Raw genomic sequence first — 286,718 nt, 5'->3', positions numbered from 1 at the left:
TGCTCGGCTGCCATGCTTCGCTGCCTCGTGGGAAAATGTTACGACTCTCTCTGCCTGGGTGATTGCTCACACTTCTGCACGTGCAGACTTTGTTTATAAACTCTTAGCAGAAAATACACGCCGATGCTGTGATGGCTTTTGCCAGCTAGGAGCTGTTTTCCAGTGTCACTTGCTTTTAGTTGGCATGTGGAACCACTCTGGTATTTCCTCAATGTTTAATGTGACCTAATTGTGCACTTCCGCTGTCTGGGAGGATCAGCCTGTCTGGTGTGACAGTTGCTGTAAAATCGGTGGCGTTCAGGAGCCTCTCCGGTGTTTGCAGCTGGGTGCAAGGCACAAGTGCCTTGATTTTGCTGTATCAGCCCGGCGAAACATTACAGGGCTGTGTGTGCAGCCAACTGCTTTACATTATGCCTGGTAATGGCTTGTCAATGTTCAAAAGAAATGTAACCTCCAGCTGTCTAATTTGCTCTGGGGGAAAAAGAAGTTTTCCAATAATCTTCATCTTTACTCGGCACGTTTGGCTTGAAGCAGATGGTGGTGATAGATTGATACACAGGGCAAATGAGAAAGCAAGAGGAGAAAAAGAATGCATGAGGGGCTGCACCGTTAGAGGGGGAGCAGGCGTTTTTGACACTGGGGTCTCACTGCCAGCCCTTTGCAGAGCTTTGGCTGGTAGGTCAGCTCACTGAAACTGCTACCCACCACCTTGCTTCTCTGAGCACGGCCAACTGTTGCCCATCCTTACCTTTTGCTATCACGTGCAGGGGAGGCGAAGGTGTAGTGCCCTAACTAGCGAGGCGGGTGGACCAGCACCTCCAGCTCAGCCATGCTGTGCCTTCTTAGCTCACCCCAAACCTGGGGTGCAGAAGCCTCCCTGTCGCACCATCCACCTCCTGCTAGGGGCCATACCTTGTGTCCCTGTGTCCTTTTGGTTGAGCTGGGTGACAGTCCTCCCCAAGCCAGTGCTGCAGTACTGACGCCAAGCAGAGCTGGGTCCTCCAGGCAGGCTGGTGCTGAGGCTCTGTCTCCCTGCCAGGACCGCACATGCCTCTGCCCTGGCAGGCAGCTGGCAAGAGACAAAATATGGATCAGTGTGGCTTTTGTTGTTTTTTTTTTTTTTTTTTTTTTACGTTAACTTGTACAGCTGTCCTGGAAAGGGTCAGAAATCAGTTTTAGGAAAGGCTGCGGTAGTTCTTGGTGAAGAGTTCTGCTGTGTCCTTAATTATTTATAAGCATCAGGATAAAGGGACATCGTGTTCACCCGCCAGCAGGGAGAAAGACTGCAAATAATCTAATAAATTATGCATGCAAACGTACACTTTGAGTAGGTTCAGTTGTGAGTTCTGAGACTTAGAAGTGAGGAAATATTAGAAATAAGGCTGCTGCCTAATATTTTGTATGTCAGGCAGTTTCTTTGGTCAGGCAGTTGGACTAGATAATCAGTGTAGGTCCCTTTCAGCTGAAATACTCTATGTTACAATCCTGATGGCGCAGCCTTCTGCAGGGTCACAGATCTGCTTCCCAGCCCTGCCCGGTTGGTCCCGCTGCCTCGCGCTGCAGCGGGTGTTGCTCAGGGGGTGAGGCAGAGGCAGACCCCTGCCTGCTGGCCTTGGGGCCAGGCAGGGCTGCAGGAGCGCTGCACAGGGGGTGCTGCTTTTGGCAGCTGGGTGGTGTTGGGAAAAGCAAGCTTTTCTCCCTGCCACAGCTTTCCAGGGGGCTGCCGAATAAGCCAGGAAGCCAAACAGATCAGGGCTGCTTCTTGGGCTCAGAAACCTCTGTCATATGAGACACGCTAGAAGTGGTCCCTGCCCAGAGGGGAATCAGAAGAGACTTGTAGAAAATGTCATTCGCCACATCCTCAGGGGAATGAGCCTTGTGGCAGTGTGTGGCATGGGTGGGGTGTTGTCAGACCACTGGTATGATGGGCGATGGTATGCATCGTCCCCCAGGCGTGTTTGCTCAGAGCAGGGTGCGCTGAACAGCTGAAACATCCCTGGGACTGTTAATGCTTCTCCACAACTTCATCTACTGTCTTGCAGAAAAGCTTAGAGGCTTCAACAGATTTTTGAAGTCCTGTTGTGTCCTGCATCATATAAAAAAGATTGAATCCATACTGCAAACTAACTGGCTCCAAACGAGCTGCTATTGTACTGTATCAAAGGATACTTAAAGCTGTTCCATCGGTCTCCTGCTGGAATATGGAGTGCCAGTGTGCAGAACTCAGTACTGTTCATTTTAACAGGTGTCGGAATGTTGACAGTATCAACTGTTTGAGCTGGTGGACTTGCAGTGCCCAAACCACTGCTTCCACCTTAACAAACAGACGTTTAGAGCATTCCTGAGGTGTTCCCATGCAGTGAGACGAAGACACTGAAGGTCACAGCTGGAGAGAGGGAGATCCTGGAGGGTCATCACCCCTGAGGGACAGCAACCTCTGCTCTCCCCCGGCTGCCAGCGCTGCTGGTGCACACTGGCTGGGCAGGTCAAAGCCTCATTCTTTGCACAAGTGAGAGGAGCAGGGAAAGCTAATTGCCAGGTAAGGTCATTAAGTGTTCCATTCTCAACTGAACTAAGAGGTATCATTCCAGACTTAGAGTGATAAAGACAGAAGCTCCAAAGTAAAAAACTTGTTTTGTAATACCCAGCAGAAGAGAAGGGAGGATTAATATAGAGATTAGTCCATGTTGTATCTTTAAAGCTGGATGCCTGCCCGTAACTGTGATTCTGAATTGCTTCTCAAGCTAGAAGGCATGGGGATGGGAAAGCTTGCAAAATATCGGATCTCATAGGATTTCTGCTGCTCGGTATTAGTCATGTTGCAAGATTTGGGCACTGTCAAGACTTAGTCCTGTTTTAAAGTGAAGACTTACTTTTAAAATGAGCCTAGCTGCTAATTTGAATCAGGTCTTTGCAGAGCACGTCTTCCAGCTGCTGCGACAACACCTGTTAGCACAGCTATAAATAAATAGTGCTGAGTATTATTTAAAATGTGCAAAAGCAATGTGTATCCCTGGTACTGAGCCACAGCGCAGTCTGTCCTGGCAATGCATGTGCTTACGGGACGTGCAGAAGCATCTCTAATGCAGAGCAAGTGCCTGTGACACAAGTGTGAGCTGTGATCGACACGGGCTGTCCTGACCGTGAACTCTTTGGCTGTTAAGGAAAAGAAAACTCATTTTTCTCTTTGGAGACTATTTCTTACACTTATTTTATATTGCATTTTAGTTGAAGTGCAAATATTCAGAGAAGCATTTTGGTGTTTTTTTAATTTTAAATTAAATTTAAATGAAAAACGGTGTTTTTTAAATTTTTTTAAAATACTTCTTGTGTGATGGCTTTGTGGGTGGCTTGATGTCCTTCATACCATGTCCATGTATAATTTAAAGAACTTGAAGCACCTGAGCTCTAGGGAATATCAGAATGAAAAGGATCAGATTAAATTATGGCCTGTGTAAATTCAATCCCTTGTACTGTGTATTGCAACAAAGCCTGTGGCTATGCTGTACGCAAGAAGAGCTGTGACACCTGTCAGTGCAGCTGGATGTCAGAAGATTTAGCCCTGTGCCTTGAGAGAAGGCCCTCTTGGACCTGTGTGATCTGAGACAGCTTTTCACCTGGCCCATGGACTGATCAGGTTTGGGATAATGTTTGTGGAGTGCGGAAAAGGGCATTCCTTGCTGTAGTAGTCTGTGCCAAATTCGAGTCCCAATAGGACTTTTCAACAAAACCAGTAAAAATGTGGATACAACTTTAACCTGGGCAAAACAGTACGTTTCAGAATCTCATCTTGGTGAAGACTGAGAGGTCTTCGTTGATTGCAAAGATAAATCTAATTGCATCAGACGTGGTATCAAAAATATTAGCTATATCTTGACAAAGTTACAAACAGCTGAAAATAGGAGAATGTGATGGGACATGCCAGCCAGCTTGTGATAACAGGTGGCTCTACCACCATCTGCAATAATTCTTTGATGCAATCAACCGGTTGAATGCTTAGTGTATTGTCTCTCAAATGGTATTAATATTTTAGTTGTTTAGTGCTCAGAGGGCCAAATATTAAGTGCATTTAGGGGTGCAGATTTGGTGGCTACAGCCTGCTTCTGCCAGTATAACAAGTTTTTCAGAGCTTCACTCCTGCATGCCTTCGACCAAAGCTAATTGGCCCTATTCAAAAAATCCCTTAAACACAGACTTAAACTCTCCTGGATGTCCTCAGGACTTACCCCGTTAATCCTTTAAGTTAAACCTGTGTTTGCTTGCATTCTCCAATATATTTCAGCATGTATTTGCTAACTGTTCACATGCTATAGTATTAGAATGAAATTTAGAGTTTTGCTGAACACGGGTACAAGCTTGGTTGTTTCCTTATTTTAAGTATTACAGCTTCTTGGGCCGTTTTGAAGTAGGTGTTGTACTCTAGTAGGTGTTGTACTCTATTTCTGTAGGAAAAGGAACATATTTTCCTACCTATTATGGAGTGCTCTGATGCAGAGAACAGTCTATTTCTAGCTATATTTTTTTTCTAGACCTTTTTTTAGTGCCGTCAGTCTTGTCCTGTGTTATTAGGACAGTAGTTTTCAACACCACCCACTCCTAGTTGTAGAGCAATGAGATCATTTAATTTTTCCTTTCATGGTGAGGTTTGCAATTTTAAATTATTTTTTTATATAGGATGGAAAAAACCCCAGAAAACTTCATACCTCTTGCTAATCAAATGATGCATAGTGGATTTTACTGTATTCCATAGAATTTAAAAAATGTTTTCAAAATAGGAAATGGATTATTCCAGTGCAGAAAGGTCGAAATAGTGTATTTAGATCTTACTAAAACTGTCTGTTGTAAGCTTATAAACTATTTTTTTTCCCCAAAGCTGCCATGTTTCACTTTCAGCTGCTCAACAGTTTCCAGCAACTTGCAGCAACACTAGTTGGGTGCCATATAAAGTTTCCTTGCAAATAGACAAACCTGCAGGACTCCACAGACAACAAACTACAACTATTCTGTCTTCATCAGTCATTTTCATCTCAGTATGAGTGTTTTAGCTGATCTGCCTTTGTCCAAAACACACTTTGTCAACATGACCTGGAGCAGGTGATCTCTTCCTATTCCTTCTTTCCACTTAACAGGCCTGGCATGAAATCGTGCTCACACTTATGTTGTGCCAGATGTGCAGAAGACATTTGCCTTTCAACAAGCAATTATGTTTATGGGAATGATGCCTTCTGGAACTGGAAATTTAGAATAACAGATTCAGGAGCCTTCATTAGGTAATATATGGTATGATAGAGCACAGCTCTTGTAAGCACAGCACTTAAACAGATGCAACTTCGAAGCTGCTCAGGAATAATTTAGAGCATGCTCTGCAAGTGTGGATAATATAACTACTGGTTCCCAGAAGGGATATTACTGTATTTCTTCTGTGCTCTGACCTTATCTTTGAACTGTTGTATATAAATTCTTTACCTTACCCTGATAATGTGCACATATTTTAAGAGTGAGAGAGAAAGCCCAGAAGTCAGCTGACTAAAGAAGTGCAATTAAAACCAGTCAAGACTGAGCATGTTCTTTGTGGCAGAGTTTTATTTTTCCCCTGTGCTTCATTTTCAAGAACTTCTATCTTCTCCTGCCTTTGCATACTGAAGTCAAGGAAGACTTGTGGCATCATCAGGAACGTGTTTGCATCTAGTCCGAGGGTGTTCCTGTAAAACTGGAGAGCTAGGTCTTTTAGGAATCTCTGGTTTTGACTGGGTCTTACTGCAATACCCCAACACAATGTTGTAACTACAGAGCAAACCAAATACTGTATGATGGATGTACGCTCAACATTGAAGCTTTACAAAGGGTGTCATACCAACTAAGCATGTTTTTCAGAGACCTTGGGTCTTACCTGCATTTGTAGCATCCACATGGGACACGTAGTGTTCCCAAAGCCTCTCGGGTGAGCCAGTCAGGTAGGGGAAAAGAGTCTTTCTAATTCTATAACCTTAACAAAGATTGCAGTATTCCTTCAGAGCAAAATATGCGTGACATCTGGAAGCAATTATTCCTTTAAAAATCACTCTGTGAGTCAACATTGAAAATACACTGAGCACTGAAAATGAAAACTAATAAACACTGAAGTTTCCAGTTAATCCACAGTCTGAGTGACCCACGCTGGAGCAAAGTCATTTCTAGAAAGCCTGAGCAGGGTGGGCACAAAGCTGGTCTTGGATCCCAAAGCTGGTCAAGCTGTGCTGAGATGAAGAAGTGACATTTATATGAAATCAGATGGCTGGTGAGGTTTTCTTTCCATTGTATTTTGGGAATAGAGGGGAGTACAAGGGACCAGGTCACTCTAACAGACCTTGCCCATCAAGGAACTGAAAAAAATATTTATGGATTTAGAGCCAAACTATACTTTTTGGTGATATGACTTGTTATCTGGCCCTTTTAAAACAGGCTAATGTGGCATCATCACGGGGCTGGAAAACCTACAGTGAAAAACTAGTGTGACTTGGACCTGCTGGGCTAGTGAGGGAGCATGGATGCTCTGTGGGCTTTGCTGGCAGAGTGGGTCTCGGGGTGTTTCTGGAAAGGGCAGATGCTGAAGCAGATCCTGATTCTTTTAGATCTCACCAGATATTGCCTTCAACCTTTCCATGGTAATGTGGAAGATGGCTGGGAGCTGGCTTTTCCTCCTTCAGCAACACCAAGGTGTGCTCTAATGCAGCAGTTCCTAGATTGATTATTTTATTCAAAAGCCAGGAAAGACTGTGGGTCCTTGCCTGCCTGTTACTAGCCTGGATTCCCAGGGAAATGTAAGTTTGTCTGATTATGCTATGTCAGTGTCTCTTTTGTCCATTCTTAAGACAAAAGAAAGATATCTAATTCCTTGTTTTGTGAAAACAGGTGGCTGTGTAGAGGGGAGAGATGCAAGAGCAGTGGGAGCTCAGCAGTGCTCATGGACAGCGGAGGACTCACCCCAGAAAGGGGGCTCTGGGGAGCCCCAGGACATGCCAGGGAGCCCCAGGAGCACAGGCAGAGCCGCAGGACACGTGGAGCCAGCAGCTCCCGGTGGCAGTGCCTTGCTTTTAACCCAGCATTGCCTTCTGAACACAGAGCTCTGAGATGGGCCTCCCTCCTCCCCCTCTGTGCGGAAGAGCAGTTTCAGTAGGGCACGCAGGCTGCCACATCCGTGAAAAACATCCCTGTCCCAGGGCCTTTCTGTCCCCTCCGATTCCCTCCAGCTTTTTGTCCCTGTGTAGTGCCCACCCAGCCCAGGCTGGTGCTGCCGTGCATGTGCCAGTCTGGGGAGGTCCCTTTTGCAACGCAACTTGCTGCTGCAGCATGTCTCCAGTAACCTACAGAGCTTGCTTAGGCAGAGGGGGGACGTCAAAGAGAGTGCACAGGATCTTTATAGTGATGCTCAGTTGCTCTGTTTTCCAGTAATGTTGATTTCGCTGCACATTCTTCTACCCAGCACTCTACCAGGGGCTCAGAGAAGTCCTGAGGTATTGCGCTGTTTGAGGAAATACCAGATGGAGTCAAAGTGCTTCACTTCTCATCTTGGAAAGCATCAGGGCAAAAGCCCTGATGTTGCTGTGTCAAACAGTATGGTAGATGGTTAAACACCCTTGCCTGTTTTACTTAAGACAGGAATAATATTTATTATCAGGGCTGCAGGAAATTCAGCTGCTTAATGGTCACAAAGATCCCTGAGTACCTACTGTTCTCCAGAAGGACTAGGTGGTAGTGCTGATGAACATATTTGTGCTGATAAACATTGTGCCCAATTTGCATGCCAGCTGGATCAGCTACTTACTTGCTATTCTTTTTGCAACCATAATTTTTATCATAAATATTTTCCAGACATACATCAGTAGCTCATATCGCTTGGCTGGCAAGTCTAAGACAAGTCTGTCTTAGTAAGCCAGACGGTTTGTACAAAACAAGCTGACTCTGTACCCCAGAAAGGGGTCATTTCCTGAATCTTTTCAGCCTCTGAGCTCTTTCTCAATACCTATGGTGCATCTGCAGGCAGATTACGGCAAGAATTTTATAACTCCACAGGCATTAATGGAGGAAACAGTATTTTGCTAGCTTGCATTATACCTCTTTCCAGTGAAATACTATTTTTAAAATAACTTCAGTTTTGATGGGTGTTGGAGGAAGCAGTTAGGATGCCAGTTCTTAATCTTGAAACTGTAGTTTGCAGCTGCAGTAAAACATGTCGCTGAAACGTAGGTGTCACTCCATGTTGCACTTTCCTATGGAGAGGATCCTGCAGTGAAAGGTGGCTCCTGGGACTACAGAACTGTGACCTGCATAGGTGAAGAGGGCAAAAAGCAAGGTGGGGTATGGGAAGGGGGATACAGGAAAGGCAGAGCTGCGAAGTGAGAAACACATGGTGGGAGGAATGGAGCTGATGTGCAGCAAAAGGCGAGGAGGCAGAGGAGGAGCAATGTTGAACCAGCAGAAGTACAGGTTTGCATTGTAGCTCTGCAGGAGGCCAGAGCCAGGGTCCTGCTCAACAAACTCCAGGACAGTCCAGGGCTGAAACTTGTGCTACAGCAGGTGAGGCAAAGGGATGACAAGGGGCAGTGCTGCTCCTGCCCTCCAGGGGAAGGCTGGGGACCAGACTGCACAGGGAAGGGCAGGAGTTTGCCCGCCTGTCAGATTGTCATGCTCCCAGTGACATTGGTGATCAGATCAGGATGGGATTTCCTCCTCACCTGAGGGTGCCAGGTGAGTTTTTTGTTTTCTCAACACCATGGAGCGAGACTAGCTTCTGAAGGTCATGAAATCATTTCCCCTGGGATTTGTTATGAGCTCTTAAAGAGTGTGTGGTGGCTTGTGATGGGAGCAGGAGGCATAAGAGTCTTTTTTGGTGGGTTTGTGTGTGTGTTTCGGTTTGTTTTTCTAATTCTTCTACATTTTCTGTCTGGTGATTCCCTGCCACGGTCCCTCCACAGTGGTCCCAGTGCAGTGTTTAGTGTGGGGCAGCCTGGAGGGCTGTGGTGCGTGAGTCTGGAGCTGTCCCTGGGCTGCGGTGGCTGTGTGGTGAGCGAACAGGTGACTTCATTTCAGCCTTAATAAAAAGTTAGTTCACTGGCATACCTGAGACACAAACTCCTAACTTAATTCTTTTTCTTCCTTTAAAACTTAAAGTAGAAGAGTGGAGAAGTAGGAAATGTACTGAAGTCCTTGCAGTCTCCTGTCTGGTGATGACTGGTCCAGATTTTATTGTGCTTCAGTATTTTCCTGTGTTTTACACTTAAAAAGGCATGCTGAGAAATCCTCGAAGGGACAGACAATCTGCTGACATAAGTGCAGAGGGTGTTCCTTCCTCTCACTGCCTTATCAGCAATAGAATGCAAGTCCAAAAGGCTCTTAGACTCCAGATTTTTGTCTGCCGGAGGTCCCAACTCCAAGTTCCCTGGCTACTAACGACGGGATGAAGAAGGTAATATGGTGCCAAGTTACCTGCATGTTACCTTGACTTTTGGAGCCAGCCTTGTGACCCAAGCTGCAGCAGATGAGCTGTAGTCCCTGCAGACAGCGCAGGGGCTGCAGGGTTCTTTGGTGGTCACAGCACAGGCATCTTCTCTTACTGCTGTAGCCCACAGCTCCAGCTGGTGATACAAGGTGTATGGCAGGCTGGGCAGGATTTATGGGGCGATATTTCTGATATCTTTGACTCAGGTGGCTGGAATGTGCTGGACAGCAATGCGTTCATCTTTGGATCCTTTTGCTGTAGCAGCAGGATTTTCTGGTAGCTAAATCTACTTTTTTAGCATTTCTAGCCAGGCAGTGAGCCATGGGATGACTTTTCTTTCTGCCCTAGCTAGAACTGGACAAACCCCAGTCATCTCTGTAGATGCTACAGACACTTTACACTGCCAACACTCACTAAAATTATCCTGGTTTTGCATCTGCTCCGTTTCCTTTCCTGTTCCAACAGCTAGACAAAAGGCTGATTTTAAGCAGAGACTGGTCTCCACCCAGTTGTTCTCACCTTTGCATTGTGGTAAGGAGAGCTAGTTTGGAGGTATGCTCTTTCCAAAATCCTTTTGCTTGTTTTGATGCCCGATTAAGGGGCTCTAGTCTTCTGAAGATGCTGGCAGCCTTCTGCACTACTGCGTGGTGGCATAGCTGGGAAGTGGTACCTTAAAGAAGCTCTTTCTTCTTTCTGGCTCACGCTGCGTCTCCGTGCAGCAGGAGAGCTTTCCTCCTCTGTTTACTGTCAGTTGCTCAGAGATTGTCACTTGCATCACTTTCACATACACTTTACTCTGAGTGGATAAGCAGAGATAGATAAAAGGCTTGTTTTATTTTGGTGCCTTGACCTGAGTGATTCACTTAAATAATCTTATGGTGCCTTGAAGGCATGATTAAATAGCTATGATTGATTAAACAGCAATGATGGCTCCAGCTCTAAGTTGCATGGACTTTTCTTTGCACTTTTTAAATCCTGGCCCTGTTGATAGCTTGTGTGTTATCTAAACTCTCTTTCATGGGGGTTTGCCAAAGTGCATAAGAGTCCATCAGAGCAATGCTGCGCTTGGGTCATTTTTTTAGATCGGGGTGCAGTGAAGAAACAGCTTGTCCAGGTCTAAATCTACTGTCCTTGACAGACGTGAAATAAGCCCACTGATTAAAATAGCTGCCTAGTTCTTAGCTGAAGATCTTGCTGTATAACATCAGCGTTTGGCTGCCCTTCTGATAAACTTGGAGAAGGACCGATTTCCATTTTGCTCCTTTCGAAAGGGACGAGGCTGGAGGGTTGTCATGCAGCAGGAATGCACCGATTCTAAGAATTTCTAAACAAGACCCACTGCACTGTGAATGGCAGCAGGAGCCAGGATTTATGGGGAGATTACTTGGTTAAACGTAGCCTGAAGGAATGAAAAATGAGCAGCTCGGAAAAGAAATTTGTTGAATCTCTTGGCAGTGAAATGGAATAGCCTGATTTATGAGCAATACCAAGTTATCTTTCTGCAAACGGATTTCTGAGAGCATTTTTCAACCCGTGCCCTCTGGAGGGGCACCTTTTGGTGAGATGTATGGTTATACCTACTGCTCGTGGATTGTGATGGGGCAGGCTCGCTCTTTCTCTGTACGGCTAGGTGGAGTGCTTTGTGGACCATAGCAGGGGTGCTGGTGCTTTGGGCTCCTTGGTTGGTGGCTGTAGAAGGTGGGAGGGAGGGCTGGCTGCAGGGGTGCAGAGCCCTGGGGGTCCCCGCTGCAGAGAGGGACAGTGGACTGTGGAAGGACAGGGGTGCTAGAGGTCCCTGCTGAAGCTGAACAGGTATCTTGTGGGTTGAAGACCAGACTGGGGAGCTCAAAAGATGTTTTGATCCCTTTGCTATGTCATGCACTGGCAGAGGGACAGTCCATCCACTGTGGCTGGTGGGGTGACCGCCCCTCTAGGTGCCACCCCCAGGCACACACACACAGGCTGGCATAGCCTGGGCCAAGTGGCCATGAGACTGCAGGGGTCAGAGATGACAAATCTTAGCCAATGTGTGTAAAGGTTGTGGATGAAACCATGGCTTCATTGGAGTCTCTAACTTCTGTTGTTACCTTCAGTGGAATCCCTAATTTTGCATGTGTGTATGTGCCAGCATCCATGTATATGTGAATCTGATAGCTGCACAACACTGCTTTCCATTGGCAAAGCATCCTGTAGGTGCCAGTTCCTCTGAAATTTTCCATTCAGCTACCTGCACAAATTTAATACTGCGTACGTCTCCAGGAGCCTTGTTTTTTGCCCATGTGACGCTAACTGTCTATAATGAAGTCATGAGTTATTTGACTAAAATAAGAACTCAGGCTTCAAAATAAGAAACCCACAACCAAACCCACAGCTATTTTTTCCAAGTTCTAAAAAAAATAATTGTGTTTCCTTTTTAAATTAATCTCTCACCACTTAACATGAGCTTGCAGCTCTCTCATGGAGAGGTTTTTTCAGCAGATGCTAAACCTCAAGTCAGAAGATCTAAGCAAGTGGTTAAAGACAAGCATGTGCTCAGGTGCTTGCTGAATTGGGACAGAGCATTCAGTGTTCTCGAGTTGTACCTTGTGTTTCAAAGGAAGGACCTTTGTTTTGCTAAACGGTTAATTTCTGTTTTGCTATGCGCTAAGAGTTTAGGATAATCCCATTTGGAGAGAAGCAGAGAGGAGGGAAGGTTACACTTGGGAAAAGCTATTTTCAGTAGCTCTGTTTTCTCTAACCCTATTTTCCTAATTATGATCAGCTAATGCTGACAGACTGGTTCACAGAAATTAAACCCCATTATACAGTACAAACAAGTCAATGAGGCCTGGAGTCGGACCCCACTTTAACATAAGTAAAATAAAGATCCCCTGTGGCTTTTAATTCCTTTTTATTTAGTTACTTAATTGAACCTGCACTGTTCTTCCTTTGTAACAGATTACCACACAGAAAAGGTAATGAAACAGAAAACTTTATTTTCTGTCCAGTGATTTTTATGGTTATCATGGAAATGTTTTTACTGCTTCCTTTTGGGACATAAAAATTCTCAATATAGGCAAAGGGAAATCAATGTTAGTTAATTGAAGGCATTTACATGGTTGGAAGATTAAAAGTTGTGAGGGTTTTGTTGTTTTGGTTTGGGAGGTTTCCCCCCCACCTCTTGTTTTTTAATCTGGTAAATCAACTCAGATATTTCAGAATGAGAATTAATCTGGCATTTTATTGTCCTTTTCATTTTTCAAAGCTGAATTTACAAAGTTTGGGGACTTGGTCCAAAACCCACCGAAGCCAAATGGGAATCGTTCCATCTAATTCAGTGGCTTTAGATCATGCTTTAGAAGCACATATTCAAGATGTATTTACGTAGTTATACACACACACAGATGCATATCTGTTCCACATGCCATTTGTCATAACTGAGATTAATGTCTGAGCAAGACAGGGAAGGAAAATTTGGGGTTTTTTTTCCTGGATTTAAAGAAAAGCTGATGTTAATTCTCCAATGCTGTTATTTCCTTTAAATCTCATTCCTCTCATACTTCTCTCCATTGCTTTAATTTGTGTTGCTTGGTTTCCTTAATTTTGTGCCTGTTCCCTGTTCTCCTCTTCTCCCTTTTTATTTGGGTCTCAGCTATCTTTGGCAGGGCGAGGGTCTCGTGGACGCAGTTCCCCCAGTAGCCAGTGCTGCACGCAGCTTCCCTGCCCTCGTGAAGCTGTGGGTATTTCTTGATGGTGCACAGCGCTGGCTGAGAGTTAAAGGGCTCAAGTCTGAAAGTCTAAAGGAGTTGCCAACTTTCCCCACCCCTTGCCTTTGTGCATACAGCTTTTTGCCTTGAAGCAATTTTAATAAAGACTATGTAACAACATGGTGTTGGCATAGGATGAGCAACATTATTCCATCTGTTTCCAGGGAAAATGTAAAAACGTGTTGGTATAACATTAACGTTCCAATTTTCAACAGTTAAAAATCAGGCAACGCTGAAGTTACAGACTGCTTTTCAAAGCTATTTAGCAATTTTCATTGCCTTTGTTTTTTTGGAACTCAAGTTCAGATGCCTTTAAAAAATATCTCGCGTTTGAAGAGCTTTGAGCACCCATCCTTGGAAATGAAGGCTCCGTTAGCTGTTTCAGTTTGGGCAGCCAAAATTATTGCTTTCTGTTGATAGTGTTGCAAAGCTGATATTTTAAAGAGTATTTAGTCTCTCGCTGTAGAGATGAATGAGGGCTGTAAAACTGTATTTGCAAACATTCATCTTAACTTCTATGAGAATTAATCTTACATTAGGCGGTGGGCTTGAGCATGCTAACTTTAATATTTTGCCAAACTCAGACTGATATAAAAAAGAGCTTTAAAGGGAATATTTGGTGCTTTTCTGAATCAGGACCATAACACCTATGTTTTATTTGATTTTTCATGTGAATGATTTCATGTAAAGATACATCAGGCAGAGTTTTTACTAAACATCATGTTTAAACAGTGACGATAGGATATCCTGTCAGTGCAATTGTGGTTATTTGTGCCAAATGTCTCCTTTTAAGAGGTGTGCCGGTACAGTCAGGAAACAAAGAGGTGCTGCATGTGGCTCCCTGGCATTCATACTGGTGAGAACAGCTTTCACTGCCAGGGCTGCAAACTCAGAACCACGTTCACAGGGAGATACCCGTTGACACAGAACAGTATTGAGCAAAGGTATGATCCTGTACAAACAAGTGAGCAAGAAAAGGTGCTTTGCTGGACCTGATACTACGAGCAAGGATGAACTGGCTGGAGGTGTGGAAGTGGGAGGCAGCCTTGGCTGCAGTGTCCGTGAGGTTGTAGAGGTGAAGACCTTAAGAGAAGGGCTCAGGGCAAAAAGCAGGACCACAGCCCTGGCTTTCAGGAGAGCAAAATGCAACTTCTTCAGAGATCTTCTTGGAAGAATCCTATGGAATATGGCCCCAGAAAGGAGTTGAGAGATGGGTGCTCAGGAAAGGACCATCTGAGAGTGTAGGAAATCAAGCAAAAGTGGCGGGAGGCCTGTATGGATGAGCAAGGAGTGCCAAACTGAATTCAGATGTACTAAGGAAGTGTATGGCATTGCAGAAGACTATTAGGTTGGTCAAGCAACATTTCCCCTTCGTAGATCCATGCTGACTGTTCCCAGTCTTAATCTTCATACGTTTGGAAACACTTTCCAGGACAATTTTCTCCATCACCTTCCTAGGGACTGAGGTGAGGTTGACCAGCCTGTAGTTCCTCACATTTTCCTTCTTGCCATTCTTGAAGATGGAGGGATATTTGCTGTGCTCCAGTCATCAGCAGAAATTGATTGAATTCAAGTGGCTGACTCCTACAAAAGTATTTAAAGTTTTCCATAATAGGTAAATAGTTCAAGGCTTCTTTCACATTTGTGCTTAGAGTGTTACTGTATTAAGTCCCTCTTAAAAAAAAAAATAAATTCCTCTTTTTAATAGCTATTACACAAAAGTAGTGGAGAAAAAATTTCTTCTAGAAAAGAAATTACATTTATGCTAGCTGTGGGTAATACACTCAGCTTAGAGTAACCGCAAGTAAATATTACCACATCATTGATGTGTGCGATACATTCAATAGGTTGTATGGCTTATCCAGAATCTTTAGGTAACACAAGGTTCTGAGATGGTTTTGGTGGTGGCAGTGGCACCAGGGGGGTTGCTGGTTTCTGGTTTTTTACTTTTCTTGTTTTCTTTGGGGTTTTAGGATAGTTTACTGCGGATGCCATAGTAAACCATAGTAAGAGAAAAGCATAATTTTATGATGGCTGCTGTGCTGTCTGATAAGGTTGCTTTCCAAATAAATCCAAGCACATGCTGAGAAGCAGCCTCCCTGCTCTTCCCCACCCTTTTTGTGAACACGGCTCTAGTTGTGCTCCCCAGCGCTGGTTGCACGTGAGCCGGTGGCATCCCCAGCAGCTCTGGGCTGGCCACCTGAGACCAGGGTGGACCTGCTCCCCAGCCCCTGGCAGTGCTTCTTCACGAGGGACACCCTCGGGACTGTTCACATCCTCCTGACCGCTGGAACTGGCTGTTCTCTACTCTGCCTTTTTTTTTTTTTTTTTTTTTTCACGAGGTGTGACTCATCAGAGTCATCAAGCTGCAGCCTCATAAAAATGGCTTTTCTAGAGCCATAGAAACCACAAGATCCCATTACAAGCCGTTTCATTTTCAGTGACTAATGGAAGGTCAGCAGTAATCAGACAAGAGGAAATTCTTAACTCTTTCTCAGATTCCCTTTTTCCTCTTTAGTAAAAACAAAGCTCACCAATAAATTAAATTCATCTCAGATGAGTATTCTTTGTACATGGTTCACCAGTGCCTGGTTAGTTGATGGAAGACTGCCAAATGTCTGTCAAGTTTTTGGGTTTTCTTTCTGCAAAAACTCCTTGCTCCTTGTATGATATATTTCAGCTATTTCAAAGGTCTCAAAACAGCTTCTTTTTTCCCCCTCTCTCTTTTTTTTCTTTCTTCTTTTCATTCCCTTTTGTGATTTTATAGATCATATAAGTGAAAGTGGTAAGGAGCAAAGTATCAAAGTTGCAGACTGGATCCCTGAGCAGATAAGCAGACCTTCACAGCCAGATGACAGAGCAAGCTGGTGAAGTCAGTGTAGCGCAGTCCTATGGTCAAAATTGCAGAGCTGGGACTCAGGAGGTCTCACTCATTAATTTAATTGTAGCAACTAAAGATAGGAAGAGGGTAAGAAGGCAAACAGACACAGAAACACACTTCTGAGCTTACAAAAAAATGAGCTGCATGTGCTGTTGGCCCTGTTAATGTAAGCGATTCAACATAGACCAACTTTCAGACCTATGCAGAGATCTTGTAAAATTGATGTGAGCAGTATGCTGAAAGATGTAGAGGCACGGGACTCATAAGCAAGGGCTGGAAACTAAGGTTATGGTTGGCAGGATGGGTAGTGCATGACTGGGAGGTGGTGGGCTGTGGACCATCATATGCACTTTAATTATCAAGTGCTTTTATTGTCCGTTGCATGTCTATTCAACGTAGGGCAATTATATACATATGCAAGTGTCTGTGGTGTAATGGGCTCCTTGTTGTGCTTAATACTGAAGGACTACTGCTGGGGTCAGAGACCTACCCAGCCAAAGCTTCACAAATGGACCCTGAAGTCAGCACGGGCACGTGTAATACAATGCAGAAGGTTCATGTGTCATATTTTTCTACCTCTTTTTCCCATATTGCTTTCTCCATATTGCTGTATCTGTTTCCAGCTCAGTGCAGGCCTGAGGGATAGTGGCAGGTAAGTCGTGGACTGGACACCAGTGGCAACATTTACCCCATGTCTGTTGGCTACTGACTGAAATCAGTGGCTCCACCTCAGTCTCCAGCACCAGAGTGTCTGGTTTTGAGTGGATCTGCTTGAGAAATGGCACCACTTCTCCCCATTCTCACCTTATGAGATCTCCAAGGGTGTGCCAAACTCACCCATGGCTTGCCTCCTGCACTGAGGGGAAAAAAATTTAAGGAAGCTCTAAACAGCACAGATAAGTGGGGTGGGTTTATTTTTTGAGTTCTTCATTTGCCTTTGTATAGAAAACTTCCAAAAATGGCTTGTAATTGCAAGTGAGGAGATAACTTTTAGGAGCACATGAGTGCCAGCGCAGTTCTTCTTAGCCACAGTCTGGGGGATTTTAGGAAGCTCTACAACCACAGGGATGTTGCTTTCCTACCTCAAGTAGCTGGTGCTATTATAGGATTCATTTTCTGGAATTTAGTGAAAAAATGCTCTAGAAACTTTCTATATGGCAAGTACCAAGAGCAGCGAGGTTTTTAATTCCAACCCCTGAACCTTACAGGGCCTGAGGTGGGGGCACCCCATAATGCAGAATGAGACATGGGTTCCCCACTAACCACCCAGTGTTGTGCTTGGCCTCTGGGTCACCTGGAGAGGTCCTTGCCAGGTAGTGTTTTTCCAGATCCAAGAACCAGCCCTGTGTTCCAAGTCCAGTGCCACAGCTGGCTGGGGTCACCAAACTGGTGAGGTCTTGTGGATATTGTGGGAAATCTGTGAGTCACAAACATCGTTTCATGTAGCATCACTTTGTGTGGGTTCCTACTTAGGACTGTGTAAAAGCAAAGGCTGTGCCATCTCCAAGGACACACATGATGAAAATCAGAGGCTCCTTCTCAGGTGGCTGCATCTTTGAACAAGCTGACTCAATGAAAAGGGCATTGTCAGAAGGTCTGATTCCTTTGGAGGTCCAAGTCAGTCATGCTGTTTAGTTCTATGTACCTGTCACTTTGCTTTAGTTTCATCAAGTAAGGAAAGGTGATGAAAAGCAAGGAAATGAGCTGAAATGTTTCCATGCGGGATAAATTGAACATAGTGACAGACTAGAGACAACAGCAGGCTACCCTGGCTAAAGCAATATACAGCTGATGGATGTGATGAAATACACAAATGCTTCTGTCCTGTAGATTTTGCTGGAGTTAAGATGTTTCCTGCCTGTGACAAGTGATGAGAAGAGATATTATTTTTTTTTTTAGGTTTCTTATTGTAAAATCTTTCATAATGCAGACATCTTCTGCATGGTTTTCAGTACCAGCAAAAAAGATGTTCTTAGAAGCCTTAGAGAGAGGCCTAAAAACATTCCAAGGAAGTGATGACTAACATCGTTTGCTTCCCTGTATGTTGTTATTGATCCTCTTAATGGCCCTCATTTATTGACTTTGTTTTGCAGTACCAGGAGATAATTGGCTGGAAATTCCTTAATATTTTGGGCCTAGAGTTTATTTGGCTAAAGGTGAATGTAGTTTATACTTTCATTGGCTTGCTTCTGTTGTGTTGGGGTTTTTTTTGTTTTCATTGGCTGGGGATTTCCTACAAGAAAATCATCAAAGTAAATAATTCTATCCTACACTCTGGTGGTGAATCCTGAGGAGAAAAGTAGGGTGCATCATCGTTAGTACAGAACTGAAAGACTTAATCTGGGGACACCCAAAGGCAAGCCAGGCTGTGCCAGAGGTGGAATTCATCCATTCAAACCCAAGTAAAAAAGGGGCTTTAAGCTCCATTTCATAGAAACTTGGATACAGCAGTCAGTGTTTTGCCTGGCTTTAGAAGTAACTGCTGACAAAATCAATGTGATGTACTGTGCAGTGAACTGTGTATCACAGTACCTATTTAAAATCCTAGTGCAAATACTGAGTACTGGAAGACTTAAAGTAAGAGACATCCTGTCAGGAGCAGAAACGGGGACAGCATCAACACAGAGAATGTGAACTGGATCTTTTCCTGGGATGCTGATTTACAGGCTTCAGATTGGAACATCAGTAAAGGTGACTTAGAAATGGTCTCACTGTAATGGAAGAATTTGTGTTGGAACAAAGTGTGTATAAATGTATATATAACACATAGCAGCTGATTGGAATATAATCAGATAAAAATATTGATGTGAAGATCAGGTGAAAATCTAGCTTCTGGCCTAGTCATCTTACACACATGAAACACGATAACCCAGAGGCTATTTTAAACAATTATTTCCTAAAATCCTACCTTGTCTTGACCTTTTCAAACTTGCCATTAATGTGAAAATGTGGCAAGTTAACTCATTAGGATTCTGAATATCAGATTTTACCTTGGCCTTTCAGGTAGGTCATGCAGGAAAATTGTGCATGACTCTAAGGACTACTGCAATAAAATATAACACAAGTGGGGAGTGAACATGTGAATCTTTGAGGTATAATATCTCACGAGCTGCTGCTATACACTGGCACTCATCGGCTGCTGCCTGAAGAGAGGGTTTGATAAGACTTTTCCTTAAGATCATGAGGTTATCCTAGGTGCAAGCACCCCAGACACGAGTGAACCAAAGCCATCCCAAGGTATTTAAGAAGCAAGCCCATTCAAGCCTGCAGGTGTGCTCTGTCCATCTGCGGCTTGGCGGAGTCTCTAACACAGCACCACCTGAAGCTGACACAGCGTCAGTGTCCGTTGGACAGACTGGCACGTATGAGGTCATTCTGGCTCTCGCTGCAAACACCTGCCACGCAACGTGCACAGCGAACGAACTGCACAGGGCTTTTTTAATCTTGTGAAGTGCCAAAGGAGAGCAGACATAGAGATGTGCCTGAGAAAGGTATTTTTCACTCTAGGCAAGAGGGTGTTAGGCAAGAACTTAAAAGTTACTGTTTGTTCAGAGGTTTGTGTGCTGTGTGTTTAAGTGGATGCTGGAAATTATAAACTCATGCTCTCCTCTTTTTTTAATAATAACAAAAAATAGTTCCGCGGCAGAAACTTTCTCACCAGTCGGATGCTGGGTATCAGCAGCATACTTCTGTACTGAATCCCACTACCTCTGCTGCACTGGACAAACTGAGGGTGTACTTTCTCTTTCTGCAGAGAAGGAGAATTTCCTTCCTCCTTTTGCTTGACTGGCCAACAGGTGAATTCAGAGTGAACAGGTCAACTCAGACATAAGAAGGACCTAAAGAGGTCAAAATAAAGGTAAGTGTCAATGTTCACAAAAGGTTTTTGTGAAAAGCAGCCTATGAATATTGCCAGTGCTTCTGGTTCGTGAAAGCCCCATTTTGTAATCTAGCTGAAGCGGGCTTCAGGCTGTACCCCTCCATTTGTTGTGTGTTTCCTTCAGGAATTAGCATGTTCCTGGACACCTTCTGCTATTTTTTGTCTCTTGTTTCCTCTGACCCCAGAGCCTTCCTGTCCCCTCCACTCTTGCAGCGCAGGGGAGGAGAGGGGCTGGGGGAAGCATCTGGTGGGGATGAAAGCGGGACAAGGACACAAAAAGGAAACTGCATTGAAGGGGAGGCCAACAGGGTACTCGGTGCCTTTATTGCACCCACCTGTACTGCTCCACTCGCTGCTCTGCTTTTCCTCATGAGGAATCTGCTGCGTAAAGACCAAGGTAAGAGGAGAAGAAAAAAAACCCTGATCACCTTGGAACGAAGAAAGGGTAGTACTGGGCTTTACTGAGAAGATGGGGAAAGTCCATGGTACAGAGCAGGAGGTAAAGGCAGTAGGGGTCATCCAGGTACTGCCCTGCAGAACTTGATATCCCTGAAGCTGCCAGTCCTATGATAAGTAATGGTTCAGTGGTAGCAGAACAGGGACAAAGACTTTTAAAAAAAGACATGCTCAGACCAAAATGGCCCAACAGCATGCCTGCAGTTCTCTCTGAAATGAATGACAGCCAAGGGCATGCAGCGGTAGGCAGAATCAAGCCAGTGCTGTATGCATCCTCAGTGAGGGATGCTGTCATCTTCTCCTTGGTACTGGACCGGGAAATCCAGCCCTGGGGGTCTGTGTCTGTTGCAAATAACACTGACAGTACCAGTATCTGCTCAGGAATACTGTATTTGCCAGAGCCTCCAGGAACGTACTCTCTGCTGGGAAAAGGGAAGGAGAGCAGACCTTTACCAGGCAATCTCAGAGATACTTCCAAGCAGGGCATCCTGGGCCCTCCCTGATTTGACACTTGACATGTTCTGTGTCTTGTGGGCAACTGGAAAAGCTGTTTCACTTTTTAATGGCTATCTGAAGTTTGGTCTGGGCTTCGGGAGTGAGTCTTAGGCTCTGAGAGCTGAGCCTGAGCTCACAGCTCCTCTGCAGTGCTGCCCCACAGGCTTCACAGCATGAGGAGCACCAAAACCTGGCTTTGTTACCAAAGCAGAAATGGCTCTTGGTGCACGCATAGAGCTGCGACTGTTCATACATAGCCCCTTGTCAGACTGAAACTGTTGCTTTGCACACTGCCAGGTGGGATAGTACTGCTGGGCTGCTGTCCACGTGCAGGTGCAAAGCTGTCACCCTGTCAGTGCGACGCTAGTTTGTACACTGTCATCAGGCTGCTCCTGTCTCGCCATCATCCATTTCCACGAAAGCATGTGTGCGCTTAAAGGCCTCTGTGGGTACAAACAGGTGTGTGTGCATGCATGCCAGCCACTGTTCATGTGGTGCAGAGCATCCTTTAAAAGACAGGTCACACTTCAGGATACTGAAAATATTTATTAGTAGGAAGTGATTAGAAGCATTGTTTGATATAAATGCAGCTTTATTCAGTAATTCACATTCCTAAAAGGGCTTAATTTATTAAGACTCTGCTTGCTTCATTTTGGATTTTACAGTACTAGATACAAATGCAAACTCATTTTGTTGCATGGCCGTTTGCAGTACAATCTAATTTTCCAGACCAGCCTGGACAATTGTTTGCAGTACAAGGCAGGTGGACATGAGTGGATGAAGAAATAGTGATGGGAGAGAATGCGCAGGAAGTTGACATTCCAGTGTCCAAGGCTCAGCCCTTGATAGAACTTGGGGGAGGCAAGCAAAACTCGGATAAGAGCGGGTCATTCAATGCGATAGCAGCTTCTTTTGTTTTCCAAACTCCAAACTGCACACTGTGTTGTAATTTCTAAGACCATAGAAGAGATGAACTGGGCCAAAGTAATCCAAAATCACACAATGTGCTTATCTTTTGCTGGAGCCTTTGGCAGTAGCCCATGTGCAACATAAGTTGAAACAAATTAATTTTAGAGCTTGTCAGTCTTCTTCGAGCTTTCTGACTTCAGAAGCAAGGAGAAGGATTTTATGATGTCTTTCACACTGGAGTGTTCTAGGACTTCATTTACTAGTGCTTTTAATAAGGTTTTGATCTTCAAGTGAAAAACCTTGTAGAAGGACAAGTGACTGCAATTAGTAGAGCAAAATCACCTCTCATTTTAATGTTCAGTTCTTTTATATACATGATCGTAACAGCCAAGCCGTTCTCACTTGTCTCTGCTGATATTTGGTTTCAGAGGAGAAGGCTGCAGCCTGACAAGCAGTGCAGTCACTGCTTACCATTCAGTCTCTTCACATGGGATGTGGCAGCATCTTGTCACGGTTGTTGCCTAAACCAGCTAGGAAGTGAAACATTTCATTATGATGATTTTGATACTTGCACTGATCGCCTGCAGATTCATAATTGAAGACATCAAAACCCAAAGCAAACCTCTCCCCCCCAAAATATTTTGTGTCTAAATCACCTACATATGTTTCTTGTTCCCAGTTAGGCATGGGTTTCTTTTTAACGTAACTCTTGGCATGACAGAAACTGTGCTGGTGACATTATTGGTATTGTTAGCCTAGAATGCTTTCAAAATGTTTTCAATAACACGGAGTTTGTTGGGACAGAGCATGAATTAGTTGTCAGTTCTTGAGAAGTCAAAATTTAATTGCTGATCAAATGTATAAAATATGACTTGTATTAGCGATGCATTTCCATATAAATTCTTTCTTGTGACTGTTAGGCAAGAAGCCAAAAACTGGCAGTGCCGCAGCTCTGCTCAGCAGCTGCAGTTTGGAAGTCAGCTCCAGGCTTCTATTCTGGACTGAAATTCTTATGTTTTTTTGATTTTTTTTTTTTTAAATTTTTTTTTTTTTGGCAGGAAAACCTGAAAATAAGTTTAGGCCAACCTGAAATAAATCCTTCCCTCATTCTATTTTTCCAGGACAGTTGTCAAGCTGACAAATCAGTTATTACACAGGTCTATATATTATGCTGCATATAAATCTATAGTTCCTACCAGACTGTTCATAGCCATTGTAAAATGGGCGTGGAATCAAAGCATTTTTTGCAGATGTCTCAGCAAAAATGCGGACTTTTACCTCTGAAACCATAGAAGAAGTGAGAGTAAACTGAAGTAGAAATGTTTACTGAGTTCAGCTCCAGACATTGTTTTTCATCGATGAACCTGTCCTTCCTTCCTGTTTGTGTTGAAATTATCAGCCCATCGATGCTGCTCTTCCCTTCTTCTGACTTGCACGTGCCTCTCTTGACAATGTGGTGTGCAAACCGATTAGTCACACTCTGCTGACGGCCTGTTAATCTAATAGACAGGTCACCGGTAGGTCAGGGAAAGGGAAAGAGAAAGAGAGATTTACTGTGGGAAGAAACACCAGTGTTACACAGGAGCCCACTGGTGACAGTGAGTCGATGGTGGCGATGCTTTCCACTCCATCAGCACACCAAGGTCAGAACTTTCCTTCTGCAGCTGTGGAGGGAAAAAAACCAAGTCAATCCAGGATTAATGATGTCAAATTCCCTTAACACAGAGTTATGAGTTCAGGATAGACAGTCCCAGGATAGCAGACCAAATGGGTCATTTATCTATGCTAGTATGGCAGTTCAAAGGTTCTTCAACCTCCTTGTCCGGGACTTTTTGCTTACTCTAAAAGCAAAATGTGAAACCTACTTGTTCCAGTGGCTGGCAAAGGAGCCTGACCTATGGCCCCTGTAACCTCCCACTTCTGTGCTCAGCCTGGGCACACTCCCAGAGGTAGCTGTCCGAAGGCGTGCGCCAGAGCGGGTTGACCCTTGATGGCCAGTGGAGTCTCTCTGCAGAGCAAATTCCTTTCTCCTTTTCTGGCTAAATGTTCCTCTGCACTCATTTCTTTACCTACACTGTCACTGTCTGGAATTTGCCTTCAAGTTATTCTCATGACTTAATGTTTGTACCAAGTCTGAAAAGCCTGAAGTGCCACAAGTCATTATTATTTCTTTTGTTTTCTTCCTGATGCTCTCTCCGAGCCCAGATCACAGGGCACACACATCTCCTTCTCTAGCCTATGGTCTTGTGTCTGAACAACTCATATCCCTGTTTTCAGCTCAACGTGTGCGTGTAGTGCAGTGATAAGCAAAATCTCTCCCTTTCTCTTTCCTTCTGTTCTACCTAGCTGTATGGATGCAGACCCCCCCAGGGTCCTCCGTGGTTTTCCGCTAGAGGTCAGGAAAAGCAGGAACATGCCAAACATGGGTGAATTTTTGGGATGTGAATTTGTGCTAGATGCTTCTATGGAGTATGTGTGAACTATTAAACAAGGGGGGTTGTTTTGCAGTTTCTTTTTCTTCCCCCCCAAAGACTCATCATTAGGGGAATTTTTTACATGAATTTTTACTCTTTAGAGGCAAAGGCCATGTCAGTGACAAATGTCAGGTCCTTGTTCCAGACCATGTGGTTCAGAGTTGCTTGTGCAAGGTTCTTATAAGCACAAAATTGCAAAGAACAGCTTCTGCTTTGGAAACAGACCAACTATTTTGCTGAAAATACTAAAAAAAAATAAATCAGGCTGGACAGAGCCATCAGGGTCGATTCAAACCAAGTGGTTACAGCCTGGTGAAAGGAATGAGAGCAAGAAACGCTGGGTGCCAGGCTCCATGAGATGAAAGAGATTGGTTAGAACAGTGCTTGTTCTGGAGTGCCTGGAAACACCCAACAGCAAGAATCCAGCTAGGGCAGAGGCACCCCCCTCACTCTTTTGCAGTAGTTTTGTTTCCTGAGGGACAGATCTATTTCCAACTGTGATGACTTTGAGTAAACTGCTCTTGTGGTATCAGAAGTAACATTGTTAGTGGGCGCAAACGAGTGTGGTTGCAGTGGAAATAGCAGCTGCCCAAATTTTCTTTCTTGTGTTTGTTGCAGCTGGCATTGGTGACGCTCTGTGTTAAGGGGGAAGACCTAGTGGAGCATAGCATGGCATTGCTTGTCCAGGCTGATAAACGTGGTAGAGGAGATGAACTCAACGATTTTTGTTAAGGTTTGTAGCTGTAGCAGCTTAGCAACAGAATTCCCCTGCAACCATGAGGACTCAATTCAGCCAGAAAATCCCGAGGCAGCCTCTGCATTGGTCCTTGAATCAGCACAGGACTGTTCAGGGGAACGCTCCTCCCTGGTACTGCTGTGTCCTGGGTTGATCCACCTCCCAGCACGTGTTCACCAGCATGGTGCTCAGCTGTCAAGCCCCCATGTCTTGCAAGGTCATGCCTCGAATTACTCTTCTTGTGTCCAAGAGCCTGCCTTTCTTATGCCTTCTTTTTTCTTCCGCGTCAAACCTTACTTTTCTCTGATCATCATATTTTTCGCTTCTCCCCAACCTGTTGAAAGTCTGCATCTCACTTTCCCCTCTTTATCCTTCTCCATACACAGATCCTGTTTACACTTGCTTTGTTCCCACATGGAGAAGGGCAACACAGGACAAAAGGCCCATGAAGCTGTGAGATTCCCTGTCAAAGTTGTTATCCAGGCTGTGAACTCACCAGGTTTCAGAAGATAATGAAACACTTTAAATACAATGCTTGGGTCAACTGGGGGTGAGGAGCTGCATAATGGAGGCCTTTGACTGTATTTCAGGCAGTTTACTCGGTGCTCAGCTGTCACTTTTCCATTCACCAGCGACTCCCACATCTGTCTTCATTCTCAGACTTTCCTGTTTTCCCCATGCTGTTTGCTTGCTGGGTTGCTTTGGCTGGGGAGAGGACCTGTTTATATTAACACCCATCGGACAAGTTTGGTTTTTCCAGGAGACTTGCCAGTTGTGGCTGAGATCTCTTAACACCTGAGCTGAAGATCCATCAAAAGCCCTTCAAAGTCGGTGAGCACAATGGCCTTATCCCACCTCCAGACTCTTCTGCACACACTGCACTTCAGCAAAACCACCTCTCGTTGGACCAGCGATACCGGCCACCCATGTTTCTGTTCTGCAAACACGATCCGGGGCCATTTTCTGTGCCCAGGTCCCATCCCATGCCTACTCCAGACCCTCTTCAGCAGGACCCTCCTGAATCTGCTCACACCCATGGGATGGCAGCAGCTCAGAAATTCAAACTTCTGCTTGAACGAAAATTGTGAGTATCTGGTGGGGAACAAAAGCTCACCAGAGCTGTGCATCTTGGCTCAGTGACCTTTTTTTTTTTCCCCCCTAAGTGCAATCTTGAACCTGAAGCACCTCCAGCATTTAGAAGAGTGCTAGGTGCAGCAAGAAAACACAGTGTGTGCCCTAAAAGCAACAGAAAAAGGGATCAGACTGTTCTTAAAAGACTGACAAAAACATCCCAATGAGGCATGAAGGCACTAATGAGTCACACCCCAGGATGGGCTGAACAGTAAGGGAAAAAAGCTTCTTGTTTCGGTTCCCTGCTGGGGCCAGAAAGTTGATTCTTTGCTACTGACTGGTTTCTTTTCCCTCTTCATTGACTTACTAGCTGCAATTTATGATGAAATAATTCCTTTGGGGAATTATTCCTTTTGGGGAAAGAATTATGAAAAGACATCCCCCCCCCCCCATTCATCAAACCAGTGAGTATAGCATTCAGAAAATTCTGATAGCATGAGACAGGCTAGCCTTTGCTTCCCATTTTTGTTTGGCTGATTATTCTGAAAAAGGGTTGAGCAGCACCCTTGAGTCTTTTTCTCCCTTTCCCACCACACATGAGCCAAAAAGAAATTGGTTTATGATAAAAAAACAGCTTGCATTTCACAGGTGACCTTTTGTCTTTGACCAAAAGGGTTTTGCCACATCTTTTTGAAGAGGCAGCCTTGCATTATTTATGAGAAGTAGATTGTCAAGACAACTCTACTTTAAATCAAATTCTAGCAAAAACGTTGAGCTTCTGTGACTGGAATTCAGTGCTGCCATGGACGGATATGCCTTAGCCAGGACAAAGAATCAGGATTTTGGAACAAAATGTGCCAGAAGATGAGGTCAGGACAGAGTTCTGGCATACACAGTCGTGGTCATCTACATTTCAAGAAGTGCTGGGAGGAACTTGTTTGTTCCTAGCACTATTGTAACTGTGTTTGTGCCAGTGTACGTATGTTAAGGGCAGAGTTAAAGCTGTATGGGTGAGTGCTTTCACCGAACAGCCTTTGGGAAAAAACATACAACATCAACCATAACCCTGCTGGAGTTAAGGCTTCTTGGTAGGTAGCAATGTATTTGTCACTTTCATTAGTATGTTCAGTAATGAGTTCAGTGTACCTGCAAGATAAATTAGATCTCTTCCTCCACATCCGTGTTACAGGGAGCTGTAGAGAATGGAAACCTGGCTGACTTCGGGTCTGAGGGCTCAGACTAAAGAGTCAATTAGCAGTCCTGCAATGGGCACCTTATTGTATGGTATTAGGAAAGATGAACGATGGCTGTGTTTGAGCAGATTGTTTCCATAATTTGAGAGAGATAAAATCAGCTCGTTGTTGATCCAGATTTTGTCATAAAAAATTTGAAAGTTCTCTGTGGGTTCATCTGAAAGGCATTTGGAGTCAAGGAGAAAATGCATGTTGATGTACATTGGATTCTGGTGAGCATCTGCTTGAGAAAGCAGTGTTTTACGATCCTCCCTCTGGGCTCACCTAATAAAACAGTTCACAATTAATTTGCAAGTTTGGGGTGAGTTCAATCACTCTTTTCTAGCTCATTTTAAAAAAAATAAATTATGATATAATTACATGCACAGCAATAGTTCAGTCCAAGAGACTCCTTGAATGCTGTTAGGAGACATATCGTATCCAAACGCTGCCAATGTTAGCTAAAACTTCAGAAGCCTGAGCCAAACTGAGACACACAATTTTTCCTTCCTTCCTCCTTCTATTTTTCATTCTTTTCCTCATCACTGCAACTAAAAATAATGTGCCCTGCTTGCCTCATTTGCTAACTAAAACATGTATACCTGCTTGTTAAGCTGTAATTTTAGCTTCACTTTGATTGATAGCTCAACTAGGAAAGGTTTGAATTTTTGTCTTGTGCAGACACATTCAAATTGCTTGGCAAGGCTGTTGGATGCATTGCCTTTGTAGTCATTGTGCAGACTGGAGATTCCCCAGCGACTGAAAAAAGTTTAAATGAATTTAATGAATTTTGGGTTCTTTCTCTTTCTTCCCTGTTTTTTAGTTAGTACTTCAATAAAGCACTGGATGTTTTGGAATGGTGAATGCATACCTTCTGAGTGAAGTGCAGCCAGAGCTACAGCTGCAGTTCTCTTCCTATACGTGTTGCTCAATAGGCTTGTGGGAACTGATGGAGCAAACTGCTGGGACTGCCAGGCGGGACGGCTCCACTGTTGATACTGGCATGGGCCCAGTTTAATACCTTGTGTGTAGCTGAATGTAGAAGAGATGTTGAAGAGGTGTTACTAGAAAAACGGTACTTCAAAATGGCACCCCTTAAAAAACCATAATTATGTTAATGTTTGTTCTAATTGTACACTCTGGAGCATCATGTTAATACCTGAGGAAGCAGAGACTTTTCATTTTTATGGCTTCATGCCGACTTGCAGCCAGTGGGTCAAGTGCTTTGCCTGTCTGCTAGTCCGTAAAGGGTCTGGATGCTTTGCCAACCACGTGCACTACTGTCTGTTGTGGGCTAGCATACCAGGCATGGAAAGTACTTGCGTGACTTCTAATGAAGTACTAATAGTGCTGTGACTGATGGTGTTTCTTCTTTGGTACAAGTGGCAGGGACTGGTTTTTGGAGCCGAGTTGCCTGGAGTTGAATTCAGCCTGGATAGGTGTTGGGGAACTGTTTGGGTATGAAGTCCTCCTTTGCAAGGAGACTAGAAAAGAGCAGAGAGAGAGGGAGAGAGAAAAGGCAAAAGCCAAGCGATCCAAACTGACTTTGAAGCCAGTATTCACTTGCTGGTGCTTCTGAATAAATAATGCAAAGCAACTCCAGCATGACAAAAATAGCCCTGCTCAGGTCAGGGTAATGCCCCGTATAGGTGACTCTGGCTAGTAGCAAATGCTTAAAGAAGGTGTATCGACATACATCCTTTCAGCAGTCAGGTGCTCTAACCTCAGCGTCTGCATCATCATGGTCCAGCAAACAATGGATCTACTGTCCATCAATGTATTTAATCTCTGGAACTCAACATAAACTTCTTGCCACCACAACATTTTTGTGGCAATGAGCACTAGGACTAACCCCATTCCCTTAGTCAGGCACAGGAATGAGTTGCACATTTTAGTAGTTGATTTTATGAAAATACTGTTTTCTTTGGTTGTTGGGGTTTTTTTAGATTTTCAGCCAGAAAGGGTTACCAGACAGTCTGTTGTAGTAGTGGCATGATTTTTTAAAAATCAGCTTCTCCATTGGAGGCAGACTTCCACCCATACATGTTGATACTAAAACTCAATCCACTTGGGATAAAATTAGCTGGAAGATTGTAACCTCTTGTTAGCAATGTGGGTAGTAGTAACCTCAGATGTTACAACCAGATTTGGAAGAGAACATCTGTCCAAGCCTCATACTGTGAAAACCAGCTTTTAAAATGAAGAAAGTTTTGAATAACATTCACTGAACTGGTCCAGTTGAACCTGAGGGAACATCTCTGTGTTAGAAAGACTGATTTGTTGCACCTTTTTTGGCTTTGGTTGGGTTTTGTCCTCTTTGGGTATATTTCTTTTTAATTTGGTTACACTTTGGTTCTCTCTGGGTATGCAGCTGATGTCTCTTTGTGTGTGTCTTTAAATGCAACAGTCATGCAAGTAAATAAATCCTGGTAATACGTGGGTGAAATCACAAGTTAGTTCATTTCCCTGCCCCCATTTCTTTGTAATGAGAAGATAAAGTCAGTCCAGAAAATGCAGAGGAGGCTCTGCTATCCATGGCATGCCGCGCCTGCAGTTAGCACACATTTTAAATCACAGTTCCAGAGCTTATTTATGCAGCTAAATGTCATATGTTTAAAAATAATGAGTTTATTCAGAAAGAAAAATTCTCCCCAAAGTGATTAATTAATGGAAGGAGACTCATTCCCAATGTAACAGCCAGCTAGAATTATTCCAGACCTTCTCTTGAAGTCAATTACCTGTTGGAAAATCTGTTCACTTCACCAAGTCGGTCCAAGTTCAACAGCTAGAAATAACGAAGCAATGGTATATAGCAAGAAACAGTAAATTTTTCATAATCGCTTTCATAATGCTTGTGCATCTCATTGTAACACATCAATCATGTTCTAAGACAACAAACTATTTTGGGAGTTTGAAGTTAAAAATAATAGAGTTTAGGCAAACAGTGGCTTAGATATTTTTCATAGTGAAACGGTTTGCTTTTGGCTACTGTGTGTAAGCCTTCCTGAAAAAGCAAGTGACAGTGACATTCTTAAAACCACAAGCAGGACTTAACACTTAGTTATGGTAGTTTCTGACTCTTCAGCATCTTTCTTGGGATTGAATGTAATGTAAAGAAAATGGCTGTGCCATGGAGCACTATCACAAAATTACAACCGCTGTTCTTCACATCCTCACCTCAGCCTGCAGGCATCTGCGAAGCACGGGCAGGCACACATGGATGTTCTGGTCTCCCAAGAAAGCTTCCTTATTGCTTCTTGCCTTTTCTTTCAGTTAATACATTTGTCTAGACCCCAAAATGAGCAGGATCAGATGAACTATAACCACAGTGAACTACTCTGCTGGACTGTGACTGCAGCTCAGTATCCCTCCCAATTTAGTTTTGCTCTTTGCTCCCAACTTGCAGAGTTTCATAATGGAGTTATAAAAACACATTTCACAGTGAAACTTGGCAAAGTGACAGCCAAGAAATGATTTTCCCTAGTAATTTTAAATGCATCAATACAGTCACTGTTAAGATATTCTAAGAAACAGAGGGTGAGGGAATAACAGTATTTAAAAAGCTTGATGTCTCATGTTGATGCTGATGGAGAGATGTCATTTGTCTTTTGTTCATAAAAAGATCTGAGATCCAATAATTTCAAAATATTAATGGCGTGCTACATAAGCGTCAAATGAATATATTGACTAGGGCTGGGACTGCTCTTTTCCTGTGGATTCATAACATGTCTTGTCTAGTAAAAAGAAAAAAATCTAATTGCACGAATTTATGCGACTGACAGACCAGAAGAGCTCCAGTGGAGTTGCTCTTGTCTCTGAAGTAAATTAAATGAACCTTGTAAAACTTTCTAATTACAAACTTACCCAAGGAACTGTTCTATCTTCAGAGTGAGCACTCCAACATTCACAGGAAATTTGCTGAAAGGAGGTTTTGGGGCATTTTGGTGGGTTTTGTTGTTTTTTTTGTTTGATAGGGGTTTTTTGTTCTGGTTTGGTTTTGTTGGGTTTTTTTTTGTTTTTGTTTACGTAAGTACTGAATTTTTGACACAAGCTAGCAACAGTTCATCCAGGAAATCCAAAGTTCTGCTTGACCATGCTTTATCAGCTCATTGTCATGGTTTGCCTTTCTACTTAAAAAAGAAAAATCTATGTCAGACACACAGTAACTTAAAATTGCTTGGGAGGGGTTTCTTTAGGTTGTATAGCATGAGGTTACTTGAAAGATGTTTTCAATATTAATTTGGGGGACAGAGGCAAATATACCAATTATGTTGTCTAGCTTTCCTTTGGAGGAGAGAGGTGCTGTAGTTATCTAAGAACAAGTGAAGATCTCTCTAATTCAGAGTGTGTGTGTGGCCAGAGAAGTTGAGGTGAAAAGATGCCAGAGAAGAGATGGTAGCTGAGAGGCAGCTGTTGATTTGGAAAAACATCAAGCTGGGAGCCAGTGGTGCCTGAGCTGTTGGTGGGATGCAGGGAAGAGGCAGATGCTGAGGCAGGTTCATACATATTTAATTTCTTCAGCAGATCAAAATCCTCACTTCTTCTAGGGGATGCAAAGAATAATTTCCTTCTCTTGTATGGAACTACTCCTACTTCACGCTTTTCCTAAGATCAGAATCCAGCCCTGTGTGACAAAAAAGTTTGTTTTGAGATGTTTTTAACTAGTGTAAAACAAAAAAAATATTATTTTTTTAGGTTTTGGCCGTGCTTGTAAGATTGGAAGAACGTTACTGATTCACACTGCAGTAATGCACAGCAGCATTTGTATTCTGAGGAGTGGGAAGCAAAACAATCACACATTCAAAGGAAAACGTATTTAATGGAGCCACATACATTAATTTGCCACCAATAGGGATCCTTAGTAACTAAATGGATCATTACTTATGCAAAGTTGATGACTAAAAACTTTAAAATACATGTTCTCTTCAGTAAACATCAAATGAGACAATGCCATGCAGATTTCTGTGATTTATGGTGCTTCATTTTATTGTCTTCTAGGCTCGTACCTGACGAGAAAGGAAAGACCCAGGAGATGGCAAAGACCTCCTTCTGCTTCATCTGCCCAATTTTTTGGTATTGTTTGAAAGAAGATTTCTCAGTCAGAAGTTATTTATTTTGCAGCCATGTCATTCTCAAAATATACAAGAAATACTCAATGAAGACCAGCAGTGAAAAAATACTACAGAACATACTTGAATATGCAACTTATTATTTTTAACTGCTTTTCCAAAAGGACTGTGCTTTTAATAATAGTCTGCTTTTGTAAAGCATCTCTTAGATGCAGACTTCAAATTGTAGTGGACAAATTGTCTCAACATGTCTGTGGGCTAGGTAAGTACTATTACTCCCTTTTTGCAGAGGGAGAAATCTCTGAACATCAGAGAGCCAAGAACGCTGTTTTCCAGCTTTGGTGTTACAAAAGGACTGTCAGAGCTGAGAGTATTGTGCTAAATTTCACCAATTCAGCTTTTTGCCTTTCTAGCAGAAGGTTTGTTATAATTTCATCTTTTCTGGTCACAGATTATGAAATGGGCAAAGGCAGGAGTGGGTGTGAGGGATGGCCGGTTGTTCCTGAGACATACAACGTGTATCTGAAGTTAATTGTAAGCTCCTAAATTAAACATTTTATAAATATGTCAGAATGGATGTAGAGTTGCTTAAAGTTCCTCAGCTTGAAATTGTTTAACCTATCACCATTTCACTTGTCTAAGTTCAGAGTGTGGACAAACTCCCCAAGAACGTACAACTGTTAATATTAGTGGAGGGTTCATATATCACAGGCATGCTAGGTATTGATTACTGGGTGCAAATAGTCAGCAACCTTACTTCATCTGTTTTCTCCAACAGACAGTTAAAAAATGCAAGGGACTGATAAGCAAGTTAAGTGTGTGATGAAAAAAGAAACCTATAAGCACAGCAGTCTGTAAAGGCTAAAAGTCTAAAAGCAATTTTCAGTCCTCAGAATAAATGTTCTTCCTGCTGGTAGGGGATATGCATACAGAGGTACACTTGCCTAATGGGTTGGAGGTATACCTTAATTAACATTTCTTAGACCCTCTTTTGCTCGGAAAAGACAAACCCCGTCGTTCCGGACACCTTAGGCTGCAGTGAGGATGCACACAGCCAGATTTGTCATGGAGCATGGTGCCTGCTGTGGCAGCGAGGGTCACCTACAGCTCCAAGTCGCTGTGTGCGAATCCAGCCAGACTGCAAGGCCTCTCCTTCTCTCCTATCCCAAAGGTATGTTTTGGTGTCGGGTGCTCTGTTAATGCCTGTCAGGGTAAAAACAGCCCAGTCTTCACCATATCTATGATAGTTTCCCCCTGGCTGACCTCGGAGGCTTGACTGACTCACCGGTGGCAGCAGCTGTCAATAACGGGAGCGTGGAAGCTGCCCTGGCATGGAAAGAGTTGTGCTTTTCTGTTTGGCAGGGACACCTCTAAAATGAGAGCTGACAGAGCTGCTGCAAATGCATTGGTGAGGGGTGGGAGTGGGCAGCCACCCTTGCAAGGCAGCTGATCATGCTGTCATTCCCAGCTTGGTGCTGCCTCCAGGGTGCTGCCAGGTGCCCCGGGGCAAGCAGAGCCTGTGGGAAACACCCCCGGCCTCTGCAACAAGAGCATCTTGTTGCTCTTTATCAACCTATCGGTGATGATAAAGCTCGCCTGAGAAGAAGGCAGAGCTTTCTCAGGCTTGTCTGGAGCCATGGAACCAAAAATCTTGCAGGAATTCTTCCTTGGGCTGATCCGCGACTTGTATGCAAGGGTTTGCCTTTGCCCTGCCCACGCTAACACAAACCACGCCACACTACAAGGTTATTCATATAATAATCATTTCACACACAGCCTGTCCAGGGATAAGGTGCTTACCCTGTTCTGGGATGCTACCGAATACTGTGCGTGGTTTGGGTAAGCTGTAAGGATGTAAGCAGATCGGGCTAGAATTAACAAATGGCACACCATTTAAAGCATGGGGTAAGTTGTGTGCCAGGGAAAGGGGCTGGAAATGTCTCTTCTTGTTCCAGCAGCACATGAGATCCAGTGGCAGGGCTGGCAAAAAAGGGGGAAATCGCAGCATGCCTTACACTGAGCTTGGGCTCCTAAGTGGAAAGCTTTTAAAGAAGTAGTGCAGGTGACAGCAGTGCAATTTTCTAAAGGAATGTGATTTTGGAAATAGGCCTGTTGAGATATGTGAAAATCCCATTAGTTGTCTTTTCAGTGTACTTTTGGACACCAACAGTCTTCCACTGAGTATCTTTGTGAAGTTTGCATAGCCCGTGGGAGCAGGATGCAGAGGGGAATGTGGAGCTGGCCACAGGGGAATGTCCTCCTTCTGGCTGATGAGGTGGGTGGTGGGATCTTCTAATCCTGGCCTGTGAGGATGTGTGAGCTTTAATATGCCCCAACTGAAAGAAAAAGAGGGCAGGATGAAAAAACTTAAGCATTGGTAAAGATAAGCGTAGGTGGTAAAAATATTGCCTGGCTAGAGGAAGATGAAGAAAAAAGAGCTGTCCTCCGTGTTTTGTATATCCAAGATTTTTGAGGTAAAACCAGAATATAAACTGAAAAAGCAGAAGCAGTACAAGAATTGCCAACAGGAAGAAACCCAAGGCATCTGTTCATGTGTTGCTCGGGCTGGTCTCCTCTTTCACACCAATACCCCAGCCTGTGAGCAGCTGTGGGAAAGAAAGAGTTTGAAGAGGATGCAGATGTCTTCAAGGAACTTTAACAATTACGTTTCCATGAGGGGCACAATTAGGGGAAAAGAGGAGACCCTCTTCTCTCCCCCATCTGTTTTTCTCATTCCCCATTTAACATATGCAAATGAAAAGTTGGGAATAGTCATTCTTTGGAGTCAGGTTTTACTTTCATGTCAGTTAGTAGATCTTAGTCCTTGTATAAACTTGGCTATATTGATAATCATTGCCTTTCCCCACACTTCACTCTTCTGTTGAGACGAAGAGTGAAGTGTGGGCAACAGGACATGGTAGTTTTGAGTGTTTTTTCCCCAATACCGGATGCCTAAAAAGGAAACTCAACATGTTGCAAGTTAGTAGGAGGTGTTGCCTTGTTTTCAGGGGTCATCGAAGAAGTTCTTAAGGAGGGGAAGAACAAATAAGTTGATTTTGAGTGTGTAATCTCTTCCATGACTAGTTTAGGTCTCTAACGCTGTTTGGGAGCTGTGTAGTTCCTTCCAAAGTATGCTAATGCAAAAGCACCAGAAATCCAAAGGTGAGCCATTAGCTCATTAGTATTTCCAGGAGAAAATAAAAGAGCTAGTGAACTTTGTAATGGGCAGCCACAGCCAAGCCAAATGCCACCTTTGTGGAATTAGATGTGCTGCAAACACCAAGAGCCTGCCATAATATGACCTTTAAAAACCATGTGTTTCAGAAATGCAAAAATGAACTAAGCAAGCTGCTGGTGAAGCTTTCATGAAGCCGGACTGCTCATTTACACGTTAACATCACACAAACTTTGCCCACTGAGCCAGGAGGCAGAGCTGACTGGGGCTTCCCGTTTTCCCTTTCTATAAACCTGCACAAGCACTGGTAGCCATGGGGAATGCCTCTGTAGGACACGATGAACACATCTTACTGCTTGTCAAAATTGTATGTTACGGTATTACACTGCCTTTGGTGCCAGCCCCCACCATCAGCACTGGCTCCAGTCACAGCACTGGTATTTGCCACTGCAGGATGTGGGAACAGGTGGAAAAGCCCAGCCAGGGATACGGAGCTGTGCCGGTGGGAAATGGGCAGCAGGAGGGGAGAGCGGACTGCCGGCCCGGGGAGCGCTATCTTAAGCAGGCATATCTCACCAAAGCAGGTGGGCAAGAGAAAAGATGCAAGACACAGGTAATGGGTTTTGGGGAAGGGGGAAATGAGCAATGTGGTAACATGCAATATTCCAGGTGTGCTTCGCCATGGCCGCCTGCGAGGCCCAGGGCTTCTCGTGCAGCAGCAGGGACCAGCAACACAGCGGCTGCAATGTCGCTCCAACAAGCCGTGACAAATGCCAGCTTTGTCAGTGTGCATGGCGCGTTACCAGGAGCTCGGCAAATTCCTGCACTTGGAGAGCCTCGCACTGGGAAGGAAAAATGAGCTGTGAAGTAATAATGATAATAACAGGATTCAATGAGGCAGATGCAATCCACATTTCTTCAGCTGATCCTGGCTTGCAGCACCAACAGTGCCTGACAGAATTGTATTCACGGGGATCTTTTCAGAAGTTCGTTTTGAATCTCGAGCTGTGGTGTAGCTCAGGCTGATCTAGAGCTGAAATACAGCATTTTTTTCCTCAGAAGTCATATTTACAGATCGCTTAAGTGAGGCAAGTACCTCAAAACAATTGTCCACAAGAATTAATAGCTTTGGGAGAGGTTTCCCACTCATTTATAAAACCTCTGAGTACATTTTTTTCTCTTCTGGCTTACTGTCAAGAAACCTTGGTAGTGCTGAGCTTCATGCAAATATGTATTTGTGGCAAACCTATAGGAGCCAGAGAATAGCAAATATTGACCCTCTTATGTCAACAGAAAAGCAAGTGCAGAACTGGCTGTGGGCAGATTGAATTTCATTTTCAAAGTAAACGCTTGGTGTATTCTGTCTGCTCTCAGCTCAACTCAATGTGTTGACACTAAGAGGCTAAAATCCCTCCTGCTGCAGCTTGCCTCCGTGTGAGACAGCGTTGACATGTCACATTATCTGGGATACTCAGGGTCCAGACAGGCACTGCACATATTTCTTCTTCTTCTGACCCACAATATCATCTCTCAAACCATCTCATGCACCTTCTTTGGGGCACATTCCTGTACCCTTTGGATACTCTGGAAAACAGCCTGCAGGGCTCAGGTGCTTCTAGAAGGTGATCTAGAGGTTGCACTACACTTCGCTACACCCTTAGGACAAAAAATGTCTGCAAGCTACAGTGAAATCACTGTTATTTCAGGAAGACTAAGGTAAAACACAAGCAGAAGTATTTATTTATAGCATGCACAGCAGGATAAAGTGTCACAGGTATTCGTGTGAGACTTAAATGCAAAAAAAGTGCACATGCTTGGAGCTTCAAGTATTCACCTTGATGGTGCCCTCCTGACTCACCCCTCGCTGGGGGCTTTGCCTGCCTTCCCCAGCTGTGGCCACAGATCTCCAACAATTTCCCCTGGCATTAACTTTCACCACAAGGAGCAATCCTACCACCTTCTTGCCCCTACCCACCAAACCCTGCCCTGCCACCTCCTCCATGGTGGCCTTGGATATGCTGGTGGGGGTGCTGCAGTGGTGGGAGTTAGACAACGCATCCATGCTGAGACCTTTATTTTTTGTTGTTGTCAGGTTATCTTTCACTGGATCACTTCTGCTGTGTGGACTGCGAGGCTGCAGGAATACTTGGGGCAACACCGGCAAAGGGGCAGGTGACGGCAAGAATGAGATGTGGCTGCTGGGCTGAGGAGGGGACCGCCGGCGCATCCTGGCTGAAAGTATCTCTGAAGTTGTAGCCTCACTGTGAGTGTTTCTGCCTGAAGCATCTCCTTGTTTGGAGCCAAATATTTAGTGTCCATCTATCAAAAGAGATACTTGATACAATTGTCTAAATGAGTTCGTTGCGTGTAATCCCTGACTGGCTCTGGACTGAGAGCAGATGTGACAGTGATTAGCCACTTTGGGACAGCTTCTCATCTGGGGAAAGATGGATATGATATGATAGACAGAAATCTCAGAGGTGTGGGAGTCAGCTGCAGGGTGAGGTTCAAACTAAATGTGGGGCTTGAGCTGCCTGCCTAACCCCAGAGACCTTCCCCTCCTAATGGACGTGAAGCTCGTTGGCAGCTGCCACACACAAAAGCCTGCAAGGGGTTATACCGCTGTCTGTTGAGCAGTATATGTACAAGCACAAGCATCAAATCCTTGCAAGATATAAATTACACTTCACCACTTATAATTTAATTGCCAGTCACTAACCAGCACATCTTTAAGTGCTCGCTTTGCTTTCCCGCCGGACAAAAGCACTGCATTGTTTTTTACTATTTAATTATAAAAGACCAAGGCAGGTTATTTTTTTAGATCGTCTTTCCATGGGTAGCTGAAGTCATATGGGTTCCTAAATTCTATTCTAGTAAATCTGGTTTAGTTTTTACCATCTAGACAGTACTCACCAAAATCGTAGTTGAGATTTGCCAGTGAAGCCTAGGGAACTATAACGTGGACAACAATTTTCTCCTGTGAAAACATGAGTGCTTTGAACCTAAAATATAAAAAAAGCCATAATTAAGAGGAGTGTGAGGATGACAATTTAATCTACTTCCACACAAAGTGACTGACCACAATAAGGTTTGATTAGAAATGGAGGTGCCCTAGCATTTTGTTTCAAATGTGTGGATTCAGAGACTGGCAGGAAAGATTTGGGGAGGAGTGCTGCAGGACTCGCAGCCCCCAGGAGGCTTGTTCAGGTTCACATCTGCACACATCTGGTCCGTTTCTCCAAAGCAGGCAGGCTAGGTGGCTGGTGGGGTGATGGCTGTGTATAAAGCAATGCAAGCTGGAGGTCTAAACTACCAGTAACTTCTCAAACAACAGAATTTATATGCACAGGGAGACAAATACATCTCAGTGACATAGGTGTTGTTGGGGCTTTGGAAAATAAATACAAAATACCCAGAGCATGTGAAATGGAAGAATATGTTCCAAGAGAACCAATTTCACCTGAAATTGTGTTGCCTGGCAGCCCAAACCCCAAATCAGTTCAGTGGCATGAGGATGCTGCTGTATAAAAGAAATACTAAAAAAATAAGGAAGTCACAGAGAATTCAACCAAAATTCTGAAGCCATAACCCATGTTGCTGTAACAGAGGAAAAACTGAGATCTGAATGTTTGTTGAAAAAAACCACCCTTATTTTCTTCTTTCTTTGCAAAGGTTCAGCTAATGAGTGACTCAGCCTTATATAAGAAAAGTCTGGATGGGGCATAATAAATGTGAGTCACTGTAACAAATTTTCAGATTTTCCTTGGGACTCTTCCGTACAGGATCTTTGTATTGCGAAAAGGATAGGGATAGAGAAAGACTTGCATCAAAGTTCATACCGCTATAAATATGGATGAGATTATGCAATCGCAAGGAAATGTCCTTTGTCTCTCTTTGCATAAACATGTGGTAAGAGGGTGGTAAGAGCATGTACAAGGCAGCCTTCACAGGAGAAACAAAGCGTAACACTGTGGTAAAAAAAGACCAGAAATACTACAGATATGAGATTTGTGAAGATATGACAACTAGACAGTGAGTTTCATTGCTTCAGCCTTTTGGAAATGGACTGATTCTGCAGTTGTCCTGCAGTGTATGATGCACACAGGGATCAGGCGTGTTTGGGGATGTTATTCCCCAGGGGGCAGATGTTTTCCAGGTAACCTTTGCACTTTGCTGCGATAGCTACCCATGTCTGAAAGCTGGGTAATAAAACTAATGCTCCCAACCCAGGCTATTTTATGGAGCCAGGACAGACATTGAGTTTATATTGTTTTGAAGTCTGTTTATGTATCTGAAAGCTTGGGTGGGTGACAGCCCTCTCTTTTGTTCTAGTGCTTTCTCGGTTTTCCTTTCCCTTTCAGTCCCCACATTTGGAACTTGGAATATTTCTTTATACTGGAAAATAATCACAAAATGGCTTGGGCCACAGCTGAGCCATTCTCTAATGCTTGTTGGTAAAGCAGAAAAAAAAACAACCCCAAAAAAAACAAAAAAAGAAGGGACCTTTAGGTTCTCCCCTGACTGTCCAGCTAACACAAATCTGTTCTCCTAAAATCGGGTGATTCCCATTTACGTTAATGTGAAATGGATTTAATGAATACATAGATGTTACTTTTATGTCTCAAAGCTGATGCTAAGTTTTTTGAGTTTTCTACTGAAAATCACGGTCTCCTAGGGCTGAATGGCTGGTGCTTTTGTCTTTGCCCACCTCACATATTAAAGATGATGGTCTTGCTCTTCCAGGAGAGCCAACTGCATCCCTACCGAGCACTTCTCAGGATCAGTCCTGCCTGGGAATCTGCACAAGTCACCTCAAATTAAAATTCCTTGTCAGAAAACAGCTCGGGAAAGGCAATACCAAATCCATCCATTATGAAGATAAACACCAGGCAACAAGAAGAGAGGAGAGAGTCGCAGTCAGATGGGAAGTGCCATGCGGAGGATCCTGGAGCAGACTTCGTGCTTAGCTTTCACCTGCTTTCGAACTCTGAAGAGTAAATGAAAATGCAATTAGTGAAATGAGGTTCCTAGAAAGAAGCTCGAATTCCAGATGGCTGATACCACCCAGGCACCAGCTGTGAGGAGGTAATAAACTCTGCTTTTAAAAAGAAATAGGCAGTGCCAAGCTGCTGTTGCTGTACTTGGGGGTTTTGTGTCTGCTGAACTCAGCTGGTTTTAAGGGCCACACACATCCAGGGTCTGCACCATCCCTGGTATGTCTATCCTTCTTCTGACTGCCCTCAGACTATGGAGCATGTACCAAAACAAATGTTATTTTGGTAGGAATCAAGCTATGTCAAGCAATACCAAGGAGCAGCCAAAAGTCATTTGGGCACTGGATACGTATTCCCTGGAGGCAAGAGCTCACAACGCTCCGAGAGGATCCATGGAAGTCTCTACAAGGTGAGAGACTGTTTTATCCAAATTTTGCCTTGTTTTAAACAACTGCAGCTGTTGCTTTTTTTTATAGTGATAAACTGTATTGACCGTGGTGTATAGGGACATCCTGTGTTTGGAGGTTAGTTCTGGAGGCAAGGAGCAGGGAAGGGGGGACTGGGGAGCAGGCAGGAGCTGTTTTTGCAGAAGCATCTGGCCATGGCCCAAGGAGGGGTGTGGGGTGGGAGGGAAGGTGGGTACGGTGGTGGCTCTGGCACAGGGCAGAGGGGGTAGCAGAAGCTGCGAGCACGGCAGGGGGGACTGCGAATGGCTGAAGCTTCAACAGCTGGACTTTTCAAGGGCCTCCTTGCCCAGAAGCAGTACCTCATCTCTGGCCATCAGGCATTAGAAACAGATGAAAGACCTTGGTGTTCAGGTCTCTCTCTCTCCCTCCCTATATATATATCTATATGTATGTATAAAGCTTTGATAACGTTTAGCTTACAGCAGACATAATGGTTTGTTCCTGATGCTGCTGAACTGTAAAGGGGTCTGTGTTTTGGAGCCGGTTGAACTTGCACCTCCAGGTGACACTGGTCTGGAGACTACACTCTCCGTGCCAGCTGTACACCTCTGTGCCAAGGCTGTTGCACCCTGTGGTTGCATTCAGAGCACTGTGTGCAAGTGCCTGGTGATGCAGCTGGCGATGTAGGAGGTGAATGCAACAGCTAAGCATGCATGCTCTTACGCAATTGCACGTGAACAGTTCAGTCTCTTGTGTCTTTATCAGCCACAGCTCAGCTGTAGGAAACCATGTCTCTCTGAGTTCCTATACTTGCTAATGTTAGGTTGCTACAAGACTATTTCATGCTACAAAGGGATCAAAGGCATGGGACAGACTCTGAAAGTAGAGAAGTTGGGATGAATCAGATTGTGAGGTCCCCTTGCTGCTGTTGCTGTTGTCACAAAAAAAAAAAAAAAAAAAAAAAAAAAAAAAAAGCTAGATACTGCTTGAAAGGACAAATTTCTGCCCTCTCTACCAGGTCATATTGAGCCTGAAAAAAGTGAGGTTTTGGAGAATTACACATCACATAGATAGAGTAGAACTTGCCCTGTTGATCTTTAAAAAAAGTTTTCTGTTGTTCCCTAAATGAAATTATTCATTTCAGTGTTTCCAAAACAAAACTTTGTCTTTCCATTTTGACACAGTACTGTATCATGTGTTGTCATGTTGTCCCCCCATCCCTGCCAATTTTGAGTGGGTTTTTTTTAAGAAAAGTTCATAAATTTTGTTTTGCTTTTGTAAGTTTAACCCTTTTCATTTTAATTTGAACCAGGTGTTTCAGGCTGACCTGAAATAATGTCTGGTTTTCCTTTTTGGATTGTTTATAAAAAGCGGGTTTTGTTCAGCTCCCTTCTGCCTTTGACTAGAAACTTAAAGCTAACAGTATTTGCCAGCTTTACGTGAAAATGAGTAAATATTCCTTAGTCATTGGGTGAGAACTTGAAGAGGCTTTGAGCATTATAATCCTTCTGAAGTCAAAGGAATCAGGCTGATTTATACCAGATGGTTATCTGGACCTCCAAGGGGAATGAAATGAGTATCATGGATTAAATTTACCATCAATACAAGATCTGTTTGCATTAGCATGATTACATCTGTGCTTCCCCACAGATAAATTTCGTCCAAGTCTCCACTGCTAGTGTTGTCACCTTCATGTGGCAGGTTGTGGTTCAAACTGGCAGTAGAAGCCCAGGTTTTTGCTGGAGCAATACTTCAGCCTTTGGGCCCAAGATTCACACCAGTGTTCCTGTGATGCTGGATTTTAAGTAGTTTGTTATCGTCTGTTCATGTTGTGTCTTTGTGCCAGAAATGAGTATAAAGACCAAAATGAAACAGAATGAATGGGAAGATTGTTTTGGTTGGGGTGTTTTTGTTTGGTTTTTTTTTAAGGATGGACACAATAGTAAAGAAAAATAACTCATTTTTGCCAAAGGAATTTTATATAACAGGGATACTTTGTATAGCCACCTGAATGACCACTGGTAGGAACAAACCAGTGGGGAAAGACTCCCTGAGGTATGCATTCGCATAAGCAAGGAAACTGTTGCAGCTTGGAAAACGGAACCTGTGATTTATGCACACAAATGACTTGAAGTCAATATTTTGTTCTCCTTAGTTATTCAGTAATGACTTTGACAAGGTTTGAGGAGGTACAGATTTTAGGGCTGGCAGGATGCGATGGGCTAACTGATTTCCAAAGCCGTCCCTGATCTTTGATTTATATCTTCTATTATTTCCTTTTTGGACTAGTTAGTACCATCAAGCTCTTGCCTGCCTTGGCTCAGTAGGCAGCAGCCTGTCTCCAGGGTAATTCCAGGATGGCTTGTCCTACATCTAGAAGAGGCTGCAGCCCTGCTATGAGTGAGTTTTAAAACCTAGAAGGATGTTAGAATTATGCCTGGACCTTGTGCTGGGGCACATGTTAAGCCCCTTGCCCTCTTCCTAAATGCCTGTTGGGTCTGTGTTTGTAGCAGATGAGGCACTGAACTTGTGTCACTCACCACTGGTACTGGCAAGGATGGGTCTTGCCTGTTTGAGTAGCACGAGTCCTTCTTTCACTGTACCATTCAGCCCTTTTCTGAATCTATGTCACTTATTTGTATGCTTGAAATTATTTAAAATGACAAGCACAATGCAAACTGTTTAGGATGTATAATTTGCTGTGAATTACTTCAAATTAGAGAACAGAGTGAAGAATGAGGACTCTTGGCTGTAGTATCAGCATGGTCTCTATATGTCTGTGTGAATTTAATGGGCAAATCCCTTCATAAAGACAGTCCTGTGGTGCACCAGGGATCCCTTATTGCTCCCCCTCCAAGAAGCGCAGTAGAAGTCCTTCCAGCACCCTCACATGGAAGCATCCTGGTGGTTTCAGGCATCCATGAAACAAGTGTAATCACACTTGCCTGTCTTCCAGGGAGATCCTCATGCGAGAAGAACTAACTGTAGCATAGTTATATCACACAGTTACACAGCTGACACAGAAATGTGGGTGAATAGTTTTGGGGAGGATTTTATTTGAACATTTTGGAGCCGTGTTTGCTAAAGACAATGACAACTTTTTGAAGCACACAGCAAAAGCAAAGCTTTTGCTGTGTGCTGCAAAAAGTTGTCAAAGGGTCTTGCTGTGGCTGTTCCTGGAGTGCTGCTGCTTCTTTATTCCTAGGGAATGACATAGCCAGCTGGCATATATATCCTTCTCATCCCAGTTTTTTTCTATTTTTTTTCCTCATTTCCTCATTTCTCTATACCATCGAGCTACATTGTGCAAGCTGAGTAATGAGTCTTTACCAAGGCAAACCAGAGAGTGAAAGACAGCTCTGCAGGCTTGGGGATTATTTAACATTAAGCTATTATCAGAGTCTGTTTTTTAAAAAAGAGTGTTTTCCTAACAGGCCTGGTACATAAAGAATTTCTGGCTGAATCTGTAAACTCTTGCAGGGAGATGTTGATCTTTTATCTAATGTTTGTTTTATCTGCTCCCAGCCAGAGCATATTGCTGGTATGTAAGTAGATTGCTGTCATATGGCCCCAGACAGTTGCTAGTTGCTTCATAAAGGCATTCTACAGTTCCTTGATAGGGAAATTGTATTTGTTTCTAACAACGTCTCTGCTCCTTGTAATGTGTTTGAAAGGTTGTTTTACCCGTAAAGCCACTTACACAAGTACTGTTTTTTCATCTGCCAAATTCTTCAACTATATTAACAGTACAAAGGGAGCCAAATTTTCTCATACTCACTCTCTTCTCTTAGCTAAAACACTTGCTGAGATAAAAAAAATACTGATGTGAATCTGGAGTAACTGGGGATTTTTTGTCATAGTAACACAAATTTTGAAAAATGGATACTGGAAATGCAATATTACTCTGCCTGCTCCTTCACTTTGCTTAAAAATCACCAAGAAGACCATAAGACAAGGGAACACTGCTTCCAGCGGATGGGAAGCAGAAGTTATCTTGTGGGTGTGGATAATTCTGGGTCTACAGAGCACTAGCATAGATATTGGATGAAACTGAACTTTAGTCAGCCTTGTAAAAACTCTTGTAATTCCTGCAGCCCACACGGAGTCATGACCCTGAATTTGGGAATGGCTGGATCAAGTGCCTCAGGAATGGAATTATCTCACGCCATCCTGGGCCAGCCCTTCCAGTGACTTGAAGATGACCTGGCAAGAGTCACTGGGGCTTTTTGTTGCAATACAGACAGGGCAAGAAAACTTTTGCTGTGCTGCTTAGAGAGCTACAAACCTTAACTGGCCTGAGAGAGCCACCACCATGGGTGAAGGTGCTCGTCCTGACACAGACGGCCTTACCATTTTTTGAAACTCCATCCCTACTTGTGGGCAAGAGCATTCACTAGAGCGTAGAGAATAAACAATGCTTTTCTTAATTTCACCCTTTTAGCTTCCCCCCGGGAAGGGCAGAGTATCTCCAGAGGACTGACATATCTGTGCCTCCCTAAGGACAATTTGGAGGAAGTGATGGTGGCACGCTCTGCAGCCTTCTAGCCTTTCCTCCTTGAAAAGATCTTCAGGTGCTCATTTTCAGGCAAAAGGCTGGCTTCTGCAGTTTGTGTTGAACTTCAGGTAGAAAACATCAAAGTGATAGTTTAACAGCGAGAGTGTCTAGAAGACACAAGTCACTCTATAAAATGCTTGTGAAATTGTCCAGTAGGGGCATGGTGATTCTGGCTTGATACAAATGTAATATTTTGCTAATTTTTCTATGCCACTTCTCTGCCTGCTGTCTCCCTGGCTTCCATGGGAAGCCACAGCCACCACAGGAGGTCCCTGAGTGCCTGGACCTGGACCCGATACTGCTTCATGGAGCAAGAGGAGCAGAAGGGCTTTGCAAGGTGTGCACCCTCTGGGCTCAGACCTGAGGTCAGGGGAAATTATGTCCATGGCAGGAAGGCTGGCTCTTAATGTGTTTCAAAGGGGGTATCTTATACAATTATTTCCTTATGGAAACTCTGGCCTTATCGAGCGCTCTGCTGTGTGCCAATTAACCTAAGGTTTGCTTTTGACGAAGCATTCTTGCTTGTACCAGTCCCACTACCTTTGTGTTCTAAATGGCTAATTTCAGAAAGGAGAGCTTTTTAAGCATTAATAGGATTTTTTAAGAAGATCTTGACAAAGAAAGAAGAGCCCCTTAAATATCTGCCTTCCCAGCATTCTGCAGCACTGAGGACACAACCTTGGGAGTTATTTAAAATAATACATTTTTAATTGAATATTCTAGCTAAAAGAGGCACTGGGTTCTTCAGTACAATTCCTTTCAAGGTGACCTTTGCACAGCTGTGTTGTCTGGACAAGCCATGGTGTCACTTTTAATAAGGGCTCTCACTGGAAAAATAGTGTCACCCACGTTAGGTCTGCTGGCGTCCTTTAGAACTGCAGCAGCTGGGAAGGTGTTAGTATCGCTGTGTGATGCAACTGTTCCCATGGAAGGCGCTGGTAAAGTTCCTACTATGCTTAAATAAGCCGGGGCTTCCTGGTGTAGTCTTTGGTTGAGGAGCGTGAGATGAGCAGCTCAAGTGGGGGCTACAGCTCTTCCTTTGTGTCATGCAGTTTACATACTGTGCTTGTCACTGTCCTGACGTCTTCAACCATAATGTCATCTACAAAGTTCCTGGGTGTAAAATTAATATGTTTGTTGCTCCAGAGCCTAGTGTACAATCTTGAGACTGATATGGAGGCAGAGCTGGTCTTCTGTATTAACTGATCTGACATACCAAAACTACCTCGGAGCTGGTGTGTACCAGGTAGGGAGCCTCATTTTCCTCAGCTGCTGTTTCTGGCCAACCATTTACCTCTCAGTAAGACCAGTGGCTACGGAGACGTTACCAAACCAGAATAGTACCTTCCCATGCTTTCTGCTGCCATTGACAGGAAAAAAGTCAGTATCAGGAAAAGTTTTTGACCCATAGGTTTCTGGTTCCTCTCCGAACACATTTGCCAGCTGATGGCTGCTTCAGGAGACACTGTGAAATGAATCAGTGATTATAGTTTGGTTCCTGTTGACAGGCGTCCACCTTACAACCTCCGCAGCTGGCAGCCTTGGTGGCAGGCACAGCAGAGAAGTCCAGGGCTGAAGGAGCAGGAAAAATAAGCAGTGTGCTCATAACAGGATGTGACTGTCCTGCTTCCATGATTCATATCCTGAGCAGCATCCCCTGGACTGCTGCAGCCCAACAACCAGGTCCTTGGCCCACTGGTTTCTTTTTGAGGTCCAGGAGACTTTCTGATATTACTGCTATTTACAAGGAAACTGCTTTTGGCCTGTTTTCTCAGGAACTTCAGCTCCTGGCTCTCCTGTGAGATGAAATTTTCTGCCTCAGCAAGCGCTTTCAAAGGGGCTTTGTAGCGCTGCCGGCGTTACCTCAGATTTTGATGTAAAAGTCATTTAAAGTTAAGGGCTGCCTCATCTTACAGCATTTCCTGTAGAGCTGCTCTGAGCATTCATCAAGGAGAAACGTGGTGAGGTTTCTGGTGAAATGTTCATCCAGTGTCCACTTGCATACGGTGGAAATATCTCCCTTCCCTGCGCCGCCTTCTCCCTCAGCTTTTCAGTCAGCTGTAGCATTTTCTGGCTGCTGAGTAGCTGGGGAGCTTTGTCGGGGTGCTTTGGGGATGGCACACCTCTGGCAGCACCAGGCTCCTCTCTGGTCCACTGGCACCTCTTACTTTCATTTCCAGCATCTGGGTGCCTTCTGGGTAGATTTAGGTTCCTTCTGAACAACGAGAAATTGTCCAGCTGCTACTACACAAACTTGTCTACCATCTCCATTCTCTTCCTGAATAGCCGTCCTCGCTATTTACAACCCAGGGAATTTGCTGAGAAAGAGGAAGGTGGAAGATACTTACTTGTAATTGATGCCTGTGAAAAATGTGTATTGTATACTCATAACGTCAGGAAAAAGCGTCTTTCTCTGGTGCATAACTACCCAAACACAAGCTCTGAAAACATTCAGCTGGCATCTTCCTAGGTCTCTGAAACCCAGAAAATTGAGGATTCATCCATTTCCCCGAGCATAAATAATATTATGGCCATTTTTCTAATTGCTTGCACTTCTCCTTTTGGAAAGACCAAATGCTTGCAACTCCCAAAAGGTTCTTCTGCACCTGACAACAGTTTTTATAGCCTGTTTCCTTTCCCTTAGCTAAGTTTAGCTCTTGATTTTCCTTCATCTCATCCCCCAGGCAGTTCTCACAAGTAGTTAGGCTGTCTGTGTTTTCTTCCTGCCTGCATCAAGAAGTTTGTAGAAATAAAGTGCAACTTTTCGTATCAGATTCATGAGGAAAATATCAAAATATAAGAGAAAACCAAAAATCCTTTCTGAAGTTATCATGCCATAAATGCTCACAGCAGAAATGTGGCTTTGCTGAGGTTGAATTAAACATCACAGAAATCTCTGCAAGAACCTGGATTTCTCACATATCTCACGTGAGCTCCGTTCCCAACCAGTCCCATGTCGCTGACTTGGCTGCTGACCTGTATCCGTGCCATCCCAGTGTCTGTCTGCACTGAAGGTCTGCAAATAGCCCACAGGAAGCCAGGCCTGCCTTCAAAATTTCACAATTCAAATATATGAGAAGATGCAGCAGTCAATGAAACTAACAGCTGCGGAAAGGCTAAACTGACTGTAATGGAGCAAGAGTGAGCGAGGGAGGAGAAATTAAAGCCCATGACTGTCGGTCACGGGCTGACCTTGACAGCTGTCCATTCCTTCCCTGTAGGCAGTGTTTAGCAGGAGAAGCAGCAGAGAGGAAGCTTGGAAGAATACCGCTCTGAGGGCTGTGGGCTGGCACCCGGCACACTCGGAATGGATGGAGGTGCTGGTGCACGAGAGCAGGAGGTGACTTCTGGAGTCTTTGGCAGGGCACTAACCCAAACCAGCGAGGCTGCAAGGGTGAATCTCAGTCTCTGTAGGGCTGTGGAGTCTGCCCAGACCCTTGGGGATGGTTAGGGCCCTTGTAAGATGATTGCATCTGCAAAACCAAATAATGGGACAAATTTCAGTGTCATAAAAAGTCTGAGAACTCCTCAGTGTGATTGCACTGCATGGGTTGAAAAAAAGCCTGCCTGGAGCAGAGCAGCAGATCAAAAATGACTTGAGGTCTCCCAGCAGTATCCTATCTCAGATCATCTTTTTCTATTACATTAATTTCCTTGGGCAGAACATTAAGCATTTTTAAATGAATACAGTGATTTTCGTTTCTGCTGTCCTTGCATATTGCTGCAGTTATTAGTGCAGTCCCTCAGTTGCCCTACTGCCGTCACAGACCCAAAAAGGTTAATAATGGTTCAACCAAAAATTGCTAAATCCTTGTATGTCTGTGATATGTCAGTATTCCATAGAATGAGCACCCTTGATATTTAGATAAAGTTAATTTCGTACCCCTGCGCAAAGAAGGTCTGCTCACCGCTTCTCAAAGACATTTCCAGGTGAATTTTGGATGGGACTTGTACTGGTTTTTTCCACTGGGTAAATTCCACTTCACTTGGACTGGTTCCTCTAGTGGGTCGTTTAACAGACAAGGGAGTGTCTTAAAGGTTGTGTTGAATTACTGAAGAAAAATGTGTCTGATCTGTCGTCAAGCTGTTGAGAACCCAAGGCAGCATTTAGGCAGACACCCTAGCTACCACCTAGGCTGAATGGATAAACCCAGGAACTTTAATCCCAAAAGTAGAGATTGAGCAAAAGAGGATTTTTATTAATTTTTGCGGTATCAGGGCATACACACTTTTTAGACTGTATCCCTTGAAAGTAGAGGTACCACAGTCTGCACTAATGCTAGAAAGGTCTCTAACAGCTATGTTACCGGAGGGCTTCCTTCAGGTCAGTGCTCCTGCAAGTCACTGCATTGTGCTGCATGGATCTGACTCTGCCTGGCTCTGGCACACAAAGGGTGGCCCAGCTGAGCTGCCTAGAGGACTTCAGTCATATGAGATGCTCTGACACTTTCTCATGAAGAGTTTTGAAGCTCTATTAACTGACACTCCAAACTGAATTTAATGAGAGTCTTTGCACTGACATCATGTCTTTGATTTATACCCTTAATACATAACGCATTGTTTAAAATGTGAGCCTTAATAGCCTTATCCAGTCTGCAGCTCTTCCAAGTTAAATACAAATAAGCAGAGAGAAGGAGAAAAACCCACAAGACAAGTTTAAGAGATTTCTGTGTGTCTGTTAGAGGCAACTCTTGATTAATGCCAAGAAGCAGCGGGAAAGGGTGTCTTTTGCCTACGAATTCTGAGTCTGCAGGACTCTTTGCAGCCAGGATGTTGCGCTGCCAAGTTATTTTCTATCAGAAAAGGCAACCGAACCTCTCATGCAATAGTTAGACCAATAAGAAGGTTAATGGACTAAAAACCTTGTATGTTTACATTAATTAAATCTGTCAGCCACTGTAGTTTTCTTCTATTTTTGTCTGGTTTTCCAAGGAAATGAGGCTTATACAGTCACAGTGGCTGTCTGTCCATCTGTTGGTCCCCCCCCTGCTCCTCCCTGTAACTTTCAAACTGTCAGCAAATTTCAGCCAATCTGGAAAGAAAGGAAAGCATCTCAAAGGCATTACCATTTTTATGAATTTCATGAAGACTGGTGGAAATTTTCCAAAGGCTTGATTAATGTCCCCTCAAGGTAAAGCTGTGATTGTTCAACCATTGCCCTTTCTGTTTGCCCCAAGGAACAGAACCCAGCTGCCCTATCGTCGTGTGAATGGCTTTAATCCACCTACAGCACAAGCTGTTTCTCGCTTGCTCCAAAGCAATGAAAAAGTAAAGGTTTTGGGGGAGCTGGAGGTGCCACTGGAGACTTAGAAGGGATTGGAGGGGAACTGCAGGGCGTCAGATGGGAAACAGAAATAACTGAGATCACCATGAAAGTAGGTGATGGCAACAAGGGAGGGATACCTAGAAGGTGTGATGCACTGATAGGTTTTCAGGGGTGTGACTTTTTTCGAAGGACAAGCAAATATCAGTACACCTGAGAGCATTGTGGTGGGGAGGAGGACTGAGGGGTACAGAGTAAACCCAAAGGTGTGACACGGAGGGGACACTGGGCTGTAGCAGGCTAATTTCCGTGGTAGTGTAAGGGTACATAACAGAAATCCATAGGAAACTGAGTTTCCTTAGCTCAGCTACTCACAGAACTAATATTATCAACCTCTTTGTTGGCAAGGTAAGACTATGGAATGACTGAAGTTATTCAGAAAACACGCTCTTATGATTTCTTTGGGGATACACAATTCTACTGCTAGAGATAGCAACTCTTTTTCATGATAAATTGTGGCCAGAAAGCATACCTACCCTCTGCTGCCTGCATTTCTTGCAGCACCCACTGGGTTTCTTTGATTCTAGGACTTAGTTTTTCTTAAAAGGACAATTGTTTTGCTGTGCCCATGTCACTAAGATGGAGCTGCACTGATTAAATAGAGCCTTTGTGAGCAGTTCCTTGGACTATGTGAGGAGGATCCTTCTTTACAGCCATGTGAAATCTTATACTTACTTGGATGGCGATCAACATGCCTTGGTAGATGAAGCATTGGCCGCCTGTGTATCATTAAGGAGCTTGAAGAGTCAATTCAGTCCAGACAGTAAACAATGAATCGCTGACACTTACAGCTCTGCTAGGGCTCAAAAATACCAGCACGCACATCTGAGCTGTATCAGTGGAAGCACACAAGGATTAGATTCTTTTGGTGACGGCTGCATTTTTATTGTGAATAATCTGATGGGAGCCTGATGGTGTCCAACACATCCATTCTTGCCTTATGATTCTTTCGCCATCTGAAATGTTGTTAGCTTTAATGACATAATTATCCTTTATATATTCAGTTAGACGTGTGGGTTGGTTTTTTCTTTCCTCTTTTTTTTTTTTTTTTTTTTTGAGTTATAATTAGATTCCCTGAGTGGCAGCAGCTTTAATGCTTGGGTAGTTTTCTGAGAAGCTGGGACTGAAAGAAGCTTTTGGGAAATGACAATTACATGTCCATGGTTTTTATTTGGTATGCTTTATTTTAGTCTTTGTCTAGGCTGAAAGCTCTTGTTGACTGGCAGAAGATGGACTGAATCAATGAAACTAGGCAATTTCAGTCTGTCTGTCTGTCTCCCATCCCATCCCCCTCCCCCCCAAAAAATACAAAGAACTTGTATATTGACTGAAAGTAAAGGGCAGTTGTTTTGCTGAATTTATACGAAGTACTGGTAGGAAAAAGCAAATACCTCTTCCCCCCCGCCCTGTTCTCCAGGGCATTGTTGAATTCACATGAATTTTTTTGCTGAACTTTTCTAGTTTATCCGAACAGAAAATTTTGTAATGTATGCTTGTATCAAGGTAATTCTAACAAGATGAGACTACTTAGTCAGTGTATCTTGGAAAACAAACAAACAGAAGGCTATTGGTTTGTAATTGGCCTTGTAACTTTCTTCTGTATTCCCCCTTCTGTGGTCAGCCCAAGGTGGGCCGTGTCTGTCTTAGGGACCTTGTGGTACCCCACAGCATCCCCCTGGGGACTACTGCACCTACATGGATGCATAAGGACATCTGCAGTGGGTTTAAGTACTAGTAAAAGAAAACATCTACGGAAACTTGGCGGAAATCATACAAGCTGTTACCTTTTTGAAGCTTGTGACATGAGGTTAGTTATCACTTGCATTATGCCCTGGCTTCCTGTCATCATTAGGAAAAAACAACAGAGAATGATTTTCACGGGGTTTGTAAAGCTGCGGTGGGGATGCCCTGTGGTAAGGGCTCCCTCAGCACCAACAGAAAAACCTGTAGTTTATGGTGCTGTTCTGCAGCTACAAATCTGAGGAAGAAGTTTTGAGAGCATCTGAAAGTTCTTGTATGTTCTGCCTGAGTGGAATATTATCATTATTGTACTGAAATGATTAAGAGCATTTGCTTCCTGAGACAGGGTGGGGACACATCTCCCCCCGATCCTCTCCCAGTTCAGGGAGGAGCACTGACTTCTGCCATCCTGCAGTAAGGGACCGACCTTCCCTCCCTCATGTGGGGCAGGCTGCTTACTTGCCCACTGTGCTCCTTGCAAGAGAAATGAGGGGGATAATGTGCAACTTTTCTTCTCCCCAGCAGCTGGTGGAGCCACTGTGGGACCCTGGGAGGGAGCCAAGCACTGCCACCCCCTGCTCCCCACACTGCTCTCCCTGCCTGACCCTGGCTGCTGGGGGGCAGTGGGGGGGCCCTGCAAGGCAGCTGGGGAGCACCTAACTTGAAGCAAGAGGGGAGAGGAATCAGTAGCACTGGTTCGTTATTTCTCCCATCCAGTTTCTCCCAGCTTACAGCTATAACGCAGCAAAGCCAGTGTTTCTATCACTTCTAGAAGGTGGCAACTGGTTTCTCTCAAAGAAAACCCATAGCAGCTGTAAAAGGAAAAGCACTCATAGGTCCCTTGGTCAGTCTCTCCCTCTTGCTCTCTGTCTTTTGTCTTCTTCTTTTCTTCCCGCCCCCTCCCCCCCCCCCCCCTCCCCGAATATTTGAGGATGATGTGTCCATGCTAGTTTTACCTTTTTCTTGCAAAGGGCTTCCAATCCCTTATTTAAATGAAATATTATTCCCAGATGGAAAAGCTCATCTACTGGCAAAGTCAGTGATAGAATTTGTTTATATAGATTCAGTGCAACGAAAAGAGGAGGGGGAAAGGAGAGAGAAGAAAATTTCTTCACCATCTTGTACTCGTTACTTGTCAAGTTGTGTATGCTGTCAGTAAAGCTGTGCTCTTGAACAGTCAGGGATAGCTTGGCCCCAAAAGGCTATTGGTAGGGAAGAGACAGGCTGTCTGTCACTCTGGCTTGGAAGGAGTGTGCTACATACTTTTCATTTTCTGCATGCATGATTAAAATTAAAGGAAAAAAATAATCTTGGCTGTAGCAGTGGGAACCACACAGATGTGAAATGAATGGAAAGCTGATTTTTTTTTTTTTTTTTTTGCCTGTATGTCACCACTTCCTGTGACCTGAAGGACAGATTTGTCTCAAAGTTTTATGCAGCACAGGCAAAGACATTAATTAGCCTTTTCAGAAATAATGGAAGAAAAGTACCATGCTCAGTGTATCATGGTGTGCTTTCTGCACTTTGCTTTAGGTGGGTCTAGCAGCTTCCCAAGATCCCAGGTCTGTTGCAGAATTTCTCCCTTCCTTCCTTTGGAGCCGAGGATCCCGAGCACTTTCTCAAATTGATCTATGCAGCCTTTCATAAAGCCAGCTAAGGCACACATGCAGACCATGAGCCCTGTGTGTCATGTGGAGGAAAGCACATGTAAACCAGATGTGCATTTATGTACCCTGTTTGGTGGTGGGATTCATACATGCCGTCTTTCTCCCCAGTCAGGGGGCTCCATACACGTACATGTACAGCCGGATATATTTCTGCTGTGCGATGTCATCGAACACCCATTAGCTCTCTGTTTTCTGGGGATGGACCCTGGGAGGGACCCAAAGGCCCTGCCAGCTGCGATGGGTGCCCCAGGGTGGGTATCCCTGCTGCACAGCACTGCAAGCAGGCAGCTACGCCTGCCTGCTGGAGGGCATTTCCATAGCTGTCTGTGCCTCCTTAGCCCACAGCCCCTCCTGTGTGCGTGGGCTCCTGCTCCATTCACGTCACTTGCATTTTCACCCGCGCAAGCCATGCAGGTCTCAGCAGGCTCCAGCTCGCTGCTAATCGCCTCCTTCAGAGCCCTCCCGGCTCCTCGGCACGGGCCGTGTTGCAGCTCTCCATCCACAAGCACGAAAGTCTCAGCCTGACAAACCGGGCACTTCACGTGGTGCCTCAACACGAGGCTGCCGGGGTGAACAGACTGGAGTTTCACTTCCAAAGAACCAAGTTCAAATTTTGGTTTCGGTTGCAGAGGGAATTATGCTTAAAGATCTTTTAATCCCTTGGGAAGCTTTCCAGTCCCTGGGGTTATCACTGCTTAATCATACCCTCAGCCCAGTACCGGGTCATTCTCTCTCAAGACAGGGCTTGTTCAGGGACTTTTATGGATTTTTGGTTTTGCTTGCTTGCTTTTTAAGTAGGACTGTTTTCCAGTTTAATTTGGTGTTGTTTGTGAAAGGTGTCTGCTTTCAGAAGGTTGCTAAGAGATTTTTGGTGCAGAAAAAGTGGAATGTCCTTCCTTCAGGTTAAAAGGTACACAGCACCAGAAAAAGTACCTGGGAGGGGGAGTAAGGTGTGCAAAAGAGAATGGGGAGCATGAGCAGCCTAAACCATGGTTGTTGTAAGACATTTAGAGGAATTTCCAAGGCAAATTTTTTTTCATTTTGCTTTTTACATGAAGTATCACATTTTTCCTAGTGGAAGGAAGGAGTAAAGGAGCTGGCAGTAAAGGGCTAAAGCTGATGTAGGTACCTCTTTGCTTGTTTCTGCATATCTCCCATGCTCAGAAGTACAATTACACTTTGAAAAAGGAGTTCAGCCGGAAAAGTAAAGAATGACGAATGCACCAGCCCCTGCCTGCACCTCTACATTTCAGGTCTGGACTCAGCATTCCCCATTTGTGATACAACAGGAACATACTTTGTTCTGCTCCAGTAGCAGCACTCAACTGAGTGTTACTGGCTTGTTAGGAAATTAGATGATTTGTCTAAAGCTTTAGGCAAGCGACACATTTTTTAAGCAAGTATGGAGTGTTCGAGTGATGCCAGCAATAACGATCTGTAAATTACAGATGAGGTGCACTGAGCAAGCAGTGTGTTATCTCTCTGAATGTTTAAATTTTTGCACATTTTGGCAACTTCTTTAAAGAAGGCAAGAGCTGGACTGCCAGCACTGATTTTAGTTTTGCAGTGCTATGGCTTTCTATTTATAATGGACATGAAAGAGGTCCTGAAGGCAGTGTTTCTTGTCAGTGAACTAAAAGTTCCCTCATATCTGCAGTGTTTGCTTTAATTTAAATATTTGTCATGGTTAACGAAAGACAGCCTGAGAAAGAGGGAGCAGAGCAAGTTTCCCAGGTCCCATCAGTTTATTTGTGTCTTCTTGCTATCTGTGGTCAAAACTACAGCCCTGTATGAATGGGCTATCTCATTTATAGCAACTGAGCAAATGAAATTTCCTACCTCGAATGCTCCAATTCTGTGCTGAGGCAGTTTCCTGATGTCATGTTAAGTGGAGCAGCAGACATGCCCAGGGTGCAGAAGGATGCAGGGCAGAGTTCTGGCCATGCTTCCAGCTGCAAATTGCCCACTGCTCCCTGGTGCAGGAGCTGTGTTGTTGCAAATAAAAAACAGGCAAGCTCAAATCATGTAATAAGCATTATAGGCTTCTCTTATTTAGTTCACAATGTATACCTTTGGGCAACATTCAGGCTCTCCAGTGCCTGCTAATTAATTTGTTTTCTTATACTTTACTGAGATTAGGATTGGCACCAAAGCCCAAAAGGGAAGAATCTAGCTGTCAAAAAGTGAATGTCTATAATGAGTGTAAGGTGTGGATGGAAACCACATAGTTGTCACACAGCAGCTATGACATAAAAGATGCTATTGCTTCCATATTGTTTCCCATAAGGGAGAGAGATATTTTGGGAGGGCAGGAAATGTGATTACGGGAGACAGCTACATGGAAACTGTCACTGAATGCTCCACACTGAAATGGAGTAATGTGGAGGAACAAGGCTGTTATAAATATTTTAATAAATATTAAGTTCATGGATGAATAACAAAAATATGTAAGCATTAATTAAACATGGATGGCTAGCCTGTGCAGCATTGTCCAGTTGAGGAACACAGGATTCAGAGTGCGAAGCTGAGGTTTTACTCGTGGCCCTGAAACTAGTTTTCTCAGCAAGTCGTCTTTTCCACTGATGTTGTACTCTTTGGACAAGCAACGTGTGCCCCTCTTCCCTCATCTCTAAAATGCTGCTGTTTGCTAACATAATCCCCAGACTATTGTCAGATATTGATTATAAGTTATATTAGGACCCTGGAGTGAATAGCTATGGAAATCTGAGATATTAATTGATCATCATTGGTTTTAGGCTCCTGGCTCTTTGCTGCATGATGGCAGAATTTGCAGCCCTGCATAGAGGCCAGGCCCCCCCTTCTGTGTCTGGGACTTGTCCCACCAGCTTTAGGCAACCCCCAGTGCTCAGGACTTGCCTGCCCGATGCAGTACTTCCCTGGCTGTTAACCCCACTGCTCCCAGGCAAGTGCTCCTGCCTGTGCACTCACGCCTAGTGCCAGGTTCCCGCAGGCAGTATCAGCTCTTGAAGTGGCTTGGTAACAAACCCTAGGGCAGCCACTCCGTAATAAATTACTCTTCATACAGTCTGATGACCATAAAGAGTAACCCTAACGTGTAGTATCCCTCTCCATAACAGTACAGCACCATGGGTGCCTGTATCTCAGGAACTCTTTATGCTCCCTGTGGACTCTATACGTATGGTGAGCTCTATCCAGTTACTCTTGCAACATCCTATTCTCCCCATAATGCTTCAGGGAATCTGTGATACCTTCAGAAAGTGCCCTTGAAAAGGTTCAAGAGACGTAAGTAAATGCATGCTTTAAATAGGTTGTGTTACTGAAAATTACTTGAACGATGAAGCAAAAGATGAGAGTGTGCAGGCGACTAGTAGACAGCAAAGGACAAAAAATAGGAGGCTGATGTACAGCTCATTCAGCACCTGTGTGTCCTCTGGCTGTGTTGAGCGAAGGGCTCATTAAGCCCTGAGAACTGTGGCAAGGCAGACTCAGAAACCAACCCCTCAAATCTTATTGCAACCAGTGGAGTCACACGGAGGTGATGATGGTCATCTGCGTGACTGATATTTCCAATCCCCGTTGTGTAACTGCAGAAATACCAAACTGTAGTCTCCAGGCCTGCACTGGAAATACAGAGACAGCCCTTCCCTGGGATGCAGTGGGAGGTGTGGGGGCTGCCTCCTGCTCCTTTTTAGCAAGAGAACATCTCTACAGCTCCCCATACCACCTTCTGCAGAATGACAACCAACATATGACTTGGGTTTGAAATCCTTGCAGCTGATGGAAAAACAATTAAGATCTCATTAAAATTCTATGTAGAGAGCCAAGAAAAGGAAGATAATGTCAAAGGAAAGGTGATACGTAGGACAGTACAGAGAAATCTCTTAAGTTAAGCCTGTCAACAGGCGGGAGCACAGAAGGTGCTAATTGTACAGTGCATTTCATTCATCCCACAAAGAATAATTAACACTTTCCCTCCTGCCTTCCCTTTCATTGAAATGAATGGATTTGATCATATGCTCTGTTGTTAAGGCAGGAGTTGTCATATCCGGGATCCTTATGCACAGGAGAATTTTACTGCTGGGTTTCTTCACCTGCTGACTGTTGAACAGGAATCATTATTAGTCATGTGAGGGAGTGCTGACTTTGTTAAGCAGTTTGTGCATCTTCATCTGTTACTGTTACAGAAATCATTGACTCAAGATCAGAAGCATTGGAACAAGCATTGGACCTGGCTTTCAGGTAAGCACACGCTTAAATAATGCCTTAAATAGGGGAGGACTGACCAGAGATCACTCCTGCCCTGAGAGTGTGCACAGATGTGCTGGCAGGGAGGGAGCACAGTTGCAAACAAGCACTGCTTGGTCCCATGTGGGCTGCTAGCAGCGTGGCAGGGTGCTGAGGATTTTTCCTTAAGATTTATTTTCAGGCTTATCCAGCCATTGACAGAGAAACTAAAGTTCTTGCAATGTGTGGACTCTGACCTGTCTCTCTGCCCTGATCACTGTCAGTTCTGAGTAATATTATTGTGACAGAGCAATAGCTGCTTTGCAAAGAAAATCTTAGCCTTGCCAGGTCCAATCTGAGTGTTTGCACACAGCTTCCCAGACTCCCACACTCCTCGTGAAATTGAACTAGAGGTGATAGTCTTCACTTCCTTTTGAACTGGAGAAGGTATCGTTGTGTGTGCCTATGCAGCTGATGCTCTCTACTCCAGCGGTGACTCCCCTCGAGGCTGGGATGAGGTGGTCCATGTCCATGTGGCCTCTCTGTTTCACAGATGTAGTTTAGTTAAAGATTACAAAGCACTCTGACATTCCTGGCTGAAAATTCTACCTCTAAGTATAATAATAATGTTACTTCACACCCTCTGATACTTTTGCAGGAGTCTCTGTAAGAGAAGCTATGCATGTGCAGGCTGGTGTGCTTGGTGTTAACTGAAGTTATTCCAGTCCATGCCAGAGACAGCCCAAAGAACCTCTCTTTCCCAGTCTAGGCATCTTCAAAGTTTTGGGAAGTTTGCCTTAGGACACTGTGCTCTTGATGCCCACCAATGGCATCAGTAGACAGCTGGCTCTGAGGTGCAGTGTGGGTGGGGGAGCTGCACAGTTACACAGCCGCTCCACTGCACTGCTGCCCCACTGTCTACATTGCAGCCGTGTGGCTAAAAGGGGGTTCTTTCATCCCCACGGTAGATTTGCTTCTCGTTGGCACTTTGGTCATACAAGAGTAGGCAGCTGCTAAATGCCAGTGTATTTTCAGCATCGTTACATACCTGCTACCATTTCCGTAGCATGTGAGCTCTGAAAATGCTGAGCCAAATTTCTTCCAAATATTTGCATGGGCTCCTGAGAAAAAGGTATAAGGTGTCCTTGCTTGTCTTTGTCCTTTGACACAATCTGAGCCAGCAGCATCCTGTCCTCAGTCCCACTGTTTCCACTAAGATGCAAGCAGCCTTAGCTGCTGGTGACCAGGGAACACCTGTATGCCCACTCCTCACCTGTCCTGTCCAGTCCTGGGTTCACCTGTTAGACCCACAACTAACATTTGCGGGGCTCACATTGTTTCCATATGGCCCCTTCTGACCCGCTATTGCATCTAAGCCCAGGTTGGCACATGAGTAATCCCTGACAGAAAGTAAGCTTTCAGTCCTATTGAGAAAGAAAAGAGTTCAGGGCCTAAAAAGGGATATGTCAGAAACAAGGTCTCTCATATTTCTTCACTAAGGTTATTCCCAACGCAAGCACAGTGAGCTGTATATGGAGTCACTTAGGAAGGGTCTTCCTTGGGCCAGTCTGCCTGTGGCTGCATAGTCCTTGCTCAGACTTCACCCAACCTGTTTTCATTCAAGGCTCCTCACCAACCAGCTAGGAAGGCTGTTCCTCTGGATGAACCAGAAAGCGAAAAGGTAACCAAATGCCATCATCGCAAAGGGGAAGTAGGGAAGGAGATTCCTTTGGTGCTTTGCTGAAAGCTAAAATGTATGCGGTTGTTGACAGAGAGATTAACTGGTGTACTGGTGAGCCCAGTGGGATGTGTGCAAGGTGTGAGCAGGTGAGGTGCTCAGGGGTAGAAGCATGCAGGCTGCCACTGTAGGAGACACTCTCTGTCCAGCAATGAAGAAATCCTTTTGTGTTGAAGTCAGGGAGCTGTTGGCTTTTTGGATCAGGAAAGCTTGCAGATATAGCTCATCATCATATAGGTCTCCAGACATTCATACCGTGTGGCAGAAACAGCTAGAGAAGTTCCTAGGTGAATGAGGAGCAATTACCTATCCCAATCTCTCTGACCAGCTGAGGTGCCTGTGCTGGTTTCATTCCTTTGTAAATTGAAACAGCAGATAAAATCAATGAAACCAAAACCTGCAGGTTAATGATACCAAAAATAGCCATTCCCCTCCTGCTGGAAAGGTAGGTCATAGCATTACAAAAGGCTGTTGTGATTCTTGACACAATTCCTGTGCGGCAAGCAAGAGGCACTTGGTAAGAGCTGTGAACACAACTCGGTCACCAGTATAGTGAGGTGAGGAAGGATCTCTGTTGCTTTAGGGGCAGGAGACCACCATATTCCAAAGTTTTGGAAGTATCGCTGATTTTCACATGCCTAACAGAAAAAATTTCTCACGCTGGGCACCTGAGTCCAGAGGCTGCTTTTAAACCTTTTTTTTTTTCTGGTTGAAGTGGAAGAAACATTTCTAACACGCAGTCCATTCGTACAGGCACATTGACTTGAAAGTTAATCATAGTTCTGGCCCCAGATGGTTACGGTGCATCTGCTCCTCCATCTGTGGGAGTCTTAAGGGATACTTGATAGCTGTCCAAGTGCTTAAAAACTGTATCATATAAAGGCAAAATAACAAGACAGCATAATCCAGGAAATACCAAAGGAAACAGAGGTGGAGTAAGGGTGTCAAGCCCCCAGCTGTGCCCTATAGATTTCACCTGAAATACAGATTGTTGTATAGCATGCATGAAATGTTACTCACAGTAGGTGTGCACAGAAGATGTACCTACCCATTTTCATCAGGAAAATGCTATAGAAATACGCCTCCCACTTTGCTATGGACAGGAATTTTGCAATTAGGTAAAATATAAACAAATGTAAGCAAAATATTTTTCAGCCATACTATATTATATTGTATATTAAACTGTATTGAAACTTGGTGTGGCTGTCTATATGTAAGCTGGTTTTGCAAATTGTTTTCAAAACAGCCAGCACTCTTTTCCATACCAGAAGCCCTTGATAAGTCAAGAAGAATGGTGCGAACTATTTACAGTCTCCTTCTGTCCTCCCTGTAATCCCAGACAAGACAAATATAGAAATCTCTAGGGCTGAGATGTGAGATGCAGTATTGATGAGCAAATGTGGAACAGGCCTCACTCAAAACATCTTTAGATCAACTGGCAAATTAAGATGGAGATGGAGCTAATTGAAATCTTGTTTAGGGTGGGACTGCTGGGTCCCTTACAGGCTTGTAGAAAGGCCAATAATGATGAGGTCTGAGACTGTGGGAGGGTTCAAGTGATATGAAGCATGATCCAAAGCTCAGTAAAGCTGAAGAAAATCCCTCATGATGGAGCATGAATATTGCATGTTTTATGGGACTTCCTTTTTTTTTTTTTTGAAGAATGATTATCTCAAATGCAGAAAGACAAGAATTCCACTAAACCTCAGTCTTGTTCTCAATGAGGGTTACGATGGTTAAGAGGGAAGAAGGAGTTGCTTTTCCTCTCAAGGTGAATATGATGATAAGGTTAATTTCTGGATCATTCCCCAGAGTCATACCCAAGGGGACAGAGAAGTCAGCAAGGATTTCTACATAAAGTTGTGAGAGATGAAGAAGGGAGGGAGCCAATATGCCATACCTGTCATGAGCAAGCAGAGAAACAATAGACGGACGTGGGTATGGCCTGTCGCCTCACCCTCACTGCATCTGCTCAGGAGAAGCAAACCATCACAGTCAGCAAACTATGTCTGTCACGGATGCAACACGTTCTTTCCCTCTCTTCAGGAGCCAGTTATGAGCACAAAGTATTGCATTGTAAGTAAAAACTTTAATGAAGGTTGAGCTTTACAACTACACAGATTATGGCCCTATAATAATAGTTTATAAACTGGAAACACGTGTTTTGCTTTGTCATAATGATAATCAGTGGTACTTGATTATCCGTCATAGATAGTGACTGCTGCAAGTCTGGAAAACTCTCTCTGGTAAGACTTAGAAGGGCTGCTAACCATGTATGTGGTCACTGGGCAAATCATACGGCAGAAGTTCATTGAGCAACAGGCCAAGTAGGTACATGGGAATTAGCAAGTAGTAATACACTACCCTGGGAATAAATACTGTGGTGTGCAACACCACTGGGGACAAAATGTTAGTGCAGAATGTGTGCATAATACTGCGAGCAACCCTAAGGGATAAGCATCTGTATTTACAACACTCCTTACAATTACTAATGCCGCACTCAACAATTCTGTATTAAAATTGGTATTTGTTGTTAAGACATGGCTGAGGACTGATTTATGATTTGATTCCAACTCCTAAATGAATTGCAATTATTCTGGCAGTTATTAACTGAGTAAATTGATGTGCAGGAGTTTATCTCACAGTATCCAATCTGTTTTTTATGGCTGCTATTTTATTGCTCTGTGATTGCTCTAGGATTGGCTTTGCTTGCCAATACTTACAAGTTAAAAACAAGTTTTAATATATTTGTTGGCTTAAATGTAAGACTGGGGGCAGGAGTAGTTTCACTTGTGATTTGGGGATTTTTCCTCTTCATCTTCCTGAGTTTTTTCTATTAATTTCTAATCCGGTTGCTCCAAGTCTGTGGTATATTGACCTGTTTCATATAAAAAGAATACTAGCAATTTTCCCTGAATAAGCAACAACATTTGGTGACGTATCTTCTGTTTAGGCAGAAAGGAAGAATCCAAGCAGGAACGCTGCTCCCCAGGGAGGGGGAAACTTGTCACCAGTGCAACATCATAGCACTGCTTTAAGTACCTCATCCTAACGGGGTTGGGGGACAGGAAGAACTTGGCCTTTGCTAACACTATGTACCCTCCTCCCTCAAATCTCTTTTTTCCTGGAGGAATGCCTCCACTGAGGAGGGCAATAGTCAGAGCCAGAATCAGTATTAGGGAACGAGGAAACCAGCAGAGTGAGATGATTGGGATTAGCTGCCCAAGTCAAGGTCAGATGCTCCCTAAGAGAACATTAGTGGCGTAACCTGTGGGGAGGAAAAAGATCTATTTAAGCAAAGGGTATACAAACAACTGGAATACATTCACATTGGCAATTAGAAAGTTTCTAATTGTGAAGGAAGTGACAGCCTAGAGCCAGTAAGAGAAACAGGAGGAAGAAAGCCACCTGGTTTTAAAGTGGAGCTGGAGCAGATAATCTCAAACATTCCTGGGTGTTGTGCCTCTGATAGAGCTGGACTCAATAGCTTGCTCACACTGCTGCACGAAGGCTTCCCTGTGGCATGATGAGGTCCTGGCACTTTGTGCAGTTTGCCACCATTGTATTTGGTCTTGTGGTGACAATGTCTGGCAGAAAGGATTACCCAGATCCTACATTGCAAGGATCTTGGGCCTTTCCAAAGGGCTCCGACATGTCCTGGTCAAGAGCAGACTGAATTTAAAGTCAGCCCAAGCTGAGGCCGAGGGAATCTGGTCATCAGATGCTGATCTTCAACTTCAAAGCACCCTTGGGAGCACTCTAGCAGAGTGAGAGCCTGTGACACCTGATCCTTTGTGAGCTTTGCCATGGTTAGTTACGGTGAGCTGATGTTTTGGATCCTGCTGGTTTGTTTCCATGTACTTTCCAGTCTAAAGACTCTGAACTCAGTCAGGGTGTTCAGCAAAGCCCATAAATGGCCTTGAGTTTTGCTGAAGTGTGAAAAACTTCAGACTAGATTTCTGCAATGTTGTATGAACGTTGCTTTACCCCTACGCCTCCGTCCAGCCACCAGCCAAAAATTCTGTGGGAAACAGGATCTTGATGTCAGTGTGGAGTGGCAAGTGATTCCCTTATGATTTGGGGTTTGCTGAGGCTTTGATCATGAAACCTCACAGACGGGAACTGTGAGGAAAAAGAACATACAATGTTCTTTCAAAAGGTTGCAGAGTTTCCTTAATCTTGCTCCCTGGAGCCATGCTGAAATCTTGCTAAGCCACCCAAATGCTTTCCAGAGCTTTCGCTGCATGGGAGCATCCTCAAGGCTGTAATACAGCCTTTGGCTTATTGCCAACATTATTATTTCCAATAATAATGAGCTGACTGATTACTGCCATCAATACCTGGCTGCTAGAAATGAGAAAGAAAAATATTTCAATTCTTTTTCTAATGACAGGAAAGAAAATAGATAAACCCTGCCATTCTGGGACCAAAATATGGGTTTGGCTAGTCCAGAAAACTAGAGAATGGAAACTTTTCCTTTCAGATACTGAAAAAATATTTTAAGTGTATGAAGTTGCTGTGTAAAATTTAATAGATTAAGTGAACATAAACTTAGTGGCTCAGAGATACAGAAGAAGGCTGTGATATAGTGACTAGCAGCAGCCCTTTGGGTAGATATTGCTTATCTTACAGTATATTGATGTCTTCACTAGGCCTGAACTTGTTAGACATGACACTTCAGTCTCAGAGTAAATTACTGCAGTAGATTTTTACCTCAGGACATACAAACTCCATCCTACTAACTTCACCATAGATAAATTTTCATGATAGATATGAATTCCCAATTGTGTACATCAGAACTGGTCATGACTGGAGTGACAATAAGCAGCAGGCAAGAATGTTTTGTAATTGTTTCATGCTGCTGGGCCTGCTTTTCTTTCCCCACATTTATGTATTTTTTCTAAGGGGAGAAAATAGGTAAGAGTCTTATATTATGCTGAATGACAAGAAGACATGAGAATATTTGTACTTTTTGATCTAATGTGGTGTAGAATAGCCTTTCAATCTTGACTAGGGCCATAGCCTTTTGCCTTGAGCCGAGGCAGACTCAGCGAAGGAGCATTGGCATTGCAGGATTTATTCCCACTGGCATGAGCTGCCTAGGAAACACAAGCTGAGCAAAAGTTTACAGAGACAGCAAGAGAGAAAAGAGTGAATTTTAAAAGCCTGGAGGAAAAAATAACAGGAAAACAATATGTCTTCTCCTGCTGAAGGCTTAATCAAGTTTGGCCTAAGTCTTCTGGCTTGAGGCACTCTGCATCCTACTACCCAAACGATAGGTCATGTGTATTTGTTTCAGAAAATCTTGCCTAGTTGTAGAGCACTGCTGATTGCCTGGCTTCTTTAAAAAAAAATGTTTCAGCATTGAACTCATTCACTGGTCAGGGTAGTGAAGTGAGTGTGGCTCCAGTGAGGGGTGAAGGAAGACTGCAAGATGAACAAGGACGGTAGCAAGGAGGAACCTGGTCATTTTCACTGAGTGTTTTAGTGAGAGAGTAGTTTGTCTGAGGATGGAGAATGTGAGGAGACTTGGAGGCAGCAAGAGAAACTTGCCAGTGTATAAAGTTGAATCCAGATTCTTAGGAGAGGAACACTGTGATGGGACAAGAGGCACCAACCACAGATCGCAATGTGGGAAATTCACATTCGTTACTGGAATGGGGTGCAGCACTGGAATTGATGCCCAGAGAGTCTGTGGGATCACCAACCTTGGAGATACCCAAACCCTGACTGGACGAGGCCCTGAACAAACATGACCTCAGCAGGCTCTACTCTGGGCAAATGATTGTCCCAGATAACCTACAGAACTCCCTTCCAGCCTGAATTATTCTGTCAGTCTGAGTCCAGTCCTACAGCTGGCAACAGAAGGACCTTGGCTATCATGCTTCATGGAGCAGTGTGAGTCTCTGACTCATGACTAGGCTGGAGTCACTGATAAATTCACTGTATTTCATGACTCTATGTCAGATTTTATGGGGAGCCTGACAGCTACAAACTTTTTGACTCTGCAAGGCAAGAAATTATTTGCTGACTCATATCAGTAATAAATGCTGGTATTTATCCTGTCCAGCATGGGCAGCTGATTCCTTTGAACTTTTTGTGATGCTTTGGACCAGGGCAGGCAATTAGTTCCCTTGAAAATGCCTTTTCCGTGCATGCTGTGACCCAGACTTTCAAAGCCTCCAGTTCCCCAGCCGAAACTTGGGTCTGCAGGAAAAAGCTTAAAGCAAATGGCAGCTGGATAGATCAAAGCAAATGCTCTGGGCTATACCCTGCTCTTGAGGGATGCTCTGGGGACAAAGCTGTCTGTTGGTTCTTCATCGCAACGGTAATGCTCTAGGTTGCAGAGGATGAGTTGATGGATTGCTTTTACATCAATATTCTCTGCTGTAAAGCAAAATTCAAGGAACAGCTCTGGTATTTTATCTGCTTTATGTGGGAACATGGTCACTGATGCCCATGATTCATACTATGGCATGACTAGGACTCTGGTGTGTCACATAGCATTTCTGAACTGAGAATGACAACTTCAAGTATTAAGCTTTGCTGTAGATGTGTTTTGTTAACCATATGATGTACCTATAACAACTTTTCATAACTGAAGAAGAAGAAGTGGATTTCTCATTATCTAGCTGGACAAGCGCCACTAACAAAAGGGCAGACATACTTTAATTTAGACAAAAATCCCTATTTCGGTTATATTCAAAATACAGAATTTCATGGAGGTGTGTTTTCCTTTGCATTTCCACAGCATTGAAAGGAGGTTTGAGGCACTAGCAACATTACCTCAGATTGCTGCAGCAGCTGCTTGTATGTTTGAGCCCCCAAAACATTTTCTTGTCTTGGCATGAACGAGTGCATGTGTGTGTACTGGGTGCAGACTGTTTGATCACTCCTGTCATGTGTAGCCTGGCAGAGACATGGTGTTTCCTATACGAACTGCCATCTCTTCCCAGCTCACGAGTGAAAGGCTAAACATTAAGCAGAGACTAACAAGATTCCAGTTCTGCAGCACATTTTAATTTCAGCAGTTTGTATTCTGCCATATACCCAATACTCTCTCCTAAGGGGAAAAAGCAACATAATTAACATGGGATAGATTTTGTTCAATGTACTCTGTTTCCTTCCGTTATTGTATTCATCAGAGGAACTATTTAGAGAGAAAGATTTTCAGAGTGTTGTGTATGGGTTTTTTTAGCTGTTCAGGGGATATTTTTTGTTGTGTTTTTATATTTGGTTTTAAGAAAGCACTATTTTAGAGGTTACATTTTCAGAAGCCATTGGATTTCAGCCATTTCAGATACATAATGAGAAGGGAGGAGACAGTAAGAACTAAAAAAGATTATTATTTTTCCCATTACCAGCAAGAACATCATCTGAGTCCCATTAGAGAGGTAACTGCCTACATTAATAAAATAAACCAATATATAATCACCACCAGTTTTAATGCTGGGGCTGAATGACCTAATTTAGTAACTCACTCATGCTGTGTTTTAGTAGTGTGGCCTCTCTCGTGTTATCTGAGTAAATAGAACAGATGCAGATGCTTGCCAGAGTTTTGGAGTCTCATAAACTTGTCTCTACGGACTAGCTTGAATATGCCTTATAAATTCACTGGTCTTCACTTACTGGACTCAAGCTTCAAAGCAAGCATGAAAGCTAGAAATGCAGGTTTTCTACTTACAGATCCAGTTGTTTTTTTTAACTCGGATCAAACAGCAAGGAGAAGCTAGAGAGAGAAACAAGAGTAGCACATAAAGCGCCTTTTTTATTAATAATTTTCCACTGGGTTTATTGAACCTATCTTCCTTCAGTGTCTGAGACATGAAGAGAGTTCTCTCACTATCTTTGTAGGGGCATTTTCATTCTCTTACAGATCTAATTACCTAATTGAGGGACAACTAGTTTAGAGATGAACAGAACTTTTGCTCTGTGGTTTGTGTTTCTTTCTGTGGTTCCCTCTCAGATTTCTGTATTTTTTCTGTATGGGGGAACACATCCCCAGTGAAAGACACCTGTGTGCTTTGGAGTGCTTTTTCTGGAGATCAGCAATAGCTGCTGTGTGTCAATTGTTGTAAATAGAAGCAACTCCATGAGAAAATCCAGTAGCTAATCCAGTTCTCCAAAAACAAAAGATGGAAGTAAATAAGGCAAAGCATGCCACCCTTCAGCCCCTGCACCAGGAGCTGAAGTCAGGTAACGTTTGTGTCTTGAGCAAACCCCTGAGCATGCCAATGGGCAGTCCCATCTCACAGCAAAGCGAGTGGGCACAGGCCACCGGCAACTAGGAGGTCAGCACAGCAGCTGCGTGAAAGGTAGCCAGGATGCTGGGGTAGGCAAAGACACCACAGAATCCTTCTGTGCCTGACAGCAGTCACAAAATTTGCCAGGGGACCAAGACCCGCCAAGGGTGACTGCTGTCATCACTGCTCAGCACCAGCTCTTTGTCAGTGGAAGATATGATGACATCTGTCTCAAAACTTGTCTTTTTAACACCAGCAATATAATTTCTTCCTCTTCCAAACCCAAATCATTTGAAGCCCTAACTTTTGGCTGGTTTTCCATGAGCATATGAAGTTTTTGAGAATGAACTCAGTTTTTCCAGTTGCCTTCTTCATTTGTCTAATGAATTTTCCTCCCCTTCCCATCATCAAATAGACTTTCCCAGATGATGGGGAGGCTCTTCTCTGGAGGAAAAAGATTCTTCTTTGACAAAGAAAAAGTTTTAAATGAAGATTTAAAAAGCTCCTGGTGATTTAGGGGTTCTTAATATTTCAAGTACTAAGTTTGAAACATTGTAAAGTGACAGCAAATGCTGGGTACCTGCCCTCTCATCCCTGATACTATTTATTTGAGGTATCCTAAATTGACATACAAGACTATCACTCATTTTTGGCCCAAAATGTATCTTAGACATTCAAAAATCTCATTCCCAAATATCTATTTGTGCCCCAGATCAGAAGATTGGGTGAAAGTTGCCAGTGTTTAAAACATGCAAACAAACAAATACTTGGATGTTTTTAACTGTTTCCTGTTTTCTGAACTGTCATGGTTCATGTTTTCAATCTAATTCTTTCTGGCTTTTGGAGAGAGAAGATCTCCTTCCTGCCTTGCTTTCTAACTAGCTTGCTAGACTAAGGAGTTGAAAAAAACCTGCACAATGGAAGAAACTTTCCTAAGTAGGATATATCTGCCTACAGCCCAGGCCCGAGCACAGAGCCTGGATCCTATGCTTGCCTTGACTCTCTACATCCAAGCTCACACCAACTAGTCACTGTGCAGGCACACTGACAGATCTTCTGCTGTACTTACCTAAGCAAATCTCCTCCTTTCTGCACAGCGTCTCCTGTGATCATGTGTGAGACCCTGTGGCGCCCTGCTGCTGCTTTTTGCCCAGCCATTCTGCAGGGCTCCATCATCTGTCTCAGCATCCCACGGTAAAAGGACTGCGGGAGGTAACTGCCACATTTCACATACAAGGTATGAATCTCGTTACTTTTTACCTGTCCTGCTTAACACAATTGACATATTTCTATTTTTCAGATGTATTATTTACTGTTGCTAGAAACAGAGGATGTTAATGCAGAATTCCTTGCTCCCTAGACCTGAACACCCAAAAGCGCAGTGAGTTTTTACCAAGTGTTCTTTAAAGAACAACTCAGTATGAGAAATCCTCCTACAAATGCCACGTGAGTCCATGTAATCAGCCCTGCCAATCCACTGCAGACTGCAAACAGCCATAGACAGGATTCCAAATGGTTAATTTTAAATAACTCATTTTCTCCGATCTCTGCACAAATTCCTGTCGTGTTGCATTACACGTAAACAACTCAGAAATGTAAGGACATGCCTTTCAGTCAAGAACTAGTATGGCTGAGCGGATTAATTGCAGTTTGTAACAATATAAAGTGAAGCAGTCTGATTAGGGTTTCTATTGTTCTTTGGGATAAAATATTTTATGTGACTGTAAAGCCAACTTTTCTGCTGGCACAACTTTATTGACTTCTGTGGAGAAAAAAAAGACTCATGTAAAATCCATAGTACATCATTGTTTGTGTGCTGTTATAGTAAATAAATTTTATAAGCCTTCTGTAAATGACATGTGCCATATCAGATCCCAGACCCTATGGAAATGCCAATGTCAGTGAAATGAGGCAATAGGAACATTTTGCTTTGGGGGAGACACTTCCGAATGATCTCTTAGGACTTTACGGATTTGAAGGGGTTTCCCACTTCCATTTTTTTCACTGCTTCTGTCTTCTTCCTAATATATTGCTCTTAAAACCTCCTTGTCATTCTCTTTAGTTTCATTCCTATGTACTCTAGAGTTAGTTTTCTGTTCTGGCTGCAGGCATTGCTCTGATGTTTTGTAGCAATCCAGTACATGCAAGCCCAGAAGCTCTGCAACACAATTTCTAGTACCTGCCAACAGGATTAATGGGAGGAACTTCCATGAAACCTCTCTGAATACATCCCTCACTGAGCAATACGTCCCTCAACACTTTACGATGGGATTTTCCTCTTCCTTTTTTTTTTTTTTTTTAATCTCTATCTCCTTCTCCTTTCCTCTCATTTTTAAAAGCAAAACATTGCAGAAAAGACATTTAAATGGATAACGAATGCATAGTCTGCTTGGTTTTTTTTTGAGGGGAGGTGGGAAATCCCTCTGAGGCAGATATACTGGTACATAGCTGCTTGGCTCTGTCTCTTCCTTTGAAAGATTTTTGGGTTGTTTGCCTTTGTTTTGTATAAAACCAGTTTCCTTTATTTTAGTTTTCTTTGTTTATTTTTCCAGTTTGCAGAATGCCATCATTGGGGGTGATCACTGCCCAGAGAGGTCAGAAGTTGTTTGTGGTGTTTTGGATCCCATGTAAGTGCACTGGGGGGACTGAAATATTTTTGACAAGTGTGTGGGCTTGCCAATCCAATTCCATCCTGTCCATGCTGCTGGATTAAAAATGAAGGTCACAAATATTCTACAGAATCTGCCAATGCCTAATTGTTTGCCTCCTGTTGAGTTATCAGGATTCCAACAGGGTTTCACTTTTACAGGACTAGCACGTTTTATAGAACAGGAGACATTTTTAATGTAATATTTGCAATTACATTTCACTATTACAGTACTGCCTGACACTGGGGACCAAAGCAAAAATACTAGATGGAAAAGTACAAGCTGCTGCACTTTGAACTAAAGCTGTGTGTATTGGCACAGGGGAGCATGTAGCTCACATCACTGGTGGGACATGTTACATATAGATCACATTAAACCAGGCTGCAGAATCGCAGATGTTTAAATCAGCATTGTAAAATCCTGAAAAAGTGTAAAAATGAGGAAAAAATTTACATTATCAAAATATTGAGTCATTACTTTTATATGTGTAGGAATCCTTTCTATAGAAAGAGATTCCTTATCCCTGTCCATTTCTGTAAGGCATCCTCTTTTTTTTTATATATCCACTCTGAGTGGGTAGAAGCTTTTAGTTTTTGATGGGAGGCGTTTTGAAAGAAGCTATTTTCACACTGCACGTAATAGCATGGTTGGAAGGACAATTCCTGCAAATTCTTCCATTTCTGGGTGTGAAGATCCCCAAAGGCAGCAGGAACCGCTATTGCTACCCATGTGGTTTGTCACTTGAGGACTGGGGTTCTTTATTTTATTTATCCAGCCTATCTGCTGTAAGCAATCACTCCTTAGGCAAGTACATGGAGTTTCAATCTCAGATTGCATGTTTGCACATAGTTTTTGCTTACTATGAACAACTTCAGATGAAATATTGCTTAATTGTTCAATAATTGTATGTAATTTTAGGACCAATTAATTCCTCTTTGGGTGACTTTAATTACTTTGATGAATATTGAGGCATGGTACAATATGTTCCTCCCATGAGAATGTTTAGCTGTTCTTAAGTCAGAGGCTGTTGGGAATAAAACAAAACAACTGACAGGATCAGGTTTTGATTAAAAAAAGAAAAGCACCCCACATAAAGACTTTTTAAAGGGAAACTTCAATGTCAGTTCAACATTACTGATAATTTCTGCAGCTGGGTAAACACCATTCTTTTACAACTGTGGTAGGCAGAGCATGAGGGTACTGGGAACAAAATGTGGCTTTGTATTGAATTTTCCTTAACTGAGCTTTTTCAAAGCAACATGGGTTAACAGGTCAGGAGGTGACCGCATGGGCAAAAAAGATACATAGCAGAGAATGACAGAAATCAAAACTAACAGAGATGGGTTTTTTTAAACTGTGGTCATCTCCAAACCTTGCCAGTCAAGAACTGTTTGCTGTAGTGTAGGCCAGATTTGACCAGAACATTTATTTGTTGCAATCGGTAGCTGTATCAGTAGCTCTGAAAACAAGGGATTGTATTTTCTTCTTTCTTCAGATTCTGTTTTGCCTACGGAATGGGGAATGGATCATTAGCAGAGCACAGATACCTCCGCCTCTGGCTTACCCATAGCCTCCACAGTGGTGACCAAAAGCTGTGGTCCCCTAACCACCCTCTGAAGTCCCACATGAGGTACCCATGTGTGCATGCCTGTGGTGTGAAAACCTTGATGGCAGGCAGCCCTCAGAGCTGTCATCAGCAATCAGTCCTTTAGGGCTTCTTCAGGCAAGCGCTGCTGCAAGCCCAGTGAGGACAGGCACCCTTTCCTTGCCTGTGCTGTAAAAGTAGTGCAGATACGTGGGTGAGCTCAGCTACCCTGCACTTCAGGCCAACACCTTCAACAAGCAATTCAGGGTCAGCTGCAAAGGCATGCAACTCACACTAATGAGAAGATGTGTACAGGAGGTCAGACTTACTGTCTAGTCCTGGAAAACCAGAGTGTAATTTTTGTTTGTGTGTGTTTTCATCTGTCATTTTTCTTTAAAATAGATTTTTTTTTTGTAAGACACCCAGGAATTATTGCTTAAAATTAAGCAAAAATATCTAATATTTGTAAGTCTCAGTAGAAGTTATCTGTTGGCACTGCTAATATATTTATCTCATTCTACCACAGTAAAACATGGAGTTGCAATTCCAATGAGTATAAGAAGGGCCTATCTGGAGCAGTTGGGTTTATACCCTCAAGGGAGAAGCTGAAGAAAGGAAAGGGAAAAACCCAGGAGAATATGATTGTGTCTGTAGTGGTTCACAGATCTGTTTGCCATCAAATCTAGCATTGTGGTGGTGACACGGAATTGTTTCTGCATTCTTTGCTTTTAGCTGTAAGTAAGGGGGTTTGACTCTAAAGCTTGAAACACTCAAAGGTTTAGTGTTTTGAGTAAGGCAATGATCCAAAGCCTATAAAGGCAGAAGAAAAACAGTCTTTGGCTTCAGTGGGCATTGCATCAGGCTTTCAGATGACTAGCAATCAGCAGACTTCATTCTGTGTAATTCTGTATGAAAGAAGCATTAGTTCTCCAACATACAGTCAGCTGAGGAGGAATAAGACGCTCTGTGTCTTACAACTCACCCTCCTGGTCAGCAGACACGCCTGTCACCGAAGGCAACGGAGATGTTCTTGCACAAGTGGTGGAAAGGCATCTCGCTGTGCTTTGCAACGGCTGCTTCCCGCTAAGCCGTCTCCAGAGGGAGAATTAGCAGAGACTCCATTGTCACATACCCCAAACCCGATACCTGGGTGACATTTAAACGAGCACAGGAAAGAGCCTGAAGACTCTGTGACCCCGGTGAATTGGGGGATCGTTTTTTCCAAAGGGAAGGCGAATGTCGGAAGGTCAGATGACAGGTGCCTACACGCACGTTGCTGCTGCACAGTGCGTCAGCTGGAGCTCGGGCGCCGCCGGTACCAAAGAGGTGGTTCCAGAGCAGTAAGCACTTCAGCAGCTCCTAGCACCGGTCCCTCGACTTGGGAAGGATTTCATAACACGTCTGAAAGCCAAAAGCTTCTTTTGACTGCTAATTTAATAAAGAGCAGCGAACCACTGGGTAAGTCCCTGGAAGATAGACTAAATCAGGCTAATTTGTTATATAATCCCTTTTTAATGTGGAGAATTAAGGTGACGGCAAGATGACTACATGTTTAATTCTCCAAATAATTACTGGCGGGTATTGACATTAAAGATGGGAGAGAGCAAGTTAATTTCTGCTCTTGTTTTCAACACGTGCCAAACTCTTACTTCACACCAGTGAGGAAAGGCTGGAAGCTGTTTCATATGCATGAAGTAACAGTTGGCACAAATCGCTGGGGGGAGAAAACTAAAAACCACTAAAGCCCAGCAACCCAAACTGTCACTTGCTGACAATTTTGACTCACTCTGTTGAGAAAAAAAAAAAGACCAAAACAAAAAAGAAAAAGTAAACGAAGGCCTAATGCAGGGTATTCCACCTGAGTAAAACCAGGTGTCTGGTCCTCCTCAAGGCAAATAATGCCTGAGAAGGCAGCGATGGCCTCAGTGTTCCAGCCTGCTCCTGTCCCCCCGGGGATGCGCTGTCGCGGGCAGGACTGGAGCGGGGTGAGAGCGGGGCAGGAGAGAATGACGCTCGACTCCAGCTGGTCCGTCCTTCTGCTGAGGCTCTCAGCCACGAAAAACCTGTTCTCCCCCATGGCTAGGAATGGAGGTGCTGGTGCTCATCACGGCTAACAGTGCCTGTCCTGCTTGGGGCATCTTTGCCATGTGGATCAGGATCATGGAGTTTACATCCTCCCTTTACCACCACTGCTGGATTTACCCCAAAACAGCTGGAGGTAGCAATATCTGTACAACCTGCCTTTAACTCGTGTCTCTTCACATAGACCTGAGGTATCTTTGACATTTGGGCCACGGCTGCCAGGGCCCTGGTGGCACTCAGGGGCCCTAATGTCCCTGCCCAGCCCCTGCACACCCTGCTCAGGGCCCAGGAGACCATGTCAGCTCCCTGCCCCAGCAATGCTGCAGCAGGGCCAGGTGGCAGCCCCCCACAGCTCTGCCAGGCCACGGGCCCGTGCCCCAGCCCGTCCCCACAGCCCACACGGCACCCTGGCAAGCGCCATGGGTTACGTGAGTTTTCTTACACATTTTCTGTTTGAGGTGACGTCCTGTGCTCATAGGACTCGATGACCATCTAAGTCTTCCCTGTCATTTATGTAAGTTAATACATAAGTGTTTGAGAGTCAAAACATGCATATGATATATGAGATACACCATATAGAAGTATTATGTGTGGTTCCTCTAAGATTTCCTCCCACCTAACTGTCCTGCGCTCTCCCTTTCTTCTCCTTGTTCTCTCTAACTTGATGTCTACAGGGAAGAAGAGGAGCTGAGGATGAAGTCATGCAGCCTGGAGAGCAAGGGACGACACTGGGCAAATTCATATCAAGAGTTAAGTTCAGCATGTTTCCTGTCAAACCACTCCAGAATCAGATACTTTCCTCCTTTTTTGTTGAGGGCTAGAATATTACTTGCAAGCCAAATCTTGCTTGTTCAAATGACTCCCCCCCTTTTTTTTTTAAGACAGAAACTGTTTTTGAAGTTTGACATGTTTCTTGTTTTCATACCATGTTGATTTTCTGTGTGGTTCACTCTAGGCATCCTATGACTGACAGCTTATTATCTCGCCTTATGAAAATCATGCATGACTTCTGGGAGCTGTCTGTCAAAAGGAGACAACACACTGAGAAACTGGTACCTTCTCTCTAATTATCTGTGTTAATGGTTGCTCAATGAACCTGTTAACCGCCTGAAGTGACTTGCATCTTTACAAGTACAGTACTGCATGGTCTTTCTCTGCAGTCTTTCTCTGCAATGTTTAAATGGCAAATGCTACCCATGCAGCGTCCCAGTCTAACTTCACCTTTGGTCTGGTGGTTTCCAAATGCAGCTGGTGTTACTGATATTGGACAGCAGACCCCTTCCTGTGCCTTCAGAAGTAATGGCTGTAGATGAATGTTCCCTCCTCCCCTTTTCTCCTGTCCTCTGACAATTGCCTTAGTTCAAGGTTTATGCCTTTCAGTGAAGCACTTAAGCACACACTTAGCTCTAAGCACTTCGTTCCTGTCATTTCATTGAATAGGGATGGATTTAAGTGCCTACTCATAGTTCATGGCTTGCCAGCACTTCAACAGTTTCTTTTGCAGTGCCCAGATAAGATAAAAGTTAGGAGCCAGCCCTGACAGTCCTGCACCTGGAGGAATGGTTTGCTTTCTGGTTGTGATAGACAACACCATTCAAACCTTTCATGAAACTCCAAAGTAGAGGTTGATGGGGCCCTAGGTCAAGCTGCTCATTGAGGATGGAGGAAAGGTGCTCTCCCGAAACCTAGGTCTGACCTGCAGGAAAATGAGAGAGGGAAAGATTCCTCCAGTTTCTCTGGTTGTGGCCCACTGGTAGCACCATGCTCTGCTGGGGCAGGACACCCCAGCAGGAAGTCAAACCTTCGTACTGTGGCCATAATGTCTCAATTCTCCAGCACAGGCTGGTGGAGACAGCTGTTTCCTGTCCCTTCCAAATCCTACCACCATCCCCAGACACCCACACAGATCTCTTCTCTGCTGCACCTCCTCCCAGGATCAGCTCACCCTTAGGAGTCAAGAGTATGTACGTTTAAGGGCAGCTCAGGAAGCAAAAAGAAAGAAGAAAAACATAATTCATGTTGTTTAGGGCCTGACTGAGCACCTTGTCCACACTGAGATTAAGTGCTAAGAAATTAACGATCACAAGAATAAGAGGAAAATAAATAAGCCATATTAATCTCAACAGCAGAAATCATCTCTGGGGGTGGTGCCAAGATGAAATGAGAACTGTTGAAGTGTGGCCAGTTAAAAGACTCTAATTTTTCACACCAGTTAGAACACAGATGAGTTTAGAAGTTGTACCTGTCCTGGGAGGAAGGGTTGTAGGGTAGCATGTAGTAACCTAAAAGTGAGACTTCAGAGAGTTTTTGGCTGGCATTTGGAATACCCTTGGAAGCTTTACAATCATCTAATTTTGCTTGACTTGGTGTGCATTAGCATTTTATATATGGCAATGAAGAAGGAGTTTGGCTTAGGACTAGTTGCCACTGGCTTCCTGAGCGTTAGAAAAGCCAAGCTAATGTAGGACTTTAGCCAGATGTCAAACCTCACTCTTGTCCCCCCGTGGCTCTGTTCCACAGAGGATTATACCCAGCCAGTTTCCAGCCCAGGCAGCTGCTGAGGAAGAGTGGACCACTACGTCCACCAGAGCTTGGCAGAGCTGCAACCAGCTTTAAAGGATTTTTTTGAACACGTGGAGAGCATACTCTGCTCTCAGTTACACCAGGTAAAAGCATGATATAAGTTGCTGGCCCTGTTCCAGTCCTTTTGTGCTGCTGCGGCAACAAAAGGAGTCAGAAGACTGCACTCACTGATAAAGCAGGGAGAAGTCATTCTGCAAAGGAGTCAGTTGGTTGGGCAGCCCTGTGCCCCTGCTCTGCTCCTTGTGCTGCCAGCACAGCTGAGTGCCTCTGGGAGTGTGGTCACCCAAAAGCTCTGGCTGCTAGCATGGCCCTAGCAGGTCTATGTGGCTTGGCCCTGCAGAGGAGCCCTGTGGCTGCACTACCTTGTGCTGACAACCATAGATAAACTGCATTTGTGCCCCTGTGCCACCCTAATAATAAGCGTGGCCATCAGGGATAGCTAAAACTGAGGGAAAAACTGGGCAGCTTTGTTGACATGGGGAATTTAAGTTGCATAGGTAACAATGGAAAAGTTGAGTTGGGGAAGAAGGGCACTAGTCAGCCACACTGGGAATCCCTCTTTCTGAGCATGGATGGTATCTTTTGTGGCACTGCTTTGGACAGCTGTGTTGGGCAAACTCCCAGCTCTTTAGGGATCCAGTGGACTATCAGAAAAAAACCAACATCATATGTCATTCTAAGTATGTACTTGCTGTGAATGAATACAAAGACCTATTCATTACTCCTAGTGTTCACATAACTGACAGATTAAATCACTCTCTGGCTGTGAAAATGACAGTGGCCCAATAGCTAACGCTGTCTAACAGTTTCCATTTGAAGGCGGTTTCTGATTGTTATAATTTTGTCAGGATTCAGCTGCTTGAGCTGGAATTTCCCATGCCATATGTCACCAGAAACTGAGGTTTTGTATGTGAAAGGGCCTAGATGAATAGTCATGGCATTTCCAAGTTCCTGGATCACTGAAAAGTCACTTGAACACAAACTTTCAGAGAGTAACTGTACATTTCTCCTTTCCTGAGGGAGCAGGAAAACCACCTGGAGTTAGATGCTCCCCTGTGGTCAGTGTTCAGGCCAAAGCTGGAGTTGCAGCTAAACAGCCTGAGTGCAAGAGGTTCATGTTCAAGGCTCTCAACTTGGTAGACTTCCTTGACAGTTTTAAAGTTTTCCAAATGACCAGTGTCTTCTGAGGCTGTACTTTGGTCCACTGACATACTTAGTCCCATATGTAGCCCATACTGTTGACAAAAATTTTAAGCAGACTGAGATTACGCTACCAGGGAGCACAATTGCAAAGATGGCATCTAATGGCTTGAGTTTGAGCACATCTTGGGTTTGGGTATGTACGATAGTTTTATAGCTCTCCTCTGCTCACCCTTTACCTTCTCCACTGCTGTCCAGTTGTCATATTTCTGATCGGCATTCCCTGTCATACAGAATCAGGACCAGTTTTCCTTGTGGGTCTGAGCACCAGGCTGAAGCTGCTAGTTCCTGGACTTGAGTTACTTTGGCAGCTTTTAGAATTACTTTAATTTGATCCACTGAATCATTTATTTTTTTTCTCATGTTTTCCAAACAATACTGGAGAGGTCAACAGGAAGAGCTTTCAGGGGGAACTGAGTTGTCCCCTGGTGAGATGCTTGTGTTGGGAGGCTATTTGTTGACCAGAAATAACTGGCATGACTGTGGGTCAGGGGTGGGGTTTAGTGGACCAAAAGTAACTTTGAGGATGATATGTTCTTTCTGAGACTAATATCAGCAGATGAATTGCACTTTGGGTGGAAATGTGCTCTCTGATCTGCAGCCTATATAACCCTCTCCCTTTCCCTACAGATATTTTTATTAGTCCGCTTTACAAGCCCTAGAAAGGACCTCTAACTGCCACAGGAATCTGAGAAGGCTTGTGTAAGGTCCCTAAAGGAGGTTTTCCTTAACCATTGTGCAACCCAGAAAATTTCCAGATCTCAGTAAAAACTCTGTATGTGTTATATTTTCCCAAACTGGGCATCAATGTGAATTGTAGGAGCTATTGGCTACAAACTGTCTAGAGGTAAACTTTATAACGACCCAGAATATTTTAATTTCACTACCCACGCTACTGGACCTTCAGATGATTTAGAGCTCTGACAAACCTGAATTTCCATTAAACTAGATGGCTTGGGTCTAATTAGTAACATTATCCCAGGAAGACAGTGTTCAGGATGGCCTGCAAAAAATACCTGACCATTTACTGTAGCCTGCTTTTATAGTGGGCTTTGCAGTTGTACTGGATTCTGTAATGGCGTTGCCATGGCATTAACAGTACCTTAGCTGGCCAATTTAAAACTGGTTGGGTATGTCAATGCCATGCTAGAGTTCTAATAAGGTCTGTGGTAGAGACACATCTGCAGTTAGAAACTGTCATCATTCTGCACTGCCAACATGGTGTAATACTCTGCACAAATCCTCAAGCCAGACCTTAGGAAATTAATCTGGATCCTATAAACATTTTACTGGGAGGAAACAAAAATACTTGCATGACCTGCCAGCTCTTTTTGTCTCAATAGGTAGGACTTCATATGGAGGAAGTGGTCTTTTCCCTTGGTGATAATAAAAGCACTTTATATTTTTGCTGCAGTGGAAAGATCAGGCATTATATAGACCAGGTTGAACAGTATTCAGTAAACTGCAGATGTCCTTAAGTTTCCATTATAAACTTGATTTTATTCCTGTTCTTTACTTTGCCAAAATTAGCCCTATACACCTACAACTTCACAGGCATAATCTTATTCTGGAACAGATTTTTTGGAAGAGTTGAAGGAAACTGGTCAAGGTGTTTAAGAGAGATGATGGCTAAAAAAAAAATGAGATCATCTGCTTGGAAAGATTCCTAAAGGCTTTTTGGCTTGTCATATCCTGAAAATTCACTTGCCTAGAGATTAAAAAAATATTTCAGATCTGTTGGTCTTGGCTAGAAATGGTGCCTTTGAATAGTTTTAGGCTGTCTGGTGACAGAATTATTTGGTTACTGAAAGTGGTTCCTGCCTCAGTGTGTGTATGTATACGTGTTATGTGTTCTCTGGAGATGTTAACTAGTCAGTGCCAATGTGCTCATAAATTTATAGTGGCATATGTAAGGTTTCTAAACAACTCTGCGTGTATCTTAAAACAGACACATTGCTTCCCTGAGACTAGTCCTATTCTGTACGCACTGCTGCCTAAAATCCTCACCTGTGTGTTTCCTGACTCCCACTGCAATCCGTGCTGAAGCTGACAGCACGGCTTTACAGTCCCTTCTGCGCAGTCCCTGGAGACCTCTCCCAAAGGGAACAGCATTCAAATCTCATTCTATCCATCCCAGTGCTCTTTCCCGGGTCAAAAAATTCCTACCTGCCATGACGTGTGGCAATAAGTCAGTCTCTGATGGTTGCAAGCCACACATGAGAAGTCTTAAGTCAATATTATTTTTCAGCATATATGTTTTGTGGCTTATTTCGGGTTTTATGATAAAGTAAGTTCTGAGGCATAATGTTCTATTCTTAAAGAGGTTTTATTTCAAAATATGTGCTTAGGGCTTTCTCGTAATTTTTAAAGACAGTTCTTGAAGTCTGACCAAAACCAGAGGCAAACAGACTCATTAGACAATTTTCAGTGTCTCTCACTTTAAGTAAGAAGAATGTGACATCTGGAAACAGTATAGTTGTGCTATACCACTGCATTAATGTGGTCTCCTGGGATCACTACTTACCCACTGCATCATCCCCTTAGCTTGTACTGAAGGATACAGCACAGCAACAGTAAAGTCTGCCCTGCATGTGCTACTGACCATGGGACATGGCCGTTGTCCCCTGGGACCTTGTTTTTAGTTAATAATGTTGCCAGACTTTTAAACATTTAAGCCTTGATCTTTCTGAGCTCCTGACTTTAGTTGGTTTTGTTGTTGAAGTCAGGTTCCTGACCTACAAATTGCTGGAGCCTGTGTGTGTATCTGGGAGAAGTACACCACCACGCTTTCTCTGTTTATTATTCCATCAGCATCTGTTCTTGGCCACTATTTGAAGCAAGCTCTTGGGCTAGACGGACCTTTGTTTTGACTCGGTGTGAATGCTCTTAGGCTACATTCTCAGTGTCAACAAAGAGTTGACTATTTGCTGAAAACAGGGCTAGGAATTCACTTTGTCATTTTAAAGATTCTTTTTACTGTTGCTCTGTTTTGTGAAGGAGCTTTGGTATCTCTGTGCTCCGGAGCTAGGACTTGAATCCCAAGCAAAGCATTATCTTGGAGGCAGGGATACGCTTTTTTCCTCCCATTCTAGTTCATATGTTCACTTCTGGCTCCTGACAATCATGTTTTCTATGTGCTTGGTAGATACTTGGTAGGGGTTTGCACCTGGATGCTGCTGGCAGCGGGCACACCCTGGCAGGACTGAGCTGCACACTGCTGGCTGCTCTGCCATGTGGCACAGCGACAGCACAGCGGGACTGTCCAAATGGCCACTGTCTTCTGGGACTGAAGAACTGCCTGACTGCAAGGCAGAAGTGACAAACAAGCTTTCGGGGGCTTTCTAGAGGGAAAATGGGTTATGATGGTAAGATGAGATTTAAAACCGACAGCTACATGGATTAGGGGGAAACTGGAATACAGCTGGCTCAGTAAGAGGGTACAGAGATGATAAGGAGAAGAGGAAAGGCTTGCAGCAGGGACAGAGGAGGATGGTCTGTGATCTTGGAGAAGAATTCTCTTGAGATCTGGCTGGAGCTGAGCACAGGCTTCCTATGTTTGGCTCTCAGCTGTGGAACCCACCTTAAGGGACTTCTCCTCCCACTACAAGTTCACACAGATGCTGACAGTCACAGACTCACCGAGAGACAGGCTTTCACCAGAGGGGATGTGGAGAAGTCATTAACTCCACCTTTCCATCGCAAGACCAAGTTACAATCATGTCAGTACCTTATTGTTGATATTGAAGCTTTGTCCGGTGTCTAATCTATATCTCCCAAGCTGTCTTATGCTTCTTTATGTTTTATTCTTCCTGATCTTGCTACTAAGAACTTACCAGTTCCTTATTCTTTGCAAAGCTTTTTAGCTGAAGATTATTAACCTTCCTTCCTCTCATTTGTTACTTCTTCAGAACTAATCCCCCCCCCCCCAGCCCCCAATTTCTTGAAATCTTCCTTCATGTTTTCTGGACCTCTGACCATTTTTGCCGATCTCCTCTGGCCTCTTGCCAACTAGTTCGTATCTTTCTTGCAGTACAGTGCACTTAACAGTCCACATCTTCCAGATGAATCTTTAACAGTGGGTATCAGCCCACACTGACTCTTTAGACACCCCAACGTCAGGGCTTTGCCATTCATGTTCACCTTGTTTCACCGCAGTCCCTGGAATTTTTCTCTTGTGAATTGGTACCTACAGTTACACAAGTACACATGGGTGTTTCTGTCTAAGCATGGTATTTTGCACTAATGCATTCTGTCCATTTTAGGTGACTTCTCTAAATATATCAAGACCATTTCAAATTCTGATGGTTTAGCATCTGTAACATCTGCAGTCCATCCTTGCTCCATCTGCAAGTTTAATAATCATACTTCATATTCCATCTTGTATGCCCCTTCAATGAAATCATCAAATAAAACTTTATATGGGACCAAGACCCACAGAATTCCTTGCAAAACTTGTGTGTTTTGATAGGTTACGATGGAATTACCCCATGGATACAATTAACCAACCAGACTTGACCTCCTGCCCCTTCCCACAGTGGTTTCATTTAGATCACAGTTCACTAGACTGTTCATGAGGATATTATAGGAAGTAGTGCTAAAGGCTTTGCGAAAAATAAAATAAGTTCAAGCTATATGACATCTGCAGCCATTACTTCACCCTCCCTTTAAGACTCCTAGAGTGAAGTTGATCAGACTTAGGCAATTGGAAAACATCTAACTTAACTGGTTACTCTCTAAGCAGGTTTTTAGGCTGTTAAGCATATTTTAGGCTGAAATTTTACCCCTTTTTCCTGGTGATAATTGCACTGTCTGTTTTCTGTTGACCTTTGTAGTAAAGTTTGATGTAAAAGGGAGAAAAAAAAAAGGGCATTAAACTCTTCAGCTTCCTTAATGTCCTATGCTGATAGCACACACACACAATCTTTGAGTAGTGGTCCAAACTTCCCTTTGTTTTTTTCTTACAACCTTAAACGTAAAATGCCTTTTACTTTTGGCAAGCTTTGCTAATTGCATCTTGTGCATTTTGTCTTTACTAACTACACACTCCCTCAACCCCCCAATGAATCGAGTATTGTGCTGGGTTCTCAACCAGCTGACCTAGTTTCTACTTTACACGTATCTCTCTCTTATGCTTGCAGTCAATTAAAAGGTTGTGAGTTAGCTGACTTCTGCTGAATTTCCTTAGTTTCTTCTAAAATGGCATAGGTTGCACTTGGTTTCTCATTAGCATTTCTTGAAGGAACCGACAGCTCTCTGTAATTTGTTTTTCCCTTAGATTTGCCTCTTACGAGATCTTCCTTACCCATTCTCTGAGTTTATTGACATCTGCCTTGTTGAAATCTAGTGCTGTCAGTCACTTGGATCAAGTGGCAGAAGTTGACACTACGTTCGCTGCAGTACTGATTTCTTCTAAAATGTCATATCTGGTAGTAGACTTCGAGTCATATGTTACACTGCCCTCTACCTACATGTAACACTGCTGCTCAGCTGAGGCAGGTAGTGACAATTACAGTGTGTCTTAGCCCTTAAGATTTACACTGCTGTTCAGAATTTAGCATGAAGAATGGGAAGGAAAATGTGTTTTCAGAGAAAGCTTCTGTAAAGCATTAATAACTGCCCTTATAATGGATCTCATTCAAAGTGGACAGAGGATCTGTGCTGATGAAACACATTTAGAACACAAATGCTTTGTGATAATAAATAATCTAGACTAAGGTATGCCATGATCCTTGCCCTAATTTCTTTACTAAAGACTTAAAACATTACGCAGCTGTTTCGTGGTGCAATGGGCAGACAGTGAGATCATAACGGGGGAGAGGAAGAAAAAAGCAGTAAGCTTCACCTTAAGCAAAAATAGCTGATCAGACCACATTGGACCTATAACTTGTAAGAACAGTGACAGAAGCTCTTACTGATGTCCAATTCAAAACCAGGAAGACTTTAGGTCCTACTAAAGCCCTCTAGTATTCTTTACTGTTGGTTGACAGCACTGTAGATACCTCATGGACCTCTCATAGGCCAACTAGAGATGGTCAAGAAGTCAGGCCAAGCCTAGTGCTTATATTCAAAAGCTTTCCTGTTACACAAATATTTTTATTGACAATATTATAATCCACATTTCTTTACTATCACTTCAAGCTGATTTGGATTCCCTCAACAATGAAAATTAATTACCAGTAACCAGTCCACGCTATGGTCAATTTCTATGACAGGTGTAAACTAATAACAATGTGGGCATCATACTGGCAATGTGGTGTTGGGAGACAGGGGAGCAAGTAGTGGTGATGATTTAGAGAAAGCCAGGTTGAAAATCACTCCAAGTTACATACTGCAGGGAACAAATGTGCAGTGTCAATACGCTATCTAGTGGCTATAGCGATCATGACATTTTTCCTGAGTTACTGTTCTGCTTGCAAACTGCAATATTGAAAAATACTTTAGACTAAATCAGGATTTGTAAGTGTAAACATTCCTTAACAGGTCTAAGACATTTTGAGGTTAGAGGTGATTAATAAAAGAATACAAAAAGAAAGGTAGCAAAGTCTGCATGAATAGGCAGACAAAACTGTTGCTGGAAGTTCTGGGCAGTCATTCTTGTCATTAACAGCATTCTGACAGACACTGGACAAGCAGTTAAGATTTTTCTCCTTCATACACAGACTAGGTCCTAGACTGACCAGTAAAAATACCGCTCAGTGTAGGAGTACTTCAAGAACAAGTTTACCTGTTTTCTTTAGCTCCTACATGAACCAATATTTTGTGAGGTAAAAGCAGGTAATCTAGATACTTTAAACTGGGCACATCGTATACAGTAATGCAAGGCCAGATGTGTTCTCCTCTAATGGGGAAAACCAAACTCCATCCCTTGAGATCAGACTCGGAAGAGGCGAAGGTCATACACAACAGCATTCGCCCGGTTTGTTTCTGCCAGGGATGTGATTGGGCTTCAGTAAATCATACACCGCTTCTGCCTTGTTACCTTATCTGTGAAATGAAGATAGTACCATTCTATCGAAGCTAAACCAGCTTTATAGTTAACGAGTACTTCTGTTGTAAAGGCTGTGTTTTCTACGTTACGTATATGAAATGGAAAATACTCTATGTATATATAACCTGTACCAGCATATTCAGGGTATGGCATGAGTTCCGACTAGCACACAGATTAGTTATATTTTTTAAAAAAAGTCTGACTCACCATCGCTCTCAGCAATTTTGCACTTTTCTACTTTGTAACTGAGAAAGCTCCCTAGACAGCTGTTAAACCATTTATCTTTGAGTGCACTTAAGTATGTGTATTTGCTTTAGGAGGCCGAGTAAAGACATGATGATGCAGGTTGCAGCTTGGGTAGCATTTCTTGAACAGTTCTTTCTAGGAAAGCAGAAATTTTGATTTGATCTCTCTTCATGTATCATGAAATCAGAGGTGCCAATTTTGTTCTCCATTTTTGCTAAATAACTTTTCTGTTTATATATACTTTTGAACCCTTAAAAAACCCCAGTTTTAAAATAGCAGGTAAACAATGTTCATAGTACCTGCACTTATCATAATTATTTCTGATATAAGGCTTCTATGATGCATGTCCTTTGCCACATAAAATAGGAGTTAATAAATATGTATATAAATACAATATATGTATGTAAGTCTGCCTCACAGGTGGCTTCTGGACTAAGTTTACGCTGTGCTTGATAAGAAAACTATAACTTTTTAAAAGCAGTTGCATAAATTCAGTTCCCTGGTCTGCTCTTTCATCCCAAATAAATCCAAAACTCAGAAGCATGGAAGAACTGGCAGTTCTACAGGCAACCTGCTTTAAGTGCTCAAAGCTGAGGAGCTTAACCCTCTTCTCCCTTCTCACCCAACAAGCATTTTCTATACTTTCTTCTAGGTTAACATCTACTCCAGATCAATTACCCTCAAAAGAGGTATTTTAAAAATGCTGTAACTGCAACTGAAATAACTTTCCTTTTAAGATGACTACTAGCATCAGAGATGGGCTAAAAAATACATCAGAAAATTAGGTACATTTCCCACTAGAACTTCCAGCCTTATGTGTCTAGCTCCAGAGTGCACAAGCCTCAGCTTATTTTTATTGCTTGTACAAGCAGCACAAACCTGGCCACAAAGGTATCAAAATAAATAGTACAAGAAAAAGAGTCCGACACTCAGGATTCATTGCACAAACATTTAAACAGAGGAAATAATTTTTTACAAATGTGTTTCTCTTGTATAAGAATAATTTTGTACAGAAAATAGTTCTTTATAAATTTTACAGAAATAGGCTAACATTTAGATTCTCTATTAATGGATAATGATTGAATGCTATTTAAGATTTCAGTTGTGTGAGCCACCAGTATCAATAACACAGCACTATGTCACTTCTCTAACATTCTTAAACTGTCTAAACTGACTATTAGAGTGTTGAGTCAAGACAGTGAAAATAAACCTAGAACCATGTTAATTTGCAAATACTGCAGTATCTTGAAACTGCTAGTTATGAAATACTTCCTGAAAGTAATACCATAACTTAAGTCTCAAGGAATATGAACTTAAATGTTAACAAGGCAGCATTACTTGCTCACTTTGATTATCCTGCTGGCTAATACTGTAAAAACCAAACTGAACAAGCTTTTATATTTAAACCAGTTTACTGTTACTGTGATCTTCAAAACGAGATAGCAGAAGCTACTCTAGTAAATGCTATACAGCATTAATACAACATATGAATGTAATAAAAATACTTTCATTTTCTTAAGAAAACACCACAGAAGGTAGTGGGGGAAAAATCAGTAAATTAAGACACAAAAAGTAAATCTGTGAAGGGTGAGAAGCAATTGAAAAACATGTGTATATATATTTATATGTAAAATGTAAGGGTATGCTAGGAAGTACATATATTTAAAAATACTTAGTTTCTTCAAAGTCTGGGTTAAAGTCCATATGGTATCATGCAGACCTCAAACATAAACCACCTTCAAACGCTTTTCCTCTATAATTGCTGTTTCAAGCACCTGTACTTATATGCAAATTTCCTTCGAAATTAGTGGGAAGGTAAGGTCATTTATCCTTGAAATACAACTATTTGCAATAATCTTTTCTTGCTTTCCTAGGTATTTTATAAATTTAAATAGAAGTTGAAAGCAAACAAGTACTATATAATCCAATGACAGAAAACCTGAAATTTAGATTGTATATGGTCTATTTAGTATTCATACACAGCTACTTAAAAGAGTTTGCCAGCTGTACCCTATGGAGTACTGTTGACACTTCCATGTGTCAAGATTCAAAAGCACAGCTATGTTTAGTCAAACATTGCTCCTGCTCCGAGTTAGCCAGTCTTTTAACACATACAACATAAAATCAGCTGGAACTGGACACCTTTCCTTCTCACAGCACAGAGGTTGATATGAGACAGTAATGAATCACATTATACTGGTTCACATTTCCATGTAGTTAGAAGGAGAAACAAGCCCCCCACAAAACCTTATTCCAGTGATTTTGCAAATTCCGCATAGTCAATGTATCCGTCATTGTTCTTATCATCATCTCTTAAGACATCATCTATTAGACTAATCAGCTCTTCTTCTTTCATTGCCTGCGTGTGCTCACCACCTTCCTACAAAAACGAAATCACATTGAACAGTTTAGCAGTGTTTTTCCGTCTAGTGGCACACATGACAGATTACTGACAACTGATTTTTTGTTAAGCTATTCATGTTTGGTGCCTCATTTGGCACTAAGTTTTAAGTAATCATTTATGCCAATATAAGCAACTTTTACCAGGTGCAAGTTATGAAGTCCAGGTTCTCCAGACTTCAGAATAAGTATCCAGTTCATATACTTAGCCAAACTTCTAAAAGCACAGTGTATACTAATGGTTAATAATCTAACAGATGTATTCTTTATTTGTATCTTAATGTAATAGAGACACTATAGTTTGCCTACAGTACAGAAAATATTCCTGTGTGTCAGAACTTATAAAATGCAAGCTTGACATTAACAGAGTAATGAAGAAATCCAGCGCTGTAGCTTAAGTCAGTAAAACTCTTAGCAACACCCCTTATGAGCAAAGTTGAATACAAAAAGGAAACAGTCATTACTCTGTTCTCATCTAGGTGTTTTTTGCCACAGGTGTACGTATGGAAAAGGATGATACTTCCAAAAGGTCAGTATGAGACGACATGTTAGCATGGTCTATCTAATGATTGTATCTTCCTACTTTGTCCATAAAAGTTCCTAGCTGGAAAGGCAATTTGCGTTTATGAAAAATTCAGACCGTGACTGGTTCTTCTAATTCTAATTTTGTGCAAGAGGTCTCTTACCGTTTCTGTATCCAAGGCATTAATGGTTTGGAGTTGAAAACATCAGCCTCAGAACCTCAAACAGCATCCTGTCACATGCTATTTCTACAAATCCTCATGAGCATTATCCCATTTTGGATCATCTCCCTTTCTCCCCATCCCTGCCTACCAAAGTGTCCCCTCTGTCAAATCATTTTCACTCTACAGTCCTTCCGCACTCTGAAGTTTAAACTACAACAGAGACTTCTTGAAAACTGCAGCGTGACATGAAAAGCTGTGATAAAGCTAGCACATTTCTAAAACTAACCAAAACTATTAGGGAGGGGGGTGTGTGTGTGTAATAATCTCACTTTCAAGCAAAACTGTAACTGCATTGAAGATGTGTTCTAACTGTTCCATTCTATTCTAAGCTTCTTGTATTCTTGTAGACAGAACTGTTTCCAAACACATATGACATTACAAAGTTCTACCTACCTCTTTGTGGACATGTGATATAGCAGTAGCAAGCTCTAACCCATCTAACAAATTATTGCCATCATAGTCATGCATTTTGAAGTAATGAAGCTGCAACTCTTGTGGAGACATTTCAGATTCTGGTTTCTCAATAACACCTTCCAAATGTTCCATGATGTGGCTAAGAAAAAGAAAAACCACAAAAAAACAAACCCCAAACCCCACAACATATCCGTCAGTTAATATTTAATGCTCTGTTTACGTGAAATTTAGTCTTTGATCAAACAGTCAAATACATAGGAAATACTGTATCTCTAAAAGCACCTTGGAAAACCAGGACAACCAAAAGCTACAATTTCATGCTAAGATGAAGGAGGCACAAAAGCGGTTTGTTACAGGTGTCGTACCAGCCTCTAATACCAAGATAGCTATTTCTATTTCTTCTGCCCTGGTTAGCAGGTTATCAAAACTGAAGCAGTGCCCAGAAACTCCTTTTGGCTGTCTTCCAAAGCACAAGAACTGGAAGATCTTTTCTAGTCAAACATGAAGTATTCTAGGGAGTTTTATTTGCTGCTACCACTGGTTTGCCTGTATGAAGAAGCAAGTGAGAAAAGAATTGTCACTCTACCTGTTCAGCGTACAATTTTGTCTAAAGTATATTGATCTAGGTAGGCAGGATTCCTGCAGGAAATTATTTGTAGTATGCGTAGGGCTAAAGGCTCCAGAGAGGCCTTTCTAGGTTTAGTATCTCCACAAACTTATTGAGCAAGCATGTCTCATATCTGACTCTAGCTAGTCATACAACATCCTGAGAAAAGAGGGTGCCCTAGGCTTAAGTCCAACTCACTTAACAAGACTTCAGAAATTAGCAAATCATTAATAAAGTTTACGTTTTTAGAACATGGAACACCTACTCTTTATCTTGTACCAAGTTCTTATCAAGGCGAATATTTGCATGTTGACTCTCTCCTACGTGTTCCTCAGCCAGTGCAGAGATGAAGAATGCAGCCAGAGAGCAGAACAGCAAATGTATTTGAAAAATCCTTTGAGCCATCTTGATCTCCTACAGAAAGGAAAACATCCCCCCCCCAAAAAAAAACCACACTACAGATCAAAATTGCAATCTACTTTCAGCAGATTTACAGAGTGCTTAGAAATAACCCAACTAAGTTCTAGAAGAACCTGCTACATTTCAAGCACTCAGGAAGCAGAAAACCAGAGAACTCCAATTAACAATTTCTATGAGGGTCCCTATTTCATGGCGACACGCAGTAACTTTCAGAGAATTACTTTTTTTCCCCATGCACCCATGTCCACTCTTCAGCCACGCGTGGGTCTTCACAGAGCTACCAGACAACCAACCATGCCAGCTTCACGCACACCTGCCCCACAGCTAGGGGAGCAAAGGTCGCTTACAATTACCGAAGAGACTCCATCTCATTAGCCGATCTACTCGGACTGCACGCCCGGAGTAACACACGGCTGTACCCACGCATCGGTCACCGCACCGCTTCAGGGGCAGGGACACGCCACAGCGCGGCAGCGGGCCGGGGGGACAGGGGGCCCTGCCGAGGCGAGCGAAACACCCGATCGCTGGTTTCGGCTTCTCTGTAGTTCTCCCACCCCCAGCTGAAGCAGCCCCCAGTCTGCTGCCGGTTCAGCGCGGAGCGGGGCCGGAGGCCCCGGCAGATGGCACCGCGCCGCCCGCCCGCCCGCCTGCCTGCCTGCCTCCCACCCGCGGCTCCCCGGCCGGGCCCGCCGCCCCCCGCCCGGGCCGCAGCGCGCCCCGCTCCAGCCCCGGCTGCCGGGGCGGGCGGAGAGGCCCTGCCGCCGCCAGGCTACGCACCTTCCGGCGGGCGATGGCGGCCGCGACGCCGTGGCTGCGGGGCGCGGGCAGGTGGAGCCGGGCCGGGGACAGGCCGGCCGCCAGCCCCGGCCTCACCTCTGACCCGGCGCACGCGCCGCGCTCCCGCCCCCCCCCCCCTCCCCGCTCATTGGCTGCACCTTTCGGCCGGGCGGCGGCTGCGTCACCGCTCCCGCAGTTCCACGTGGAGCCCTCGCGCAGGGACAGGTGGAGCGCGCCGCCCACCGCGAGGCGGGGCCGCGGCCGGCCGTGAGCCCCGTCCCGGCTCCGGTGCGGAGAGCCGCCCGTCCCGAGGGCGCACCGGGCGGATCCAGCCAGCCGTGCCCCGGGCGGAGGGCTGTCGTCAGCCCCTGCTCTGCGCGCTTCTCTCGCGGCCTCTCCGCAGTGCCTTCCGCAAGCGAGCGGCGATGCTCTCCGTTCCCCGCCGTGCCCCGGGGAGCAGCAGCGCCCTGGCACGCTACCTCTGCCGTTTATAAACGGCTCGTTCGCTTTGCTCCCCCTCCACCAGACGCCGAAAGTCTCTCATTTTCGTGCTTGACGCCTGAACGGCCGTTGCTGTCACCTCAAGGTTGTGACCCTCAGAGCCAGCTCCGGGCTCGGGAGGCGGCGTGGGCCCTTGGCTCGCTGCTCGTGCGCCAGCCGCGTGTTCTCTGCTGAAGCCGCTGCTCAGGCCCAGTGGTGGCTGCCGGGACAGCGGGCAGAAACGACCCGGGGCTCCAGGGGCTCCTGACGGCCTTGGCAAGGGGGCAGCGCCTCTGTCCCTCCCCGCTGGGGAAGGGAGCCCCAGGGCCTCGGTGGGGCAGCAAACAGCGCCTCAGCAATGCCGGCGTTTCTCGGGCCCGCAGGCCGCGGTCGGTCGGGTGGGTGCAGCGCCGCTGGCGGGCCGCGGTGGCGGGACAGCGGCTGCACGGTTCTCCGGGCCTGGGCGTCAAGTGAGAGGTGGCAGGGAAGGGGTGGCTGTGAAGGAGCCGCGGCCCACGGTGGCAGGCCTCGGGCAGCGAGTCGCCCCGCCCGCGCACGCCCCGCCGGGCACCTGGCGCCGGCCCCGCGCTCGCTCCGGGCGCCTCCCGGGAGCCGCCGCCGGGCACTCCGCGCCGGGCGGGCGGGGCGGGGCGGGCCCGGCGGTAAGATGGCGGCCAAGGGCTCGCACTCGCACGTGAAGCTGGAGGGGGAGATCGAGCGGTGCCGGGCGGAGGGGCACTGGGAGCAGCTCCGGCACCTGGCCCAGCAGCTGCTGCCGCCGGCGCGGCCCCCGCGCAAGGCGGCGGCAGCGGGGGGCGCGCAGGACGCGGGTAAGCGGCGGCGGGGGACGGGCGGGGTAGGGCAGAGCGGCGGGGCGTCCGCCGTTACCGGACCGCCCGGGCTCGGGGCGGCGGCGGCGGCGGGACCGGCTCGTCGCTCCGTGCCGCCGCCCGGGACTCGGCAGCCCCGGCCCGGTGGGCTGGCGTGGGCGGGAGCCGCGACTGCTCCGTCTCTCCCGGGGCTGCGGGAGAAGGCTGGGCGCTTCCTCGGCGCTTCCCGGCCCGCCGGGCGGCCGGGGCACGCGCTGCTCGGGGCTGGCAGCGGGGGGCAGCGGCGGCGCTCGCTCGGTGGCCACCGGCCAGTGCCACGGTGCTCTCGCCGCGCTGAGCAGCGGCCCGCAGGTGGCGGCTGCCGCCCGCTGTGCCAGCCCCTGGTTTAGCAGGCTCGGCTGGGCTGCGGCCAGGCTGCCGACCCTCGGCTGCCGTGCTCGGAAGTGGCTGTTTGCAGCTTCGCGATGCGTGCGGTGCCGGTGCCCTCTTGCTCCCTCCCACCCCGTTGTGGGTCCCCTTGTACTGTCTCCCTTCAGTTCTGAATGGGACTGCTTTATTTAAAGTCTGGGGCTCATCCAAGTACCCTTTCACGTGTGAGACAGGTTTCATAAATAGCGAATGTGTTCTTTTTTCCCTGTTACAACACACAGCTTCTTTTTAAATGACATCACTTGTAAGAAGTGAGGCAGCGTTAGAACTGTAAAATTCTGTGTCTGTAGTCAGCGGCAATAAGTTGTGAAGAAGACCTGATCCAAGCCACCGTGCTGGTACAAGAGGTTCTGCTGTTGGAGTCAGGGGAGCTATTTCCCGAATAAACCCCCTTCTTCAGAGATGTGTTTCTGGGATGTGGCCTTAGATTTAGTTGAACCCTGCTGTGGTGCAGTAAACCTCAGAGTGGGAAGGCGTGGTGGGAGGAGATGTTGGTAGCTTAATAGAGATTTATTTACAAGGCTTTCCCAGTGTAATACGTGATGCTGATGGAGCGTCCTGTTGTGAGCCACGTGGCCAACCTTTGAACTTCGGTCGAGTTTCAGCTGCGCTTCCCAGGCGCAGAGATCGTCATGCAGTTTGGGGGCATTAATAGTTGAAGAGTTCATATTGGTTTGTTCCCTTGTAATTAAGAGTCATAACAACAGTGTGATTGCTGTAAAAACATTGTTAATTTGCTGCTATGTCATCATAACTTGCTAGTTATGAAAGAGGGGGTTTTTGTTACGGCTACAGAACTTTTCTTCCAGCGAGGAACTAGCTGCAGTTTTGTGTTTCTAGAAACAATCGTGTGTCTATATGGAATTTTTTAACAGTAGTATTTGCTTTGAGGGATTGTGTATATTTATTTCTTAATTGTATATGATCTTATGTAATTCCTTAATTTTGGCTAGGGAGATTAGTGGCTACCTGAAAGCTCTTCAGTGTTGTGTAGAAATGATTGCAAGCAAGGCGGTGGTGGTGGGGGAATATATTTGGGACATTTACTCTTCCCACTTCATGTACCTATACTTTGTGTATACAAGTTAGTTGTAGATCCACAGTTGAGCAGGAAGAACTATGGTTATGATTTGATATGCAGCTGAACACTTAAGCTGCAACAACAAAAAAAATCTGTAACAAATGACCCCCCCACATGTGGATTATTAGTGATGTATATAATGCATGGGTACTAAGTGGGGATAAGTTGTCCCATGGACTGAAAATACAGAAATAAAGACATTACCGTGTTTCCTGCTTTCTGGAACTTCCAACTTTGAAAAGCGAAGTATACATGAAATGTAGGGCTTGGCTCTTTGGTTTACGAAGATTTTCTTACCCTGCTTGCCCCATTAGTCAGCTGATTGAGGTATTACTTTTATGAATAAATGAACTGCAGAACTGGACCCATCATGCAAGAACTACCAAGTACACTAGCAGATGAAACTTTTTTTTTTCTCCCAGTGCATGGTTGCAACATCACTTGATGCTTCATGCCATATCCAGTGCTACTACCTATGTTTGAGTTTCTCTTCTGTGGAACTGAACAGGAATGGATTTTAATGTAGAAAGAATTTTATACGCCATGTTAGTTATGTCACTGGATCAAGCCTTGTGTGTCTAAATTCTCCATTTTTATTTCTTTCTGTGAATTTTCAGTAAAATCTTTGACATTTCTGATGTGGTTACTGTTTTGCAGTGAAATTTGTATCTGTAGTCTGAAGCATGCATTATATGCTTGTACATTTGTAAATCTAAAGCATGCACTTAAATGCTTGCAAGGATGGGTCTTATGCTTTAGGAAGTGAGTTTTATGCTGAAAATTCTTAACTGTTTTATTAGTGACAGCACAAGAATGAGCTGTGCTGTCAAAATGAACAGATTCATTGGGGAAAATCTTCAAGTTAAAAGGAAGTGTTGTTTCATTTTTTCATAACTACTTTAAGTTACTGTTTCTGTGTGTGTTTGTAATGCTATTTATCAGCCGTATGGCCCTAAGCAATGTTTTTTTCCTGGTTGGTATGTGCTTTCAGAGGACTATGGGAGTATGCTGCTTGCAGAGGCCCTGCTGGAAGAATGTTTGAAGGAAAACTTTGCCAAACTGAAGGACTGTATTCCACTGACAGAGAAGACTGAGCCAAAACTGAGTGAAGCTAAACAGTATTTGACCAATATCTTGAGCAGAGGAAAACTACGAGTAAGTGGGTCCTGTCATCATAATTCCTGCCACGTGGATGCTTCTTTCATGTGATTATTGGTCTGATACAAGGTGTTGTGTTGCCTGTTTGTGTTCCTGTATGTACAGTGCTGTATTGTAGGTATTATTAATGGACTGGTAATTCAATACCCCTTCGCAGTGTCTTCTGCTGGGAGACTTGCTTTTTCCATATAAGAAATGAATTATGTGCTACAAGTATATATCCTCTTTACTTTTTATTAGAAAGAAGCAGGATAAATATTTAGGAGTTCTGTGGGGTGGTGGGGCACAGCTGCCTAACAGTGCTGTCAGGCTAGCACAGCTGAGTGACCTACTGCTGCTCCTGGTCTGAGGGAATTGTGTACACCTGGTCAGCTCCAGATCAGAGGTAGAATGTGCCACAGGCTGCTGTCAGGCACTTAAGGTTGTGGTGTGAGTCCAGGATTACAGCCTTGCATTGCTTTTGGTCTCTGCCAGAGAAGTTATGCTTTTATTTTCTTTCGTGGTCTGGGTGTGTGCTTGGTAGCTGCCTGTCAACTCAGCTGCAGAGCTTCAGGAATGTTTTTAGACCCAGCCTCTGTGGGTGCTGCTGTGGTAGTGTCCTTGGACATACAGTTGCATAACTGGCTTTAAAAAGATGATGAATTACAATAGTCTGTTCTAGACCCGTGTTACTTTTGGTTTTGAAACTGACAGGTTAACTTAGCTTGAAAGTGTATGTTATACTTCTGTCAAGTTAATTTCCAGGGAGCAAGTGTGCAAGTGGCTTTTCTGGCGGAGTTCTTTGTATTTAACTTCTTGGAAATTCAGTGTATTTAAAAAGGAGGGGGGAAGGAAGGGAAGTCCATCCAACCCTCTTTCTGTATAGTTTAGCCCCCATAACAGCTAAACTCACTGAATTCTTCTGGGTCTTGATGTTAAGTTTGCCTGAGTGAATTGCCGTTACTGTTTCATTGTTAGTGGTGACTTGGCTACTCGTGCAGCATTGACCCTGTGTTGACTGCTTGTATTAAAAAAAAAAAAGAGTATGAAGGCTCAGGGACCTTTTCATGCTTTCCAAAGCATGAAAAGAGTCTGAACAGATGTATTTTACTAAGATTTTTTTGTTATGCAGATTTGTATGCATGTTTTCAATCTTTAAGAAACTAAACAAATCTCAGAAATAGCAGGCATGCCTTGTGTTTTTCTACTGTTGCCTGAAAGTTCTTTGATAACTTAAAATTTGGGAATGGAACACTTGACTGAAAAGTGATGCTTTCTGCCTAGTTTAAAAGTAGAGGGGTTTCTTGGTGTGTTATGTAGGCAGTTCTGACAGTGCCAGGCTTTTATGTCCTATCTGTGGCTGGTAAATCAATAGAATAGGTCAGCTGAAACCAAAGAGGTGTCTTGTAAGTGGTGTATTCCCAAACAGAGCTCCAAAGTAGTTGCTTGACCTTTGTTACTTGCTGTTCTCATGAGCATAGCCCTATGATCTCTAGACACTTAAATCCTTCCTACTCTGACCCGTGGAGCTAGCAATGTGGAGGGGAAAGCATTACGAATCTGCTTAATTTGTTCTGAAGTACCTCATTCTTGCTGTCTGGTATTTTACCATGTAAACACTCTTTTCCTTTCCCTGCTCTGTTTTAGCCTAAGTATATGACAGAAGCTATGCTGATCCTAGGAAAGCTTCATTATGTGGAGGGGTCCTACAGAGATGCCATCAGCATGTATGCAAGAGCAGGAATTGATGACCTGTCAACAAAAGATGAACCTCTGTACATGCTGCGTTTGGTAACTGAAGCCTTCGTTATTAAAGGTAAAGGACCATGTATGTGTATTTGAAGTATGCTGTATTTAGGTTTAAGTTGAAGGTATTTCTCCAAATGATTAGATTGGAGCAGAGTTAGAGTAATGTTGTATGCTTTAGAAAATTCTACTGAGTATGCTCTGTGTAGTTTAAACTTCAAGTCATTATGGAGTCTTAGTCCACAGTTCTTAAACTCAGCTGGCTTTTAAAGTAAATCTTGAAATTGGAAATCTTGTGGTAACTTGGCTGTAAGTCAGCAACATACTTGAGCTTGTGTATCCATTTTGGGAAAATCTAAATCAAGCATTTGGCTGAATTGGGGCCTCTGCTTTCTTTTTGAAAGTGTTAAATCTACTTGAACATTTTAATGATTTCTGTGAATTAAGCAAGGAGGATATTTCTAAGTTTTAAACTCTGGACTAACAGAATATGTGCTTTCAAAGCAGGTAGTATGTTTTTGCAATGCATGTCACACAGTATCAGACCTTATGTACAAACACGAATCTCTCCTCCCCCTTGTAATTCTACAAGCGTTGCACTGTTTGAGAGATCCAAATAAAAACTGCCTGTATGGGTGATGAAATTGCATTTGCTTTTTGTGTGGGAAAGGAAGACCCTAGTCAGTTTATGACTTGTGGGGGAAAAAAGATTAGTATTCTTCTCCTTCATTTGCTTTCAGTTCCTTTATAAATGTTGCTCAAGTACTGCTACCTATCTACTGCTTTCTACTCTTTTCAGCATGTCCACCAGCTAATTAGGTGAATGAGAACTCTGATGATCAGATACCTTCAACTGGTATGTAAAAGAGTGAAACCAAATCAAACCAAAATACTGTTTGACTGGGCTGCTATTATTACTGATAATACTTTGGTTGTTTCATGATCTCACACAGTCGTTAAGCTTTTTTGAAAACCTGGTTTGTGCTGCTTTGCTTGCTTTGATTTTGTTTTGTGTGGTACTGGTTGAATCTGCCTCATTAATGAGCTTTTGTGGAGCAGAACTACTTTACTTGTAACTCACACTAACACTTGCATGGCACAGAGGAGTGAGTAATTGCTAGTGCATTTGTAGCTGTGTATTTGAAAGCAGCTGTTGGTGCACTCCAGAGTCTGATGGAGATGCGCTGCTCTCACTGGGAGCTGAATGAGGCCCTTGGTGAGTTGTGAGTGTGATAAAGTATGCATGAACACTGGTGGAATAATTCCTGTAAGGCCTCTTCTGTGGTATTGACTACCTCACTTGCATATGAAGATACTGGGGGTGGAGGTGTTTGCCTCAGGGGATCAGGGTTGGGGTTTTTTGTGTGTTTTGTTTTTTTTGTTTCTCCCATGTGGTTTGGCTTTGAACATAAATATTGTGTTGCCCCTGTGTTTGTGTTTAAACTGTAAGGAGCCCCTGCCATAGCAGAGCAACCTCTGTGCTATTACTGTTCCACAGTTTTTATCAGTCATGGTGATTATTTTCCAGTTAGCCAAGTAAGTCACTCAGTATTCTACCAAGTTTCTGACAGAGTTGGACTAACTTGTTTCTGGGTGTCTAAAGCAAGGTGAGATTAATCCCTTGTAAATTTGTTTCTAAAAGTTTTTGCGGGTTTTGAGTGTTGTTGTTGGTTTTTTTGGTTTTTTTTAAGAGATCCATTGTATGAAAATGCTGCGGTGTGAGCTTGGCTTGTTTAGATCTTGGAAAACTCCATGTGGAAGAGAACAGAGTGATACTGTGTCTGTAAGAAGCCTTGATCATAGTCTGCATTTTGTTAAAAAAAGTCCAGCCACAAGTCACATGTACAAGAAGAGGCTTTGTTAGTTCAGTGGCTCAGGTCAATCTTTATTTTCTTCTGAACCCATTTCAGTCATTTAAAGATGCTTAAGATCTGTAGTGTGACACTTCTGAAAAACTGTAAGATCATGAGGCAAACTGTTGAATTGAGCCACTGGTCTTCAGAACCCTCCTAAGAGTTGTGAATGATACTGCTGCAAGCAAAACCCTGAATCCACCACTGAGAGTTTTTCCTGAGTTTGATGGTAATAAACAGCCTGGAGCCTGCCTCCAGGGTGCTGGGTTCAGTTCAGCTCATTGGGAGTTTGCAGTTTGGGATTTTTTTGTTCGCTTTTAAGACAAATGGCTGAGTTTACGCGTTTTCCTGTTTCTGTTATGGTTGTATCTTTTGAAACTTTAATGATAATGAGGTCAGTATTGCTTGGAAGTATATTGTTCAGCTTTGTCCCACTGTGAAATCTTTGTCTTGGGTTTGTAATACTGGAAGTAGTTGTTTAGAGGTCATGTGGTGTCCTGAAAGGAAGATGGTGATACTGCGCAGAGATAATACACAAAAACCTGACCTTTTACTTGGCTGGTTTGAAAACTACCTGCTTAATTTTAATCGTGATTTTTAAATGGACCAACTTAAACCTCAAAAATTGAATAATCTATTTTGGACTTCGTTTGTGCTTGTTCTGCTTAATCAATTTCCTATTTTGTTGGTTTTTAGTAGGGCCTGTAGTGATAGGACAAGGAGGAATGGCTTTAAACTGAAAGAGGGTAGATTTAGATTAGATATTAGGAAGAAATTCTTTACAGTGAGAGTGGTGAGACACTGGCATGGGGTGCCCAGGCTTGCAGTCACTAAATATAAATGGTATTAAAATTGTTCATTCTAGCTAATCAGAGGATACACCACCCACTTGTTGTTATACTTCATTAGTCTTTAATTTTGAAGTTTGCTTGTGTGTCGTTCACTTTCTAATATGGTTTTCTACAGGGTGATTAATTTCCTAGGTGAAACTTGTATTCAGCTGCATGTGTTTGGAAATTAGGACAAAATGGCTTTATTGCAAAGCTGTGTTCTGATTAACTGAAAAGATTTTATGAATTTAATTATTTAGAGAGGCGAAAAAATCAGATTTAAGAAATGAATTTCACTCGCTACAGACTGAGTTTGCTTCTCCCCCCCCCCGCCCCCTTTTTTTTTTTTTTTTTTTTTCAAATGTCTGTCGGGCAGGCCACAAATTCTTTTGAATCCTTCTCTGATGGCTAAAAAGGGGTGAGATTCCTATCTTTGGGCATTGATATCCATGGGGAGGTGGGTTCCTTTAAACAAAACCTAAATAATAAAACTACTTTTTATGGCCTGGCCATTAGAAAAATGGAGTCCCAGCCACATGGATGTATGATACAATATAACATCAAAAACTGAGTAACTGAAGGTAAGGCATTCTGTCAGCAGAGCTTGTTTTCACTTTCGCTTGACAAAAGCTGCATCAGAGAGAGACTTTGTTCTGTACCTGGTACGCACTTCAAAGAGCTGGTTTTCACCATTCTGACAGCTAGACGGGAAGCATGCTGTTTATGCATGTTGGCATCAGAGTAGCTGTCCAATAAGCAAAAGCCCCAGCTTGTAAATGCTTTTGTCTTGATAAAAGGGCCTAGTATTCATATGCCTGCCTTGGTTTTTCAGAATAGAAGTTTGAAGAGTTTGGAGTTGCTCTTACGTTGTGATAGTACTGACTATGCAGCTGTTGTATGTTGGTGAATTGTGTGCCTCTCTGCTACTGCTTTCCAACTTGGGTGTTCTTGGTGCACTTAGGGTTTGCTGTTGCACTCCGTGAACTCTCCTCTGTTGTCAGATAGGATAGTTTACTACTTTCTGTTTGCATTTTAGGAGTAGTTTGTTTAGCACAATCTGCTATGCACAAATGCAGCATGGGTGTGGTGTTAGACTTCTAAGAAGAGTTAGCTGCAGGCCACTAAATGCAAATAACTGAAATTTGGAGAGTGGAAAATAATTTCTTGTTCCTTTTTGTTAATGTAACTTGGTTTCTGTGATGGTAAAGTTTTTGGTAGTCTTTCAGTCCATTTTCGATATAAAATTGCAGTTGCTGGTTGCACGTATGCACAAAACCTTCTCCACCTTCTGCACTATGGTTTAGTTCTCTAAAGCTGTGGAGTCAGCAGCATCATGAGATACAGGAATATTTGTACATGCATTTCTGTGGAAACAACAAGGAATGCATAATGTTTGTGTGGTAACATGAGACAACATGCTACACTCCTATTTTCACTAAAAGAAAACAAATACAAACGTACTCTCAGATGGCCTAAACTGGAGGTAGCTTTTAGATGGATGCGATGCTGTCCCCACAGTGGGGCTGTGTTGTGTAGCAGGATTTGTGTCCAGTGGCTTTGGGAAGATTTCCGTGTGCTGGTTTACTCTGAAGTAAGCTCTGAATGTCTTTGACCATCTTTTAAGTGACAGGGCAACAAGCCTGTGCAGGCTACGTCTGTTCTAACAAATTTTCAGTCGAGTTGGCTTGAGCACTTGATATGAATCAGCATAGTAGAATCTGAATTACCCTCCCCTTTTCTCCCTCCTGCATCCAAAGTACACATGAAGGTGGGGTAGTCTGATTCAGTGACTGTGACTGCAGCTAGAAGAGAACTTTCCAACGGGTCATGCTGCCTGACTGTGATGTAGATGAGCTCAAGCTGAATGAATCCTAATACTTGATCAGCAGCAGCATCTCTCTCCCTTGTGCCCCATCCACTTTCCATTTTTTCTCTTCTGCTTCTGCCTGTTGGATTTAAACCAGGGAAAATATGTAATGCTTGCAGCATGCCGTGAAATTTTATGGGTGTGGATGGTGTTGGCAAAGTCCTTTAGACGTGGGGCTGTAAGAGATTGCGGTTCTCCCCTGTGTTTGCTGTGCCCCAGAGCATTGCTCCAGCAGAGGTATCTCCTTAACTTCTATCTGGTACGTCATGGAATGGAGGTGGCTTCTTGTACCAGGACAATTAATACATTAGAGCAGTGGTCCCCAGAGTGGGGTTGTTGTCCCAGGAGGTGTGCAAGATGATCCACTGGGGTGCAGGAGAAAAATATCAGAGCTTCTATTTATATTTATTCTTAAAAAAAAAATAAAATTAAGCTTTACTAATATATTGGTTTGACAGTGGTGCTCTCAGTCTGTATGTTGGTGGGTTCCATGTCTTGTACAGCCCATGAAGTGTCTTGCAAAAGGGTGGGTGTTAAACAGCGTGGAGGGGCTAACAGGGACACCCTCACTTGTTTGTTCACTTCCAGTGTACTGCAGCTCACATGTGCCTGGTTAAGTGGATTTTTTTATTATATTATTTAGTTTTAAGTAAGCAAACCCTCTTGAAATAGACAAATAGCTTAAAGATTCCCTCAAAGAAGCTGTGGATTGGAGGTGGTACTAAGAACATGAGCACAAGTGAACAATCAGAAAGTGGCAGAGCTGACACTGCTTCTAGTATGAGCTCTTCATCAGGTAAAAGCAATGACAGTCTAATCAGACCTAATCAGTGATGTTTAAAGTCCAATGATACTCAATTGAATACTTTAAAAAAATTCATTAAACGTGACTTTTTAGAAGCCTCTTTTGAGATTTATTATGTGAGAGCAAAAGATGAAACCCCACATACCACTGGGGAAACACTTTTTCTTCCAGCTGTGGCAAAATGCCTGAGATAACACGCAGAAAACAATATGGCAACAAACTAAAATGCAACATAAAGACATTGCCAAAGACTTGAAGAAACAAGTATTCAAACAAACTACACGGTGTAGGAGGCTTACTGTATGGTTGCATCAAAGGACAGTTATTCCTAACATGTCTCAGCGTCAGGAGTTTGCTAGATTCTGGTTCAACAATGAAATACACTAAGAACTACTTAGCAGCAAAGTGGGACCCAAAAGCACGCAAAGTGCTGTAGGATGTTGTCAATGGGATTAAATTTATAAATGCAAAACTTTGAAATAGAATCTTTACAATACTTTGTAATGAGATCGGGAGTGACCGTGAAAATCTTTTGTACTACACCAAAGCTCACTGATTGTCTCATGGCAAAATGCTTAAGAGTTGTCAAACTTAAAGCAAAAAAGGTATAATTCATCTTTTACAAAAAGTCAGTTTTCTGAATTTTCAGGCCTTTTACATGATGACAGATGGCTGTCAGTAGCATGCTACCTAGCAGATGGTTTTGAAAGAATAAACACACAAATACATTGTAAAGCAATGTGTGTGTGTATATACGTATGTTGGGTGTGCATGCTGAATAAGTTTTTTTACTCATAGGGGTGTGTGATCAAAAAAGTTTGGAGACCACTGTATTACAGAAAGCTGAGGTCCAAAGATCTGCCACAAAGCTTAAGAGCAGCCAGATGTTTGGCAGCAGGTCTTGATATACGCTGGAAAATTAGCGTCTTTGGATTCAGATTGCTGATTTCTGTTATGCAGAAAAATATGCGGTGTGCTGCAGAGCCTGGACAGCATCGATCCAGGGGTAGGTGACTGAGGCTGTATCTAGGGGGAGTGCCTGTTAAATTCTGGCTTCACAAGACACTCAAACTGTCCTAGTTTCAACAGTCTGCTTTAGCTATAATTACAAGTCTAACTGGATAGAGTTCTTAATTTCAAAATAATCGGAGTAACATTGTTTAGCATTGGTTTATTGCATATAGTGGGAAGGCTGGGCGTAGGGGTCTTGATTTCTGCTTTGATGCAACTAAGCATCCTTGCACAGGTCACTTAAATTTTCAGGCTTCATACCCAGCTTATGGACAAAAAGTACTTCAGATATTTTTATTTAGGGTTACTGAAATCTTCTTCCTTTGTACCTTTGAGACTTATACATGAAAGGTACCTCAAGATTATAATAGATTGCTGTGAATATGCAATAATCCTTATAATACAAAGCAATGGTGAAATAAGTTTGTGCAGTTTTCTTGCAAATCAAAACTTCTGTCCTCTTCCCCACCTTTCATGAGGTGCAGTGTGAATGAATATGTTCAAAACCAAGGGCTTCTAGGCCTTTCTTCCCCCTCTTCTTCTATTTGCATTGCAAATAAATCCTGCTGAAAAATCATAGCTTAATCGCTGTGGAGATGAGTGTCAAGACCCATGATGTGAATGACTTAAACTGCATGAATTGTGGCAGAAGTAACGCATAGTGCTGGGTCTTGCCTGTGTCAACCTAATCCTGACTGTTCCTTTGGCTTGTTGAGGTTCAGGCTATTTTGCTTTGCAAGACACAGTAATGAAACTAACAGTTGGATTCAGGGCTGTGCTCTCAAGTTCAAAATTTAGCCAGTGAGGCAGGCTGGTCGTAATACCATCTCTAAAATGGTTTGGTTGTGCTTTTGGATTTTGTCTTTGAAATGTGTTTAGTATTCTGCTGAACTGATTAGTCAGTGTGCATGTGTATACGTTTGAAGAGGTAGTCTTAAAAATAGTCTTATTTCAATGCTAATCGATTTTTCTAGAGCCACACTTCTGCACTAGGCTAAAGGCCCCATGCTAGAAATGAAGTGCGCCTTTCGCTTGGGGACAGCTGCCTAGAATGACCTGGCATCAGCCACCGGGTGAGAACACGCACACAGCCAGTTTCCTTGCTGCAGTTGCCATGCAATATGTTCACACCCAGCTTACCTCAAGACAAATTACTTATCTTCCTGTAGCTAGAGTAAGACTATTTCAAGCACTTAGCTTAGCAGCACAGTGGCTTCTGGCCAGGATGGCCTGTCTCTGTGGCACAGGAGCATAGATGGTGTAGCCTTGCTCTGTGGACTGGGGCTGGTATTGTTTTGCCTTAAGGTGTCTTTTGCTTCAAGTTGCCATAGCTGTGTTCAACACAAGTGTAGTGCCAGGACATAACACGAGAGGTAGGTTTCATGCTCTGTGTGCTGTTGTGTTTCTTTGGTTCCTTCCTTAGATTGCCAGGTAGCTGATGCTCCTGGGCTATGGGGTTTTAGTAGCTACAGGTTAGCACTGTTGGTGAAAGCAGCCTGTTGCTGCTGACCCTGAATTCTTACACCTATGAACCCACCGTTCCCCCTGTTGTGCAAATTCATCCAAATACAAGAGGCTGGAAGTCTGTAAAAAGGAAAAAAGACCCTGTGAGTGGATTGCTATATTCCTCCTACTCAAAAGAAGGAATGCTGCTATTTGGTCAACTAGTTTATGAACTAAATAAAAAGAAAGCCACCTTAGCCTCCTCTTCTCTGTGGCAGTTGTGCAGTCTCCATTTGTGCACTGAGGTCTCCAGGACCAGGCTGAGTGATGCCCTGAGCTGGCCCTGCTTTGAGCAGAAATTTGGACCATGGCCCTCCAGGGATCCCTTCTAGTGTGAATTTTCGTCTCATTTATGTTGCTGAGAATCTGATACTGTGTGTCCATGTGCACATGTATGTTCCAGTTCTGGTAATAACATCACCTCAGAGCACTGGCACTACATGATATGATGTCTTTCCTTAGCAAGGACTGAGTGAGATGAAAGTGGAAATAAGCCTTCATAAAATCTCCCCTTTCAGGTTTCCGAAAATGAAAGCAGTTCATTTCAGCTCTAGGAACAAATTAGTTCAGTGACACCTCTTGCAGACCTTACGGGTTTGGGTTTTTTTTCTGACATAAATGCAGATTAGTTTTAGAAGGGGAGAAGAAGAGGCAAAGATTATAGAGAGATCAAAAGCCAGAGATGAATCTGGGAGAACTAGAGGAGGTGAATGGAAGCCTTATCTTTATGCAGGAAAGAAAAGTGGTGTTTCTATACATAGAAAGTTACTGGCTCTGAAGTGGGTAGAAAGAGTTTGTTCTTTTAAAAAGTGTAATCTGGAAGCATGTGTCTCTCTAAATCTTGAGCCTGGGCCATACTCTATTAGAAATCTGTGTCTTCACTATGTTAAGTGTTCTTGTGGTATATATCTATGTATATATTTAAATTTGGGCACCCAATTCATATGAGAAAAATCTTAGCATAGATGAGTTATAAGTTGGCATTATCTTACCATAAGTGGTTGTGAAAAATACTGAAGTCCCTTTACCTTAGCCAGCTACCAAGAAAGCATATGGCTTTATGCTTTACTCGGAAGCTAATTCTGTCTTAGGAAGAGCTACAATTTTCCTGCACAGAAGTAGCACTTTTGTGGCTTTCTGACACTTTTTGGAAACTGAGTTGAATTTAAAATGTATGTTGTGCTGCAGATTTTTCTGTGCCTGATAACTGGGGGATGGAGATGAGTTAGTGGAATTCATGCTCTCAGAACTGGAGCATTTGTAAACAGTTTTGTCCAACTGCACTTCAAGCAAATCTGTAATTGTTGGGGCTTTGCACTGTGAGAACTGAATTGGTGGCTGCAAGAGTAGGGAACTCTTGTTATTCTTGTTCCTCACTTTATCTGTTGGATTTGCAGTCTGCTTGCTCTAATCTTCTTTTCGTTGCATTTCTGTGGTAGGGAAGAATAGACCTGTTTGGATTCTGTAGAAGATCTTATACTCTGATGACATCAGGTCAGTGCATATGGTATTAGCAAAAAGAACCATAACTAATGTCACATCATGTGGGTCATTTTTCCTTCTTGCCCTTTACAAGTAGAAAAATGTGTGCAATGTAGCATTGTATCTGGTTTAATACACTGTATATTATTCTGTACTTACTATGGCAAGAATTCTTTTTGGAGATGTTCGTTCCCCTGTCTGATCAGCCCCAGCTCTGTTTCTCTGCATGGATGGGCATGTTTATTGTCAGTACTTGGTGCTGGCAAAGGCTGCTTGCTTTCCTCCCCGACATCAACGCTTAGAGATAGTAGCTCCTTGCAGTGGGCTGAGCGTGTGTGTAAATGGCTTTTTATCAGCCTGTTCACTGTGTGACATCTCCCACGATAACCACCCCCACACAGACTGTGCTGGGATGGCTCTTGCAGTTTGATTAAATGCTGCATGTGTATGAATGTCAGTGGATTGTACTGGATTTCTTTTAGGGCCCTCAGACCCCCTTTGCGCTTGAGCGGATGGTGACTCCGCAATGCTTAAAATTGATTTCCAGTTAAGGGGAACGACTAGAATTCAGAGGTGGATCAAACTGAGACAGATGTAAGGATATTTGTCGGCTGATTGCTCTAGCTTCAGCACTGGATGGTGCTGAATATATAACTATACAGAGGGTTAATGTCCTCTTTTCCCCTTCATTACATAGCAACAGGGTTAGGAAATAGAAGATTTGAAATAATAGGAAAACAACCCATGATATAAAGCCAAAGACTTCACGGATGGACTAGAGGACAAAATCTGTTATACGTTGAGTGCTGTACAAGGTGTATGTCAGTAGAAAAGAGAGAACACAGAATGGGCATTAGTTAAAAGCAGCAAAATGATCTTTGGCCCTCTTCCCCCCCCCCCCCCTTGTCAGTTTGAAGTAAATTCACTCCCCCTGCTCTACTCTGGTCAGAATTCTCAAAGGTGAAAAGTACTAATGTGTGTTCCTTCAAGATATATTTCCTTGAGGGAATGTGCTATGCACTTCTGACTTGGGAGAGGGCCGGAGGAGTGAGGAGCCACCTCCTGAGCTTGCACCAACCAACGGGTCATTTTCTCTTCTCAACCCACTGAACTAACTGCTCCTGTCTGACTCAAATGTAAGACATGAGATAGGGAAAGTCCTAGCAGAGTAACCAAGGGGACAAAACAAACACTGAACATGAGAAGTAAACAAAGCAAAGACAGCCTAGGAACCTCGGGTCCCTTCCAGCATGAGCTGGGTATTACCACCTCATTGTTCATCATGGAGAAACCTGCCTTGCCATTGCTGCCTCACAGTGGTTTGTTGTCAGACTCCTGAAATGAGCTGGGCTGTGCTGCCTGGGATTATGGGGATCCAGGAGATGGTGGCTCCTGGTACGTGCAGCGGCTCTTCACATGGAGCAGAAACCTTTGCTGTATGCTGCAGCAGTCTGAATGGCTTCCTTGGAGAGGCTGTCCAGGCAGCTGAATGCTTTCTTCTTTCATCACCTCTGTGGATCTGTCAGAAACACTAGGATTTTGTGTTATATCTTATGCGTGTTTCATTGGTATTAGGGAGTGGTGTTATATATAAAATTTGTTGGGAAGCATGTGCTGAACTTTTTGCGACCTGTGTCGGGCTACCGGACATCAGTGCAGTTGTGTTTAGTGTAGAAGACCCGAGTTTCCAAGCAGCAGTGTATTGTAGAGATCCAATGTGGTATAAGAACCTACACTGATCAGAGTAAAATCAGTATGTGGCCATTTAGCTTCTCCAAATAGATTTAGAGATACAAAGGATGTCATAGTGTGGTGCCAGACAAGGACCTGATAATAAAAGGTTTTCACGTAAGGACAGTAGCTGTGGATCTCTAATTAATATGCTTTTGGTTTTAAGTGGGTTTGGATGATGATGCAAGAAAGAGTTTTAGTAGTACAAAACCCAGCGTTTTTTCCTTGGTTTTGAAAAGAGGGTTAAGAGTCTCTTGTGCCTTGCCAAGAGCTTGCTGTATGTCCATGTGCAATTTGCACGTGCTCAGATTTTCCGCCTTTGTTTTGGTATCATTTTCCAGTTGTTTTTTCCCCTCAAAACTGCTGCTTATTGAAAGCTTCACTTGGAATAGTGGATGCTTAGAAATTATCAAATCCAGTGCCTGGGTGTTTCTAAAACAGTGCTTGCGTTGAAGCACCCCAAATCTATAGCCATCTTTGGAAATACAGGCTTTTAATTTCTCTGCTTGCTCATGCCTACCAGAGGGATCATATGTCCTTTCTTCCTGAAGTGTTTGAAAGGTGCTGTAGAAGTGTGCAATGACACTGTGTGTTAGAGCAGCATGACAGAAATGCCTTGCATGTGTAGGAATTATGTTTTTCCCGTGGGTCTTTTCCTGAAAGCCACTAAAACAAGGAAGAAACCCACATGTGGAAAAACTTTCCTGTTAGCTGGTAAATGAAGGAATAACACTGCCATTCTGCTGTTGGCAGACTTCAGTTAAAGAAGGTGTTGCGATTTTGCAGGTCTGTCACTGGAGCGCTCAACCAACTCAATTGCCTCACGTGCTCGACTGTGTGAAAGGGAGGAAGAAGTCATGGCTTGTTTTGAGACGGCATGTGTCATTGCCCAGGTGTACTTGCAGGAGCTTGAAAAGGTAAGAAGAAATGTGCTCAGGGTGTTACCTGGTGGCCTGGGTAGAATTTCCAGCATTTTGACAGCAAAAATGAGTGATCGAACAATGAGCATGAGAACAAGTTGGAAGGAGTGAGGGTGTCTCAGTATAAGGAGTTGCAAAACAGCAGTTTATCTGGTCTGTGCCTGTTTCCTCTGAGAGTGTGGTCTGGAAACCAGTTTTGCCTGTGGTAAAGCACTGAATGCTTCAGATCTGCTCAGGTTGTATTTCAAGTTTTAACACTAAAGAGGGACTACAAACTTTGTATAGCAAGCACCAACGTGAAGGAACTCAAGACATTACATATCTGTAATGTAAGTGATCTGCAGTAGTGGATATTGAGATCCTGTAACAAGCTGAAAGTAACCTTCTTGGGTTACACAGCAGTTTAATTGCTGGTGCTTCATCTCCTCCAAGTAAAACTGGAGGAACCTAGACCATTAGGAGCAAGTTAACTGCTTAGTAGTGGTTGGCTAGAATGCTAAGATGAATACTGTGAGCCCTCCACTGAGCTGTAATACATGCTGCCGATGTGCAGGGCGTGTGCTTAGTAGTCTCTGTCTAACTTTGTGTAGCGAAGTTTAACAGGGCACACAATGCTCTTCCATGCCCTTCCTTTGCCACACATTATGCTTGATACCAGCAGCCCTGATGGCAATGCATATTACATGTTTTTCTGTAACTTAATGGCCTTTGACCTTCTGACCAGACGTTTCTGCTCTTCTCTGCAGCAAGGAATGTGTCTGTTCCAGGTTTTGTTTTTAAATACATTAAAACAAGAAGAAAGGAGCTTAGTACATATATAAAAATTCATTAAGAAAGCCAACTATCAAGTTATCTGGTCTGTTTCTTTGTAGGAAAAAGCTGAATGGCTTTTTTATTTAAAATTAAGTACTGTTCTTCCCTTGTGGAAGGACAAGTTCCTGCCAGTACTGGGTACTGTAAATGTTGTTACTGACAGCTTGTGCCTGCAAAGAAGGGAAGGAGTTTGAACAATAATTCGTTCATCTTTTGGATACAGAAACGAGGATGCAGGCTTACTGATAGATATGTACTAATAGTCCATGGGCTTTCTGCAGTCCTGGGTGCAAACCCCTGCTTTGGAGAGCCCACAAAGGGCAACTTTCAGCAATGAAATATGTTCGTTACCAGTAAGTACGCAAAAGCAAGAAGGATTTGAGAGGAGAAACAAGAGAAAGGGCGAAGAATCTTCCCTCAGGACTCCTGATACTTTACTAAGTCTTAACAAATATTTACATTATGCGAAGCTAGGCATACATACTCAAACATTGCATTAATATTTCTGTGCAAGATGCTGGATCTATGTGGTTGGCGTAGTACTTCTGAAGACCTCAGTATTAATGTGTAGCTTTCTACTTTACTAAAGCTTGGAAAGTAATAAGGGGTGATGTTTCAAAACTTGTATGCAGAATATTTCATTGAAGTCACTGTATAGTTTAAAGTTGACTTTGAAAGTTGTTTGAGTAGCTAATCAAGGTGAGTTTTTCAAGTAGTCTGAGGAGGTATCTGGTGGCAGAAGCTAACATTTTATTGTTGAAGATATCTCTGGCTCATGAAGAGCTGGCTAGTTCGAACAGTTTCCTGTAATTCCAGATGGTTTCTTTCCTCCCCCTCAGACCCTGAACAACACACATTCAAGGACTATCAAAGGCAGCAACGTGACTTACTCTGAGTTTGAACTTTCCTACTTCCTGGAAGCAGCTCTACAGAGTGCCTATGTGACTCATCTGAAGAAGGGGTAGGTGGATGCAGATGTTAATAAAACCAGATAATATTGCATGTTTTGGCTTGGAACAGATGAAGCCTTATGTCTTTGTATGTGTTCTGTTGTGACTACTTTTGCTGCTGGCTCACCTCAGGTCCCCTCAGTGTCTTTCCCTCCCTCCTATTTTTTTCTCTCTGTCTCTCTTAAGAGCCCTAAGCCTAGTTTTTCCACACCCATAAGTAGCGTGGAGTAGAACAATTTTTTTTTGTCTTGAGTCGGCTCTGTTCTCTGTGAGGACGAGGGGAATTTGACCGTAGAAAGAGGGTGGAGTTTACACTGCTGTGTGCTTTTAAAATGCTCAACCAGGGGGCCTGGCTAAGAACTCAGTGAAGTCTTAAGGGTAGTTTCTTTCATTTGTTTGTTTAAGATCTTAAATATCCTGATCAATACCCCAAATCTGTGTGGTTTTACTAGAGAGAATGTGTGCAGAACAGCGCTGCTCCAGATTTTATGTTGCGCCTCTGAAATACAGCTCCCAGTGAACCTTGAAAGGGCAAGGCAAGTTGGTGGCTGCAAGCCTACAGTGAGTTTCACCTGAAAAAAAACCTTCTCATGAACAATAAAAAAGGCATTGCAAATGCCGACTTCCAAAGGCCATTGGTGAGGGCACACTGTTCCCTAAACCAGGCCATGTCTTCAAAACATGATCAACTCTTAACTGATGGAGAGATTGCTATTTAGGAAAAGTGTCTATTCAACATATATAAACAGTACTTGCAAGAATCCATCTTTTCCTAGTCCTGTTCTTGCATCATATTATCCCATTTGTTCTCAAGGACTTGTAAACTGAATTTCTCACAGCTCAGTGTAATACTTCTGGTCAAAGTTCTATAAACTTTTTTTAAGCAAACCATCATTGAAAGTATTTTATTTGGTTGGGTTTTACCTTCATCTCCAGTCAAAGATACTTTCTGTCATATTCTTCACTCTTCCTTTTCCTGACAAGTAAAATGGAGAAGAAAACGAAAAGTGAGGGGAGATTTGAAAGGAAGAAAACTGGGGCGGGGGGAGAATCCTAGCAAAAAATCAGTTTAAATTTTTCTGTAGAAAATTGATACCATTTTTTTGATCCTGTTGGAGGAGAAGTTGCTTCTTGTTAAGGGACTTTTTTCTAGTTTTTTATTCCCTAAGTATGACTTTAAATGCAACTGTGATTAGCCTCTGTTCCCCATTCTTTCATTAAAAGCCTGCATGTACAGTGAACCATACTTGTAAGCCTATCCATGAGAGGTGCCTTCAAGAAAGCCTTGCTTAACCCAAAAGTTTACAAATACACAAAGCCCAAATGTTGTAAAGTGACCCCTTTAGTCAGGTGAGTACAAGTTTATGTGTAAGGAGAGTATGGACTTAGACTGATACTACACCTTATATACCTGAGCAGTAAGGGACAAGTATGTGGTTTTCTGGGGTGAGTTGGTGTTGACCAGCTGTGGCACAAGCGTGTGCTTTCCTACCCTTTCGCCTTTCTCATGGTGAGCAAAAAGCTCAGGTCTTGCCAGTAAGCTCATTAACTATGTGATAAAATAAAATGTCATTTAGAACATATGGCACTGATGTCCTCTAGGCACCTTTTGAATATCAAACTCATGTTCATTTTATTCAGCGACATTTTAATTCAGTCTTCATCAGTTCAATATATCCAGTGGGTTGTTTTAGCTGTTACTGTGGGCCCTGCTTGCTCCCTTCCCATGTTAGTTTATTGACAGCCTTTAAAAGAAAAAATCCAAAACAGACCCCCCCACACCACAAAATCCAGTAAACAAACTCCACAAAAAACCCTACGGGAAAACAATTTGGAATTAAAATACATGTGTGAATTAAGCAGCGCTTTGTTGCAGCAATTCGGCTTATAATCAATCAGCTGCAAAATATTCTCTGTAGCTGTCTCCTGATAAAGGAGCATCTGGTTGGTGTGATGGAGCTCCCGTGGCTGGGATGGGAGTGGAGCCCCAAGGGCTCGCCTCGCCTCCTCCGGTGCGAGTGACAGACACCAGCCGGGGGAACGCGAAGGTCCGGTGGGGCAGGAGGGAGCCGGGTGGGACTTTGCGGCGTGTCTCTGCCCCCCCGCTGGCGGTCATGTGCGGTGTCTGCCACGAGAGGGCGTCAGCGGCATTGGGATATGTTAAGGAAAGAGGCGGGAAGTGGGAAGAAGCTTTTTGGGATGCTTCATGTGTATAATAAATTTCTCCACCCAATATTGATCAGCTCAAAGAAATGCTTTTGTTCTCCTTATTGCTTCCAGCATGTCCAGGTAGGAAATAAGCCTTGGATGATGAATGCTTAAGCTGGCAGGGGGGTAGGTCCTATCAGGTGGATTGTCCTTCCCCAGAGGTATGTGTACAAAAGAAATAGTGAGTACTTTATTCTTGTCTCGCCAGGCGGAAGAGCTGAGGGATATGAGTGGTGTTGTGCTTTTGTTCCTGCTGGCAGGAACAGGCATGCATCTCTTGGAGCATTCTCGGGAATGTCCTTTTCTCTTGCAGTGTGCAGCGGAAAGAAGGCACCAGTACAAAACAAAGGTCCAGTCTCCCTTTGAGATATTGAGCCGCCAGCTGGAAGGACCAGCAAGTCTTGCAGCTGTGGAAGTCCCAGATGCTTTTAATAAGATGTTTACTTAAAAATATTGTGTTGCTGAAGACATGTTGCCTGCAGTTGTTTGCTCTGCTGCATCCCAGGAAAGCTTTCTTTTATTCTTCCAGCGAGCAGTGTTGATGCTGTGCATGCAGAATATAGGCAGGCAGATGCTGTCATACTGTAGGAGGCAGTCACTTGTCTTTTACGTTAGCATCTGCACTGGGTTTTGGGTTTTGTTGTGGATTTTTTTTGATGTGGATATGTGAAGATTGGGCTCATTTCTTACTGCCTTTCTTTTCAGACTTTTGGATAGGTGTTACTACTTTATACTATTACGGATGGGGGCTTTGATCAAGATGTTCTTAGCGTTTTCCTAGGGTAAACAGGCTTGACCTGTGTGAAGTAATGGTTATATGTATGCTGCTCTCTTAATGGCACTTGAAGTATGTGTGGAGTTGCACAGGCAAGACAAAGTCAGAGGTTTCTAGAGGATGTGGTTGGTTTTGGAAGCTCCAGATGGGACGCATTTGAAGAAAATTAATTTCTGAAAAATAAATAGTAAGCATTTATTAGAAATTGGATTTCCTTATGGTCCCTCCAGTTAGGACCTATATTACTTTGGAAAACCCTGATGAAAATAAAAGGAGGGAAAGCTTACAACATTTTTTCTCTTCTCCTGTCAGTTTTCTAGAGTGCTCAGTCCCTTTTTGAAATTTTGTAGGCTTCTGTTGCAAGGGCGATTTGAAAGAGTAACTTCATGTATGTGTTGTTTTACAGTAGAATCTAATGTCCTGCCTCCCTTTGTACAGTCTCTGCCAGACTGTTTGTGTTTTCTGAGGAATTTATGTGGGCTTGCTTGTCATTTATCTCCTCTTCAGTCCTCCCAGTCTAGCACCTTATCCAGGACACTGCAGCTGGTAATTTGGGATTGAGTCTTATTGCCTGCTGGATGGATCTAGATAAGTGCTAATCTTTTGTTTTGTGTTATCGTTGTTTGGTGGGGTTTCTTTGAGCACCCCACTTCTGTTAGACCGGCTGCTATTAAGGAAATGATGTGCTTTGTTGGAGTTACTTGTCTTGTGTCTTCATTCATAGGAATCTGAGAAACTGATGCTTACTTCTTCAGGTGCATTTTGGCCTGTGCATGAACAGCTGTTTAAGGAGAGACTGGATTTTTAGAAATCTGGACAAGACACAAAGATGCAAAAGGAGCTGGACAGTGGCAGTGGTGTTGCTGCTATTTGTGTGTTTTGGATACCGCTCTCCCCTGGAGAGGTGGCTCTGCAAACTTCCATGTGGACATCTCAAGATGGTCTCTCCCATCTGTTAGTGGCTAATGGTTTTAACAGTTAATGAGTGTGGATAAAAACATGATCTTCTGGTGCCCGTGTTGTTCAGGGACTCTCTTTGCAGACGGTCCACTCTAGTTCATTACCAATATTTTTCCCAGCAATTTGCATAGAAAACAGTGTATTTATTTTCTTGTATCTTAAAATTTTGTGCAGTGTTAACCAAACAATATGACATAAATGTGATACAACTGCTTTGATTCATGAATGGTAATTAATTACCCTGTATTGATAGGGTACTTGTACAAACAAAGTGTACTTTGGTGCCAAGCTGGACTGACTGGACAAGGTGCTTTTTAAAGTCACAGTTTGTGCTTGTGGTTTTCTGTGTTCATCATTATTAGATTAGCTGTAATTGAGTCCTAAACCACATTTCATCATGTTCTTTTTTTTTTAAATGCCTCTCTTGTCATTTTTGTGGCTAAAACTGAAGCAGTTACTGAGCATGTGCTTTTCCCTTCCTATTCTTCCTCTTTTTTTTTTTTTTTTCTGGCACCTTAGCAGCGCAATAGGGGCCTATGGACTCTTCCAACTCGTTTAATTTCCATGGTCTGATGTTCACTTATGATGCTGTGGCTTCAGGCAGCAGTACCTGGGATTTCCAGATAGTCTTCTGTCCAAATCCTGCAGAGGCTCAAGATGGCTTAGTTTCTGATGTAGACAAAATCAAATGGATTCTCCACGGATTGCTAGAGGCTTTATGTTTGCATCCTTATCAGCTCATGTACATACATGTAGCTGTGTTCAAACACATGTTCTTCTTTTTTTTTTTATTTTCTTCAGGTCCTAATTTTAAAAAAAACCTCAAGTGCGCATTTAGTATGTGAAGGACATCTATTAATGGAACAGTAAGTTCCTTACCATTATGAGTAGAGCAATTCATATGCTTAAAATGAAATGTGTGCTCAGATGGCCTCCTGGCTTGGAGCAGTAGAGTAGAAAGACTTCTGTAGTGAGGTATGTTTGCAGACTGCTGGCAGGTGTCCTCAGTCTCCTGTCATGGCTCAATAACGTTCAATAAAGCTCAAAATGTAAAAGCTGCCAAACAAAATTCTCAGTCCTGTAGAACTGGTATTGTTGTCAGATGCTTTGCACATCTCAGAGTTGAGAGCTCGGAGCAGGAGCCGGTGCTCTCTGAGAGAGCTTGATCACACAAGCACCTGTCTGGAGTGTGGCGAGTGCTGGGTGCTCCTCTTGTGCTTCTACCTTCTGTTGAAGGTACTCATAGAGATCTGTCATGCAGTTCATGGTTTCAACCCTGACTGCTTGCAGATGGGCAGCAATTTGCCATTTGTTCTTTCATTCTCTTCAATGTGTAAGTATTCCTTCCCTTTCCTCTACCCTTCCTCCCCACAGAGCAAGGTGTTTATGCCATGAAGCTTAACTTGGTTTATGGCCTTGTCTAAAAAGTGGAACTGAAATGGTGCTCCCATTCTCTGGGAACAAAACTGTCTCTTTAGTGTGTTCTCTTGGGTTTCTGTCTCTTAAGTATGTGCCAAATGTGGAATTAATTGACTTTGCAAGTGGTCACTAATCTTTCTGATGCGCGTTAGAGGAATTCATTGGTACCTTATTAAGACAAACAGCATTATCCTAACAAGAAATCTAAACATACGGATTTCTTAAAATATTGTATAACTGTTATATGCCACAACTCATCTGTTCAGCCTTTTAAGGACCCCAAGGAAGAGGAAGCACAGGAAACTCCAGTAGTTTTCAGTAACTGAGGAGTGCAGCTGGGCAGGTGCGTTTTGTTTAGATGGAGGAATTTCTTGATTTTGACTTTCTGATAATACATAGCATGTGAACTATCCTGTTCACAGGATTTCGTGTGACTACTCGTGTACATAAATATCACCATGTGCTTTATTGCTTTCCTCAGTTTAAGGTCCAGAGCTGCATCTTTGTGGGTATATTCTTTCCTAGACGCACAGAAAAGCACCTGGTGTGTTGGCCCTGTAGCTGGAGAGCTTGCTGAAGCATTAGAGTCCAGCTTAAAAAAAACTTACTTCCCTTGATAAATTCAAAGCACGTCTTTTGTGTAAGAGAGAAAGTGGCAGGGAAAAAAGACAGCCAGCCTCTGACTTTCTCTACAGGGGCAAGTCTCCAGTGTTTTTGCTCTTGACTTATATCGTTGCTTGCCAGTAGATTGCCCACAATTAGGTAATCTACAGGTTACCTGAAGGTTTAAAATGTTGGGATGAATATTGATTGGAAGTAGGACCACAGGCATTTTGCATTCTGTGACTTGCTGACCATAAGCTTTAGGGCAGCATTTTATGTAGCTGATATTTATGATGAACATGATCAAGTTTTATCCTTCCCAGCATGCACTACCCCACTCCACCCCCAATTATTATTTTTTTAAAATTATTTCTTCAAATGTTTGCCATTGATTCTGGAGTGTAAGGAGGTTTGCGGCGCATGAAGGTGAGTACAAGCGCAGTCTGTACTGCTTATCTGCAAAATTTAATCAGATTGACAGAAAAGGTTGTTATGTTTTGTGGTGCTTTTAGTTTTTTTTTAATGAAGTCTAGATTTTGTCTGCACAGAAAATTCTCCTGGAATAGGCTGAAGTGACAGTTACTGTACCAGTACAACTGCTTATCTGGTTGCCTTTATTTCAGTACAGCATTGCTCCTTTTCTGTTAGCTTGTATTTCTTTAGGTAGCTTCCACCCTGCAATGAAAATGAGCTAAACTATTTTGTAGTTAACTGTAGTGGTAGAATCATGTCCTTAACCTTGAAGAGCTTATAGGCTGCAAGTGTGTTAAGTAGTATGTCCAATGTTTAATCTTTCCTCTCTGCGTCTGTCTTAGTGCTCAGACACGTGATTAAGATACCATTTGGCAATTAGTCTGCTTTGTTCATGGTGTATGCAAAATAAAGTGATTTCCCGCCCCCTCCCCCCCCCCGCAAGTCTAACCACCTTTTAGTGCAGGTTAAGCCGTGCTTGCAGACAGATACTACAACTTAGCCACCTGATAATAAACTGTTTAAACCACTGTAATTTCATCATGTCTGGACCATCAGACACAAGGCATTTAAGCACCACCTAAAAGCAGCCATCATTTAAAAGCATCATGTAGGCTTAATATAATTCAAACAAGTACAATCTGTGTGTACGAAGAGGAGATGTGGATGCTCTTGAGAAGAAGCATCTGCTTTATAAAGATGAGCTATGAAAGGCTTCCAAATGTCCCCTCTGTTAGTCAAATGTGAATGTGATCTTCTCTTAGGAAGCCATCTGGAGTAGGCATGCTACAGTCGCTGCCTTACTCAGTGCCATTGTCCTGTCTGTGCCTCGGAGTGACTTGTCTTGCTACTGCACACTCGCTATTAGTGGTTGTTTCATGGGTTTGTTTGAATGTCAAATTTGTTGCCAAGCTTTGGCACATCATAAAAATATATTTTGTCTCCAATGTTTTTCAGGTTTTTAATGTGGTTTTTTTTCCTGCCTTCCCCACAGAAATATCGTGAAAGGAATGAGGAGTCTGCGAGAAATACTACGGACTGTGGAAACAAAAGCCACTCAGACCTTCAAAATGGTAAGAGGAATGGGAGATGGGTAGGTGGGGTAATCTGCTATGCAGGAATTGTGTGTTTATTGACCAATGTAGTAGGACAAAAATGTATTTGTCCTCACCTGATTGATTGCTGCATTTTTTATTTTTTTTTCCTTTTTTTGGAAGTGATGTGTCAAGTGATGCACTTAATTCAGACTGACCTGCCCAACTGAAACCTCCAAGCCTTCAGACCTGGACATGTGGATTGCTTTTGATTTCTCTTTTTTTTTTTTTTTTTTTTTAATTTTAGTGCATTTTCTAGCCCTGGTAGAAATAGGGATGTATTTAGCTTAACGGTGATGCTCTCAGGTGGTAATGTCTTGTTTTCTTTCTCACTGTTCATTGTGTGCATGCACACCTTTCGCATGTTCGTGTAGAAGCATTAAGTACTTCTGGGTTTTGCAACAAGCAGTGCTTTTTTAGACTCACTTCAGTGGTGTTCCTGTAAAACTCCCTTCGGGACAGTACAGAGTGATTTTAAACTTTGTTTTTATTTCTTTTGTTGGTTATCCTGAGAGCCTCTGGTAAAGAAAGCATGGAGAAAGTTATTTATGTGCCTGTTCAACAACTCAGACCTTTAACTGGTTCTTCCCTGTGTCCCCTTTAAGAGATCTTATCCTGAGGTTGCTCAGGAGGTGATGAGGTCAACAGCATGGAGAATAGCAGTCTTGAAAACATGAATGAAACCTCTGCAGCCTAAAAGCATTGATGTTGATATGACTAAACTTGTTTTGTGCTTGATTCAGCTTTGTGTTTTCTGTAATTCTAGAGAAGTTCAGCAAGGGAGGTGGGCGTGGGTTTGCATAGCATTTTGGATATGAAGAGTGCCAGGTTCCAATGGATGGACTGTATGACTAGCTCACGTGCAAATGCAGAGCTAAAATGAAAATGCAAGCAGCAAGTGTATCCTGGGTGCTTTTTTTGCCTAGATTCCTCACGTATGTGTAGTCTGGAACTTTTGTTCTGTATATTAATCTTCTTGTTGCCTTGTATGTTGAATTGAGAATACAGATGCATATGGAAGTGTGTGCAGGGGATTAGAAGATGTGACTTAAATAACTGTGACACTCAAATGGTTGCATCCTTTTCCAGACTGAGATCAGGGTTCAGGGTTTTTTTCTTGCTTGCCTGTTTTATTATTTTGCTGAAATTAGTCTAACCATCTGCTGTTCCTATACCATGACAGAACATGGCACTCATGGTCCTGTCCCTGTGCAACTGGGGAGAGCTGTACAACCCCTGGAGGATTTATCCCTAAGGGGAAATCTGAAGGTGTTAATCCAATAGTTTTTCCTGGGATTTCTATTTTACTGGAAGTTGCATTTGCATTTTCTTGTTTTTAGAGAGCTGTCAAGAGGGCAAAGGGAGGAACGTGCTTAATTAAACAAGTTTTTCAAGCATGAAAGTGAAATACATGTTGGGTTTTTTTCCTAATTTGTGGGATCACAGTGTTCTTCAAGCATAATGATGCTTTTTTTTTTTAGCCAAAGGCAGTAATAACATAAATCAAAGTCTTGGCCTGTTCTGGTTTGTTTGGTCTTACTCAAAACAAGAGTGAAGCTAATTTACACAGCTACTGTACTGTATGTTAAAATCAAAGACATTAAAAGTATTTGGTGCTTGCCTTTTGAAAGGCTTATCACAAACTGTACTCCTACTTCTGTGTGAACCAGTAGAGGTCTTTCTGTTGCTGGCATAGTGTTTTCCCCTCCCCCCTAAGACTGTAGGAAAAAATATAGGAGAGTTGGCTCCTCAGGGTAAAACTGACTAAATAATGACACACTGAGACGATAAAATAATACTGGCTAATGTTGCAGGGCCCCAGGCCATTTTGCTCATGGTTATTGCTATAAAAAGCATAGAAAAGCCTAGTTAGAAAAAGAAGGCTCTCTGTAACTTGTCAGTAGGAGTGCATGGAAGGTCTTTGGGTTTTCACGGAGTGTTATGTGGCAGTATTTCTCTGAGACACCATCCTGCACTCAAATCGCTTTGCTGTTTGCTAGGTACATCTATGAAACCTCCCTTTCTGGTGTTTAAGAAACAGCGCACACTACTGTGGCTGCATTTTAGACTAATTCAGTGAATTTGTATGTGGTGAGGTAGATGAAAATAAAGTTCCTGTTACCAGATTCAGAAAAATAACTTTTTCTTTGATGCAAGGTTCTTTAACCTCAGTGTGATTTATTTGGTCCTACAGATGTCGTACCTTAAGTGGAATAATGCTTCAATTTATCAATCATACCTATCCTGGTATTTAAAAGAACATTAGTTTTGGTGGCCTTGTAACACATCTGAAGGTGTAAATTACATGTAAAAACCCCATACACAATAGTAATTTCCAGAATGTCCAGTCAAGTTCCAGAATAATATTTACAAGTAATAGGACAGAAGGGCTGAAGTTTCAGCCTGCCTCTGTTCTGTGCAGTATTTACTTCACAGCTTACAATGCTGTGCTGCTTAGAATTCATGGAAGATACCACCCAGTTTGATATCTCCATGCTTGTTTGCATGTTTGCCTATTTACAGTGCAAAAAATTAGAGATTTGGTGGGTAACAAGGACAAATGCCAAAGATAGTTTTGCACCGGCAAGTTAACTTGCTTCCTTTTGGGCCCAGCTTGCCAGCTATGCTTATGAACCAGAAAGCAAATATTTAAGGATCCTCAGCCACTCGATGTTCAAAAAAGTGCATGTGATGTGGCTGTCTCAACACAAAGTTCCTAACCCATTTCTCTCCTCCCTCCATTATTGCAACAAAAAGAGATGCAGTACCCAGATGAAGCTGTAAAATGCCGCAGGAAGAGCGGTATAAACAGATAACGGGTTGATCTTTTAAACCTAATACAAAAGTAGCTCTGGACTGAGACTTGCATACAAGATTCTGAGGCTGACAATGTTGTGAAGTGACATTATACTCCAACTGTGAGATTGTCTCAGCAGTCCATGTGGCCATTGGTGATCTTCATTTACCAAAACGCCCCTTGCTGTCAGGCCTTGTTGATACTTTTTTCCTACAGCATTGCGAAAAGATATGTAAGTGCAAAAGGCTGGCCTTCTCAGAAGAGGGAAGAAACTGCCACTGCTGTAGACTTTTTAGCAGCTTTTTAGGTGGAACGTGGGGAGGGGTGAATTTTTTGTGTTGGAGAAGGCTTAACTGATATATTTTTTTTCTGTACTGTTCACTATCTCTAGACTGCAGCCAAACAGCTAGCCCAAGTACTTCTCCATTCCCTCAGTGAAGACTGTTACTGGAGCCCTTTATCTGATCCGCTTCCTGAGTTCATGAACAAGGAAGATCAGTCTTACATTAGCAATCTTCTTTGTCGGAGGCCCGAGCTGTACACAGAAGAGAAGTAAGCATTCTTTTTTTATTTTAGTTTACTGGCAGGAGGAAGGAGAGTGTTTGAATACTCTTCAGTACTGCTAATTGTGTCACTGATTCATGTCATGGTTTTGTGTGTTCTTGTGTTTAACTTCCCATCAAAAGCCCCGCTGGAAAAATAAAACATTAAACCTGGAGTGCTTGATTTTTTAATTTTTTTTTTCCCAGGAAGGAGGAAAATCCAGTCAAATAGCTGTCTTTGCTATGAAATGGAAATAATCTATTTATGGTTCAGTATAGCTCATCTAGGATATATTGCAGAGCTTTTAATTGTGTGAACCCGCAAAAGAAGGTATTGCCTGGCAAATGAATTATGCATGACATGTTTCAAGTTACTGCTCCTCTTGTGAAATGAGAGAGAGGCTGACAGGATAACTCTTGACCTTCCTCAGAAAAATGTGTTCTGTCTTTTCAGTGCATACTGCCCTCAAGACAACGTAGAAGAGGCTCTTCTTCTCCTCTTAATCAGTGAATCCATGGTAAGCCAAAAATGAGTTTGTAATACTAATAGCACAAAGGAATAGCTAGTGTTTCCGTGTCAAGTCTTTTGGTTGGTTTTGTTTACAGAGTCTTCCCTAGATAAACAGAAGCAAGGATTTGACCACTGAACAGGGAATGCTATTTATTTCTTTGTTAGTGACATCACTTTTATTAAATGGAATGTTAGCGAGGGGGTTTGGGAATTGTCAAGAACAGTAAGCGACTGCATTCACCATAGCTGTATGCAGGTTCTGACATTGAGATACATTGTCTGTAGACAGATGTTTCCATTCAAAACATCTGTGTGGATTTATGGATCAAGAATGAGAGGCAGGGAGCCTTGCCTAAAGCCAGGCATGAGGGTGGTACTCACTGTTTGGCATTTTCAGGGTACAACGTCCTGCTTATATTCCTTAGTCTGCAGGGATAATATTTTAGCTGTGGCAGTCCTGAATGATCTTTGGCAGTTTGTGAATTCCGATGATACAGGGAGTTTTGTCACATGCAGAAACACCCATAATGAACTGCAGTGAAATAATTAGATTTCTTCTATTTATAACATCAGTTGCTTTAAAAAAATCCCTTTAAGAGGAAGGGAAAAAGGTGGAGAAAAACAACTGCATGGAAAACTGCATGGTAACCCGTGATCGTTTTCATGTTCTGAGATGATGCAAATATTCAGAAAATGTGTAAGGAATATTTTCTGAAAACGTAAGAAAAGTTACTTTCCTTTAAATACTGGGTGGTCACTTGTAGCTCAAAGGTGAGACTTGAAAACCTTGGAGCATCAGTGACCCTCTTGGGAATTTTCAAACGGTTTTCAGACAAGTTGAAAAGAAGTACTGTGGAAATTTTGTTTTGTTTTTTGTCATCTGATTCTTCTGGCTCAAGTCCTTCCTCTTTCCTGCAAACTTCTTCAGAACATGGCATTTTAATACTGTTTGCTTTCAGAATTTGGGGAAAGTATGAAGAGGCAGAACCACCCCAAAATATTAAATTGCCTTAAAAATCATGTACATCAGAGTGTTACTTTGTGGTTTCCCGTGCTTTCTAGATTAAGCCTCTACAGTACATCTGCTTTGTGTTTCCAAGGGCTTTGCTGCAGTTAAAGGGCTTTTCATAATCAGAAGTGGAGACTCCAGGAGCAAGGGCTTGTAGAATACCACATGTGCTTCTATTAAAATCAGGAGAACTTGTGTCAGCATGGCTTGTCAGGGCTGATGCAAGTGGGAGGAGGACCAGGGGTCTGCAGCCCCAGCGACAGTACTGGCTGCTTCAGTTTTCTGGGACAGAGCTTGTAGTCAGAAAGGCCTTGTGGGGCCTTGAACTCTATAATCTTGTTCTGCTGAGGGGAATGAAAGTTATCCCTGTTTTATCCAATAGTGTATAAAATGGTTAAATAGTCCCATAAGTTATGGATGAAGCAGTGTGAAAATACTGTTGATAGGAACTGGACTGCTGTGCTGACTTCAAGGTTAAACAAGTAAGCTTGTGTTTGCTTAAGTGCTGTCTTCTATATATGGGAACTTTCTGGAGGTAGGTGCAAGGCATTTTGATCTGCTGCATATAAAGCACTTAAATAATCAAAGACCCTGTAGCCAAGTACTGCAGGAACCATAGTTGTCTCTGATTTTTGGGAAATGGAACATCTGAGCCTTCCTGTTGCATTAGCAATAGGCTTGCCATGAGTGTATTGTTTTAAGAAAAGTACAGGACAAGTGTATGTAGAAATACATCTGTGTATAGAAATACACTTGGGAACCACAGGAATGTGCTTCCTAAACGAAGGAGCAGAGGGAGCAACCTGATTCTTACATATGTTTGCAATCCATAAATATTTTCCTGTGGTTTTACTATTATGGTACTAAGAAGGGGAAGTTTTATTTAATTAGTTATATGAGACATCTTTGGTGTCAGCTAGTGAGTTTCTCATGTAGAGGTTGGTTTGTTTGAAACTTTTTGGTTTATTTTTTAAAACTTGCTGAAGCTTATGGAAAATGAGTTAACAAGAAGCAGATTTCCAGTTGAGATCTCCCTAATGATATAATGTTAACAATTGAATAAAACTTATTTCCTTCCTGGAGAGAGCGTTAATGGCAAGTGATAAAAGTTTGAGGCAAGTAAGCAACATAGTAGATGTTCCTAGATTGTGGCTGGATTAGGCGTTCTTTCAGTATTTGCAGTTATGAACCCCTTAAAACAGAAGTGTACAATTAGGTTGGCTTGCTGGGAGCTCTCCAGCTTCTCTGACACATTGATTGCTCTGTCACAGCAAAATTCACCAGAAAGGTACTTTTCCTGTCTGATTTTTAAAAAGACAAACGAGCAACCATGCCATTATAACTCTTTTGCAGGACAGTAAAGCCAAACAGCTGCTCCACATGCCTGTTCCTGAATTTTGACACTCCAAAATGGGCTCAAGGGGAACAGAATTGGAGGGAGGGAGGTCAGAAGATTTGTCAGCACGTGGAGGAGACACAGAGAAAAGATGGACTGGGGAGGAACATAAATCATCAGAGAACCTCAAAGTAAATATGTGATAAATTTGATGAAAAGGAGACATGGTAGCTTTTTCAAGAAGTACACATCTGGAACACCTTTCTGCTGCACCAAGCCATACAGAGAGACTAGTGCTAGGTAGTTTGCTGCTGAAATTTTTCTGTCTTGCCTTCCTAAAGTGAAGCTAACGTCTACTTCTCCAGGTTCTGTGTGACTCCCCATAAGATGTTAACAGGGGTTATGAGAACTGTTCCTGTAAGGGGGAAAAGGAGAAAAGAAATCGCTTCTAAGGTGTTGTGAGCCAGACCCTACACTCCAGCAAGCCTTCTCTGGCTCTTGTGGTGTTGGGTTCTGGTTTGCGATGCTGCCCCAGCTTTTCTTCATATCCCTTTACCTTGCGTTGGAAGGGAGCCACTCTGCATGTTCTAGTGGGATGAAGTATCTTCTAAGGGGGTAATTAAGGGTTCCTTCAGTGTTTCACTCACTCTGTCTCAGAGCCTAAGTACGTGAAAGTTTTTCAGATGGCCAAATAATATGGTAGCCTCTTTCATACTTTCGAGATGCTTCTGTGGGTATATTAACACTTACAGTTAAAGCTTGGTGCCCATTTCCTCCTGGCGCTCTCCTGAGTTGCCTCTTGTGTTCATTCTGTCCCATTGAAAATGGGAACCAATTTTCATAATCTAAGGCATCTCAGCAAACAATGACAAGCATCCCAGTTGTTGAGTTTGGCAAGTGTTCCTCCTGCATACCAACTGCTATTTAGTCATGGTGGTTGGCTGTGGAGTTCTCATGAAGGAATCTAGTGAAACAAATCAGGCAGCCTGAAGATTACCACAGTTAGGGCTGTCTTTAGCAGGGCTTGTAGCCTCCTGGCTGAATTCTCATTCTTTATGCATAGCCTGAGTTATGGTATGGATGGGCTGTGTTTGTGAGGGGGAATGCTCTCCTTCATACTAAGGAGAATGCCAGCTGGTGACAGCCTTTACAAGATCAGGCTGTGGTAGAATGATGTGTTCCTATCACATGTTGGAAAAAATGGACTTGCCTATTTTTAACCTGCTAGTTCTCTTATTGAATTTAACCCATCAAAACCAGTGACACTGTGTGTGTGTGGGGAGAACTGAGGACATATTGTGACCTGCTGCAGTGTGGTTTCTCTGCATCGTGCTGCCAGTGGGAGCGGCGCTGGTTCTGCCATCAGGGACTCTGGTACTTTGTGCTTCAGGGCGTAGGCAGGGGAGGTTTGGCAGGACTAACCCTTAGCTGCAGTTTTGTTTATTTTAGTAGCCATTCTCAGGAGTATTCTGAGCTGACTGCACTGTCCCTTAAAATTAGCCAGAAGTTTCTTAGAGCCAGGAACAGAACACTTTCTGTTACTTTTTGTGTTTACTTTTGAGGTGGTTAAGAAAGAAAAAGTTCTTTATTTGCACTTAGAAACCTTCCTTTCTTGAATCTGAGGTCCAACATACTGTCTAAAATTCAGTCTGGGATTCTGGCTGATGCAGTCCACCAAACATACCAGGTAACATGGATTATTTTTTTTTGGCTCTGTGTTCACATCACTCATACTGGAAATGAAGCTCCTTGTATCCAAAACTAATAAATTCTGTGCCTGTGTAACAAAGATTAGAAATGTCATCCTCATCTCTGATTTGAATCCCTAAAGGATATTTGACCTTGGAGAGCCTGAGAGCACAGGACAGATGGTGAGGGGGAAAGTAAGATACTGGGACTTGTCCGGTTCTTTTTACTGGTGAGAGCAAACTCATGGCTGTAAGCATGCCTGTAATGGAATAAGATTAGACCCATGTATTTTTAAGCACAGTAATTAAAATCTGTTAGTTCTGCAGTTCCTAGCTTTATAAAATAATACTGTCCAACAAATGGGTTGGCAAAGGAGAAGAATCTCTTGTTGCTTTTGTAGGGTTTTGTGTTGTTATTTTTTTTAATGACACCAAGCCCAGTGATGATACAACAGCTGGACAATCATCGTGAGTATTTTCTTGAGGGCTATTAGACTATGGCTGCTGAAAGAGACAACTGGGGACAGGATTGCCTGCTCTGTTGCTTCCTGCCAAATCACGGCTGTGCACTTACAATAGCAAATCCGACTGTCTAATTGGTCTGCAAGGCAAAGCTACGTGTTTGGGACCTGCAAAGATGGACTGCAGGATTTTTCTAGTGGAAAATACACCACCTCTGTTAATTACCTCTTGAATAAATAGTTCTAATGTGAGTTGCTGGAGTCAGGGTAGAAAGCTTTTTTTCCTCTGCTTTGCAGTAGCAAGTCTTGTTTCCAAACTTGCAAGGACGATGCAAATTCTTGAAGATAGCTTTCTAAAGGCAGAATACTGATATCAAATATACAATTTTATTACCAAAGAGAGTATCTATAAACAAACTTCCTTACTTTCTCAGTCTCCCTTTCTTTTATTTAGTATTGTTGGGCTGTTTAGTTGGGGGGTGCGGGGATGTTTGTCTGTCTTGCTTTCAGTGATGTTTCCGAATTCGTTCTGCTACAGTAAGAGACATTAAAATATACCTGGCGAGAGATAAAATATAGCTATATGGTCAGAGCTGATAACCAATAATAATGGGCTATTTTGATGAGACATCTGAATGGGGTACCAGTAACTTGTGATCTGTTGCTTACCAGAAATGAGACAGATGCCACACAGTTCACAAGGCGGTGAGCTTCCATTTGCTGGGCTTCTGGCCTCAAGTGAAGCGAGTTGCAGTATCTCTGTAAGAGGCATTTCGGGAGTGGCTGGGATATGGTATTTCCTCCCTGTTCCACCTGCTTACCATTTTCACAGCAGCTTTGCAGTCAACCGTGAATATTTTCTTTGTATATGTTAGTGAGGGGGACGTTCTAGTGCTTTTTAGAGATCATCAGTAACTTGGGTGGAAAGTCCAAGGCCTCTTACATGTGAATGGGCCCTTGACATTGCAAAGGATTCATTTATTTTTTTGGCAGTACAGGCAAAGCAGCCAGAATGGAGACCCAAAGGATATGGGCTAACTATTTCCCAGCTGCTAGCAGTAGAGGCATCAATTGCATAATTTCAAAAGCTTGTTGTCAATCTTACACACATAGCATTTGTTTTTCTCTCTTAATGCTAGTATTGAATCACACCAATTACATTATTACAGTACACTGTGTAAAACATGCTGCCGTTCTGTATAGATGGGTTGCAGTGGATCTGGCAATTATGTCTATTATGAAAAGACACAAGTTGAACGTTAGAATGCCCATGAATTAGGGGGCAGGCAGCAGGCACTCATTAAAGATTTTAATTGCTTTCTTTTTCTTCTTTGGAAAAAAAGCAGGGGGAGCCATGTTTCAAAGTGAGCAATTAAAGGATACTTCATAGCTAATTGCTGTGAGAAGGGGCTGCTACGTGGAATATGCTCTATTGTAATTCATGTGATTGCTTGACATTTTATTAAGAAGCACATCATTGTACTGTGGTAAAATTTAATTTTCTGCAGCGTAACTGTGTGCGTAATAACTGCTGAAGTAATGGCTGTTTGGATTTGCTATGGCTCTTTTCCTTTCTACATGTAATAAACATGCCATAAATAAGCTGTAATTATCAGGGTCATTGATGTACAGCAAATCCTCCATGGACAGGTGGCTTATCTAGTTTGCAGGTAAGTGTATTGTGTATGTGGATAGGAAAGCACAAGCTGTCAGTAGCTCAGCAGGGTCATTGGTTAAATTGCAGAGCCCCAGAAAGGCAGATCTCTTCGCTGCTTTCAGAGCCAGCATGGGTCTGAAGGTCCCGTATTGTTGTATTGCTGCAGTTTGGAGCCAGACCTAAAAAGCCCTGCTGAACCCCAATGCTGTGGCCAGCCAGGTTGAACACCTAAGCTGGGCTTCAAGCATGATACAGAGAGATTATAATGCAGAGTGCTGGGTTGGCTTGAGGGTACCAGCCTGTGCTGGAGGAGCCTTTTGGATGTGTGTGGCCTGCAGAACGGGCTGTGTCCCTGGGCTGCGGAACGGGAGAGCTGAAAGTGTGCTTTGTCTTGTATGGTGCACAGTCTGTGCTGAGTGCAGGATGTGGTTTATCTTCGCAAATAGGATTGGTGTCATGTCTGAGCCACCTGTACGCACAGCTAATTGTGTCAAATGCACCCCAAAATACACAAACGCGATGCATCTCTGGGTTGCTCCATTACCTAAGAGTACCTCAAACAAGGGGCATTGACTGTATGTTTTTGCTCTGTGTAATGCAAGTTACACTAACTCCTGATGGTGAAACTCCTGTTGGTAGCATTAGTGACCTTCTCCATCCCACACAAGAGCCTTGAACAGAGGTTCTCTTCTTTTAATGGTGTGACTCACCATCTCTCTCAATCCTGCTTGTGTGCTGTGAGGCATGGCTGTGTGACCATGGGAACAGCTTAAAGGGAAGAGTCACGCTGGGGGTGTTGAAAATGTATTTGTAGCTATGTTTTACTGCTGCTTATAGTGGAGGAGGACAAAGTGATGTGGTAGGACAAATTGGAATTGCTGCTGATATTATTGATACACTGTTTGGAGATCGGTGTTCTACAAATAACCCTTTTTCCATTGGTGTTCAGGAAAATTACTTGTCTGAAACAACATAAACACAAGTATTGAAAAGATGTTGGTATAAATGGCTTAGAACTTACATATTCTCAAATGCAAAATGAAGTATCTCTCTTGGTATGTTTCAGTAAGTAAAATTCCCAATCCAACAGCATCACTGTATGCTTTGTTGCAGTAACTGTACAACTATTTTGCATCTATACTTAATAGCAACTGTCAGGATTTCTCACTGCCAAACTGAAGCTTACAAAACCAAATAGTTAAAGAGAAAAAAATTGGTTAATGGTGATCTGGGTCATGGCACACTTGCTTCTGTGAGGGGCAGACAACAAACATGCCAGTTTCCCTGGGTGGGTTTCAAGCAATAGTGATTCACATTCCCTTCTCTGTAACCCTGTATGTAATGCTGCAGTAGTAAATAATACAGTGAGCCTTAGGATGATGATTACGTTATTGTGTTAGACACTCTCCATGTTTTTGCTACTGTTCAGTTTGTTATAAGGCTTGAATGTTTTGGTTTTGTGTTTTTTATCTCTCTGTGATAATGTGGGAACTCCTTGACATTTTTTTTTTTTTTTGAGCAGCTGGAACTAGCAACTGGCAATAGATTCAGTATTAAAAAAATAGCTGGGATAAAGTGGTGGATGAATTTGCTCAGTGGCAACTTTTATGCGTGCAAGTATAGAGAGATATATTGCAGAGACCTTCTATGGCTTTGAGAGTTGAAAGCTTGAACAAAATAAGCAGGTTTATGACTGTCTTGGAAAGCATATTAGTCGTGCCTATGCATATGTTGTTTTGAGCTGCTGTCTGCTGAAGTAAAGTACAATATCTACAGTATGTTCAGTATGACTGCAATTTTAGAATGTTGCATCCTTGTAATATATCTTATACTTCTGCTTATTGCAGGATTTGGGCATGTTCTTCTCTCTAGTACCGATATCTATTAGCAGATGTTAATGGGCACTCACCAGTTCTGAATAATTTTCTATCTGTGCTAATGCATCAACTTTAAAAATCATAGCTTGGCACTAGATGGATACTCAGAAAAGCATCAGGTTATAGGTGACTAATGGAAGGCTGATGATGAGATTACAGAGCACGGGGGTGCTATCTCAGTAGCTATTTTCTACAAACAATTGTCATAACAATATAACCGGTGCAGAAAAAATTGTTAATGCTATTGTATATATGTAGGAGGAATCACTCAGCAATAAGGTTCATTCTGTATATGCTTTGCCTTTAACTCTCTGAAGTGGCAATCTCAGAGTTGTTCTGTATATGCCTTTAACTTCTTTTTTCCTTTTAAAGTAGCAGTCTTGGGTTAAATCCAAACAGAGCTTAAACATCTACTTACTACTTTTAATTCCCATTTGTTTAGTTCTGCTAATAAAGAAATTAAATTAAAGAAATAAAGAAGCTGTGCTTCTGTACTCTGGTTGCAGGATTTTCTCTTTGAAGCTGGTTTCATTCTGTCATGCAACCTACTGTTCTGAACTATTTTTTTTTTAAATCACAAATTATGACTTTTTGCAGTAACATGAGGAAAAAAAAATACTTTTATGGCTACAAGAGTCTGTGTAAGTTTATTTGTGCAAACACTAGACTGAGTCTGACCTGTCAGTTTGCCTTTAACTGTAGTTGCCATTTAGCTCTTGGTTGTGATTGTGTTAGTTGTCAGTAATTGTGTTTGCTGTCTCAGCTGGAGGCTGTGATGAAGAGTGCTTGGAACTGGGGCATTACACAGATAATATCATGATGAAACAGCTGCAGCTTAATCATAATGAAATATGCGTGGGCTTTAAGGGCTGCATATTCTGGAAATTTTTATTACACTTAATTCCCGTGTTTAACCTTTTTAGGAAAAAAAAATCTCCCTGCAATTAGAGAGAAATAGATGTAAGATTATAGTAGTAAGTATTATAAAATATATCTCATAGCCTTCCTGTTTCAGGGAGAGAGCGTTTTGTTTGTCTTTGCCCCAGGTAAAACTGCTAGCAATCTTCCTAATTTTTCTGATCTTTTAGATGTCTAGACCTGAATGTCTGATGTTGCACCCCTTTCAAGCTGAGGAGCCCAGGGCAGTGTATCTGTGCTATCGGTCAGTGCTAGCGCGATGGCATCCAGCACTGCTTGGTGCAGAGGTTAGCCAGTCTAGGTCCTCTGCGTTTGGAGATCGGAGGGACTTTTCAGTTTACTCTGGGATTGGTATCTCCCTCTGTGCTCAGAAAACAGAGGCTGGGGATCTTTTGGTAAATCTGAGTCTATGGCATATGGTATTTGGGGACATCCCTGCTAATTGCTAGACTGATCATTTTCTGTCAAAAGTAGTTTCTTTGTGATCTAGGCCAAGCAATGCACTGATAGATAATGCAAAATTAACACTTAAAAGATTATTTTTTAAAAAAATTACTTCATATTGCGTTGCCCAGACTACTAATTGCATTAAACTGATGACAGGCAAATCTGATTACTAAGGCAACCTGCTCAAATTAAAACATAAAAAAGTAAGTAGCAGAAAAGCACCATGTGTTGTTGAGAAGAAATCAAGTGCAGACACAGAAGATAAAATACGAACTGTGGAAGCAGTTATCACAGTCACAGGCAATTGAAGTAATAAGGAATATGGTTTAAGGATGGCCTTGAATTTCTAATTATTGGGGAAATGGGATCTCGTAGGTCTGTTTCCTAACGCCGTGATTCTGTGAAACAAATCCAGATGAGGTATTCCCAGCAGTTCTGTCTGTATGTACAGCTATCTTCTGGAGTTAGCTTCACGTGGATAAAAAGTAACTCTATTGGAAACACCTTCTTTATGTTGGGATGAGTTAAAAACAAATAATCTCCAGATGATTGTAAACAAAATGTTACGGATGACGGGTGGAACTTCCTGTGAAGGAGTCGGTTCTCTCTTGCTCTTTTGGGGTCTGATGCTTCATTTGTGTCTGTGCCCAGGCAAACCGGGACGCAGTGATCAGCCGAGCCCCAGACCAGCAGGACGACCGAGCTGTCAGCCTCCGGGATGCTTCTGCAGTCTACGACCTGCTCAGCATCACGCTGGGCAGAAGAGGGCAGTATGTCCTGCTTGCCGAGGTACCTCCTCCCAGCTGCTGCGGAAACTTCCACTTCCCCAGCAAAGCCCCCCTTTGCAGTAACTTGCCGGGGAAGGTGAAAATGAGCCACACTAGCTGGCAATTAGCAGAAACAGCTACAAACCTATGGCAGCACAGGCCAAAAACGTACACAAAACTGTTTGAGACGTTAGATAATTTGTGTGTAGGCACTTGAACAAAGTGGCTGTCATTTGAAGTGATGGTGTATGCTAGCAAGCCCCGTTAACTGAGAAGAAGAAAATGATATCGTTAAAAAAAAAAACAAAACACCTGGGCCACAACAGATTGTTTCCCCTGGTTTGATTACTAAGCCAAGCAACAGTCTTGTGACAAAAGATATTAAAACAAAAAAGAAGTCTGATATTTCTCCCAACATTTATTTCTCAGTGCTTGGAAAGAGCCATGAAGTTTGCGTTTGATGAATTTCACCTCTGGTACCAGCTTGCCTTGTCCATGGTGGCTTGTGGAAAGGTAAGGTTCAAACCGAACTTAGAAAGGGAACTTTTTCGTCTGGCAGACTGTAACTAGCTTACTTGTGTTTTGTGGGGGTAGGTGCCATCAGACAGCTATGTGGAATGACAGCGCTCTCCTTTTAGACTCTGATTGCACTTTGTGATCAAATGTGTGGTATTGAGTACTGTTCTTTCCATGTAGTGTTTGCTTCTCATTATCAAGGAGAAAACAGATTTTGTGCGTAGCTGTGGATTGAAAAGCATTATACAGCTGTTCATTCTCTGCAGTTTCAACAAAAATGTGGTTAATGTAAGAAAGATACTGATGTATAAAACTGTCATCAACTCAGTGTCTTTGGGCAGTTACTTAACCTCTCTTTAAGCTGTGGTTTCTCCATCTGATCAAGGAAATGTTATTTTTTTTTCATAGAGAGCTTGCAAGGATTAATATTTTTTAAGTGCTTGGTGCAAAAGATACTGTAGAAAGAGAAGTGATGTGTGAATATTGGCATGGCCATATGTTTTAGAATAAGCATTTTTTTAAGTTAGTGTAGCATTTGTCAAAGTGACCAGTTAACCCCTGAGATGGCTAAAGTCTGGTTGCAAAAGGTAGGCAGAGGCAGCAGAAGCTTTTCTTTATTAGTCTTAAAAGAGTAGACTTCCTGCAGGAAACATGGATGGTACAGAATTTAGCCTGTTCATTCTGGGGGTCCCCATCTACACTTTTAGGAGGTGTGAGCAAATTAACGCTGTACAGTACTAGACCACTTAATATGGTCCTATATTGTGTGCCCATGGAGTGCAAGGGAATCCACGTGGACCTGGGCAGAGACCACCCACTAGCAGTCATCTGCCAAATGATAACTACTGCCAGCCTTTTATGACTATAAGCTGAGCTGGAAACAGTGGCTTTGACAAGGAAAGGGGAGATGAATATACAGTGGCGTGGTTTTGCAAAGAAGTTATCATCTTGTGATGTATAAACGTCAGCAAAGCTTGGAAGATGTCTGAAGGGATTCCTTCACTTCTGTGAGCACAGGCAAAGCCTTATCTTGGAAGACTGTCAGTTATTATGCGTTACGCTTCAAGAAGATGGCAGAGCAGCAAGAGAAGGTCTAATAAAAACCATCAAGAATGGCTAAGGGTATAGTAAGCAGGACTGTGGAAAGATTGAAAGAATTTTTTTTTTTTTTTTTTTTTACCCTAAAGAGAAGAAGAACATCCAAAAGAGAAACAAGTCTTCAAGAGCTCTTAGACAAATTAACCCCTTCTTCTATTGTGGGTAGGACAAGATGTGATGGCTTCCAGTTGCAGCAATACAAATTCATGTTTCTTATTAAGGGGCAAAAAATAAGGATCGTGATACACTGGAAAAAGATTGCCTGTAGAGGTTGTGTGGAGCCTGCATCGCTGGGGATCTGTGGAACACTCTAGACAAGTATCAGTCAGCAGTGACCTTACTGTGAGGCACTAGGGGTGTACTTGGTGGGACCTTGCAAACTTTGACTCTGTTCTGGGACTCCAGAGTTGTCTCATAAATCAGCTAGATCTGTTATAATCCAAAGGAGACATCAAAACTTTGACAAAGCATATTAGATCAGCAGGGAGCTGAAGGGAGATGTTTAGTGAGAAAGAGGCTCACAGATTCCTATAGGATTTCAATGCAAGCATTTCAAAATCCCATTCCAAGTATGAAAATGATGGCTAGATTCAATCATGTGTTGGGAAACCTGAAGCTACTGGTGGAATACTTAAACAATGAGCTTGGTGCCATGGCGCTAATTCCTTGGCGCTGGCCTATGTCGAGTTTGGGGTTTACAAGTCAGGTCCAGCTCCCCTTGGCATTCAGCTGGAGTTAGCACGTTTCTGCCCTCTGTGCCTTTGCAAATCCTCTGGATACCTGATCTCTTGATACAGAGAACAACAACTAGATAGTCAATGATGGAAAGGCGCGGTATCTTCCCATAAACACAGGACTTGTCTGGGAACTTCATTGGCTTTACAGGTTGTGTAACTTGTTTCTCAACAGCAAACAATGCTGTAGCTCTAGTGATCTGCCAGGGAGTAAATCTAGATTTTAACTGCGGATGGTTGAGGAGTGTATCCAGAGCGTAATTGTGGTTCAGTCTTAGGTTAGTGTGGAGGAGAGAAACGGGGCCTGATCTTTAGCTTCTAATAATTTCCGTGAGAACGCTGTCCTTGTCCTTATGTGTTTGCATACCTCTTTACCTTCCCTAGAAGTTACTAAATGTTTAATACTTAAGGGGGGAGGGGCGGGAAGAGCAACACAAGTATCTGTATCTCTATAACTCTCCTGTCTTTTGAGATTTTTCAAGTATGTCATGTCTTTTTGCCTGTACTTTAAATATTTACAAGGTAAAATGGCCTGATCTTGCCTATTGTTGTAAAAGCTCTAAATGTTCTGAGCCCTACATGTGTCAGAGGGAGTTCCCTTACCCAACAATCCTATCTGTGCAGTATTTCACTTCTAATCCCAAAGTATTCCTTGACGTTTCCTGTCGTATACTCTGGAATGCGTCATCTTGCTAATGGGAGATGCGGCATACATTTTTACATTGCTTTGCAGCTTGATACCAGGACAGAGTTCATTTAAAAGTAAGTGCTCCCGTGTAGCAGAAAGAACTGATGAGAAAACAGTGTGGTCTGTCTAGACTGCAGGATGCAGAGTACACTTGAGCTTTTATAGGTAGAAGATCTGTTTTCACCTGTCTCAGTCACAGCCAATTCCTGATCTCATTTCTTGGTAATGAAATCTTACATCCTGCAGCGTTACTTGTTCTGCAGTACAGCAAATCATGCTCATAAATCCTGGGACAACAGGAACAGTTTTATTAACCTTTAAATGCTGGAAACTTTGATCTCTTTTTTTTTTAACACATTTTTAGCATTTGCAAACTCTGACCTTCTTAAAAGTGCTGTAAAATCCTATCATGCCCTCTATTCTACACTGCATTTGATGAGTGTTACTTTTATTTTGTATATTCCTCTTCAGATTGAGTCTATCAAGTTGAATTTCAAACTATTTTCTTCCTCTGCCAGCCAAAAAATTGCCAAATGGTGACTGTCATTTTTCACAAGTGATCAGTCTGAATGTCAAGCCCCAGTCACTTGGGCGTATTACTGTATGTAGGTTTGAGTTTGCACATTATTCTAAAAGACATGTCTTAAAAATAGGTACATCAGTTCAGTAAGTTCTTACAGAGCAAGCGAGGCCTTAGAGCTTCATGAAACAGTGAATGAAGAAACTCAGAGAACATAACCTTCCTGTCTGTCTTCCTATCCACTTAAGCGGTGGAAATAATGGAGGGATAGCAGTTTCACTTTCCTGTGCTTCTCAGCAACTTGCATAATGAGAAAGATGGCATGGTCTGGTGGTGGCTTGTTTTTTTTTAACTCAGTTTTGGGAATGCATGTATGCTGAGCTGTATGTTTTCTGAACAAAAGGAGCATGTTCATTCAGAAAACTTTTGAAGGGAATTTTAGATGAAATGCTGGGAAAGCCTAGACAATGGCAAAGACGTAGTGACAGATGCCATGTGTCACCAAGTGCAGTTCTGGATAGAAGGTTTAAATCAGTCTAATGCAGCACCTCTGTTCTTCTGAACTGGTGCTGAAAAGCAGAATGCTGAACTCTTCACAGCTGCTTTACATTGCTTCTGCTGGTAATAACCTTTGTGATATGGTAATACGAGAGCCAGAGGCCGAGTGGCCGTAGCAGCTCCCTGGCTCTGCTGCCATGCATAGACAGGCCTGAGTCTGAGTGGCGAGTGGTATGATAGCCAGATGCCATCTGGCAGTCTTCAGGCAATGAGATGAGCCACTGTCCTGCTGCCAGAGTGAAACAAGTCCAGTAGGTTGCATCTGCTTGTCTTGAGATTTTGAGAAAGTGAATTGTATTTAGCAGAATGGGGAAAGAAAGGACCAAACTCTTACTTACAGAATGGGGGAGACTTTTTAGTCTTCACAGCAGTGAGAAGAGAGACAGCCGTTTGGGACAGATCTGTTCTCTGCTGCTGCTTTTCAGCTAAACAGTTTCCGCTGGAGATGGTGGCAGTTACCAGTGCACAGCACTCCTGTGGACTAGGGTGACCGGTCCTGTAGACTAGGCTGCTGACATATCTGAAGTTGGAGGCAAAATTGTCATAGTGGCTGGGTGACATATTACATGCACAAGGGATGTGAGACAGGGTCCAGGTCCCTATGCATTTGCAAGCATTTTCCTGGCCTTGGACCAGTTGGGTCAGTTACGTGTTCAGTTGTTTAGATTTCTGTCCCCTTCCACACCAAACAGCCTCACACGGAACCTAGCCTGGGTGTCCCAAAGTGTCACTGAAGCTGTCTGGGAGTAGAAACTCGCAAGTGCATCATGGAATTTGGCTCTAGCTTAGATTGACAGTATGTCAGAAAGTCTTCTAGATCTGCATTGTGACTGTCTTTTTTTATTACCTGTCATACTGCTTAAGGGGAAGATAAACTGATAAAATGCGTGCCTTGAACAACATGAGGCAGCACTGATGTGTCTTTTCTACCTACAACCAAGAAGACAAGATATGTATTTAGTGACATTGATGTGCCATTTTCCTAAGGGCGGTGGGGGAGGGATAGCTGTGAAATTATTCTGTTAACACTTGAGTCTACTTAGTCTAAAAGTGCTAGGTACCCTAATTGAGCCATTCAACTCACAGCAGTCTTACACTGATCTCTCGTGCCTGGTGGATGTTTATTATTATTGTACGCAGTGTATTAAACCATTTTCATGATCATATTTAATGTTTCTGCCCAACATCCCCAGCCAACACAACTTGGTTAGTGAATTAAAAGCTTTAGGATGTGCGTTTCTGGAGAGGAGGGGTGGGGAGTGATACAGCCTCAGACCAGCTGAGGGAAATCTGGAACGTCTGCTAGGAGAGGATAATCTGCTTTTACCTCTCACCCTATATACTCATTTAGGGGATGAAGTGCAGCAAAAAGTGTAAGGGAGGAGCTCAGGAGCAATTGAAAGGGCTGTCAGGAAGAGCCTCTGTGAGAAGCCAGTGGAGCTGGAAGCAGTTACCTGGAGGGCAAGGGCTGTGCTCAGCAGGCCTTGTGCTGGGATTGTTTGCTGATGGTGGTTTATGTGTTCCTGGGGTGGCTGGTGTGCAGCTGTCCCACCCCGGTCATCCACTGCTGACAGAACACCATCAGCCCAGTGCTTGCCTTAAGGACAGCAATGGCATGACTTCAGAAACAACTGTGGTGTTGCTGACCCTCCCCAGCCCCCGCTGGCCCATGCTGAGGGCACCATAGGGGCCATGGTCAACATTGCTGTGTAGGTACAATGGGTTGACAGCTGGGGGATTTAAGCCTCAAGCATGGTACCTTGCAAAACCAGGCAGATACAGCTGCTTGCAACTACACAAAATGGTCCTCTCTGCTCTTACCCCTTATGTTTGTTCATCTTTAAAGCAAAGAGGTAGAAAGAGTCATGCTTGTCTACCTGAATGGTTTTCTTAATGCTTCAGGAGGTGTCTGGTGTTACACGAAGGGAAATAATCATAACCCTCTTGGCATCTGTCCTTCAGCTGTTTTTCTTCCTGGAGCCAGCCCTGCAGTGTCAGCGTGCTCCCCTTGGCTGCTCAGCAGTTGGAGGCACTGCAGCCCTGCCCAGAGCTTGTGCTGGCAGCATTTTTAGGGTTTTGAAACCAGGCTCACACAGACATGAACTCTGATTTTGGAGCCCTTCGCAAGCTGCTGATACATACAGGTCATAGCCAAACAATGACAAGCTGATGTCTGAGCTGCTCATATCTGTGTTGCACCCAAGAAAAGGAATGCTTCCCCTTATTTAAACAGTACAGCAAAAGTGGATGTCTCCAACAGCTTCGAGGAGCTTCAAATTTGACTCAGCCATGCCCGTACTGCCAACATACAGCTTTCCAGAAGGTTAGAAGGAAAGTTATAAATATATTTAATACATAATTCTGCAGCAACAGCAGATGAATTTTATGATTTAGGCTGTTCCTTCTGTTGGTTTCCTTGCAAAAGCTTAGGCTGGTTGCTAGGCAACTGGCATAAAAAAGAAGTACATTTCTCTTTGCATTGCAGGCAGGAACCTTGGGAGCAGCAGAGGCCTCGGACAGCTCCTTAAATAGCATTGCTGGGGAATGAAAGTTAAAATATTGAACGTTCATTGGTTAAAGATCCTGTTACAAAGGTCAGCTGTCTAGGGGATATTCAATAGTTTGGTTTCCTTTGGTGCAAAAGAAAGATTAGAAGGGGATGTGCCTGTGTGCTGTAGATAATACAAAAATGGAAATTTCCAAAGATGCCAGACTGTCGAACAGAATACCTAGGTGGGCTATATAATTGCCTTCAGGCTTAACTCTCTTTTCCTGCCAGAAAGTGTGAAGGGGGGTGTTTGCCACATTAGCAAGGACAAATTTATGCTTATAGATCTTAAAATTTAAGAGGTACTTTAAAAAGTGAATATTTGAAGCTCCTTAACTCCAGTGCTGTAATTTGCTAAACACAATGTAAAAGAAAAGGGGGAGAACTGGTCCCTCTGTTGAGAGAAATAAATGTCTTAGAGGAATAATGTTCATGCTGAGGGATTTGCAGAAATCTAGAAATCCAGTGGAAAGCTAACACCAGAAGAACTAGCTCCAGAGTTATCAATTGCTGGCTCACTGTGTGTTATCTTCCTATGTTGGTTCAAGGTCATTTATAGCTAGATGGCTGCGAATCCCAGGATACAGGCAGTATTAATTCTTGCATAATGATGAAAGATTTCCTCTCCCCTTCCCCACAATCCCTTAGAAATAGTGCAGCTTTTAAAATCAGGCAGGATGATGCTAGAAAGAAAGCAGTAATAGTTGTGGAGATTCATCTGTGTACAAACTGCAAGGTGAATTTGGAATGAAGCTGTCTACCAAAACCACCACCACGAGGAACATTTTTCCCTCTGACTGAAAAGTATTAACCAGAGAAGCAAAAAAAGTAGAAAGGTTTTTGGAACCCTTACAAGAAAAGAGCAACTGTTTATGGTGTGTCAAATCTGCCTGGCATGATTTACTGTCTGGAAATTCTTCCTTTTACTTACATTTGTGGTTTCTTTATCTTTATTCGTTTAAATATGAAACGAATCTCTGATGTCCTTCTTTTGTTGCTTTGGTATGGTGGGAGAGAAGCGGAGGGGGAAAAATGAAAATCGTGTTGGAGTGAGCTAGGAAAGCCAGCATCTGGGCAGTATCGATGTGTTTATAGTAATTGATGGCAAGATCTCTTGAACATTTTGGAAAAGTAAGAAAGAATTAGCTGTAGACAGTTCTTCATTTTGTACCGCTCATGTGCAAGCATCTTTGAGGAGTATGCTTGCATACTTCATTATATAATTAGTAAATGGGGAATGGGAGTTGTTTTGCATTTAGTTACATTTTACTCCCTTACAGGATTCAAAAGCATGGCTGCTGTACTTAGGGGGAAAAGTCGTCTTCAGTGTTCACCTTCCCCAATAGCTTCCTTGTGATTTCTCACTGCAGATCGAGAAGTGTCCCCTATATTTGATGTGGTTGTCCTGGTTTCAGCTGGGATAGTTAATTTTCTTCTTAGTAGCTAGTATAGTGCTGTGTTTTGGCTATGATGTGAGAACAATGTTGATAGCACACTTATGTTTTCAGTTGTTGCTGGGTGATGTTTATGCTGAATCAAGGACTTACACATACATACATCGAGCTTTTTTAGAAATCTGTATCAAAAGCAGCCATTTGTCAGTATTACTTGCTACTTCCCAGAAACTACCATTCCTAATTATTTTTTTTCTCATAAATTATTGTGGAGCATGTTTGTGATCTCTGCAGAAGAAACATATTGTATGCAAGTAGACTAGGTGAGGAAAAAATTGACAGAGAACAGCAGCTTCCTATGAATGCTGGATTTAAATATGGAACAGTAGTGTCATGTCCTTCCCTGTCTCCATTGCAAAAAAACCCCATGAAGTTGCTGGTATGTGAAGAATGGAAATGCCCAACTTGGGTAACTGAAGTTTCTAAGTCCTTTACACAGTTAACTACTTTTTTTTTTTTTTTTTTTTTTCTTATGGCTGAACATTCCCCTTAAAGCAGCATTTTCACTCCATAACCTGATTTGAGCTCTGTGCTGCTTTGGTCACAACAAGGGGAAGGATGGTCTTGAATCTCCTTAAACCTGATGAGGATCCCAAGGCTGAGAACAACTCCTGCATTAGACCTCCCATCAACAAAGTAGAAACCCCCATGAGGCAGCTGTTGGCAAGCCTGCCATTTCTTTAAACCATGTCTGTTTAATGGGTTTGTGTGTGTTTGGGGGAACTTAAAAGCCTTTTTCCCAGAGAGAGGCCAAATGAGACCCAGAGGCAGATCTCTAGCTTTCTGAAATCCTTGGGAACTGGTTGCAGTGCAATTATTATAATCCAGCAATTAACAAGCTAAACAGAAAGAACTTAAACCCTGGCTTGCATTTTGATGTGAGCCTCTCTGATGCTTGGAATTATGAGTAGGAAGCATGCACTCACTTGGAGTTCAAGCTCTGCTCTTCTCAAAACATGCCTCACCAATAAATCTAATTATTATTGCCTTGCAGTGAATCTCACAAACAATGCGCTTGGCTGCCTGGTCCACCCACGCTAAGTGAAAGAATATGTACATTTTAATTATCAGATTATTCCAATGTTACACAAACACTGTTTCATATTAAATATTTTTACAAACCAGTGACATCTGTATTCAATACTGAGTAGATGATATTTGTTCCCTGCCTATTAAGGTCTGTAATTAATGTATTTTAAACACCTTGATATTATATATCAGGCCAGTCTCCCCTAAGTAAGGTCGCTGTGGGAGTGGGATTTTCTTTCTCCTGTTATTCCATGGCTAACGTTTTCATCATCTATATGTAATTTCTGCTGAGTAAAGTTTTCAAGGTGAAATTATATAGATCTCTTGAATTTCTAAAATGCAGCTGAAGAGAAAGGCTTCATGTCACCCTGTTTGTAAAACCACTTCTTCTCCATACATTTAATTTTATAAACTTCTTTAAAGTGACATAACTTTGTAAATGCTTTAGAAGCAGTGTGGAAACTGTGGCTTTCACTCTCTAAATCTGTGTTCAGAAGCTCCTGAGTGCATGTGATAAAGTAACTCCACATGAGGTGCTGGAGCGTAGGCACAGGGTGGGACTTTCTGCTTTGCAGTGTTCGGTAGTCACTGTTTTGCAGTTGCCTCCTGCACAGACTCAGGACAGACAAGAGAACCACTCTGCCGTTTGAGGTTGTAGGAGGCTGCAGGGGTCCCAAGGACCAGTCTTACTCAATGGACAGGCTGCAGACAAAGAGGGAGCGGAGTACAAGAGGAACTGGCATGGAGCTGGGCTGTATCACTTCTCATCTGGTGTAGACTCTGGAAGGTCTTGGAGCTGTGGCCCAGGTTAGGACACGCCTCTTACTGCTCCAGTTTGTGCTAGTGCTGGCCCCCAGGGCAGCTGTCGCCAGCTCCCAGGCATCTCCTGCTTTCCCTGCAGTCACGCTGCTGATGGGGAGCTGAGAAACCACCACCAGGTTTGGCTTGTATCTTTCTGAAGGCACTGGACAGCGTACACTCTCCTACAACATACCTGGCCTTTTCAATTCACTTTTGCATGGTGAGTTGATGAGGGTTGGGGGCTTAAGCTGCAGATACACCAGCTGGCAAGGTGCATGTTGTCCTGCTCTACTCCTTGGGTTTCTTTTGTCTGGAAGCACCTATGGGGCTAGAATATAGGCAGGAGGGCACGGAGATGATGTGCCAGGCTGGGCCCCTTATAGGGTTATACTTGTGTTTCCAACATGTCCAACAGTGCTACTGGGAATACTGGCTGCCTGCAGTGCAGGTAGCATTCTGTGAGAGAGCGGAATAAGATGCCACTAAAACCTGAGACACTACTTGTTCTGAACAAATAGGTGTCAGGGAGATTCATTCTGAGAGATGCTAGTCACCTCATGACAGCAGAGTAGCGTGATACGTTTCTTTCTGTACTTCAGGGTTGAATTACCCAAGTCTTCGTTTCGGAAAGGGGTGAGGTAATGGTTTAAGCTCTAGGACAAAGTGTATTGATTCCCATTTTTGCTCTGAGACAAGCTTTCTTCTAACTTTAGGCAAACTGTGCATTTGGAATTGTAAAAGAGCAATTATTTCCTTACTTTTATTGATGATACCTGATGCTCTAGGTAGGTGGGAGCAGCCTGGAGAACACAGGGCATGCTGTTGCTGTTCTTCAGGCCACGCAGCAGGTACATAAGCTCTTCAAGGAAGTGGGTTTTCTCTGCTGCTGTGGAGCTCACATCTTTGGTTATGAAACCCATCTTTGCCTTAGCATAGGTAGGGCTGCTGTACATCTGGGTTTTCCCTTTTCTCAGTCTTCCTTCCAAGAAAACTCCTATCCAGGCTTTTGAATCGCATAGCAAATAGTGGACCTTTGGTCCTGTGTAGAAAGGAGGCAGGAGGTGCAGCTGGCTTTGGTGTGGTGTGAGGAAGGGAAGTGTTGATGGCCGGTGGGAACACCGGCAGGTCTGCAGGGAATTGGAGAAGACCCCAGACCCAGCTGCCTGTGCTGGTCATTCTGCTAGGGAGAGCCCCTGGGGGTCAGGTCAGGAGGAGATGCCCAGGACATGACAGGAATAGTGGTTAGTTTGACTCTGGAAGCTTTTGTTGCTGCTCCTCTTTAATACGGAAAGGCCATGACTATTTTAACATGCTTCTGAGAGGGAATACTGACTGAGGGGCACCTGTGTGTGTCTTGGGACTGTATGGAAGAGTTTAGGAGGAATGGGACATGCAAGGAGAGATCTTGAGAGAAGAAAACTTCTCCATGAGTTCAAGGATGAGAGAGTTTGGAGGCATCAGGGGTCAGTAGTGAGGATGGTTGGAAATGTGAAAGAAACTGTGGCCCGGGTGGGATGGGGGACTGTGGCAGAGCAACTTGTGTCATCTCCTCATTGGCTGACCAGACCTTAGCAGTTTCTTGGACCAGAGCTTTCCTCATTCCCCTTCAAACCTTCTGAAATGTGGCAGCCATGAACATGTGCTGTAAAAAACAGTGTTGGTAGAGCACATTGAATCAAAAGGGCTATATAACTGTTAATCTTAATAAACGTCATTCATTAATGGTAACCTGACAGCAGAAGTTTTATGGGCTTTCTTTCTAACACATGCTATTCAGACCACCCACTGAACAGTGTATTGCTCTGCAGTTGCTTGCTCCACCCTTTGTATGGTGGGATCCCAGTTGTATTCTTGTGTGTTCTGGAACTGGAGAAGACACAAAACAATCTCCAGAGCAGATTAGTTGCACAAATCTCTCTCTCAGTAGATTTGACCTACAATGTTAACACACTGGAGGATAAACTCTTTATGATCTTTTTTTGGTTTACTGAAAGATGGTTGTGTGCGAGGAAAACTATAGCAGAATCCTTGTGAATTGGGGGGGGCAGAGTTAAAATAATCGAGATATTAACAGCTGAGGAAAACTGTTCCTTGTAAAGTGCACAGCCAGGGCTGGTTCTTTGGCACGTTACCTCTGAGTGTGGGAAGAGTGTGTGTTCACATGCACATGTGTGCACACGTGTGTCTGTGGAGGTGGAAATGAAGTTGCTAACTTGTTGCTGATACATGATTATTTATTTCCTAGCACTTCTTTGTATATTTCACTGAAATACCTTGCTTAGACTCTGTAACCGCATTGTCTAACCAGCCTTTCTTATTTCCTCCTCTCTCCCCCTCCTCCCCCAGTCAGCATATGCTGTGTCAGTGCTCAAAGAGTGTGCTAAACTGCGACCTACAGATCCCACCGTTCCTCTTCTGGCTGCTAAGGTCTGCATTGGGTCACTGCACTGGGTAAGCAAGCTGATGCAATTCTCATTATGTAATGGGTCAGGTGCTGCAGTGACAGTGCCACGGTGTAGTTGCAGTGAGGAGAAAGGGAATCCCTGTTAGAAAAATTACACACATGCATGCCTTCTCAAAAAAAGATGAAAATCCCAGGAAGAAATTTTGCAGTGAGTCACTGAAATGTGTTTTGCTGGCACATTAAACAAAGGAGGAGGGGGGGAAAGCCATAACGGCTGTTCTGGGGACTGCTGCTTCAGCTGAGTGCTGAGCTGAATTGGCCACTCTTGTAGCCCCTGGAAGACAAAAGTTAATAATTAAATGGACTGGTAGTTCAGGTCTGCTGGACAACTTAGTCATTTGTTCTTGAAGTTGCTGTGTCAGTGTTTTCTGTTCTGGTTGTGTTAATGTATGTCCCAGAAGCAGAGTGGGAGTGGAAGTCTGTGCCTGTGAAATTCTGATTATCCCGAGAAGCAGAAACATCTGTCAGTCTTTTGCTGCTTGGTTTAATTAATCGAATGGCAGCCTGCTGTTTTCACCTGCCCTCACCACAAGGTGTCCCTGCAGTCAGTGAAGGTTTCGAATTGCTAATACAAGTAAAACAAAGATGCAAGAAAGCATGAAAGAAAATACCAGAAGTATCTGCCCAGATTTTGGTTAAAAGTTGTAGGGGCTAGATTTGCTGTTGTTGTGTCCCTCTGCCTGCCACCTCCCCATCCTGTACATCCCTGTCTGATGAAAGTTGGTATTCAGCTGAACTTGACTGAGTTGTGTCAGTTTACACCACCGTCAGCTAGGAAATCTGGTTATGTATGTTTTTGAATGAACTATACTGTTCAAAGTATGATAAACTTACATGTGAGTCAGCAAAAGCTGGGAAGGATCTTTCTCTAGGAAATAATCTTTCAGGTCTGATGGCCTTGAGAGGAATCCTTGCTGAGCTACCCAGCCTACCTCTGTTATCTATATAGAGCAATTTAAATCTCTTGCACCCTTAGTTCAATATCTAAATTTTAGGGGCTGAAAGTCACTCAGTGATATAACATTCACAGTGAATGTTTTTGTTTGGTTTGTTTTTTTTAATAAAGCAAATAAACCTTATTTCTCTGATTCTTAGAGATGTTAACACACTTTGAAAGCCAGGCATTACAACTGTGTTGAGCACTCTTATTAGTACTCCGATGAAGTTTTCAAAGCAAGATCAACTTGTCATTAGTCTAAAACATCAGCAAGTACACTGATGAATTTTACTCTGTAGGCTCTGAAGCTAGAGGAACTTTGTGAGCTAAATTCCTGCATTCACTTGGAGCTGTAGTGGGGGACTGCAAGACCCTAACAGATTCCCCTGGCAATTCTGCTGTCTCAAGGATTGCTGGGAGGCAACCCCACCCCCCAAAAAAAATAAGCCCAACCAAAACTCAGGAGAACAGTTGTATTAAATGTGAGGAAATTCTTTCTCTGAAATCAGGCTGATTTTTGCCTAGTAGCCTGAATTTTAGTATAGGAGGCAAATTTGGGATGTCCATATTACAAATAATCTTTCACTCCTCTGTCTTCTTGCTCTCTGAACACTAATCCAACAAGGGGAAGGTGGTAGAGCCATGAAGTCAATGAAAGACAATATTCTTTTGGACCTGATACTTACAAACAAGGAAGAACTGGCTGGGAATGTGAGGTTTGGGGGCAGCCTTGACTGCACTGACTATGGGGTGCCGAAATTCAGGATCCTGAGAGAAGGCAACAAGGCAAATAGTGGAATGGTCCATTCAGGTGTGCTTTGACCGACTGACCACTTCTAAACACAAATAATGACTTCAAGAAGGCTGTGGTCTCTTGGTACTTGCTAAACACGTGGCCTCTGCTGTAACTAGCCTTTGAACAAAATTGAAATACAGTGCATGCATCTTGTGAGACTCCATGCTAAAATCAAGATCCCTGGGATGTTCTTATGTTTAACAGGAGCAATTGAGTTTTAATGGAGGCACTCTACCAAACTCTGGGTCATTGATGTGTGTTGAGGTGAAAGGACAAGGTTTCTGTACCATAAGAAAAGAAATGGCATAGAATCCCATTTCTTTCATGTATTACCCTGGTGTTTATGCAGCTTTCACTACTGAGGACTAAATTTCAAATGGTGCTATTAAAGTCTCCCAGCTGTGAAATTATGAGCCCACACTGAAGATGCTGCTATGGGCAGAGTCAGGATTTGCCCTTCTCATTGGTGCTTCTCCACAAAACCCCTTTGGATCCACTAGCACAGCTAGCGTATTAAAAATACCTTATTACAGAGACACTTAGGAAAGATAAAGAGACCGTAGTTCAGTCCCAACTCTGTCCTCAGACAGTCCAGTATCTCCAGACTTTCTCATACGTGGCAGCAATGGTCTAACCCTAAAAAATAGGAGCAAGAAGGGAAAAACGAGCTGGTTTTGATTACTGCAAAGTAGGAGGGTTTTTTCCTCTTACCTACTGCCTTTTAATTGTGTGAAACACTGTTCAGTGTTATTCAGTCAAACCCTGGCTCAGAACTGGGGTGCAGTATGAAATACAAATGTGATTTCACAAGAAGGTAATTTTACTGCAGTTATCTAGAGTGCAACCTTATGAACTAAAACCAAATTTAAAATATTTGTCTCCCTTCTTCCTTTCACTCAGTGCCCTGTGCTCTACCCCGATACCAAACTTGATGATGGTATAGAAGAATTTTAATTAAGGGGAGTCAGATGGAAATTAGAGAATCTTTTAAAAGAACTGAAATGATAGGTTCCCATATCTCATAGGCAAAAGGGATGCTTCTGATATTACTGGCAAACTCCTGTGCCTAATAAAGACCTTCCTGCTTAACAGAGCTGTTTTTCTAAATGTCATCCTTACAGTAATTATTTGCATTTAAATTACATGGCAATCAAATCAGAACTGAATCATTTAAACTGGAAGTGAACGAGCTGATCAATGTCAGTATAAATAGAAAGGATAGACGTGGCATGGGAACAGTCTAATGGACAAATATTAACAGTTACAAATACTCAAATACATCTTGCTTTTCAGAACATATAAAATATGATTAATTTCTCAATTAGGAAATACATCTATGTACTGGATTGCTGGGTAGGCAGGAAAAGGGTAAAACCAGATCACCATTTATCCAAATGAAACAGCTAATTTATATGTCCTGCATCTGTCTGCTATGTGCTTTTGGTGCAATATTGTACTCTGTTTATGGTCCATGGACAAGCAGTACTTTATTTAGTCTTATTTCAGTTACTAGCAATAAAAAAAAACCTAAAAACATTCATGTAGCTGAATAATTACAGAATGTTATGAGGAACACAGAACAGTTTCTTTCCTGATTAATCTAGTAGTCACTTAACTTGTTTTGCTGGCTTTGTACATGGTGTCTCAGCACACTTCAAGAACCAGGGAAAACAAAAAAAAATAATTGAAAGGTACCACATGGATTTACAGCACTGACAATGCTCAGATCACATCTATGAAATTATCTCTCAAAGCAGAACAAATCAAAGTAAAAACGTGTACATTCATACTGTGCCATGCAAATCAATATATAACAGAGCCTGATGTGGAAAAGAACTAAATGCCCCCAGCTTTTGTTGTGACAGTATGACCAGATTATTAGCTGATGTAAGTTGGCACTACTCCACTGGCATATTACTGGCACCGTGCTGGGTTATATCAGCAGATGAGCTGCCCCATCAACCAGTAGCTTTCAGGATTGGGCCTGCCATAAACAATCAAGTGATATAAGCAATGTTTTGGTTACCTTTTTCAGAATTACAGGGTTTTCACAAATTAAAAAAAAATGCAGAGTGAACAGTAAATCGATACTTCATTAATTGTAAAGCTTATCCAGTTGTCCTGGAGTAACAGAAAAGCTCCAAAACTAGTGCACCTATATAGACCACACTTCTCTGGTCAGAATGTGGTGGGACCTGTACTTAAAGCTCACAAGATGCAAAAGTTTTCAGCAAAGTTGGAACTTTTGTACTGTATTTGGCCAGTTACACAGGTGTTTAAAATGTCTTTGTAGTAGGCTCAGAATTATTTTTGAGGCAGCATGCTACCTAGCCTTCCAGTTTGCTGGAGTTTCAACGCAACAGTTTGCTGAACTCAAATATGGATGATTCCAGCCAGGAACACAAATCCCATTTTTGATTAGTCAGCTGTTTTTTAGCTTTACAGAATGCACTATGAAGTTTTTGACTATTGAAGTTCAAAGTATTATATTTTCGTAGGAAAGTTGATGTAGCTTAAAGTGGATTATGTCCATACTGAGGTTGTCCTGCCTTGGTCCACTCTCAATTCAGAGTTCCACTTACTAAAAGGCTTACTGCAATTTCCTCTTTCACTCAGCCTTCCCTGGCATGTCCTCAGCTGAGTGCTCACTTGCCTATTTTGGCAGTGACTTTGAGCTGCAGCATGAGTTGTTGTTTTTAACATTTTAATAGTACAATACTGTAAATTTCACTACTAATCTATGTTCTCCAGAACCCTGTTATGGCAGGTGGTGTGAAAATACTAAAACCAGAACTTTTGCCTACAGGCAAGTGTTAAATAGTGAATTTCTCAAATTTTTAGGAGCCTTCTTTAAAGGCATTTAGGATTCTTATGATGCCTTTATTACGTTTTTTACTCCATTTATTTCAATGGAAGCAAGTTGAAAATTTTGTAAATACATGTAGAGACAAATGGACTATAGTCATAAGATAGGCTTGAATCTTCTAGGACTCTGGTCTGACAGAGGGTAGGAAGACATGAGGCAGGTTCTTACTGTTTTCATTGCCCCCAGTTGATACAACAGAAATAGTGGGGGTGTGTTAAACTTGTGTAGCACCAAATGATGCCAGTATTACCAGCCAGTATGAGCTTTTGGAGGGACTTCAAACCGTAGCAAAAGCTGCAGTGCAAGATGGTGCTGTGCCTCTCAGACATTTCCCTTATTTCTTTTAACTCGCCCATTCTAGTGTGCACAGTGAAGCGCTATACTCCAGTATTTTGCTGGGAAGACAGAGATCACACCATCAGTCAGGGAAAGGGAGAAGAGAGTGGGGTCGGGCCAGGCCAGACCATGCGTGGAGTCATAAAAAGTGAGTAAGACATACCATGAGGTCGGTACCTCAGGGCGGGGGGAGATTGGCAGGATGTAGATTTAGAGCTGCATACTTCTGAGGCAACAGCTTCTCATTCATTACTTTCACAGACCACTTAATCCGAGAGTGCTTCTCTCTCCTTCTGTCCGTTGTTGACCCTGTCACTATAGATAATAAATGCTGAGCATGTGCTTGTACCCAGTCACCTAGGAGCCCTGGAGTTGCATGGAAATGCTTAGGTCTTACTGCAGTATGAATAATATTGAAATATCAAATCTAGTCACGTTATTGGAGTTTTTCTGCCTACTGAGTGGATGTTCTAGAGGACCGACATCGCTAGGGCAAGAAGCTACTGAGAAAGCAGTGAATGGTAAGGAGCTATGAGAGTTTTCTACCATCTTTTAAAAGGCATTCTTGCTAACACCACAGCTACTGATACTGGCGCAATCCCAAGGCTTTTAGACATCAAAAATGACCAAGTATTTTGCCTTCTATGCATCTCCTTTGTGAACAAACCACTCTCGCTACAGTGGAGGAAAGGCCTAAGTATTCCTAAGTGCTTGAGGCTGAGCTTACATGCAGAGTAAGTTGGTGAGCTTAGCACTGACACATGGATAAAATGCTGACTAGACCAACAATAGAAAGCATAAGATATTTTTTTTTTCCTGACATATGTAACATGATTTGATTTGTATACTGTAAACAGCTGCAGGACAAAACCTTTCCATTATACTAGGCCTTATTAGCCACTTTCTTTCCGTGCGTTTTTCTTCTTATTCTCTTTTTTCCAATATTTAATTTTTTCTCCTTTTTTAATTAGTCACTGTACCTACAACCCAGTACAATGGAAATTATAAGAGGTCATCAATTTGACTAGTTAATATCTTGAGTAATTTTGCATAAATACACTTTCTGCAGGATTTGGGTCTCGTTATGTGCTTGGGTATCACTCGGTCTCACTGGTGTCCAAACTCCCCTGCTTCACTAACCTTGTCTGCTGTCCTAGGTCCAGTGTCACTTGATGTTTCCTGCCTCCTCCCTTGAGCACTCCTCTTGGCACTGTAAGGTGCCATGTCCATACTGCTGTACATCATCAATTTGCTTGTCCTCAATTGTTCTAAATCCATGCTGGTGAGAACTGCAGCTCCCACTTAGTCCTGCAGGGTGTTGATTGAGTGGGGTAGGGTTTGAGCTTTTCTAAAAACAAGCTGGGTGGCAGTTGGAAACCAGCTGGGTGGCGACAGGCCAGGGGACAGCACCTGCTGTTCCCCACTCCCTTGTCAATATTGCCCCCGGGCTTGGCTCAAGCACACACCAAAACCTGCGGTCAAATAACGAGGGTGTATGAAACAGCCACTCTGTTTCAGGGAAAACGTCCGTCAGGGTTGCACAGCTAACAACTGTTCCTTTTCCATCAAAGATGATGGAGAGGATGGAAGGAGGGAAGAAACCCAGACAACCCCACAGCATTACAATCTTACCAGTGTCAGGGCACAGTTTGGTAGCCTGTGTGTCTCCAGGTGCCAGGTACGTGCTTGTTTCTGGTGTGGTGGAGAGGTTCCTTAGCTAAGTGCTTCCAGGTGCCTCCTGACAGTTTATACAGCTTGAGTTCAAAATACAAAAAGTTCCTTTTAAGTTATCCTTTCCCCACACCTGCTATCTGAGTTTTCATCCATGTAGGTCTTGGAGGCAGGGAACCTCTCCCTGCAACCTGTGGTGCTGCCCTTCTGTCCACCAGCTATGCAGTGCAAAGTATGCAGAAGAATGTAAGAATATAAGGGCCAAATTGAGTAGTATCTGTGTGTCTTGGGGACTTTGTTTTTTGCTTGCTTCTGAGAGAATAACAAGTAGTGATTCTAAGGAAACTGATTTCAAGCTGTTACCAGCACTCTTGATGCCCAAAGAGTATCTTTTCCGTGGTGTTGGGAGCTGCCTTTGGCACTGCTAGTGACCTGGTGCATTTCCTAATCACAGAGTGGTGCCTGTCCCATGCCTGCTGTGGGGGAGGACGTGGCATCCTGTGGCTTAGAGCTTGCTAGCAAGGGTCTATTAAGTTGTAATAAGAAGTTTTGATCTGTGTTCCTTGCCCTTCCAATGCAACATTGTCACCTTAAGATTTGAGTACCCCTCTGATGAGAATGAACCGTTTAGGTTCCCTTCATATGGAGGCTGGCCTCTGTCTGTGCAGTAGGAGTAGAAATGGACATCTTGACTCTTCTGATAAACTTTCTGCCACATAGCTCATTTGTGTGTACTTTGAGCTCACAACTTCTGGAAGTCCTGCAGGATGAGATTTGACCTACCTGACACCACATGGAAAGAGAAGAAAGGGGGAGCAGCTCCTGCTGTTTCAGGTCAAGTGGCAGCATGCAGGAGCTCCAGCTGGGAATTGTTGTATCTGGTGGGACTCTAGAAGGGTTGATGCCTCATTTGGAGGCCTTCCTCTCTCCCTTTCCCATCATTACAGCACAGAGTGACATCTCATATGCTTAAGGACCCCTGCAAGGTACAGCTTTACTGGCAGATCACAGCTCAGGCTTACTGATGGTCCCTTGCTCAGGTGTATGGAGAGGGAGTTTTCATCCAGACTGCAATCTGGTAGTCCTTGCAATTCAGTTGGCAGGCCCAAGTATGCCCCAAGGGGACGTATTCCTTTTTCAGTTAGTAGTTTCCAGAATCATAGTTGACTAAGCAAGAGGCATCCATTGGGGAGTGGGAATGTCACAGTGGGTGGCATGAGTGAAAGGTTTGGCTCTTCACACTTGTCCAGAGTGACTGAAGAGTAGGAGAACGGGAGGGGGCAGATGGCAGCTACAGCAAGGCGGGCAGGGGAAGTAGCCGAGTGCTGTAAGAAGGAAAAGTAAATGCTCTCATAAACAGAACCAGCTGTGCTGGAGTTTGCAAGGCCACTTATTTTCAAAGCAGCCTTCGGCTGACCCAAGTTTGCATTCATGAGAATTTGTGGCTGGTCAAAATGTCATTAATGTTTAGTATGAATAAATGTTTACAAGAATGTTTGTGCTAGAAGTGCTTTTTCAGCCATTCTGAAAAGTTGTGGGTTTAACTATTCATGCAGTAGATTAATCTCACATTCACAGGTGGCCCTGGATAACTGTCAGGCAAGAAAGCTGAATGGTGTGCTGCTGATTTATGCAGTGTAGGCCATCAGTCAGAGACTGGAAACACCATCAGGTGACCATTCAGAGAAACAATGGAGCAAAATCTCTCCCAATTTTAAATGTCTCCATTTCAACTCAAAACCTTTCATTTAATCTCTTTTTTTTCATACACTCTACCCACCCCTATTCTTGTTCACTCATCGTTAGAATTCCTTGTATAGCTCTTTTCTTCATCTAATGAAGACTTCTTGGATGAAAGTGTGTGTGAGGTGCAGAGGAGAACAATGAAGGGAGTGGGAATACAGCTGTTTATGGTGGCAAAAGAGGTGCATAATTAATTTTTTGGCTGCAGAGATTTCGTGTCTTACATAAAAGTTCCTGAGAGCTGCAGTATTCAGTTAGTGTTTCAAGGGAAGGGGGTTTTTTTGGTTGGTTTTTTTTTTTCTTCTCTGTAGCAAGTCACGGGGCATTTTCTTTTTCCATTGTCTTAGGCTCTGGCTCAGAACATGCTTTAGTATGTGTTGGGGAAGTCAGCAGGGCTACTGACAGGATTAAGAAATCTCCTGAACAAATCTCAGTCTTCCTGGTGTGATCAGAGTTTAAAGGGTCTCATCTGAGCAGCGTTGAAGTCAGTAGGACTATTCCCAGTGTTTTCAGTAGACTTTGGATAATGACATGTAAGGCAGTCCTTGCAATGTAGTCGGTAGCCCCAAGTATGTCCCAAGGGAGTGAGTACTCCTGTTTCAGTTCGTAGTTTCAGATTCGTAGTTGACTAGGCAACCAGCAAGACTAACGCTTTTGTAGTGCTTTCAGGGAAGAGTTTGATGAGAAAATACATGTTGGTCATTGGGCAGACTGACCGGAGGTTTCAGAAATTTAGGAACTGTTGGTCTACATCTAGTTTGAATTGTATGGCCTCAGGGAGCTGTGCAGGTGAGGAAGAGACCCAAGCAGTGGAGATTGCTTCTTCACTTGCACTTTTCAGCTTTTCTTCACACTTACGTTAACAGTAATTTTTTTATGTTTGATACCATCTAATAAATACCAACTCCTTTATTTATGAAGCTGTTAGTTAATGTTGTCACCTGAATGTCTTCGAGTGGTGTAACTAGGAGGCCCGTTGACTGCATAGTGTATCAAGTCAAGTAGATTCTGTTCATAGGCAGCATATTAACAAATCATTGCAGAAAGGGAGTTTCTGATCTGCTGGTATGTTTTGATTTCAGTTCATTATGGGTGACTCCTTTGAGATGTTAAGGAACACGAGGTGCTGACATCTGACAAAGCTGAATATTAAGTGAGCACGTTTCAGTTACGTCTGCAGTACTTGCGCCTAAAACAGATGGATTTCAAACAATAATGTATTTTCTCAGAATTAAACAACCCCATCCCAGAAAGTCAGTTATCATGTGATAAAAGTTTCTAAAAGGATGATTTTCCAGTGTCTGGTTATTGATTAGGGATGGCTCTGATTGTGGTTAACAAGATCTGCAGACTGTCTTTTACAGAAATGAGGTCTTCCTGTAGGCTGTGTCTTTCAAGTATTACTTACAGCTTTTGCCTGCACCTTTCCAGATATGTACAGTCTACAGTTCTTAGTCTTTTCTGTGTAAAATGGGTGAGTGATGTTATGAGAGTTTAAAGTTAGAAATGAGAAGCACTCTATTCTGTAATAAATTTTTTTGTTTGTTTATCATTAACTCAAACTGTAAAGATACTAAAGCTTCATTAGACTTAGATCTGCGTGGCTGGCTAAAAAGGAGCGTTGGGGGGAGCAGCCTGTACTGTAGTAAAAGAGACCAGCTTATGTATTTCACCAGTTTGGAGACTGATCCTGAGAGGTCATGACTGCTTTCTCTTCCCATTATTATCTGTAATATAAAATGCATTTTCAAGGGAACTGTGTCTTCGCAAATAATGCAAAATGGGGCTAGTGCAGCATGAGCTGCTAAGGTAGTGTGGTGTTTCAGATCAAAATTTGTGTCCTGGATTTGTTGCCACCTTCTTGTGGCAGCAGAATTGCAAGCAGCAGCTGAAAGCTTGCAGTGAAGTTTTGCTTTCTTGTTTTACTTTTCTAACACTTTAAAAGGAAGTAAAATTTGCTGAAGTTTCAAAACATCATACAACGAAACTAGATGGTCTTCCTTTGAAGGAAGAAACTTGATAGACCTTTCAATGCACTGCTAGGATAGTATATTAGGCAGTCGGTCCAACATTTGTGTTTAAGGTTGCATGATTGCAGCAAGCCTGAAGGGAAATACAAAAATAAGATAGTGTCCTTCATTAACCTTAAACATCTGGAAGTAGTTTGGGGTGGATGCTTAAATCGAAACCAAAACTTTTCTCAAAACTGTGCATGTGTACCAAGGTCTGCTAATCTGACCTTCTACGTCCTCCTTTCTATGAGTGTTTACTGTGACCACTGAAGGCCTTTGTATGAATGGCTCTCGGATCACTTACAGGTAAGTTTAATGGGGTAATCTAATTGTAGCAGGTACAGAGGAAGTGCCTATAAGTCTCATTCTACCTATTTTGCAGCTGGAAGAAGGAGAATACTTTGCTAAAATGGTGATAGACCTGGGTGAGGATGCTGGAGAGTCCCTAGCAAAGGGTTACCTGGCACTGGGCCTGACATACAGTCTTCAAGCTACTGATGGTGAGTTATCCTGTTTGTCAGGAACGTTGTATAGAGAGCATCTGTTCAAAGTCTTTAGTGCAAGCAATGGAAATTTATTAGAAACCCTGCTTTTATTGCTGACTGGACATGAAAAACAATCAGATTGCAAGACAGATAGGGACTGTTCACTTGCTCAGAGAACTGTCCTCTGTGGTAATAAAAGTGAAGAACTTACGTAAAGGAAGGAATGCAAATCATTACTTAGGAGGTGATAATCTGACTGCAGCCGACAATGCTTAGTGTGCTTTATTTGAGTATTTTTAATACATTTCTTTCACTTATTTACACAACAAGAAGTCAAGCTTTCCATCTATTTTCTGTTTCATTCATATGACAAAATACATATCTATTTTGTCACCCACTGGTAAATCACATAAAGAAATACAGTCCAAGAACTGGAGTCAGAAGTGCTTGACTTCAGTTCCTGGCATGATACTGATTCCTCGCAGAGATTCAACCTCTCTGCGATGTTGTTTCTTTCTGTGCTTAGAAGTAAACAAGATAAAAAGATCTGCCTTGCAGGTATGTGTGGATATTGACTAGACACAGATCACTGAATGTAAGGATCTATTTTATTGCTGCTTGCTTGGGTTTTAAATGACTGGACAATGGGCTCTTGCTGGTTTGGTGCTTGGTGGCCAGAAGGGCTTGAAGTCCCAGTGTTTGGGAGAGTTCTAGCTCTGACCTTCATCAAGCTCACAGGTGGGAACAGTCTTTGTTTCTTCTATGACTTCTAACATAGGCAGAAGGCCTCCTAACATGGTTTCTTTGAATAATGGCTGAGCTAGTACGTTTCCTAACCCATCTAGGAGTTCTGCCCCCATGCAAGCAATGTCTTTTCTGTCAGATGGGTCCCATAGAAGCAAACCAACTTCTTCCAGCAAATGAGCCTGAAACAAAGCTAAAATGACTGTATGGTATCATGGAAGTATGTAGGCCTTGGAAGTTACAGCAGAATTCTGCAAGGCATCTATATGAGGAAGTGGCTTGTGCTCTTCAGTAGTGCAAGTCAGTGTATTTTTTCAGTCACCCTTATCTGATCAGCTGTTCTGAGAACTGGTTTCTAACACGAAGGCTAACAGGCACTGTAGCTCTCTTCAGTTCCCCATTTCTATGCCTCAGAACACTTCCTCCTAGAAAGTTCTTGTCAAGAAACATATGTCCTTCCTAGACTGAACTTTCTCATATATATATATATATATATATATATATATATATATAAATTTTTTTTAAGTTCATTAAACATTGGTTTCTGCTTAACAGCCTACCTTTTAGGGCATTTTGCCCAGACTTTGTTTAAACTGTCCCTAAAGCTACACAAGATCTCAGAGACTATTTTTGGAGATAGGTGGTTTTCTCTATTAGCCCGTTATGATCAATTTGTTATTCTCAGTATGGAAAGAAGGTAGTTTCTAAAGAATGGAGCTGTAGAGGAATGTGCTGTACTCTAGCTCTAAAAATCTTTGGTGCAGCAAAACGTGAGTTGGAAGCTTCTTCAGGAAGGGAAGTCTTCTCTGAGTTTTCAAAAGACTGGTTCAGATGTAATGTATCCTTTTTAATGTAAAGGAGACAGTCTTCACAACAAATTTATTGGATTTTTTTTTCCAGATTAGCATCTGATTTATGTTGTGAAACAGTGAAAGATCTGCCTTCTCCTTGTATCTCTAGCCTTTAAGTCAACAGGGCCAGTCACTCAGTTATTTGAGGGAAATCTGAAGAGTATATTTCAATCTTTCAGGTTATATTTTATTAAAACCATTTAGTCTTTTCTTTCAAAAGCATACTTATGATAATCATAAATATGAAACAGCATTTTACTAGAAAACATCAAATTTGCACTAACGAGACCTTTTTTCATTAGTATCATTAAAAGATAGCATATCACAATGAGGAAGCAAGAGTAGAACTTGCTGAAAGCATGATAGCAACTCTTCTATGTAATCCTGCCTTGTACTGTCAATCTTGTTTATCATTGTGTTTGTACCAGTTCATAGCAACATATGCAGGCACACAGTCAAAAGTCTGTATGAATATATGATTTCTATAACTTTCTGCTTGAGCTGACTTTCAGTGAGTCAGCATATTCAATGGTAGCAAAGTGTTTCAGAAGTGTTTGTCCAGTTGCCTTATAAAGCTCACAGTATTATATCAAGATGCCTTCCATTCAAGGTCAGGCTTTCTTATTTAATATATCCTTTTAGCAAATACTTCTCCTGTGTGACAGAGGTACAGAGGAGTTATATTAAAGCCTTTGTGACCTGCAAAAAAGCACTTGCTAAAAAGTGGAGTCAGAAGAGAGAATCCTACTGAATGACAATTCAAAGAACTTGTGGGAACATTTGGTAATTATCAAAGTCCCTTTACAACTATTAGATTCACTCCTCGATGAAATAAGACTTCCTGGAACTTATGCTGGGTAGCAGTATGTGTAGCTTCCTTGTTCTTAATGTCTTAATTATGTGTTTCTTGAAATAAATCTCATTGAAGTAGCTGAAAGATGTGTCCTCAGAGGAAGTCATTGCCACTTTTGCCTCACTCTTAGAAGCACAAATCTCTTGTTCGTACAGAATGTCCATCTGTTGCTATGCTAAATTTTTTGCAGATCTGTTCCCAATGGGTCAAAGTCAACAGCAAACCTTTGTCTTCCTCTTGTAGTTCCAGTTTTGACATAAGCTGTATTGTCAACTTTGCCTCCCTTAGGTCTGAAGAATACTTTGAACACAGGGAAAGGTGAGATGAATTTAACAAAGGCTAAAGAGGAAAGACTGGTTGAGAATGCATTATGAAATACAAGTCTCTTCTAATCTTAACATCACCACCTCACATTTTGTGAAATCTTTGTAGATTTAACAGACCCTCACTCTTTCAGAGATGAGAGTGTGTGCTGTGTCTGTCTTCATTTAGAATTTTGGTGTAAGGCCATGGATCAGGGACTGAATTGGAAACTTTTTCTGTCAGTCCTTGTGGATTTTATAAATAACCTGTATTCTGACAGCACTGATTTAATGTTAAAAAAATAAAAATAAAAAAATAGACATTGCTTATTAGTGAACAAACCCATCATTGTTGCTTCCGGAGAGAACAGTCAACACATACAATCTTTATAATTCTGGGTGCTAAAACTGTGCACCTTGCTGTATTAGGTGTTAAGACACCTAATGTTTTTTTGAAACCCATTGATGTGTGCAAAAGGGTACATGCATATTGGTGTTTTGGTGAAGTCCCTCTCTCCATCATCCCCACTTATGTTGTGATTCACATAATGGAACACTTTTGTACTACACAAACTGAATTCTTTCCCATAAAACTAATGTGCTACATAAATAGGCCTGATTGTGCTGCAGCTGCTAGTGAGTGTTCAGTCTGTGGGACAACACTAAAACTAAACCCCGTCCCTGTCTTTGTAGTGTTGATGCTGATCCTCAGCATTGTGTTTCACTCCATGCATTCACACTTACTGTGCTGCACCTGGTTACTAACACAGAATGTGACCTCCTCTGTTTTCAAATGTGACTTGAGCTTTGTATTTAGGTACCAAAATGTTGCTGAAGATCCTGTTGACTTTTAGTAAGGCTTCAGCTCTTTTAAAAAAAATTATTTTAAAATAGTGCTTTAGAAAATAAATCTTGGGCTCCTAAGGTGGCATTTGCAGAAGTACTGTGTCTTACAGGGATAGTTGCTGAAGCCTCAGAAAGTTAAACTCCCCTGTGCTCTCTGCCTTACCGTGGTCAGACCACTTTGCAGGTTATTTTAATTTTTGATAAGTCATTACCCTTTGTCCTATCACTACAGGCCCTGGTAAAAAATCCTCTCTCCATCTTTCTTATAAGCCCCCTTTAAGTATTGAAAGGCTGCAATAGAGTCTCCCTGGAGCCTTCTCTTCTCCAGGCTGAACAAACCCTACCCTCTTTACCCATAGGAGAGGTGCTCCATCCCTCTAACCTTTTTCACGGCCCTTCTCTGGACCTGCTCTAACAAGTCCATGTCTGTCTTGCACTGGGGCCCCCGAGCTGAACACAGTACTCCAGGCAGGGACTCACGAGAGCAGAGTAGAGGGGGGGGAAAGTCACCTCCATTGACCTCCTGGCCAAGCTGCTTCTTACGCATCCCTCTCAAAATCACTTTTCATTGCTTGTTTTCTCTTTTATCTCCTTTAGCTGTAAAGGCCCTGTAAATGGCAAGGTTAACTTGCAGCATCAGTCCTCAGTATTGCCAAACACAAATTTCAACGTGTTTATCCAAGTCGGACTCAAATCTAGAGATGGACAACTAGATTTCCAGTGTAGTTGTAGCTGAAGATGCAGTTGATATCATGGGAGGTGGGACTCACATGCTGTTTTCCAGTAGTGCAGAGGCAAAGCTAACTAGTTGTAATCATTTCCATAACATAGTTTGTGCTCTTTCTGTCTACAAGCTGAACATCAGTCAGAAGTCTTACCAGGTGGAACCTAAAAGTTCTCCTAGCATTTGATGTAAATTTTGGGGGGCAAACAGTAAAATTTCCTTCAGTGCTCCTCATTATGTGGCATCTCCGGAATTGCTCTAACTTACATAAGGAATCTTGTAGTTTCCATGAGAAAAAATCTGACATATTTTTTCTGGATGAATGTTCATAGCTCCTTTCCAGTGTCTTCTCAAGAATTTTTATGTTTACATCCATCTTGATTCTTGTAAATTTTTTTAAATTCTCCTCTTCTGTTGTCTTTTTCCAGTATTTGGCAGTGGACCTGAACACTCAATTTAAGGCTATTGAGAGTAAATTATTTCCAGCTACTTCTAATAAATGCTGCATTTTGCATGAAAGTCCACGCCTTCAAATTTATTCTTTAAACTGCAAATTTTTTGTTCAGTTTTTACTACTTAGAGTAGATTTTGTGGCATAAGCAGTTTTTGATCTTTGTGGTGTGGGAAGTTATGAAGATTGCTGTTCCTCCCAAATGAACCGGGTGTTTTGAAGAACTGTCAGAAGATGTAGGAATAAAAAAGGTCTGATCACTATAACTACTTCAGGAAAATAAATTACTTTCAAAGTTTCACTCACCAGCGTGTTGGCAGAGTCCAAAGAAACTAATTACCTTTGTTCGTCTTGTAGAACACAACGCATTCCTCTCAACAGCTTTTAAGAATACTTGAATTTTATCTGGTTTTGTTGCTTATGTATATACTGCTTACTTTCTATTCTGGAGTTTACAGTGACTTGATGTTTGAAGTCAAGTATATTCATAGGTGGTTGTTTGCTGATGGATTAACTACTCCTCACTACTTTGTGAGATCTACCAGTAGATCTCAAATTCAGGATAGACAGAACAAGAAACAACTGCTATGCAAAATCTCAAAACTAAGAACCAGAATAAGATAACCAATGTACTTCTGAAAATTGTCACTAGCTTTCCAGATATTTTGGACCTGAGAAAGCCTTGCTCTTCTAAGCTCTTCCTCTGTTCCCCTTGCTCATGATGATGATGATAAGGTACTCTGGCATAACAAGTACTTGATTCTTCTCCTCCTATATGGTTTTGGTAGGAGTTAATTCACACATTGAGAAGTGAGTGTAGTGGGCAGGATCCTTTAGTCAAGTAATGAGAGGCACCAAGGAGAGCATTAGTGGCTAATGCCACCCCTGAAGTAGACTAAAAGTCTGTCATGGTCTCAGTGGGGTGGTGTGTTGTCAAGGGTTTTGTCGTGGAGTTGTAAATCTGGCTCCTGGTGTTCCCTGCTCAACTTGCAACACCCTCCTACATGAGGACGGTGGTGGAGACGGTCTGTATCTGAGTCAGAATATACTGCTTGTTACTGCTTTTAGCATTTACCCCAATCTGGCAGAGGGCCTCTTATTGTCTTATTATCTAGTTAGCATATGGCCCCTTCTCCTCCCAGACCTCTTCAGTGGCATATGTACATAAAAAATGCTTTGGCATTTCAGACAAGGGAGTTGGAAGAGTCTTTATTTAAAATGAAATTGAGAATTCAGATTTAAATACTGTTTTTCTTCTGTTCAAGAACAAAATGGCATGTTTTCCAGCCTTGAACCACCAGATTTCCACATTTTTGTGCTCCCAGTTTGAAATACTCTGTGCATGTGTAACTATTTATTTATTTAATCTGAAACATTGAATTCAACTCTTAAATGGCATTGTATTTTGTCCTGCAGCTACTCTGAAGGGCACTCAGGATGAATTAAACAAGAAAGCACTTCAGACTTTGGAGAGGTGAGTAGGAATCTTGCAGACACTTGCATTGTGTATTTCTTTGGATGAATTCAGAATAATTGTTGGGTTTAATGGTTTTTTTTCTTCTTTGTAAAGCATCCTTGCCTGAAAGTTTAAAACCAGTTCAGTAGTTTTCAGCAACAGTCTGTCAAAACCATTTCTGTGATGGCTAAATGCAGTGATATTTGGTTGGATATCCAAGGTAAGAGTACCTGTTCTGCCACTAACCAGAAATAACCTTAGCACCAAATCAGCTGCAGGGAGCTCTACGGTGCCGGGAGATACAGCTTCCTCACATGATGGCAGCAGGTGGATGTGGAAAGCTGGTTTTGTCTCCATTCCTGTGTGAGGCAGGCTTCAACTGTTTCCCTCCTAGTGGGAAAGTACCTTCACCACCAGGGTGTAGGCTGCTGTGAGGTGACCTGGCATCAGTGCGCTTACTGGGGAGGGGGTGATTGCCATTCTAATGAGTGATTAGTGAGCTGTGGTATGAAAAGGGGGCTGTGGAACTAGCCATGCAAAGTGATTACCACTCAGCTGTTCCTCACCCCTGTATTTTGTGGGGAAGTCTGATGCAATAGCTCTGCCCTGAAAGTATCTGTGAATTAAATTCCTCTGTAGCTACAGTTACCTCAAGTGCTTGGGTTAAGAACTGTTTTGTTGTAGTAGAGGTGAGGTGTGAGCGTCCTGACCCTGTTAAGACTAAGTTACGCCAACCAAAATACACAAGGTGGTGTTTGGGCAGGTAATACTGTAAATATAGATGCCTGTAGGCATCTTTGGATGGCAATTAAATGGAAGCTTCTGTGATCTAAATCTTGGCCTGAATTATCTAGTTCTGGGTTTGGTATGGTAATAAACTGTATTAAATAGTTTGTATATTAAAAATAAATTGTAATAAACGCATTACAAAAGTGAAGAAAATTTGAGATCTCTGCTATCTCAAAGTACAGATGTAGTAGGTTGAACATGTTACTGGATCTTAGCTGGTTTTCTGATGCTGAGCAAGGAGTCCAGCATGTTTGTTTTGCAGTGGTTGCAAGAGTGTGTAGTAAGCTGAAACCACGGATGTATTTCTGGATATTTACCCTATGGGGATCTGAAAGATAAATTTTTAAAAAGCAATTTATGTGGTTACTTTTTAGATCAGGAGTATATTTTTAAGTTGCAGTAGTTCCTGGACTGCAATGTAATACTTCCACTACTGCCCAATCTTGATGTAATTACAGTGCTTTTAAACTGCATTTATTTTTATCCTTTGACCTTTCCCACTGGATGTAACTTTTTTTCATGGTATCTTAACTCTAGCTAGGAAGTACACAAGCTTCTAGCCAAACATTAAGTACTCAAACCCCAGCCAACAGGGATGTTGTGATTGTGAGCTGGTTACTAGTGTCTTCCTAAATGCCTGAGGTTTGGTTTCTTTCTTTTTGTTTCACTTCCTTGTTTTTCACCTGTTTTTAAAGTACATGTATGATCTCTCAATCCATGGTTTAGCCTGTAGCCATCTTTGTAAGTGGCCTTTTCAGCTGGAGATTGGATCAAATATTTTTTTAATACTTTTTCAGAATACTGAGCAGTAACGTAACTTTGTTTCTTTCCAAAAGTACCATTAACCTCTTCTCCCATACACCCGTGTGAACTTTCCTGTTATTTACTGTTGGAGAGGCTATTGAAGGTTTCACAGGAGCTGCTTGCCAAAGAGGTGGCTCACCCTGCTCCCAACAGCTTAGGGCAAAGCTAGGTTCCATCTTGTGGAGCCTTCTTGTTGTTGTTTGGGTTTTGGTTAGTTTTAGGCGTTTGTGGGTGTTTTGTGGTTGGTTTTTTTCTTTTTTTTGTGTGTGTGTGTGGGGGAGGTGTTCTGGTTTTGTTGTTGGGGTTGGTTTGGGGTTTTGTTTGGTTTTTTAAAGTGGGGAGACAAATTAATGACTTGTGCAATTAGTACAGACCTTGATGTCTTTGGCATTGCTTCAGAAGCCTTTAGTGCTGCTTTGACTTGCAAAGTTGCAGGACACATTCAGTTCAAATTGAATTAATTCATTCTAGAGACATTAGTTATAAAAAACAAGTCCAACAACTTCCTGCTCACAGGCTAAGATGGCATTTGAGAGGTGGCTGCCATTAAAATGGTGTGTGGTTTGTTTCCTGAAGTAATTCTTTTGATTGTTTGTTTATTATTAGCAAATGAATAGTTTTGGTAGGGTTTTTAACCACCAGCCTTGTGAGCCTGTTGTTTTTCCTTCATGAGGACATTAATTGTACTTGCTTCGGGCAGGGTGATGCAGGTGCAGATCCTGGAATGCAGCCCAAAAAGAGGTGTCAGGAATGTCGATCAGCTACGAGGGACTTTCCTCTTCCCCATCTCTTCCACGTGAAGTGACTTCCCTGTGCCACAGAGCTAGGAGTGAGCTCTGTGGGTCAGCAAGGCAATAATCCACTGGTCCCAGGGCTGGGCTGCCAGTGTGGCATGAGCCAGTGCCCCACATTGCTCCTAGTTAGGTCCTCAAAACACTTACCTGCATGTTGCTTTGGTTAATGGCTTCTCCACGGGCTAGCAAGCTCAGACTGCCGTTTCATGCTCAGTGTAGTCTGAGCGGGATGATTCTGCCCTGGTTGTCCATCCCTGTTTGCTGCACTGCACAAGCCTGTGTGAAGGGCCTCTGTGTCTGGTTCTGTAGACACTACAGCTGTCACTAGCCACAGGATCCCTGCAGTGCACACTGTTGCCTGCTGTGGGCTAGAAGGTAGTATCTAAGAGGTCCAGGCTTGAGAAGTAAGGGCCTTGGTTTTGGCCCAGGCTCAGCTCCTGTCATCAAATCCTCATTATCTTCCCTCTCCACATCAGGAGTCTACTGTCAGCCATTAGACTAGAAGCTGCAGGGCGGAGGATGTTTTGTGTGTTGGAGCACCAGCTCACATCATGGGCTCATGATCTTTAGACCTCTAGATGCTCATAGTCACAACAACTGCAGAAACTATTATTACTTTTTCAGTGCTAACCTAAAACTCTGCTATTGTTTGAGAAGTGGCAATATAGGAACAAGCTGAACGACTATCTCCCTCACCTAAATTACTTAAAATAATGCTTTAATGGGTTTGCCATGCGTTAAGAGCTACTTCCTGCATATCAGTTATCCAAGTTCTAAAACATTAAATGGTATTTAGTGAAGGAGCATGTAAGTTGGATAACATCCTGGCAGTTGTGTTTCACATACTTGTTCCTGTAAGCCTGGCTTAGCCAGGCCAGGATTGATTTGCTTTTTGTCTAGTTTCGGTGTGCTCCCATTACTGAATTGGTTTTCAGTAGGAGAGGACTGGGTTTTGTTCTGTGCTTGTGTGTGACTCATGGTGAAGTACAAGCTAACAGTCACTTTTTTTTCTTTTTTTTTTTTTATGTGATCGTCCTTAAAGAGCGCGTGACTTGGCCCCAGAAGATCACCAAATCATCCTCTACCTATCACTGCAGCTGGCTCTTGTCAGACAGGTATGTGCAGTAATTGGCAACTACTGAGCCGTGAGAGGGTGGGAGAAGGACAGTCCAATTGAACAAGACCCAGACTTGCTAAGGATCCCTTCCTTCCTGCATTGTAATCTATAGCAAGCAATCAGAATATGTTTGTGTAAGGCTTTTTTCCATTATTATTAAATAATTATTCTGTAGTGCATGGAATGACCTTCACTAGGGCATGCATTCAGCTCTAAATCCTGAGCAGTGCTGTTCCCACTTGGAGCAACTTTGTCCGTGTGGGGCGAGTGGGGTGTGTTTCCTGGATATCATGCTGCACCGTGCTGCAGGCCACTCCAAAAGCTCTCTCATTATTGCCCAGTTCTGTATCACACCAGATCGCATGCTGTCTGCGCTGGGGATTGGTTTATTCCATACTTGGGTACGTTCAGCGTTAGGCTTTGACGGGTGCTGGAGTTCTGCAGCGAGTGGGATTAGTTGGCATTTGAATGCTGCTGCAGGTGTTAACTCATAAAAATTAAGCTGATCAGAAAATACGCTGCACTGCCTTTCAGAAAAAACATTTGGGTCATGTTTTATTTTTCTGTCCCTTCTGTTTATAATTGGGATGTGTTTTATTTCTCTGTCCCTTCTGTTTAAAAGCCAAAGTCTTTATTGTAGCAGCCCCTATTTTTTAAATGCTTCTCTAACTCGATTTGAAATTTCATCATCATAGTTTCCTCCTTTGGCAGGCTTCCTGCTTGCAGCAGTTTTCTCTCCTTAGTCTACACTACAGAGTCAAACAGTTGGATCTTTCTTACTTTCCTGAGCTAATTAGGGGAGCTGTGTGTTCATTAGGTTAAATTAATTGTTCCAAGAGAGCACACTCTTGATAATGCCACTTTTGTAACCCTTTCATAATGAGAGCAGTGTGTTGTAAGGGAGCCTGCAATAAGAAAGAGTAATTAAAATGGCTTATTTAACTTTCTCATCTGCCTACTGGCTGCTTTATGATGCAGTTTGCTCAGGGTCTTTCATTAAAAAATATCCAGCTACCCTCCTTTCTCTTACAGCTTTTGCCTCTTAGGGGGGTTGTCTGATCTGCTGCCTCTTCTGCTTCTTTCCACGAGTAAAAGCATTACAGCTTTTCAGCTGCTATCCTTAAAAATCAAGATTTTTGTTGTAATTGGTTCTTTGCTGTTTTCACTATTATTGGTCTGCTGTATTTTAACTCATTACCCTTTCTTTTTCTCTAGTTGTAGCCTGCCTTTACAGTGTTGTTTCGTATATCTCATTTCATCATTTCCCTTCCCTCCTGTTCTTTCCATTCAGTCTCTTGTCCTCATGTTCACTCTCTCTTTTGTCTACCTCACCTGTGTATTTTCATCCTTGATGTTCTGCCAGTTGCCCCTGCTACCATAGGTGTGTGATCTAAGTGTGTTATGCAGTGTCAGCCTGACTCCTGCGATGCTGCTTCTGCTCTTCTCCATCTAGTGAGATATTAATCTTTTAACGTATGCTTGGAGAGAGGGGAGATACCTGAGACATCTTTATTTTTAGACTGCTATAAAATGTCCTACTCTTCTTTTGCCAGTTTACTTACTGATAAACATTTGGTAATGCATTTTTAATATCCTTAATTATTTAAAGTATCTAAGATACTCTCCTTCTAATTAACTGAAAGATAAATGATACCTTTTTTTTGGTAGATTGCATTAACTATTGAACATCACAGTTAGGCTTTCATCAGGTGATGCTACAATACCAACAAATCAGGCCATTCCTGCACAGTAGGTTATAATATAATACCTGAATGTTATTCTCAATAAATAGGTCTTTTTGTTTCCATAGGCAAGGGCAATAAATTAGGTAACCTTACCCAACGCTGAAAAATCTAGGTATCAGCTTGCATAGAGCATTTTCATTGAACAAAGCAAGAGAGGCAGCTGACCAGTAGAGTGCCAAGCAAAGTTGGGGCAATTCATCTTTCTTGGAAGACTCTGTAAAATACTTCCAATAGCACTTGTCTCTGTGAGCACTGGGCAAGGGAAAGGGGAAACGGAAAAGTGTAAGCTTCCTTCTGACATGCGATGAGGATGTGACAAGAAGAGGGGTAGTTATAAAGGGTTTTCACAGAGCTGGCAGTTGAAAACCACTGGCAACCAAAATGAAAGATGATTACGTGCTTTGTGCTTGTGTTTCTGTGTGCGCAGCTCTGTGTTTTGAAGACTGCTGGGGTTGCTGGGAGGACTCCAGTGACTCTTGGAGGGTCTAGGTCAGCCCTGCAGTGTTTTCGGGTAGGTTTTTCAGCAAAATACAAAGGATAATATCCTCTTTTATAAGGAGGGTCTCAATCTGGTTTTTCCCCAAAGCTGAAGTGCCACAAGGCCAAGGTCAGTGTTTGCTGTGGTGGTGATCTCCACCTGCAGCGCCTGGCTGGCAGCTGGCCGAGCCAAGCCGATCCACAGAGGAGACCTGTAACTCCCCACTCCCTGCGGCTGGTTCGGCTGCTTCTCTTGTTTCTGTGGCAACAGCATTTGGATCAGCAAAAACAAGGTAGAATGAATATTTTAAAGCTCACTGATTTTAATGCCTTGCCTTTTTTTTTAGCAGGCCAGTTTCTATGGAAATGACTCTAGAGAGTCAGCACTCTTTTTAATTTTAAGTGCAGGTTCCCTTCTCGTTTTGGGTGGTGGTGTTGTTTTTGACCTTGAATGCCATGTAAATCAGTATCAGAAACATAAAAACAACATATGGGGGTTTCATACCATTTTAATACTTGATTTGATTTGACCTTTCTTTGCATGAAAACAGGAAGGGAAAGACAGCCAGGGGCCAGCAGCTGAGAATTAGAGGTCTCAGTTACCAGTTTCATCTGTGGGCTGCCAACAAACCTGAAGTTTCAAGTGGCAATATCCAAAAAACACCTATCACCTTCCAGAATGTCTGGACGTAAAAATAAGATAGATGTTGGTTAAGACACCAGAGAACGTATTTCAGCTGTTTTCTCCACAGTGTTTACTCTGGTTTCAAGAAGGAGAGACTGCTGTCTTGTCTTTGCCCCAGCAGGGGAGCTTGGTTTTAGTAGGTATTGAGAGGCACGTCTTTCAGCGAGATAAATGCTGAATGTGGGTAGTTCTGGTCTCTGTTTCTCCCAGAGCGGCTAGTGCCGCCTCTGCTGAACAGCAACATGCTGCTTTTCTGTCTAGGTCCTGGCCTAGATTTTTCTGGTGATCAAAACCAGTTTGTAGCAAGAATTAAGTAGTAACTCACAGATACGCCTGCTCCTGCTTTCCTCAAGTTCTGGTGGTCTGTAGCAACTCTGTTTTTGGTTGCCTGTCCATAAAGCGTTCTCCTTTCTATAATCCCTGTGCTATAGGAAGAGATGGAGAGGGTAGTTTTAATGATTAATTAGCTAACTCACAACTGATGTGAAATTACAAGGCCAGAAAATCCTCTTAGAAGATCCTGTTTCATTTACCAATCTAAATATGCAAGTGCATTCTACTGTTGGGAACTATTTTTAATGTTCATACTGGTTTCCTTTTTATACCTACAGTTATAACATCCCAGCATTGTTTTTAAGGAAACGTATAGCATTATTGAAATCAGTCGTGCTATATATGAGGCAGCCTAAACAATCCATAATGTGGCATTATTTTGGTAGTGCTGTAAGATGCTATTTCTGGCTTGCTGCAGTATCTTCACTTCGTAATCAGTGGGATCTGAATATACCTGTATGCCATGCAGAACGCATGTGGTATATTTTTTAACAGAAAGATGAATCGGAGAAGGGTAGCATCTTCTAATTGCGGGTCCCACTTGGACTTGCAGTCCAGCTGAAATAGGATTATTTAAAAGTGCAGCACTTGTAGGGAATTTAAACTGGCAGCCTACCTCTGATACACCCTTGAAGTTTCAGGGTGCCACCTGGGCTGCCAGCTTCCATCTTTCTCAAATTACATAGTTACTTAAATAAATAAGTTGTGGCATCTGTCAGTAGGTTGATCTCTGCTTTTCAAAAGAAGTTTGTGTTGACTGCTGCCAAATATCTTGCTTTTATTGTTCTAGAAATGTAGTTTGTATTTCATTGCATCTGGTCTATTGCAGGTGGTTGTTTTGTGTAATGATTCCCATAAAGGAATAGAGTCTATTCATATTATCAAAGCTGGGGTTTTTTTCTCATCTGTGTTTTGTCCATCTTTCTAATTATGCAGCAGTACTGTGCAGGGTACTAATGGTGTTACAGCACTGAAGAACCTTTTTGGGCTCAAGGTAAACAATCAGGTGTTAGGGAAGCACGATTAACTTTCAGAAACAGCCATTGCCTGTGACTCTGATGGTACTAGAAGGAAGCACTGAAATGAGATGTAACTATTGCAAACCCTATGCTACAGAACAGGGGAGAATTATTTTAGATTATGTCTGTTTCAACAGTATGTCACTACGTGTTCAGCAGGCACAGGTTTGCAGGAGTGACCACGACTGGCTTTTGTGCTGCTCTGTTTTGTGTATGTTACAACACTCCAAGAGCTTCTTTGATACCTGGCCTCTGGTAGGGGTATGAACTTGCAGTTGTGTGATCGTTTGGCATGTGCACGCATAAAGCAAAGTCTCAGTGACTTAGTTTGCACGTTAATATGCAAGTAAGGTCAAGTATCCTTACAGTTTCAAATCCCTCGGTAAAGACGCTAGTTGCAAGTATTATTCTTTGTCTGATTCATAGTAGCAAATTAGGATCACCTTCCCAAATCTTTGAGTAGAGTCATAGAATAGTTGAGTTCGGAGGGGACCTCTGGAGATCACCCAGTTCAATCCCTGTTCAAAGCAGGGTCAGCTGGAACAGGTTGCTCAAAGCCTCCTCCAGCTGTTTTGTTTGCAAGTTTTCTTTTTCTTCTAATGAACTTATTTCCCCCAAAATCTAGAATTTATTTATGACTACTTGTGCAGGTCTGAGACAGAGAAATAGAAAAAATAAGCAAGAAGAGTCTGGATAGCAGCTTCATTGTAGCAAGTCAGATTTATATACCTCCTGAAGAACTTCATGGATGGGCAGATCTGGGCCCATCACAGTCTTGTGCATGGTCTGATTCCAAGTTGTCTTGTCATCACTGGTGTTTTTACATTGTGAGAAAATCTGTCCTAGTAAGCTGCTGAGGGAGCACCGGTGATTTAAGCCAATGTGTTTACCTTTGCAGTAGGCTATAATAACACACGTGGTTAAAGTAGCTCCACTGACAAGCAGTAATTCATTAAAGCTGAGCACTCAGTCATATATCCCAATCTGAACCTAAGCCAGGACATTCAGCGGTTTTGAAACTGTGGGCCAGATGCCAGTTTGGGGTTATGTCTGTGGAGCAGTCACACTGATCTCCAGACTTGCATGGAATCACCAGTAATAGAGTAGTTAAGTACTTTGGCTTGCAGATTCACAGCAAGAGTAAAATGTCACTTGGACATTAGGATGAAGTCGTTCCATGAGCAAAATATGTACCACGCTTCCAGAAGTATACCTGAGATCTAGATAATCAGCAATCTGTGTTTTAACTGCAGGCAGTGTAACTGTTGCTTTCCTTAGTTATGTGCTACCTGAGTGATCTGTGGAGGCGGTGGGAATTTGACACTAGTGGTATGCCAAGGCAGGGGAATGTCTGCAGAGCTTTGCTAGGTGGGAAGTTCTCACAATAGCAAAGGAGGAACTACATTCTCCAGCCCTTAAGGGAAGGACAAGGCAAGTATCCATGAGGAAGGGAAATGTATACTTTTTTTTTTTTTATCTGCAGGCTTCCAGGGCCAAACGCAGATCTGGAATAATTTAACCAATTAAGTAAAAATCAAGTAGTAATTTCAGACATTAGAGAATCTTAAAGAAAATCCTCCATATAAAACTTAGCAGTAGCCAAAGGAAAGAAAACATACTAAGAAGTTCCCTTTTGAACAGATAGCCTAAAATAGGGTATGGGATTACAAAGAGCATGTGATATACTCACATTCATTATAGATGTTAAGTTTTCTGCCAAGTGAGCTTGATTCTCATGACATTCTGCTGCTGTGAGTGTCAGGTCTGCTCTTTATATCACTGCTTGCAAAGTTATTTCTTTTTCTGACAGCGTTTTGAATCTTGACTCTCTTACCCTTGAACATTCAAACTTAATTTATGTGTTCTTGATCCACATCGTGAAAGGTCCTGCACAGCCATCACAAGAGACAAAATGCAGCAGAGATGTGTAATGCTCTCCCCTCAGTGAAGAGCTAGCCACCCATCCTAGACAATGGAGCTGAGAATTGGGCCTATATAATGGATCTGTTTACAGCATAGAAGCACCATGCCAAAGTAAGAGGGGGTTGATTGGATCAACTGCTGCTCCTGCTTATAAGCAGTGATTTAGTAATGCTGCAGACTCCTTTCTCTAGAATGTGTGGTTTGATTTTTTTTTTTTTTTTTCCCAAGCAATGCAGTCTGTTAATTTTGGCAGACTGTTCAGATAGTAGAAGCCTTCCTCATAGATGCCTAAGTAGAACTTCTGGATTTCTAATGACAGTATTTGTTCTTACCTTTGGCATATAACATAGAACTGAAGGAGAAATGTATTCTCTTTTTATTTCTATCCCATATCCTTCCAGATTTCTGATGCTATAGAACATCTTCAAGAAGCACTGCAGCTGTGCAAAGATGATATGAATTCACTTCATCTGCTGGCCCTCCTCTTTTCAGCTCAGAAGCACTATCAGCATGCACTGGATGTTATCAACATGGCTGTTGTTGAATACCCAGAAAGCTTTAGGTAAGACTTACTGCATGATGCAATACATCTAGTCAGGGATGATCTGCTCACTAGCTCTGTTGTTCTCAGTTATGCACAAGGAGCCTGTTAAATCAGGTGTGCTTCTGGTGTGTCACTCTCCTTCTGGGTGTACTGTGAAGCTAAAACATGAGGCTTGGGGTATTCTTTTGATTTTCTATCTTCATGGTCTTTCCGTTTTTAAAACTAGTTCTTATGCTTGTTTGCTTTTCCAGTATTGTGCTGATGGTGTTTTCTCCCATATATCGCCCTGTACTTTCTTCGTATGTCACTTTACACGTGCAGAAATGAGTGTGAGACATCTGTGATGATGTCTGTCTGTATCACAAATAATTTTGTATTTGCTGAACTTCCTGGTTAAACACAAACAAATTCTTCATGTATTGACCATTCTTTTGATGCTCACGTATGACACAATTTGCTGCAATAGCATAGCTGCGGAAGAAGATCAGATGAAAATCACGAGCTGTAATAATGCATAGCTGAAAGGATGGTTTGGCTGCCTAAAGAGCAGGTTTGAATCAGCAGACTTTTTGGAGCCAGAGGTTTCCACTGTTCTGTGTTTGACTTGCATACGTTCATCCATCTGAGGGATATAAATTGAATTCATTGCAATTTACTCTAATGACCTTTCAAACCAATGAATTTGTCTGTTCTGTGCAAAAATTAAAGCTACTGTAATACTTTCTAGTGATGGCATACTAGCTGGGTTTCTCAGCCAAACTACAGAAAAACCTGTTGCATTGCTGGAAGACCAACTTGCATTCAGAATTGCCTGTATTTAATTGATGTTTCAAACCCTTGCAGCATTGTCTTTAGGCAGCCTGCTTTCTCATTGCAGAGGGGGAGTGGCCTCCACAGGTGTAGTCCAGCAGCTGAGTGGGATGTTGTCTAAACCAGAGCAAAGGAAGGTCACAAGTGAGATAGAGGTTATCCAAAAGTGAGCTTGAATACTTTAGGATCTTTTAGAACTATGGTGCTGTATCAGCATATAATGCTTTTCGTTGTAAGCTGAATGTTACCATTTAAAATAGCTCTGCTCTATGTATTTTTGAGGTTAGTTAAATTGTGCATGTGAGGAGCTAAGACTGTCAGAGCGCATCTTTGAGAACGAAGTGAAAACTGGTAATGGAAGAGCTCTTAAAATGATGACAGCATCTCTTCAAAGTGTGAACATGGGTATGACTGAAACAGGAAATACTCCAGTGGCTGCTAAATTGTGTTTTGCAAGTAATAAGCATAGTAAAAACCCCTCATGTCATACAGTCAAAAGGTCACATCATACAGTCAAAGGTCAGACGTTCCTTGAGAACTGCAAACACTCAAAGACAGATAAGATGGAGGTGGAAGAGGAAGAAGAAATTGGTTGTTTATGTGAGGGATGCAGTATTTTCCATGTCAGATTGACCAGCTGGTCCTGGATTTTTCCTCCAGCACCTACTGATAATTTATGTTTCAGGAAAAGACAAAGAAAACATGGTGCACAAAATATCTTGGAGGGCTGCTGGCTGGGTTCCTTTGTGCGGCCTGGTAGTTTGATTTCTCCAAAGCAGGAAAGAATATTATCTCCCATGCTTCTAGCATAGGAGCTTCTAGTGCCAATTTTCATGTGTGGAAAGGCATTGCAAGGCATAGCAGAATAAGTCATCTGTGATAGAAGCGATTAATATTGGTAGTGAAAGCCACAGGTTCATGCTTACTCCTAGACACAGACTTGCTAGGGCATGTGCCCCTGGAAGAACACGTCTTTGCTCCCTGCACGCACTGTGGTATGTAACACAGTTGGCGGTGAGACTCATGCAAAGGTACACACAGATTCAGGAGTAGGGGCTGGCTTCTTGCCTCTGCTGCTATGCCTCGCCTGTGTGGGTCTTTCTCTAAACCAGTCGGCAAATAACTCATGAGTGAGGGAATGGAGAAAGAGTATCAGAGTTGCAAGACAGAAAAAAAATATTCTTTAAAAAAGCATTTCTGAAGAAAAAGGAAGAACAGGAATCCAATGAGGGGGGAAAGGAAGAAGAGTAACAGAATACATCTATAGTTTGTACCAATTCTGAAACTGTTCCAGAATTTCTAGAGGACCAAAGTAAAGGTTATACTAGGAGGGCTTTACGGCTTTGTAAAATCTCTTTTAAGAGAGAAAGACCTGATGACGTCATATATGTCAAGTTGCTATTGCCTTACAAAAAAAGTGTAGTAAATTTTACTACTGCATGGAATGACAACAGGATACTTCATGTGCCTATGTAGGCAAGTTCAACTGCACGATTTTAAAGCTGTATTTAAAAGCGGTTGATTATTTTTCCCATTTCACATTGATATGAACCAGGCGACTGTGTAATGTGTGCCTGGGGGCTCCCTTCCTAATGACAACCCTTTTTGGAAGTGTAGTTTGATGGCACGTATCAAGAAAAGATGATGAAAGCTGCGTTAAGGGACCTTAGGGCTCTGTAGATGGCAAAAGCCATAAGCATTACCTGGATGTATATCCTAAACAAAAGAATAATACATTAAAAATCAAGGTCTTAGCTGGCCCAAACTACAGACATTCCATACTGTTTGGTTGGTCTCTGACTGTATGTAAGATGAGCTTGTTCCTGTTTTTTTATTTCCCCGTTAAATTCTTTCATTATGTATTTTAAGGAAGTAATTGTTCAGGTTGTCATGTACTTGTTAGTGGCTGAGGCAACTGAAAAAAAATATACAGTATATTCATGGCATGAGCCCCATAATACTGACCCAAATGTGTCTAGAATGACAGAGGAAGACTGGGTAGAGGAAGAATGAGAGCTACCTGGTTTAGACATATTATTGCAAGATGGAGTGAACCAGAAGAAGTACTCTGTTTGTCATGACTATAAAAGATAGAAATAATAGCAACCTTTACATGGGAGGTACCACCTGAAAAATCACTGGCTCCTGTGGAGGCAGACTGCCCAGGGTAAAACTTGGGTTTACATCCTGTCAATGTTGGTATGCTTTTAAAAGAAGTTAATGAGTGCAGTATCAATAGTTGGTTTTAGTATATATTTCAAAGCACCATCTCCAGCACATTTAGGAGAGAGGACTCCTGATAGCATCATGTATGTCCCCACCAGGTCAGTGATGCTGATCATAAGCCTTTCTTAAGATGGATTCCTTCAGTTTTTTTCCAACTCAAAGGCCAGCCTTTTGGGCAGCGTTCTGCCTGGGACTGGCTGTGATTACCTCCCCAGGTTTGTCTCAAGGATAGATCTTTTACCTGGAAGAAATCATATTAGTGAGCACCCTTCTTGCCCTCCAGGTGATCTTCTTAAAATAATGCAATTTTTTATTTAGAAAGGAAGAATATCCCTTTTCAAAGTCTACTTTCACACCTCACAATGTTCCATGCAGAAGTCCCATAGGTCTGGCAGCCTGCAGAACCCACCACAGAGCCTGTGTAAGGAGGTAACGTGGTCCTTTACCTTCAGCTGGTAGTATTTCCTCCTTCCTGTTTCACTTGTGTAAAATTGACTTTGTCCTCCCGACTCATCCACTCTTCCAGAGACTGTTTTGCACTCTGGTCATCTTTTAGCTCTAATTGGTTAGCTCCCATCATTGGAGAAAAATGAGGTCTGTACCTAGCCTGAGGTTGAAAATAGGTTATCAATTTTATGGATACTTTATTGCTTTATAATTGCTCCCAGACTGCTTATCAAAACCTGTTCTGTTGTTTGTCGGCTTGTTTTTGTCTCCTGGATGGCTCCCTGTTAAGTTAGAACAATACATTCTTCTGGCATAACCAACCACAACTTCTAATTGCTGCCCAGTGTGATGGTGAATGTTTTGTTAAATGATTACATCTTTATATCTGTAGCAGTTCTGCATGTGGCACAGGAATTGTAACTCTTAAATAAATAACTGCTAATATTCCTTCTCTTCCTAGACTATAAGTCACTATTCTGTTGCTTTCAAAGCCTCAAAACTAGTTTTAGAAAGAAATAACAGAAAACTTCTGAGAAGCTTTGCAATTCTACACATAAAAACTCAAAAACGAGCAGGTGGGTTGGTGTTTCAGAGCCATGTAGCTGTCAAACGCAGATGCTTTTGCTGTCACAAAAGTAACTACTGTAGATACAGTGCAACAAAGCTCAGAAGGCCAAGAAATATTAAAAGTATACCTTGGGGAAGATGAATAAAAAAGGAAGTAAATTTTGCATGGGGAATTGTGTATGTTGTCTTGGTGGTGTTATAACAGAAAGGGGGTTTTTGGCTACAGCCAGCCCTCAAAATACGAAGGATTAGAAGTGGTTTACTGACAGCAGATGTCCTCGACTTCATCACTACTACGTTAATTTCATTAAGGATATGTGAAGTAATCATACGGTAAGATTTATTTATCATAGTCTGGTGCAGACTTACTGAGGGAGAGTTTGTGGAATATAAGCAATGTCATTTAACAGGTGCTTCCACTTGCTACAAAAAAAGCGGTGTAAAATCAGGATCTCAAGATGCATGATTAAACTGGCATTTCCAGCTTGAATTCTTTTTCTATTACTTGTCAGGCAGTTTCTTGTATGTTGAAAGTAAATAACTCATGCCTCCTTTGAGCGATATCTTTATGGGCACTAGTGGAATACTGCAATATTGTTGACAGCCATGAAGTAGAACTGTTGTCTTGCCTATAATCTTTATGGGGAATAAGGAGTCAATTGCATCTCAGCTGATGGTTTGCAAACCTTTGTCTAATGCCTAGTCTGCACTACAGTTTTTGTCAAGATGGTTGTATCCCCCCCCCCCCCCCCCCTCACCTTACCTCACCCCCAGGTAATACGATTGTGTATGCTGTAGAATGGTATTTACCACTTCTCTCACAAAAGGGGTGGCAACCTCACTTAGCTGTAGAAGTATGGCTTTAGAGAATCCCATCAGCCTGCTGATATGATTCCAGTTCATCACTAGGCAAGGGGCAAGGGAAGTCTGGTACATCTTGTGAGCAGACGTGGTGATAAGACAGCTTGTTAATATTCTTAGAATATTGTTCTGTTTGAGTTCCTCAAGGGAGCAAGATCTGAGGATCTAAAGCAGGGATACATTAATATTTTGGCTGTAGCATTTGATCATGCTAGACGACTTTCATAAACAGGATATTCAAAACTCTTAAGGGTGGAGCTTTTGCAAGTTGACTTCTTGTGGTGGTGTGGTCACACCCTGGGTGGTGAGTGACCCACAGATTTTTGTCTCTGTATTGATGCCGCAGACAAAATAATATGAAGTAATAAAAAATTGAAGTATGTACTTGGGTACTACAGGAATACAAAACATTAGGCTTTTGTGATTCACTTAAACAAGAGATGTATTATGTGGAGTTAGAAGGGTTGAGCTGGGTTTTTTACTATAGTAACCGTGAATTTTTGCTTTTGTTGGCATGCTAGGATCCCTTGTTGTTTTTATAAAATTAACCTAAAAAAACCTTGGTGATACATTGCAATAATCAGGACTGTACTCTGTGGAACTGGTAATGATATTGAGTATTTGTATGCCAAATAGATGAAGGGAAAGCTTTAAGCTAGTCTCCTGACTCTTATTAATGGTAACAGAGCTACTTAAAGCTAATAAAATTTAGAAATAGAAATCTAAGGGTTTTTTTCCTGATTTGGATTTATTTCTACTCTTAGCTCTTTTTTTTTTTTTTTTTCTTTTCTTCTTCTTTTCCTTCCTTTTTTTGCCCTGTCTGATGAGGAAACAGAATTTATGGTATCCAAGATCAGATTCCCGTTTTGGCAGGTTCAAAGAGATACATGCATCCCTTTTGAAGGATGACAGTCTGATCTAAGGCAGAAATTCAGCAGATGATCATAATAGCCTTCTACCCACCATCTTAATGCAGTGGGAAGAAATATCCCCCCTAGCTGGTTCACGTCTGTTTGTGCCAGAAGTGGATTTGTGTTAGTGTACGTATCAATTCATCTTAAAATTATATGGATGGATTCAGTGGTACCTGGGGAGAACTTCATTCCCTCATAGCACAGGGTTCAGGATATGAATAAAATGACTTAAACAGAGCTTAGAGAGGAAACCTGCTGCAGACTTATTTTCTTAGGGTGGTATGAAAAGAAGGAACAGTGATTTGCCAATTTTAGCGGCAGTGTTTTGAGTCTTTCTCTGAATGAAAAATCAATTTCATTTCATAACAACTTTTTTTCTACCACCTGAGTAAATGGCTGCTGCCTCCGTTCAAGACCTTTATAATGAGCAGCAGTGCTTCTAGGTGCTGGGTTTGGCATTGGAGAGGTAACACAAGTTCTGCAAATGCATAGGCTTTGTTTCAGAAATTTAATAAATTCCAAAATGCACGAATAGCGTATCCTGTTTGAAATGAGATAGTTACCACCCACAAGTTCTGTGCTTCAGGGCAATTTGTTTGTGGAAAAGCAGGAAGTTTCATAAGGGAACATCAGTAAATTTGTGTTTGAGACTTCAAGCTCAGATTTGGCAGGTTGTCCTGTAGATTCCTGCAGCAAATGACTTTCCAAGAAGTTTGCAGTGTGGTCAAGCCATATTGTCTCTCAGATGCATATAATGCTCTGATCACTCAATGAAAAGGTTGGCTTTTTTCATCTCCATTTTCTGTTGTCATTACTGTCTGCAGAACCATGTAAGTGGGCATAGTCATACTATTTGATATTAGTTAGTATTCAAGTTATTTAATATTTTAGTTTCTGTTAGTAAAGGCAAGAGAATGATGAATGGAGGTAATATAATAGAGAGAGACGGTAATGTAGATGTTCTGCCTTAACATGTCTTTAAGAATATCCGGACATATTTCTTGATAACATTTTTACAACACAAAACAGATAATATGAATTATTTTACTCTTTCCTTTATTAATTTTTACCTTGGCTTGAAGATTTCTGTTACGTATATAGTTCAGCAGTAAGCTTGTTTTAAGACTGTTTTAGGAGGAAGGGTGAGCATGAGGATGGAGAGCTAAATGGTCTGCTCAAGTGGTGCAGTCATTAGCAGAGTTCTTCCTACGTACACCAATAGAAAATTCAACCCAGAATTACGTAAGGATGATGTAGTATTGTGTTTCTGAATGCTGTGACTGGAAATGTGAACTTCTGGAGTTCCAGCAGGTTAGGAAATTAATGCATTGACCTCTACTGCATGTGCCTCTGTCATGTGGAGAAGTGGCAGGAGCCTGATAACTGGCACCTCAACTGAACATCATACCAGTAAAAGCAGTTGCACTGAAATTCATAGTGAAAAGACTTCTGGGCATCTTCCCCCACCCCCCTTGGAATCTGCTGGCCCTTTGCATCTACCATCTGAACACTTGCAATGACTTAAGATTTTTCTGCTGTTTTTCTTGTGTTTTTGCAGGACAGGGTCAGTGTCTTTCTGTTGTTGGTAGAGTATGTAATGCAATGAGGCTCTAAACCCAGCTGAGAATGTAGCATGTCACTGCAGTCCGTGTAATGAACAGGAGAGATGGCAGTGGGCAAGGGGGCTGCAGGAAGCTGTGCTACTGAGTGAAGAGGAAGCTGTGCCTCCTGCCCTAGAGTTTCAGCAACGAGTCATTTTGTCTGATTCTTCAAAAATTAGGCATTTGCTGTGTTGGAGGAGAAAAGGAAAAAAACCTTTCACTTAGCTTAATAAATTTCAGTAATGTTTGTGTGCAGTATAGTAAAGGAGGAATGACATAACTCAATATGAAGCAAAGGGATCCAATACAGGTGCAAGGATCATCTTTAAAGTCTTCTCCAGACCACTGCAGCACAAGTGCTTGGAGAGGCTGCTGTGATGCTGCATAGCAAAAATGGCACTTGAGGAATGGGGGGGGGCATCTGCCCACCCCAGGTGCTCCTGCCAGCTGCCACAGCCCCCCCAGGAGGGGTGGCACTCCCTGACAAATAAGGATGCAGAACCGATAGACGTGGCTGCTAGACAGTCTCCATGGGGAGCAATAAAAGCTGATGCATATGAGGGATCACAGGTGGCAAAGGGTATGTCCGCCCTGCCAGGGCTGCTCCACACAGGGACGTGTCTGGGCCGGCTTCAGCCCAGCTCCCTGGGCTGCTGCTGACAAGAGTCTCCATAGAGACATGGATCGGTGTGGGCGAATTGCCCAGCTGTTTCACTCACACTCGTGAGCCTTGTGGACCCCATGGGCTGCCTTGAGCTAGGCATCGACTGGCCTGAATTTATCAAGCTGCACCAACTGCCAGCAAGGTGAGCAAAGCATTGCTGGTAACTAGCACTAGGTAGCAGACAGGGACTCTTGAGAGCAAAAGGGTCAGAGATTTTCCTGGTCTGCACAAACCAAGCATGTGGTAATGCACAGAGCAGTCCCCAAGGCTTAGTCCATGCCACTGCCAGCCAGATGTGCTAATCGTACCCTTGGGAGATTTTTTAATCTACCTGGGATTGCTTTAATCTGTGCTCTTTCTACACCTGCAGAAGGAGTGGCTCCTGAGCAGGAGAATGCAGAGGTTTCCTCTGCCTTTCTGAGCTCCTGCTATAGCACTCTTCTATAGAAAGACTTGTTCAAAGCTGTGCATGGTAGTATTGGGAGTTTATTATTTGGAGGGGTTTTTTGCATCCAAAGTGCTTGTGTGAATTTATGCTTTTTCTTATGCAATTGCATGTAGGAGTCAGGATATATATACTAATTTATCTTTCAATCAAAAACATTCTTCTGAAAGTAAACTGGATGCTACATTTTCTTGTTTATTGCTTTAGTGTTAAAGCAGATGGAAATGCTTGGAGTTTTCTCTGTTGCCAGGGGTATAAACTATGTCCCATCTTAATCAAGAGGCAGTACATTGTCAGTTTGGAAATGCCAACTGGAAAAAGGTTTTATTTTTCAAGTCCACTTTAAAAAAGAAAAAACCCCACCAAATTCAATATATACGCACTCTGTGGAGCCTTCACGCCCCATGATTTTCACATATAATAGGGATTGAAGCCTGCTCTACCAGTAACTCTGGGATTATGTTGCTTCTTCCTCAGTGGCAATCGGCAATTGCCTGCTGCTTCCCTGGCCACCTGTAAACGTCAAGAGTTTGAATAGCAGGGATATTGCCCTGTGCAAAGTGTCTGTGGGGAAGACAAAGAGAGATCCTGTAGCATAATGATGCCTTGGGTGTGTGTGTGTGTGTGTGTGTGTGTATGGTATGCACTGTGGCCTTGCAGGGCAGGAAAACTGCCATCAGAAAGCCTGTGGTCTTTGGCGTTCTTTTCTTTCTGTGTCGCCCCAAACTGTGTATTTCTTTTGGTAACGATGTTTTGTCCCACATATGTAAGACTGCTTTTGAAAAAAGCTCCATTGCATTTCTTACAATTTGTAAAAAAAATTGCAGAGACAAAATGCATCTGAATCAAACCTTTGTTGTTTTAAAAAAGATTGACTGATACATATAGAAATGAAGAGAGCAAAAGCAAGCTTGACTTAAGACTTATTCTTTCAGTTAAACTTTGGGGGGATGTAGAAACAAACACGTGTTAAATTTCTGCAATGATAGTTTATTTAACTAAAATGTTTATTTAAGCCCTATGATGATATTGTGAAGGACAGTATCTAAATAAACTGCTGTAGGGGTTTTCATTCAGCTTACTAGCTGTGATAGTAATGTTGGAAAGCACGTAGAGGATTCTACTACAGATTTTTGATGTTCTAGAGGTTAAACTGGTCTTAAAAGTGGGACAACTTCTTCAGATGCCTTACCAGCTCCGAGCATACCTAATCCTTGCAGTATGTTTTTTTCATTGGATGTGCATCATATATTAATTTAGACTTTGCTTATTTCTCCTGTAAACTTCCGATACAAAAACTGTAGTTTAGATATGGCAATATCCACTTCTGATCTCATCTAATTAGCCACTCTAGAGCCAGTGTCTTATTTTAAGAGGTATTGCAATATACACCCTGAATTTGGAAATTCTGGATGTGAACAATATTGTAGCTGAATAATAACTTTTTTCTCTAACACAGTGTAAGCAATGGTACAATGTGAAGTTGCAGTGTCACGAAAAGCTAGAAGCAGCACTCACAAATTATGTATTCTAGCAGGTGCTCATTAGTTGCCTACATAGACAAGGCCATTAGCCTGGGATTAGTTGCAAGACGTGGGAGAAACAGAGATCATGGTTTTAGGTGTCACTGCAAGCACTGTTATTACAGGGAGGAAGCAATGAAGCAATTCTGTATCCGAACAGCACCTTAAGGAAATCATGTTTCTTACAGGATAGGGCAGATTTGCTCCTCAGCAGTTAGGAGGCTGTAATAAACTGTAAGACTGGTTGCAAGTAATGTCACAGCTGACAAAAAAAAAAAAAAAAAAAAAAAAGTGTGTTGCTCTATGGTTAAGGACAAAGCTGTATACAGGTTCTCACAAATGAATGAATAAATTCTAAATGCTTCCTGTGATGTGTGAACTCTGAAATTAACACCACTGATTTCTGCACTCTAAGAATAGTACAGGGTGTCAGCACTGAGGGAGGAAGGGAAAGGAAAGAGAAAGACACCCTTCCAGTCTTCTGTAGCGTTCATAGCTTCAGCTATGTAACATAAATGGCTACATCTGTCATTTCAGAGCTAAATAGCTCTGTATCAGTGCTGTAGTAGTCATTGGCATGGGCCCAACCTGCATGATGCTTACTGCAGGAAAAGCATATGTACAGATTAATTTTTCTGACCTCAGCACTTGTAAGTGCTTGCTGCCGCTTGTGAGCAGGTTCTCTTTGGGCTGTTGGCCTTTTAAGAAAAAGCCTAGTGTCTAGATTTCAAGCTGAAGAGAAGGAAAGCCACACTGTTTTACCCTACCCAAGTAGGGGAAAAAATACAGCAGAGAACAGTGCAGATGGCCTGAATCGGATTGGCACGCAGTACTGGAGTATCAGCATCAGATGACTACCTTAAAAAGTGAGGTCCTGTCATCTCCCTGTTTTCACTTGGGATCTCATAAGCTGCTTTTCCAAGATTATGCATAATAGCAGTTTGTCTGGCTGAAAATATCCCCCAGAAGAACAAGAAAAAAATTCTGTGAAACCAGAATACATTAAAGGCCAAGGAAGCGAGGATATTTATTTTTTTCTTACTGATGTTAAACTTTATCAAATTAAGCTGATAAAAATGTAACAAAACAAAAAAATCACAGCACTGCAGGATATATGTTTTCTACCTGCTGCTCTTCTAACTGGCTACAAACATTTTTTTCCATCAAATTCAACAGCTTCTCAGCAAATTTTTTTAAACTGGATTGCCAGTTTCTCTTGTGCATGACAGTCACCGCTAACAGTGTAATTGTCTGGGGAGGAAGTCACTGCTCGACTTGCTCAGTGCAGTCCGTCTACGTTCCTTCGCAGTTTTAGTGTATATCGTGAACAATGCTGATTATGTTTTCAGCACATAAACTGTGCCATTAAACCGTTGCTCAAGTGTAAGCCCTAATCAGCGTGAAAGCATTTTGAGTTTGTGCTTGGAATAGAATTTTCAAGCAGGACTGAGCGCAGAGCTGGTACTTTCTGAAGTGTAAGGCTGCAGTTGCGTCGAGGTTTTATATAACAAATACCTCGTGCCTTAGTCAGGGCCACTTGTAGTGAGAGTAACTATAGTAACAAAACAAAGTTTCTAGCTAGTGAAGGAGTATTTCCAATGAGCAGGACATCAGTCTTTCTGATCCAGCCCCTGAAATATGCTTATTTATCAGTTTTGTGTGCAAGGCTATTTTAATAGCTACTACTGTATTTTCAAACCTATTCAGAAATCTTATTTTGTTTTCTTTTGGTGTGGGTTTGGTTTGGTGGTGGTTTTCTGTTTTGTTTTGGGGTTTTTTTTTTTGCCTAAAGCCTGTGGAGGGACTTGCTCCTTTTGCCTTCAAATGGAAATGTTCTAATTATATTCCTGCTTTTTTAACTTGTTTTCCTAAAGAGATGGTGATTGTGCAGTTGGGCCTTTTATACCTTGAGCACTTTTGTTTTAAATCAGCCAATATTTTCAAGTCTTGACAGTGTGCTGTAAGTCCCAGAAGTAAAGTATCTGCAAGTTTCCTAAAAGCAGCGGGCTGGGTCGAGGCCGGAGAGGGCAGGCAGAGAGGAACCCAGCCACGCTGGGGTTGGCAGCTGCCAGTGGGATGGCGAGGACACGTACAGGGGGTATGACACACGGGGACAAAGCAGCAGCACTGCCACGAGGGTGGTGGCTCTGGGAGAAGGGCTGGTGTGCGGGACAGAAACAGATTGCAACGGGGACAGGGGCAGAGGATGCAAATCCATAGGAAGTTGCATGCCATCTGGGAAGGGACAGTTTGTGGCATTTAAGTGACGAGTATATAAATACATACTGTTTGTTTCTGTGTCGTGTATGCTCGCTTGCATGTGTAACAAGTGATAGCAGAACGAGTAAGGAAGGTAGTGAGGGATGCTGGAAGTGGTAATCGGTGTGGCTTAACCCAATCTGCACGTGTCAGATGGAGGTGCAGTAAAAGGCTGGGGTCTCGGCATGGCCCACAGGAATCAGCCTCCCTTGGAAACCAGGGAATTACACCTCTTTTAGGTTTTCACAGAAATCCTAACCTCCAAGTGACAGCCTGGTTAAATAACAGCAGAAAGAATTAGTATTCCGTTAATAAAAAGGTCTCGTAAAACTTCAGTGGAGAGCTTTTCTGTTGCCAAACCCATGTTTTACGAGGAGCAGGAAGACACTTTTAAAGGAAGCATGGCATTTGCTGAAGCAAGCTGAAAGCGCAGTTCTGGCCCCAAAGCTGTTGGCTGCGTTTGGACAGTATATGTCTGAGTTTCCTTATCCCAGCTTCATAAACTAAAAAAAGTGCTAGTTTTTAAAAAGATCCCTGACCCTCTCTTCTATTGTCTGTGAATAATTGCCTTTTCTAAAGTTCAGTAACTTTCTGTTCAAATGGATGAGACATAAATTCACATTATGAGCCTCCAATAAAACTGAATGCGTTACTGCACTGGAGGGGATTCTCCCATTCCATGTATTTCCTCTTTAAAGCAACAGTTTCTTGCTCCTACTAGTTCTCTAGCCATTTGGTGGTGGAGTATTTGGAGCACCAGGCAAGGAAACAGAGGTGTGGAAAACAGAAGGAAAAACAGAGTGAGAGAAAGCCAAAAATCTGTTCTTTGGACTTGAGGGAAGGTAGAAAATCCATCTGAAGCTTTTATGTAGCTTTATGGAGCTGTTCCTGCAAATCAGAAAATATGGTAATTCACCTCTTCTGCACAGTAAGATGCTGTTTGTCCACCAGCAGACAGGAAGCAAAAAGCTGTTCTTTTGCAAAAGCACCATAGCCTAGATGGTGTATAACCGTAGTAAACCATTTCAGTTCCAGACTCTTTGCAATGATAGTCTGTTTGAACTTCCCAGTAGCGCTGTGGTGCATCAAACGTTTTGTAAGCACTTTCCACACCAGTGAAATGCAGCTGTGATTGGGGACGAGTAGAACAGTTGTTTACCAGGGAATAACAATAGCATGTATCAGATTAGGAAAAATAATCAGCCAGTTGAAGTGGGTGAGATGGTTGGAGAGAGGAGGAATGTAGAGACCAGAGCTGGAGTTTCACCTTATCATATGAGCTAACACCTCTGTTCTTGTAAAAATGTGACTTAGGCTCCTTAATATCTTCAGTTAATTAAAACTTGGGTTTTACATTTCATTTAAAATAAATTGCTGATCCTAATGAGGGATGGGACGGGTATTAAAAAGGATGAATCTTAAGGGGACAAGTGTAATCTTGAAAGACCCAAATAAAAGCAATTTAGTTCAAAGTGTTAAGGAAAGCTGGCCAGATATGACTGAATCCACCTCTTTCATTTGGTGGTTGGAAAGATACTCATTTTTTTTACTCCCTTAAATCAGTCCTGAATTCCATAATAGAAACGTTCTAAAATTAGTAGAACTGCCTGGATTTTCCATCTTTACTGCACAGTTCTGGTTAACAAAAAACTCAGCTTTTGCCTTTCTCCCCATTTTAATGGATTCACAGTAGGGTGAGTTAAGGTGGGTAGGCAGGAAGTTTCAGGCTTCATTCTACATCACGTCAGTGCGTGTTGTTTCCCAGGAGCATTTAACATTGTGGTGCTGTATAACAGCTGTAATGGTACAGCAGTTTTTGCACAGGGTCTCCTGCATGACTGTGCTTGTGATTTGTGGACCACAAACTAATGCTTATGGCTTGGACAGGTTCATCCCCTGGATTCTCTAGGACAAAATTACCAAAACTGCAGATTGCAGTTCCCTGCAGGATGGGGGTAGTGTTCAAAACAGATTGCAGTACAGCAGCCAGCGTAGCTCAGGTTGCTGGATACAGGATCCCGAGACACAGCTGTAATCGCTGCTGCTAAGGTTGTCCCTTCCTCCTTCTGCCAGTGCACCGTGCTCATAAGAAGCAGTCATACGTGCTTTGTGGACTGGTCTGTGCTCTAAATTTAAGAAAAATTGGCTGAGGACCCAAGCAGAGATAGTCATAATATTTCTTTCACTCTTGTAATTTAGGCCTGCTTTTTGAGTAGCAATAATAAACCGTGGAATGACTCATTTGATGAGGTAAGTTGCAGTTTTACTTTTATTTATGGCAGCAAAAGAAATATTTGTCACATGGATATGTCCCGAGGCACAGCCCATGGGAGAGGAGAGGGAGAGTCCAGTGTCCTGGCTGTGTTTTCCCTGTTAGACAGGGGCTCTCACAGTTACACGGTTTAGGCAGGGAGGGCTGGTGTATCTGAACAGAGCCTCTCCTATCTGCTGCTGCAGATGTTGCCCGCAGTGAAGTGTGGTGTCTTAAGTCAGGATGGAGCAGTTTGCAGCAGTGCAGAGCTGTACCAAGCCACGCCAGGCTACCCCGTCAATGCGATTAGCTAGTTTAAAAAGAGGGGACACACATCTTAGACAGAGAGGTGAAACGTTTCAGTGGTTTAATCCATTTTCCAGGGTGGTCTTTCCTGGGTTAACTCCTACAGAACTGTATTACAGAGCAAACCAAGTAGCTGATGTGTTCTACAACTTAAGTAGTGTCTAGATAATAGCTTTTATGGACCCGGGAATTTACGTGCTACGGTTGTTGTGATGCAGTGGCTCTGCAAAAGTGGTATTTTTGTACTTGAGGCTTCAGTTGTCCATTGGCTGTAATCCTGAACAAAAAGATCAGAATTTGTATCCATTGGAAACAGCAAACTGGTTATACGAGATGGCAGTCTGAAGTACATGGATCTGCAGGGTTTACTGAAGCAGACTTCACCAGATTTGAGTAAATCAAGCATGTTATTATTTACAGTTGTCAGTGGAAAAATGAAACTGTTTGGGTAAGTGGAATCACACCAAAAAATTCTGCATTGAGACTGACTGAATGGCAGGTATTACCTGAAAAATAAATTTATACCTGGAGAGACCTGACAGATAGAGCTGCATAGAGTGGGAGAAGGGGATTGAGCAAAACTTAATGGAAGGCCTGTATATATATCAAATCTGCCAAATGTAGTTACTGCAGAACCTCATTATAAATAAGGAACAAAGAAAAAGAAAAACACATGGGGAAAAAAAATCAGTCATGCCATAAGCAATCACAATCTGATGCATTAAGGAATCTGTCAGCTTCCAGCAGGGCTGATGTTTCTCCAAATTAATTCATTCTCTGTCTCATTCATGCTAAAAGTGCACTGCAGCTCACATGTCTTTGCTTTTACTAACTTGAGTGCCTCCAGGAGAAAGATGCCCTAGAAGTTTATTGACTGCCGTCCTGAATATTCTGTACAGGGATTGACTTCAAGGATGTAATTTGCAGTACTGTTTAGCCAGCATGTTGGATTTTGTGTTGCCATTTCTGTTGGAGAGAATCATTTGTGCAAGCTGATGCAGGGTTTCCTTGAACACTGGGTAGCAAACGCTATAGTTATTCCAAGTAAGGATGTAGTTGCACTGTCCTGGAATTGTACAAGTGAAATATTTGTAAAGCCTGTGCAAGTGGGGTAGCAGTAGGCTGTGCCAGCTCTTTCATGTCCGCCACTAACTTTCCCTTCTCTACCAGCTCATTTCCCTGGGTAGCCACACAGAACAGCTCATGGCTGAGTCAAACACACGGGTTCTCTGTGTGAAAGCATTAATTCACTGCAGTAGCTGTGAGGAGCTGCCTCGCCCCATCAGCATTCTTGCCCACCCTTCCTACTTCTTTTCTCCAAAGACCCTTTTACATGTTAGATGGACTTGATACTTTCAGATGCCCTTGCCCTGCCCTCGCAGTTCTCATTGTAGCATAATTCAGGCCTGTGACTTGACAAACTCTTGCGAAGTGCTCTCATCGCCATTCAGCTGGGCATGTATATACTGAAGCTTTCATAGCTGGTGTCTCCATTTCTCGTCTGCTTGGAGTCATCTTGTGCTGAAGCCTGATGAACAGGGTAATTATTTGAAAAAGGATTACAGCTTTGAATCTTTTCCACTAAGGCTGAAGGAAGCTATTACTTCATCTTATATTAAATGGCACATGGTAATTTTAAACACCTTCTGGATTTCTAATGAATTAAATCAAATCTGTTCAAGAACAAAGAACACTGATTTTTATCTGTATATTTCAACAGTTTTTAAGCGCATCTCTTTATGACAGGATACTTAAGTTTATGCCATGTATCTATGGTCAAGGAAAATAAAAACCTCAGACCTTCCATGGATGCATCTTCGTGTTCAGAATCTGATTCAAAATGTCAAATTTCAGGTGCATGCTGTGTATTTGAACCGTGCTTCCTCTGGATGTCATTCCCTGAGGGAATTAATTATGGTAGGGTATATCACGTACATAATGACAGGCTCTGTTAAGCCTTCTGGAGGCAAACTACCAATCAGGTCAGCAGAGAGCCAGAGCCCTTTCAGTTGCCTTGGAGTAAGGAGTTCTGCACAGTGACTTTGGGTATCCTTTCAGCAAGGTACTTGAGGAAAGATGTGGAATAACGATGCAAATACAAATGCTTTCTCAGTGTGGTGGGAATGGAGAACGCTCTACCTGTGGTTTGGATATGTTGGTTTAGAAGGGAGAGGGAATAGAAATCAGATTGTGCACTCTGAATTACAGCTGGCTTGCACGATGGCCTTTTAAGAGGGAAGGTAGAGGCATATAAATGCTAATGGTAAAACACAGGGCAGTTATGCTCTTATGCTTTCAGGTTGACATCTGTTCCTCCCCTTCAGACTTATTTCAAGGAAAAACTGGTACATGCTGCTAACTTATCAGAAGGCAGAGATTATAAATACACACTTCTGATTTATCCTAGTGTGCTCTGATCTCTTACTCTGCAGAGAGCTCTGTACTGAATTAAAAGAGTAAATATGGGGATTTCATTGTGTTCTGTCAGCAGGAGCGAGTGTGAAGGAGTTCTATCCAGCCTCTTTCTGTCCCCCTTCTTGGCTGAGATATAGAGATGCAGTTAGACCTCAGGCACCTTACAGCTCTGCTGCAGGGCTGCTCTGCCGGTCGCCTCTGGCAGCCCCGCAGAAGCCAGGCATTTCTGCATGGGGTGTCTCTCCACAAAGGAGAAGGGAAAGTATAAAGCTTTTCCCTGTGAAAGGCTGGGGCTTGCTATTCATCATCGTTTCTATTGATTTCTTTTTTTTAGTTGCTGGATCATTATGGAAGAACTCAACACGGTTTGGGGTTTTTTTTTGGTGTTTTGTTTTTTTGGTGGTGGTGGGTTTTTTTGGTTGAGTCACTGGGAATGTTTCAAGCATCTCTTTTTTTGATTTGCAGGCTAGAATTCTGCAAATGAGTGGTTTATTTGAAGGGATAAAGTAGGAAGTCAGCTGGTACAAGCTGATCAAACTGCGCTGACCCTGCACTTTAGTTCTGTGTTTATCTGACGTGCTCATTTTTAGGGGGTTGAGGGCAGCCTGCCTGAGCCTTTCTGACATGAAGCTCCACTGCCAGATCCCCAGCTAGTTGAAAAAGACGAAAATGCATTCATTTCAGCTGAACGGAGCTGATTCAGGGCTAGACAGTCAGCTGAAGGGAATGTTTAGTTCCTTTTACCTGTTTCATTGCAGCTATTTGCTGTAAATTTTGAAACAGAGTTCAATTTATAAAGCACTGTGGCATTAAAAATATGTAAAGGTCAGTGGCTGCTAACTGCTGGACTGTTTCTCAAAAGAAAAAAAAAAAAAAAAGCCTTCAGGTAATCTGTGGGTGAAGACCCCAAAAGTAAATCCAAATCTACTACAAATCCTATCACCTGCAGAGTGCTGTATATAAATGAGACCTGTTTTTCAACAGTCAAGCATGTTTTATTCTATCCAGCATTTAAATAGTATTTGTAGTTTTACACTGAGGTGTGCTGTCAGGCTATTATTGAAAGAAGGCAAAATACTGCCATTTTTGCATGTTTACAATGTAATAATTATGCATTTTTCCCAAAGGATTTTCTTTAATCACACATGCAATGCTTGGGATCTGTAATATTGTCATCTTTTCTCAGCACATCTGGAAGATCCGTCACATTGGGTTGTAATAGATATTGCAGAAAAATAATCCATTAATCTGATTTTAAGCTCAATCTGCCATGGATTTTTATTTATTTTTTTTTTTTAATGTGCATATATTTTTTACCTTGAGGCTTTTAGTTTTTGTTGGCAGTTGTAATTGAAATCTGTTAGGTATTTCTGACAGGTTGAGAGACTGCTGATTTTTCTTTGTTACTCATAAGCAGTGACTCAGCTTATTTGAACAGTGTAAGGTGCACCTGCTGGAGTCATACATGCAACAGTGAAGTTAGAGTTTCCAGCAAGGCTAAGAAATGAAGCTTCATATTTAAAATACAGCCTGCAAGATCCTCAACTTTATTAGTGTTCAGCTGAACTGGGCACAGCTTTCTGCTAGGAAAACCTTGTGCTGAAGTAGTAGTCAAGGATGCAAGCTGTGGAACTGGGTTCTGTAAGTAGGCAGTATCCTTGCGTTGATGATGTGTATAACTGAGACATTCTTAGGAAGAAAATCTAAAGAATTATTTTATATTTAGTTGCATTTGTGCTGAGAAAACAAAAAATATTTAGGTTAAACTGAAAGGCTTGAGTGGCTGCACGTGTACCTTAACTCAGAGAAGAATGTATCTACATATATTGAAGAAGCAGAATTTATTAAAAAATACAGTCAGGTGGACTGTGCTTCCAGTGTTTATTTAAACCATGGTGACCGTTTTCAATATGACTGGAAGCATACATAGCTATTCACTATTATATCCTGAGTTTGATTTTTGTCTCAGAGTAATGCTTAAGGAGAGCTGTCACTGTTTTAGTTCAGCCGGCTGGGCTGAGATCTGTGGGGGTAACCCACACTGTGTGGGAGGGTAACAACATCACAACACGACAAAAAAGGCCGTCGTTGCCACAGCCAGTCTGCAGGATCGCAGACCTGACAGGGATTAAGGGCTGCAAATCCTGACCCTGCAGTTAGCTTTGTACAGGTTGAAAAGGAGCTATAAAGGAACTCAATAAGGAAATGTTGTGCATCTCCAAAATCACTGTCTGTGGTGAAAAAGCAATCCAGCACTACCATGAACACAATTTCGTCTGTCTGATTTTTGTGAGGCAGTGTGCTGCATTGAGCCAAATGGTAAGCACAGGTTTTGTTAGGTCAGTCGTGCCAGTGAGGGATTGAGCAAAACTGCAGTAGCATGATCTTCAGCACATCTGTCTGTTGAAGTACAGACCCGGGTCTGTATGCTGACTGCTAGCTCTGCGTTAAAGGTCACGCTCCTGTGTCTTCCTGCTGCTGTTACTGCGCTAACTGTGTTCAGCTGGCACTGGTGCTAACATAGACTGCAATTACATCATGGTTTTGCTTTGCAGGCTTAGACAAATATGATTCCTGCTGGTAGCAAAATACCCGTTTCTTTTTCTAGGATTTTCTTTGGTGAAGCCAGCAGTTTTCTATCTACTTACGACACCACAGGTTTGGTCAAGATTATGTGCGGGTTTTTTCTGAAATGAAGGAGCTTTTGTCTGTCTTCTGTCACTTCTTTCACTGCTTAAGAATGCCTTTGCCCATCATTTTTCAGGCTGGCATAGAAATCTGCTCCTCCATATCTTACTAAACAAGCTTATCTTACAAAAAGCACTGCCTCTGAACTGTTGTAAGTATATGGTGGTTTTCAACCAGAAAATAGGTTGAAACATGCCCCCACGTGCCTCAGGACCAGCATCCTGTAGTGAAATTCAGCAGTGTTTGGCAGGTTGATTTCTATCTTTTTCACCTCTGCTGAGACATACAGACAGTGAGTGCTAAATATCGGCAGACTCTGGCCCTTCCTGTGTTACTCACATTTATGCTTTGTCCTCCGCAAAGTTAAGGTATTAGGAGAGACTGTCATAATCCTTCTCATAAAGAGCTGGATCTACTATGGTTCTTAAGCACATGCTTAGTTTTAGGGAGAGGAATAATTGACTTCTTGTTGACTTCAGCAGGACTACTCATATGCTTAAAGATGAAGACCTTTTGTAAGTGCTTTGCTGGAGTGGTGCCACAACGGCATAAATTGTATTGTCCCAAAATAAATTGATAGAAACAGTGAGGTCTGTTTAACAGCATTGCGTAATACATTTCAAAACCAAAAAGCCTATTGTTTTTAGAACAAAGCCAAATTTTGTGTGGTTCTAGTTTACTAATACAGTGAGGGGGTGCTGCAGTTTCAGACTGTTGGCTCCAAGTATCAGTAACACACAAGATTTCATAAATGTGTCAAGTTGGGTAGAAATGTTTTATTAATCCTATGGGGGGTTCTGCTATACTGTATTTCATTGCATAATTTATACAACCATAATAGGAGTATGCTATTGCTTTTTATTACCTTGACACTAGGTTAATTGGGAGGTATTACACTCTATTTTAAATATGTGAATCGGGATTCTGACACACCTTTCCAGAAAGAGTGTTCTTGGTGGCAGACTGAGGTGACTTTGGGAGGTTGATGTCAAATGTTACTGTATTAGCCAGAGTCCTGGTATCCTTTCCTCTAAAAGCTGCCTAAACTGCACTGGGGAGAAGCTTTTCTGAAAAATATTAACAGTACAGAAGTGTAAGTGAAGCATCCAGTTCTGCAGTCTTTGGGGATAGGAAGTATTGGCAGCATATTAAGTACTTCAGCTTAGTCCTGTTAATGCTCTTTTCTTGTCTGGCAGGATCTCAGCTCAGCAATTAGAGACCCTAGGCCTGGTTTCCTTTTCCATTTCTGTAAATCAAGAGTCATTCCAGTGGTTGTGACAGCATGATAGTTCTCAGCTCTGCCCTTCCAAATGAATTCCTATTTAATCAGGGTTGGCTGGACTTACCTGGGGGCACATCTGATGAAATTCTGAAGAATCAGGCCCAACAAAATGAGAAAATGTTTTAAAAGTGATGTCAGTTACAGAGGAACTCAACCTGCTTTCCTTCCTGTCCACAAATAACTCTGAAGTTGAGAGCACCAGTATTAAGAGATTAAATGTAAAGGATACGGGGAAGGCGATGATGAAGAGCTTAGTTCTCCGAATGCTTTGCAAAGGTCACTCCTGTTATCTGCTCTGCAGTTAGAAGAACTGAAGCACAGGGACCTGAAGTGACTTGACCAAGACTGGCTAAGAAGCCATGCAAGAGTGAGCACCATGGCTCTCCCGTGTCCCTAGCTCAAGCCACAGTATTGTCCACACTGCCACCACAGGTAAAAACAGTGGACCACAATTTCCAGTACACGTCTGAGATGGCACTGACACTTGCACATTGTCATGTATGTGTCCATTTCCACCCACAAATGAGATACTGCACCACGGTCACCTGAATTTAAGTGCCAGGGCTCAGATCTGCTGGAGAAGCTATGCGCTGAACTCCTAGTAAATTCATGACTGAAATTAAATAGGAGGTAGACCTCTAAACTCCTAGCCTTGGATGCTTGAGACCTGGCCCCAGTTTTCAAATGTGCTCATGCAGTGTACAGTGCAATGGGGAGTACTCTGTGTAGTTGGAGTCTGTCAGAGGGAAAAAAAAAATCACAAAACGTGGGGCGAGACTTGCAAATTAAACCTCAGTTTACCATCTTCTGAAGTGTTACAAGGGAAAGTCTAACACACTGTCCTTACAGAGGGAAATTACATATAAAAAAGTTGATGTAAACACTCTGCATAGCAACTCTAGAACCTTTTTCTTCAGGTTTTGCTGTGAAACTTACGACAATTATTTTTATCTTTATTCAGGTGAGATAGGGACTGAAATACCTAAGATTTTTGATGGTGCAAAATCATTTTATTGCCAGTTCCTCATCAGGGTGAGAGGAAAACAAAAACTTTTCAGGTGTATCACCACCCGAAGGATCCTATGTAACAGGGTGAGGGAACGGTTATCAGGTCTGCTAACAATTTGCTTCATTCCTACATCCTTAACAAAAACCAAAATACCACAAGTCCGGGATTCAAAATGAATGATCTAACTAAAAGAAAAGGAGACAATAATTCTGGTTGCCCCTTTTTTTGTGTGCCGCCTTTTCTTGGGTGCGACTAGATATGGCTTGATTCTGAAGAAAGTTGAAGACAAGGAAGACTTTCAGTGCCCCCTGCCCCAGCAGACCAGCATGCTTTTTCTTTCAGCAGACTATCTATCAGTTGTTGTTTTTCCTTCAGGTGACAACCTGCCTGGGTTTAGCGGATAAAGGGGGTTTCTTACAAGATCGCCTTCTGATGTAAGTGGCAGTTTCTGGATGGGCCGCATCCATATTGACTCACATTTGCCCTCTGTATCACAAATGAATCTGATGGACCTGAATGCTGAAATAGGAGTGTGAGGTTCTGCACTGGCTGCAGACATGTTGGTCTTGGGACATGACATTTGGGTCCATACAGAGATACACAACTTAGTCTGTTGGCAGGACCTTCGCCTGACTGACGGGAGGCCCTTCTGCCATCAGGTGTAAGGTGCAGCTTGCAGGAGGAGGCAATCCAAGGAAAAACACCCAGAGCCTGAGCCGTGCCAGTAGCTGCTCCTTTGTTTTTGCTGTGCAGTCTCTGACAGGTTGGGCTGCAGTCTTAGCTTTTGGGATCCCTTCCGTTTCCCTCCTACTCTATGAGCAAGAGCCGCTTTCTGGGTGCCTTGTGTGTGAGGCTAAGGGTAGCAAATTGTCTTTATCATGTAAACTTCTAAATAGCCTAGAATCCACCTCTCTAGAAGCTGTTCTCACCCTGTGCTATGCTGTTGCAGTCATAGTTGATGGAGCAACGTTAGCTGAATTGCTGTCATCATGCAAGACTGGGGCTCTGAACAGGACATTCTTCTAAAGGACAGTTCTTTGGACATGCTACCAGGCCTCTTGTTTTTATTTTTCATTTGTATTGGGCGGGTGTGTGTGTGTGTAAATGGGCAGGGAGCCATAAAAAAAGAGGATTGTATGTCTGTAAAAGTATATGATCAATTTATTTTTGTAGGGGAAGTGATAGATAACATGGCACAGCATGGAGTTATAAAAGGAGGTTGCAGTCAGCGTTGCTGGCATTAATTTAAGTAGAGAATGTGCCCTTAAATGTCAGGAGACTGCAAGAAGCACCGAGTTATTTGAGAAGACAGCAACTTTGATCTTGATTTTATCAACAAAAATGCAGGCAATTAACCACAGCTTTTTAATTTTGCCAGTGTTTTTTCTTATTGATAATGTGACTAGGGCTTTAGCAGTTGCTCTAGGAAGGTTAATGAAACCATAATGGTTATGGTGAAAGAGTATACATTAGCTAATTGGCTTGTACAGGTGACTCACCACTGAAGCTAAACTCAGCAACTGATAAACTGAGCAGCTAATTTGCTGTGAAGATACTACAGCTGCAGATACGCTGTCCTCTCATACTGGCAGATGAAACAAGACCAGACAATCTGGGTTATGAAAAGAACACAGGCTGCAATCATGTTTCTGCTGTATCAAAATGTAACGAGTGGCCATTCTTGATCAAACTAAGGGCTTCTCTGGTTCAGCAGCGCATCTGGTGAATGCACAGGGAGAAGCATGTAGAAACACAGCAGCAGGGTGATCCTACCCCTCATATATCATCCCCGATTCTGTCAGCTGAGTGGTTCAGAGGCTTTTGGAGCTAGAGGTTCTGTTAGGTTGTGTTTAATGCCCCTGATAGGCCTGTCATCCGTGAATTTATCTAATCCCTTTTTGAACCTATTTATGTGTCTGCTTCAGAACATCCTGTAGCAGTTTTGCACTTTACTTTTGTGTTGTATGAAAAAGCACTTCATTTGGCATTTCAAATCCACTGTTTGATTGCTTTATTGGATATTTCTTACTTCTTTCATTGAAACAACACAGACCGTTTTGATTTCCTGATCTTCTTCATGCTATTAATGATTTTATACATCTGCTCTCTCTTCCCTCAGCCTCTTTTTCAGGCGAAGTTTGTTTACTACCTCCATATATCAAAAACATCCCGGAACTTTGATCATTCTCCTTATCTCCTCCATCCTGTTTCCTGCTCTGTTAGATCAGCCTATGTCCTGTATCCACCTGTATCCTGCTTTTGCATCTGTTACCTTAAAGGGGAGGAAACTAATTCAAGAGTTCAGTGATCAAAGTTTTGGGGTTTTAATCCTTGGCTCCCAGTTCCTCAAAGACTATCCTCAGGCTGTCTACCCATCCAGGTTGTGGCATCCCCCTGTTTTTCGTTGGAGCTGGTGTGGAACATTTATCTGGGTTTCGAAGAGGTGGGAGGGTCAGCTGGTCTCTGCTGTCCAGTGCCACTTGGATGCTGCTCCAGCACCCCATCAATCAGTCATTGGATAAAGTGCATTTGCTGTCCTCGGCGCTGTGACTAGGATTCTGGTTTCTCTCTCCAGGCAAATGTCTGTAAACACACACAAACAAACAGGCACATGCATCCTGTCATTTAATGAAACAAAGTACACATATTAGTTGCAGAAGTTCAGTATCCTCATGCTAATGTACACAATTGTCTCTGTGAATTGGGACATATTGCTGCTGCTTTTGGTGTTTTGTTAGGTTTCCTTTTGTATTCAAAATCCAAAATAACCCAGCAGCTGTGTGTGTCGGCAGGCAAATCTGGGTAAATAATGAAAGACTTTGGGGAATGATGGCCCTGATCTGGTAAAGCTCGAAGATATGCAGATCTCTGAGCAGCTGCTGACAAGCTCTGAAAAACTGGAGGGGTTGTAAGGAGCCAGTTAATGGCAAAACATATAACTAAATGACTACGTAATACTCATTATTCCTAATTTGGTCTCTCAATCTTGAAAGGAGTGGAATGTGTTATTGTTTGTTATAGTACTAGCATTATTTATTGCTTGTCAGATGATAAGGCACAGAGATCCCATTGTGATGCTGTATAAATGTGTAGTTAAAGGGCTACATTTGATACTAAAAGCTCCATTTTAAAGCAACTTTTTAAAGTCCCAATAATTAACTGATTAATAAATGCTTGTATAGTCCTAGAGCATCCATAAAGTAGTCAATAGGCTATTACTAAACGTAGCGACTTACAACTTCTTCCAGAGATGTGCTCATAAGCATTTATAGTATACCATATGCGTACATGAAGCCGTCTGATAATAAGTATTAACTATTAAACCTAAGGAATTGGATTGTCAATGATAGGAAAGAGCTGCCTTTTTTCATCATGGGTAATATTAAAGAACTTACATGGCTAAATGCTCAGCCTTTGAGATTAGAAGGCACTCAGGAGGGCTGGGTAGGTGTTTTTGGCCAGGCCTTGAGACATGGTGAGTATCAGCAGCTCAAATCAGTCTTCATGAAAACAAATATTGAACACCTTCTGAAACCAACCGAAGTAGCTTGCTTGCTACTGAAAATTTGCATAGGCCTTCCAGTATTCCAATCCTTACTTTGTCAATGCATGGCACATAAAACTGATATTTATCATTTATACTACTGGAATTTTGATACCTGGGAAAACTAATTTTGAATTTTCAGAGCTTCATATCTCATCAAAGTCAACTGTATGCAGACTTTTATTTCCCAGAGTTAAAGTTACTGTGATAGATAAGTAAATTTGCTTGTAAAGGGACGGTACATCAGGGAATAGAAGCCTTTTGCATACTGTTCACATGCATGATAAAAGAAGACCTCTTCTGAGCAGGAGCTTAGACTCTGGTGTCAAGAGTGAGCAGTGGTTATATTCCATTGTTACTGTCCTTGAAATTATACAAATTACAAGAATGGTTTGTGGATTTTTCACTCTCTCTTTCTGTGCCTATGTAGTAGCAGTTTGTATGTTTGCTTTAGCCCAAATCTGTTTTCATTTTCAGAGGCTAACAGAATTACCAACGACTGTATTAATAAACTTGGGGCTATTTTTATATGTTGAATCTCTTTAGGAGCTTGCTCTGCTTAATACCGCAAGCATCATACAAAAGTACAGTAAAACGATATTAAGAAAATATAATAAGGTGAGATCTGTGCATACATAATTTTTGTTTATGCCCGAGAGTTGTGCACAGACACTGATATGACACAGTACTCATTAGATTTATTTGTAGGAAGAGTGCTGTCTCGGTAATAAAATGATAAGCTGAAGATAAGTGATACTACATCACTTCAGTGGTTTTCCTGTATTTTTATTTGTCTGGTTTTGCTGTTAAAAAACTTATTAGAAGCTGAGAAATGCAAATAATGTATAGCACAGCCTAATGTTCTGTTTGTATTTCCATCTTCTAATTATCATGTTTAATTGCATTGTTTACTACTGCTGTCAGTATGGTTTGATTCCTTTTGCCCCTTACATTCTTCCTATTTGCCTTTTGGTTTGCTTCGCTATATCATTACATGATAACGTGAGCAGCACTATTCCAAAGGTGAATTACCACAACAGCTAACAGTGCATGGTATCTCTGGGATCTGGTAGTGTTGCACCGCAGAGACAGTTGTTGGATTTGCATGTGGGGGTTTTTTAACCTTTGTGTGCTGTATGACTAGTGATAATGTTGTGCTGAGCCTTTGTTATGTTTGTGCGAGAGATTTGCTTTTTTCCTGTTTCACTAGTTGTTATCTCTCTCCTGAGATGGAACATTGAGTCTTCATCCGAAGTTGAATGTAAGCAGTAAACAGCAGAGTGATGGAGAGAAGAACTTGATGTGTTTGTCTTTTTAATGTTTAAATACACTGTGTAGTGATTGTAATTGCCTGCTGATAACTAAGCTGTCTGTATGCCTACTAATGTGAAAGGGAGAAGGAACCCTTACTATAACCCTTATGTGTATAACAGATTCTTCTTTCCTATATTTTTGTATTTCATTAATATTGGAGTGGTACCTTGCAGCGTTCAAAAGCATGGAGTTATTCAGGGATGTAACAGACTGTTCTCGAGGCTTCAGGCTCTTTGACCACCACTCCTCTGCTGCAAGGAGGATTGTACAGTGCTTTTGCTGGTCTTTGATTTTTAAAGTTTATAGTGGTTTAAAAAAATACTCTGTATGCTTACAATAGCATAGATTGTTCAATGTGCTTGTTTCTTGGATGAGTAGAATATTTTTAGTAGAGCAATTGCCAGAATGAAGGTGGCAATGCAGTCTCACCCCTCTGCAGAGCGCAGTCCGAGGAAGCTCTCTCATAAGCCTTGCATCAAAGCCATAGCTTCTGTTTGTGGATTACCATTCCTTTCCAGATGTTGTCCTTTCTTGCTGAAAGGCTTTAAAGACTACAGAATTTACTGGGCACACAATGTAGTTGCTGCATAGATTCTTTTCTTTGATAGTTATATGTCTGCATTTACTTACACATCTCCATTTGACTGGTTTCAGCTTTCAACAAATGCTTGGATTTTCTGATACCTTTTCTTTTAGATCAAAGACTCAATCATATACTTCATGTGGGTGCTTGCAGTCTTGGGCAAAATAATTTCTTCCCTGCTTCTTAGTTAAACCAAATAAACTGAACTTCTGAGGGCTACAGAAAAATGTCTTTTATCACAGGCTTAAGATCACCTGCATAATCTTTCTCTGAACCTCATCCCATTTTTAGGTGTCTTCTGGAGTTAAAGAGCAGGAACTAGAAACAGGATTGTAGTAAGAGTCTTGCTGATGCTGTGGACAGGAATAACCGCATCTTCCAGCTCCTACTTGATTGTGCTTCTGTATATGGATGCTAAGGGTTGCTTGACCTCTTAACTGGATTGTTGTTCAGGAACTTCACATTCATGAAGCTATCTTTTATAACACCATTGCACTCCGGGGTATAACCTCCCATCTCTCTAGTGTTATATCTGTTCCTTGCTCGTAGGTGTTTGATTTTATATTATTTCGCATTAAAACAAGCTTTGTTCCTGTGAGCCCAGTCAAGTAAGGGATACAGAGCAGCATGCATCACCGGCCAGTTCCCATTGCTAACCAGTCCTTTGAATTCAGTCTCGTTTCTATTAAGAGTGTGTTGACTGTGATATTCTTTGTCCCAGCAGAATTTTTGATTAGTCCATGGATCTAACCAAAAATAACTACCTGAATCATCATAAGGGCACTCCCTTTCAGTTAGGGGGTCAGCATCTCTGAAAGCAGGGAATGTTTTTATTAGTATTTGTTTTGCTCAGATGAGTAACAAGAAAATCAAAGGTAAACATACAGTAGGGATATAAAATAGTAAAGGACAAAGACAAATTCCCTTGATTATAAAACTTGATCTTTCTTTCCTAGCCTAAGTTTGTGCCTGGGGAGTTTAGTTGAATGCTTGTCCTGTGAGGTCAAGCTGTAGCAGCAGCCATGAGCAGACTTCCCTATAGCAGTTGATAGAGCACGCACACCCATACAACCCTCCACCCAGAAACCCACTAATGTTTGTTAGTTCAGAATGGGACTGCCGTTTTAGTGCATTTTGGTAGATATGCACCACAGAGTCAGCTGCAGATTTCTTATTACTGCAAATGAAAGATCTCTTATTCAGCTGCAAAGTTTTCTCTAACATCATCTATGCAGTTGCCTTTGTCTCTTTCTGAAGTTGTTTGAATTCCCCAGGAGCCTGCAAATCACATTGACAAAGCAGCTTTTAGGATTTTTAGCATTCAACTGTTAAGGTTGTGTGCATGTGTGTATGTGCTATACAGTGGATTAATCACTAGCCATATTGAGCCAATTCAAAATGTGTAGATCTTGGACTTCATGAAAGCATCAAAGCAGATAAGTAAATTTACATTAGTAAATAAGAAATAAATTAAATCATCTTAGCAATTAAAAAAAACCCCAAAAGTGGGTGTTGTGAAGGACGGTTTTAAAAGCTACACTAGCAGCAAGAGGTAGGTTGTGTCATTGCCAAATCTGTCTTCTAACCTCTGCTTGACCTAATACTGCTGAATTCCAGTGTTCTATGCAAGTACATATTCGTATTCTCTAGGTATAAGAATAGTAGCAGCAGTTACGCTACCTAGAACAAGAATGTACAGGGGCTATCAGCTGCCTTGCCTGGGGGCACGAGATGGTTGCCAGCTGGGGTTAAGAAAAAGCAATTCCTTCCTGTGAGGCATTACATAATTATCTGCATATATTAAGTGTGTTGGGGGTTTTGTCTGAAATGTATTATATAAGCCAGTGCTATAAGAAGATGCCAGACTAAGAAAACAGTCTGGCATATGTATTATGGCAATTCCTTTTTATTCTGTTTTCAATGCTGTCCAAAATAAAATGAGAGTGACTCTGTGTTTCACCTTGTTAGCTTTGCAGTGCATTGCTTTTAACACTGTCCTGCCAGCTTTGTGACGCAAATTGGACTGCAGCTGAGGAATATTGTTAATCCTCTCATCTCCTTGTGAGGAATCAAAGTTGAGCCATATGAAATGTTTTGTGCTACAGTGTTTTCTTTTATTGCTGCACATACAAAGCAAGTAAAAATGCTGGGTGCCAGGATCTCGCTAGAATGGTACTGATTCTCCACATTTATGAGATGTCAATAAAATAGAAGTTGTTCTTTTTCATCTTGCAGCTTACTCTTCACCAAAGTAAAACTGGAATGGATACACAAAGGACCTGAAGAGGCTCTGGTGACATGCAGACATATGTTGCAGATGTGGCAGATGGTATTTAATGCTTTACAGCACAGGTAGGCTTTTTCTGTTGTGTTAACAAGTTCAGATTTCATAATGAAGGTGTAGTCATCTTCTTTAATTGTCTAGATACCTACGTTATTTTGCAAAAACAGTAATAAACAGTACTGTTTAAAAAGACACATAAGTAATATTTCAAGCTGTGATTAAAAAAAAAGGCAAGATTTTAATAGCCATGACTTAAAAAAAACCCCACAAAACAACAAAAAACCCCCAACAAAACAAAACCTCAAGATTTTTAAGATTGAAGAAGCAGGTTGAACCAAAAGGTATTGATCTGAATGTCTAAACACCTCTATCCATATTCAGATATCCAGAACGGAGGGTAGATTTATGATTTTTTTTCCCTAATATTGCTGAGCATCCACCAGCTATTGTTCACAGTCTGCAGTAGTTGGCACCACCCAGGAATGTGTGGGGGGTGACACAGTCCTGAACTGAGTAAGCCAAGGAAAGGCACACAGCCAACACTATCATATGCTGTGGTTGCATGCTGGTTGCACAGCCTGGTGCTAACTGGGCAAGGAAAGGAGTGAAGGATGTAGCATCTTTCTCCCTTCCTTTGTCCTAGTAAATCTGCATTTAAGCAGTGCTAGGTTCCCTCTTCATTCCTTCCCTCTCATCTGCTTTGCCTCCAAAAAGAAAAGTTTAGAAAGTGTAGAAGTTTCCAGGTTGGGTTTTCTGTCTTCCCACGCCCTTTGGATATTGTCCTAGTCATGATACCACTGTACAATTGTCTTGGGAATGTTATCCCAAGCCTATACTTATCTCTAACCTGTAATGTCCATAGAGGTTGTGTTTGATGGGAAGGACGGCATGCTTGGTGGCAACAGTCATGACAGGAGACTGATGAAGCTTGTATTGCTCCCCAATCTCTGTACGCATTTACATAAGCTTTATAAACACCAGAAGCATATGTACAGAATGATGCATGTCTATATACAAGTCGTCCTTGAGGGATTATTAGTAATTCCTTGTTGGTTTAGCTAATGAGCAGCAGACCAAACACAAAAATCAAGATATTTACATAGCAGCAGAGAAATGGTCTCTTACAGGCTGGAATCATTGATTTCCTTAGGCCTTAGGCTTTTTAGCTAAGAATTCAATCGTGTACCTCTCACATGAATAATCTTTATACCCATGAGTAGTCCTCATGAAGCTGATCAAATCCACACTGAACAATATAACTAAGATTTACTCTTGCGGGGGAGGGGGGCTGTAAGCCTGCGACTGAAGAGAGTACATTGGAAAACACATAAATAAATAGTTCAGCCATTTGGACTGCATTCGGATCCCAAGCTGTGCTTTGGCTGTTATACTTAAAAACCCGAGATGCAATAGCTTTTAGAGGCTTTTGATAAGCTTTAGCCATAGAAGCCTAAACAAAACAAATTGCTTTGCGTTTGCTTTTAGGAACTCCAATGTGTATTTCACTGCTATTCCCAGTGGGACTGTTTGGCTTTCCCCCCCAAAAAAGTTGTATTTTCTATTGTGAAGCATTGCCTGAAAGGTAACAAGAACGAACTTGGTACCTGCAGTTTTAGACTGGATTCAATGACCTAGGAAGCCCCTTTGTATTAAGCAAGTTGCAGCAGTATGAGCTAACAAATATGTAAAATATTCCGGGTTGGGCTTGCAAAGGAACTTGGAGGGAATTCTTATCACTGAGACTTGGGCGCAGGCATTTTTAGGGCCTCTTGGAAAAGAGAAGCCTGTATTTATATAAAGTTGAGAGCTGTTGCACCCAATACTCTTTACTAGTTCAATCAGCAGTTAAATCACCTGTTTATTGCACTTTAATTACATTTGGCTGCTTTTGTGTGGCCCACATTTCCTGGCTTTGCAAACTTACTATGACTTTGCTAGGTTTAAGAGTCTTTCAGGGCCCAGCACGTTCTCCCCAGGCAGCTATTCATGTGCCATGCTGAAGTCCCCTCTTGTCTTCTCTCTGATAAACTGGTGCCTCTGCAGTCTTTTACAACCAAGTGTTCCCTTCAGCAGTTTTTCTCACCATCTTATCCACTGTCTCAACTACCTCTTTAAAAACATGGGCAGCGGAGTGGCAACGTGTCCCACTGTCAGCCTTTCCAGTGCTGTATGCGGAAGGCAAATCATCTGGCTACTGTCCCTTCTGTGGTGCATGGAAAAGCTTTCTTGGCTGAAGGCCTCGTACTGCAACTTTGAAGGAGTAGTTAGTTTTCAGCCCTTCTCCAGGGTGACGGATAAAGCCATTGGGAGTGGCTGTTTTGCACAGTGCACTCGGTTTTTCGGCTGGGATTTTTCAGTCTCTTTTCCCAGTGAAAAGGCCATGCTGTTGACTGCACTGAGGTGCGTTCTGTTAACTGAAGGCATCTGATCAAGCTTTCTCCGAATGCTGCTTTCCTGGAGTCAGTTTTTGCTGTGGTCAGCCTTATGCCATCCACCCATCTACTCACCCCTCCTTTGTGTAAGAGTATAGCGTGTAAGCCAGTGTGAATAGTGCCTTGGTGGTGATGACCGCCGCACCAAAGCAGCGCTCGCCTCATGGGAGTAGTATTTTGAAGTGCAGCTGCCACGTTCCTGCATACGCAACACACCAGTAAGACAGAAATGCCCCTACGGTTCCACCAGCAGCCCCCAGCCAGGGCACCTACGCTTGTGTTAATCCTGGCTGGATTAGGCTGGGGCACAGGACAGAATTTAATTTTCCCCTGTATCTGTCACCACACAATAGTCTCAAATGGGGGGTATCATTGTGGAAACCAGTATGGAAGATGGGGAGACCCAGTCAAGGCTGGAGATTTATGCAAACACTCAAATGTCCGAGAATTCAGAGTCCATTAATAGAAACAGTAAGTAAAAGGTTAATTAGCTACTGTAAATGTGATTACCACTATGATGAAGAACACTAAGTGCCTTTCAGTCCTAGATTGTTAGCAGGGAAGGACAAGACTTGTTTTATCTTTCACTGTTGTTTTCTGTGATAACAGAACAATCATGTTTAAAACAAGTAGCAGTCCCAAGCTAATTCTTTTGCTAGATAAATGCCAATTCAAGGGAATCCTGTGCAATCCCTACCACAGGACTGATGAGACTGGAAGATGGGGCATCCACAGCAATCATGATTCTGTCACAGCTTGTTTCCTGGGAGGAACGTTCTCCAAAGGCTGAGCTGCAGGCTTGGAAATGTACCAGAGAAAGTAACCAGGCAGTCACTTCTCCTTTTGATATTTTGTCCCTTACTGGGTGATGAGAGGAGATATCACTATCTAATCCTGGGGGGATGGGGTCATGATGTCATCATGTCACCATGGGGTGACAGGAAGGCTCAGAAGATCTGCATTAAGTGATTATTTTTTTGTTGTTGTTGGGCACATGATTTTGGGTGGGTTTTTTTTGAGATTCCCTTTCCTGTGAGGACAGAAGTGTAGTAGAAGAGCAGACCAGATAGTCCTTCTTTCATAAAGTGGTGCTGTGTGGTAGCTTTTATCTTCCTCCTCTGTTTCAACAGAACAAAGGTGGAACAGGAGAAAATAATCCCTTTGAAATGAAAAGTTAGCACTTGGGTGGAAGGTGGTAATTGGTCTGTTTCAAAAGGATCCGCACAACAGAGCTGTGAACAAATCCTTCTGCAGGCAAGACCAAGGGATGGTGGTTCTTCCTGGGTTTGGGGCTGCTGGTTGGCTTCCTCTGGTCTGGCTTCTAGCTGCCAACATGTTCCTTGTCCAGTGGTTTGCAACAGCCAAATAAACTGATACTGGCATGAGCCCTGCAACCCTTGCTGTGCACTGTCTCTCTGAGCTGCCTGTCCGTTGGCAGCGTGGGGGTGTAGAACAGCACATTCAAGAAGCTGCCAGCCTGCGACAGTTAAAGCTTGAGTTTTCAGTTCCAGTGGCAGCTAGACAAAACTATTGCCTGCTTCGAGGGGAACATTGTCTCTCTGCTGAAAGATGGCCAGGTAACACAGTTTTGTTTCTTTACAGTGGCTCTGAGAAAGGAAGTAGTGTGACCGAAACACCAGTGATCAAAAAGCATAATGGACTGCATCTCACACTCCCAGATGCTCATGATACCGATTCTGGTGAGGAAACAAGATCTGTGCTTTCCCATCCTAAATGTATGCTTTTGTGAGAGAGAACTTTCATTTTCTTCAGCAAAGGGGGTTGGGGTGCAGCAGTAGGGCTGCATGCATGCTTGTGTACGTTGTTGGGCTGGTGGTCAAAGAGGTCCATATCTGTTTCCAGGGCCATCTCTGCTGCAGAACGTGTCACCGTGGTTTGTCTGTACCTTGGCTTCTACATGCCTAAAACAAAGAATTCCTGCTTTCTTTTACAAAGCTCTCTGAGATGAGCATGAAAGGTGTAATGAGCTCCCATGTAATGCTTCTGCAAGAACTGTATAATTCAGTCTTCCCTGCCCCCCTCTTCTCCCTGCCGCCCCCCCCCCCCCCCCCCCAATTTTAATCGTATTTAGATGTCCTGATCAAGCCAGCTATTATTGTGGGTTTGGAAAGCTGAGCGAGAGTGTGAATTCCTATTAGAGGATGATTTGCTTTGGGATTTGTACATAAACCTTGTGATGCTTTATTACATGGTAAATACAAGTTCACAGTAACAGATATAATCAGATGGAAATAACTGAGACATCAAAGCTGATCTTGGCAGGAGGGGGAAAGGAAGCTTTCAGAGTGTGCTGCTGACTTGTGATTTTTATCAGAAGTCTCGTGATACTTGGTGCTTCCTTTAAAACTCGAGCTCTCAGAATCAGATGATTATGTGAGAAACTTGTGTTTTAACCTGTAGGGTTTTATCAGAGAAGCAACTTTCTACCATTCTGGATATAGAAGAAAAAAAAAAAAAGAAGAAAAAAAAGAAAAAGGCCTCACAGACTCAAAAATTGGACAAGAAGAATATAAAAGCTTAATTAAAAAAAACAGCACACATAACGCTAACAAGTCTCATGCTTTGGGGCTAGGGAATTAGGTTTGTCTATCTGAGTCTTAATCAGGAACACTTGGAACTTGTAAAACTGAATTGACATGCTCAGCTTATACGGCTGAGATGGAGGACAAGTTCTTACATGTCAAGTACGTAACTTGTATTATGTGTGTTTAACCTGCATTTACACCCACCAATAGTTAAAAAGTATTGCAAGGTTAGATCTTGAGCATACAAACATTCAAATGTCAAAACATTATTCAGCCTTTCTGCTCTTTTGTTTGTAGTGTTAAACCCTTAAGGTTTATATTTATGACATTGTAATCTTACTGATTATATACGCACATATTTATGCAATTTTTAATCTGTTTATTTCTCTTTTGTTACCCTTTGGTGAGATGAGTCTCTATTTTGTATAGGTCCTTTTTCTCATTGTTTATGTGGCAGTGTTCCATAGTCTTTGGCTTAATTAAAGAGAACAGGCCAAATTCAGCACAGATAGATGAAGAGGATATACTAAATATGTGTTGTTTGGCATATTAAAAATTAATCTGGAAAAGGGAGTGGATATGATGTGAAAGCTTCCTGGTGATGCAGAATCATTGAGGATAGTCATCACTTGTACATAAATGTGAAGATTTGTGAAATATATCCTATCATCCCTGATGCTGGGCAGTGAATTGGACTTTCAGTTTCAGTGAATATATGAAAATGGTTTGGTAGTTTGCAGAGTCCATCAGCCACTAGGCATTACTAGGAAAGCAATGAAAACCCAAAAATATTATTTCCCACAGTACTTTTGTTATCAGTCCAATTCCCACTGTGCTGCTGAAATAGCAAGTGGCTTATGGTGCCTAGACTGTGAGGCTGTGCCTGGACTGATCCCTGCCCCTTCAGCTCTAGCTGGTGCTTAGTGGCATGTAAAAGGCATTCTGGATGTGGATTCCATGCTCTTCTGGAGATTCATTGCCTTGCTTTGTAGTTGTCTGGGGAAAAGAGTGTGGTGAGGTTTGGGCTACATCCACTTCACAGCATGGTTTGAGATTTTGAGACCAAATTGTCACCAGGAGCCTGTAATGTTTTGATGTGCTGCTGTGCCACCCTTCTAAGACCTCACTCCTGCCTGCTGCTCTGCTGCAGGCCTGCAGCACTTCTTCCAGAGTCACAGCAAAGCTCAGGCATGTTTGGTTTCTATGTAGTGCCCTCCTCAAAAAGCACCTGGGTTGGGTCTCTGTTCCAGCCTGCCCTTAGCCCCGTTCTAGCAGCCAGCATGCAGCGGAGGAGCTGTAGTTCAGCATAAAATGTTGTTATGCCATGGTACTGCCTGCCAGAAAGAGCAAATTAATGCAAAGTACAAGCTGTAAACAAGCCTTTCACGCACATGAAGTGATTTGTACTGAATGCAGGTTGGTTTTAGCCAAGAAATGTATTCCTCCTCCACTTCAAGAATCTAGTTTCCGTGCTAACATGGTTGTACCCACAATGGATGTAAGGATGGGGCTCGTACATCTGCATTAGTGCAGGATTGGCACTGGCTGATTTCACCAGAGCTGGCTGCTTTGCAGGCTCTAGGTGCTGCTGTTTTCCATCTGCAGAAAGGAGGCAGCTGGGTCTATGGTCCCAGCTGGGAGCCTTTGAAGACAGCAGGCGGTGAGATTGGAGAGTGTACAGCTCTAGCCCCTCTCTCCCTTGTGCCTCCCCAGAGCTGCGGCTGTGGCTGGCTGCTTTGAAGGAGGGAGGAGATCTGATTTTTTTTTTCCCACCATTCTGGAACAGGCTCTGGTTTCCATCATGAAATCCCCTGGGAGTGTGCAGCAGTATCACTGTAACGCACAGGCGCTCTGTGATCTCTGGGCTCATCACTGAAGGGGGGATTACTGCGGCCACGTTTGATACTGGCTTCTGCCTCAGTTAGACCACAATGAGATTATTTGCTGTGCCAGAATTCTAGGTTTGCTGCCAGGAAGATTTAATTCCTCTTTATTTTCATCATCTTCTTCTAACTGAAGCAGTGTTCCTAACTAAATTCACCGGTATCAGTCAGCTGCCTTGCTGTTTCATTCTTTTTCTGATTTAGTCTTATCTTATAATGCTCTTGCCTGAAGTGATTTAGGCTGAGGAATTCTGTTTCTTATAAGCCTAGTAAATCTACTGAGGTACATTTCTATTTTGATAGCAGTTTTTTCATAGATGCAAAATATTGAACTTGGTCTTTCTTAGTCTTATAACAATGCTAGAAGAGCACTTTAAAATTATTTAGATATATTTTATATAGCTTATGCACAGAGCTCATCACGACAAAATCAGTTTTGTTATTTTTATGATTTCTTTCCAAAATGTGTGGAGAGCTTTATTGTAAAATGTGAAGTTTATATTCTGTCTAGTGGAGCTGTTAAAAAGAGAAAGAGACCTCACTAAAATAACAAATTGCTGTGATATCTTCTTATGCCAACATTTGCATGTATTTTGAGGCATGACATTAAAGTTCTGCGAGACAGGTTTTGTTGTTGTTGTTAGGATATAAAGATCTACATTTATTTAGGAAGAGATATTTTATAATGAGACATTCAGAGACCTTTTTTTAATGTTGTTTGAAGTTTTTCTGGCTGCCCCCACTGCCCTGAGGTCAGAGCGATACTGGTACGATACATGCCTACCTCCTCTCTTGGGAGGCGGCGTGTGTTAGAGGTGTATTCTTTTCTGGCTCCAGTAGCCTTCAGCCCCCCCCCAGGGTCACCGTATTGCTTGCCTGAGGTTCAGAGCTGTGGCTGAGCTCCTTTCAGTCCAGAAGGGCAGGGCTGGCAAAGGCCGTCTCTTACAAAGTTTATTTGAGCAGACAAGCTTTAAGCAGCATTCCTGTGAGCGATCCAGCAGAGATGGGTAAGAACAGCGGTAGCAAATATGCAGGTATGGGTTGGGATGGAGAGAGTCTTTTCACCTGGCATGTGTGCATCTAGAACAAGGAGACCATATCTGTGTCTGAGGCCAAGCAGGGATGGGAAGGGATCGGATGGTCCCTGCCTAGTGTGGTTTGCTTCCTTGTAGGCTGGAACGGAGAAGAAAATAAACATCAAAGGACTGGAATGCCAAAGGCTGTTAAATGCAAAGAGCCTCCGCTGTAAATTGCTAAATAACGTGGGTTCCCTTTTTATTGCTGTGCAGATTGAAGCCCACAGCACTGGGCAAGATCAGTCTATGATCGTAGGCTTTCCCCTCTTGGCAACTACTCAGCTGATGAAGAAAAGAAGAGGAGCAGCTAAGTCATGTTCCTTTGAGTACAAGTAGCTCATAGTGATATTCTCCTAAAGCCTGCTTCATGAGGGAAGGATGCTTTAGTAGATCCTAAGTGGCTCTTCAGCCTCACAATGCATGTGAACCTCTCCAAAATGCCCAAAGATGCCTCACATAGTCTCCTTGGATTGACTTGCAAGGAAAAGAGGATTTCCCTGAGCTCTGTCAGGATGCGAGTAAACCAGCAGCCCATGTGCCCACCTAATAGCATCAGACCAGCCATACGCAGGGGCACTTGCAAGAAACTCAGCCCCAGAAAGCCTCTCTGAAGGAGGGCTGCCTCGACAGGGGGATGTAATGCTGAAAGTTGCTTTCAAAGCATGCTACCGTGATCAGCAGTGCTAATGTAAGTATCTGGTTAGGCTGACTGCAAAATCCCAAAAGCCCCTGTATTTTTTTGCAAGTTTGCCAACCTAGAAGGCAAGGGGTCTGCCCTGACTTCACGGCACTCCTGGGAACATCGCTGGCTGTTCCTGTGGCCATTTCCTTGTTGCCCCTGTGCTGTGGAGAAGCTGCCCGTGTTTTGCATGGCTGGGGGTCAGTGCCTGGTGGCTTTCCCTTTGTTAGACAGCCCTTGTCTGAGTTGAATTCCTGGGAGTTCTGGTGACATTGCACCCAGGTGGAGGTGGGGACAGTGGAGAGCGAGTGCACGGGGACCGGCTGAAGATGGATCTGGTAAATCAACTGTTAAATATAATAAATTCTCCGTGCAAAGCAGAATGGCTTTTACTGTAGCATTAAAGCTGTAATTGCTACATTACTGCACTGTCATCTCTTGGAACACGAGATCAGGAATGTCTTTGAAAATACGCAGGAATTTAAGAAATGCATCTAGGAAGAGCACATTTGCATTTTCCGAGGGAGCCGTGGGAGGCCCCTGCCATGCAGGGCTGTTTTGAAGTTCTCCTGCTTAAAATGAATGGCATTAGTTAGCGGTGAGGTAATGGGACAAATACCTCCCGCGGGCGGCAGCTTGCGGCTTGGGGTTGCGCTTGCGGCTCCCCCATGGCCGGGGGCGGCGGCTGCGGCAGGTGCCTCTGGGGGCGGGAGCGGCCCTTCAGCCGGGGCTGCCGCTGCCCGCCCTGCCCCCGCTGCCCGCCCTGCCCCCGCTGCCCCCGCTGCCCGCCCTGCCCCCGCTGCCCAGCCTGCTGCTGGCCGCCTGCTGCGGGGAGGAGGGGGGCGTGCAGCTCGGCCAACTCAGCAGGCTCCAGTGCTGGCCCGCTGGGACAGACCAGTTGGTGCGTGTGCCCTGCGGCAGGTTGTGTGCCCTTGTGGCCCTTGCCATGCCCAGAGCCCTCCCGGCTCCTCAGGGTACCTGTGCCTGGGCTCTGCCACTCCCTCAGTGCGGGAAAGCGGGATTTTAGCTCCGGGATCTTGCGGTCTGTGAGGCCGGCCTGTAAGGATAGGTTGAAGAGTAATGCTTCACGGCGGCTCTCCACAGAAAGAGCTTGTCAACCTTAACATCACATTACACCTGTGTGCATTCCAATACTTATTTCTCAAAGCTTGACAAATCATACTCCAGAATCTCATCTTACAGCTTCTTGTTTGCTACCGCCCTCTGACAGCCAGGCTCCCCAGTGTCATCTCACCTGCTGTACTGGCAAACATGGTCTCTGCCCATGCATCCTTCTGGGGAGTAGTGTCAATGGGATGTTTTGTCCCCAAGATACGGGCGCCAAATACTTTATTCTTGCATAAATGTTACGGCACACACTAAAGGTTAATGTAGTCGAAGCACTGGGCGCGCTGCTCCCCAAGGTTGAATGAAAAACCACGCTGCCTCTGAACCAGCAGAACAATATTGATGTCACTTGAGATGTGTGTGCTGTGTGAACGGTGCCAAGCTGCTCTGTAATGCTGTATTAAGATTTTACATTAGTGGGCCGTATTTTGTAATCGTGTGGTGACAGCATGCTTATAAAACGGGTTACCAGCAAGTATTTGTGGGAAATACTTGATGGTAGAGTTCTGCTTTCCAAATGAGCAGAATACGGTTGCTTCCTTGAGGAATGCTAAGCAGACCTTTATAACTATATATTAATGTCTGTCTCTTAATTCACTTGTTTGAGCTGCAGCCCTTGGGTAATTTGGTGGGGTTTTTTTAGTAAGTTAACCTTTTATAAAACATGGTTCTGCAGTTGGTCATGCCAGAATTCAGTGGCGTTCCTATTACATAAAACAGATGCAGTGAGTGGAGAATCAGACCTGCTTCCTGAATGAGTCAAAGAAATATCCCAAAGAAGTATAGAATGTGTTATTGATTTTGTTTATTTGGTCCATAGGATCACAGCGAGCCTCCTCCCTTGCTGCATCAAGACTGGAACAGGCCATGTCTGAAATAACTATGCAGAGCAGCGCAATGAAGCAAGGACCTATGCATCTGTGGACAGCTCTTGAACAAATTTGGCTACAAGCTGGTAAGTCCTGGACCACCTAGAGTTCCTCTTTCCCTCCAGTGGTGAATGAGATGACGTAAGTGTTAATGGAGTAGTTGAAATCAGCACCTGAAAATCACCTTATTCCAGCAGAAAATCAGCCTCTCTATCCCAGCCATTTTTTGAATTACCACTTACTTGATTCAATATAACAAAGAAAATACTGGAGTAGTGTGATTTTTCAGCTCACCTCTGTTTTTCCATAACATACAGAATACTTCAGTCATCACTAAAATATGCTTTTAAAAGAAGAGGGTAGGTAGTTCCTCATTAACAAATATTAGTTGTTAGGGACAGTTCTTTTCATTCTTCTTTTCCTGTGTGCTTCCCTGTAATAAGACTGGGTCAACCATGCATTAAATGTTATTTAGACTGAGAACTTTCCAATCTTTGCTGAGGTTTAAGTGAAAATTATTAAAAAGAGCAAGTCCTCCACTCATTTTATCCTTGACTGTTTGAATCTCCCAAGGACTTGTGGGCAGCAGCATGTCAGTTTGAGACACTCCTGTAGAGATGTTACAGCAGAGCACATAAAGGGGAAGGAGAACAGTGAGAAGGAACTCTACCCAGAGGCGATCTCCAAACTCATTAAAGGGTTTTATGTAGAACACTTGGTGAGAAGCAGTTGCCCAGCACATTCTGCCATTTGCATTCCAGCATTTCAGGACTGATAAAAAGAGTTCTGACCCTGCAGTTTTGCTCCTAAGAAATACAGCTTTTCTTCCACGCCTGGGCACGCAGTTGTGCACCTGCAATTACATTTGAGCGCTGTGGTTGCTTCTTAGATGTCTCTGCAACTGTTGGCAATGAAAAAAAAATGCAGAGCCCACTGGAACCTTGCTGATAATTTGCTATTCTGTATGCAGAAGAACTTTTCAAATTCTCATTTAGCTAATCTGTACAATTGACAATTCTCACATAAAACCTGGAAGTCTCACCTTTCTTCTCAGCAAAGATTTTTATAGCTGGTTTTGTGGGCCATTTCCTACCAATTATATGTGACATTCCTTTTGTTACAATTTGACTAACTATTAAAGTACAAAAGATTTTTTCTTATGGAATGCATCATCCTTTAAGTTAATCACACATGTTCACTTAATGGCTTGTGTGTATGTGGATTTCAGTGATGTGCTGTGGGCTTCAAAATCACTAGCAAGGTTTTGCTTTATTCAGTTAATGCTCCTGATTTAAGGCGGCAGAGGAGGCTGCTGGGGAGCAAAAAGACCTGGAGTTTATTGTAATAGAAAGTCAAGGTGTCTGTTGTCCATCATCCTGCAGATAGCTCTAGGCAGTTTAAATTTTTGCTGCTGTGTGAAAAGACAAAAGCAATAAAGACCTGGTGCTTGCTTGACCTAGCTGTGAATGGCTATGATTACTTTTTAGTGTAAATCGAGTGCCTTTCTCAAAGGTGTTAATTCTTTTAAATAGAATTTGTTTTTATAAGCTGCAACTTTTCTTTCCTATTTAATTATTTTTAAAATCTTTGTTTTGTTTCATGCTTACTTTTAACTGGACTTGAATCAGGATTGATACTCTGAAAAATCATACTGTGGCTGCTTTGTAATTTCGTTACTGAAGTCAGTTATTGTTATGGATGTGGCTTAATGAGCTCTTGGTGAAGTACTGTCCATCCTCTTCTCTCAGTAGTGTGGAAGTTGCTGCATTCTGGTATCCTTAGGGATGAGAGGGAGGAGGAGAGGCACAGGTGTTTTGGGGTAGTCTTTACTCTCAGCAGAGAAGAGCACAGCGCCTGAGTAATTACAGGACTTCTTTGAAGTGGGTCGGATCAGTGGGCTTAGTGAGTGGAATAATCCAAAAGGGTATCACTGACCCTCTGTACTAGGATCTTTCCCATCTGAAAGGAGGAGCAGGTATACTCGTAAGAACTTAGTAACTTCCAAAACAGAGATATTTCATAAACAACAAACTAAACAGAAATGTGTGGTTAAAAACAGTTGAGGTAGTCCGATGCTTTTTTCATTACAGCTCACCCCAAAACTGACATCTGGGGAAAGCAACAGGCAATGAGCGTAACGTTCTGACACCTGCATCCAGAGTCCCTTCATGCTCATGAATGAGCTGTACCAGTATGCTGTAGATTTCTATCAGGTTTAGTCTGGACTTGTCCTTTTTCAGTCGATGACTCATCTTGTGACTCTAGGCAAGTTGCCTAACTTTTTCATAGCTCAGTATCCCGTATCTAAAGGGAAAAAATGTTAATCTGCCTTTGGGAAATGACTTGTGTATTGTTGGTTTTGTTGTCATTAACACTTTAACCTTTTTAGCATGAATCATAAACCTTTAGATAAAATTATTACGATTTCCTAACCTCATACTACAGTAAGTAAATAACAAAGCATCCATCCTTTTCAGACACTTAACAGGATGCAGCTGGCAATGTCTCTGTGTGTGGGTATGGATTTAGAGTGCCAGGCTGCAATCACGTCTGGATTCCATTAAAGCCATAACAGTTCCCTTACCTCTTCATATCCCAAGGCATGAAAACTAGTGGTACCAACTGACTGATCCAATTAGAGCTTTCTGCACTTAGATTGGAAAAAGGTATATAAAAGCAGCTATCCCACAGCTATGTGAGGGCTGTTCTTATGGCTCTCCAGCAAGCAGGCCAGGCCACAAAGCCAGCACATACATTTGCAAAAGGGACCTAGGTGGGTGGTAGCTATCAGGTGGTGCTTACATAGAGGAATCCTCCATCTGCAGCTGCAATAGCAGTTCCTGTCTTGTGCAGAAGCATCCTCATTCCCTCAGAGATGGAGAGCCCTTGTTTCACTGGGGTCTCACAATTAGTGCATGAGAATATGTGCGTTCCTTTAACAGTGGCTGAAGGCAAGGCTGTGAACTCTGTGCAAATAGTTAATCTCTTTTGTGCTGTGATAAAGATACTTACCTTGTGCGTAAGAGAGCATAGACTTAATGCTTTTATCTGTAACTTTTCTGGGTTTATGACCAGCACAGTTATGTAGGGAAGATATTAAAGCAGCAGCTTTGAAAGTGCAGTTCCCAAGTCTAAATATGCTGCGCTGTAATGGATGCTGCACCTTGTCTTTCCCTGCAGCAATGCTTAGTGAACTTTGGCAAGCTAATTTTCTGTAGCTTCCTGTAAGCAGCCAGAGAACTACTTCACTTGTTGATGGATCTGTGGTCTCTAGAAAGAGCCCTCTTCTCTTTCACACATCCAGACAGAACTATGAATTCTCACTTTTTATCTCATGTCCAGCCACCTCTCATAGGACCAGCTGTGGGAATACAGTCATCTGCAGAAGGGAACTTTGCACATTTCTTCGGTGGGCTTCCATATCTTTCTGTTTTCCTTGCAGGTAGTCACAGTTAGCTTTGAAAGAGTACAAGAGGTCTGCTGTCCCCAAAGACTAGAGAGGTGGTCCACTCCCTGCAGCAGGCATGCTTGGAATAGTAATAAGCATACTCTGTTCTCAAGTGTTCTGCAGCAATGACTGTTAACACAGCTTGTCTGGTCCCTTTTAACAATAACCCCCCTAGTCCTCTTGAAATGTAATGGCTTATTAAAAGGAGAGAGTCATCTCATTAGGCTTTAATATTAATAACCCTAAACATTATTCTTGGCCTCAAGTCTGAGAAACAGCTCATTTCAGGGAGTACTGAGGAAGGGTGCTGCAGTGCATATGCTGCAGGGGTGAGTTTCAAGGGAGGTGGTCTTTATGTGATCCATATGCTCATTTTGTTCTACTTTTCATGACTGAGAGTTTGAATTCAACTTTGAGAGGAGAGAAGGAACTTCCGTAGCATTGGTAAAGCTTGTTAACTCCTTATACCTCTTGTTGCAGGAGGAGCTGCAAGGGGAATCCTAGAGATTACTGGTGATAATACTACTTGTGTTACCAAGAGAAATGTCTTGACCTAAGAACTATTTCTCCCCGTTATTTCCTTTTTAAAATCATGCCAATACTACTGTTTAGAAAATACAGTCGTGCTCTTTGGCTGAGGAAAATTTACTTGAAATGGTTCAAATTTATGACCAAATTTTACCTTCATTCAAAATTTTTGTAAGATCAATTTTTGACCCAGAGTGCAAAGTTTGTCAGTACTGAAAAGAAATAGTTTTACGCTTTTTGGGTAACTGGAGTGATTTCTTATCTGAAGTATGTGTGATTATATTTCTAGGCAGTAATAACCATATGCTCTATTTATACACAGCATTTTAGAATGCTGCAAGCCAGTTTTAATATGAGTTCTAATATTCCAGCTCCTGTTGCTAGATTATTTTAAGCTTTACTTTTAACTACAATGTCCACTTTGTTTGTCTTTACTAGTACTTTATATCTGACAATTTAGCTTCTTGACTAACCCAATACTTTACCAAATATGGCCACTCACAGCAAAGTAGGTCTGGTAATTTGATCTAAGTTTGGCTAAGTGCCTGCTAAGCACAGTCTGCAAACCTCACCAGGTAGACCTAGGGCTAATTTAAAGGAGCATTTAAACAGAAATTGCTAGGGTAACTATTCCATGTACTCACAGGGGGGCTGGAGCGGGCTACCTGCTGTCTCAGTAACATGCTGAAGTTTACCCTAGGAAAAAAACATTGCAATGAACATGCCATGAACAAGAAACGTAAAGACAGCTAGTGTGCAGAGAACACTGAGCTAATGGAAAAACATCTGCTCCCACGAGTTATGTACAGCAGGAACTCTTTTTTTTCCACCCTCCCTTCACAAAACACTTGTGATTTATTTATTTTATTCCATATGGGCCAATTCCTGGGAAAAAGCTGTGTTAGAAGAGATGGGCTTTGTTCCACAAGAAAGTGTCGTCAGGGCCAGTGGGCTGGAATCTTCAGCCCTGGCTGGCCCGAGGCCACACAGCAGGCACCCCAGCAGCAGCCAAAGGCACGGCCGGGCCGAGCCCTCCCCTGCACAGCTCGTATTTGCACAGCTTGCACGAGGGTATTTAAATTCTCTTCCTTCCCGAAGCTTTTAGTGATCCTAAGCCCCCTCAGGTTATTGGCTCTGATATTAAAGGTGTTTATCAGGTCTGGGAGACATCTTTACTGACATTGCCAGCATAGCTGGGATCAGATACTGCCTCGTGATGCAGCAGTGGTTGTTGAAGCAATTCTAGTGTTTCTTTTCCTTTTTTGTGGTTGTTTTTTTTAAGTGCTTTCAAATTTAGAACTTCCCCATTCACTACTTGAGTTCTTGAGCTCCATAAGCGCTGCTTTTTGTGGCTCTACAGTAACACAAAGCAGTATGAATAGTTGGAACCTGGCGAGAGGGAGCAGGAAGGAGTCCTTTATTACACAGCTATTACTGAGGAGAACAAAGGTGTACTGCAAAGATGGTCGCCCTGCAGTGTTTACTTACTAGGAGGGATTAGGAACACTTCACACTGGAGTTAGAAGTGATAAATGAGCTGGTTTGGTCCCCTTTGAAATGTTACTGGTGAATTAAGAAGTCAGCAGTGGTTCTGCTAAGCCTCCTGTTTTAGCAACAGGCTTTTCTGGTGTAGGCTAAGCATCGGCAAATTTCCCATTTCTCTTCACCTGAATGTCCTCAGGGGGATACTAGGTTTTGATCGACACTCTCCAGCTTGGCTTAGTGTGTTTTCTATCACCAATGAATTTAAAAAGTCAAAAGGAGTCTTGGCCTTACATTGGTACTGGGAGTTTTGGATTGCCTCCCCCATTCCTGAGGCTTCTGGGTATTTCTCATTGCTGGAGCAGGACATGAAACTTTGTGGATTGATAATCCGTTGGCATGGGTGCTCTTCAAAGAGCACATGCCATTTCTTGAAATCTGGGACATGCAAACATGCGCATGTGTGTTGAACACTTGCTTGTGAAGGAAACAGACAGCAGCTAGCAATGCTTTTTGTTAAACAGTCTGTAGATCCTTTGCCAAGAGACAGAGAGAAACCTGTTGCACTGCCAGTGGTACCTAGAGGATGACAGAGGGTACCAAATACTAGCATTTCCTCAGCGGCTCAGTAATTTTTGGGCAAGTGATGAAGTGCATGCAGTCACGAAAAAGGAAGCATGACATCTATTCACACCAGAGACTGAAAAGACAAATTTATCCTTGACTGGACTGGAATATGAAGACTTAGAAGTCATTTCTTTGACTTCTGTAAGTATAGAAGTCAAATATAAATATATAAGCCAGTTAGAGGTGTTTTGAGAGAGAATACATGAGAGAACCCAAGAGGTGCCCTTCAAACAAAAGCATTTTTATGTCACCCGTATCAGTGGTGGCCTTATTGCCTACAAGTTGGTGGCTTGCTTCTCCCACCTGGGAGAGAGCTGTGTCCTCACCAGTGAGCAGGGCCCCACTTCACATGAAGGAACCAGCTATCTTGTAGAATTTCAAGTCATGTTTTGACTGCACCATTTAGCGTAGAAGGTAGCTTGAGCTAGTCCTGTGTTGCTTCCAGAAACTTTCACTCTAATGCTGCATATGTAAATAAAGAAGCTTAGTGGCCATTTCAGCCCCTGTGAGACCTGAAGCTTGGAAATTTAAAGTGGTCCCTGGACTCCAGTTAACTACCAGTTTGCATGCAAAGACAGCCTTTGAGGATGTAAATCTGTTGCCTCATTCAAAAGAGCAAGTGGCTGAGCTCAAGTGGATGGGAACAAGTGGTAGTAGTTGCTGTTCTTCATTTCTGAAGGAAGGTTTGCATCACACAAAATGACTGCAGTCAGGATACAGCTTGAGGAACCTTCCATCTAATCTGCCTGTGAATTGTCAAGCTACTGCATACAGGATAGTGTCATAACATGGTACAATGACTAAATGTTACCTGCCAGAAAGGCAAGGCAACGGGGGTACCCTTTGTCACAGTAATAGCTCTGTATTCACAGCTCAAGGCAGAGCTGTCTCAGAGGAGTGGGTCTTTCCAGCTGGCGAAGGGCTGCTGCAGTAACAAGCATTAATAGCTCCTGAAGGCAGATGATGTGGAACAGAAATCTCCTCCTGACACATCCTCACAGGTGCTCTCACCTTCTTAAAGTGTGAAGGGCAGCTCTCCGCTGTACCATCCTGCTGGGCATCTGCATTGCGCTGACTGTGTTGCTATGCAGTAGCATTTTTGGGGTGGGCAAGAGCAGACAAGTGCTTTAGATCCAACAGGCACACACAACCGAGTGATGTGGAGCAGTCTGCTTGTGGGAGTCAACCGCTGTGTCTTGGATGACACCAAATGTGATTTGCAAGGAGTAAAAATTTAACTCTTGGGTTGTTCACATTGCAAAAATCAGTTTGATTTTTTTTTTTCTAGAATTACAGTTGTTGCTGCTTCTGTGGTGACGAGCACACTCTTGATACTGCTTTGAAACACCTAGGAAATGGGGAATAGAGTCGGTGTTCAAGGTGATGGCAAGCAACTCTGTTCCTCAGACTAGCACTGTGATGCAAATGTGACTAGGTTACACTGTTGTTACTCCTCTGATGGACTCCCTAACAGAGCTCTGTCAAATAATTTATCATGGAGATAAAAAAGGAAGCCTGACTGTAGGAGACCCAGTTTTGTTAGTGTTCTGGAAAGTGCTCTCAGTCTGTGCATTTGTTACTGGTCTTGGAGAGCAAGTAGATTATATGCTTCTGGCAATTCTCACTTGATTAAGGATCTTCACTTCACTAGATGAGCTTAAATGCCAGCAGAAACAGCTGGAAGAACTAGGAGCTCATGTTAGCATCTAATGATAATCTGAGTGGAGATGCGTGCTGCTCTTGGGGACCGGCCCAGTGTTGACTGATGTGTCAGTGTAAGTCTAATTGCAGGTCAAGACAAAGGAGGCCATAGCCTCAAGAGGAGACAACAGTTGTTTGGAAGAACAGCAGAGCAGGCTGGACAGTACTGCCAGAGAGGACAGATGGGAAGCGTAAGGTGGATTTGAGAAAGAAATGAATCGTGCTAGGCTGGACCTTGGAGTCAGCTGGATAGCTGCTTGTGGTCTTGGTGTGTACAGGCTCAAGCTTCATATACTGAATGAAAGGAGACAGTGCGTGATTCATCCTGTCTTTGCCCATCCGTGCAGTGCACTGTTCTCAGCCTGTACCTATAGGTAAAAATGCTGAAATATTTCCTAATAATCACTCACACTCAGAGTTTCTAGCATTATTCCAGAGAGGCTAATAGAGGAGGTGGTACATCCAGGATGATACCTCTCTTTGCTCATAGCATTCACAGAACCTTTGATGTACTTAGTTCAAAACAGAATGTAAATTTAAGTTTTTGTGAAGATGGTATTAAGTGAGAGAGGGCAAGGAAGTATGCAAACATAGCCTTTAGATTATAAGTTGCAAAGAACGTCAGTACCAACAACAGGAGGTTTATGAATGGTTTCCCTAAAGCATTGAACCTTTCACAGGGTAGGAATTACAGATCCTGTGTACCTGCGTTTGCCTGAGGAGATATCCTCTGCTTTGGAGTGCACTTGGGTGTCATGCCTCTGTAACAGAACTTCCTTGTGAGGGCTGCTAATTTGGTTAGATGTTTATTTACAGCATGATTAAGTGATGATGGAGAGATGCTGAATAATCCACTGGATAGGAAGCTGCTAACCCAGGTAATGCAAAGGAGGTGTTTCAGTGCTTTCTGTACTATCAAGGAGGCAGTAGTATTACCATGATAAATGTGATGAGTCCTTGTTTTTTGGGTTTGATTTCTGCCTCAAGCTGTGTTTTCATTCCATGTTGTGTAAGTGTATCTTGCTAATCTGTAAATAAAATGAGTATGTAATAGAAGTGAAAAATGGGTTTACAGAAAACACATTTTAAAGCAGGCCTAAATGATTTTCCTTAATGTCTATTTTTAGCTGGGTGGGTGCAATCCTTTCCTTTCATAACCCAAAGGCACCTCTCTCATTCTTTTTTATGCAAATTAGGCCTCCCACACCTTAAATCACTTTTTATTGACTACTGAGCCTGCAAAGAAATGGACTGAACTTTAATATGCTACATTACCATACCATAAAATACAATTTGTAGATCTTATTTAGATTCTGCATTGCTGCTCTTCCTCTAAATAATTGTTATTACTGAAGAGGATTTACAGGCGCTATTGAAAGAATAAGTACTCTCCATTTTGTATGCATTGAAACACTGGCTGTGCGTGATTTCATATCTAAACCCCCTTGCTCCTGATTCTTTTCTGAAATGAAACAAGTCACATTATGCTGTTGGTTGCTAATAGAGCTTTTAATATGGCAATATCCAGAACTTCTGCTGACTTCAAACAGTGCCAGGATTTCACCCCTTCGTTTGTGCTAACTTGGCAAATGGAGTGTTTATCTCCAGGCTCTGAATCGTCACTTTGCACATCCCCATCCTCATTACTGCCACGTGCACGGCGTCAGCTGCTATGCAGCACTTGGCAGGAAAATGCTCTGTTCCTTGGGAAGTGAGAGTAAAATACTGTCCTCCCACAAACTTTTGAATAAGGCTGTGCACATGCTCAGCTTGACAAGGTACACAGCCTTGCTTTCTGTTATTATAGATAGCTGCAACTTCTTGGGAGCCAAGGGAAGGGATGCATGCTGAGATTTTATTATTAACCAGAGAGAAGTGAGTCATTCTTAAAGAGTGTAGCTTTTACCAAGGAACTAATGTTTTGTTTACGTTGACAGCCTTGGAGAATGACATTTATCTGTAGCATAACCTAGGGATGGCTAAGAAATATTGGAGCATTTTCTCGACAATGTCTCACGCTTCTTCTAGAATGACCACTTCAGAAGTGGGACAGTGTTCAGCCACGCTGTTGTTTCAATACGTGATTGTTTTCAGTGTGCTATTTGTGGTCCCAGTCTTATGTCAATAAGGTATGTCAGGTAGGCCAAAGAGGAGCCTTCCCATTGTCAGGCAGGACTGCCTTTGAGATGCTCTTCTGCAGACCTCTACCCAGGAGACTCCATGTCAGCGTGCCAAGTCCCCATGGTCATCTGGGTCTCCCAGTGTTTTTAAACTGGCAGAGTTTTAAACCTATTTAAGAGGAATTTTCAGGCTAATTTCCCCCCTCTACAGAGGCTTCTTGAGAATATTCACTACCTTTAGAAGTCAGGACATTTAAGGTTGTGTCTTATTTCAGAATTACTCATCTAAATCTGGAGCCTGAATTAGTGATTTTGAATTGGACTCTTGAACTGTCAATACTTACTGCATTACTGTATCAGTTAGAAAAAAAAAAAAAAAAAGACAACATTGAGTTTTTGCAGTGATACCATATAGGACACAAACAGGTTGTAGAATGGACATACAATGATCATTAGTCCAAATCCTGAGAACTGTTAAAGTTTAACTATGAGGTATGTTATGAAATTTGTTTAACATGGAGAAATTATATGGTTAACGAAATCGGTTTAACATGAGAAATGATTTAATTAACAAATTGACAGTCAAGCACATTAATATGCCTGTTACTTTTTTTTTCCCTAAGAAAACCAGTAAGGTAGTTGCTGATAGTTGAAGGAAGTAAATGTCTGTGCAAAGTCTCTTCCAAGAGCACTCTCTTGTTTTTCTGTAGAGTATGTGTGAGGAAGTAAATGTGTGAATACACAATGTAAGTATGTCTGTGAAAAAAAGCCTCTTGATTTTAATAGTCTATGAAAAGTTAAGAGACAGCTATTTCATAAACTAGACAAATAAGCAGAGAGAAACACTTTTAATAATCTTTTAAAGTGTGGAAGTGCTCTTTTAATTAAGTTATCTAATGTCCAGCTCAGTCAGATGTATCCCATTACTCTGACATGTTTGAAGTTCCTTATAGACAGTGATGGCTTATTCTGTTCTTCCCCCCCCCCGCCCCCGATTATCTGGAAATACTTAGGATGGCTCCAAGTGGCTACCAGCCCTGCTTCTTTAGGGCTCAGTTCAGCACTGCTTACATTCCTAATGGAGGAATCCTCAAGGCTGTCCTCTGTCAGAATAACACCTAAAGATGTCCATGAATGTCTATATAGAGTCTTAGCATTAAAATAGATCCATTCAGTGAATCCATTTGTGATAGTAAGCACTAACCATAGTAGTAAGCACTGTGGAGGATCATGGCCTCATATTTTATAATGCTTAAGGGAGATGGGAGATGATACACAATTCATGTGAAGAAAGGTCTCTGACTTCAACTAATGGTAGGGTGGGGTTTTGGTTTCCTTTTTTTTTTATTTGGGTTTTGTTTTGGTTTTTTTTAGCTGAACTCTTCATGGAACAACATCATCTCAAAGAAGCAAGCTTTTGTATCCAGGAGGCAGCTAGTCTTTTCCCCACATCTCATGCTGTACTGTACATGCGTGGGAGGCTGGCAGAGATGAAAGGCAACTTGGAGGAGGCTAGGCAATTGTATGATGAAGCGCTCACAGTGAATCCAGCTGGAGTGGAAATTATGCACAGCCTGGTGAGTTTGCAGGGGCTCAGCTCCATTATAGTATTTATGTTCCTGATTAACTGTAATAAGAGGGGAGAGGGCTCACGCTTGCTCTGGATGCTGCTGTCTTCCTAATCCTGAAAGCAAGTGACTGTTCCAAGAATAAATTGGGAGCTTGAACCTCTACTTTAAGAGTGGTTTGAATGTTTTTTAACTAATTAGTACTTGTGTCAAAGTAAATATTTTAATTGACAAAGGCTGATTATTTTGGAAGTCAATTCACTGATTTGTCTTTTGCTGCTTTTCCTACTAACTGTTACGCATTTTAAGTAAGCAGTACACTGATATTTGAAAGATCTGAACTAAATAACAATAGAAAATAGATATATTAGATATATATGGGGTTTGTAAACCTTGGGCTGGAGTCTTGAGTCTACTCAAATCAAGATAAACTATGATTTTACAATAGAAATAATTTGTTATTGTCTTAAGCTGCAGCTTAGCTCCAACCTTGTGTAGGGGCAGTGGCCCCACATTTGTAAGGTTTTTTGGTAACATTCCTACCCAGCAAATATTTTTTATGTTGCACCATCCTCAAAACAAACTTAATTACAGACACAGAGCCTAGAGCTTAGTAATGATAACAATAATACAGGGAGCCTTGTGGAAGACTAAAACCCACTTCTCTTCTGAAATCAGAATAGTTAATCATATTTCATCAATGATAGGTCTTGTTAACTGTAGCCCTTACTAGATCTCTCTGGGATTTTAGATTTTGGAAGTTTTTCTTGATTAATTTTTATAGGAATTCTATATCCATGTGATCACTTTGTGTCTTTGCTAGCGTTCCTGGCATAAATTTGGTCCTGATGAGGTTTGCCTTGCAACTCCAAAACTGAAGGGGTAGCAGTGCATAAGAGGACAAATGTAAAGTGAAATTATAATTGAGAGAAAATAGGACCTACAGGCAAGGGATAAGATATTTGGTAATAATGTTCAGTGCAAAACTAGCAAATAAATAGGTCAGGAGAAGGTTACAAAACAGCTATGCACATATCAGGCTTATATGGGGCAATAATATTACTTTGTTGCTGTGATCCAACCTTTACAAAACCAGTTGGTAAAAAGTGGGCAAGAAAGAATGGCATTCTAGCTCAGTTAGTGTCACAATTTCAGACGAGTCACCGATACCAGAGCAGCATTAAGTTAGATGCCAACATGATAACAGCTTTGATTTTTGTCTTATTTTATGGGCAGAGCCACATACTGTGTCTGCCCATTTCAGTTGCTTGCAATTTTCTGAAACTATAGTAATTTGGAATAAAAATTTCTGAGATGCACATCTGCTCTGGCCCAGTTTACTCTAGAAAATGTCACCCAACATGACTTAACTGTTTCTGAAAATGAAGCTAAAGAAGAGCTCTTAAAAGACTTCTGTGACATCTTTACTGTGCTTTAGTGTCTCCAGGTTTTGTCAGGAATGGGTAGTCTTTGTAACATATTAATGTGCTTTTTACCATGCCTAAGAAAATCCTTCCTAGGCTATTCAAGTTACAACCTTTAAAAAAATGTGTTTTATATGTGCTTAGTAGATATGTGTTTCTGAGACCTCTAAGGAGTCTGTGAATGTTCATTCCCCTCAAACGTTAGTAAGCTTCATCATCTCATAGTCAAGGGATGGAAGTGAAAGTTAGGAGAGGTGAAAAAGACAGTGAGATGGGGAATTTGGGGCAGACACTTAGTCCATAAGCAAGTAGGGAAGAAGAAAGATAACCTCAATAATAAAGTGAGAGAAATAAGGATAGACAGAAAATAAGATAAGATAGGTAACACTAGTAAGACTGGATCAATAAGAAGAATAAGACTGGGTTCAGGAGCCAGGCTGAGACACATGGGTTGAGGGGTGCACGTGTTGGAGAGGATGAATTAAAAGGGGTCAGTCTTACAAGAGAGACAAAGGAGCATGAACCTCTAAGAGTACTTCTACTCCATAGCCTTCAGTCTCCTTAAAATTCTGAATCTTAGTATCAGTGAAAATCACTTCCTAAAGCATGTGCCTCATGTCCTTTAGCTCGGCCATGCTGGCAGCCTGTGGTTCACACCTGTTAGCTAAGATACCAAAGGTCTGGTCTATCCCTGCTGATATGAATCATGGCAGTAGTTATAGGATGCCACATAACGGCATTCCTTTGTATGCTTTTCCAAAAGCTAGGAAATTGCACATAACAAGTTCGAAGCATCTGATGAGCACTATAGAAAAGCCTGTAAAGAAATTAATCATTCTGCCTTCAGAACAGAGCTGGAATAATGTTCAGTAAACAAGGCTTTTAGGGCTATGCATCAAATAAAAAGGGCAAAATTAAAATACTGAATGGCTGCTAGCTAAGTGATTGTGTCCTGTGTACTGAATGAGATGGTGTCCCCATGGAGAACTTAAGACTGGGTTTATGCAATTGAGGATATGTAACAAGTGGTAAATTCTGCATTTCCTCAAGGCCATCAGAAGAAGACTGTATACCTTTCTGAAAGGCATGTATTAGCCAAGTACTACCTGTACTGTTACTGAAAATGCAAGTTCTTGAGCACAGTATGTTCAGTCCCCTACCAGGGGGAGATCTATGTCTTGAATTATGCAAGATGCCAAACTAGATTATCAGCTAGTTTTAAGTGGCTTAAAACTATGCAAGACACATAGGCAGCTGAAATTAAATTCACACATGCTGTTTCAGTGCTGGTCTCCCCAAACATTTGAGCATATATTTTTCCTACTGTAGTAATACTGTTGTGATTGTGTAATAACTTAGGGAAAGAGGGTCTGGTTAGGAGAATTACCGTTTGACTTAATGCAGTTGCCATCCAACCGACCTAGTCCGCTTTAAGGGAAAACTCTGCTGTATACAGTGATGATTCCTCTGGTGTATCAGCATCAATTAGCAAAGTAGTCATGTCTCTTCCCCTGGGCTCTCAGAACTGGGTTGTTAAAGCTATATTTGGAAAATTCCAACCTGAAGAGCGTTGCTGGCTTTAAATGAAGGGCATAGATCTAGCAATGAATGAGTCCGTTGGGTGTCAGTAACTTCACTTTTACACAGGATAGGGCCACTGCCGTAATAAACACAAGCTCCTTCTCTGCATAGCTGAGAATTGCTGTGTTTTACTGTGACTGTCGGGTGTTTACGTTATCTGTCAGATCAGTGTGCTTTCCATGTAAAGCACGCTGCTGCATGGAAGAGCAGCACTGTACAGCAGGACTGCAGTGCAGGCAGCATCTGATGAGGTGGGTAGCGGGTCCTGCTTCATCGTGGGAGCTGTTGGCACTGGGTGTCAGATACTGTGGTTAGGAAACCACAGGCACATTGAAAATACTACGTAGCTGTGCTGCTTCTTGCTAGCACTCGCAGTTTGTAAGTGATACCACAGCATGCTTACACCTGTATTAAGACTCCAACAATGGCCTTTACAAAGTAAATACTATGGGCTAGCACCTAATCTAAGGAAGCACATTTGTTGAGCAAGTTTGGAAAAAACACATATATCAGTTTTTGGGGCTATTGGGAGGGTACTTATGTGCCAAATACTCCTGGTGACGTGTGGAGCTACTCCTTGGATTGAACAACTCTTTGCTGTCAGAAACAATTAGTTTGGATTGGCCCCTAGAAACTGCACATACTGTAAGACCATAGCTCTCTTCAAGAAATATGATTTGCTAGGGGCTTTTTTCCACATTTCTCCTCATTCTGTCTCACATTTCTGTCTTCCCTCCCTTTACTAGAACAGCCCTGTTCTTTTCTCCTTCATACCTTTCACAAGCTCCTTCGGGGGGGCCTCCTTGCAAAGATCATAGAGCACATCTCCCTCCCGGGGTGGGGGCTGATGGAGTTTCCACTGAGTAGGTATCTTCATTGGTCCAGAAACAAGAGCTTAGCCCATATCCCTTTGTCTTACACTGTGCCTAGTCAGCCATGCCAGATGCTAATCTCTGATAGCACAAAACCAAATAACTATGACTTACTTCTTTCAGTGTGTACCAAATTTGGTTATATAACATCATGATGCACACAGCTATGGGATGGTGATAACAAAACTGACATGTGCCCAATCAAGTCAGAAAATATAACATAAGCTGGGGCAGATGACACCTCCTTTTAAAGTGATACACAAATCCACCTACCTATGTGTCACTAGAGAAGGACACTGAAATTTGCTAGTTCCCAGTTCATTCAGTACCATTTTCCCTTTTGATTCAGAGGAGAAAATCCATGCCAGCATGTTGGATTTGAGTCCTGAAGCTCCATACATAATATTGCAAGATAAACTGAAAATATACTGAGATATTCAGAGGACTCCTGCCCAGCATGCATTTCACATAGCATTTTGCTGCATTAGAGCAATTCTCAGCATGTATTAGTTCAGGGAAGAAGAAAGAGAATCGTGTATTTAAAAGGGAAGGAAATGGGCATCCTCATCTCCACCAGTGCCAGATTTAATGAAAACAACAAAAAATACTGTCAAAACAAAGAAAAAAAATTCACTTGACTCATACTTGAGTCTTATTGATTGCAGTGGAAGATTGTAATGATTCCTTACTTCTCTTGAAGGCTGGGGCAAGGATGATATGGTTCTTAGCAGAATGTCTCAGAGCTGTCTGCACTGCCTCATCATTATGCCTGATAGCAAAACAAAGTGAAATATATATTGGGTTTTGTTCGGTGAGTTTTTCTGAAGGTTGAAATGGAAAGCAGTCTTCATAATGTGTTCCTGTGTTCTGTTGTGACCACATAAATGGGTGGAAAACATAATCTACTGAAAATGTATTTGAATTTGTTCCATAGTCAAGTCAAATAGAATATACAGGTAATGCCAGTTGCGCTAATCATGAGAGTTCTGCTTTTTCTTAGACTGTCACCTGCACCACAAAACATGAGACTGGCAGCCATGCAGAAGGGCTGAGCACTCATGTGGTACCCTCCAAATGAAGATGGAAGAACAAGCTTCCCACTCACCTGAGTATAAGGCACCTAAGCTGGGCCAACAAATTGACTGCAGGCTGGTTTTCCTGAGATTAGTGTAGGTGTTGGCCTTTCCCCAGGAAGGCCTGTTTATTCTGGGGAGAAGTTTCTATGGTGAATACAGTCAGGCACATAACAAAATCATAGAACAGATGAGGCTGGAAGGCATCTTGAGAGATCATGTAGTCCAACTGCCTGCTCAAGCAGGTTCAGCTAGAGCAGGGTATCAGGACTGTATCCAGCTGGGGTTTGAATATTTCCAGGGATGGAGACTCCACAATCTCTCTGGGCAACCTGTTCCAGTGTTTGATCACCCTTACAGTAAACAAAGCTTTTCCTCATGTTTAAATGGAATTTCTTGCGATTCAGATTGTGCCCATGCAGTCACTGGATACCACTGAGAACAGTTTGGCTCCGTCTTTTTTACACCTTACTATCAGATGTTTAACCATATTGGTAAGGACCCACCTGAGACTTTTCCAGGCTGAACAGTCCCAGCTCTCTGGGCTTCTCAGTGTATGACAGGTGCTTCAGTCCCTTAATGATCTCAGTGGCCCTTTGCTGGACTCTCTCCAGTATGTCCGTGTCCTTCCTGTACTGGGGAGCCCAGAACTGGACACAGTACTCCAGGTATGGCCTCACCAGTCCTGAGTGGAGGGGAAGGATCACCTCCCTCGACCTGCTGGCAACGCTCCTCTTAATGCAGCCCAGGATACTGTTAGCTGCCTTTGCTGCCAGGGCACCTTGCTGGCTCATGGCCAGCTTGTTGTCCAACAGGTGCTTTTTAGCAAAGCAGCCTTCCATCCAGTCATCCCCGCCGCAAAGTGAATTGGAAGCTACTACCAGGAATTTTTTTCTGCAGGTAGATACTAAGTGTAGTGTTGGCATGACTACTGGGTTCAACTAGTTCTTCCCTCCAACAGCAGCAAAAGGAAGTGCCTAGGAAAGAACAAGAGCAGGGCAGACATATATGGTACTTCTGAGGTTATGACTTAGCTCAGGGACATCCTTGAAGTAGGTGTAGATTCTTCTTCCTTAGTAATTCACAGTGGATTTCTCCTTCTTGAACTTGTCTTGAGCCTGTGTCAGCTTTCAGCATTCATAGTACCCTTCAGCAAGGAGACCTGCAGGTCTGCTTTCTGCTGTACAAAGAATTGCCAGATTTTGTATGTTCTTGATGCAGCTCTTCCTAGCCATGTTGACGCACCTTGTTCTTTTTTTGGAAGACACAACATACCACTGATAACTATTCATCCTCCCTCCCATTACTGATTTCATAGATACCTGTCACTGAACCAGTCCCATTCCTTTCATTATTGCTGTGGCCTCTCTCTAAACTTCTTACAGTTCTTTTTAAGGTGAAAAGGCTAGAGTAAATAATGCACTTACAACAAATTAGCTTAGCTTCAAAGGCAGTGTTGTAGACTCAGTGTTAAAAAAACCTCACTGTCCTGTGGTCCTCTACTCATGTAGTTATTATATATATTATATATTATATAGTATAAATTTTCATACAAATTCAGTGTTCTATTTCAAATGTTTTGTATTAGCCTTTTCTCATTATCACAGCTCTGTTTCCATCTCCTTGTGCCTGTAGGGGCTAGATTTTTGTAATTTTTATTTTTTTTTTATGGTCAGCACCTCTAATGAATGCATGGTGATTTCATAGGAGCCGTGTAACAGTGTTGTCCTGGGTCCTTGCAGAGATGTCAGTATCCCAGTCTGTGAATACAACACAGCCAGGAAGCATGCATGCAGTTCTGGTTGTTGATATATATTCTTCATTGTGCTTGCCAGAGACTTCCTTTTAGCTGGTGGAACACAAATTTCTCTCTGCTGGTAATGCTAGAAGATGAAGAGGTTGATTGAGACAGGATTTTTTTATAGATTATGTTCCTTTTGCCTAAGATAACTATATTGGATTTGATTAGATTTGAGCGTTTAAAAACTATATGATGCTTTGTTTCAATCTTTTGCTCTTAATTGTTCAGTTGGATGCAAGGACTGAATGAAAAGAAAGAGCCTTTACAAAGGAAGAGCCTTGGACTATTTAATTTGGCCTTCATCGTGTATTTAGGATGCAATTTCACGTTCATTTTAGTAGAAGAGTCAACCTATTGTCTCTAGACTCACATTTGGTAGCATCAGTATAATTTGAAAGACTACAGTTTCCACTGATTAGAACATGGAAATGAATTATTTCTGTTCATTTGTTTCATTTTACCTCACAGTATGGTGCATGCATCCTTGTTTTCAAAGGCATCCATTCACATAATAAAAACATGGCTTGATTGCTTAATATTTTCAAGGATGACATGCGTTACTTCCTTGGGGATTTGTTTCATGCTGCCATGAAGTAATCATATAAATCATGGGGCACATTCTCAGCATGGGTAAATTATCATAGCTCCATCATACCAAGGTCTGTGTGTCTTGTAAGGTAGCTAGCCCCTAATTAAAAGCATTTTTACCTTGAAAGCTGAAGTTAGAATGTTTTCTGTGCTTAAATGTGGGCACAAAAGAGCATAGTTTTCACATTAATAGAGTAATTTATCATCTAAGGAGCTGCTTTATGTCTGTACTTTATCCAATTTGTTTGCCATTTTGTAGATAAGTATGCCGTGGTCTGTTTCCATTTTTTTAGTGACATTTCTTGCTCAGTTTTTTTTTATATTTGTGTACAGAGAATTTAACATCACAATTAAAATGCATTGCCCTGTAGTTAGGACAACTGTGCGTTTGCCCTGAGTGTAATAGGTGGATAATTGTATCTACAGACACAATGAGCAACCTGTTTTTATCTGTCCTGGAGATTTTTTTCTTCCTGGCTGCATTTGATGTTCCTCCTGCACTTGTTTTGTTTTGGCAGAGGTGATAAGCAGAGTTAGGGACTGGGTAGTTTTGATTAAGTGGATAGTTGTACTACTTCTGTGATACTGAGAATATTTTTCATTATCACAGGTACTACTTAAAGGGAATCTATGAGAAACTGCTGTTGTAAGAACTTGAATTTCAGTAGACAATGACAGAAAAGGGAATTTCTAACTGTTCTTTGACATACAAAACAATTTAAGCTTTACTAGTAACACTACTTTTAAAAGGTTTTTTTTTCTTAAATACATATATACATCAAGTTCGTTACTTTAAATATTTTTGGATGGTATGAGATGTGTTTATTTTTTATAGTTATTATCCAGAATTTCTGAATGTAAAACCTGCTTCAAGGGAGGGTTCTTTTAAGGTTTTGATATATGTATTGACTATAGTTTTTAATTACATTGTGTCTGTGTGATCCTAGGTCAGTGTGGCTTCTGAGTTCTGATATAGTAAAATACATAGAAACGGGAAAATGATAACCAACATTGCAGATTAAAGTACTTAAGATACTATGTATGCCATGTCCTCCAAACCTTTGAAGCCACAAGCCATGTTGTTAGGACAGTTTTTTGGGGAGTTGCTGATGCAGAGGGATTTCTTGGCATCTTAGAGTGAGCGGGAGCACCCAAAGCAAATGCATGAGAGCGAGTGAGCTCTTGGTTTCTCTTTCCAAGCTGAGCATGGTTTCATGGTATTTATCAAAACACTTCAGGCTAGGGCTTTGCTTCTGTTGTGCAACAGGGTGGGTCCTTCCTCTTCCAGAGAGCGAAGGACTGCAGCTCAGGCATTTTCCATGGAAGGCAATTCACTGGAGGGGGCTGGAGCGGAGGTGGAGCCCTGGCTCTCCCATCCCGGGCACCGCCAGCTCCGCTGCACTTTCAGCTGTGATTATGTGTCACACTTCGCTCTAAACCTCTGTAAAGGGATGAAGCTACTAATCTACTTCATCTGGGGTTTGTGGAGCTTAATTAATCTCTGCACATACTTTCAGATGACGGGCGCTCTGTAAGCGCAAAATCTTATTTATCCTAATTATATCTCTTGATTCCTATGGTGTTTTATTCATTTGGGCTTTTGGACTACAGATATTTTGGGCAAAATACTGCGACTGTTCAGCACAAATGATGTGCTTTACAGCTCTGAGTACCCTTATGTCCCTAAATGTAAGTAGTGATGAAAACATTACTGTGGTGGGAGTGGGTTTTAGGAGGCAGATCTAAACTATTTTTTCCTCTCGCAAGGATTTGTTTTCATTAGAGGAGTCTGCCCTGCCTGTGTGTTGTGCCTTGCCCTCCATTGTACTGATAAATTGTTACAGCGGTGCTGTGAAGGACAGAGTAAAACAGAAGCAAATGTGGATCTGACGACTTTCTAGCACAGCCCTCTCCTCTTCCTGGGGATACGATATGACAACGCCTGCAAAAAATAGCATTTTGCGGGAGGGGGAAGGGGGGTGCTTCCTTTCTCTGGCAGTGAATGTATCCTTCTGCTCCACAAATTTAGCACAAGCAGAACATCTTTGTACTAGTACAGTTCTGCAGTTTCCCCTGGTGAGAACGGGCTTGGATTTGTGAGAGAGATGACAGACCTAAAGGTAGAAAAAGCATTTGAGTAGGCAGTCATTACAAGCCTTTCAAAAAATGGAGCACCCTTGAACAAAGTGCCTTACCACCCCCCCACCCCCCCTTAAGTAAGTAATAGTGACAGTCAACAGGAGATTATAGCAACCCAAAGGAAGAGCAGTGACGTCTGCTGTGATGCAGCTTGGAGAGCTGCAGACTCTGGGACTCTTAGGTCTGCCTAATATGGAGTGTACAAGAAAACACTTGAAGGGTGAATTTGCTAAGTCCTAGTCTCCAGCAGCATATTTATGGACTACTGTGGTAGTACAAAACATTTAAACAGTTTAGCCCACTCCGTAAGTTTTCCCTCAATGTGGGGAAATCTCTATATGCTGTTAATAGTTTTTCTTACAAATTTTTTTCTGTTCAGTGCACTGCATTTCTCCTGTACATTTGGAGAGCAGGCAAATGGTAATATATAGGTGTATAAGAGAGAAGGGGAGGGAAAAGAATTAGAAGGAACGTTGAAGAGACAGCAAAAAGCTTAGACTGCTGCTTGCTTTAAAATACTAAGGTAAAGCTTTGACCAGAGACAGTTACAATTATTTTTGTCTTCTGTTAGCCATTCAGCAGGTGGTTTCTTCTTTTCTGTCCCCGCTCTGCCTTGTAGATTTCTGCAAGAGATGAACCCAACCCTGATTTGCCCCAGAAATCTCTTTCAATGTTATTTATTTGCAGTTTTGTCCAAGAAAGGTAAAATTCACTACAAAGAATCTGAAAGTGTCGTTAGGTCAGGAGCTTGTTCCAGCAGTGTTGGAGGAGTGTCTGAAAACAACAAACGAACCAAGAAATTGGGAGGAACTTCTCAACCTTTTGGAAAATTAGACTCCTGAGGCAGGAACTCAATATAGGTTTCCTGTTTGTTCTTTGTGACATCTTAACTTGTGCATTTTTTATATGTTGAAAACACTCCTCTTGCTCCTTCCCTCTCATCCTTCCTTATGCTTCTATAAAGATCCAGTCTATCAGTGAGCTGCTGTTTAATATTGCTAATGTGACCTTTGCCCATGTTTTTGCAAAAGTGCTCAAGAGAGAGAATCCCCGGCAGGAAAATGAGCAGGGGAAAAAAAACCCAAACCCCCTACAATGGTCAGGGATGGGCAAGAGAGAGTGTGACTTGTCAGGGTAGCAAAATAAAGACTGGGGAGAGATACATTTGCTCTCTCTGCAGGTATGTGTGGAAACAAATAGTGAATGCTGTGGGGAGCGAAAAGCTGCGTCAGCTGAAGGATGCAGCTTTATCTGCTATAAATTGTTGCTGGAGGTTGAAAGAGGGTTCCTGGCCATTGGTGCAGAGAGGTTCTGAAGCAGCCTTCCGGGACAAGATGTGGGAAGAACAATCTGACCCCTCTGATACTGGAGCTTCATCAGTTTACAAGGGAGGGAGGGGGCATCCCTGAAGGTCCCTGTAAGCAGGACTTAACCAAACCCAAAATAGTGCTGATCCATTCAGGCCTGCGGGCTGCCCTGCCCAGACCACCAGTGACTGGATTCGTACTGTTTTCACATATGACATGAAACCCAGAGTGTCCAGCTAAAAATGTCTTGCAGGCCCACCTGCTGTCCTGCCTTCCTGTTTCCTTCTTCTGTTGAAGAACTTCTATTCACAGAGGCATTTTGTAATTATTTTGTTTCATTATTTTTTAAGTTAGAGGTGGAGTTTGAATCTTAGTAGGGCTTCCCTGGCACACAGCCCTGACCTTCGTTTTGTATATATATTTCTAACGAGTTGTCAAGTGGCTTGTGTGTAGCATGGAGTAAAATGATGGATGTAGCTCAGGAACTACAGGCTCAGGAGAGTTGCATTGAAATTCTCTTAAAAATAAGCACCATTGTGGCAGCCTAGCTCTATTGACAATAATGTCAAGTCAGGTTTAATAGCGCAGTTCCTTATTGAATGAATCCACCCTGTAGGAAACAGTATGACCTTCCTGTGTGTGTGCAAGACAAAAAAATCGATGTTAATCCCTTGGGAGGAAAAATATAAGATTAAGAGAACAGTTGAGTCAGTCTAATGAGAATCAGATGGCAAGAATGCTAATTTGGAAGGAGATACTGTATAAGGTGGTAGTTTCCATATATCACCAAAAGCCGTGTGTTCTCCTTAGATATGTATCTGCAAGATGTAATTGAATGGATTTGCACCTCTTCAGCTCCCTGACAGAACAACAGGGGATTTTCAAGCTAATCACATTTCAATGGGGAGATTTATGACCAGTGTAGTTACCCAAGCCTTTCCTCCATCAGCCAGGGCATAGACTGAAGGCAGTCGTTGGGTGCAGCATACACTGTGAGATGCTTAATCAGAAACAGGCTTAAGCATCTATGTCTTGTGGTTGCTCTCTTTAGTCATGCATTAGTTCACTAGCATTGTGAATATATGTTTGCCTAAATGGGTCCTCATAACTAGTATTTTTGGAAGTTGGGTGGGAGTGATTTTTCTTGTTGTGCTTCACTTAATAGCCATCAACTTTGTAAGAAATAAACAAAACAATGGGATTTAATACTTCCTCTTTGCTTCTGAGAGTCTGAGCTGGCAATTCCGTTTTAGGTGGTTTAAGTCATAAGTGAAAATTCATGTTGCTTAGTTCTCAGCCTTTAGCTTAGGTAGATGAGTTCATCACTCTCTCTACCTGTTGCCCAGAGAGAGGGACTTCTCCAGGGTTGGTGCAGAGCCCTTTTGTTAGGTTCCTGCTCTGCATTACCTTGTGGAAGAGTCTGCCTCTGTTCTTTCCCTGAAGATATAGGGAGACTGTGCAATTAAAATGAGTGCCATGTTTTTATAGATCACATACCTCTTTAAATTAGTTACATGAGGCGGTTGAGTATCTCCTAAGATGCATGGCCTAAGGCAGGAAATGAGGTGAAATGACACTTGAGTTGCTCCAGAGAAATTACTGCATTGGTGTGTTTATATTTAGCCCAGTTCTCTTATTGCTTGTGTTCACCTGTTCAGCATTCATTTTAATACAAAGTGTAGGCTCATAAAAACATCAGTTTTACAGCCTGGTAAGTGATGTAACTGTATCTGCTTTCCAAGATTGTCACCAGCATAAGAGACTGCAAATAAAAATCAACTGGAACTCAAATGGCAGCATCTCAGTAGTGCCAAGCTGTACAGTGGAGATTGTTTGTGCTTTTATTTGCCAGCATTGACTAAACAAAGATAAGAATGTAAACACTGTAGCAGAGCTTCCCAAACAGGATTACAGGGGTGATAGGAGCTAGCATTTAGCATTACAATAATAGATGCCAATGTGGGAGAGCCATCAACTGCCACGGCTTCTTTTACATCCTAAGAGCAGAGCAATAAAAGAAGAGGCAGATCTGGAGCTGTGTGGGGTTTGCTGCTTTATTCAGGAACATTAATCTTTTAGGGTTTGATTCATTAGGTTTGTAGTGTGTGAGCTTTGCTTTGATTCCCCCCAAATCCATATTGTGGTTAATGTGACTCTGAAGGAGGGCCTTACTTTGTGGGCCTTGGTAAGTTTTACAACAAACCAGGGAAGCTCAATATAAGCTCTGAATTGAGTGGGAAACAGGCCTCCAAGTCAGCCAGTTTTGAATGTCAACAGCCATGGTATGAGCAAGGCTAATTGGGATACACAGAAATTGCCATGTGCCTTCTTAATTGCATTTAGACAAGATGTACAGTATTTGAGTCAGCTCGGCAGTGTTCCAGCTGATGGAAGTGGTGATGATACCTGACACCAGTGATGATATATTAGTGTGCTTAGTATCTTAGCACACATACCATGAGGCACATTAGAATCATAGAAGAATTTAGGTGAGAAAGGAGCTTTCGTCTGGAGGTCATCTGGTTCACTTGCTGCTCACAGTGGGGCCAGCTTCAAATACACAGCCGGGTTGCTCAGGGCCCTGTCCAGCTGAGTTTTGAGTATTTCCAAGGATGGATATTCCACCACCTCCCTGGGCCCATGTTCTGATTTTGCACCACTCCTTGTGAAGAATTTTTTCTTAACAGCTAGTCAACCAGAATTTCCCTTGCTGTACCTTAATCTCTTACAGCTGAGTACATCTGAGAAAAGTTTGGTCCCATCTTTTTGCCAGTCCCCCATTAAGTAGCTGAAGATGGCAATCAGATACCTCCTTGGCCTGGAGAGGGAGAGGCTGGATAAATGCTCCTCTCTCAGACTCTTTACAGTATCATGGCCCTCCCAGCCGTCTCAGTGGCCCTCCACCTGCCCTTCTCCAGTTTGTCATCATCTCTCTGGTACTGGGGAACCCAAAAATGGCAACAGCACTTCTGATCGATGCCAAATAGAAGGAAATAATTACTTTCAGTCTGCTGTGCTGCATTAGGTAATGTATTTTTACATTTACATTTACATACAGTATGCCATTAGCTTTCAGCACTGCACAGGTGCCCTGCTGACTCATGCTGCGTTGTTGTCCACCAGTATCCCCAAGTTCTTTTCTTCAGAGCTGCTTCTCCCAAGTCAGTGTCCAGCCCATGCAGTTGCATGATGTTATTCCACCCCAGGTGCAAGACGCCACTGTTCAGCAAATGCAGTTCCTCCTAAAGCTGCAGGGAAGCAGGGGCACTGAAAGGACAAGCAAGACCTGCATCGTTAAGGGCCAGAGGCGAATCGCACATAATGATCACTTACAGCAAATGAGACACACTCAGAAGTAAAAGATAAAGTTTGGTCAATGCTAAAATAAAATACAAAGCTGCCATCTCTGAGTTATGCTGAGGCTTTGGTATCAACACTGAATTTTTCAGTAACCCACAGTGCCCTTTGTACAGAAAGCCACACAGTATTCAGGCTTTTTTTCAACACTGTAGACAGTAAGGAATGTTATTGCCCAAGGCAACATGAATAAACGCAAGGAAATGTGAAAAAGTTAGGCCTGTTGGGAAATCACTAGTCATTGGAAAGCTGTTGGAGTAAGACACTTTTGGTAGGAGGCGCCCTGATGTGACCTCATGATTTTATGCTTTCAGTGTTTGTTTGTAAACAGCCAAGCTGCTGGAATGGTTCTGGCATCCCCTGTGGCCTACAGCAGGGAAGTAAATGTGTGTGTCTCTGTGTTCACACACGCATTTGTGTACCTCAGAGCTACAAGAAATGTAGTGTCAGTTGGTTTTAGCAGGCTCAGATTTGGTTAGGAAACCCTAGATGGAAGGAGCATCTCCTGTGTCCCCTGTGCAATCTCTTCTGATTGGGGTCTGGTGCTTTTGAAAGTGCACAGGTCCCCAGTGCCATTTGGTCAGTGGGCAGTGCCCCAGGGTAGAGCAGAGTAAGAAACTAAAGAGCACTTCTTGCAGATCTAGCCGAGCTAAGGCAGGAGGAGTTTTAAGTTGTCGAAAGAGAGAAGCCTTGTTTGTAAGCAGTTAGTGATCCTGAAGGGAGTAGAGTGGAGTCTGAGTGAAGGCAATGCTGGATACCTGAAACAGAGAGTGTGGTGGGTTGACCTTGGCCACACTGTAGCCCCACTGCTACCAAAACCTTGCCATGCAAATTCAATACAGAGAGGCACTGGGAAACCACCACCCATGCTTTGGCTCTCGTGTCGCTACCAGGTGTGGTGTAGCAGGTCACTGACAGTTTCCCCTCGGATTATGGGGGCTTCATTCTGCTCCCGGTCCCTGTCTTCCAGCTCAGGGGCTGGGTACCCAGAAAACAACTGATCTTACTATTAAAGACTGAGGCAAAGGCACTAAGTACCTCAGCCTTTTCCTCACCCTTTGTCACTGTGTTTTCCCCCACATCCAATAAAGGATGGAGATTCTTCTTAGCCCTCCTTTTGTTGCTAATGGATTTACATAAACGTTTTTTATTGTCTTTTATGTCGGTAGCCAGGTTAAGTTCTAGTTGGCCCTTCTGATTTTCTCCCTGCATAACCTCACATCATCCTTGTAGTCCTCCTGAATTGCCTGCCCCTTCTTCCAAAGGTCTTGAATTCTCCTTTTTTTCCTGAGTTCCAGCCAAAGCTGTCTGTTCAGCCAGGCCAGTTTTCTTCCCTGCTGGCTCGTCTTTTAGCACATGGGGACGGTCCACTCCTGAGCCTTTAAGGTTTCCTTCTTGAAGAATGTCCAGCCTTTCCTGAACTCCTTTGCCCCTCCAGACTGCCTCCCAAGGGACTCTGTCAGCCACTCTTCTAGACAGGCTGAAGTCTGCCCTCTGGAAGTTCAAGACAGCGGTTCTGCTGACCTCCCTCCTTACTTCTCCAGGAATCAAAACCTCTATCGGTTCGTGATCGCTGTGCCCAAGACGGCCTCCAGCCATCACATCACCCACAAGCCCTTCTCTGTTCACAAACAGCAGGTCCAGCAGGGCACCTTCCCTAGCTGACTCTCTCACCAGCTGTGTCAGGGAGTTCTCTTCCACACACTCCAGGAACTCCTAGACTGTTTCCTCTCCGCTGTGTTGTATTTCCAGCAGGCATCTGGTAAGTTGAAGTCTCCCATGAGAACAAGGGCTAGCAACTGTGAGACCTCTCCCAGCTGCTTATAGGGTATTTTGTCTGCCTTTTCATCCTGGTTGGGTGGTCTGTAACAGACTCCTGCCGTGGTACCTGCCTTGTTGGTCATTCTCCTGGTTCTTACCCATAAACACTCAACCCTGTCATCCCTATCATTAAGCTCCGGACAATCAAAATACTTCCTAACATACAGGGCCACTCCCACCGCCTCTAGTTCCTCGTGAAGTGAAATTTAGCACTTGTTCAGCACATCTACACATAACATACCAACCTGGCCAAACGTAATCGGTAGTGAAAGCTGAGCTATGAATTGCATTTAAAAGAAATTGTCAAGGAGCTCTGAGATTGTGATTATTTTTTTAAACAAGGAGAAAAGTTAGCTTCATCTTTATGTAAATACTCCCCTGGGCAGTGTTTCCCAAAGCAGCTAATGGTGAACAGGTTTGGCACTTAATACGGGATTGTGTGGTTTTTAATAAGAGCGCAGTATTATTCCCTCGCATCTAAACAATCTATAGAATTTCTGAACTTCTAGTTAGATTAATTTTTGTGCCAGATTGGCAGGCTGTGGTATTTTCTCTTTGAGGCTGTCACTTGCAGCTCAACAGCACAGAAGTGACTAATACAGACAAACGAAGCTAGGTCAAATTAAACAAATGCCACAGCAGAGCGTTTGTGAAGTCCCGTATGATCCCTTACTGCATTGCGAGGCTTGAAGGTTGATGTTGTAGGGGAGTTTATGGACTTGTTAACATACAGCCAGACCCTACAGCATTTAATTCTTTTCTGAACTGAAATTATGTACATGAGGATAGTTCAGGACAGGCTTCTGCAGTACAAGCACATATCAGTTTTCCTTCTGACTTCAGTAGGAATAAGAGATTCTGCACATATTTCATGCACATTGAGAGCAAAATTGCCTGCAGTATCTTCAGCACCAGGTTCATGGACCATTTGGTATCCTTTTTGCCTGAAAAGTGTCTTGCCTTGAGGAGCAAAAAAAGTAAATAAATGTGGAGAGAGACTGATAAAACCCACAAGCCCTGGACATTTCCAGGCTTCAGGAGCAGAAACCCTCACTTCAGGATTCCTTGCTGTTCTTCCTAGAATACCACAAATAGGTCAAACAAGCAACCTTGAAATCTCAGAACTGCTTTTCACTAATGATAAATGATTGTGTATTTGAGATAAGTGTTAATTTCACATTTCTGCAGCTTTAAATTATTTTTCTTTGAATGTCACCAGTGGTTAGAAGACTTTCTGAACTCATAGACTTAGAGTTCTCTGAGAAGTTCTCTATTATATACTATTTGTTGGCTGATATAGCAAATCAGACAGACTGGAAGTATATACCATTTTAAACTAATCTCTTACTCTGAATAGTGAATGAACAATCATCAAAAGAAATGGTTTGGAAGTAACCCATTGTTTGAAGTTAGCTTTCCTAAACAAGCAAATATAAAATAGCAGCATCACAAAGTAAAAATGGTGTATATGTGAGATCCTTGAGCCAAAAGGCAGAAAAAAAACCCAAACATTTTTTTATTAATTTATTTTTAGCTTGGTCAGCTGTAGTGAGTGATTTTACCAATGTAGCTAGTCTCTGGAATCAGAATGCTCACATAATGTAATGTCAATGCAGGCAGCTATGACAAGTCATGATATACACATGTAGCACAAATCCTTTCAAATCAAATTCATATAACTGAAATTCTGTAAACAGATTAAATCTTGATAGTCTTGCACTACTCAATTTCACTCTCACAAGCTAGCATCAAATAGGGACAGAAGAGCAGCCTTGTTGGAAGTGCATCCCTGCTATTTTTGCATACTTTGAACTAGACAACTTGCAAACTTTTTCTATCTCGGTGATCATACAGCGTGTCACAGTTTGAGAAGAACCAGAGGGACTGCTTCTCTGTATCTCCTGTTAGAAGAGAGCTCCCTTTAGAAGAGACTTCCCTTGCTCAGATACCACAGAGCCGATGGTGAAAGGTGAAACCTTTCAAATTAAAAGGAATTGCCATGGCTTTTTGGTATCTATGGCAGCATATCCCAGCGCTTGGGGCAAGGAAGCAAGACCTGTACTGTGTCTTTAACACTACTTAGGCTTGAGATGTTAGATAAGATTTGTTGTTCTCAAGGAAGGAGGTTAGGGAAGCAGCTGTGTAGGTGTGGATGCCACCTACTTCCCCAGGTGGCTAGCACTGCTACGTAGAGCTTTGACAAGCCAAAGTAACCATTCCTGAACATTGCTGTCCCTCACTGACTGCACGCAACACAAGAACCTGGTGCTTCCACAGCTCCTCCGGGAGGTTGGGAAATCAGTACTTCAAGAGGTAAGCCAGGGAAGAGGTAAAAGTAACTATCCCAGACAAAGCCACTGTGCTTCCAGTAATCCCCTTCCAAAGGAGAATAGGCAAAGGTGGCCTTGAAAGCAACTGGTGTCCTGCAATACTGTGCATCCTAAGTGTTGCTGCTAGTGCTTTTACACCACAAGTAACCAACTAACAGTAGTTGTGGTCAGCAGCCCTGGCCTCACAGCAAAGGATAGGGGATGGCCAGGGTTAACAAGGACAAAGTAGTTAATAAGCAACAAGTCTTAACACCTTAAAGAAGGTGAGGGAGGGCCATGGGAGTATTTTTTAATGTATGCCTGTCCAAAAACTTGAGGGCGGTTTGAACACCCAGCCAGCATACAGGCTTAAGAGCAAACAAGCAGGTGGGCGGTGCATAGCAGGTATAAAGGTAATTTAAAAATAAAAGAGAGATTTTTAAAAAATGGAACGAAACTCCACAGCAGGTACAATCTGAATGTGACCTGCTGTGGCTTCCTTCCCATGCATTGCAATACACTGCATGTGGGGCTGTTCATCAGCAACAGAGCATGGTTTTGTATTCAGCATTATCCCTTTATCCTCCCTACCCACCAGCACCCCTAAATCAATATGTGCATCGTATTTGGCACAAACATCTTACGCAAGTTCTGTCTGGAGTTATTTTGCCTTGCAAGTGATCTCGTGAATGAGTCTGCCCAATAAAAAACAAACCCTCAAGTCTACCTTTGCAGAGTATTTTTCAGCCTGAACAAAGTTAGTGCCTAAGCAAGAGTGAAGAAAAAGTAAAAAGCCTATTTTCAGCCTTTTACTAAATTCAGCAGTGTCACATAGATTTCTCCTTAAGAAACTCCTGCAGCTGTCCTTCAGAGTTAGCCAGCAGCAAAGGCTGGAAGCAGAACAGGGACTGGGGGAGGGATTTTGTTCTCATAGTGGGCCAGATCCTCTAAAACAGTAAAGCCAAGTGGATAAAAGTAAGACATGTTAACTGAAGCGAGCTGAATTGTTCCTTCATCAGTGCCTGGGGTGCACTCAGTTTATACTGCATTTAATTCTGTCATTTTGGGCCCCAGTCCTGCATCGATGAGGGTGACTTTTTCCACCCATGCCTTAGTCCATCAAAAAACCCAGACCACAACATCATGAAAACCAACCTAGCTACTCTGAATTTTTGTTTAAACAAACTCTAAACAAAGATGGTGTTATCTCGAAGCTCCAGTTTAAAAAATAATGAAAATCCAGTATTGCACATTATAAGCTTTAGATCCTAGTTAAGCTATACCCTAAAAACCACAAAATGGAGATGATGATGTTGAAAATCCTCAACCAGCCTCGCCCCATTAAAGCTACTGAAGTCTTGCCAACATGTCCTCGCTGGAGCTGTAGCTGAGGATTTAAGACATCCCTGTTTGTTTAAAATTGTCTCCAGACTACCTGAAACTAGAGGCCCAGGATCCCTGCAGAGCCATCGGGCATTGTTTTTATTTGTTTTCATCTGTGCATGAATTTCTTTGAAAACACCTAGCAGAGCAATATGAAGGGATTGTTTTTAATCTTTAGAGATGATACCATGCTGTTATGCATCAAGGACACTCAAAAACAAAACATCAGATAAACTGTACCAGGAGATTTATTTTTTTGACCTCCGGGCTTTTCTGAAAATACAATGCATTCTGCATGGAGCTCGCAGTGGATGAAACATCTATCGGTTCAATTTGTCATCCCAGAAGCATTAACACCACCATGTTCTGACAATTTACATGTGTGCGTGTGTGAAAACGCAGCTGGATTCTGCCCGTGCTCAGCGCCCTGAGGAAGGGCGGTCATTATCACTAAAGGGGTGGCTGGGACCTGGCCTTGAGCCAAGACCTTGCTTAATGCAATCAGAAGATTTTGGTGATAGCAGAGTGTATTTTACATCCCCTTCCCTGGGAGAGGGTAGCCGAAGTCAGAGTTTTATGCCCTGCTGCTGCCTGAGTTTAAAACTAGTCTGTGCGGTTTTTGTGTTACACTGGACAGCACAGTGGACAAAAGAGAGCCTTCTGCCATCCAGGTTTTGAATCATATTAACAACTATTTATGTAGCTGTGAATATATAATCTCTCTTGTTTGAGATCTCTTCAGCAGTATCCTTCCCTGCCTGAATGAACGAGGTTATAAAACACGGTAATTATAAATCTCATTGACTGCCTTGCATTCAAGGGCGTGTTCCCCCCGAGCATTGCTGTGAAGCGTGTTACCCAGGAGACTGTCCTGTACAATTCAAAACAGAATTATTCTGACCCAGTGAGCTTGTTGGAGGGGAGAACGTTTGGGATGCCAACCTGCTGCCACAGCACAGTAAATGCATTTTTCTCATTTCACAGCAGGGCAATGCCGCAGTACAACAAGGCCAATACATTCAAGTATTCTTTTGAGGCATGACTTACATCTCACTGACAAATGCTGGCTCCGTAAAGATGCAGAAAGGGAGCCTCGGACAGCAGTCACAGACCAGAGATCCTGCTGGCTGTCCACACAGTTTCAGCAGTTTTCTCCGAAGGTTTGCTTGTCTTAGACCTTTCCAGGCAAACCCATAAATAACTCAGAGAATATAACACAGTATCAATAAAACCCTTTCTTAAAACCTTCAGGTCAGGCTGCACTCGTAAGACAGGCTAAAAAGTGTTTAATAAGTGACAGCTGGCTGTTCTGCCTTGCACTACTAACTATAGCATGCTTCAATACCATCCTTTCCCCATCGATCTGATGCTAGTCAGGACCTGTACCGGCCTTTCCTCAGTCCTGAGAGGTTTGTTGTCGGCATCAATCATAATGCCCTACAGTCAGGAAACTACACAAAGCCCTGTCAGTTCCCCATTCTTGCAAAAGGGCTGTAAAACCTGAGCAGTTTTATGCTCTGGGGAAAAAAAAAAAGGGGGGGGTGGGGGGAAGGCGCTTCCTAGAACAGTAGCAAACAAAAAACATGGCTGTTGCCATCCATTTTCTCAATTACTCTCAGTGCACAAAAGGAACACAGTGCTATGTGGTAGCCTAGGCAGTCGCATCCTCTTTGTGCTCGAGTAGGAGAGGGAGATGAGGTGCAGAGCAGTCACTCCCAGCAGGTGTGCAAACCAATTGAGTTTAATTAGAAACATCCTGCTGAAAATGTAAATGTTTTACAAGTACATCATTTCCATCAGGGGCTGCTGCTGGAGCCTGTTTTGTTCAGGCTTTGACACAACAACAACAGCTGAAGGTGCCTCTCTCCCTTGCTTGCTGTCTCCAGAGTTCCCCCGACACATGAGCACTGCACTCATGCCATACTGCTACGTGGTGAGTCTTTTCCACATTGCTGCATCCCTGGGCATCTCACAGATGCAGGCTGGTTCATTTAACGTACCCATGCCTGTTCCTCCTAGCACAAAGTCAGCCTCATTAAAGGGCTTTGCTAGATTCGAGAATGGATGCAATGCTAGGGGTTGTACTGCTCTGTAAATGTCCTCTTTCACCCCACATGGATTAAAAAGACTTCATAATGTTTGTGATTTAATTATTTTTTTTTGCTTAGATATGTGGGCAGCGCTAAAGTGTAGCTTATGTGTATGTTTCTGTGTGATTGCAGGAGTTACCCAGTTCATTATATTTTGGCAGTTGAGTCTTTTCACTGGTTTGCTGCAAATCATGAGAGACTGATTTTACCCTCTTTCCTGATGATCCAGTATTTTTCTTCTGGCAGTTCTCAAGAAAATTCATTTTTCCCTCCTGCAAATACAGTATCCATCATTAGACTAGTGCTGAACTATGTAACCAGCAAAATAACTGGTCTGTAGTACAGGCAGCTCTGGTGCCATCTAAACGAGATACTCTACAGGAGTTTTTGGGCAATGCAAACCTGGTCCAGGTTACTTAGTCATTAGATGTCATCCCCTTACCTGTTGTCTGTAGAGAGGTTGCAACTATTTTTTCCATTTTCATCAATTAAGTGACACGCTGATGAGCCCATGCCTGCAAAGGAGGTGTGCAAATGCTTTAGGAAATCGTGTGTATGATTTCTATAGATGGCAGGCTGTCTAAAGTCAATCCTTTCATAAAAAGACAATTAGATACTCCTTGCTGCACATGGTTTTTAGACAGCGCTGTACTGCTTTAACATTGTTCAGAGCTCATGCAGAACCATGTACCTGCCAAACTGACAGCTCCTATGGTGCTTCTGCAGGAGCAAGGACTTCTGTGAACGGTGAAGTGCAGCTAGATAGTTCTGCTGCTGAGCCAATTCTCTACAAATTCCTTTTGCTTGTATTTATGTCAGACTATCGGCACCTTCTCTCAGTGTACTTACATTGCTTCTAAAACTAAAATGCAAATATTAGAGTATAAAGCTAAATACTTTAATTACATGCCAACAAAAATAGTTACTGACTGCGATATCTTGGCTAAATATTTTGACCTCAAGTATCCATCTGTCACATCACCTTGGAGTTACAGAACAGTTACAGAAACGCAACCAGATCCAGACAAAATATGCTTGGTGCTTGGATGAGTAACAGGTTTTTTTCATGCTTTTTCATGCTTGACTTCCAGAAAGATGACTGCTATGGAAGTGTCTGGTGTGGTTATTATATGACAGTTAGCAGTGATTTCTCTGCTGACAGATGTCCACATCAAAAAGCACTGATTGTCTCTTTTGTTTGCAATTTTAGAGATACCATAATCAAGCAGCTTAGACCATCTCCAAGAGAGATTGCCTTTTGCACCAGAAGTGCAGCCTCATTGCCTAGGTTCATGCTGGGGAAAGTCAGATTGTGAAATCTTACAGCAGATGATTTATGTGGAAGTTTAAGTCCTTTCTCACCATACAAAATTAAAAATTGCAGTTACTTCTGTGGGTAGATCTCTTTCCAGGATAGATGATCAAGCTGTATTTCAGCATTTTGTTTACTAATGAACTGTTTCAACAATGAAGCAACATACAGTATGCACACATCACATCGGTGGCATTTCTCATCTGGGACTGCTAAGAAGCAAGCGAAGGGAAAGGAAGAATTTGTAAAGAAGGGAAGAACAATTTCACATGAACACATTCTGGTGAATGAAGTTCACAAAATTCTCTTACTGCACATCTATAGCACAGAACATGTCTCAAAGCTTCTTAAAATGTCACAGACAAATAGTGTTACTCAGATAATTCATGGGGAAAATAGCTGTTTTACATTAGTGCTGAAAAGAATGCAGTGCAAGCCATGACCTAAATGAGTATTTCTGCCTGTAATCCAGAAGCCTGTCCTCTAGCCTTTCCCTCCTGCAGCCCACTGAAGTTAAAAGAAGTCCTTGCATGAGGGTTTTTGCCTGAGGTAGGATTGCAGAATGATGTGCTGTGCCTGGCAGTGTGATTTCGAAACATTTGCTAACAGGCAAAGGTCTGTGGGAGCAGACATGAGACTGGCAGGTGGGATTTAATAGCTGAGATTTTGTGCAGCTGCCAAAAAATCACAACCCAGATGCTGGAGCTGAACACATACTGCCTGATAGGAATGATGTTCTGGGGGAAAGAGGAAGCTGGCAAGTGTCTGTCAGAGAGAAGAATTTGATTCTGAGTCCAACACTGCTTTACCTTGTCCTTTTCATGGGGTCAGACAAGTCACAGCACTGTCTATGCATCAGTAACTGGCAGGGCATGGAGATGTACTGCATTTTTTCATTATGCTGCACCCAAAAAGCACCTTACCAAGGCAGACTCCTCTTTGCCTCTTCAGAAGCTTATTTAAATCCCTTACCTACCATCTGCTTTTCGTTCTCTCTCGCTCTCGCTCTTTTCTCTGCATGAGCTATCTTCTCTGAGCTCCCCATTCGCCTCACACATTCATTCTGCTAGGTACGTTTTTATTGCTGCTCCTCAGAGACCATATTCTTCCTAAGACATTGATCTTCCTTACATTTTTCTCCATCCCTGCTCTGCTGGAGGTCAGTTCCCTCTCTGAAAAGCACCAGCAAAGAGAGAGAGCAAGCATGCATACATTGAAACAAAGAAAAGCACAGCAGCAGACCAGCTATCTTCTACCCTTCTGCAACCACCCTGATCAGTAGGAAACTAGGACTAGCACTGTACCGCGGCACTAAGGGCATCCACAGACCAACTTGGTGGCTAACATGCTCCCACACCCTAGTATGAAAGATCTGGGCAAAGCCAGCAGCCTGCAAACCAGGCCAAGTACTTCACCCTTTCTGCCCAAAGGAGGAATTTCCTAAAAATACATGTCCTGACATACCACTGAGCCACGTGGCACAGTGAGTGCAATCCTATTTTCAGCCTGCTGTGCAGGGTGACATAGCTAGTTACACCTCCTCCCAAAAATGGCACATCAGCAGCGCAACACTTGCTGGTGGACCATCAGCATGGCCTCCTGTGGCCGATGCTCTCCACTGGAGTTCGCCGTCAAGTGATTGCACGCTCCTTGTGTGTGCGTAAGGCTGCGGTTGCAGGAAGCATCCCCGGTCATGCTGAGTGTAATCGGGACAGCTGGTCTCTGCCCGTTAGTACAGCAGTGGTCCTCTGCAAGTCCCAGATAGGTGGGTTATGGGCTCGGGAGGAGAAAGAGATCGAAACTAATCCTAATCTGACCCTTAGAGAAGCTCTCCCTGTGGGTATTACGCCTGTCTGGCACATACCTTTTGCAGCTGTGCCAAGCAGAACAACAGTAAAGCAACATTTGGCTTTTGGAGATGACTGGTAGCCTCCTTCCAAACCATGGCTGATTGGCAGATTCTGTTTTCCCAACTCTGAAGTTTATTGCAGAATCCCAGGAATGTTCCTGCGCTTCAGATAGCCCAAAATAACTGCTCTAAGCTCTCCTTGGGGAAAAGCAATCCTTAGAGCAGCCTCTTAGCTCAATTTTTTTGTGTTGAAGCAGCTGAGCTTGAGGGAGAGAACTTGTCTTTGCCTCTAGTCACTGGCTCCCACAGGAGAAATGAGCATTTTGGATGCTCACATTAATAAGTTTGTGTGTCAGTTCACTCACTGTCCAAGGAATTGCGAACACTTTGTTCTCCTTGTTTCTGTTTGCTGCAGAAGCTCCGCTCCCCCACTGCCAACCTCCCAGCAAATCCACTAGTTAGCTGGCAGCTTCCCCAGGTAGCCCAGCCATCGGCGCTAATCCCTGGCTGTGCAGCAGGATCACAGCTCCTGAGCACCAGTTCGGAGCTGACAGAGTTGTTTTGCAGGATTGTTGCCTGCTCTCTTCCTCTGCAGTTGCCAGGCTTCCTTCCTCCATCCAGGAGACAGTGGAGCCATCACAAAGGAGGTGGTAAGTGGTTCTCTGGCACTGAAGCCATCACTTCCACTATGAGTGGCCATTTCCTCTCCTGGGGGAACGGCGCATTTCCCTCATCAGCGAGGGACCAGGACCTGCTGGGATGTCCAAGGTCCTTGGAAGGAGCAAGTCTGACCCACTGCACAGTGCAGAGATTCCAGTCCATTAGCAGGAGAGCTGGTGCTCTGCTTCTCGAAGGTGGATTATCCCAGTTTCCAGGGAACCCGTAGCTCCTGTTTATCTGTGCCAATCACTTGCATTCCTCTGTTGTGGTAAGTTATTCTTCATGTCCCTGAGGCGCTCATTACCACATTATTCAGGCTGTGTTTACCAAACTTTAGAAACCAAAATAAATTCCTGAAAGACAAAACTGCCCATCTCTTCTCTGATCTCTCTAAAGCGTGTGTTACACCTTACAAGAGAACTTGATGCATTTATTATTAAACCACTCAGGTTCTTGGGGTGTTTCAGTCCTCTCTGGAGAATAAAACTTGCATCCAGGTCTAAAGACATTGTCCTTGGCCTGATCTCTCCCTGCAGCAGATGCCTCCCCACTGAGCTCCAACCTGATCTTCGTTACTAACTTTGGCTGTGGTTTCTCATCCACAGCCCTCGAGATAACCACTGCAGCTCTAGTAATCAGTATTGTCCTCATGCTGTGCTTTGCTCTGAGATCAAATTAAAACATAGAAACTGTAGCAGTCAAGTTGGCCTACAGCTGAACTCATAAATGGTTATTTCAGAAAGTGCTCAGGGAACTGCCAGAAGGGAGAAGGGCTGGAATGGCTATCCCCTTTATACTTCAACCTTCAAACACTGTTTTTCAAAAACAAGGAAACCAGTTATAATTAGTTTAAATTCTGTGCTATTTAGGCTGCCTGTTATCGCACCAAAGACAGGGCAGGGTGATAGACTATAGTAATACAGTATATAAAATAGAGTGTAGCGCAATAACAGAATGTGTCGCCTCCTGGTACCTAAGACACAGCTGCACAAACAGCAGGGTGGGAACTATCAAGACTTGCAGGTTTTCAGCAAGCTGTCCCGATACACTGAGCTGGCCACAGTCAAGAGAAGGAAGCAGAAGTCCCTTCTTGCCAAACAAATGGGAAGCATGAAGACATCATAGCTCTCCAGTGTCACTGGAGCTTCCATTTACACTAATGTTATGTGCAGTATTTATCAAAAGTCTTTAATTATTTATCTGCTCAATGAGTTTCTTCATTCATTCTCTTTTGAGCACGTAACAGAAAATGCTGTCTGTAATTCAGCAAAATCTCTTTGTGCGTGTGGGTTCATCATTCATGAGAGATTTTATGTTAAGAGATGATAAGGAAACATGCTTCTTGCGGGATCAGAGGCACCGGTGCAGAAGCCAGAGGCACTGGCTGGACCACAGCAGTGCATTCCTGCCCAGCTCGCTCTGTTTCCCAGCAGCGCAGCTGGCCTAGCACTCGGCTGCAATATTGCACTCAGGCTGCGGCTGTAGTTGTGCAGAGGTTGTCATTGATAATATGCTATCCCAGAGACTGCCAGTAGTGGAAAACTAAGCAAATTAAGATGTTTTAAATATCTCAGCTCTCCTTTCAGAAGACATCTGCTTTAATCTACGTTGGCATGCTCTGTGCTTCTGTCAGCCGGGTCTTTGCTGCACTACACCCTTCCTCAGAGACTTACTAAATGCAGCACTTGCTCTGGTGATTAGTTCTGTGGGACTGAGTTTCATAGAGACCCTCGACAGAGCTGAAGCTGTTATCTAGGAGAACCTGTTCATGATTCATGCGTTCAGATTTACTCTGTACAGAGAGGGAAAGATAACATGCATGGGAAATGTGCACATCAGCCCCTCCTCCGTCAAAATAGTTCATTAAAAATTGGGGAAAGATGCAGCATTGGCACTGGAGGAAACCTAAGCGGACAGAAATCCCCTGTTCATCAGCCACAGCACAGTGTGGGCACTCAGATTAATTGAGTGTCCGCATCTTAAGCCTAGACATTGCCCATCTGTATGCAGCAACATCTTGCTCTGTGCAATGAATGTAGGCACCTGCTTACTATCAAAATAGAGGCAGAGTGCTGTTTCCCCCCTGGGGGAGAAGCAGGTGTTTAACTGTTACCCCAGCTTAAAAATATTTGCTAGAAGTTAGCATGCACTCCCTGGGCACAAGAGGGGCAAGGTCTCAACCCTTCTAAATCTGAGAACACTTAAACCCAAGAATTCTGCCTCCCAGAGCTGCTGTCTTGACCCTGTCTCTTTTCTCTCAAGTGTTTCTGAGTAGTGGCAGATTATTTAACGTGAAATACCAATGAAGTACAGCAATGGCTTTCTAGTCAAGGGCTTTAGCTACTAAGTTACCTGGCTGCTGCTCTTCAGCATCCTGCGTGTATGTTGCATGCCTTTTCTCTCGTTGCTGATGCTGATCGGTCTTGATTCTGCATGTATTTTGAAATACTTTGATATATCTAGGCTGAATCTTACTAATTTCAACAAGGCTTTCTGCCAGAGAAGCAGGTACAGTGCATAACAGAATTGGGACCTTAAATTACAATTTTTTTTATTCTAAATTGCTATTTATTATTAGTTCGGGACCTTCTCTTAGTGCATGTTTTTACAGATGACACCATGAGCTTGAGTCATAGTTGAAACTACTGTGCACCCTACTGCAACATTACTATGACAACTGCTAAGATCAGGGCTGGGAGAAATCTGCCTTCCCTGGAAAAGAGTGTGAAACAAATACTGCATTTAGATAGTCTCAAACATGCGGTTGAGGCATCCTGTTAGGTTTCCTTGCTTGCTGCTTCATCTCCGTGTAGGTCTCAGCACAGGAAGAACTGTCTAGAGAATATTCAGCATGCAGCAAACAATTCTGCTTTGAACGAAGCTTAAGTGACGACAATCCAACAAGGCAGAAAAACTCTTCATTCTCCCCAGGCTTGTATGAGCCTCCCTATGAAGAGATCAGAGCCTCCTGGTTTGAAATGCTGCCTTAGGGTTTGCTTTTTATGTCAATAAATGTTTTATCACATTTAAGCTTCAAACACGGTACAAACATCCCTGCTAACATTTGATGAACTCAAATAGAGATGGCAAACCTGGGGAGAGGGCAGCGTGCAGCATGGCACAGTGCTCCTCTTCTGCAGGGGGGGCTTGCCTCATGGGGGGCCTGGGTGGGATGGTGCATTTACAGTTACACGCTGCCTTGAAAAACACATTGGCAAGCTAGGGAAGGGGATGTTCCTCTCCGGGTTTTCACCGCTTTGGATCTTTTCTTTCTTTTGCTTTTCCTTCTCTCCCTGCCAAAGCTACCTGGGTACGGTTGATAAAGCATATCCGTGTGCCCAGGTCTGTGGTGGGCTTAAGACATCTCTGTCTTCACGCTCAGCTAGCCTATCGCTCCTGATACCTCCTTGCAGTCTCTTTTCTTCCCTTACCTCACACTCATCTGTAGCACACGAAGACACTTCAGTGAAGTTTAAGCAGCAATCAGCTGCTGGGCTGCCTTCCTTCGGTGCCTGCAGTACTGGAGCTGATATCTCCGGGTTGAACCTACTGAGTTGAAACCCACAGGTAGCGCACAAGTGCTACAAATCATGATGCAAATTCGGGTTTTTGCTTTTCCCAGCACTTGCCAGTTCCCCCCTCCTCCGGTGCTGTTCCTTCGTTTTTCCTTTCCACATGCTGCATTCTGCAGTGGCCCTGCCTGCCTGCCTTATCCTCTTCTCTCCTTCCCCTCCTCTGCTTTATCAAATGCAGCACTTCAGCGTCACTGACTGACAGGGAATGCAGCAGCTTCAGCGGAGGAGATGCAGAGGGGGAAGGAAAAGAAGAAAAATCTGCTTTTGACAAAAGAGGCAGCAGAAACACTGAAAGATGAGCTTTCCTCCAGAAGTGGATCCCAGTCACCCTTTGTTAGGGCGGCAAATTAAGATACGGTCTCTTAATTCAGTGTGTTTGGTGAGCAGACCCTGCCTGCCCCATGAATTCCCAGTGTATTTTCAGGGAACAAAGCTCAGACGTATAGCTCAGGTTTGCTACAACCTGGACTGAATCAGCAAAATGGATGATTAGCTACCCCACACACTGCCAGCCGCGGTGTGGCTAAGTGACAGCACAACAAAAACTCACTTCACTTGCTCACAGCTAAAAAAAAAATATTCCTGCCTCCTCAGAAATGCAAAGGTCACGAATGTAAGGGAAAGAATCACAGATCATTGGCTACTTACATGTCTATCCTTATTCTAGGAGACCTAGGATTTCCAGAGTTAATCTGCCATTTTCCAAAAGGACTCTGATATTTCATGGTTTATGCAACAGATTTTGCTTACAACTTATTCCGATTGCTAGATAATTACAGAAGTGTATGTTGCCCTGCAGCAGTGCGGATTTTTCTGTTACATGAGACTGTTATCACTAAGTGCCAAATGCATCTTGAAAGGCTTTTTGTAGGGTTCTGCTGAATAAGCACACTTTGGAACGAGCACTTTTCTGCAGTATGCCCTGATCTTGCCAGCTGCTGATTACCCGCCTACTAACTGCTAGTGACATATCTGTATTACAGATTGGAGCAGACAGTAAGGATACCCCAGCTACCTTGAAATTAATTAAATAATGCACTAGCAGAAGCCCAACAGCAAAGTCTGCAAAGTCCAATTTATTCTGGAAACTTCCTAGGGTAATAATGGGCAAAAATGCTCTGCTCAGTTAGGAAAAGCATCAGAGGCAACCTCACTTTGGAATTTGAGTCTCATGGAAAGATAGAGAGAACTTGCATTTAAAGTAATTATTAAAATCGATTTGTAAAGGATAAAGTCTAGTCCACCTATACAGATTCTCCAATGAGATGACCACGCAAACAAAATGAAAAGCAATCTTCCAGGAATGAAATAAAACATATTTCTAGAAAACTCTTTCCCATGCAAGCCCCGAAGGAAAGAACAAGTAGATCTGTGCCACCTTAGTGTAAGGAGACGAGGATGCCAAGACTCAGGATAACTCCCTGCAGCTTATCAGGTGTTTGAACTAAACATTTGCAAAGGAAGTTTTGACTTTCACTGCTAAAAATAAACTCCAGCTTGTACGTAAGGCCTATTTTGTAGTCTTCCGTAAGGTCTTTTCTGCACTATTTTCTGCAAATTTTATGATCTAACAACCTTTAAGGAGGTTTTGTCAAACTAAGGAAATAAAGGCACGGATCAGAAATTTCACAACCTTCTGAAGTGGAACTTCACATGGAGATTATGCTCACTTTCTTTATTAGTGGAAATTGAAGACAAGTAACTTTTTTGCTCATCTAACTTAAAATGAAGTGTGGCTTTCCTATTGTAAAACAAAAATAGCCTCACTCAAGTATCAATTACTAAATATCACATCACTGAAGGCAAGGAAGTCAAACCCAGTGTTACTATAGAAGTGGTTTAGGTTTTGTTTGTTTTGTATGTGGTCAAAAATAACTTTGAAAAAGCTTCCCGTGTGCACCCCCTGTTCCCTGAAGTTAAAAACAATAAACTGAGCCGTCTAGCTGCCAGCATAAGGCACCCTAAATCAGCAAACTAAATTCACTGTCTCCCCTCTGCCTTCATGCAGCACTAGACCGTACCAGCTCTGCTGTGCTGCAACCCTTCACCTCCAATGAATTTCTTCCAGTGCTTTCAGCACCAGCTTTTACAGTCTGGCTTGTCGTCTGGCTTCACTACTCAGCCTCTGTTTACAAGATCTGAAGTATGTCTTCAGACCTAAAGAAGAAAATAAAATTAATCTGCAGAAGTTACCCTCAGACCTCCTTGAGTGAGTGAGCAAGCATCCAAGCTCTGTACAGCTGTATTAACGCAAGCAGCACATGAACTGCCTGCGCGTGGCTAGCGCAGCCCGGGGGTGAGCCCCTAGCCACATGCTGCCCACAGGAGCTCGAAAGCAAAATGATTCCCACACACCTTTTGGGTTGGGTTGGGGTTTTTTTTACTATTTATAGTATGCTTCCGTTTGAAAAGAAGCCTGTCCTCATCGCTCCGCGGGGCCTGACTCAGTACCAGCAATACTGAGAGAGAGGACAGTACTTGGAGGTACTCACCATCTTTGGGAGGAAAATAACTGGGCAAAGCCAGAAGTGCCAGTGGTAGCCAGGAGGTGGCAGAGGAGCCAGGCTACCGTGTGCCCCGCTTCCTGCCTTAGTTTGGCAAAAACACAAACACAAACCAAGGAAAGACAACAAAACCCAGCCCCACCCTCCATCTTCAGGAATAAGAGGATGAAACCCTTAATCACATTCCTGCTTGTATTTATACTAATTGCTCATCTTCCTGAGATCTGACTTTATGAAATTATGCATGCACACTAAGCAGATGAGTTTCCATAGAAACTCAGGAACTGAACTTTCATTAGAAAATTAAAAAAAAAAAATATCTTCCAGATAAAAATGCAAATTGCCTGTCAGTGGGTGGCTTTCTGAATTTATATATAATTTTTTTCTTTTGCACTGTAGGCAGATTCCAGCTGGACCTACATAGCAACAACATGCAGGCATTGTTTATAGCAAGCCAGACTCCATAGGGAAATAAGAAATTCAGTAGCAAGGAGAAGCTCTCAAGTGCAAATACCTCAGGGAAACAAAAAACTGAAGTGCTCAGTGCTGCGTTTTCATGAGGCGTGGGGATTGTGCAGCCTCCAGCTCTCAGAAAATGCTTGTGGTTTGCAAGGAGCAGCGTGGGGAAGAGGCAAGAGAGGAAACCCAAAGCAAGAAACTCTCCTTTGCACAGAATTAATGATGTTCAACCTGTCCTTTAAACATCCAGCAGCATATTTCTGCTGGTTCAGTTAAGCCTTATGGGAAAGTCTGGCGCTATCTGTTGCAGCTCGCTCTGGGCAAAGGAGTAGGTCTCTGTGCTGGCGTTTGGGAACATTGGCAGGACCTGGGTTGCAAAGCCGGTTGGCCAGACCCCAACCTCTGTTCGGGCTCAGGCTTGAAGCCCAACACCTTTGCCCACACCACATGGAAATCCAGGCACATGGGCAGGAATGGGACATGGGGCTGCTCCTGATGAGAGCAAGGGGAAAGCAGGACAGCGGGCATGCCTGGGAAGGGCCATGGACCTGGGCAGCCTTTGGCGCTGTCACGCAGGGAGAGAGCGAGGAGACAGGAAATCTTTACCTCCTTTAGCAAGTATTTCTCCCCAGAAAGATATAGCAGTTTTTCACCCATGCAGTATACTGCAGCATCAACAGGAGGCTTTCCCCTGGATCTGGAGAACCTGAGGTCACCCTTTCTGAGGGTTCTTAGTTTTTCAGCGTAACTGCCGTGCCTGAAAGCACTGAATACCAATGAGAAAATGTTCATGTGTGCTGCACTTACCGGTGGGCATCAGCTTCACCACCTCCCTCAGGTGAACACAGCCCCTGGGGTGTGTGTACAGCCTCCTCCCGGTGCTGCACAACAAGCTGCAGGGACCTCAAGCACAGGCGAAATAAATGCAGTGGCTGCACACTGGGGAGCGGTGGGGGGAAGCCGTGCAGCCTCTGGTCCTTGACCAGCAAGGGTGCTGGGGCAGACAAGGGAGCTGTGCTGCACAAGCAGTTTACGATGAGGTGGATTTCACTGCAGCATTGTTGAGAGGCGCGAGATGTCATCTGGGGAGGGAATTCCCCTCCTCGCTGGAGAGGGATGACAGGCAGCAGCTGCACGGGCTTGCTGGCCCCTACGCCTCTGGGGCCAGCAGCCCTCTGGGAGCGTGGAGAGGCTTGATGCTGCTTGGTGTCAGGGTGAGGACAGCGATGGGTCCCCGGCCACCAGAGAGCACAATTGGCTCTGCTCGGTCAGCACAACAGGAAGAGTTTTTAGGAACAGTGGTTTTGTGGTTGAGGACAAACTGGAGCTGAGATAGCTCCTGTCAGTTCTTGGCTCGGCAGCAGATTTGGTACGGCCGCACTACTTGCCCTTTCTATGCCTCATTATCCCTGTCAAGCAGGTGATTCAAATTATAATTGCTCAAATACTTTCCAGTCTATCATTACGCGCTTGCAGTTGTCTCCAGGCAGCTACCTGCAGAGGAACCAGCCTCTCCCATCAGAGTACCTCTGCGCCCCCCGTGCCTGCTTGCAAGGGGACAGGAGGATTAGGCACCTTGCCTTGCCATTTTCTGACAGATAGAGAAACCTACAGAAAAAACAGCCCCACTGCATCTCTAAATCATCACATTTAATACTGAGTTGATTATTCAGGTCAAGGTTATGGGCAAGAAAGAAGCAGTGAAAGTTTTCACAGTACCACTGGTAATTGATTAAATGGGTGTGCCTTAATTTTTCTCTCAGGCAGAGTAATGTGTTTCTGTAGGTATCGGTGCTATCACTGGCCATGGGGTCTTAGTCACGTTGATGCATCCTGCATGTAACGGCACTTTTGGAAAAGCAAACAAAACAAGACAAAGGAAAATCTTCACTACCTCCAAAAGCATCACCGTTCTTTCATGAGAAATTTACGTGGGTTCTAGTTGCAAGAGATTGCAGGTATCTTACGTCTTTTCATATCAACTAAAGGCAATTACACAAAATAAAGATGAAGTAAAGGTGAAGGTAATGCTTTTCTTTACATATATGTGCATCCACTTACTATGTAGTTCCAGGAAAAGCATGAAGTCAGGCTGTCGTCTCACTTTGCAACATTCCCGTGGGTAAGTGCAGGCAGATGCCACGCAGAGCTTGGCAGATGACATGAAAGTGTTGGCTGCTTCTTCCACAGGCCACACCTGGATGAAACTGGTGGGAGGCTTGTCCTGGTGTGTGCACCTTCAGGAGGAAGCGGAGAAATGGCACTAAAGCGTTGTGGCCTGCAAAGCCCACGTGACCGTCTGGGCTCGGTGTGGTTGAGTGCTGTGTAATTAAAAGGGAGCCTGGCTCTTCAGATGCTTTGTGGGTTCAGATACATCCATGCAAGCCCTGTAGGAAAACATGTTCTTCCTACCACTTCTTTCATCCTCCCCCTCCTGTTCCTTCCAGATGGTTACACCCACTTGTGTCTTTTCTTACCCTAAGGACAGCTTTTTAAACAAGGTTTCTCCATCCTTCTCTTCCCCCACACTGCTTTAGGGTCTACATTGGAGTGCAGAACAGAGGGCCCCATGCTGTTACATACAGCCTGCCCCTGGAAGGCTGGAAAGGGGCTGCGTCCCTCTAGCCCCATTTGTTAAGAACAAAGATCTTTCTGTATGGTCAGGCTGTAGGAGCTGAAAGACCTTAAATCAGCTTCAGCTGGATGTTCCAGATGAGCAAGAGTTAGTTTAGATACTGGGTATAATTGAACCTGTGTATCTTTTCCTGGTGATTAGAAGCCAGTGTAACCTACTCAAGGAGACAGGGATGCTTCAAGGGCCTTTAGCCTTTCCTCTATATGGCACCAGTATATGCTCTCCCAGTAACACGCAGCAGGAGCACTTGCAAAGCTAAATCAGTCTCTGCTTAAAAAAAGTTATTTTCACAATTGATTTGTGAATGACACATCACAATCAAAAAAGCGGAGCTTAACAGCTGATTGCTTCTCTACTCCACAAACAGGTGAAGATCCTCCCCATAGGACTCCTGTACCTGCACTCATACGTCTGCCCAGCTTGCTGGAAGCTCGCAGGGCTCCATTTCTTCTTCTGTTCTGTGCCGTTGTTAACTGCTCATCACTTGTCTGTTGACAGGGCCTGGTGCTGAGCAGACTTGGGAGGAAGGACCTGGCCCAGAAAGTCCTCAGAGACGCCGTCCGGATCCAGACCACCAGTCACAGGGCCTGGAACAGCCTTGGAGAAGTCTTGCAAGCTCAAGGGAAAAATGAAGCGGCCATAGAATGTTTCCTCACCGCTCTGGACCTTGAATCCAGCAGTCCTGTCATGCCGTTCACTGTCATACCCAGGGAGCTCTGAAACTTCGCTCTGCAGCTAAATAAGCACCTTCGTTCTGTGGACAAACACCAAAATCAAACAAATAAGCAAAGAAAAAGCCCAAGAGAAAAGTGCCATTGTAACCTGGAACTGGGCAAAATAATTCCAGACAGGGCTCAGGTCTACATGCTTAGTTGAGACCAGACTAAATGTAGAAGAATTTGCAACAGGGAGAAATAGAGAATGCCTTTTCCTTCACAGGTGCCTGGCTAACCTCCTCTTCAAGTTAATAGCAAGGCTTATTTCAGAGTGTTGGTTCAAGGTGACTGTAGAAGGATCATGCTAGAGTACCGCTATCCAAAGACTTGCACCTTTCAGTTTTCATTAAAGATAAAAACCCCAAGCCCTGAATTAAAGCCCAGACCTGCTCTAAACAGGAGTAAAGGCACCAACTCGACCAAGTCGTGCTTAAGCATGTGGCTGCCTCCACATGATCAGGCAGGATAGGAATGATAATTAAAACATATAGACATGCAATATATGCTGTTTACAAAATTATTTCAGCTATTTTGATAATCTCTTTCCTGCCTTGCTTTTACATACCGCATATGCTCACTATATTTAGTGTGGTGCTTGCCTAGACCACTTTAAATTGAAAATACTTTTATTTTTAAAAAGCTGCTATTGCAGTATGATTCATAAAAGCAGAAAGACCAAAGACCAAATCAGTTCACACTTGAATTAGTATTAAAAATACATATATGTCTCCACTTACATATTTATTGAAAGGCCTTACGTGAAGTACCAAATTATAAACTCTGGGTTTCGTTCTTATTAATCACCTATTGCAATACTTTTAATGAGGAATATAGTGGTTACCAGTATATAGTGACTGAACTCTGTGCTCTACTGCATAACCGTTCCTGGCACAAAACAGTTTCATGATGCAAAAGATGGCAGCAGTCTTTTAAGTGGAAGTATGCTGAAGGCAGCATGTGTGTGTATTAATACTTCTTTCTTAAAACCAAAGCTTTGGATTGTCTGTAGAAATTTCACATCAGAGGTACAAAGCTGAGCCTTCAAGTGGAGCAGGGCCATTTTGCATATCATATCAGATGTGAAGGTGAAGAGCTCCTCATCGTGCAGCCTCCTTATGGCTGGCATGGCCAGGGCAGGGGACGCAGCCGGCATCTTCCCCTGCTGAGCTGCTCCTTGGCTCTGCTTGACCTCCTTGGGGCCTCAGCGGCAAGCTGGAGCTGTACCGTGCTCTCACACGACACACAAGAGCCAGTCCCATCCAGGCCAGTCCCAGGTGGCACGGGACCCAGATGATGCAGAAATGAACTGTGGGCACCTTGCTACACAGAAGGTTGGGGCTCTGCGCCCACTTCTGTCCAAAGAAGATTTGTGACTATTTCATAAGTAGATTTGCACTAGAACACGCTTTGTACTATAATTCTGCCCAGTATTGTGATCCACAACTAGTTTCTGGAAATAATATCCTCAGGCGATGAATGAGTAGGGGTGGTTTCTTAAAGAGCTGGAGGCTCTGGCAGGAAGCTTGAAGTCAGTGTTGTTCACAGTTATTTGGAAATCTGCAGGCTAATGGATCCAGACCCAGACCACACCATCGCAGAGCTCCTGCCCCCCGCCTGCCCTCCAGGCGCCCCGCCAAGGGAAGTACGCTGCCCTCAGCTTTCTCTCGGCAGCCTCTTGCGCTCCCAGGCCAATATTTTTAATTTTCCCCATTAAATCACACTGGTGCAATAGCCCAGCTTGTTTGTCCGTTCACCAAGGGATCTGGAGTGAAAACAGCCGAGGTGTGAAAGGCGCTTGGCCCGTGAGGTCTCTGGCTTTCCAGTGCCACACCAGCACCAAACTGGGCTTTTTAGGCCAGAGGCAGGTTTCCAAGGAGACAGTGTTACCCAGCCGCATTTCTTGATTGCAGTAGCTCCAGCAGCAGAGGAAGGAGTAGGTCTTAAAGTATCAGACTGAAATGAGTTTCATGAAGACAGAAAGACACAGCAGAGACCCATTTTGCTGTGAAGGATGCTATGAAGTCGGTTTGCTCTGCCCTGCAGGGGGGGAAGGGGGAAAGGGAGGGGGGGGAGACGTTGTTCTTGACATAATATGTAAATTGTTACCTAGGTGCTTTAAACCCAGTTCCACAGTCAGATGCAATCTGACAATAGACTTAAGTAGATATATATAGATAGATATTATATTCCAGTATTTGTTCTGCTCCACAGTTCCCAGGGTGGGAGCGAGCCTTCTGTGTAAGACACAAAAAGAGTCAGTGTGGTCCAACATCACTGCTTTCTTGTGCAACGTGTACCTGTAAAGCGCTGCCATAGCAACTTCTGTGTACCGGGCAGCTATTTGAGTACAAGCTATGCATCTACCTCTGCAGCTGAGGAGCTGCTTTAAGAGGTCTGTAATGTAGCTGGTCCGTGACCTGGCAGGAGGGTGCCTGTTTCCCAGCAGCAGCTTGAAAGCAAACATTCACAGACCCATTTACTTCTGCATGCGTAGCTTGTGAACAGCCACCAGCCCCATCATATTTGTTGCCATCAGGCGAACTTCATCGCGGCGATAATCAGACTCACCACAGCGGTCATCTTCCTAGGAGAGATTCAAACATGCCTGAGTACTCCGAGTGCATCAACCCGTCAGATGTTGTCAGGGTGGTCCCATGTTTGTCGTATGCATTAATGAGTGTTACTGCCGTTGGAACTGCAGTCCTAAGAGCCTGTGCTCCCGGTGTGGCAAGGAAGACATACACGAGTAAATGCCGTCAGCATCAATAGGAATTACACGGGTAAGGTACCCTTTACGAGCACAACACACCACAGCCCCTGTGGCGATTGCAAAGTACTTTACATGCATACTGGCCGCAATCCCAAGATCTGCTGCATGCTTCCCAGAGGATACGAAGCACCTGTTGGCTGGAGGGGGGTTACGTTGACCTGAAATGCTTTATGCAGTGCAGGAAGGAGGGTGGTTGTTGCAGACCTGCAAGTATTTTGGGGGTAAATCCTCTGGTTACTTTGCTGTTAGTACTCACCAAACCAGAAGCCTTCCCAGGATTACATGCTACCTTCTGTTATTCTGCATGGAGTTTGTTCATACTACCAGGTACACAAAACCAAAGACAACTACTTCAGACAAGCCTATGTATTGCGGTATTTATTTAGGTAGCAATGCTGGTAAATCTAATGGACCTACTACCCTGAGCTCAGTAATATTTCTTTGTATAGCAGGGAGCCTGGCAGGGTTTGAGACTAAGAACATAAGATTTACATCCCATCCCTCATATGATTATTACAGATGATCGTAAGTAATGGAAGTTTGGGGAAGAATCAGTGAAATACCAGTTCTGCAAGTTTTAGCACTGACTTGAATCCAACAGTGTTTTCTCATTAGTTTAGAAAGAGGAAGAGAAAAAAGCTTCATTGCCTAAAGGATCCAGGTGTACACCCAGGTTCCTCTTGTTCCACCACAAGGTTATTTTCCTTTCTGTTGGCAGGGCGCATACCAAAGAAAAATAATTACCTTCTATTTTTCTGTTGTGCAGTAAAGAAGTAGTATTTGCCACTGCCTTTGACCAACCAGAAGGTTTGTATATTGTAACAAAAATGAATCTGCCTCCAGGACAACAGGAGAAGCCCAACAAGCCAGGGAACAGCTCCGTGCCGTGCCCCGTGTAAACTGTCATTAGCACCACTGGAGTTGTTGGTAGTTACAAGCGTTTCCTCCAGCTGAGGATCTGCCCACCGCTGTACTCATTCTGTACAGGGCGTACAACGGCGCTGCCATATTCCTGCGCTGCACAAGTACCCCAGTCCGTTTCTATTGGTAACAGTTCATGCTACTGATTATCACAGTGCTTCAGAAGTGCTAATTATCTTTCCTTGGTAATGACTAATAAATCCAAATGGAGAACAGTCCTGGAGGGTGTTTACTTTAAATTTCACTGGCTGGGTACCAGAGTAGGCACAGCACCAACTGCTGCAGTTAGAATTACAGTTACTTTATCCAAAAAATGTTCCATTTTTGGAGAGTCTTGGTGAAGACAGAGCTTGGCTGGTTTATACTTCGTTTTAATGACAGCAGAGTGGGAAACGGTCCTTTTTAGTGAAAAGACATCACTGCCATGATCTTTTTTCAGCCAAACCAATAGAGATTTGTTAGTTGCAGTTCAGCCTAGGAGAGGAAGTCTTGCCAGAGCAACCGCGCTGCAGCGATAATTGCCTCTGACGGAATTGTATTACAGGCATATTTGACAATTATGCAACGGGCATATATGTGTAGCTGAGACATCTCTCCCTCCCCCAGCATGTCAAATATTTGGCTAAGGAGAGCTGCTTTATGCCCCAGGGGACAACTGCAGTGCCCGTCTAGCTGCCCATCAGCACTGCCCTGGTGCCTGCTCTCACCTGCGAGGTGGCTGCTGCCACCAGCTGCACGGTCGTGTTCGCCAGCACCCTCCTGCTCGTGCTGGTTTAACCACCCCCTGGCTGTTCCCTAAGCCTGGCCGCTGGCACTGGTCTCCTTGCTGTGAAGCTGTTGTTCAGTGCTGCAGGATATCCGTGCATGCTCGGATAAAGAGTTATTTTCTTAGAAAGGAGAAGCTGAAGCGGCCTTCACTTTGGTGGCGTTGGCAGGAAGGGAGGTAACCACTGACCCAGCAGCTGCTGAGATGGTTCCTCCAACGATGCCTTTAATGAAAGGGCTTGTGCCTTCAGCTCCAGCAAACCAAGGCAGGTTCCCAAGTAACTGGATGCTAAAAGATCCAGCTTGTTTCCCCACAGAAACCCATGCCAGTCTGTAGCTAAAAGCACTGACAGGGATGCACAGCTTTCGCATGTACAAGTGTTTCCTACCCGCCTCTTGAATGCTGTTAACACAGTTGTCGGAACCAGTTTTCCATGTAACTTAACCTTTTTTGTCATTGTAAGATGTTTTCACCAGATGAATAAAATTGACCCTGTGGAAAACAAAAAATGTTCCTCGTATTTCCTGCCAATTTCAGGACTTTTAATATATTCATGCCACAGATACTTCAAGCATTATGAAACCACCGTTTGTTATATTAACTGGAACCTAGTGTGCCTAGCAAGTTACCAGTTGCAAAGGGTATTTTGGCCTACACCCTGTAGTTCATGGGAAAAACGAGAGTGAGCATGCAAGCAATGTGCTTTTAGAGAGGAACGGAGCCAGGAAAAAAGAGTAATGTAGCTTCAGATGTTTGGATTTACGGAGATTTAGATGAGCATCATGCTTTTCTTGTGCTTCTTCCAGTAAAAACAAACAAAGGTAGTGTGAGAAACTCAAACATCGAAGTAATAGGCAAATACTATGCCGTCAAGTTTAGGGACTCACCTTATTTTGGTGACCATATAATGGCCACAATGCCATTAATCATCTTTTTGCTACAGTTACTCCTTGTGGTTATTTGGAAATAAAATGTCTCAATTCAAGAGCTTCCAAAGCATTCTTTGCATTTACACATTAATCTTTTGGGAAAGCTTCAAGAGGACCTTCTTAAAAAGCCAGCCCCTTAGTTTCATACTCAAATGAGATTAAGGACAGGGTTTTGAAGAGCATTTCTTCATAACTGTCGCTACTTTGGTTTGCAAGTATATTCAGTGTGACACAAGCCCAACAAGGTTCCTCTGCAGCAGCAATAACAGAATAAAGCCCTTCAGCTGTTAGTACGAAATCTTAAAAACTGGAAATAAAAGTGAACGAAACACTGGCTCTGACTTTTTTCTCCTCTTTCCCATGATACAGAGAGGGAGTGAAGCAGTGGTGTGGGGTTTCCAAGGGGGACGGGGGGAGGTGGGGGGAAGGCTAGCAAGGGCCCTCCAAGCAGGAGCCCAGCAGCTGAACCCCAGTGAAAACTGGAGACATTGTTCAGTCCCCCCTGAGGGACACCATGCATCTTTGCTTCCATCCTAACACTGGTACATTGCCTGTTACCCTCTCTGCATCACACAGATGCTTAATATTCCCTTTCTGCTTAAATGTGGAAAAAAAAAAAAAAAAAGGCAAGACTTTTTGCCCTTCATTTTTGATGGGAGGAGCTCCAGATGGTTTGAGTACTTTCCACCCTGAATTCATAATCACTTCTTCCTTTGCAGAGAACCAAGTTATGGTTCAGTGGTAATTTTGACATGACACTCTTGAAGGGTCATTAAGAATAATTTAATAATTTTAAATAATTTATTCATACCTCTGCTTCTTTCTGCTGTGGAATGAGTAAAACCAGCTCACATAGATACATACAGTATATTCCTGCCTCGTGTGAAGGCCAGATATTTAGCAGTCCCATAAACAGCAAGGGAAGAGATGAGGAGCATCGCTGCTGCCCAGGAGCTCGCTTCCCTGACAGTCTCCGCCTGTCAGGTTTTTGTGGAGTCACCAAAGCAGCAGCGTTGGGCTTTGCCCATCTTTAACCACATCCCTTGGGAGATGTCACATCCCAGTCAGACGTGCCTGAACCAGTCTTTGGAACAAATCCACACCTAGCCTGTTGATCTTTAAAGGCTGGTGTTAGAGAAAGCAGACCTGGGTATCACTGGCTTATTCTGCTGCCATTAGCAGTCACCACAGACTGAGCTGTGGCTCTAAAGCCAGTTTCCACTTTTATGTTGTCTCCAAATCGAAGAGCAACATCTCACAGCCAAAAACATCTCCACAGAGTCACCAACCGAAGAGCAAGATCCAAAGGTTTTCTCAGTGCTCCAAGTTAAGCAAGTGGTGAATTATGGAAGGAAAAGGCCTTGCAGGTCATTCCCCTGAATGTGCGGAGCTGCCATTTTCAGATCTGATCCCATTTAGAACTGACGTAGCTGCTGTGATCATCTGGCTGATGGAGGACGAGAAGCAGATAGACAGAATATCTGAATTTTATACAGTAAAAATGGCAGGCATTGTTAACATGTCTTAAAAAAGCAAGAGAGTGACAAAAACTATAAAATAGGTGATGTTTTCCATACTGAAAAGCTCTCACAGAGGCAAAGCCCAGCTTCACTGGCTTTTCCGACAGAAACACGCAAGAAACCCCAGTGTGTGAGAGTAAAGGCAAGTGTAAAGCACCTCACGCCGGCCTCCGGACTGCAAAGGGCTCTCTGAGCCCTGATGCTGCCTCTGCCCTGCGCCGCAGCCGGGGACCCCAGCGCAGCCTGGGAGCGCGGGGCCAGGACCCCCCGCGGCCGCTTACGGCAGATGCCAGCCCCGCGCCCAGCTCTCGTTGCCTCCCGAAGGACAGCACAGTCTTCGAAGCAAAAGATTCATTACATTTTGTATGACCAGCTAGACATCTTTTTTATAATGCAGTTGCTTACGATACCATAATTAGGTCTGGAAACGGGGATGTTTGTAAATTAATCAGCAATAAGCATTCCTGTATTCTCTTGTCCTGTGAGAGGAGCTGACATATGCAGCCCGAGTTTGCAGCGCCGGGTACTGTTTCAGAAGGATGAGAGTTCAAGGATATAACGATTTTCTGTTCGGTAGAGGTTAGAGGTGATTTTGTGCTCAGTGTAAATGGCATTGTCTGGCAGAGACAATTAGCAAATGAAGCGCTCCTTGCCAGAGGCTTTGCAGCCTTGGAGTCTCTTCTTCTAAGCTGGCAACAAACAGAAATTTGAGATGGTATCTCGGATTTCCAGAACAGGAAGCTGCTAAATCCAGCAAGCGAGCAATTAATTTCCCTGTTATAATGATGCTGGTCTTGTATCTCCTTGGAGGATACTGAAGTGCTTTTCGAAGGGTAGCAAGGGAGGTATTTCATCCCCATTTTTTACCACATGGAGAACCAAGTCTACCAAGCGAGTTGAGCCATGAGAGGGGTGGTTTTTTGTGCAGAACTGGTTGAATTACTGCATTAGTGCATGGTGCACTCCTCCTTCAACCCCCATTTTATTCCCAGGATTCTTCTGCAGGGGGGGGGCTAAGGGAAATTTCCACTCACTTGTTATATTAATGCAGTATATATGACTTCTATAAGTCAGCAGTGACCCGCGTTAGACACGTGTTAGTGCAACTATAAGGTACAGAGAGGTACAGGTACCTCTGTACAAGTGGTCCAGGTCTGGCCCTGGAGTGCTGCTGTGTCAAGAGGGTGATTTATCACAGCCAAAGCTTTTATTTATGAATTTCTTCTGTTTTCCCATTGTTCCCTCTTGGGTACTTGCAAAGTGCTTTCTGTTCAGCCAGCTAACCACAAAGTAATAAACTGAATATTTTTTTTTTTGTCTCAAGCTACATTCCAAAGGAAAACTTCAGAGATTTTTCAACTAAATAAAGAGCTTCTAATTAAACAAAATATTGTTCTGACAGGAGTCCTCAAGTAGTATCTTCGATAACTCAGATTTATATGACCAGAAGTTTTGAGAGAATTGCCAGAAGGGAGAGCATTTTGAAACAAAAATTCAAGATGTTTAATCCTGAAACAATCTACACAGCACATTTAAATTTTCCTTTTTGTCTTCCAGCCAAGAACTATTCACCAAAGTTATCTCAAGTTTGTATGTGCCTACAGTTTTCTGGAACTTTGCTTTTCAGCAAATAGCATACTTGAAAGAGTTCAGAAGCGCTTTCCAGCCCCACTTTTTATTCTCATACACAGCTAATGCCGGAGTTCCCAGGGCGAAAGCGTTCTCAAGCACTCCTGCACAGCACTACCAAACATCGCATCCACAGTCCAACAAGCACAGGTTGTTCCTGGAGATTTACAAGCTGCTGAGTAAACATCAGCATACACTACTCTGCGCACACGTGCACACACACAAGGTGGGATTATCCCCACCGAAATAAATACTGACCAAGCCCAAGTACTTTTGGAAATCCCACTCAGGTACGCATTTGCAATTCAAGTGATGGTGATTAAAGTCCACGGCTGGCTCAAACACACTCTGGGTAAAAATTAGTTCTTAAATATTTTGGGTCTCGCTACCAAAACAAGTGCACTTTTACATAGAGCAAAGCACTAGCAAAGTCCTAGAAGCAGAGCTGCCCTGTGCTGTGGTGCTGCTTGAGCTGGCTGTGAGCTGGGCTGAGCACCTTACACCAGCTGCAGTTAGAGCTTCACACAGCCATTTCCGTGTGTGTCTGCTTCCAAACCACTGCTCTCTCGGTCACTATCCACTGCTCAACAGCAGCGTACTACAGAGCTTTTCAACTCTTTGTGATCCCCAGGAATTTTCCATGGGATATCTACATCTGTAAGATTCACTTACGCAAATTTCTGCATAGGATATGACCTTTCCAAAAAAAGGCACATTCAGGGTCCCGCGCTCGTTGGCCGTAGACACCCCTGGGATCTGTAGCGCACAGCCTGAAGACTGGGGACTTAGAAGTTTTCTCCAAGATTCTATTAGAGTTTCTTAATTAAAAGACCTCTTTGGGGACCTGAATTGAATTGGAAACCATGGTGATCACGTAGGTCAATCACACACAGAGATCATTGCGTTTGAGAGGGTGAGGTGGAAGCTGAGAATGTGTGTGTGTTGAAGAGCTTTAAGAAAAAACAAACCACCCCAACACCTGCAAAAACAGGGAGCATGCATGCTTTGCAAAAAAGCAGTTAGAGGATTCATCATATAGGGCCCAACATTTCTTACTGTATTAGAGGCTAAGAGCTGTCTTACAGCACTGAAAAATGTCTTCAACTTATCTCTCCAAACATTTGATCAATGGATTTGGCAGTCTGTCCACTTTCTTAAATCCATGTATGCACATTTTCACTCATGTTGATAAATACTACGAAAACCCAATTGCTAACTAAGCAGCTGTGGTGCTTCCAGTCATCCCACGTGAGAGAAAGATGTTGCTACCAACCTACTATGAAAACAGAAATGTTCATCCCTATACAGTGGGTCCCATAGCTTCATTATGCAAAACCTAAAATATAAAGAGACGCTCAGTCCATTTTTTGTCCAAGAGTTGCATTCCACCGTTACAGTTAGGAAATATTGATTTGTGATCAGATAATGATGACAAGATAGACAAAGTTACGTTTTAGTTTCAACTCACAAATCATTATACCCCAGCTCCAGGACAATGAAGTTGGTTTCAAAATCGGAGCTGGTTTGGTTTCACTGGAAAGAACAGTTCTAAAATTCATTGGCTTTTCTTATGGAAAAGGATGACATAGCACTAATCTACTCTAGTATCATCTTCTTCTCTCTTTCCCTTCTCTTCTCTTCTCTCCTCTCTTCTCCCTTAGGAGAAAAATCTAAATAGTTACAAGGTGTGTTCTTCTTGTAAGTCTCCAAGTTACAGAAACAAGTAACCTTGCTTCACTTGTCTTTGCAAATTACAGCATTTGGATCAGGAGCTTTTACAGACTAGACACTTCCATTCTTCAGCCCGTGTGTGAAACACTTCATATCGCTCTTGGGAAATCTTACAAACCCAACACACAGGGTTAACCCGCTATAACTTCCAGCAACAAATAAGATTGTTCATGTAATTCATAGGAGGCTGAAGTCTGTTGATCCATAACCTATCTAAATTAGCAGCTTCTTATAAGATGCTTCCTTTTCTAAGGTGGAAGTGAAACATCAGAGCACAAAGGTTGTAGGAATTCAGGTCTTCCTCTCTCCATCACAGATTCCTCCCTCTTCCCCCTTCCAGGTCTTCTACTTACTTTACAGGCAGTATCGGCAACACCCTCCACACCCAGCCCTCCTTCCCTGCTGGCAACTATTCCATACTGAATTCACAATGTGCAAAGGATAAAGTGGTAGATGATGCTGATGTGCAGAAGCAGCAAAAATTGGATATTTTTTTTTCTTTTTACTACAGTTAAGTAATTACAAGACTCAGATGTGCTGCCAGCTAGAGCATACGTGTCCTCAGGACCACTCCCCACCCCAATGCCAGCCTTTTCAGTCCATGCCAGGCCTTCAGACCTGTGAGGATGCTGGAGTTCCAGTCAGGTTCATATTGCTTGTCAATTAATTTCAGGATGACATGGTTTGTGCGTAGGTTTAATTATTCCATGTAGCCTTTTGTTGAAGCTTTCCCCTCAAGGCCAAAGTTTTATTCTATTTGTATTAGTATCACCTGAAACATATCAGTGAAAGTCAATAACCTTTGCTCTCTACTGACTTACTCTGCAGGCTTCTAATTGCAGCTATAGAAGATACAAGCATGTTGTAGTATGCATACAACGATGTGTATTTTTCCAGCAAAGGTAGAAGCAACTCTGTGCCACAGGAGCGGTACAAAGGCCCACAGATCCCCAGTACAACAGACTGAAGGAACGTCGGTCTGCTCCAGTGCACATCAGAGTCGCTTCCTGCTTTCATTTCCCATCAGCATGTCCCTGAAATAAGGCTACGGACTTAAAACCTACTGAACCAAATCTCTCCATTGCTTACATTGCATGGTCCCGTATGTCCATGCAGTTAGCAGCACAATGGCAAGTGAGTCACCCTGATATGCACCTGCAACAGCTTCTCCTCGGTCAGTGGGTCACAGCTCTCCCAATGCACAGGACAAGCCGCCGTCTCGCCACAGAACGAGTTGGAAGTCAGGTTACCAAGGTCACTTGAAATTTTCAGTGACTAATCGCTAGCTTTTGTTATTTCAATAATACTATATAAGACTTCAAAGATGCTTTGCCACTGAAAATATCAACGGGTGCAGGTCTCCACACACACAGCTTCCTGCAACAGCACGTTTCTGTGTGGGTTACTCTGCACCGAGCATGCTATTCCTGATGCATCCTGTTTTTACTACTTGCAAAATTACTAGAGCTGCCGTATTCCTGCTAGCAGTCTTCCTGACAGAATCATGTGCACGTTGAGCATTGTTTTTCTAACTGAAGTAGACCTTTTGCCAAAAAGTTGGTCTGCTATTTTCCCTGATCTCCATTTGCTGTTGGAGAAATATTTTCCACAGCAGAATGTTAGCGACTGTGCCCTGCAGACAAATCCTGATAAAGGCTATTCAGCGAAGCTTTCCACTTGTAATCAACATTTGCCCATGGAAACCAAAGCCTTTTTTTTTCTTTTCCTCCTGCAAAGTTGTTTAGCACCGTATCATTTGGCTCTGGCTGTGGAAGTCTTTGCACAGGCGGAGACATCTGTACTCTTTTATACATGGATGTGGGAGAGCTCAGAACACGGCCTCACTTTTTGCTTTCTATATAATTAGTACGTTCAGGGGAAACCTTAATGCTGTACATTCATTTTCAAATCTGGAGCATGTTTTCAGATAGCACAGAGATATTGGTTCAAAACAAAGCAAGGGCATTAATAAACATGGTACCAGGAAATCCGCAAAGGTTAAGTGGTTTTCTACAGAGTAATTCATTCTCCTAATGAGTTTGCTGCAGACAATGCTCTCCGCGAGCAGTCATTGCGTATGTATCTTTAATTTGTGTGTTTATATAATTCATGGTAGTGCAAAATAAATTTCTGTGTAAAGTGTCCTAATAGATTAAGTGAGGCTATGATATTCTTCCAGAGCTTGTTCATTACAACATGCACTGGCACAGAGTCCAGAGGGAGAGGAAGCCATTAAACATTAAGCAAAACAATTGTTGTCATCCTCCAGAGAGACCAGCTTTGTAAATACTTATGTTAACCTGTACAAAAGAGTTGCATATTTGGGTAAAATTAGAATTATAAAGGGAGGCGAGCACCTCATCCTCCATTTCACGAGATTTGGTTGGATAATGATATTTGGATCTTCGTTTATCCTAGAGGAAGAGAGCTTATCCTTTCCCAGTGCAGACCGGGCGCCCCTGAGAGCTAATTGTCACCGGCAAACGGAAAAGACAAAACAAAAAAAAACGTTTCCAGTGTTTTCTATCCACAAAGCTGAAACACTCCCCTGTGTGTTTTCAATTTAACTAAAATAGATCGCTGTGTGTAAACAGCCACTCTATCTGCATCATTCATATTTGATGGACTAGTCAGTACAACAGATACTTTTATCCATCCCGTAAGTGATGAGAAACTAGACACTTCAGTGTCTTGTGCTCCTCTCAGTTAACACGAGTGGCAGCAGCTGTTATTCTAGGCTCCTTAACATGTACCATTTGCTGTAGAGAAAGGAAAATTGGAGATATATTTAGTGGAGTCGGGTATAACAAAAGTAACTTCCATGATCAAACCCTCCCAGGAGAATTTGCAGGAAAACTTGCCATGTTTGTTAGCAGCAGCCCAGGCCATTTGTGCTTTTGGGCTTTAGAGGCCGTATGATAATAGTATTCTTATCAGGTTAAAAAGTAACTTGCAGAAAAGGTAGGGCATGATCTCAAGATGCCTTTGTTCACGTTGGCAGCAAAGCACAAAGGTGGTCCAGAGTACCGTCACCAGAGACTCTGAAGTACATACTAAGTGGAGGAGCTTGTTTCAAAGGAGGTTTTGTGCATACAACTTCACACACCTGTAAAAACTACATAAGCGGACTTTTAAAACTATTGGAAACCAAGAGGAGATATTGCCACTTCCTTCTGCTTGGAAGAGATGAGAGTCGCTGATTGACATGGGAACAAACATAGCATCCCAGAAACAGCACACAAAGGCAGGCAATCCTTCCTTCTCTGCGCAGGTACCTGAAGGCAGGAACTCCTGGCCCAGTTCAGATGAGGGTATGTTTTTGGTGGAAGTAAAATACTAGAAATTCCACTTAAACATGAAACCAAACTTCTTTCAGTGAGGGTGGTCAAGCACAGGAACGGGTTCCCCACAGAGGCTGTGGGGCATACACCCTTGCAAATAGAAAAAAATCCCATCAGATCAGCAACCTGCTCTGGCCGGCCCTGCTTGGAGAAGGGGACTGAACTAGGTGGTTTCCAGACGTGCCTTCAAACCTCAACCATGCTGTGATTCTGAGAAAGGGAAGCTTGCAAAGCAAGGCCACAGGCAGAACATTATATCACCAGAGTTTGGCAGCAGGCTTTGGAGGAGTCATGTAGATATTAAAAAAAAAAAAAAAAAAAGCTTCTTTTCCTTCTTTCCAGTCCCTCCCACCCCAACACACACCTTCTGTGCTGGAGGTGGAGAGCGAGGGAGGAGAGGAGAGGGTAATCCCATGGCCAGGGCTTCAGAGCTCTCACGCCTGGGAAGAGCGGGTGAGAAGGAAGACCCCTCACCTGCTTAAGGACATACTCCTGCGAAGCTGACAAGACCTCTTGCCAGCTGGCAAGACTACGGGGCTAACGCACCCTGCAGACTACGGGGTTAACATCTCCTGAGCTAAAATGCAGTTGCTTTATTTGTGGCCTCACTAGAGAGGGCAGCTGCAGCCCAGTTTTAAGCCTCTGCAAGAGCCAATGAAAAGAAAACTGTGACTTCTGTCTTCTCCTCTGGGAAGAAGTTGGAGAAGGCTTGTGCGAGGGTCATTTTAATATTAAGTCAAAGGCCCAAGAAGCACCAGACAAACAGTTCTGTTTTTCCAAATAAAGAGTTATTAACTACACAGATATAAAACTTTCTCCTCTCATTTTAGCCAGGCTGGTCCTTCCTTATTCCTGAGGGAACACAGTCATTTCTTCGGCATGTTTTTATGTTTGCCACTGAGAGCCAGGACAAGGAGACAGCATGTGCTCACACATGCACGGATTTATGGCACTGGGTCTCCCAGCGTCGCAGGGTGCAGGCTGGCCACGTGGAGGAGGGACGGGGCCCTTGCAAACCCAGGCTTTGAGGTCTCTTGGAGCCAGCACTACATCCAGATTCTGATGGCCCCTGCGGTGGGCGTTGTTACGTGCCCACAGCTAAGGTGGGAAGATCACTTCTCTCTGTTACTAAGAATATAGTCAGGGAAACATTACCCAGCAAATCGCTTTAATATGCATCACACTGCCACATATACTTTATGACTCTACTTGCACCCTACGTGTCAGTTCAGCTCAAGCCCACCGCTGCTGCCAAGCTCCTGCAGCTACTAGCTTTTCCCTCACACGCACTGGAGAAAAAAAAACGGAGAGAGCAGAAGGCTAGAAGGCTTTCCATGAGGCTTCTGCTGAGACGCAGGGATGGAGCTCATCTCCTGGCTCTGCAGCATTGCTTGGATCTACCAAAGGCAGGCTGCAAAGCACAGAAAACTGCTTAGGGGGCACGAGTGGAAACCTGGTGACTTAAAGCTCCGGGGCAGGTGGAGAATGAAGAAGCAGGTTCAATTTTAGATTAAATTAGCCTGTCTGCAACGCGATCCATGAGACATGAGCAACAGAGAACCACTATCGGAGAGTTTGCCTTTGCTTATGAAGTGACTCACTGCCTGCTGGGCACAAGGCAACATGGGTGACAGATGTGCGAGGTGACCTCTAGCCACAAGGGCCACATGGATGGAACACACCGAATCAGGGATAAGAAGTGAAAGGCTGCGATTCCCTTCCTGTCATCTCCCTGAGCAAATATCTGCCATAAATAAAAGGCACATGTAGAAGGAGTTGTCCTTTCTCTGTACCTTGTCACCTCGGATGGGGAGTACCGCTGGTTACTCATCCAACCTGCTTATTCTGCTGTGCTCTGCAGCTGGCTGCAGGAGGGGGAACATGCTCTGCAGATCCTTACAATTCAGTGCTGTTCCCAGGCTAACAAAGATTAACATTTCATTTGGGTGCTCTGGGCAAAAGCAGGATGTTGCTATACCTCTCTCCTATGAGTGCCTAAAGCCTTAAAAATTGAGCATGTAGGGATTTGTATATATTGCTTATCTTAAGCTATTGCTTAGCAACAGACTTTAACCAAGGACACGTTTGTGAAACTGCCAGGCATATCCATATCTGCTAAGTGCAAGGCAATAAACACACCTTTCCAGATTATCTCTTCTAGGATCACAAAAGTAGCAGATGATCAAACTGAACAGAAGGTTATCACCTGTAGAGGCTCTTGGGATTTTTTGAATGCTAATAAAGTGATCTCCACCTGGGCGAATCAAAGCCTTTTCACTGCAGAAAAGGTATCTTTGCATACCAAGCAGGTTGCAGACGGAGGAGCACCCAGCAGGACTGCGTGATGCAGTTCTGTGGCTGCTCCTCCCACATGGAGAGGAGCAACGTACATGTTTATCTAGCAAGCCTTAGGTGTTCCCCTGACACAGTGCTACGTGTGACATACTAATGAAGAGCCCTGTTTTGGAAAAAAGAAAACCACCACAGTGTCTTAAACATGATTTCAGATACCATCTTGGTATCTATCAACCCAGCTATTCTCTCAGGCAGTTAATAGGTCAAAGCTTAACACCAGCATTGTACCTCAAACTGGATTGCAGCTGACAGTCCAAGGTTATACTTCTCAGTTAAGTTACAGAGGAATTCTTTTCCTTTCCAGTCACCAGGCTGTACTTTATCACTATAAGCCACAATGTAAATTTAACAGATATCTGTATGACAACCGGGCCTGGAAAGACGGGCAAGCACACGGTCCCTTCTCACCTCCTCGTATCCTTGAGCCCCAGTGGCAGGCGACTATGCGTTGCAAGGAGCGTCCTCTGAAAAGCTCACACTGGCTTTCTGCAGCTGAAGAATACTTTCTCTTGCAGAGTTTCTTTTACCAAACAGGAAGAAGATAGGAACTTCACTTTATATCTGGGCTCAGGGGAGAAGAACCACTTTCCTGCCTGGAGCAGGGGTGAGATGCATTGAATAAAGCCGGGGGAGCAGCTGTGAAACCCCCAGTTTTAGTGGGCAGGGAGGCAGGTAAGGAGGCTGCAGCCCCTCTCACATGCTCTATGAAAACGCGGGTGCGCGTGGCATATCCCAGCACAGCAATATGCACGTTGCTGTGCTTCTCTCCACTGCGCACACCCTGTCCCCTGTGCACCAGCACTGCAGCGGTGTGCGTACCTTGCAAAAGGGGCAGAGTTTGAGAAGCAGAGAGGCAGGTTGCTAAGCGTAGGGTTGTCCCCCTAGTTTCACAACAATTGCTGAACTATATTTTAAATGTTATTAGAGCTCACAATGTCACTCTGAGGGCGGGGAGAGGCAGAAGGCAACCCTACACGATCCTTATCTTTGTTAGTGCATGGCCTGTAACACCATCATTAACACAAAGGCCAGGCACACTGATGCTCCGGCTGCTGTGGTGCCAGGTACTTCTAAAGACACAATAAAACTCCTAATGCCCAGTTGGAGCTACAGCAAAGGAAGGGAAGACATTCAGACTGGGGGAAATCCGAAGCACTAAACTGTAATGAGCAGGCAGCACCTTAAGGCAGTCCCTGTGGACAACCCTATGGTAAATAGTGTCATCTCAGCGCTGACTTAAAACTGAGCAGTACACAGACCTGCGGCAGCTTTTAAGGTTTTAATCTAGGGTTTAACTGATTCACTGTAGACCCTTCGTAAGTCATAAGCACTTAGAACAGAAGCTGCAGTCGGGTCTGTATCATCTCAAGACATGCTCACGTTAATGGCCATGCTGACAAGAGTGAAATCAGTGCCCAGTTCTGATATGTGCTGGACACCTACATCTCACACTGGAGTCAGAATTGTACATCCTTCAGCCTCACTCACATTCTCACGGGTTAAAAGGAGGAGTGGAGGAACACAGAAAAGAAAAAGAAAGAGCTGGAGGCCCCGTTGGGTCTCACTGATTGTACCCTGTAGTCCAGAAAAGCACATTCAGCCAAGTTTCCAAAACCCAGATACTTTCCCAGCATGCTGCTCCGTCTGGGAAGGCCGAGTACCTCCCTGCCAGGGGCAGAGGGGAAGATGGGAGAGATGGTGCTGTGCCAGCAGGACCAAGCCATTCTTGTCAGGGCTCCATGAGCAGAAGGAGCACAAGGGATTAAAATCCTTTCTGAAATTCTGACGACAAGAGGAAACACAGCTCTCCCATTATCCTCCTGCAGATAAATATTTGAAAGCAACTATAAAGAAAACTCAGCCATGCGTCCCCTGCTACCTACCAGGCAGCCACGTCAGTACAATGGGAGCCACGTTCAGACAAATGGCAACACAAGGAGGCTGAATGTTCCAAGTTGAACAATGAACCAAGTTTGCAGGCATCAATCTCTATCAATTTATACTGAGTGCTACTATTTTATATAGATACCTCTTTATTTTAAGCCCATCAGAGGATGTATTATCATTACATGGCGGGAACACCCGTATCACAGACCATGAGGTTTGTTTTCAAAGGGGAGATGAGAAAACTGCAGGTCCCCCTCACATACTCAAATGGGCACCCCAGGGTTACACGAGCAGAAACATAATTGGTGGCAAAAAACCCTACAGATCAGGTTGCAAGTTTGAGTTATTCATCAGTCTTTTCTGATGGGGAGGAGAGGACAGTGTAACCCCTTCTCGCAGAGGCTCATTTAACCCGGCACGGCAGCTCTGTGGCAGTGAAGGTAACCCGAGAGCGAAGGCTAGCCCTTAACCTGACACAAGGCAAGAGCTGTCTTCGGCCGACAATGGCTGAAGCGTTGGCGGTAAGGCACAAGCATGTAAGCTACTCACTTCTCCACCCTGGAGCAAGCAGGGCAGTGGGAGGGCTTCAGAACTGGGATCTTACTTAGGACCTTTCCTAGAAAACTAAGTCGAGCCCAAGGACACTTAGAGGGAAGGACAGCAGCTTACTGGGCTGTCTGATGTCCCACCAAGCAGCGTGTTGTTGGGGCTGCCATCCCCTCTTCGGGGCTCTGCAGTGGCAGCACTCTGCTGCCCGCAGCCAAGCCGCACCGAATTAACACCGCTGCAAGCATGGAAAGGGCTGGGTTGGCTACAGCATTCAGACAATTTCCTTTTCTGGACCAGCATTCCCAAATGCCTCTTGAAAGCTCACCCAGGCCCTTCATGTACTTAAGGAGCAAAGGGTCATCTGGACAGACATGTCCTATCAGCAGCTCAGTTGGCAGATCTGACATGGTGCAGTAAAGCAAATCAAGAAACCTTAGCACCTCCCAACACTAAGGAGCAGCATACAATGCATCTGCCCAGAAGGCCATGTAGGTATAACGAGACTCTTCTACATATACTTTGTCTCAGTCATTTAGATGGAGCACAAAGCAATCTGTTATTTACAGGGATCAACAAAAAATGGGGTGTCAGGCAACCTGCGTGTTACAAGTGCTCACACCAAGAAGCAGATGGCCGCCCAAGCTCTCCCCTTCCTCTGGGTGCAAGTTTCCCCCAACCTCCACATGAGCAGTGACCTTTAGAATTATTTGAATTTCAAGAAAGTCCAAAGTCTGATCCGAGATTGGATTCCCTCTGAGCTAGGTGCTGTAAAGCCACAGGAGCCTTTCTCCCAGTGTTTACAGCCCAAGCAGATAACTCCTGGGCTTGCTAACAGAGAATGGGCATGCAATTTGTCTATGGATAAGCACCAGGGCACAGAAGAGAGGGCTGAACTATTAGTTGCATTTCCTGAATATCGTCATAGAACTGCAGGCAAGCCAGGAAGCACGCACACCCCAGCAGCAAGTCTCTGCCCTAGCCCCATTGGGAACACCATGCTGCAAAAATGGCAAGCAGGGCACAGGCAGAACTGGTTGCTATGTTCCAGATCATGCCATTCCCAGTACCTAAAATGGCTCCCATGTGCTTAAGTGCAGTAAACCACTCTGTTTTATCTCGTATCCATAGCTAGTTACTGATTACCGGGGCCAATAACACCACTACAGATAACTCACAGGCTGCAAAGACATATTTCATCTCAGGGACAGGAACGTTTACCAGTCCCGCCTGACCCTGGGGACAAGCCTGCTCAGGGTTGCCCCAACTCTTCTGAAGTCCTTCTGTAGCAAGAAATACCAGAAGGTATTAAAGCTTTCTGCTTAGATATGTCTCAATCAGAGAGATTTATCATGCCTGATAAGGGTTTTCTCCTTTTGTCCTTACTCTCCTTTAAGGGCAGGTACACCCATCTGCTCCACCCTCATTCTGTCATGTCTTTCCATAAGGAAAAGAACATTTGTTTTCCCTTGGGTGTATCGGGGGGCCCACCTCCACTCCTTGGCTAGTGGAAAGCACCACAGCAGCCAAGAGGAACTTCACAGGGAAGAAGATTTAGGAAAGATGCGAGAGACATGAAATGGGAGAAAGGCATTTCTGTGATGTCATGACTTCTTCACAGGGCTTTCCCGGGTAGCATGGCAACCCCTGGCCACGTTCACCTTTCTGCTTCTAAGGGCAGCTCATCACCCTTCAGATGGTGGCCTGAGAACATGGCACATTGCGGCACCCAAGTTTCTTTTTTTTTCCATTTCACTAAGTAATACCAGGCCTGATACAGGTCATTGTCACCAGTGCTAAGGGAACCGTGCCACCACAGAAGGATCATAGAATAGTTTGGGTTGGAAGGGGCCTCTAAAGGCTGTCTAGTCCAAGACCCCTGCAATGAGCAGGGACGTCTTCAACTAGACCAGGTTCCTCAGAGCCTTGTCCAACCTGGACTTGAATGTTGCCAGAGACAGGGCATCTACCACCTCTCTGGGCAACCTGTTCCAGTGTTTCATCACCCTCATTGTGAAAAATTTCTTCTGTAAAGCAGCAGCTGAGACAGTAAAGGACTTTCCCTCTCTCAGCAGCTGGACACCTTCCTGCCATGGTACATCAGTACAGGCACAGGCACTGCTAACGCCAGTCAGCAGATGAGAGTCACACACAGGACACGAAGCCAGCACACAGACTTGACGACCAAATTAAGAGCAGAATTTTTTTACTGCCTTTCGAAAGCAGTTCAGCATTTCCTGAGGGAGTCTCAGCCACAGCACTTTGTGGAAAGTTTTTCCTGCCTGAGGATCACCAGGAATAAATAAATAAATAAATAAATAAATAAAACTCCTCCAGGAAGGTCTTGCTTGCTTTTGCTTGTCATCAGCAAAGACATACCCTGTCATACCAATCCCTCTCCGTTAATGTAAGGTTTTCCAAGACTTTGCTCAGCCTTGCATAGAGAAGAATGACACAAATGTAACATTTTTAAATTTCAGCAAGAGCAACAGTAATGAATTCAGTACACTGTGAGTTTCTCTCTTCCCTGTTAGGAAACTTATTCTACAGTTTCCCTTGGCCATGTCCCACTTCACCTGTAATATTAAGGCCCAGTTATTTATTTCACTTACCTAAACAGAAACCTAAAAATTCACCCACAAAGGGCACACTGCATCTTCTTATGGACAATCCATTATTATTTTTAGGACTACTTCAAGAAAATGACTAAAACAAAAAAGGTAAATCAAAAAAGGTGGAATTCACGTCCCTAAGAAGTGTTCAGTCTTACAAGTCTCAGGAGAGAGAGTCCTTAGACCTCGCCAGGCTGACCTCTAATTGAAAACAACTGTACAGGTTAAAAGGGATTTCTGAAATATTTAAAGCCAGCACATGGAAATAAAGGCCATTCCTGATTTAAAATGGCTGAACTGGTTTCCCTCAAGCCCACATGCATGAAACCAGTTTCAAAAGGAAACCATCTGGAAGAGTTCAGCTCAGTACATGAAGTTTCAGAAAGCTGTAAGCACTTGTAAGCGCCGGAGAAGGAGCAAAAATAGAATTTAAAACACTTTAGCAACCTTAACCAGCGCAGAAAGCACTACTCCCGCCAGAGTCCCTGGCTCCAACAGATACGTAACACACACAGCGCTCTCAGAGCACAAGTATTCCCACTGAAGTCAATACTTTAAATTATACATTGACCTAAGTATAACCTTAAAGTCGGGTCAGAAAATAAAACCTCCAGACTTTGCACCATCAATAAGAACATTCCCTGACATTTGGAGCCACCTTTTCTGATTAACATTTACCTAATCACGGCTTCTTGTCATCAGGTTTATTTCTAGTTCTCCTGCCAAGGGGGCGTTTAGTTTTTTAAGAAAAAAATTTCAATCACCTTCCCCTCATCCTCCTGAATATTTTTTTCTTCCCCTAAGCCTCACGGCCTGTAACTCCTTCATTTGCAGTTACTCTGAACCACCTCATAGGTTCTCCCAGGTGAGAAACTGTGTCTGAAGAGAGAGAACATTGCCTTCCCCCTCGTGTTCCTGACACTGTTTTGCAAGTTGAAGAAGATGCTGTGCTCCTGACCCAAGCCAGCAATAGTTCACGGCTGCTTGGGAAACCGCCTTGTGGGTGTATCGCTTCCAGGCCCTGCTGTTGCCCACACAAATGGAAAACAAGAAATATCAGATAAAGGAGGGAAGAAGGAGCCATAAACTCCCAGGGCTGTTAGCAACGGACTTTCTTTTGGAATACTGTGTTGCAAAAGAGTCTGAACCTCCAAACAAGAGCCCAGCCTCTTTTGTATTGCTCAGTAACAACTAATGCCTTTGAACAGCCGTTTTCACCCAGGGATCTCCAAAGTCATCTTCAAAGCAGGAGAGTGTCATTATCTGTACAGGTGGGTAGGGAAGCCAAAACACAGAAATATTAACTGACTTGCCCATGGTCTCCACATCTCTTCAATCCCCACTGAGCCACGCTGCCCCCAGTAACTGAAAGTCAGGAAAAATGTCCAGAAAGGTCCCTGGATTTTACTCATTTACACACATATACAATCCAATTTTCAGTTCACTGATGACCCACGCACTTAGATGGAAGTACAGGCACCGATCTCTGCAAAATCAAGGGATAACTGAGAGACACAGGCTGAGGGTGTACTAATTCAAAAAAAGTGAGCGCCCATTTATTACCTCCTTTGCAGAGCTAGTGACCAGACCACAGCACGCTGTGTGCTGAGGGCGCACAGCAAGTCACTCTATACGCGAGTCATGTGCTCGTTTGGGATTCCCAGGCTCTTGGCTAACTCAGTAAGGCCAAACTCTTATTTCAGTTACTTATATTTTTAAACTTATTTTCTTTTACTCATTCCTCACTCCTGGCACTCACTGGGTCCAGGATTTAATTCTTTGGCATTGCAAGGACATCCAAACCATATTCTGGGTTTGCCAAGGCATCTACTACAGTACCAGGGCTGACATGTTAATGAGTCTGTGATGAAGCCCAGGACTGATGAGCAGACAGCAGCAATTTAAACAAATTCCAAAATAAATTCTGTCTTCCAACAAAGAAATAAACTTTCTTCCCACAGGATTTGCAACCAGTGAACCACTGAAGAGCTGTGCTGGTGCAGAGGGAGCCTGGAGTGAAATAATCATAAAGCATCTAATTGGTATTACACAAGCTGAAAAGTAATGCAAGTAAGCAAGCACAAAGAAATGACACTGGATTTCTTTTTAAACTGTTTGGCTTTAAATGTGCAAAGTATTACATATGACACTTCTATATCTATATAGGTATATAAGGATTTTTTTTTCATGTTATTCTGAATTTTATAGGATTGTAAACCAGAATGTAATCGGAATAGGACATTGAAATAAGATAATGATCTCCTGCAGATTCAGAAGTTAAGAAGAAAACAGAGCTGTGTATATATTTCCTTCTCCAGGGAAAAAAATAAATGTACTGTGATGATTCTTGTCTCTGGAGAAAGAATCATCGTGTTGAATTTTGTAGTTTTCTAAATAACATTCACCAAACAATGGGCTATTCAGAGATGCGGAGTACAGCACATGCTAATCGGCCCCAGGCTAGCTTGAATATCCAGACACCTGCGAGAATTTAATTCATAGGCTGATAAGGAAGTCTTCATTATGCTTACACTTGGGTAAACCGAAAACAGTCTCATCCTTGTTCGTATTTCCTTCTCACAGTTGGTTAAGCAGACCTAAGCCCACTGGCACCGAGGTTTATCATCTCTGGATGTATATCCATATGGCCATCGTATCAAACAAGTCACTTGCTGTTCAGAAACTTGACATAGAAGTTACATCAGACAAATGATGATGAGTAGAAAGAGGAAATAGAGATCTTTTTTTCTCCAAATCTAGGCAGATGGGAGTGACAGATTACAGGACTCATAAGTGCCAACTGGGTCACATACTGCTCTGGAACTGAAATTATACCATCCTAGTGAAGGATTCTTCATCCACTAAATGCTTTTCAGGCAGACAGGAAATTTCAAGGTACCATTTCAAGATGTTGTGATAGTTATAAAACTAAGCCAGCAAGGATCTTCCCACAAGGCACAAAGGTTGATGCCCTCTTGGTCTTTGTGGCTATGATGGATGTCATTTGTCTTTTTGTCTCCCCTAACAGCATGATGTGTTTTAATTTTATCACTTCTCCAGCAGTGTAGTTGTGAGTCTTTCCCAATTTAGTGGTAGACCTGGAAGATGAGTGATTGTTTCTTCTGACTAACACAGTATCAGGATAAAACCAAACCAGTTGCCTTTAAAGCATTCTCAGATCCATTTTAGAGAGCTATTATCCCATCTAGGAGGAGCAAAAAACTGAAGCACATAGATGTTAAGCAATACGCTCACCTTCATGCATTTTGCTAAGGGGAAGAACACAACCCATTACTCAAACTGATGAATATATTTCCTGCCCTCTCTCTTCTGGTGTCAACTGACTTTGGCAACATGGAACAACATTTTCTCACATGTGGTTTTGTTCTTTGCCTTTTTTTTTTTTTTCCCCCCCCTTTCTTCTTTTTTGCTTACTACCATAATAATTTACTTGAAGTGTTTGGCCTTAATTACAGTAAACATTCTTCTATTTCTGTACAGATGGGAAATGCACTGGTACAGAACTGGATGGTTTAAGTTCATCATCTGTTCAGCTCTTGATAGAAATCAATATAGATTAGAGGTAAGTCTGTTTATCCATATTCATTTTCAAAACCCAAAATGATATGCAACAGATTTATAATTAAGCAGAAGTGATGAGGTTTTGTACAGCTTAGTTAAATGGATTTGCCACCATGCATTAGAGTAGAAGCTATAAAAACAGACCAGATGTTGCATTTCGACCCCCTGCTCTCTGCTTGCAGTTTGCATGAGAGTCCTACATCCAAAGGAAAACTTGAAGTCCAAGTTTTCTAACCTAGGGATCCATTATTAGTCTTCTAAAACCATACTGGCTACCCAAATAAGGTGGCTTCATTTACAGAGGGGATGAACAACCCCAGCTAGGAGTAAAATCTGTATTAAATTGACTCAAGGACCTATGTGTCCGAACACAACAGCAGCTTCAGGTTCCCAACACTGCTGAACTCAAAGCTTCTCACTTAGCTCCTGCCTTGTAGCCCAGACATTTACATTTCTGCCACAAATAAAATTAGCCGAGTCACAACACTGCGAGGCCTATCATACAAGTGAGCTGCAGCAGGAATCCTGCACCGGGTGCTGCTCTGCCAGATCCATGTAAGCCTTCTCAAGAGGCACACACAGGGGCACTCACTATACAGGGGCAAGTCAGCTAGGTGGAACTTGGCACTTCTGCACATCTCAGTGCAGTGGTTGCAAGATTTGCTTTCATAACCCCATCCTGCCAGATTTGAAGTAGGTATTGGAGCTCCCACTGACTTCGGGGAAATATTTGATTGAAAGCAGGATTCAGCCTGAGATACAAAAAAAAGACAGATTGTGTAAGCCAATACAAAGCATCTGAGATTCAAAGACATAAAGAAGTACCTCTGCCTTCAAGACTGGTGTCAGCTTGGCTGGCAAGCGTTTCACTCAGTGAAACTTAGCGAGGACAGAAGAGGACACTGGCCTTATGGTCCTCATCTGTCAGTTGCCAGAGCTGGGCAGAGAGAAACCTTGCAGGCAAGATCTTGTGCTCACCGCACACAATGTGTGTTTTACCACTGTCTTTGGTGGAGTCAGGCTTTCACAATACTCCATGTTTTTCACTCACAATGAAATCACTGGGGTTCTTCATGAGGCAGAGATACTAGGAGATAGCCCTCGCATCATGGAAAAGGTTAGGCTTGGGCAAGGACCTATTAAAATCAACATTACACAACTGCTTCCATGGGGAGCTCCTTTTCTTTAATTGTTAGCCACAGTGATTAAGTGAGTTGGGTGACTCATGGACCTCATGTTGCCCATCAACAGCAAAAGCCATTTGGAATTAGATAAATGCCCTTAAAATGTATTCTTTAACATACGTAGCTCACAATATTTTGAACACCAGTAGCCGTGACATGAATCATCTCGATGCACTGAAAGTTTGTTTGTTGCTACTTCATTTTTTTAAACATGCAGCATGCCTAATAACTCTTAGAAACGGCAAGATCACCCCAATCAAGCAATAAAGAATGTGCACAGATATTGATTGAAGACTTTTTGCTTCGCACATTTGTTTTCCAGCAGCCTGGCTACACATCCAGCACATCTTCAGCGCAGCTCATAGAATGAACACGTAACTGAGGAAAAACATTCTGCAGTGTATATGCCAAATTATAATTTCCAGAAGTAAAAGGAGATAGTTATTTCTCAGTTCAGGGGTCTCTTTAATTTCCAACTAGCTCTTTAAAAAAGTATCTTAATTTTTGAGCCCTCCATACTATTTGTGGTACTTTTATTGGTGCAAGCACTTTTAAAGAAACAAATGCACAAATAAATGACTTCTTATGAGCACAGGTTTCAGAATAAGTGGGTATTTTGAAGAATTGTAGCTGCTCACTGTATGCCAGGGTTTTAAAAAATGCCTAAGAACATCATTAGCATCTCTTGGCAGTTAACCATTTTTTTAAAAAAACCTGTCCTTTAGTCTCTTGGATTGATTAATGGAACATTTCTTGCTGTGAATAATTCAATGCCGTGGAACAGTATTCCAATCACAGTTGATTATAAATTAACACTCATTTTAACTGATGCAGATAATCATGCCAATGTCATAGCAAATACATTATCAAGCGTTACATATGGATGCTGTAATGTAAACAAGAAGCTGAGAACTCCATTAACTGCTGGTGCATCACTACCAAGTAATTTCTAAATATTTCATCATTGTTTAGACTGCATTCAGATTGCACAGAATAACTTGCTACTTATAAACAGTAGATGCAACTGTTTTCTTAGGTATAATTAGCAACAAAAAGGAGGAAGATTTCCTTTGTCATCAGTTGAAATGCTTGCTCAGGATATTAGAACAGAAAATATCTTCCCTGGACTCCGGTGATAGGCCGTATGTCTCTCCTAACAAGTAGAGAACTTTGACTGAGGGGAAAGGACTAACAAAAGACTGGTAAATAAGCTCTTGTTTTTATATAGAATCAAAGGAAAACATGACTGTTCACAGCACTGTGGACAATAACCCTTTGCCTCAGTTTCCCCTCCTTGGTGTTGTGAACGGCTAGTAGCGGTACAGACCCTTTTTATATTACTTCCTTGCTTTTTCCTCTCCAGGGACTCATACTCACATTTTGTGAGTTAACACAGTCCCAGAGTAAGGAAACACATGCTGGCACATTCTTTTCCAGTCCTCAGAGCAAAATGTTGCCTGTCAACTTTTTTTACCATAGTCGTCCTGCCTTTGTTCATTGAACAGCTAGAGCTGCTGC

The 286,718-nt window shown here is 43.0% G+C and overlaps 2 protein-coding genes and 1 long non-coding RNA gene across 8 annotated transcripts; 1 reads left to right on the top strand and 2 right to left on the bottom strand.

Moving 5' to 3' along the window:
- Positions 1-86,742: 86,742 nt before the first annotated feature.
- MCFD2 (multiple coagulation factor deficiency 2, ER cargo receptor complex subunit) lies at positions 86,743-91,315 on the bottom strand. 2 transcript variants are annotated; one of them, XM_037405032.1, is made up of 4 exons: positions 91,172-91,315; positions 90,240-90,388; positions 89,347-89,506; positions 86,743-88,187 (listed from the first exon to the last, which is right to left on the bottom strand). In XM_037405032.1, the coding sequence occupies exons 2-4, from the start codon at positions 90,377-90,379 to the stop codon at positions 88,056-88,058; spliced, it is 432 nt and encodes a 143-aa protein (XP_037260929.1). In that variant the 5' UTR covers positions 90,380-90,388; positions 91,172-91,315; the 3' UTR covers positions 86,743-88,055. The 2 variants fall into 2 exon arrangements, with proteins under 2 accessions (XP_037260929.1, XP_037260928.1); XM_037405031.1 differs by lacking the exon at positions 91,172-91,315 and adding an exon at positions 90,742-90,887.
- Positions 91,316-92,295: 980 nt separating this feature from the next.
- On the top strand, positions 92,296-264,393 carry TTC7A (tetratricopeptide repeat domain 7A). Of its 5 annotated transcripts, XM_037405030.1 has the most exons (23): positions 92,298-92,481; positions 94,983-95,146; positions 96,776-96,944; positions 97,674-97,730; positions 106,183-106,237; positions 108,743-108,873; positions 110,529-110,650; positions 118,070-118,148; positions 121,358-121,518; positions 121,963-122,026; positions 132,064-132,201; positions 132,609-132,692; positions 144,472-144,576; positions 155,333-155,450; positions 158,172-158,201; positions 161,623-161,680; positions 165,092-165,164; positions 171,750-171,910; positions 201,837-201,953; positions 205,920-206,017; positions 212,450-212,584; positions 223,779-223,981; positions 259,210-264,393. In XM_037405030.1, exons 4-23 carry the CDS (start codon positions 97,698-97,700, stop codon positions 259,429-259,431), a joined length of 2,187 nt encoding a protein of 728 aa, XP_037260927.1. In that variant the 5' UTR covers positions 92,298-92,481; positions 94,983-95,146; positions 96,776-96,944; positions 97,674-97,697; the 3' UTR covers positions 259,432-264,393. The 5 variants fall into 5 exon arrangements, with proteins under 5 accessions (XP_037260926.1, XP_037260925.1, XP_037260927.1 ...); XM_037405026.1 differs by lacking the exons at positions 97,674-97,730; positions 106,183-106,237; XM_037405029.1 differs by lacking the exons at positions 97,674-97,730; positions 106,183-106,237; positions 223,779-223,981 and having other exon boundaries at positions 92,296-92,481.
- Positions 236,796-259,203, bottom strand: LOC119155925. Its single transcript, XR_005106920.1, has 2 exons — positions 246,160-259,203; positions 236,796-238,024 (listed from the first exon to the last, which is right to left on the bottom strand). It is a non-coding gene; the product is annotated as an uncharacterized LOC119155925 (long non-coding RNA).
- Positions 264,394-286,718: the final 22,325 nt, after the last annotated feature.

This window comes from Falco rusticolus, chromosome 12 (genome assembly GCF_015220075.1).
Source record: "Falco rusticolus isolate bFalRus1 chromosome 12, bFalRus1.pri, whole genome shotgun sequence".
Classification (NCBI taxonomy): Eukaryota; Metazoa; Chordata; class Aves; order Falconiformes; family Falconidae; genus Falco; species Falco rusticolus.
The sequence above is the reverse complement of the archived record's forward strand: the minus strand, read 5'-3'. Positions and strand labels throughout refer to the sequence as shown.

Excerpts from the sequence above, each read along its gene's own strand:
- MCFD2 (XM_037405032.1), bottom strand. The coding sequence starts at position 90,379 with ATGGCTCAAAGGATTTTTCAAATACATTTGCTGTTCTGCTCTCTGGCT. Across the intron at positions 89,507-90,239 it reads AACTTGGTACAAGATAAAGA|CCACATCATGGAACATTTGG; the intron begins GTAGGTGTTCCA and ends TCTTTTTCTTAG. Across the intron at positions 88,188-89,346 it reads TATCACATGTCCACAAAGAG|GAAGGTGGTGAGCACACGCA; the intron begins GTAGGTAGAACT and ends TCGTTTTTGTAG.
- TTC7A (XM_037405026.1), top strand. The coding sequence starts at position 92,319 with ATGGCGGCCAAGGGCTCGCACTCGCACGTGAAGCTGGAGGGGGAGATC. Across the intron at positions 132,693-144,471 it reads CCATGGTGGCTTGTGGAAAG|TCAGCATATGCTGTGTCAGT; the intron begins GTAAGGTTCAAA and ends CTCCTCCCCCAG. Across the intron at positions 165,165-171,749 it reads AGCTGGCTCTTGTCAGACAG|ATTTCTGATGCTATAGAACA; the intron begins GTATGTGCAGTA and ends ATATCCTTCCAG.